Below are 288,358 nucleotides of genomic sequence, written 5' to 3' on the forward strand. Positions count from 1 at the left end.
ATCCTTAGAAAATTCAGACTCTTGAATGAGGGTTGTTATTTTGAAAAATCTGGATATTTGCTGACAATTTTCCATTTTTTTCAATGGCATTAATAACAATCAAAAATCCAAATAATGAAAGAATCTAAAGCAAAGCAAAAATTCTCTGTGAGGCTGGAAACTGAAATGTGTCAGCAAAAGAAGTTCTGAAAGGGAAATTGATAGTGAAATTCACAAGTTTTAATCTTACGAGATAAATGAAATGCAAAGAATTATGAATAAGTAAATAACAAACTTGAGGTCTGCAATATTTATGTAAGTTTAGGTATGTTCCACAACATCACAATGTTATGTTATATTGCCATTAGCCTAGAAGGGTAAAAAATTGCAAGCAGACTGCAAGAAAAATCATGATATTGGCTCCAAATTTTTTATTAAAGTTCGGTAGTCCATCTCCCAGTCTTCCTCCAGGAATATAGCAGGTACTATACTGCCTTTCTCACAGAAAAGTAAAAAAAAATTTGGCTTCCACCAAAGACCTAAATTAGACTAGTGTGCAGTGGAACATCGGTTTATAGTTTCTTTCAAAACTAAGAGATTCCAACTAATTAGTTCTTTCCCTGCTCAGGCCCCATCTACCCATTTGCCTTCCCTACATCAATTCCCTCTTAGTACTGCAGTTAAGGTTTTTGCCCTGACCGTTATATCCCTCCCAAATTTGGTCACCTCCACACCCCTGTTCTGCATCCCACCCTAGGCCATGCACCTTTCCCTGTACCCCCAGCTGCTCCTTCTACAGACAGAGGATGTTGACATGGTACCACCTCATACCCCTCTTTTTCTGCCACCAGCTACCTCTTGAGACCTCTCTGCTGTACTAGAGAGCCATGCAACAAGAGGGTTGCACGGGTGGGAGCAAGATGCACTGGCCAAGTTCTCTTGTGATGGATATTGCATAAATTACCAGGAATAAGTCTGATTGCTCCATGTTCTAGTGCTCCACCCGTGCTCCCTGAGGTTGCCCCTGGGAAAACACAGCAGATGTGCCCATTTCATAGAATTTATTCCAATAAGGTATTTGCCTATTGGCAAAAACATTATTATCTTGATAGCTTTTTCTGCTAGGGGGTGACACTTACCTGGATAACCAGCAACAGCTAGGTGGGTGTCTGGCTGCTGAGGGGGAGCTGGGTGCTGATGCTCCAAATTGTGTGCGTGTGAGGGGGTGGGAAGCCCAAAGGAGTAGCGGGTACCAAGAAAGCTGGAGACAGTGATCTCCAGAGACCAAGTATTCACTGGGATTGGAGAGGAAGTGGAGGGTGGTGCAACTGGGAGTGGTGAGAAGACCAGCTCTTGGTGTGACTTCATATCAGGTCTTTTGCATTGCAGCTTAGGGCAGCAGAGCGCCTGCTCCTTCTGATTGTGCTTTCCTGGAACAACGGGTGCAACAAAAAGGGAATATAAGCGCACAGCCTGGAGGCCTGTAATTTTCAAGGCATAGGCTGAGAAGAAAGTGAGGACATAAGGTAGGCTGAAGAAATGCAGGAGTATTGTGCGTGATATAACTTTTGGCAGAAATGTCCTGTGGTTGTGGTAACTTCTGTCAGAGAGATGGTTTTTGGCACTGACAGCAGGTCTTCTGCAGGAGCCAATTCCTATCTGCAGGGAAACATCATTGACAAATCTCAGAGGTCAGTTTCTCTTGGAGGGGCAATCCAGATGTGTGGAAAAATCATTACATTTTATTAATATATAGTTTTTGTCTTGCTGTTGCGTCTTTCAAGTACGATTCCTCTGAAGCAGACATGAAAGATGTTAAGAAAGGCACCTCCCTAAACAGAGCTGCCCATTTTCATTTTGTTTAGCTGAAGGGTCTTGGATGCTCTAAGCTTCTGTTATGTGCTTCATTGTCAAGGTGTTGAAACATTTACAATATGTTTCAAATGGCAAGTGTCACCCACTCTCCGTCGGTTTTTATTTTCTGCTTGGCCTGACCATTCAGACAGGCACAGGCAGAAACCTTGGTTGTTGCTTCCCTTCTCTCAAGACTTTCACTGCTCAGAAATGCGTCAGGAGTCTTTTTTTTTTTTTTCCCATAAGCAGAGCTCAAAGCACTCTGTCTGCTCTTTAGTTTTTAAAATTTCTTGACTGTCTTAATTTTGGTGGAGTTGAGTGTAGTGAAATGTTTGGGGTTTTTTATCTTGAATCAGAAATGTGTGTCTTGAACAGAGCTGGTGTGAATCAGAATAAAAGGAAAAAAAGAAAGAGGAAATATATTTTTATGACATGACAAGACGTCCAAACTCTCAGGAAATAGGAATTTCTTTTTTCAAAAGTCCAAGAGGAATACTGATTTGAAGGGCTACCCTCAACTTAAAATCATGCCCCTGTTCGAACATCTTTTCTACCTATTGTTAAAATTAGTATCTTAAGATCATCAATACAGAATTATAAATGGTTAGACAAACAGGATTTTCCATTAATTTGTTTCTTTTATAAAGTAGCACTTTGTATGTTGGTTAATTTCCCCTGTTACTTTTAAGCAAAGAGGAAAAAAAATGTTTCAGAAAAAAATTGATTGCAAAAATACAAAGGAATAGGCAATAAGCAGAAAAAGAGAGAAGGGAACTACGGGCTGAAGGAATAATATAGCTCTTAAATGGACCTCTAAAGGGACAAGAGGTTTGCCTAAACATTCTGTACACCATGACCGCCCTGGTATATATGTATATATAAAACAAGACATCCACAGTACCGTATCACTATTATCATAATATCATGAAAAAAGGTGGAAGAATATCAGCTCTTGACATCTGTTTTCAGATCCTGCTGTTGCACATGCCTCCTCCCCATGTAGCGCTACGCCTGTCAGCAGTATCGGTTGGGCAACCAAGTGCTCCTCATTCTGAGCAGGGGCAGATTTGCCCGTTGGTATGTGGTGAAATTGCCGGCTAGGGAGTCGTGGCACCAGGCTCACAGACTGCCGTCCTTTCCATCGGGTCCCAGTGCTCGCCTCTGACTCCCCGCAGTGCACGGTGTGGGGGACCCGCTGGCCCGGGCGTGCATGGCAGGTTGGATGATGTGCACCTCTCGCTCACCGTGAAAGCATCTGACTACTGTCAGTGTCTGTCCTGAAAGTCGGAGTGTACTGGGCCGGTGCTGTAAAACGTGCACACAAATGAGAGTGCTTGGGATTGCCAGTGCGATTGGTCCGAGCATGCCTGGGACATCCATACATTATAGGCACCTCTCCAAAGGTACCTCTTTGCACCCAGAGAAGATTTCCAGGTGAAAAAAAACCCCAGTGAATCTTAGGAAATTTGGGTTGAAGTGGCCTTTGGGTCAGATAAGACTGCCTTCTCTTTGTTTCTAAAAAGACTCATGAACCAAATCGCCCCAAACCACAAATACCTGCAGCCTTGTTTTGTAATAAAATGAATATTTTCAATGGCGAGACTAAGGGAAGCTTTATGAAATGCACAGCATCAAAGGCCAGCCTTTCATTTCCATCAGCAAACGTGCCTTTCTTCAAGACCATTGATTTTTGTGGGAATTCTCAAGCGCTTAGGGTAGCCCGAGCTTAGGTACCTGGCTAAATCATCTACATCAGTAACAAATCTTTACTTGGCTTCGTTGCGAGCCAGGTTATGAACAAAGGTGCATATGAAGTATTTGACATTGTGATGGCAACAACTTAAATATATACACTTTTCCTGAGAGCCAGCCCCACCTTTTGCATTGATGGAAAATGGTCATGATAATGTTATTTATGGTTTCTCAGACTTTTTTAATACCAGAGGACCAATCTGTGGGACTAGAAAAAGGCAAGGTGTCTTGTCAGGATGTATCATTTCCTGAAGGATGGACATATTGGAACAAATAAGTTTTGGCATCCTAGTTCTTGCTATTTCTGAACCGCAGCGTGCATTGCGGTGGGAGACCTGCGGCCACGGAGCCCAGGGGGAGAACGGGGGATGAGGGGCTAGGATGGAGGCAGCGAGGAGTCCTGTTTTGCAGTGTGAGGTGAAGGCCAGGGAGCCGGGCAGGGCGCCGGGGAGGCTGGCAGGCAGGCTGGGACAGGAGGAGCAGGCGAAGGCACCGCTGCCACCCCTCCCCTCGTCCAAGTGCTTGCATTTTCCCCCGAAAGCGCTATTTTTTCAGTGTCACATGGCTTAGGTGAAACTTTCCTTGAAGTCCGTCGGTCAAGTCAGCCTGCGGCGTCAGAGCAAACGGGAACCCAGAAGCCGCAGCGCGCACAGAAAACCCGCCCGGAGGGCACGTTTTCTCCCCAAAAGCCCTGATTTTTTTGGGGTGGGGAAGGCCCCGACCCCTCAAGGAGGGAGAAGGGGGGTCCGGGGCGCGGGGAAACGGGGCTGCAGATGCAGTCTGAGCTGAAGGATGGCGCGGGAGAGGAGGAGGAGGAGGAGAGGGAGGAAGCACGACCCGAGGCGGAGGGGGGCCGCTCCGGGGGGGCCCGCCGTCGCCCCGCGCTGCCTCCCGGCTGTGGGCGGGGTGTCGCCGCCTTCGGGCCGCCGCCGGGGCGGGCCGGGCCGGGCCGGGGGGATGGCGGGGGAGGAGGAGGAGGAGGAGGAAGGGGGGAGCGGGGGTGTCATGCCGAGAGCGCGCGTCGTAGCCCGCCAGGCCGCGGCCCGACCCGCACCCCGGGGCGCAGCCCTCCGCCCTCCGCCGCTCCCCCAGGCAGGCGGCCCCGCTTCCCGCCGGGCCCGGGGCACCCGCGCCCCGGGCAGCAGCCAGCCGCGTCCCAAGCGGGCCGAGGGAAGGGGGGAAGGAGAGCGGAGCCCCCTCCGCCGCTCACAAGGAGGGAGGGGGGAAAGTTTAGCGGAGGGTGTTTGAATTAGGAGTTATCCCTAAAGAGCCTTTCCCCTGCTCTGATCCAGAGGGCAGCGCTGGGAAGAGGGGGCGGCGGCGGCGGCGAGGAGCCCTGCAACATCTGTAAAACTTGGAGGAGGCGGCGGAGAGGAGTGTGCGAGAGGGAGGAAAGCAAAAGGGACAACTTTTCCGACACGTGAGTATCTCGGCGCGATGTGTTTATTCCCCTCCTTCGATGGCTGCGCCGAGCCAAAACAATGCCGGGCGGCGGCGGCGGGGTTGGGGGGGGACGGACGGGACGGGACGGGACGGAACGGAGAGGTCCCCCCCTTCCCTCCGAAAACTGTTTGATAGCAGGCGGTGGATTTGTTGTGGGTTTTTTTTTTTTCTTTCTCCCCCTCTTCTTCTTCTTTTTCTCCTCCCCCCCCCCCGCTCTTTTTGTTGAACCAAATCAGAAATGTCAGTCAGTGCGAGTGAGTCAGAAGGGATCAGATTACAAGATCACTGAAACTGATGTCGGATCCGCACACACAGACACACACACACGCACACATACAGGCAGAGGCGCGGGCTGCTCCCCGCGGGAGGCGGGCAGGGATAAAACAACCACCAACAACACCCGTCGGCCCTCCTCTGCCGCCACCGTCCCGTGTCCGTCCCCGTCCGTCCGTCCCCCCCTCACCCCGGAGAATGCCCGCGGGCCGCGGCGGGGGCCGGCCCCGCTAGCCGCGGCGGCGGGGGAGCGGCGCGGGGGCGAGCCGCGGCGGCCCCGGCCCTCGCCCATGGGCAGCGCGGGGGCTCGGCGGCAGCGGCGGCGGCGGCAGGTACGTACCCACTTGGGCGAGAAGTTCTTTGTTCCCCGGGCTCTGCTCCGGGCCACTTTATTCCCAGCGCTCCTTCCCCGCTCCCGGCCCCCTTCCCGCTTCCCTAACTCGGAGGCGGGGGGTAGGGGGAGCGAGGGGTCTAACCCCCAAAATGGCTGTCACAGAGCGCGGGAGTTGAGGGTGAGGGGAGAGGCGGGGGCATTCCCCGCTCCGGGCCGGGGCCGGGCCGCGCCGCCCGGGCTCGGCCGGTCACGTCCCGCGGCGGAGCTGCCGATTTGCGAGCGGCAGCTGCTTTTTTATTCCTCCCCACCACCTCCCGCCTTCTCCTCGCCCCCCCTCTCCCCGAGCAACTCCCGGGCATTTTCACGCCCGTGAGGCGGGAGGCCGGCCGCAAACTTTGCAGGGGGAAAGGCGAGCGGAGCGGGGGAGAAGGCGCTGTCACATCTGGCGGGGCGGAGGGGCGCCCGGGGGGCCGGCCGTTGGGGCGGCCGTTGTTCCCCGCCGGCGGCTCCCTGAGGGGAAAGTTGCGGCCCGGCCCGGCCGGGGGGTGCGTGCGCCTTTTTGTGCGTGGGGTGGCGTGGGCGGCGCGGCGCGGGGCGCCGCTCCTCGCTGCCGCCGCCGTTGGCAGCGGGTCAGGTTGGGGAGCTGGGCGGCCGGCGGCGGGCCGGGCCGAGGCGGGAGGAGCGGGGCGGCTGCCGGCGGCCGGCGGCGGGGGTGGGGTGGTGGGGCGGGGGAGCCCCCGGGGAAGCTCCTCGGGGCCGCCCCGGGCCGGCACGGCGGCCCGTCCTCGCATCGCGCAACTTTGCAGGGTGCGGGGAGAGAGGATCCTCCGCGGTTTTAATGAGCCCGTAAAGTCGGGGTGCTGACACAACTCCTGCGCCTCCGGAGGGGCTCGCCGGCGCTCAGCCGCCGGTGCCCTCTCCCAAATCCTCGCACCACGTGAAGAGCAAAGGTAAAAGGCCCCCCCCTCCCCTCCCCACCTCACCCCCCAAATTTTCTTTTTAACCCTCTGGTGCGTAGTTTTTATCCGGTCCTGTGGGTACGGTGTCCGTGGCCTTCTGCCAGTTTGTATGTAGATATATTTATGTAAAACATTTTCTCTCAGCTCCTTGCCAGCTGTTCCACATTTTCCAGCTGCCACTTCAGTTTGAAATGATGGACTGTACGGATCTCAAAGAGCCTTTTAGTCAAAGGTACGGATAGCTGTCCGCTTGATATACAGTGTCACGTTTTAGAGGCTACTTCACTAAAGGAGTATTAGGTAGCAACCCACAGCAGAATACTCCTCGCCATCGCGCCCCTGCTACTTCCCGCTTGATTTTCAAGGCTCAATAAACGTGATTTTTTAAGCTTCAGCGTGCAGACTTCATTTCTTTTGTGTGTGCTACAGAAAAACTTGGAAGCGAAATTTTTCAGAGGCCTTGAGATACGTGGCTGATTAAATCAACAAACATTTTTGAGAGGGCACGGCTGCCCCTCTTTCTGTGCGTGATGGAGGTATCTGTTTTGAAACCGTTTAAGTCGGTGGAATAGTGAGAAATCACTAAGTTTCTCTGTGTTACAAAATTGTTTTTGATGTGGTGTTCAGCGAGATTACGGGTTGAAATCTGCAAGAACTGGCCTTAAGTAGTTTGACTATTTGTGCAATTGCATTGTAATTTGGAAAGGTGCCTCACTGATTGATTCCTATAATTATTTCATTTAGGTCCTTTATTAAAAATTAATAATGATCTGACAGTTTCTTAATTACATATGTCATGATTATTTTGAAGGAAGACGAATGCACTGTTTTAAAAGTAAAGTAACCTTAAAATGTAAAAATTGCCGTGTCCACACCACTGTATTTCAGTTGAGGAAATATATATTAAAAGTAATGGTGAATGAGTTTAGCAATGTAAACTGTAGGCAGTCTCCTGAGAGTTTATTTATATAATGAAGGTTTGGGTTTAACTAGCTAATATGTAAATACTTTCAGTTTGGTGTATAGCCCAATTCTAAACCCATAAATAATAGTAACTATGAGAGAAGGCTATTTTAAGGGGGAGGATTATTTCTTTAAAAGCAGGATTATGTGATTTTAAATGAGTAAGAAGAATGAGTAAGAAAAGGACTCCCTCAGTGTATATATGTTCTTTTAAGCAACAGTGGAAGTAAAACTGTGGCTTAAGGTGCCTAAATGAATGCACTCTTGCATTCCAATAATTGCACATGGTTTTCAGCAGGACATGCTGTTTTCCAAAGCATTTCTGTGGAAGTACTACAAAACAAAGACATCACCTGCATTTTCCTGCTTAAGTGGAGTAATGTTTTTGGCTTGAGAAGGCGTGCAGTGGCCAAGACAGCATTTACTCCTGTAAGTAATCTTCAGTTGTGAAAGATACGTTGTGCATTTTCAAACACAAAAACATTTTGTAACTAAGAAAGAATCGATGGTTATAAATCATTTCTGTTTATTTTGGAACTGGTGTGAGAGAAATCAAAATACTCAAGTTTTGAGATATCATTATAATTTGTTCATCTTGCAGATTACTTAATTTTTTAACAAGATAAATGTGTGCATTTGATACTGACCCATAAAAGTTTCAGTTACACTTCCTGCCTCGTTTTTTGGGAAAGCTATTCCACTACCTGCACTCTGTAGCGTGTTTGAATTTCATCCTGCGCATTCAAGGAAGGAATGGCATATTTCTGTGTTGCAGAGTGTTGGTGAAAAGGTAGTCATCTTTGCCTGATAAATAAGGAATCTGATGGTTATTAAAGGAGGATTTATTTGGAGTTATGGAAGGAAGCAGTTTAATGATCAGTGTTGCATGCACTCAACTATATGGAGACAGTAATGTACAAAGAAAAAGCAGACTTGAAGGAAAAGTGAATCAATGAGTCATGAAATCCTCAGGAAAACCTTAGTAATGGAATGTTAATGCTTTTAGAGTATAGTAGATTATCTTAAAAGTCAGACTTTTCTTCTTTATGCAATTGTTGTAAATCCCTAGCTAAAGAATACTTTGAAGAAGGCTTTAGTTTTTCTGGCACTCATATTCTGTAGTCGTTCTGATTGTTTTGGAAGATTGAAGAAATTTTCTGCCAACTTGCAGTTAGGCAATTAAAATGCTAAAATGGCTACAGAGGAAGCTTTTTATTCAACAAAAGGTTCAGCTGTAATAATGATTTCAAGTTGTCTTTTAACCATAGGTTTTATAGACGTCCTCCCTTTAGACTTTGTCATTTTTATAAGGGAATTGATTTGTTATACTTTAAAATCAAATAAAATGAGACAGAATAAACAAAAATAGGGCATGGGTGCTGCTGCAAACTTTTCAAGTTCTTTCAGTGAATTTTTCATCTTTACTTTTATTTGATAGGTCTGTGAAATAGAGCTGTAGACTGGCAAAGACTTTAAATGAAATTTCACACTTTGATGATTTTTTTTAAACTTTGATATATTGACAGCAAAAGGAGCTGCAAAGCTTTTATATAACTTGAGCAGTAACGCCAAGCAGCAGTCAAACGTCTCTATGCATTTGTGTTTAACTGCAGAAGAAAAACATGTCCATGGGCAGTAGAGGGTTCTTATCAACTCCCTAATCCCAGATCCCAGCAAACCTTGAGGGCATGCCTCAGATCTTGCTGAAATCATTGTAGACTCTCACAGTTTGCAGATTAAATATGCTATGTGTTCCTGGCTCCAACAACAGTTTTATGAGCTCAGTAAGCTTCCTGTTTTAAGATCCTTTTCTGAAGTTTTTAGGAGCTGCTAAAGGCGATGCTGTCTATGGCAAGTGGTACTTGTTAATTTAGGGACACTTTAGATATTTCATTCTGTTTGTAAAAATAGCCAAAATTGCTATTTTTAAATTGGAAGTCGAGTTGCACTGAAAAAAGAGCCCCTTTAAAGAGGGATTCTGTTGTTTTAATGTGTTTGTCAGTACACAAGGTTACAAAGTTTATACGAGGCTTGATTTGTTTTATGGGGGCTTGAGTTTGACTGGGCTCTTTAAAACGAGACTTTTTCAGTTGTAATTCTAAGCACAATGCAGCTTTTAGTACATAATTTCTGAGCCTCTTTTAACCAATTGTATTTGTAGCAGCTCATTAAACATACCTTTGAAGTTCTCATTCTCCTTTAAGTGTCAAAGAAGGGAAAATGTATTCTGCCAAGGGTGAATTTCAGTGAATCAGGTAGTTAACCCTGGGGTTTGTTGACCCTTCTGATCGAATGGTGTTGCACCTCAAATTCTGGGTCCGGTCTTCTTTTCTAGCTGCTAAATAGTTAACTCTTATGTTTTATTCACTGTAATCATGTTTATGTATTTGGTGTAGTAGTTTTAATTAAAAAGGAAAATACTTATTGTCCAACAACATGTGTCATGTTATTCCCGAGAGAACTTGAGCCAATTTTGTGCTTAAAGGTTATTCAATGAATGAAATTTCGAAAGCCCATTTGTCAAGGTACTGCACGGTTTCTGTTAGTTTTCAACCCCCAAATTCATTGTCTGCATGGCCCAGTCATTAGTCATCAGTGTATTAGTGCTGCCTTCAGGCAATGCTGCCCAGCACTTCTTCACACCATTATAGCTCTAAAAGTGTACTCTGCCGACTTGTAGAATTGCTGCTCTGATTTCCGCTTGGCTGGGTTTGAGGTAAGTCCCCTCCCTACCTTCCAGCTCACTCTAATCCCTGCTTTCTTTTAAGGCCGCTTTCTGCAGAGGTTTAGGGGAAAACTTTTTTAAAGATTGCGCTGGCATCATACTGTGGTTTTGTTGTGGTACACACTGTACATATAAATGGTAGCTGCATTACCTTGAAAGTGTATTAAATTGGCTGCTGATCTGAAGAGTTGGTTTCTCTCTCTTTTTAAGAACAAAACAAGAAACAAGACAATACATTGATCGTAAAAATGCCTGCAAGATTATTTAGATTACAACAAGGGGCGAACTAATTGGGATAGAACGCATTTGTCTCTAAATAGTTGCTGGGTGTCAGAGCTGATAGTATCAGAATCCACTACCAAGAAATCTGATTGAATAATTTTCTTAGCTGAAGTTTCCACTCTAATGCCAGGTGGTGGTTTTTTTTTTTGCACTGATTACCAAGACAAACAATCCTTTTTTTTTTTTAATGATGCTCAAAATGCTGCTTTATTTTTTTGGTATCTGATATTTAGGTCAGGGCTAAAGGACCCAACTAACCTTTTGGTGGTTTAGAGCTGAACCTCCCCCAGCTATGTTTGCTGCTTCGTATGATGCTCTGTTTTCTTTACATACAAATCTGTTAATGTCAGGAAAATCAACTGCGTGTAAAGAATACTTCATCCAGCTGCCGAGAGAATGAAGCCTTTATTAGATGAGATGTATGAATACCTGAAAGCGAATAGTCAGAAACACAGATCAAGTTAGTGTCACTTCAGTACAATGTCTGCTGTTCTGAACTGCGTATATTAAAACGAAATCCTAGCACTACCGATTCTTAACTAACAGGATATGTGGTTTGGTGTGGTTTTGCTTGGCTCTCCAATTCACTATGGGTGTTTTTTCTGGGAAAATAAGACAGCTGTATAATTCTATGATTACACTATTTGAACAGGGATAGTGGATTGCGAAGTAATTTATACTGCAGCAGTTCAGAGTTGTCCTGTAGTATTTTGTCAAGCTACAAAAAGGTGAAGGAATCACGATGCAGTTTTACTGCTACTATGAGACAGGTGTAAAACCTAAAGTAAACTGTAAAAGCTGAAGATAAAGTTTTATAAAGTACCTTTCACACTTGAAGTTCTTCCTGGATATATGGAGCTTTCCTAGCTCTTTTACGTGTTAAAACATCTGTGTTGGGTTAGAACGTGAAATTCTGGATGAAGGCATCCCTTAACCTGAGAGTATGCTGAGGAGATAAACAGGCTTCCAGGAATGGGACTGGTGATCAAGACATGGCACTTTCAAAAACATTCTACTTGATTCCTTTAATCTTGTTTTAAAATGCTAATTGTGAAATATGGAATACAGTCTTGTCTTCTTTCATTTGCATATCATAAGTTGGAAACACAAGGCACATCTTTGCGATAGATGTATATTAAATATATTCTTCCATGAGCTCAGTTCCTCTATAGATTGACATTGATATATAGATCTAGTTTTGATTCTAAGGAAACTTCCTTCTGTTGGGATTGATGAGATAAAGCAAGAAGTGTGAAGAAAGTGGTCATGCCATTGGAATTCACGTTTAGCTCTGGTGCTCTAAATTAGAATATTTCTGCATTTTTCTGTGGCAGTTGTAGTGGCTTCTTATTTGATGAACTAAATAAATGGCGATGCAAAGTATACCCATTACAGATGTTTGTAATTTGCTTTACCAAGCTGTTTGTCGACAAACTGGCAAGGGAAAGAAGACGACATCCTATATTGTCACCGTAAGTGTTCCTAGTGCTAATAACAGTATCAGCAGAGGAAGTCATAGGGTATGTTATCAACACAGCAAGTCTTGCTGGTTGTCCTCCTCTCTGCATATTCCTGTCCTTTCAAATCTTGAGCATATGAATGCTCTAATTCAGGTTTCATAAAACAAGTGTTTTACAGAAGGAAGTCACTATGCTGTTACTTGTTTTGGATTTAATGCAGCTGAATTCCTGAAAAAAAAATAGGGGCAAAAGCTGAGTGTAGACTTGGTAGGGAAGTTTGAAGTGTCACCGCTCATTTTAACCTATTGCTACAAACAGTAAAGTCCACAGGAGAGGTTTTTTTCCCCCTGTGCTAATTCTTTTACAGCTAATCTTACTTTGACATAATTATTAGAGTTTTTCCTGCTGCAGAGTTTGAAGCACAAGGACATGTAGGATTGCAAAACAAGCAGTAACGCAGCTTACTCTGAATTTTCTTGCAATATTCGGCAGTTTAATTGGCAGGAGTTCTGATTTCTTAAGGGTAAGTGCATTACCGTTTTTAAACCCACCCCCCTCCCCAAATATATTTACAGATTTGGAGACTTGAAAAATATGTGGCATTTTCTATTTTTTAAGAAGTAACCTTTATTCTTTCCATTGTCTCTATTTAGACAGTTTGTAAGAGAGTCAAGATGAGGAATAAAGAAACCCAAGACCATGTGATTAAAATAACAAGTGCTGAGATGCAGAGTTAATGACCTGGTTTGTTTGGTTGGTTTTGGTTGTGGGGTGGGTTTTTTCCCCCTCGTTTTAAAGTTCAGTTACTTACTCTAAAGACTCTTGGATAATGAATGGATTATGAATTTTTATCTCAGGATACATCATATCTGGAATGTAAAGCTGCTAAGATGTGTTGTAAGTTCTGGCTCTGTATCTCTCAGCTTTGTGTTGCATGTCCCCAAACAACAACTTCTGTGAGGGGTGGACCGGTTGGATCTGGGCAGTTTGACCGGAATCCTTCAGTGTTTTTATCCATTAAATTCTGTTTACTGGATAAGAATCACTTCTTTCCTGGCGAAAGGCTGTTTTATTTAGATACAGAGTGTAATCTGTTGAAGTAATAGTAAAAACATTTAATTGGGGTTATACTTAACAGCTTTCTAAATCCCGAAACAAAAGTAGAGATAATCTACTCGTAAGAGTATGTGGGTGATGTGTATTAAAAGCAACTGAGGTGCTGCCTCGGTAGAAAGTGCCACTTACTGATCCTACTGTATGTGTATGTTTTAAATATTTTCAGAACTTTTGGCAATCCAGTTTATCTGTAGCAGAAATATGTAAGCAAAGGTAATTCATCTGGAGTCGAGCAATTATTACACTTGATCGGTAGTTCAATGTACGCCATAGAATAGTTTCTCACTTAGGATCTTAATCACGAGGATGCTAATAGCACTGCTTTGCCTAGCTGATTGCCTTTGTGTTGTGATCCTGCATTATTGTTGCTACAAGCTATTTAACCTATCAGGAACAGATCAGATCATCATTAACCAGGCTTTAGGTCTAGTTGTTTTTCAGTCTTTATGGGGGGAAGAAATCAAAGGAATGTAACACAGGAAAAGACAGCAGATAGTAATGAATTTGGAAAGATTGTATTAATACATGTCGTGCCCTATAACTTGGGATATTTTTTAATTTCAAGCAACACATCCGCCTATCTGATTCTATTGGGTTTTTTTTTTCTTTCTTTCTAATTTGACTTTGCATTTCAAAACAGATTTAAGAGAAGTATGCAGTTTGCAACTAGCACAATTATAGATTATGCATGTAATTTAAATGGAGATAAGTATTGCAAAGTGTAAGATAGATACCTTTTTTCCCAACTTACTAGTGTTTTGTTGTGTATTTATATGTAGTGGATATAAGACTATTTTTTTGCTCTGTTTATATCAGTCTTAGTCTTATTGTGACCAATTGGCTCAACAGGGAAGAACTGAACAAAATTTGCCCAGGAGTAGTTAATGGGGGTTGCAGAATTCTGGTTTAGCTTACGAAGAACTGAGAAAAGATAAAACTATTTAAAAAATGTATAGTATTTAGATTAGTTCCTATAGCTATTATAAAAATGGTGAGCTGTACCAAGAGGTTAATGTTACAACTGGAAGATACTTCTTAAAATACCTGAGCACTTGTGTATTTTTCAGCAAGTACTGTCGGGGTAACTTTGTCAGTGCGGCTTTGCCAGCAGGTTTGATGGAAAGCAATGCTGAAATCTAGGTGGGTTTTGGAACTTAAATGTGCGTGAATCAAGCCTGTATAAATCAGTGTGAAATAGCTCCCATATAATAGTGTAAGATTGTCTCATGTAAATTTTGCATTTGGATGTATCTGAACAAGAAAGATTTTTTTTTATCCTTAAATAATCCCAAGGAACGGTGTAACCGGTTTTGATAAAATTGATAAAGGGTCCTTTATGGTTGAGAGAGACTGTAATTTCCTGATTGTTCTTCATGCCTCCCCTTGTGTTTTTCACTTTCATACAGTTGTGCTGTTCAAGATGTATTGTATCCCCAAAGACTGCTTCCAGTAGCGTGGATCAAAGTAGTACCTGTGAACACCCTAACTACCCAGAGTCATTTCTGAAAAATTAAACATGCTATGTTTGCTTGCACGCTGATTGGGGCACTCTGGTTGCTGATAGCAATCAGTATGAACTTCCCTACTGCTGATGTAATGATGATGAATGCTGTGACACTGCTATTTCAGACAGCTCTTCTCAGCGGATGCAAACCACTTGTTAATGAATTGAATACAACTACAGCAGCATCGAATAAAACAGGGAAAGGATTTTTTTTTTAAAAAAACAACACATTAAAAGATACCCCCTCAAAAAAAATGTAACAAATAAAGGCAGAAGAAGGTTGAAGTTCGCAAAAACATAAACCAGTCTAACAAGCAAATTGAGAATTTTAGATTCTGATTCCTGCCCAAGTGCTTATATTGAAGCAAGTAGTCTTGTTGAAGTCAGTGAGTCTGTTCGCATGAATAAAGATTTTCATGATCTGGTCTTTAAAACCAACTTGTTCAATATAAATGCAATGATTTAAAAAGTAATTCAGAGAGGAAAAAGGGGCACAGAGCTGAAGATTTCTTGGAAAATCGAAGTGTGTGTTCAGAAAGGGTCACGTTTCCTGCTCTTCCAGGCAGAGGGCTGCTCCACTGGTTTCAGTTAGCTGGCACTGTGGGTAAATGAACAAAAAGTTTTTTTTTTCTCCCCAGTATATTAATGTGATTATTTTTACTACTGTGGGGCACAGTTTTATGACCAGCATATGTAGGGACTGGAAGTTATAGAATTTCAAATTGCCGGAAAGAATTTTTTTGTTTGAAATGCATTTCCAACATACTGCCATTTGTTGACACTCCTTTTAAAAGGGACAGTTTTCCTCATTTAACTAGTTCATTCCAGTAGTTTGTTCCTAAAATTCCTCCAATCTAATACGCAATTGGGGAAAGTTTACATTTATGATTTAAAAAGAAGAGACACACCTGCAGGCAGGTTGCTGTTTTGAGAGGGATTAGGTTTAAAATGGGGATCTGGAATTAATTGTGCAGTGGGTTCAGGCTTTAGGGAAATTACAAAAGGTTCAAGCATGGTTGAATGGGAAAAAGCCATGAATGTTTGCTCTCAGGAAGGAATGTTTATCCCTCTATTTACCTATGAAAGTTCAGGCTTTCGCCCATATACTGTTACAGCATTTTCTTGCCATTCATATGCACATGGAGATGCTGGATAGCCGACAGAAACTAGCTTTCTGGTTTTTTGAAAGCAGAGCTCCTTGCTGCAGAATAGATACATATTGGCTCAGGCCTGGGGGCAGGAACAGGGAAGCCGCTGACCCACAGGCTGGGGAGAGCCGTGTACACCATCATATAAACCCCTTCGTGTTTTAATGTGAAGACGACATCAGGCTGGCTGATTTTCAGAATGCTTTTTGATCGGGGTTAGCAGCCAGTGGAAAGAAATCTTCACATCGTCCTGGACATTTTTTTTTTGGTAGACTGCAATTCTCATATTTCAGTACAATTTCTGAGAGAAAATAAAAATCACAACCAAAATTGAAGAGAATGATTCTAGAAGACATGTGTCTGGTTTGTGTTTTCGACTTGGGCTTAAGTTCGTCTTCAGGAAGAAAAGGATTTTTGGGGCACCGTGTTGATTTCCAATTGACTGCTCCCCTATCAGGCATGCTTGGCAAAACATACCAAAACACGTACCCTTAATTGTTAGTCATGCCATCTCTCCTGGCTTTCCTTACTTTCCCAGCCATGCATATCACCATGTAGTTGATACGGCCCTGGAGTGTAACTGGAGCTGCTGGAATTCTTGCAGACACCCCTGCCACACGTGCGTGGGTTGGGAGCGGAGGAAGGAAGGCACGGGAGGAAACGTCTGCAGCGTCGGGGCCATTGGCCCGTGGTGCAGGGTGTAGAGCCGAATAAGAACATTTACTCTTGCAGTGTTCCCTCTTCCATGCTGACATGAATAAAAGCAGCCTTCTGGATGTAAACTAAGCAGACGTGAACCAGAACAGGTACCAAGAGCAGATGTTTATACTAGCTCATGGCCAATTCTGCAATTTTCTGCCCAAAAGTTCACTTTAAGCTGCTACTTCAGGTCTCTGTTCTGTACCATTGTCTGCATTAGGTAGCATAAAACAGGAAAGTGATAGAAAGTGGTGGGAGGTGTGGAATTGTGTCTCCTAGTCTTCCCTCCACTAAAAAAAACCCACCCCAAACCACCAGAAAAATCTCATTGGTAGGCTGTTGGGGAAAGAAAAAAATAGCCAAGAGAATGGATGGATGCCAGTCTGAGCAGCCACATGTTGCTCTTGAATTACAGATGACCCAAAGATGCTTTTTTAGGAGATTAAAGCTGTGTTAACTTCTCACAGTCCCTTCATCTCCTTCCTTTTCTGAGCAGCGGCAGGATCGGATTGTGATGGAGGTACTGTCCTGCCATGGTGGAGAGGGGAAGGAGGTGCAGATAAGTGAGGGCTCCTTGCTCATATTTGCACAGACATCTGCGTGGCAGGAGGCGGGAGAACCACTGTAGATACCTGTCATCATTTTTGTGACCTTTGCCCAAATGTTTCACGCCACTTTGCTGGCCTTGTGAAATGGGGGCAAAGTATGTGGCTTCTTTCTTTCTAGTTGAGCAGGGAGCATAATTGTTTCCTTTCATGACTTTTAGCCAAAAGAAACAGGCTCGTGAACCGAGGACGGAAGAAAATGGGGGACAAATTCTGCAGCTCCAAGCCCAATTCAGCCCTCCAAGCTCTCACACAGTCAAACTCTTTGAGGTAGATGAACGTGCTGCCTGAATAGCAGACTTGGCCCTTGAAAGGCAAAACAGAAAAAAAATAACCACAACTGAAAATGTATAGCTTTTTAAATTCCTACAGAGACAGCAGACAAAATTACTCTTTTTAGAGAATATTAAATAACTCAAAGGAGGGTAGTCAGAGCACAAGGGGGTACATTGAAGGACTTGCTCAGGCAGTGGCCGGAGGCTGGGCAGAGGCAGATTTTGGTATTTATGTGGCCAGGGCTGTACAGAGAAAACAAGCATGATCTGGTTAGTGTGGGATGAACAGCTTGGCGGGAGTGCCAGCATCCCCCCAGTTTCTGCCAACAGAAGGGACTGAAAAGCCTGATATATATGATAACTGACCAAAGGTGTGGATGCTCTTGCGTGAGGTGTGCAAGGGGAAAGGGGGAGAAAGCATATGAAAAATTTGGAAAGGTGCTGTTTACAAAGCTCGTAGGAGATCTCGCCTGAAGGAGATTTGTGCATTGCTGGGTACAAGTGAGGGCTGTTGCAAGGTGAGTATTGTTAAGTCTCTCCTTCATATTTGAAGACACCTGGCATTCCCCTTCATGTTCTGGTGGGAAGTCGTTTTGCAGATCACAGTAATATTTATAGCACTTTCACAGGTAGATCTTGAAAGTACTCTTACAAGTACTCTGCCATGGCAGGCAGAGCTTTGTTATTCCTGTTCTTAGCAAGAAAGGATCTCAAGAGAAGACAAATGCCTAGCCGAAGGTTAGACCAGTAGGTCAGTGGCAGAGAGTCTCTGATATCTAGTCTCTGGCTGTGCTGCCTAGCTAATGATTCATTTAGTGATTGGGCTCTTCTTTGATCCCTACTGTATAACAATGAGGCTTTGGAGTGTTTTATTGTGCTATTAAAAAGAACTCCTACTAGGGAGGTGGGAAGGGGAAGGTTTACTAGACAGCTGTGTTTGTGATGAATTGGCTTTGTAGCCTTTTTTTTTTTTGGTTTTGGGTTTTTTTTTTTTTGGCCTTCAGAATTGGGGAAACAGGTTGCTAATGTAATTATACTTCATTATAGTTTACTTTGTGGCTTGTTTTGAAGCCTTTGGTTTTTTAATTCATTTAAATGTTGTTCTAGAACAGTGCAACTTCCTTCCGTTTCAGACCCCTTTAGCTAATGACTGCAGTGCTGCTCAGAGCTGAAAACACTCTTTATTTATTATTATTTTTTGTTGTTGTTGCATAGGATCGTGTTCAAACTACCGAAGTACTCAGGTTCTAAGCACGGCGTGTGCTGAATATTGATGATTTGTGTAAAGCTGACTTGGACAGACTGGTGTGCGTCAAGTTAAGCTGCAGACCAGGGCTTGGAAATGCTTGTGTTCTTCGCAGCCCAAGATCCCTGCGGTCTCGGCCTGGCATGGATACACTGCTGCACAAGCAGTGTTACCCTGTCGGAAGCTTGTGGGCTTCTTGGGTTTATGTCAGGAATGCCAAAGCTCTGAGAATAAGGAGAAGTGATCTGCAGGGTAGAAAATGAATGTATCACGGGAGATGACACTGAGAACAGCCAGGAAAGGCAGAATAACCGGCACACACCTCTGCAGAGTTTTCCATTTTCAGCATTTTCATGCAAAAGAAAGTGATCTCATTATCTGCCACTAGCAATAATATTTGCCTTTCCCTGTGGTTTTCAGGGTGTTACTCCAATGCACTTTTGTTTGAGTTAGATTTCTGAACAAACAAAGTGAGAGATGTTTACACGAGTAGGACAAGGTGTAGAGATAGACAGGATAATTCTTGCTGCAGTGTGTTCGGATAGCGTGAATGTTGAAATTTAAATATTTGGCTTCCATATTCAACATGAAGATCTGTCTTGATTTCTTTTGCGTTGTGGCAAAGTGCTCTGGACATAGGAGAAAAATACTGGCTTTTTGTCCCGGGTGCATTAAAACCGTACAGACTTGAAAAAAATGGACCTACCCATCAAGCAGCGTAGTAGTTTGTGATGCTAATTCTCTTTAAAGGCAAACATACTTATTTTTGGTGTTAGTGTTTCCTTAAATTCCTCAGGAATTCATGCATGCAAACATGATTTGATGGGCATCCAGAAATGGCCTGTGGACTGCTAATTCAGTTGTGCTGCAGGCTCTTCTTCAGGTGAGAGGTGTGAGAGGTTTTGGGCTAAGCTTTCGCATAGTATTTAAAGTTTATGGCTCTCTTGTTTCATTCAGGTATTAGTACAAGGAGAGCTGAAGTAATGAGAAGTCATCATGGAGGCGCAGTCCCATAGCTCTACCACGACGGAGAAGAAAAAAGTGGAGAATTCTATCGTGAAATGCTCCAGTCGAACAGATGTCAGTGAGAAAGCTGTTGCCTCCAGCACAACTTCCAATGGTGAGTAACAGCAGGGATTTACTAGCAGCCAACCTACAGTAATTTTATGTTCACTGCATTCCTTGTGAATTGAGCATTTGCACCTGGATCAGTGTTTGTTCTAAGGAAAGGCTGAAGAAAACGAACAAGGCGGGGTGGCGATGGTGGAAAGTGGCAGGATACAATAAAGCCTGTTTTGGCATCAGGCGTAGTCTTTTTCTTCCAGATGTTCTAATTTGAGATGTAAGTGTGCTAAGTTATTTATTATAGGAAGTTCCTGGTTTTGGCATTTTGGAAATTGTCTTGATTAGCCTGGCAGGGCTTGCAAGTGCTTTGCATTTGGCCATTGAAATCTCTTACACTAGTTAGATAATTAGTTATTACAAGAGGGACAGAAGTAGGTCTGTCAAAATTGATGGCAAAGGTTTTTTTTCTTCTCTTTTTTTACAAATAAACTTGCTCCTCACAAAGGGAGGAGTTTTTTAATGGCCAGGGACAAAATATCCAAAGCTAAAGAGTGTATCCTCCCATGAATTCATTTCAAAGTTATGAATGTACAGCTTGTAGATTTGCAAAACTGGAGTAGTTTGCTTAATTCTCCCCAGAGATTATCTCACTTGACAATTTTACATACTCTCTGCCTCTCCGGAGAGTGTGTAATCCCAGCCCTGGTCCTTTCATTGTTCAGTGTAAGAGGGCTGAGCGTATTGGTCCCTACTAATGCAAAACTCCCTTTGCATTAGGAAAGAAAATTGCTTGAAAACATGTGGGCAGAGTTTAGACCCGTGGATGTTGGATAGCTGCAGATTAACTGTTGTTTTTGGCAAATCAGTCTAATAATGGCTAAAAACGGAAGATGTCTTTCTGCATATTTGGAGTCCTGGTGTATTCCTTGCAAAACATTTTCTGGTCACCCTTTCTGCTTCCATCATGTTCACTCATCTGGGCTTGTGGTCCAGGTCAGGTTCTCACTTTGATATCTTGAAGAAAGATTTCTGCTTTCTCAAAGTAATCTCAAAATGTATCTCCCACTAGCTAAAGCAGAAAATACATGAATCCTACAGCCATACTAGAGGGGAATCTCTGTGGGTCAGTAAAAATTAGATGGCATATGTCCCATTATCCTTCTGTGTGACTGGACTTCAGATTCAAAGCAAACTCAGCACCTGCTGACCTACTAGTTGGAGTCGATCCCCATGAGAGCATAGCAACTCTTGAGCAGCTATGGAAAAAGTTGCATCAGTTTTCTAAGGCATATGAAATTAGATCCTCAGCTGGTGTAAGTCAGCACAGATCCGTTGCTGTCAATAGAATTACAGTGGTTCACATTAGCTGAAGAGTTCCCCATTGTATTTTTTTTTTCCCAATAATAGGATTTTCCACATTGGCCCAACTTTTCAAACAGATGCACACTTAAACACATACGCATATTCTTTGATGTGTCAGGGATTTGTACTCAAACTCAATATTGGCACATACCTCTGACTGTTTGGGCTAGCTTTAACGTTATTGTTAAACATTTAGATTTAGAGGGCTAAAAATAAAGCCTTCAAGATGCTTTAGCCTAATTCTGACACTGATTTACCCTGTGGTCAAATAATTTTCTTTCTCTATTCTGCCTATCAGCTTTAATGGTAATATTAGTTCTTAACTACCTGCTTCATCTTGGTGGTATATTAGTGCATGTCAGGGGCATCATACTCCCAATGGATGACTAGAAATTTTTGTCACTGGAATTGTCTCCTATTAACGGAATGAGATGCTAACGTAGTACACATCCTGGGGCCTGAGGCTGCGTTTGGTTAAGGTGATGATAGTTTCCTTTGTTTTCAGTGGGTAAGGGTTGGTCTTGTTAGTCTTTGTATTTAGGGAAGTCACCAGGATCTCCAAGGTTTGGGTTTGTAATCTACCTTCACGTATAACCAAGGAAATGACTTTCCAGAGTTACAGGGTTGGGCTTCAAAGGGATAAAAATTTCCATTCCTTCCTGGATATGAAAAATTTCCTCCTAGTGTAGAGACTCCATGGAGCATGTACCAAAACAAATACTAATACCAAAACTTTAGGAACTTAAACATGAGTACTGTTGCAATGTTTTAAAGTTTTGCTTCTTGCAGATGTGATTGTCATGATAATGAATTTTGGTTACAAGGACCAATTTGCATGAAAGCTGGAGCTTGCATCGCATTTGCATCTTTTGTTCTCTAATGCTGGAATGAGTATTACTACAGGAACATCATCATCAGTTGATATAAGACACCACTCCTACAAAACATGCAGCTTTTATTGATTCAGCGCTTCTTTTTTGCAGAGGGCTGTGGTAATGTTAAATGGTTGTGATTTGCATTTGAGTGATCTGTTAAACAAGGTAAGGTACCCTTAAAAATAAAAAAAAAAGACAGAATGATCCTTGCTGTTTTTGTCAGAAGACAGTGCTGTCATTGCAGAGCAACATCTACCTATCATACCAATGTCACCTTGTAAGCATGTCTAATATCAGTGCTTCTCTCCTTCTGGACAACGCATTAATTAGCAAAGTTTGCCGGGTAACATGTACCTGAGTGACAGCTGTCTGAGGGATCATGTAGAAACTAGTATTTTCTCAGTAGCTCTGCTGTCTTCTGAAGGAATCAGAACTTGGATCATAAATAGATTGAAAGCTGTTGGTTATGGGTTTTATGCAAAGCTTACAATCATGAAGAGACAAAGACAATGCCGTTGTTTCAACAACTCCCAAAAGTGAGTAACGCACCCAGTAGCAGAATCTATGTTAAAATGAATATTGAGTGTGGAAAACTTTTAAATCATGTGATGAGCAAACTGTTTATTGAAGAGCCTGGTGTAAACCTGGGTGCAAGGGAAAGAGAGTGGGAAAGGTGGCCTGGAAGGGCAGCTCGCGTGTCGGCCCTAACTACGCAATGCGAGTTACGAGGCCCAGACCTGTGGGTGCCCCTTGGAAGGTACCAGCTGCGCTGTAGATTCAAACAGTAAGCAAGCACGGGCCGTAGTGTACATGTTAGCCGCTTCTGCTGAGTTCCTGTCATTACTTAATACAGAAAAGATTTCTGCTGCACTCACCTAACTACAAACTCTGATTATATTGCTAAGATGCTTGCCCTGTGTTAGGTAAGGGCCTGCCAGCGTTTCCATTATAAACCCCTAATTTCAGGGATTTATAACTAAGCCATTAAAATGTGCTCCAGGCCGAAACATGTGGGGAAGGTCTTGGTGCTGGAGCAAATTAAAACTTCTTTTAAAATACATGTGATCAAAAAAGTAAAAAAAAAGAAAAAATTGTAATAACTAACAAAAATCTTTGGTGCATTTTGATCCCCAGTGGGACTTTGTAATTTGGGACCACTCTTGCTTTGTTTTCAATTCATTTTTGCAAGCTTTTGATTTTTTTCTCCTTTGTGTTTCATTTTGTGTATATCTCAACCGAACTGCACGCAGTTTACTAGGATACATTTCTTTGCAAATTATTCCTTTTACTCCTTCTTTATTTGACTGCTGTATTTACTGCTAGGCTAATATCCAAGGGGAGGAAACTGCTAAAGAAAACTGCTAACGGAGATGTTAATTCACAAAAGGGTGTGTGAATAAAAGGTTTGTGCTAGGGTACAAAGTAAGCTTACTCTTGTGCATAGTGTGTTTTGATAGCCTCAGACTGATCTGCTTTGGCGAAGTAATAACAACAACAAGTAAATACAGTTTTTATGTCATGACATGTCACTGGTATTACATGGGAGTAATGAGGCCGGTGTCCCGGACCACCTCGGTTCCGTGTTGTCAGGCCTTGTCTTCTCACACGCGCATCCCTGCCTCTTTTCTGGAGACAAGGCAGTAAGGCCCTGTTCCCTGCCATGTCAGGGCATGGATTTAGGTCATCATCCCGAAAGCTGCTGCATGCATGCACAGGTTTCTATTACGCTGTGCAAGGAATGGCTTTCTGAAGAGAGGTATCCATGACGCACAGGTTTCTATCAAGCTGGAATGGCTTTCTGAAGAGAGGTATCCATTGATAAACTCATTAAAATTAGTTCTGTGCTCCCCTGGGAGAGCCTTCGCTTGGTATTGCAGGTCATGAAACCTGCCTTGCTATACCTCCGTTGGGTAATACGGTACCTCCTGTAATTTCAAGTAATCCCAGGATTAAAAAGAAATTTTTAGGTGATGGCTGTAAACGTTGCAGGAGTCCGCGCGGCGACCTGTCTCGCTGAAGCGTGATGAACGTCGACGCGGAGGCTTGTTCTGGGCTCCTCCTCCGCGCTGCCCTGCGGCGAGCGGCGGGGCTGGCAGGGCGAGCAGCGTGCCTGCCCCTCGGCCGCCATGCCTCGCAGCCTGGCCTATGGGCTGTCGATGAGATCAGCAGCACGCTGGGTCGATACGTCAGGCTGAGCACGGCCGTGCCGGCGCAGAAAACTCGGCTCGCCCCCCTGCCCGCGCAGCCGTGCTGTCCGTGCTGGGGCAGGACCCCCCTGCACCCTGGCGCCCCGGGGAGCCGTGAGCCCCAGCGTTGCAGGGAAGTCTTGAGCTCCAGTCCAGCAAGTGCTGAAGCGAACGCCTCGCTTTAGGCACAGGAGTAGCTCTGTTGGCCCTAATGTGGGTATTTGCATGCTTACAATTAGGCAGTTGCTTTAATGCTTTACCAGGCCGGCTGCTTCGACTCTACGCTCTGCTTTGTAGGTGAATCAGATTTATGGTTAGAGTACTTCCTAAAAGGTGTTGACGAAAAAAAACCACGCTAACCTAACACAGCCCTCAGCTATATGCAATTTATTTTTTCCACTTAATCTGTAGCATGGATATAATTAATTTTTCGCTTTATTTTCTAAAAAGTACAGGGAATTTCTGTGAGGGCTGAATTAATACTTTTACAAGGCAAAGCTGCACTTTGCAGCGTTGCTTGGAGAACATTAGGAGATTGTAATGCTGTGTTCAACCCTGATTTATTTACTGTTTGGCTTGTGAATTTTGTCGGTGACTAAACTGCTTTCCTTTTTTGCACATTTTGGCTCTAAACTGATGTTTTTAATGTTGCATTAGTACAATGCAGTTATTGTATAGGGACTCCTTCAGTGTCTGACAGGCAAGCGCTTATTTTCAGTTTGATGTGTTTTGTCTAGTTTTTGACCCATGAGCTTGTTCCAGTGTAATCTGATATTTCTTATTAACCTATTACTCTGCCTTAAAAAAAAAGCTAATTATAAACGTATGTAGGTTGTGGACTTGACTACCTTTATCAGAATCAGATAGTTATTGAGAACATACTTTAAAGTGATAGAAAGCAGAAATTATTATCTTAATGATGATGTAACTTAAAACCAAGCTTGATAGATGAATAAATGAGAGGAAGTTCATGCGTCCACTTTGATTCTTTCAGAAGAAGAGCCAGCTTCATCTAGGTCTCCTTCTTTTTTTTTTTTTCTTTCTAGTAGTTCTTTCAGGGTTGAACGAGGGAAGTATTCAGCAGTCTGCAACCCCATAAGAATCCCATTTCCTGTTTAAACTTTCAGTTGGTTACTTGTCCTGCTGCTTGCTTTCAAGCTCACCATGAAATAGGTGTTAATCATAATACCCATTCTTGGCCCCCTCGTTGGACTGATGTGCTCAGGGTCCCATTGAGAGGTCAGGGTTCAAAAGAGCTTGTTAGGGATCGAGAAACATTGCCTGTACTATTTTAGTGGCTTGCAAATGGAGTCCTGAATCGATTATATGAGACCTGATTCTACAAAGTGATCAGGAGATACCCTCCTCCTCTCCTGAAATCAAAGGGGATGGAGGGGCCCTCTTTACTTCTCGTTTTCAGGTCAAGGAGGAAACAACATCCTGTGGTGTTAGGTATTGGAAGCGAAGACTTGAATGTATAGGTTTTTCTGAGGGTTTTATTATTCAGCAAGACAAATACTGCAAGTAATTCCTATCACCTGTACCGGTGGCATACAGCAGCATGAAAAGTAAGGGTAGAATAGTCACATGTGGTAGCGCAGAAAAGTAAGGGCAAAGACCTGAACTTGTAAGATTTCGTGTACCCTTCTGTTCTAATAATTGTGGCTGGGTCCTAAGAGGATAAACTAAAAGAAGGTACCTATCCTTGGGAAGGATAGGCTCTCCTGATGGTTGGAAGTATTGGAAGCAAAAGTATTGGAGGTTGCAATTAAGTGGGGACTGCATGTCTTGGTATCTTGTAATCTGATGTGAGTAGCTGATTAAATACATGTTCATTCAGAGTAATGCACCTGTGGTCCTTTATGCTTACTAATAAAATTTCAGTCATCAAGTTAGGGTTTATTGTAGACTGTAATAACTCATTCTGCCTGATACTATTCTCTAGTGTTGTTCCTGAGTGAGCCAACACTACCCTTACCCTGCTCTGAAGCCAATGTTCTGCAAGTGCAATACAGTATTGCTTCATTAATTCTGCTGAGATTTCCCTCCTTTTTTTCCCCCCTCTCTCCCCTCCCTGCAGTGGTTAATAGCATAAGGGATATTAAATGTCAATCCTCCTGTATCCCTTTGCAAGTTCCAGAAAGAGATGATTGAGTGGCTTATCCCTGCAATCACTGTAATCAGTAAGTAATGACTTAACATCCTGCTGGATAACATGAGGTGGAATTGGGAGAAAACATTAGTTAGCAGCAGAAGCGTGCCACCTGGCCAAGGTGGAGGTTAAATTTAGGGAATTAGACACTGGGGATTTTTTTTTTCCTGAAAAACAAAAAAAAAACCCCAAAACACCCAACCAACCATATTACAATTTTACCTGGGTTTTGAAATAGAGTAAGAAGTGATAATAATAAAAAGGTTTAAAATGGGTCTCTACAGTATGGCAACGGTACCGTGCTCTGTAGCTTGCTCTTTGCAGGAGTCCAGTATCAATCAGACCTCAAAAAATTCAGGCATTACAGCCCACAGTACTGGGGAGGCAGGGGGAGCAACCAAGAGGTTTGGTTTTTAGTAGGAAAAAAGGCTGCTGGGCACCTGAAGCTTCAGTGATATTGTTAGCCTTCCAGAAAAGGGCTCGCTCACTGCCGTTAAGTGCTGGTCTCTGGGGAAGATACCCTAAAAGAGACAGGGCCTCCTAATGACCTTGCACCCCTGTGCCAGCCCGTGCCACCGAAGTGGAGAGGCTGCGTGGCAGCGTGGCCAGGCTCTGCAGCAGCACCGCTGCTCCAAGTGATGGCACCTTCCTCCCAGCCGCTGGAAACGGGTGTCGGCAAACACGTGGGTGCCAGGCGGCTGGGGACGATCGGAAGGGCACTAAAAAAATAAAGGTAGAAAACTCTCGCATCCTGAGAGTTTTCCTGGATGCTGAAAAGAGACCGGACTTGGGAATCCATGGGTGAAGGAGCTACATGGAGTGGATCTTCTTCTTAAAGTAAATAAAAAGAATTTTTAAAAATCCTTCTAATTGACTTAAAACCAGGCAACCTCTCTGGCAGGCACAGTATTTGGCTTTATGATTTGAGCTGTGTAAATTAAGGCAGTTGAAGTAATTGAATTACTTAACAGGTTTTCAAATGGCATTCGTCTTTTCTCTTCTAGATGTCTTCTATTTCATATCTGTCTCCAGTTAAAAGGAAATAATCAGGCATCAATGTTGCATTTGATTATATCCCTGCTCTGTATGTTTCTATTTACTTCCCCCCCCCCCCGCCTTTTTTTTTTTCTTTTCCGGAAGATATAAATCTCAGCTTCTGCTTACATAGAAATTGTTACTAAATACATATGCCAATAAGTGGGAGAAGTGTGCTTAGGGTATGGTATGTGATTATGTAAAGAAAGTACTGTATTAAAACTACATTCTCTGTATTCTTTCCAAGCCATATCTCATTATTTTGGGGTGAGGGTGGGAGGGGAGGGCGATGCATTCTTTTGCCATCCCATCTAAGAGGGAATGAGATGGATTTTATTGCTGTGTTATTATCTTATTTCCCATTAAAAGTCTTTGCCTTTGATGTATACTGCAAGTGGTCACAATTTAATTTGCAGATTCTATTTTTGTTCGTAAGGCTGGCAATTCAGAAAAATGTTGATTTACTTGTAAATGTGATCAGGACCTACTGATGAATGTATATTTCAAGTGCGCAGAGGCACCTTGGAAAAGAGAAGTACACAGGAAATACTGGGTTTTGTTCAGATGATTTTAAAGTTTGGCTTGTAAGGCTTTATGGGTCAGATTACCAAAAAGCAGTTCCCAATCTTGTGCCTGCAATCAGCTGGGGTCTTGCTACACAGGAGCTGTGCGTGCACATTCTTTGCACATGCCAACCGCTTAAAATACGCTGGTTTCCATTCATTTAGTACGACTTTTCATGCATGTTCCACATGCAGCCAAGTGGAAATGCGAAAACTTAAGTCCCACACAGGCAATAGCTTGAAAGTGCACCCAGATGTCCCAAACTAAGGGGATTTTTTTGTTCTGCTTAACAGAACAGATTTGTACTGATGGAGTTTTTCCTAAGATGAGATGATAAATTGCTGAAACTTAAGCTAGTATTGCAAAATGTGCGCTCTCCCTCTTGCTCTCTCCCTGTCCCTGTCGTGTGCTTGCTTTTCTCTTCTTTTCCAGCGCAGGGGCTCATACATAACAACAGAGGATTTTGTGGAAAAGTTCTTTCTGGGCCTGACCGGTAGTGTTTTCCCCTCCTCCTGGTCTCTCTCTTTTCTTTCCTTCTTTCTTTTCTTTCTCTTCTCTCTCTTTTCTTTTCCTCCCCCCCCCGCCCTTCCTTTCTTTTGGTGTTCAGAAAGTTGAGTTCCATCCCAATTATTAAATCTTCGGAGACCATTCCCACATGGTTCTGTAAATGGTAGCTTCATCCTGAGTTCTTTCATCTCTTTTCCTGCTCTCCTGGCTTGACAGTTGAAAAGGTCTGACTGTGCCACACAATGGTTTGATTGGTTTCTCTAGGGGAGGCTTTACCCTGCCTCATCATTCGCCAGGCAGGTGGACCAGAAAGTCTCTTGATTCTTTTGTTGCCTCTCAAAGTCCGAGGTCTTTGACTGAATAAATCCTCCGTCATGGGATAATTTGCTAAAAGGAGACTGAAAGATGTGAGAGAAAAGCCTCACTACTTGGGTGCTGAATTAATGAAATAACTGGGCCTTGGAGTTTGCAATTGAAAAATCACCAGGAATGCGATGGGTGGAGACAGGCTTCAGAATGCAAGCCCGTTACTGCCCCGTAATAAACTATGAGAGCTTTAAATGATATTACTAAATAACGCCGGCTCGCCTGGCCGCCTCCGGTTATTTGCATTTGCAGCCCCGTTCGGCGGGGGAAGCCCGCGCAGAATAAAAACCGTTTTGGTGCAGCGCCTAGTTAGTCATTAGATTATTACGAGGGGCTGGAAAGAATTCCATATGACAGAACTAGGGTTGAGTTAACACAGGACGAAAAGTAATTTACAGATAGGCTGTCCTCAGCCATCTTTGTAGCCCCTGATAAGGTTTCATTTCAGAATGGATAGGCGACATTTCCACTTATGGGCCCATTCTGCGACACCTGTGATAACAGCTTCTGGATCCTAATTGAAATTGGTTTCAAAATGGATTTTCACTTTTCTCTGTCTGTGGAAAATATTGAATGGACTCAGAGCTGCCACAGAGAATCCCAGACCTTGGAAAATGGAGCAAGAAGCCAGGATCATCTTTCATAACTGTGTCGATGATATGACAGTTTTGTTATCTGTCTTATTAATGAAATCATTGATCACCTGATGAGGGAGATAATAAACTACATTTTTGCTGCTGTTCAGGAAGCTCAATTAGATTTTTTAAAAATACAGATGGGGGAAAACCAAGCCAAAACAATGAAGTGAACGTTTTCAGGTCTATTTTCAACTTTGCTTTTCTCGAAGATTTTTAGATGGAAGAAGTCTCTGAGACTGTAAAATGCCGACTGCTTCTTCAGCGTATTGAAAGGAAAAAGGGGAAAAAAAAAAAAGCAAACCTGATGCTCACGTTAAGACTTAGTTATTGTTTTTTGTTTTTAACAAACCGCACTAAGTAAATAACACTTAAGTCCTAGTAAGTGCCATGGAAACTCAGATGAACTGAGAAACAATGGAGCTCAATTTTAGCTGAAGTGGGATTAGTGATCCGAACTCTCTGAATACCCTGGCGTGGACAAAGGCCGGTGCTAAGTGTAGCGAATGCTTGCCGTGATGCTGGTTCTCCTGAAAATTATTTCTTCTTTAAAAACGGGCATCAGCCTTTAGTCGTTAAAGCTGCTCAGGCATTTTGGAAAAATAAGTTCCTTCCTTTTTTTTTTTCCTACTTGAGAAGATTTTTAAACGCAAGCAAACGTAATAAACCGCCTGCTCGGGACAAAATGCATGTGCAGGCTTCGAAAATAAAACCTGAAAGGATTTTGTGATGTGTTGTTTCCCTGGCTGTTTTCTAATTATCGGGGAAAGAGAGAAATCTGTTGTTTGTGCTTGGTTGCTCTGGAATGCGCGCTGTATTCCTTGAGGAAGGTGGGAAGGGATAGTTTTTCTGAAGAGGGATGCCGGTGACTTCTCATATTTCACTGTGAATTGTATCCTAGGTGTTTCTTCAGTCCCTCCGCTGGTGTGGGTCAATCTATCCCCCTTTTTAAGCTTGAAAGGGGAGCTCTGATCAAAGGCTTGAATGATGTCACTGATCTCTGGTGATTGATTAGGAACAGAAGTTCTGGAGCATTTTGCATGTCCGCCTTTTCCTTATCACTTCAAATCCATTAGTGCCTACCCATTAGGGTAGCTTTCAATCCGGGGAAAAATAACCCACGCACATATATATATATGTATATATGCCCCCCATGTATATGCATATATAGAGAAAAGGAGTAGGAGAGTGTACAGGCTTCATGGTCTGAGTTATAAATGTATTTTTCCTTAATGTAAAAGGAAACAACTTTTATTGGTCTGTGTTGATACAGGGGATATTCATTAATTGCTAAACTCTTGGGTGTAATTCTCCTCTGTTCTTCTGCAGCTGCTCTCAGAGTTTTAAATCCACGTAGGTCTCTGTTGTCAGTGTGTTTTGGCTGCTTTACCTTAATTTTCTGTAGTTTGCCCAGAGAGGAGCCATGCTCCTGTTATTTCTTTGCTGTGCCTGTGATGCACGTTGAGATCCACTGTGTGTGTCAGTAGCTTAGAGATATTTTTTAGTTAGAGATTGAAAAATAAGTATTTTAAAAGTACATCTCTGGGAGAAGTTCAGAGTTAGCCAGAATGTACGTTAAGCTGTTAAAAGAAAAGGTCTTTTGTTCGTAAAGGAGGAGCAGTCCTCTGACTCTCGGTGGTGTGGGAGGTCGGGCAACGGGGTTTTCTCGTGTACATACGGGTGCTGTGCGTGAGCAAGCGGGACGGGACTTGAGTCTGACTTCACTGTGATATAGATGAGGAAGATGGGTGGTGTGAAGCTGGAGTCTATTCCTAAATATCCCACTTCTAACAGCATATTGTAATTTAAATGAGGAACTTAAAAACTCTGCACAGGCTTTAAAAATCTTGAGTTAATTAATTATTCTGGTAAATGGAAGCTTTCAGTATGTAGGATAATTCAAAAATGTTGATGTTGTTTTCGTGTATCTCTTTTCCCCTTTCTTTTTGGTAGGTTGGCTCATTTTTTTCCCCCTCTCTCTCTCAAATCTCCTTTGCTCTCTCTTCTACTGTTGTGCATTTCACACCAGGAGATGACAAGTCTTGTGATTGCAGCAGAGGCAATTGAAAGAAAATAAAAAGAGAGTTCTTTTTCTCTGGTGCTGGCCCATGAACATACCGTAAAAATTGGATTAGACACACCTAGAGTTGGGATTGATTGCATCTTGAATGGGAAATTAGAACATCTGAAAAATTCCTTTTTGGATGGAACAGAAGCACAAGAAGGAAAAGTTGGATGGAAACCAGAGAAGAACTGTAAATCACTATTAAAGTTACTTCCTATGGTTTACCATTGGCTGTCAAAGAAAATTGCCTCGGGCTTGTTTATAGCTAATTCCCTTTATAGAAAACTTCAATTTGTGGACTGGCCTCTGAACGGGATTGATAACTCTGTTTATAGACCAGGATGGGTATCTAAAGATAACAGATAATGCAAATGAGCCTTTTTTTGATAAGCCAGGGAAGCAATTATGGATGCAACTTGGTTGATGGATTTCAGAGAGCCTTTTCACAGATTATAGATTTTTTTTTTTGCATTATAGTTTTCTTAGCGGTGTTAGAAAAACAAAATCAAAGTCACTCGAATAGAACTAAAAAGATAGAGCGGCTGATATAACTGGTTTTCCTACCACTTGTAAACATAGCGAATCAGATTAAAAAAATAAACAGGCAGTCCTCAGCCTTCTCTGGGAGAAATATGATTTGATAAAAATGTGTGTTTAATATTCAATTTACAGTTTCATCCGAAGTGTGTAAACCTAGATGTCCCGTGGGAGTTCACAGCCCGCTCCAACTTTAACTCAGATAAAATGCTCCTTGGAAACCGTCTTCCTGCTTTTATTTTCGAATTTTTATTTCTGCTGGAGAGGAGGAGGGCGGGGGCTGGACCCTGCGAGTTGTCCGAGACTCCCCGGGGTGCTCAGCACCGGTGAGGATTAAGCCCTTCACCCGGGGCTGATCTCGGCGCTGACCGCCGGGCGCAGCCGTGTGGAGCAGGCTCGGGAGGCGGCCGCACCGCCTGGCACATTTCCCTCTCGACGCCATGGATTTTCCCGTTGGAAGTGCCTGGGAAGCCACGGCTTCTGGCAGCCGGGAGGAGACCTGTGGCTGGGGATGGTGGCTGCCGGCTGTCAGAGGGGAGGCTTGCTCTGCTCCCCCCACCTCAGCTCTTTGGCTTAGCTTGCCGGTAGTCCACGCCTGCGGCTTCTGCCTGTTAGGGCTGGGTCCCTGGGGAGGGGCAGGCGCCTTCCTTACCCCTCCGTGTCTGGGGGGCTGCTCCGAGGAGGCAGAGCCGCCTGCTCCCTGCATCCATCCCTTCCTGGGTTAGGGCTCAAAACGGGGAGCACAGCTTGCAGGATCCACAGCGAGACAGGGATGAGACAAAATTAGCCCTGTAAAAGCTGCGCAGTAAGATGCATTCAGAGTCATAATTTCATATTGTTCTTAGTGGTAAGACTGAGCTTTATTTCATTTAAGGCCCCAGTCTGCAACTCACTGAAGTACTGAAAAGATTTTTAGTGACTTTAAGTAGTCCAGGCTTTAAATATTTAATCGTACGTGTCGCTTTCTGGTCTCCTTACTCAAGCCGTTGTCTTTTACTTGGTTCCCTTCAGCGGGACATCTGGGCTCTCGATGCCCTGGATCACTGAATTATAACCTTCGTCTCTGAAACTTGTGATAACTTCTCATGAAGCTGTCTATCTCAGGACCTAATCCTGGAAATGTGCTTTCTTTTGCAAATGTCCTGTTTGAAGGCTCTTCTGTATGATCAGAAAAAAAGAAAAAAAAAATTATGACTTAGTTCCCATGCAGTTGTAGTAATTAGAGTGACTCGGTGTAGTTTGCACTGCTCCAGGTTTCAGGGATTTGGTAAGATACAAACTTTGCTTCTATCATGAAGCCAGTGGCACAACTGCCATTGACTTCCACAGGAGCAGCATGGGAATCCTTTTATTTTAATTGATATTTAAATATTCAGTGACAAACTGTATAAAACTCTTCTGTGTTTCACAGGCTTTTTCAGTGCCTTCATAACGGATCACATTTCTCACTGGAAAGCAAAACTGAAAACAGCACAATTTTTTCTTAGAGAAATGCCAGACTTCTAAGCTGTTATCTGAACGTTATTTTAAACCTCATTTAAACCACATTTTTCTGAATGTGTGTATGATGAATTATTTCTTACCTTCAGAGACTTTTGGCTGAAGAGTTAGAGTGAATGGATGTTGGCATCTTTCAAACACCAGGACGGGTACAGGATCACAGTGCCTCTGCCAAAAAAGCATGGATCTGGAATCCCTCAAGGGATTTCTCCCAACTTCATTCCCGACATTCATCCCAATCTAAGTCAGTGTCATGTTTTCTAAGTATTGGTCAAGGAAAAATATTTATGGTAGGTTTTATTTAACATTTTCAATTTGATGTGCATCTTCTTCTGACAGTCTCCCTGAGCTTAAAATATCTGTTCCAAGACACCGTTTTGTTTGCTGACATGGTAGAGGTTAATGGTGCATATATAAGAGCAGAAACAATTTAAAAGTCCTGTTGTCAGCTTTGAACACTTTCTTTTTGATTGTTCAGAGGATAGGGGGAGGTAGGTTGGTTTTGTTATTTAAATTCCCAAAGACCTTTTTCTTCAGCCATCTAACTTAAATCAGAATTAAAGCCTTGCATACATTTCCTTTGGCACCACAAATTTTTTTTTTCTCTGAGAAATAACCTCAGTATGAAGGATACCAAAACATCTCAAGTAATAAAAATACTTCAAGGGACCGTGATTTATTGCTACATTTATCTTTAAGGCTCAAAACAGATCCTAAAAATAAGCCTACTCTTAAAAAAATGATAATTATAAGTGAGTAAGAACCTTGAGCAAAGATATCAAAAATTCCACCAGGTGGTGGAGGGAGAGAGAGCGAAAGAGTGAAAGAAAGGAAGGAAGAAAGGCAGGACCTAAAGGAAAAGGAAGGAAGAAAAGGAAGAAGGGAAGGAAGGAAAGAAAGAAAGAGCTCTGTGCTCCTCTATGGTGCTCTTGTTTAAATAGATTTCAGGTAAATATTTTGGTTGCCATAGTTGGACTGAGAACCTGTCAAAAATCAGTATTTTAGCATTGTTAGAGAGAAGTCATTATTGTTCATGGGACCAGTACTTTAACTGCAGAGGTGTAAGAGCTTGTATGTCAGCGCAGAGTAGTTGATACAGAATAACTGCACATGAATTTTCGTAATAGATGAACCTCAGAAAAACACTGTATTTCAGACTCCTTAATTATGGGGAAAAATGTTACCTTTAGACATAAATGTTAGACACGAAGGGAGAGCAACAGGAGTTTTTTCTTGGAGTGTCTGAACATAATTTAGGCTCCTGTGTTGTGTTTGCCTTTGGCCAGGCGTACTGTGTTGGATTTACATCGCTTACCCTCCGAGATGTGTGGGCTCTTTGGGAAGTGAAGGCAGAACCTCAGCCCAACGCAAGAAGAGAGCAGGACGTGGGCACAGTGTTGACTGCTGGCTTTTTGCAGTCCCGGATAAGTCAGACTTACCGGCCAGGCCTCTGTGTAAGTGGGGTTGCCTTGAGCATCTGCTCGGCAGGGGTGTGCGGGGCATCCCTCCTATCTGCAGGTCTCAGGCGTGGTCTGGCTGTTTGCTGTATTGCCCTGCACAGATGCTTCTGGATTTCCAGGAATCTTGGCTGCTGTGGAAACCAAATCCGTGGCAGTCTGGTTGTGAGAGCTCCCTGTCTTGCAGGATTAAACTTACTTTAACATGGAACGTACCTAAACAATGAGAAATTTAGAGGAATCTAAGGAAGATCTGTTATTTTGTTGGGCTTGTATTTTGTTCTAGCAATAAAGAGAGCAGTGAAATTGCTTTTCCTTAGTTCTGCTGGAGGAGTTGCAGAGGGCAGCAGTGTGTATATCTCAGGCTATCAAGCTGTAATTGAAAGGGAGAGCGTTCCAAACTTAGCAACAGTTAATTAATGTAGAGAGTCCTTCAAGTTAGGTGGATGTTAACTAAAGTAAACACAAGCCATGAAGAGGTATGAAACGATAGCACTAAAAATCTGTTTCCCGGCTTTCTACCCCTTCAGGTTGTAGAGTTTTCTTTCGCTTGTTCCGGAGGTCAGGCAAAATCAGTTTCCAACCTGAAAAATGAGACTTAAAAATAAAAATGTGCAGATGTTGCGGACAACATGGTAACATTGCTCCTTCATCTGTTCCCTTCTCCTAGATAGGTCCATCCAGTCTAAACTTTCTCTTAAGAGGTCAGCAAAGAGTGTGAAGTTGGCTCGTGTGACTGCTGCCACGTGATCCCAGTTTATTTCAAGGAATGGAATTGAAAGGGAGAGATGGAAGGAGCTGGAAAGGGAAAAGGAGATTCCACTTAGACTTTACAGTGCTTTCATTAAACTTTTTTTTCTTTTTACCTTTTTTAAAAAAAAAAGTTTGTGGTACAACATTTTTGGTTTTTAAAAACATTCTCAGAAGGCTTCTATTCATAAACATGTATTTCTTTTTGTTTCAGTGCTGGAGATGCCTGCGAATGACTTAAAACTAAAAGGGACCGTGTAGGCAGGGGAAAGGAGGAGGATGTTTTACATTTCAGTAAAAATTAGCAGACACTAATAGGTGTCTGTTCTTTCCCATTCTTTATTAAAATGCATGGGATGTGGATCAAATTACTTTATTCAGCACTCAGCATTTCAGCTGCCTTGAAATGGGAGACTGCAGGCAGTTGGATAAATACGCTGGAAAGTTGCCCAGTTTCACTGCTGCTTATATAAGCTTGCCTATATCCCCTGGGGAATACTATTTTGAAACGTGTTATATCAGGATGAGTATCCCTATGTTCCCTTTAGCTCTGGGATGCCAGAAGTAGATGAGCGGTGGTGGTGGTGATGATGATGGCTGTCTCTCTCTCTCCTTTCTGGGGTTAATGAAAGACCGTCGTTAGGGACCTTTGCCAAATCAGGGTGCTACCCCTCTCTGCTTTGCTATCATCTGAAAATAACATGCAATGTACATTACTCATGATAAGCAGTTATGGTTGAGTTATAAATTATTTTGCAATTGCCATGTTTTTGGAATTGCCTAAATGATAGTTAAACTTGTTGTGGAGCCAGCATAATTAAGGATGTGTAAGTGACTCCCTTATTAGACCGCCTTCAATGGGTTTCAAGAAACAAGCCATCACAGCTTGTTTATATGTTGGTATTTCATCTCTGCGGATGTATGTTGGCTGTGCTACAGTTAAGATGGGATTTGAGGTCTTGTCCTTACCTCTGTTAGATAACTGTTCATGTCAGAAGGAAATGCCTGAGAGTTTCACACTTTTGAGACCCGTACTGTAAATTCACCATTGGGGCAGATGAGATGGCTGTGAATCTGTAAGCACTGCAGACTGGATCTTCTTGTCTTTATCATGATGGTAGCACTGGGAAACATCTGTTCGTGGAGGCAGACCCTTTCTCTTATGAACGCACATGCAAATTCCTCACTGGAACCTGCAAACGAGCACATGTTGGATGCACCAACACACGCTCCAATTTACCACTCCATCCTTCTGCTTGGGTTACTTAATGCGGAACCATGAAGTCATGCTCTCAAAAGTCTGTACCGGTAGGTATCAATCTAGCCTCATTATCTCTGGGCCTAATTTTATGTCAAGAATTGCTCTCAGCTTGGCAGTAAACCCTTGCAACTGGGTACTAAGTCTGGTGATGCTAGTTATTTGCATTTTACAGTGCTTGTAGAGGGCTGGAATGCTCCGAGGACTCCTGTGAGGCTTGGAGTGACAAGGACAATACATCTTATGGCACATTGCAGAGTCAAAAATAATCTGTTAGGGTATTTATGATCCATAGAGACACTTAGCATTAAGGTTCTCCCATGGAGAGCAAGGAGGGATGCTCTCCTGACAGAATAAGCGAGACCTGCAGTGGAGCGGATCTGTTGAGGGCAGTGTGAAGAGGAGGCTGGGAAGTGGGTTGGGTAATGACAGTGGTCACTGTGCCGAGGTGACCTGTGTCACCTCGTGGGGTTGTATAGCAATCACTTATGTTATCTTAATTCCTTGCTGTCTCCCTAACTGGTAGGGTCCATTCCTCTTCCTTGAGAAGTCCCTTTTGTTCCTTGCCTGAAACCCGCTAAGCTGGATGGAGGGAATTTCATTGTGTTGGGCTTTCCAAACTGTCACTAATCCAGCCTTTTACTGTAAAATTAACTTGAAACAGTGATTGCTTGAAGATAAGGACCTGACCTAAAAATCCCAGATCCACATAATGTAAAATTGTCTTTGGATGCTGATGGGTGTTATTTACACAGGCTGCTACCCTGGAATTATTTATATGTATGTCTGTTAGTGGGACTGGGATGTTGTATGTAAAATGCCCATTTAAGAACAGAGTTACAGGTTGGATGAAATTGGAGGAGAATCTCTTGGCTTCTTTTCATCGCAGATGTAAGAGGAGATTTCTCTCTCATGATTTACAAGGTTGAGCGAGCTAGAATAAAGTGGCAGGTGTCATTCTGAACGCATGAGTCTGCACTGTGGAGGCGATCATTCATATGGCTTTTGCATATGCTCTGGGAGTTGCTGTTAAGTCAATATTTACTTCTCAGGGAGTAAATGCCAGAGCTGTGTCTGAGAGCTGCTACCGCTGCATCAATGAAAGAGTTATTTGCTATGTCATCAAGCGTCCTATGGTGCAGATTCCCGGAGTTTTAGAAGTGGTGTGGTTATGAGCTTGTGGAAAGTAGCTGGAAACACAAAAGGTGTTTTTTAGCAACTCTGTACAACTTTCCAGATCATCTATTTACAGAACGTTGCACAGTGGCTCTCTAATGTTTCACAAACAGCTTCTGAGTGTTTCTCCTTTAGGATCTTCAACACCATCAAGGAAGGTAGCTGCCCTCTGGCAGCACTGAACTTTTGGTTAGAAGTTTTATTTTGTTGGGGGAGGGTGATGGGGGCGAGAATTCGGCTGATGACTTCTGGAGCTGTTTTAATTAGTAGCCTTTACATATAGACTACATTCGGTCTGGGTAGAACTCCCTCCCGGCAGAAAAGCAGTGGGCTTCACTGAAGATAACAAAGGTCTGACATGAGGTAGGACGTGTAAGACGGTTGCAGTCCGGTTTTGTCTGAATGCTGAAGAATGCTTTAAAAATGCTCTTTTTTGTATCGGATCACATTACCTTCCTGGGGGACCCACCTGTGCAGCATTTATGCAGACAGGTTCTCTGTCAAGGGTGGGAGCAGGCAATCTGCAGGTGCAGGTGTGTGCTGCAGTGGCACATCAGTGCTGGGGACAACCATGTGTTTGTGTTTATGCATAAACGCATTACTCCTCCCTCCCTTGCTTTCTGCAGAACGTGGCCACCGCTTTGCCAGTCTGTGGGAAGTAGGCTGGTGGTTATGCGGTATTTCACCTCTGACTGCGCTTTGTGGGAAGCTTAAAAGTCTTCTGGGAAAGAGGCTGTAGTGTGAGGCTGCCCATGTCTTCTCCTTCTGCCTGTAAAGCCAGGTTGAGCATAACCTCCTTGGAAGCTGGAGACTTCTGTGGAGTTTAGGGCCTGATCCACAGTGCGTTGAGGTCAGTACCTTCCTAATGGGCTTTGGCTGAGTCCCTATGAGAACAGGAGCGATTGGCCCGCAGAAAGGATGCTAACCCATTTTTCACGCTTGCCTCCTCTCTACTGAAGGAATCGGTGGGGAAAAGCATGACTCTTAATGACTGCTGATTATAAATAATTAGGAGTCATTCAACATTTAGGCTAACATATTTAGGTTGTGATGTGTTTTGCATTTATTAAGTGTTGGCTGCTCTCCTGTGGCTTGGTGTCTTTACTTAGTATCTCTCACCAGTTCCTTGTGTAAACGCTGGGGGTTAGATGAGAAGATGGGCCCCCAGTTTGAATGCTTTGGCATCCCATGGAGGCTGGCTGCCGAGCGAGCCCTTCTGTGCTGTGTTTTGCTATGGAACAACTGATTAGAATGTGTTGAATTTTATCTTTAGCGCTTGCATTTAGCTTAGCTGGATTTTGCACAGAGTGAGAATTATTAGTCTATAGGTGATGCACAGCAGAGAGCATAGATAATTCAAACAACATGGCTTGTGCAAACACGTAACACGCTGAAATGTAGTAAAGCCAAAGATTTTTTCATTTGTGGCATAGGGTCCAGTAAAGATCAACCAGTCTGTATTGCAGTCATGGTGCACCAACCATGCTCTTTTGCATAACTGTGAGTATATTTTTTTCTTCTTTGCAGATCATGTAACAAAAGGGTAACAGATGAATCTAATAAATATTCCAGCAAGCACTTTCATGTGCTGTTTACTGTAAAATAAAATTAAAACCTGTAGCATATGTTAGTTTTTCAGGGAAATAGGTTAAAAGAAAAAAAAAAGAGGAACACCTCAAAGGCTGGATGTTAGCATTTATATGTACCAAAGAGAATTTTTAACAGGCAAAAAAATAAAAAATAAAAAAATCTGGATTTGCACTTCAGAAATGGTATTGTCTTCATCCAGTTCATAAATGTGAAGCTGAGGTGAAACTACGCAGTTAAACTGTGATGTGACAAAGGCAATGTATAACCTCTTTAAAGTCTATATAAATCAAACCTTTAACCTACTGCTTTTAAAAGGGAATGCCTAGAGGATGCTTTTGTATAACACTTTTTTTTGTATTCCATTTAAATGTAGATTTTTAAGGCCTTTAGTATAGTGGTGCATCTTTTGCAATGAAATGTTAATCAGGACTCTTTTGTAGCAACTTGGTTAGAAGATAAAATATTTAGTGCTGTTGTATATTGAGCCCACATTCCTTGCACACACATATACAGGCTCTCTTCCCCTCTCCCCTTTCCCCCTTCCTGCCCCCGCCCCATCAGAGTGGTAAGGAAATATTGTTAATATTTGAAGAGCTGATCTGTGCTTTCCATTACTGGTAACCTGACTTGGTTACATTTCTAGCAGACTGCTAGTGGAGGGTGGAGTACTTGGGTGACTAAATGTAGTTAATGTCCGGGATCGGTCCCTTTCCCCACTTGTCCTCTGTTTCTGAGTAGAAAACAACAATTTTAGCTATCTCTAGGTAAGTTTCCTTGCTGAGCAAATTTGTGATATTATTGGAGATCTGGGCTTCTATTTCCATTGATTACAGTAATTCTCAACCAGTAGATACAGCTGCATTGTACAGTCACATAGATTACTTGGGTTTTGGTTTGTAATGCTATAACCAAAATACCATAACATTCAAGGTATGTCCTGAAGCACACACACCTGCTACTAGGAATTGGGTTATTTAAGCATGTAAATCTAAGTATATGAGTAGACTGTTCACAGGTTGAGGGCTTAAATAATCAATTTAGTTACTTACTAAATCTCTTTTTTCAAAGTCTGTATCTTTTGAATAAAGAAGCATAGAAAGTAGATTTTGTTCTTACTAACGTCCCATCATGTTGAGCCTAAGTTGATTTCCTCTGGTGTAATGGGTGAGAGTTTGGTCCAAAATTAATACTTGTTTCACAGAAGTCGTATTTCATTTAAAGTATGATTGTTAACTTTTCTTGTTGTCGGATTTTTCTTGTTGATTTCTTGATCTTTCTGGATTTTTTTTTGACTACCTTGATTATGTGTGGCTTGATAAAAGCCATAATGATAGGGACATTGTAACATTAGACTGAGTTAAACTGAGATTTCCACAAAACCTTAGACTTCACAATACAGGAATGATCTTCCTTGACGTAAGGCTTTACTTCAGCTGTGTCTCTTGTGTATCACTTTCATTTTTTAAAGGAACATGGTAATAAAAGAGGTCAGGAGTCAGTCTGTCACAGAACGGCAATGTGGGATTAAGGGCGTAGGGTCTGCTTTCAGTGAAGTCCAGAGCACAGATTTGGACTGTGAGGATGAGAGAAGCAAGGGAGATTGCCCAGTATTCATGCATTGGCAGGCATTTGGTGTGGGATTATACTTTGCGTTGTCTAAACTCTGCTTCCACAGAAATCGGTGAGAGTTTTCTGCAGCACAAACAGAGCTGCGTCAGTGCACACAGCCTGATGATCTTTCTCTTCAAACTTGGCAATGGCCACTGCACTGGAAATAGTCGTCATGTGTTTGTTTTTATCTCCTTTCTAACACAGGGGGAAAAACCCCACCAAAACCCAAGGGGACTTGATAATGAACCCTTTGACACCTTCTCAAACTTTATCTGTTAGGTTCTTATCCTGAACATAATGTGTTCTTCCCAACTGCCCCAAACTATTTGCTGCAGGCGGATGGTACTGTGCAAATGCAAACCAAGCTGAACGTTTGAAATCAAAAGGCAGATTGCATCATTATACTTTGTGTGTAACACAACCCAAAACACGCAAGTATACCTCCTGTGTGGATGGTGGAGTTAAGTATTCCATTTTGGAAAACCAGGCCAGCCACGTTCAGTTGATCTCAAGGTATCGCTGTATTACACCGGCAAGTTAAAATCAAAATAATGCCAGGTGTTTCAGTTTTGTATTTAGCAGGAAGCTAGTATAAATATTTTCTGGTTTTCTGCCAATCTCTTCCACTTCCGCAGGCAGAGCACCAGGAAAAACAAGTCGCTGGCTGTTGTGTATGTGGACTATTTGTCCCCCAAAACAATCACTTTTGCACAGAATGAACAGGCTGAACAGCCCATTGCCGTGTAGGCTTCAGATTTTATTTTTTCCTGATGAGTCTTAAGATTTTGGAAGAATCTGTACTCCGCAGCTCTGTGAGGAGGAGGCAGTGTTTCTTGCTCCATTTCACTGAGAATTTTACTGGGAAGCATGGACTGAACTTCTTCCGTCTGGCTTATTACAGTGCGGCTACAGCTCCATTTGTCAGTGACAAAGCATTTTTAATGATATTTTCTTAGTTTTATAACAAGGAGTCGGTCTCCAGACCTGAAAACAAAACAGCAAGCAGTAACCTGTGAGAGCTGAAATTAAGCAGGCAGTGCTGTTTTATCAAGGTATGGTAAGAGCCATTGTGCTGGAACACAGGAAAGGTCAGCTTGGGTGCCAACAGGGAGCTACTGGCATTAGCAGACTAACTAAGATTGACTTAACATCTAAATAAGTGGTAGCTTATAGCCCTAGGAAGGCTTTATTATACAGAGGGTAATTTTTGTTCGTGAAACTTCATGAGGTAAGTGTCACTGAAGTCACGAGTCAGCAGCAAGAGCATAGTGACACTCATTGATCGTAAGCCAGCCCAGGCGAGGGGGAAACTCCTTCCCCAGGACTGCGCTCCTTCAGGTGCTTGGATCAGTTTTATCTGTGTGGTGCTTCACTGAATGGCTCCTCTTGGTTTACATTGGTTTTGAGTGAGAGTGGAAACAAGTTTTCAATATTTAGCTCATAGCACTTTGCATGGTGTGCCCTTTGGAAGTGCATTCCGAGACCTTCCCCAGGACTACTTGAGCATGAGGTGGGATCCTTACATCTTTTAAAAGCAATTGTGATTTGCTCTGGCTGTAATCAGCTCCACCCAGCCTTTCAGTCACTGAGCACAGCTTTACAGAGCCTGTAAATGCTGTTCCTTAATTGCTTCTGAGCAATAAAAGGAACTCTAACACTAGCCAGATCTTCTTAAAAAAAATCACTGTTAAATATTAAGCTGTCTCTTATGGTTTAAATGAGGCAACATTGTTTTGTAGGGAGCAATGCTGGGGACTAAATCAGTTGCAATCTGAGGTTGATCAGCTTGCTATTTGACTCGGGTCTTTATTCTTTCAGGGCATGTTACTTGCATCTGTAAAGGGGGGATTATATATCCAACAGCCTCCACGCTTAATTTTTGTTTAGGAAGAGTTTGACATACAGAGGGTCGTTTGATGGTTAAGATGGTACCTTGATGTGCGTGTGGCCTGTTGTCCTGCTTCCCAGAGGACTTTGCTTTTACTCTGAAGCCAGGTATCACACTGCTTCACTTCACCAGAAAAATCTGAGATCTTTTTCCTTTCCATACCCACCCTTGCAAAAGGAGGAGGGAAGTTGGGACAATAAAACCATGTGCAGCGGTTTCCACGAGCTGCCTACAGGAGGGAGGATCTCTTTAGGCTCTGGCTCCCCCCGGGCCTGGAAGCGGAGGAGCAGGAAGCACAGGGTGGTGCGCAGGCTGCGTCCCCGTGAAAGACCTCTCTGAGCTCCTCTCCCCTCCCAGGCCTTTTTGCCTCCACGGTGTGTTGTCTCTCTGGTAACAGGCAGCAGGAATTGTAGCCGGAGGTTTTGGCAGAGGCGGCAGCGCAGATCAAACTGGCCTTGCGCAGAGCAGGGCTAACTCTGTAGGTGTTCCTTCTGCTAGGGCAAGGGAGGAGGAACGAGGAGGGACCTACCGTGTGGTAAGAGCGGTGCAGGAGGTAGGTCCTGTGCTCTTCGAAGACAGCAAAGGGAGCAAGGGCTCCCAAGCTCGGGTACCTTTGCAGCCAGGCAGCTGCTCCCCTGTTTCAGAAGAGGGAGTGGATCCCACCAGCTGGTGGTGGCACCAGGCCGGTTCTGAGCTGGGGGGGATTCGGGTCAGGGCTGTATTCGCTACCTGCTTTGGTTCATCTTCCCCTGCCTGCGCTTTGCGGTCCCTGCTAGAGGCACGGCTCAATCCTGGACTGGGAGCACTGGGCTGCGGGATGCTGGAAAATGAAATGGAGAGTGGTGGAAGGTGGCAGATGAAGAAACAAGGCTTCCCTATAGGATGAGGGAAATGGCAGCTAGATGGAAAAAAGTGAGGGGGAAATGTTTTGAAAATGGTGATGGGTAGAAGGTGAAACAGCTGAAAGAAAGCTAAAAATAAGTGATAGATGAGATACCTAGGAGAAAGAGCAAATGGGTGGGGGAAGACAGACATAAGCTTACAAGAAAAAGAAAGAAAGAAAGATGAGCACGTGAGCATTTTTTTGGGAAAGAGAACATCTGTGGTGAATCACAAGCAAAATAGAGTAACAGAACTGAGGTTGGAGAGAAATAAACAGAAAATCCCCTACCAGGGAAAGACATTCAAGAGAGACCTGTGAGGAGACAATTTAATGACAGACCAACATACTGTTGGTTTAATGTACTGAACCCCAGCTTCTAGCCCTGCTCTTCCTGCTTCTCAAACTCACAGGGTTTCTTTCTGTCTGATTAATGAAGTAATTCAATACTGTGTGTGGAAAAGAGACAGCATTTTTACACCTATAGAAAGAGTGATGTCATGTGTTTTGGTTAGGATGGTGAGAGTTACAAAAATAGTCTGTATGAGTGTTTTAAGTTGGAGGAGATAGTGAGATCACGGCTTGAGCTGAAACGCAGACATTCTGCTGAAGCAACCTCGCGCATAAGTGGCCTGTAGAAATTTTTTTTCTTAACGAGGCCAAACAAACCTGAAACAAAAATAACCTCTCCCCTGGATTTTTTATGGCAATCTTCAGGCAGGCCCCAACCGATGACTCTCACGACAGGAAACCTCAGTTTGCAAGTATTTTGAGAGTCACTAGGGTTCTCATTATCCTAAGTCTACAAGTGCTGAGTGGTGTAGTGTGTAGCGGTAAACATGGAAGTACAGGCAGGATTTACAAAACCAGCATAAATCAACTGACATTGGCTTTTTGGTGGCAGAGTTCCCAGTGGAGTTGCCCAGCAGAGGATGACAGGAGCTGTGACTAGTGTGGGATGATGCCCTGCTGCAGGGAGGGGAGATAAGGCTGCGTAGGTGGGAGGACAGGGAAAAACAACACGAGGAATTGGTGAATTTGCCAGAATTTGGAACCCTAACTTACCGAGGGGTGTAACACGGACCTGGTGCTGCAGATAACGTGCTGCTTTTCCCACGTTTTTTAGTGTAGTTCTTTAGATTTCTTTTTTACATTGCACTTCAGGTCTGGTACTTCTGGTTCTTCCCACTAGCCATTTCTGTTTGTGTATGCTGTGGCAAGACTGGCCTTTCGTATTTCTTCTCCTGCCTTTACCTCCTCTTCAGTTTTCTTCCCTTCCTTCCTCAGTTTTCTCAAGTTACTCTTTTGTCCATCACCTTCTGATCTCCTAGCTAAGTATTTCTCTTTGCCAGGTTCCTGTTGTTTCCACCTCTTGTTTGCTCTCTTAATTTTTCTTTTGTGTTCTCATATGCTCATTGTGATTTTTCAATTCCCTCTCATTTCCCTTTCCATTTCTTCAGTTTACCCCATTTAAGACTGCCCTGCACTTCTGAGGCCAGTGTCTGCTTTTCCTCCTTCCTTGTCTTCACTACAGCTGCTCTCTTTCTCGTGGAGTTGTCCTTGCACGACTTTCCTTACGTCTCTCAGCCTTGTTGCTTGTCTTGGGTTGCTACATTGGCAGCATAACCTTACTTGGTTTCAGCAATACCTGTTTCTGACGGATGCTTTATTCACTGCTTGATATAATTGGAGCAGAATTCACTACCTTCTATGTTCCTAAAGCTGTCCTTCAGCTCCGTCTTATTTGTGGAAATGGCAATTCTAAGTTTCTTCAGGTGGGTTAGAGATCTATCAAAGATTTCCTTTTTCTGCTACGTATATAACGATATTTTAGTTTCCAGTGAGAATCTTGAGCACTGAATTAATGAAGTGACTCCAGTCACTGCGCAGGATGGAGAGAATGAAATGGGCAACATTGCTATACATTTAAAAAAAAAAAGGTGGAAGTATGTATATCAGATTTTCCTTCTGTTCATTCACCATCCCTAAATCCTTTATGCAATTGGCAAAATGAGAACTTCTTTAATATATGTCTCTGTTCAAAAATTGGTTGGGACAAGATAAGGTGATGAATGGGTGCCTCAGGGCTCTGATGAAAAGCTATATTTACTTTTTTAAAAAGTCTCCCATTTAATGAAAAACAGGCACCACACTAGACTGAGCAGGCCCTCAAGATATGCCAATGTACACAAAACACAGAAAAATCTGTGAATCACATCACATAAATGGTTGCAGATACTGGCACTGTAGTTCTTCATAGACACATGATGGTAATGTTTACAAGCTGTAGGCATTGTGTGGCTTCAAACTTGGTTTAGAAATGAATGTGATATAGATTTTATTGTTGCAAGGTTTGCAGCAAGCAAACAGTATGTGTTGGTGTCTTGTGTTCATTTATTGATAGTGTGTGTGCCCAAATAAAACTGATTCTCTTTTTATAAACATTTACTTCAATGCCAAATGTTGATATTAAGATAAGTGAATTTCTAAATGAAGTTCTGCCAAGGCTTGTTAGATTTTGATTAGTCCTGTGAATACTGGTCAGCAATTCTGAGGTACTGCTCTCATGACTGTGAAGGGGCTGCACTCTGACGTGTGGTAAAAATGCTACAAAGTTCGGCACACGCGCAGAATGTGTTTAAAGGTGCAATGAAAGATTATTTTGTCATTGTCATTTCCCTCACCTATACTCTGCCTGTGCTCTGTTCTTGTCATTTATTCTGATGTGCTAACCGATTGCTATTTTCCAGATGAAGCTGATGGGGAAGTTGTTAATTCCTTTCCCAAAAGTGTCCTGCCCATAAGAGTCGGGAAAAGCTAACAGAAATATCCCCAGAATAACATAAGTGTTTCCTTTAAGACCACATCCAGGTGTGGAGCAGCTTTTCTCTCTCATTCCATCGCCATCCTGGAGACTGGTTCAGGCTAAGTCAGCAGGGAGGCTGTTGGAAATGGTCTCGGTAGGAATATGACCTGTCGAACAGTTCATCTTATTGATGTGTTGCTTCAGCAGGTGTTGTCTGCAGGTACAGCAATGGTAAGGGGCACAGCAAAGAGCTACGTGGAAGCCAAAATGGCTGATGTGTGTGGAATTGTGCACTACCTGACAGGGCTGGTGGTGCTGAGTGCCTTCTGTGTAGGACTGGTAGCAATGACGGGGTCCGTGTGGTTTATAAACAGAAATGATATAGAACAAATGTGTCGTGATTCATAAACTGTTACTACCAGAGTCCTTGAACATGATGATGAACACAGCATAATTAACTAAAATGTACATGAGTAAATGTGGGGTTTTTTTCTGTGGTATAAAGCTGCAAGAGAAAGTCCTCTATGATTTCTGTGTTCTCACATTTCTAAGAATGATACAACTCTGCAGTAAAAGGCCAGCCCTTACTCTGACATACAAAGCAAAACATGGAGACAGTTACTCCAAACTGAAATTGGAGTATTTTTGGAGAGGTCACGCTGTAGTGTTTGGAGTACTTTCAGAGCTAGAACAGTTCTTCCTCTTTCAGCTTGCTTAGACCGATCATAAATTCAAGAAATAAAGGAGAAACCAGTTCCCTTTATTTTCAAATTTCAAGTTCTTCCCACAGCTACCCTCTGCAGCCTGGATGAGGTGAGTGTGGAGAAGAACAGCCTTTGGTTTTTGGTGCAAAAAGGGGAGTAATGACGTGTGTGTAACCCTATGAGTTACTAGTGAGGATTTGATATTTGGCTACTTGTGCTTGTTAGCATGCCTTTGGGAGGCAGGGAAGCTGAACACATGACTTCTGTGGAATCCATTGAAATCCTTTAACTTAATATTTCATAACATTTCATTAACTTGCGTAGATAGAATCATATTTATAGTTTGCATTGCATGCGCTGCCTATCTGTACTCATAACATTATAAAACAGTTGCTGGTGATTTCTCCATGCTGAAGACTGTAAAAGATGTGGGATTATTCACTGTCCTCTACGAACCTCTAATGGTGTGGAGAAAGTGGTACCTGTGTGTATGTGGCAACTTGAGTGTGACAAGTCATCTGTATTTAAATGGACAGGTCCATAAATATTCTGTTAGTCCATAGCAGATTATTTCCAGGAAAAACCGGTGCACCACTGCTGACCAGCTGTCCTCACTGTTGCTCTGCTGACTGGTCACATAATGATGGCTCCTTGCTTGCTTGAAGCTGCTAAAATGCATTAGGCACAGCTAGAAGATGCATGTAAGTTATTCTTTCCGGACAGGTAATTTTTGTAGTTGCTGTCATGGTATTTTTATGTAAATACTAAGAATGTTAGATTCTAAGCCAATCTAATGACTAAGTTCTCATAAGAAGTTTGAGACACCCTGCTGCATTTTCCTTTGACATGAATGATTGCTGGGGATGTGAGTACTTTTGTGGTTTTTTAATACTCCGAGGCAACTCTTTGGCCTGTATAAATCAAAGATACATTCTTTGGCTGTCACCTAGATGGTGCTTACTGTGTCAAGCACAAGACTTGCTGAAAACTTCCTCTTTTAAAGGATCAGGCTGCACATTTTGTCTTCACCCAAAGAAGGTGGGAAAGTTCTCTAAGTGGAATAGTAACAGCACAGATGTTAAATGAAGAGGTATAATATTGAACAGATAAAGATATGTGTTTTCTTTTTGTTTTTCAATGTTTAAGATGTTCTTTCAAATGGAGATCTCACTGGATGATGCTGTTTTACCTTGGCATATGTTAATAGCTGCCCTGAACCCACTTATGCTCCTGTGCAAGAAGAGATTTAACAGTGCATAATCAACTTTTGCCAGATGCTTAACAGTGCAAAGCCTTTAACAATTTGTACAGGAAAAGTATAAAACAAAACATTTGGATTTTGGATACAACAACTCCATCTGACTTGATAAAAATTGATGCAAGAGCAGTTGGCATAAAATGTAGACTGTTCTGAACTAATATTGACCCAGTGTATCAAGCTAGTTTGTGTCAGAGGAGCACACAAGGTCACACAGAGTAAGCACCGATCTTAAAATCATTGCATTTGGACCAAGGTTTCTTTTGCTTTTTAGCTTGCCAAAAGGTGTGGGACTTAGTTTGATAACAGTTTTTACTGCCACAACAGAGAGGCAGATTCTTTTGATTGCATGGGCTCTAATAGTTCGAAGATGACGTTGAGCGTTTTGAGTGGGGTTCTGACAAACTGCAACTGCCGGGGCGTAATTCCAGCTCTGCCACTGGTAGCGTATCCTCTCTGCGCGCTACTCCAAACCCTGGGCGCTGGGGACTGGCTGATGCTGCTAATGGCCTTCAGAGGCATCCCTGGAGCTGACTGCCACTGTCTTACTGGGAAAACCTAGAGGTCTTGCAGAATGTGGTGCTGTTGGTGAGGGATCCTCAGTGCTGAGATTTTACTGTAGAAAGGATGGATCTTTATCCCTCACTATTAAAGTGAGCTTTAATAATATGTGAACTTTCTGTATCCATAACCAGGTGATTTATTGTCCTGGAAAGCTGGTCCTGGCAGCTGACATGACAGTGAGACTAAAATCGTATTCTCTAGTTTGCTGTTTTGCTTTCCTTCTTTTCATGCTGGGAAGTGAAAGGACATAAAGGAGAAAGAAGGTGAAGTAAAAAGGGGGAATTTATGGGGTAGTACCAGTTAAAACTTCCTCTCTAAGTCTTGTTCTCATGTTGGTCCAGGTATTGCAGTATCGTGAGTGGGAGTATACTTATTCTAGCCTAGCTGCAGTTTCTTGCTTATTGGCGTGCATCAGGAATGCTAGGAGTATTTTGACTTTTTTTTCTTGTTGCTCAATTTCATTCACAAGAATTTCACATTTTTGCAGTTATTACTCATACTTCAAAGAAGCAGCACTTCAAAGTAATGTCCTTATGGATACTGTGACACCAAACTTGCTCTTCCTTGAGCCTCAAATTTTGTCTTTTTGATTCTGAGAAATGTTCAACTCTGCTAATGAGGGATAGCAGTCAGGGGCTTTAAAGAAGTCCTCTGTTGAACCCTGCCTCCTTCCTCTTTTGCCATCTAAGTTACAACTTCTAAGAAGAGTTTTTAAGCAATGGTGTGGTTTGGATCCTGAGAGCTAATGAAGGCCAGCAGCCTAGGAACTGCACAGATCTGTTTTCTGTTACTGGATGGTCGTGCCTTTATTTCGATGGGCTGCTGTAACCGTCCTATGTCTGGTTTGGGCAGTTCTTCTCTCACCCAGTTTCTTGCAGTGAGACATTCCAGTGCATGTTGTTACTGGTCTACTTGCACACTGCCTTCTGCTAAAGACCTCAGGGGTAGCTGGCCAGATATTTCCAGAAATGAGTTCAAGAAAAGCACAAGCGGTTTAGCCGGGGCCCTTCCAAATGGTGTGTGGACACAGCTCAGTTGCTTTTGTTACCATCAAAGATACACTGGTGGTCATTTATTTTGAAAGAAATATACTTATTATATGGACAAGACCTCTGACTTAAAGGCTGGAAGTAAAATATCAGCGATGATAATGTCTGTGGTATACAGTTGTGTGCAAGCCTGGTAAGACAGTGATCTTGTTTGTTTGTTACCTATTCTGAGAGGGAAGAAACATCGTTTGGTTTGTAGTTCTGCCAAGAGATGCATGGTACCCATGAAAACAAGGATGCAGTTGTGATGCCTTTATGTGCAGTGAGGTGTGGGCAGCTTGGCCATGGGAAGAGGAGGTATGGGCAAGGGTTGGAACAATGTGCTGCGTGCTCTTATTTTGGATGGATGGATGGACAGATGAAAAAGGTTGTTAATGAGAGAGCTTCAGGCTTGTCATTATTTAGTACGTGCCTTTTGCTGGGAAAATGGCATGCTTCAGAAGAAGTCATTGTGATTGGTATAGTAGCAACTGTGGAAATACCAGAGTGGGAGGCTTTCAGAGGACAGTACAATATTGATGCCAAGCTGCGATAACGAAGGTCTGCGTTAAGATTAGATAAATGACTGCTGTCCATAGCCCCACAGTACAGCCTCTTCTTGCCGTGCTGTTAGCAGAGCCCAATTAGTATCAAATAACTAGTCTGTCAGAGTTGGGTGGATACATCAGACCTTTTTGTTCAAAATTACTGGCTTGTAGTTGTTGTTTTGGCCGTTGCCAAGCTCGTTGCACTGTATGCCGTTGTCACCAAGATAATGCTGGATGCCATCACTGTGGCATATTTTTCTCTTGTGTGCATAATTCTTGGAGTTTATTTGTAGAGCATTTCAACATCAGCTCGTTTATAGACTTGTCTTCCCAGCACCCTTCTTGTCTTCCATCGCAGGCTTGCACTGCTAGTGAAAGCCAGCTCCACGTACAGAGCTGGGTAGCCCGTGTGATTAGCTAGGATTTCCTCTTTGCTGTGTGTCAGCCCACCCCCAGCGCGTTGCTTTTATACAGTGGAGAGCGTTTTTTTGCCTATATTTGCATAAGCTGCCCCCAGATCCCGTTGTCTCTCTACATCTCTGTTACGCTCTCATTCACTGTTGGGTTTCTGCCAGCTGGCTTCGTCCTTAATATTAGCAAGATGTAACTGCTGAATCAGTTTTTACACATTTTTCTATGCAGATTTCTTGCTTTTTTTTTTTTTACCCTCTGTGTGCAAAATGGACAAATAGCATTACTAGTAATCTGGACTTTTGCATAGCGGCTTACATGTGCGGTCAAATTCACTATTGTATTTGAAACCAAGCTGAGGAGGTTGGGAAGGAAATGAAATCCTTCCGAGCCAGTTGTCGAAGCGGGTGGACAGTGCTGTGTTATTTTGGAAGTGTGAAGCATGAAAACCTGCGATATTTCATTTGTTATCTTTGCTTAAAATCGCTACCAACTTTTCCTGAGCGACTGTATTGCCTTCAGGATGGCAGAGGAAGGAGTGATAGGGCAGTGGGAAGGAATTTTTTGCTCACATGCTAGCGTTTTATATTTTACTCAGCAATGACTTTTTGATAAGGAAAAAAAAAGGCAAGTAAGGAAGGGGTGGCGAATAAAAGAAAAAAGCGGAATAAGGAGAAAGGTGGGAAAGTAAGCTTGGAGGGGAAAAGGTAACGCAGGTATTCTTGTCAAGTTAAATTCAGTCTTTGTCAAAGTACTTTTGTGCTAGATACTGAGTTCCTCAAATGCTGGTTGTGTAAAAATGAACAAATTTTTACAGGTTTATGTAAGGCTGTATTTTTACCTGTTTGTTAGCTCTTACGAAGCCATTCTGTTTATGCATATGATCAGAGAAATGATTTCCTATTTAAAATACCCATGTTCAATCTACATTAAAAGCAGGAAAAGTTTTGTTGTTGTTAGTTCTCATAGAAGCCTTGATATGTTTACTAACAGGAAGAAATGTAACTCAGTTTTAAAGAAAAAATAGATGCAAGCCATATGTACTGTGCACGGAAGGAAGCATCTAAAATCTGGTTTGAGTAAAGAACTGTTCTGTGATCTCTTTGTAGAGCTGAAGGGAGAAGTATTTTTTTTGTTAACAATTCCCTTGTCCCAATTTTGTTCTGTGGTTGATTTTTCTCTCCAGATTTGTTAGCTGTTAAGAGATGGCAACAGTGTTTTAAAACTTATTATCCCTTAATGGTAAATATAGCCTCCCTCAAGTTTGAAATGAAACATTTTGGCAATGTAAATTAAAATTCAAAAGATGAAATCTAAATGTATACTGGCTATGCACAAATGCTTGAGCATTTTTCATGAATTACTAAGGTTACCCTTTGCCTTATTTACAAACACCCACACTTACTCGCTCACAACAGTTCTTCCACGATTTTGTCTCCCAGCAGTGGGGTGTTTCAAAACCGTCTTAAGTCAAGCTCTGCAAGTAAAGAGGTTTTTTCCTGCTTCTTATTTCTACCTGTGTTTCTCTAACATGGAGATTGTCCTGACTGTGTAAGAAGACAGACGGGATGTGATTTAATTACTCCACAGCTTTAATAACTCATCTGGGAACAATGACAATTAATTGTACGGTACAGTTCATCAATCTTCACTGGATCCTGGATTTAAAAAAAAAAAGGTGTTCTCAGCAAGATAGGGTACACCTGCTTTTCCTTCTCCATGTGATCAGAAGACCAGTGGTACCAGACAGCCCCCAACTCAAGTGATGTTCCCCAATCGTTGTTGGAGGTAACAGTGATGGAGGTAGAGGGAAACACTTAAAATTTTACAACCTTTTGCTGTCCAGGCAAACTACCTCTGCAGCAGCGAGGGAAGGCACATTCAAATGAAAATCAGAAGGGAAAGGTGAATATTCTGAGTGTTGCATTCAAAAAATTACTTTGTTAAAACATTAGTGATGCCAGTTAAACATGACAACAAAGGGAGAATTTCTTGCACTTCCTTTGTGAGACTCAACCATGACTGAGACCTCACCATGTTTACACTTAATGGTAGCACGCCATTTTTTGCAAAGGTAACTGTATGCCCATTGGGTAACTGATGCTTAAATACAGGCTCTCCATTAGACCTCTGAGATGCTCAGATTGTGCAGTCTGAAAAACATTTTTGCGGTGCCCTTGAAGGACCCATTCTGAGAGGCATTACTTTGCTCAGTTGTGGGTATATGTCTGATAACAGACAGTTCCTGCTGTGCGGAGTTTATAGTCTGAACAGTCAAAACAGGTACAGGCAGGCAGATGGAGAAAGAGTCAGAGAAGTAACTGGCTGCACAACACTCACGGAGATCCTGGTCTCTTGCATCTCCAGTCTTCTGTGCAGGCACAGACTGATACCAGTTGTTCACTAGGACACACAGGGTTTTTCAAATTCAGTTGCTAAAGACAGTGTAGATCAGTAAATCATGACTGCAATTACTTAGTGATGCTACAATCCATATTGTTTTAAACCTCGGCTTTCAGATGCCTAATTTGAGCACACTCTGAAAGTTTCTGAATGAGTCACTGATGTAAATGGTCTTGTGAGCATTCAGTACCTTTGCATCTCAGGCACCCAGATGTCTACAGTGAGGTGTCTCTAAAGTGAGACATCTGACCCAGAGAACGTTTTTGGGAACGGGGCCATCTACCGATCTTACAAAATGCCTATCATAGTCTTATCAGTTATAAGGCTGAAAGTGTTAGGTGTTCTCCTTAGACTTTAGAAAAATATGGCTGTGTTGATCTGGCTGTGTTATCTTATCTTTGCGATCATAGCTGATAGCCCCTTATTACAAAACGGTAGACTATTTTTGATTAAAATAAGCAATCAAGATGAGAAGGCATATTATTCACTTGTAGGAGCGATCTTGTTTGGTTACTGTTTCAGTGTTGGTGTTCCAGTTTTGGTACTATTTGGCCTGGCTTCCTTATCTAGCCAGGGAGAAGGTTATCTGGTCTGTCCCAAGCAACTGCATGAATAACTGGAAATTAAGTTTTCCCAGTAAAGATTAGGTGAATCATTTGAAAATGATAATTATTCACTGCTCTTCAAATTCCCCTGCAATATTTGGTTTCTGTAACAAAAATAGAGAGTGAAATTTGTTAGCTTCTGTTTGGCTGCTTATGCTATTGAAAGATTAAATCAGACCAAACAGTTGCAGAAGTAAATTGAAGATTGGATGCACGTATTATTATTACTGGATGGCAAAACAGTACCTTCTACAGAAAACTATGAAAAAACATTTTGCATTCCCCATATTTCTAAAATTTGGGATGTGGATACACCTTACCTACCTTTGTCTGAAAGATAGATGTCTAACTGGCGTTAATCATCCGGGTGTTCGATAGTCAGCGATGTACGTCCAAAGGATGAGTCCTTCCATTTTGAGATAGACTAAATCACCGTCTGGAGGTATATTTTCTCAGCTAATGACAGAAGGAGCCTAGACAACTGATTACATTAGAGTTAGGTGAGATGGATCCTACTTTATTGCTCTGATTGTATGAGCTGGCATTTCTCAGCTTCCATACACTTAACTGCAACTGTGAAAGTTGCAGGAGTAATTACTCCTCAGGTATTATCTTCCTTCCTCCTGCAAAGCATGCAAGGTCTGTGGTTTTTATCTGTCACTATTATGAGCCAGCTGCATCAAAGAAAAGGCAATGCTAACAATGTAATGGAAAAGTGAGAGGAAACTGAAGAAGATCCTACAGGATCCCCACTGTTCTGAGTATCATATGAAAGACACCCCCACCTCTGTTTTCCTGTGCTAGTTCAGGGTTTGATGCTGAGAATGATGGGAGAAAATTTCTGTTTAACTGGATGTGGGTTGGAGAGTGGGACCCCTGTCAGAAGGGAGAAAGGGACGAGAGAGAAAAGATCCCATAAAAAGAAGCTGTAGAAAGGAGCCCAAGCTCAGTGTGCTGAGATTGGACGGGGAACCTAGAGGGAGAGATGGGGAATCATCAGGGATGTGGCACACTGACTGGCATGCATGACTAAAGATTAAGAAAAAGACAGATTGAGAGGGAAGATGGGAACACCTGAGCAAGGAGATTCTTCCCACAAGGAACAGGATGAAGAGCTTAGATTTCACAGCTAACATACATTGGCTGAAGAGAATGGGTCTGAGATGAGACGTTTGTGGAGAGCGGGGTTGGTATAGCATGTAGGACTGGGTGAAGGAGATAGTAGTGGGAAAAATGCAGCATTTTAAAAATAACAAGGTGAAAGATGGAACAGCAAAAGTACATTTCAGTGGAAGAAGCAGCAAGTTTGTTCTCACTTGAGCAACCTTCCTCTTCAAAGCCTGGGTGGGATTCAATATGCAAAATTTGCTGTTATCAGCAACTGCCTATGAACCCTTGACAAGCTGTCCATCGTCTTCTGCCCTGGATGTCTTGGGGGATGATAACTTACTAACACTACAAGGTGTTTTGTTTGCTTGAGGTTTCAAAGGGATCAGTGGGTTGAATCTAAACCACCCATTTCTTATGGCTACCATATTAGGCTTTCCATTCTGCTTTTTTCTGTATTGCTTTTTTATACTATATGAAGCTACACGCAAGTCATTAAATTCAAGGAATATTATTTATATCACAAAATCAGGAATGCCAACATGGAATTCTCTGTGTCTGTACATTATAATGCAGTCTTTAATATGATTACATGCATGCATCCCTTCCTAGTGTGATGGCCTGAAGAAACAGGACATGTGACTGTAGTATTTCTCTCTCTCTCTCTCCCCCCCCCCCTTTCTGCTCTTATAATAGCCTATCACCCCCTTGGCCAACTTTTGCTGCATTGACAGTGAGGTGGAGGTCTCAGTGATATAAATTTCAATATCTTCATTAAAATCCATAACCAAGTAGAAAAGAGAGTGTCTCTCTGCTACCATAGAAGGAGATGTTATAGACTGAAATCACCTTTTAGATAATAAAATATCTGCTCAGGAGAGAGACTTTTTATAAATGCCCCAGAAGTGAGGAAATCTTCAGTCACAACTCGCACCTTTTTAAACACATTAACTGCAAAAGTGCAAATATGTAGGAACTTTTGCAGTGTCATTAATTACAGCACACCTAGAACTCTGATTACTTGGGGCAAGTCAACACCGCCAATATATGGTGTGTTTCTTGTTTTCTTGGTATATGACTTGCAGCTGATTTTCAAAAAGGCGAGCACTTGTGCATGCCAACAAATGCAGTCATAGATAACTCTTGAAAACACAAACTGCATAAAGTAGATCTGATGCTAAATACTCCAAAAACTTGGGTTCTTAGGCTCTTTAAACTGGGCCCCTACAACTAGGGACACTAAATGGGTAGTGTCTGTAGGTAGTGGATAATACCATCTCTTCACTTTGCAGAACTGTTGTAAAATACATTTTGTTAATATTCATGAAGCAGTCAGATATTATTGTGATGAGTGCCAGAGAAAGCTCAGGAGGAAATTAATAATTCTATCTGGAGAGCTGGGCTTCAATGAAGCGCAGCACATAGAGCAGAGGAGCCTCACGTTGAGCTCCGAGAGGAGAACCAGGTAGTGACAAGCTGCTCATTAAGCACACACTGTCCACCCCATGCACTGGATGAAGCTGGGGTCCTGCAGAACAAAAATGGGATGTACGAATCTTGAAGCAGATGGCAGTTACACGTGCGAGGTCATAACCGATGGTGCACAGGCAGCCTTAATTTTGCCATGTCTCTCTTTTTGTGGGCTTGGTGTTACATTCAGATTATCCTCTTTCTTGTTGTATTATGTCATTTATGTTTGAATGGTTCTGTGTGTGCATAAATGTGTAATGCTTCATAAACAGTACATGATAGTTTTGTTTTACACTTGTTGCAAAAATGCATACCTACTCTCAAGTCCTTACAAGTAAAACATTACAATTTGGGAAGAGGGAGGATAAATTAATGACCTACTGCTACAGAGTAGGTATTTGCAATCATGTGACGGACTTTCCTGACTGGTGCTCCTCAGATGGGTAGCTGCAGGACAGAGTCCTAGGTGATTATGCAGTGCAGGTTGATTTTTCTCTATCCCCCCCATTCAGCCATATTGTTGACACTCTGTGTTCTGTTGCCTAATGATTTAGAAACCTGCTTGCATTCCATTAAAACTTTAATTACTGACTCCATCTCAGTAATGAGACAACTTGCTGGGCCATAGGTATTTTATTGGTTTAAGGTGCAATTTGTTCCCAGCTTCCTTTGGGCCTGCTCCGGCCATTGTTTCCTGCTTGTAACTTCCACTGAAGTGAATAGTGGTTTTTGTCTTGTGGAGGAGTTGAGGAGAAGGCCCTTTTGCCAGTAAACCCAGCTTCTGGTATACAAGTCTGACATTTCTATAACCATGCTCCTATTCTATGAAGATGACTGTGATCACTCGTGGGCCACACTTTTAATTGCTAGCCTTCGTTAAGACTGTGCATGTATAGATTTCCTAATTTCCAGTTTGTGACAGATTTTATGGTCAGCCTGACAAAACATAGTCAGTCTCCACCTTCATGTCTGCATCTAGTTTTGTGAGTGGTTGACAAGCCCACTGGGGACATGAAAGCATTCCTGTGTATCCTCTTCGTCAGAGGTTGAGGGGGACTGTGGAAGACAACTGCCTGGTCCTCAGAAGAATGCTCAACTACTTGCAAACACTATGGACATCTTAATCATCCAGATACTGTTGTAGTGCGCAGAACCGCGTATGAATCTGTTGCATTCTGGTGCTGTAAATTGTAAGATTTATCCTGGAAACTTCCTCTGAGTCACATCCCTAATCAGCATCTCTGTTCAAAACACAAAGCTGCTTGGAATAGGAATGGACCTTCCTGGGAATTTCCTCCAGGGCATGGCTTTCTGTCTTGATTCTCTGGTGTCTAATAAGGTGCTGGTTCTGATCAAAGATTTTTTTTTTTTCTTCTGGTGGGAGACTTATTGCACCATGCATCTTAAATACTTTTTTGGTTGATAAATAGAAATCACTCTGCAACCTTGGTGTTAGAGGGGCCGATAATAGAGCATCTCTTCCACCTGGCTGCTTTTTTTTGGTAGAGATCTAGCATAGAAACTCCTTCCTCAGACAAAAATGGTTTAATCTGATCAGTAGGTTTGAAAGCTATGGAGAGTAGATACCAAACTCCTTTCTGCCTTCTCTTGTTAGTTATTATTTAGCTTTGTTTCCTTCGGAAATGAGGCAAAAGAAGGATGTGGCATGGGAGGAGAACAGTCCCACTGAGTACAGCTATGTACTACAGTGTCTTGCTCAGTGTTTTACTACTGCATCACAGCATGCATCCTGGGTTTTGTCCTATTAATATAAAACATGAATAGGGTACCAAAAATGCTAGGAATCCAGACTTGAGTGTGTCTTTTTTTTTTTTTTTTTTCCCCTTCACCCTGAAGTTTATACTTGTAACTTGAGGTGCATAAGCTACACTAGCTGAAGCCCTAATGTGTTGTCCTGGCTAAAGTTGTGTGACAGGTTCTGAGAGTCTTGCGTAGACTTCAGTATGAACTAAGCTGGTAAGTTAAAACATAAGGGAAAGGAACAATCAAAGTGTTGTCCAGCCATCTACCTGCGTGTTCTGCACTGCCTTTTCTGCAGGAGTCACGTTAGCTTGAGTGTGTTAGCTAGCCTTTTGTAAGGTCATGCCTTCAAATTCAGGCCCAGACAAATCTGAATCCAAGTTATGAAGATGCCATTGGAACTGTCTTGAAGAGCAAAGGGGAGTGTGTGTGAATGCTGATGAAAACCCAGGTTTTCGTGGGAAATGGTGAAGGTCAGGAGAGGAGAAATATTCTTTTCGGTGAGAGAATTTGAAGCTCTGTTGGGATATGCAGATTCAGAGATAAGAGGGGACACATGGGACACATTATACAAGTATATTATTGGCATCTGTTTACATAATTTATTTATGCACTTGTATATTCTTTTTTCCACTTAACTTGAGGCTTCAACAAGCTCCCTATCAGAGAATGTCTTTCAGAACTTGAGTTCCCTTAATTTCCTAGGAAAATGAGTTACCTCAGGCTCACTTGAAGGGGTTTTGTAGTTACACTGGTGTGTTGTGGGGGGTTTGTGGTGGGACAAGGCTGAAAAAAGGCCGAACATCTCTAAGTAAAGTCTCTGAGATGGTATGCAGTAATTTTTATGTAAACCAAAGGGCAGTGATGTGATATAGGCCATGGTTTGCCCCCATGCGAGGGAATTGCTCTGGATGGAGACATTAAAATTTTAAAAAGGTATTAAAGGAAAAGAAACAAATAGAAGGCTTCATGTGTTCAGAAATGTAGACAGATGAATTGTGAAGCTGCCAAGAAGCGAATTTGGATTCCTGCTGCTTGCTTGATCGGCAGCTAGTTGTAAAAACATACAGCCATAGTGTGCTGTGAAGAGTTGGTGAGCAAATGCAGGCCGTGGCGGAGAGCTCAGTTCAGCTGTTTCTGAAATTACATAGACATCCCTGATTTGTGCCCATTAGATTGCTGGTTCAAGGCTTTGGTTAATATCAAAAGTAGTGCATGTACTTTGATGTTAACAGTCTTTAATGTCCAAGTTTACATCTTTGTTTCCGTGATTTTTGAAGATAAGACCCAAAAGAGAGGGAAGTACGTAGTTCAGTGCAGCTGATGGTGGTAACCTTACTGCTCTGGAAAAGATTTTTTTCCTAGTCTTTAGAAAGGAGTTGCAACAAGCAAGCCCAATATGTATTTTGCTGTGAGAAGGTTGTGGACTGACAGTCTTTTTGCCATGAAAAAACAGCATTTTCTAATGGGAATTTCTTTTTTACAGCTAGCTGGTTTTGATGTTACAATTCTGGTACATCTAAAAAGGCTAATTGAATTTTATAGGACAAATGTGTTAAATCTCATCCTCTGCAAGGAGGCTATGTTAATACAACAAATGGTTGTGGCACAGTTGACAACATTGTCACGGACAAATGTAGAAGTACCTTAAGGTGTTTAGGCTATAGGTTATCTTCTACTATTTTTCACATTTACAAGACTTGTGGTAAAACTGGTCCAAACAATGAGATTAGCATAAAAGTATTATTCTTAATCTGAAAGATTTGGCAGTTTGATGTGGGAGAAATCTGTGTTACAGTTCCAAAAGACTATGGTTTCTCTATAAAGGAAAAAAAAGAATTATTGTTGGTGCTGACAAAATAGACCTTCTGTCCTGCACTGGAGAAGAAAAAACATGGCCAGTATTTGGAAAAAAGCTGCTTCAAATATTTAGCAGTCTGTAGAGGACATTGGTAAATCAAGTCTACTGCTATTATTCAGTGTTTTCAGGAAGCTTATTAAAAGCCATCATTTAGAACTTAAGGTAGTTTAGATATGAAGAGGGGGAATCAGGGTGTTTTGGGTGAGATTTCTCTGCTAATGATATAATAGGCAGGAGGGTTGGATGGCGTAGGCATAATGAGTTCACGGCAATAACACTTTAAAGGTTGATTTGTTTGTTTTCTTCTGATTTTACTTTTTTTTCCCTTCCCTGCGGAGGGACGTGGTAAATAGTTATTAGTCAATAGTTACGTATTTGTGGACAAGTTGTGCAAGTTGTGGACAACCATTTTACGTAACAGAAATGGGAGGCACGCTGCGTTTTGCAGAATTGGAACATTTAATATACAGGGTGATTTGTAGGGCAGCTTTGGGCTGACTGTTCGACATATTCTGCCTTCAGATCTGACTGGATGTTTCCATATGTAAATCAAATGGACCTTGAATCCTTCCATCATTACTGTGCTTATTTACTATATAAAAATACTTTTTCTCTTATGAAATCAGTTATTGGTATTTTACCCATTTGGTGAGTGAAGAAGACAAAGTTGTGAGAAGTGAAGTGGCTCATGGAAGACCAGGGTGAGATTTGAGGAGCAGAAAGATCTTAAAGTCCAGAGTCCACTGTGAATTCTCCCGTAACAATTTTACTTTTGCAAGAACTTGGAGGTTCAGTCCCTCATGACAGTTGCGTGTGAAATGTTGCGGAGGTTGTGTTTTCCTTTAAAAAAATGTTCTGGTTCTTTTTCATTGTTTTTTCAAGAGGAAGCACCCTTTCTGACATTAGTTTTGTTTCTTTTTGCCTCACTTTTGTTCAATGCCACAGTGCTGCACCTTTTTAGCACACAAAACTTATTAACAGAAATGGAGGAAAATGGTGTTTAGTTTTGATTCTGCCATGATGGGAAAAAGTCTGTGGCACGCTTAGAAATAGTTAGGATTCTTAGTGGTACATTTAAGAGGCAGTCCTACTTTGTTTTTTAAAAATAGGCTCCTTTCAGTAAAATTTGGTAATTCTCTTTTGTTGTTGGAATACTTTCTAGATTGGAATGGATCCTTCTCTACTGGCTACAGTTTTGCATTCTTTCTCTGCACACAGAAGTGATTATACTCCTGGGCAGTGTGCAGGGATTTTTTTTTTGTTTTTTATTTTGCTTGTTTGTTTATAGCCAAGTGAACGTTTCAGGTGATTCCTTTTTCCTTCCCCAACTCCTTCCCATACAAATCATGCTTATTTAATTTTTTTGGGGGATGAAACTTAGTTTATTTTTCTATGAAATGAATGTTGCCTGAAAATCTAGGTAGCCAAAAATAATAAGGAAACAATAATAAGGAAACATTGAAATCTCCTTTTGCCAGATTGTGCGTGGATGAAGCCACCAAAACATGATTAACTAGTTAAGAATGCTCTTTTTGAGCTGCCATGGCTAGTGTAGTAGGAAGAGACAGTGCTGTTGTAATAAAATTGTTCCGACATTTTCTTTCTGAACATATGAGTGTTTTTCTAACTTGGCTATGTTTCTGATCTCAGGTGTTCATTGCGTAATGATAAATGGAAATACATAATATCGCTTAGGACAGTTATAAGCACTTAAGTACCTGCATGCGGTTGGATTGTTAAAAGCTTGTGGTAGTATTCCAATGTCTTTTAAAATCTTTTATACAGCATTAAGATTAGAAAGACAAATGCAGAAGTAGTCAAAAAAGTGAAGTCTCAAACCCATTTTTGCTCATCCCTAGAACTCAACAAAAAACATTAACCATTAACTTGTTTTAATCCGTAAAATGATCTGGTTGGCGTGCAGTTTCTCCTGCTGTGGGGTCGTGTTGAGAAGCTGGAAAAAGCTGGTATGTCTCAGGCTTTCTTGCCTTTTCTCAAATGTAGCAGGCAAGACTGGTGGACCCAGCCAGAGGCGGGGAAGCCTGGCCAGAAGTGTGCAGAGGAAGTGAAGAAGGGAGGAGAGAGGCACTGGCAAGGAGGAACCCACTGTCCTGGGAGGGGGACCCCAGAAGCTAGTGAGCTGTAGTCAATCATCTTAATTCTCCAACTCCATGTGTCACAAGCCTTCTCTCCAAAGCTTTTAAGAGTATTCCTTTGCTAGTGAGGGGAGTGGAGATCATGGTATGAAGAATTTGCTCCTTCCTTTCCTTCCAGGCACTCCACTCTCCATCCCTCTTTGCCCACTCACATCCACCCGTCCTTGGACCCAGTCTGATGCTTGTGGCTGGCAGTAGTATTTTTGATGACTGGAATGTGAAGACGGTAACTATGTGAGGTAATATGGCAGTGCACATCTCTGCCAGAGCTCCTGCATCCTCTATAGTGGAGGAAACCGAGAAGAAAGTGAGCAGACAGGGGTAAAAACAGGTTGGTCTTTGGGAAGATCAAGCACTTTTTAAGGCCAGAGGAGAGAGTTTTTTCTTTCGTAAGGAGGTGTCTCCAGGCAGGGAAGACAGCCTCTGAACTTTAACACTTACTGCATCTACTTGATAGGTAAACAGATGCGTCAGGTTTGGGGTTCTCAGAATATCAAATTCTTGGAGGAGAAGCAGTGTTGATAAAAGGAATATTTGACGATATCTGTGGATTAGTAGCTCTGCAGTGTTTAACTAATGGACTAATGTCCAGAAGATCATTCAAAGCATCAAATCGTTTGGTGTACAGGACTCGAGAGTTTTCTGGGGAGGCTTTTTCTCTGCTTGAAAACATCCTTCGCTCTAAGTCTTGTATTTGTTTTGCAGCATTCTTCTCCTGAATTATTTAGACTTCTGATGAGGAATGTGAAAATTCTCTTTTCTGTATTCAGGTATCCAGCATGCCTGTGTGGACGCTTATGCACAGATATCCATGTATCACGCAGAGCCTCATCTGCAATCAGTTGGATTTTAGGGAATGTAAGGTGGAGCTGAATTTGTGAGTGCATGTGACCACACGCATCTGTATACATATGTGTATAACAAAATACATAAACATCTGCACAAGAAAAAAATATGGCATTCAGATTTTGCCCTGAGACCTTGATGAAATCATTGTCGCAACTGAGATTGCAGCCACTGTAAATCAGGGCAGAGTAACCCATAACATATTTTTAAACAGCTGGTATGCTTCAGAGGCCAGAAGTACAGGGATATAATGGAAACACTGACTCGTACTGCAATTGTGCAAAAGGATGCAGCAATAAATAAATTTCGCAATGGAATAGGTGATATCTGCCATCTAAACTGAAGGGTTGCCATGGCTCTGGGTTGTTGCAAACCACTTAGCGATTGGCTAATGATTGCATTTAGCAGTTTGAACCCACCGAAGGAAAAAGGGAAGAAATGTCAACTCTGTATGCAACACTAATTAAAGTAACTATTTTTTTATTCTGTCAAGGCCAAGGTGTCTGGGCTATAGGGGTTTCAAAGGGAGATGGTGCACCAAAGGGTTTATAACTTCTCTCGCACTCTTTTGCGGCTTCTAAGCATGGCTAATCAAATTTATATCAGTCTACAGACAGCTTTGTAAAACAGCTCTAAGGCCCAGTGTCGATGCTGGCTTGGTAGAAAGTGACAGCACCACAGAATGTCCCCCAGTGTCTGAGTGAAATGAGGCAGTTACCCTCAGATAGGCATAAATGTGCTATTAGATGGTTGAGAAATACATTTTTTCCCCCCTCCCCCCAAAACCCTCCTGGGAATTTATTGTAGTGCCTTTGATGTAACTAATTAGCCTGCTCAAAGTAAGCAGTGACTAACAGTCTAATAACTGGCTAATGGAGGGAACTTCATAATGTTTTCAAATCAGGATCCTTTTGAGTGTCTTGCAAGAGGCTGAGGAGCTTTTCCCTTCTGAGAAATGGTTGCCAATAGTCAGATCCTGATGTCCGTAGTCATCTTTCCCCAAGTTATATTTGAGACTCCTGGCTCTTTGAAGCGGCTGGATGTTGGAGAGGAGCAATAATCCTAGAGGTATTCTGAAAGTGCAAAACTTGAGTTTTAGCCCTGATCAGCAGACTGGGAGCAAATATTTTAGCTTGCTGGGGCTGTCGCACAGTAACTTGCAGTCTTTGCTGAATTTTGTAAGGTGGAACACTTTTTAAAAGGGGAAATGAAAAAGTAAGATTGTTTTTGCAAGAGTTTTTTTTCCTCGTGCGAGTTTCCCAACTCTTAAGTAGCAAAATCAAAACATAAAATTTACTATACTGAGAAAGGGAGATGTTTTTACTTGTCTTCTAGTTCTGCAAATTTAAAAGGAGAAATCACATACTACACGTTAATTTTGCCAATTAATTTTACCTTCTAACGTCTTCTACTTCTGCATTAAGGCTTTCTTTTTTTCTTGTCCACTGGAACTACAAAGCACTTCTACGAAGAGTCCCTTTCTCATCAAGCTAAGGATACAGCATTTCCACATGCTAACAAACATCTCCAGTACATTTTCCAGGCAGAGACCATTCGCGCCCAACGGCCAGGCCATTTCTGATGCTGGACCTGAATCCCTCTTGCTCTACTTGCACAAGTAGTTTCACTGAATCCCTGGGATTATGGTGTGAGTAAAGCAAGCAGGATTTGGGCCTTGTAGCCCCATGAAGGTAAACTTAAAAGCTCACCACCTGCTTGGTACCTGGGTGCAGGGTTTAGTGTTTCTCCTGCAGCAGCCAATGTCGTCACTAACACCTAAACCAGAGTGCTGGGGGCTGCGCTCGCGAGCGGTGTTAAGTGTCACTGCAATAATCCACTGTCTGCCATGGGAGAAACACACAGCCCTGAACTTGGGAAGGGAGAAAATGGTTTTCAGCTGTTTTGATTTAAATTGTTTGTTTTTGTTATTTTAAAGCCTGTGTGGAAATGGGCTGGGAGAGGGTTTGTTCAAAAGTGAGGCTCCCACTTCTTTGGAGTCTGACCCTGCAAGTTGCTGAGAATTAGTGCTTCCATTAGCTTCCCCGAGACACGCAACCCCGCGGGCTGGGGCCGGGCGTTGCAGGGGCTCAGACTCCACGTATCGGCTGGCCGGCCGTTCAGCTGGGCAACTCTAGGCAAGATTGGCCAACAGGATACCGTGGGAATCTGGTTCGCAGCAAGCAACTTCTGCGGCTTGGTCCAAAGCCATTGAAGTCAGTGGGATGGCTCAAGTGTCAGGTCAGTAACTTCAGGCATATACCCAAATGTTACGCCTTTTTTCCCCCCGTGTCCCGCATGATCAGCGAGATGTAGGATCAGGTGCAAGGCAGCCCAGCCCTGCCTCCTGCCCTCATCCACCTTCCGAGGGCGAGAGTCCCGAGACTGACAAGGGGGTTTCCACAACACCCTGCACCTTTGTGTGTAGGTAGCTGTGTCCGCAGCTACCTCTTGTGTTCCCCAAGTAGGATTTTTTTCAGCTTGAATGAGATTTTTAGCATCTCCCTACAGGTCTGATGCTGGGGTTTGTAGATGCAGACTCCCTGTTAAATCTGGTAGGTGTTTGCTTGTATGAAACTTTAAATGTGGTTTTATTTTACATAATTTCATATGTCTGTTTAATTTCAGCCACTTGGTTTTAGTTGGGAGAAGTTGGGGAGACACCAAGCAGTGTAAATTCATCACTACTAACAAGGCTCTCTCTGATCTAAATGTCTGAAAAAGTTTACCTGAATTTTAAGCTGCTTTGTACCGTGAGCAGGTTCCCCAGCAGTCTTGGGGAAGAGTTATGTGCACAGCTGGAAAAGGCTGCGAGCCACGTTCTGCTGATAGCAATGCATGGCTGACTTAGTGTTGCAGCAGTGTGAGCTCTGTACAGGCGCAGTCTTGTCTCCTCCAGGTTGGTGGGAGCTCTGCCATTGACCCAGAGGAGCGCAGGATCAGGCTCTGTTTTGAAAGTCATAGAAACTATATTGATGCACTGTGTTCTGGCTTCCTCTGTACTTTCAAAAAAAGGACTGAATTGAGTTGTGCTGTAGGTGCAGGAAAAATGAACGTGCATATCATTTGTGGAAAATAATGGGGGGGTGGAGTATTATGTAGGTGTTGTCGGGATTGGGTCTGCTTTCTGCCTCGTTGTTAAATCCTTTTTCTTCCAGTGAAAGTAAAGATGAGAAACAAAAGAATATAACAGGTTTCTCAAAACAAACAACAAAAAACAGAGAAAAAAGCTGTGTATTCTTATTCCAACGGTCACAAATCAGTTCCTGGAAAATACTATACATATGGTAATGGGAAAATAACTAAGCTGAAAATCCATTACAAACAGGAATATGAATCTATACATTTTCAGTGAGCTCAGATAATGTATGCTATTTGTAAGCAAAAAAGTCTTGTATAAGGTATGCTTAAGCATTGCAAATAAAGTGAGTACCATACTTATTATCTTACAGATTTTGTAGCGTCTCATATGGTTGGAGTCTATTTTTAAAACCAGTTATGAGCATTGTGCTTCATATCTGCATTAGTGTTTCCAGAGCATGTACTTCATGTGCAGTTGCTCCAAATGCAGGAAAATAACAAACTTGGGACCAAGAGCGCCCAATTTAAACTACTGTACCCACCCAAAACAAAACTTTGCTTACAACACACACTGGTTTTAAAGGCAGGCATCATCCGACAGATATATTTCCTCCTGCTTTGCTCTTACGGTGGCCAGAGAGTAGTGATCAGCATGTGTATGCAAGAAGGCGCAGATACACGTCCTAATGAGCCTGGCAATTGCTCTGTTGCATCATTTCAAGGAAGAAAATACCAAGTCTCAAAAACTTAGACCTTCTTAAACATAAGGGAAATTGCTTTCTTACTTAGGTATCTATTCTATTAAGAATCTAAGTAGTCAATCTTTTTTACGTTCCTTCCCCCCCTTCATTCTGGCTCACAGCAACCTAAAATGGTACTTTTCTGGGAAAGACTGATATTCTGACTTCAGTTTTGTAATTTAATGATGGAGAGTTTCCTTAGTAAACCAAATTTAGAGTACTAGAATGCTTATCTTATATCCAGACCTTGAACATAAAAGGCATTTTATACCAGCAATTGTTCATTTAATGAGCAATTGCAGAGTGCAGGACGGTTAAGGGATTGAGCTATATGCACCATTATTGCAAGAAGTATTCCGAAATACCAGAAATAGGACGTAAGCTCTGATCAGGGGGACTGTGAGCACAATTACCTTCTTTTCAAATCCTTCTGTGACACTGCGGGAGGAAAAAGGACTTTGAAACTTGAAAGGAAAGAGCTTGCTTTCAACCTCAAAAGCTAGGAGGAAAGGGCTCTGAAATTTGCTCAGTATTCCCAATTCACCATTAGCCTGTTTCTTCCTTTAGCCTCAAGGCATTCTCCGCTTTTTGAAAAGATGTTAAGAAATTCAGTCACAATAGAGAGCCTAGTTTTGAACATGTTTCACTCGGTCCATTGAGGTCTGGTCTTCAGCCTTTGTGTGGGGTGAATTGAGCTGAGCAGCAAGCTGGTTGGGGAGAGGTGAATGAGCAGTCTCTGTGCAGTCACAAATTCTGGCAAAGAAAAGATTACCCTTTCCTTTATTTTACAATATGCATTCCTGTACAATCCTGCTAGTGGCAATATGCGGAGCCGAGCTTGTGCTTAGGTCAATATGGAGCACTTGGTTTATAGCAACTCTTGTTAAGTTTGTCTTGTAATTGAAGCTGCTGTTGACCTTGCTTGGAGACCATTTGTAAAACCGTTTATTTAGCATAAACTGAAATAATAAACCCTCCTTCTCTTAGGCCGATTGTGATAGGGTGACATTAGTTTGATTTAATGATTAGCCGCCTGACCCCTCAGCTAGAGAGAGCCGCTTGAATAGGGAGAGTTCACTAGGAAGCACACAGGAAGAATACTAATGAGCTTGTTAAATTTAGCATGGCACCAACCACTTTTAATTCCTCTAATGGGAGAAGCACTGCCTCTGAGAGAGAGGGAGGGAGATGTGGAGAAGGGGGGAAAAGGGAGAGGGAGGAAAAGAGAGGGAGGAATGCCCACGTCCCGGTAGCCAGAGAATTTTGGTCAAGAGAAGAGCTTGGAGGGAGCGTCAGCCAGGGTCTCTTGGACCGAGTTGTAAGTACCTTGTCTCTTCTCCTACCCAGCTGAAGCGCGTCGGCAGGTCGCTCATGAGACAGCAATGCTCTCTGCAAGTTGCATGCAGAAATGCAGTGATGAAACTTAACACACAAACAGATTTAACTGGGCTGGTGTTGTCTCCTTTCAGTGGGGGTCTCTGAAGTGTGTTGAGACTGATTTTTAGCGCTGTGTATCAATAGATTTCAACTTTTTTTTAGTTGCTGACTGTAAGAGGTTTGAAGTAAAAAAGCTTCTACTTTGTTTTGGTCTGCAATTAAAAAAAAGGCAAAAAAAGTTAAACAGGGAAAGAAAACTTCATGGATTTTTGCATTAGGTTTTGACTTGTCCTGATTTTTAATTTTCTGGGTAAATTAGCTGAGCAATTAAAAGTGCATTTATTCAGGCATGCTGTCCAGCGTGAGTTTTTTGAAAAAGCTCGTTGATTAAATGAGGTGTTCCTTGGTGCTCAGCACTTCTAATAAAAACTGCTTCTAATAAAAACTGATCAGAATAACAGGACTAAATCGGGTATTTCTCAGTGGATGGGAGAACCTTGGATTAATGTGGTCGTTCCAGGCTGGGCACTTGTAACACGTGGTTCTGGCTACTGGCTTGTTAAGACAGAGTAGGGTATACATGAAGAAAGAGAAGCTTATGCAGATTGCTCTTGGGGCCCGATTACTTCACACACACCCCCCCCCTTTTCTTTTCTTATTTAACCCCTCTTTCTTACACCCACAAAAGGTGGGATGAACTATGCTGGAGTCAGTGGGGTCCCACCAGCAGGAAGCAGGTGGAGATGAGGGAGGATCAGTCCCTTTAACTTTGGCATTCATCTCTCTGCAAGATTTTAGTAAATCGGATGTTTCTTTTGACCCTAAAGCCAGCCACTTCTAAAACGTGAGCAGAGCAGTAATAGTTGTCGCATATTTGACTGTAAACCCTTTTGGCAGATGCTGCCGGAGAAGTGGGCTGTTTGCTTACATTTTTGCTATAGAGTCCCACTTGTTGCCATGGTGGACAGTATGTTTCTGTCAATAATTCGGCCTGGCGCAGCTTGCCTGCACTTACTCTTAAAACTTTATTGAACGATTCAGCTGAAACAGAACAAGATTAGACAGCTTTTGCCTTTTGGCGCACTGGAGTGGCTCGCCTGCCGTTGTGAGAGTCGGCAGCTTTACCGCAAGAGGAGTTTCCCACTCGGCGCCCAGGGAGCTCCTGCAAACCGCTCGCCTGGAGCGCGGGTGCTGTCAAGTGTCTCATCTGCCCCCATCCAAAGCAGCTCCGTGGTGCGGAGCGTGAAGTGAGCGCTTAGCGAGATGTTTGGCCGTTGAATATGCCTTATTATTGCAAAAATGCAGTCATGTTTATTTTTAAAAAAAAAATACTTCTGGGGAAATTTTTAAATGGCAGACAGCATACAGAAATGCTTGACTTCTAACAGCGTGCAGCAGTAATTTCACGATGGGGAGAGGGACGGTTTGATGCAGAAGGAAAAATACTGCTTTTTTGTTTTGTTTCCTTTTTTCCTTGAAGAACCAAAAAAAAAAAAAGGAAAGCTTATTAAAACAAAACACATTTTTCCTTTAGTTTCAAAGTTACTGAAAGTAGGTTTTGAATTTCATTCAGCAATTTGGAAAATCAGCTTGTTCCATAGCAGTCACTAGTACCTTGATTCATGACACATGCATGTTTTGAGAAGGAAAGAATAAAAGTGGAGCCTGCAGACAGATGTCAGCTTCTTGTTGTATCCCAGGATGGCAGTTTTAACAAAAATTATCTTTATATGGAAGAGTAAAAGAACTGAAATCCTATCTGATCCTCGGATTGATTATACAGCCCCACAAATCACTCCAGCTTGCTTCTTTCCGTACTGTGGTAGCACAGGTTAGCTTGCTCTGCGTAAGGGTCTGTCAGGATTTCAAATAGAGTGTAATCCCCTATTTTTACAAGAGTTTACATCTCATCAGTGAAAGTTCACTCTAGGTTGAAATTTAACATAAGACTCTGGATAGAGAGAAACATGGTGGAAAATATGACTTTGGGGTGATTTATTTTTTATTTTTTAGTTATACAAGCAGCTTTCTAAAAACCTCATATAAGTTTTAAAGTTTTAGACTCCCTTTTGCAGTTCTCTAACTAAAACCAGCTTTGGTGTAAAAAGTTGAAACCTTAAACCCTGCTAATCCAGAGCAGGGACCGGTGCCTGTGCATATTAATAAAAAGTAGAAAAGGGCAAAGGGTTTAAACTCTGCAGTGTTGTTGTCTGTTTCCATTAACTCTTTCTCCTCAGACCCAATCCTGGAAATGCTCTGTATGGAGAATTACTGCTAGCTGTAAAAAGAATTTGGTCCCTGGAAGATGCTGATAAGTCAGCAGACCCCGGGTGCTGTAATACTTGGAGATAGAAAAATAATTAAGCTCTCAGTAGGCTACGCTGCTGGGTTTTCTTGTTGTGGCTACTTGGGAGGAGAGGGGGCAGGGAGAAGCCTAGAGAGCACCACGTTCAAAGCAACGCTGTCGCTAGTTTATGCATCATTGGCTAAAATTCAGGTCCAGGTATCTATACGTACGGAGCCTGTTTCTAACCTAATTCATGTGAAGGCGAATAGGTTGAGTTATGCTGGTGTCAGGCTTGGTGAAAGTCTCCTGGTGAATTGCTCGCTGGTGCTTTCCCTGTGTGAACGAGTACACCGGGGCAAGGTATGAGTAACAATTTAGCCCTGACCTCAAATCTCTGGCAACTGAGATGCAATCTTGGCACTGTTGTCAATGATCCTTCCTCGCATGTGGGTTGTAGAGTAAGTGTACCTGAGTTTTATTTCCTAGGAGTGTTTTAATTTCCTTTCTAGTTACCTTTTTTTGTGCCCGGTGTTCAATAATATGAGGTTCCTCATGTACTTACAGAACCGCTGAGCAACTTTTGAAGCTAAGCATGTTTATCAGTACTCCAAGACGTATTGGTGTATGCCTGTACATGCAGGGTGGTTGATTGAACAAGGCTGTATCTGGAGTGTGGGTATGGGCCAGGATTACAGCCAGCAATTGCGCTTGTTTAGAGAAAAGTCTGTATTTTAAAGAGATAATGCAACTTTAGGAGAGCATTTACTTGTGTAGCTAACAAAACCCCTCCGCCACATGGCACGTGTGAAATGTACCCGGGAACGTGCATCTGGCTTTTGAAGAACGGAACTGCTTGGTCTGGTTTTCGAAGGGTGCACGTGGTCCATGGGGGTTAAAATTCTCGTGGGAGCAGAGGGTTGGTTCAACACCCGGTCCTGGGGCTGCCTGCAAGGGAGGCTGGTGGAGCCGTCGTCAGGAGGCCTTTTTCCCCTCACAAGTGGTACCACAGGCCTAGAGGTTTACTCCAGACTAGGGCTTGGCTTTGATCCTCCTAATTCCCCCCCTCCCACCCCACCCCCGGTCATTAAGAGTTTGTGGGTTTGTATGTGTGGATATGGGGGAAAAAGGAGGGGGGAGCATGCTCCACCACCCTCCACGTGCGTCCTTGTGGGGACACTGGTAGAGCGGGTGGCCTCACTCGTGCCTGCCTGACGCTGCTGGTGCTGTATCTTGAGCAATTTTACCCATTTTGTTGTCGCCACCTTACTTCTGATTGCTAACGACCTTCCTGCAAGGCTCCAGCCTCTCACAAGCAAACCTCCAGGGACGGGAGCCGGGCTGCGGCGCAGCAGTGGGTGGCTAGGTTTGATTTAGGCCCAGCCAGCGGGGTTCATCTTCTCCTCTTTGTGACAAATTGTTTTTTGCCTCCCTGTCAGGCAGCCCGAACTCCCAGTCTCCTTGTCCCAGAGGCAAGAAAACAGCAAGCCTGTGTCTGTTCTCGCACGATTGATAGCCCCGCCGGTAGGAGCATCGGCGCATGGGTGACGATGATCTACCGCTCAGCAGCTGCCCGCGCTGAACGGGCGGGCTTCCCCCGACCATCTCTCATAGCCACACATGCACCTGCTGTCACAAACTTACACCGTGAGGAGGGGGCAGCGAGGAGGAGGAGGGCGGGGGGGGAGAACTTTTCTTTATGGTATTTGCTATAAATGGGCTAAAAGTGTGTCTCTCTCTTTCTCCTTCCCTTCTCTCTTTCTTCTCCCTCGTTTTTTGCAGAGGATGAAAGTCCTGGGCAGACCTATCACAGAGAGAGAAGGAACGCGATCACAATGCAGCCGCAGGGTGGGCAAGGCCTCGGCAAGATCAGTGAAGAGCCTTCCACGTCGAGCGAGGAAAGGGCCTCATTAATCAAGAAGGAGATCCATGGATCTATATCGCACCTTCCCGAACCTTCTGTACCTTACCGTGGGACACTCTTTACCATGGACCCCCGAAACGGTTACATGGACCCTCATTACCGTGAGTATTGATTGCTGGTTCGTTTGGGGATGCAAAGTTGGAAGGCTGTCAAGGCTGTCAAATTTAATGCAGTTTTATTTGTCGCCTTGCATCGTCCCCAGGGAGAACTGCTTTGTCTCTGGGGGGGAGGGGGTGTTGAGGTAATACAATCTTTTTTGTGAAGTTAAAAACCAGGGGGCAGTTGCATTGCAGCTCAAAATTATCACAGGCCTCTGCAAAGCAACTTCCACAGGACATCTCATCTGTTGCTAATCCTCCTCAGCCATCTAGAGTTGCATTTGCTCCACCTCCTTAATACATGAAGAAAAAAAGCCTCATTAAAGAAAGCACAGAAGGAAAATGAAACAGGCCTTAAAATCCCTCTTTTAAAACAATGTTGAAGTACGGTATTAAGAGGAGGAAGGACCGTGCCTTGTACAATAAGAATGTGGAGGGGGGACAGGATTGAAAGGTTTATTGCTGTGTTTTTGGGGTTTTTGTTTTGTTTTGGAGTTTTTTTAGGGATTCACGTGTGTGTTTGAGTATGTGGGCTGATGGAGTGGTTTAGCAATTTTCTTCCCCAGCTACAGTTCCCTGAAGTTGGGGGGGCAGCGGAAGGCAAATGGTTTCAACTTCTGAATTCCTGCTCAGGCATTAATAAAAAAGTAAGAAATTAACTGACACTTGAACACAGATGTGGAATGGATTTCTCCACAGGCAAAATATGAGGGACTTAAGTAATTTTTTTCATCTGCTTCTAGTTTACAAAAAAAGAAAGAGAAAAAAAAAATCATTTAGTTGTGTAGTAATGAAGTACATCTTGAGGTGTCAAGGCTTGTGCCTTTTGATTATAGATTTATCACCCAGTCAGGATACAGATTTGCCATTTAACCTTCCAGTCTCCAGTTCCAGATGATAGGCTTAAGACCCACAAAGAGGGGCCAGTCTGCGTTGGGTTTTTTTTTTCTACATCATTCAAAAATTTTAGTGTTTTAAGGCAAAAGGTCATTAGCCAGACGACTGATTAGTGAGGACAGCTGATTAGCGCATGTTTTTTTGCTAAAGAAAGTGCCAGGGATAAAAGCTAATTTTATCCCTTCATTAGTTGGGCTAGCAGCAAAGGGGAATGTTCACTCATCAGGGTGCAGATCAAAGTATGTCTCACACAACCTTAAGTCTCACCAACCTCCTTTTTTTTTTAAAAAAAAAAAAAAAAAAAGAGCCTGATTGTTAATAAGGATGGAGGTATTATCAGAGAATGAACACTTGTTGTCTTTGTAGTTTAGATCAGTATTTAGGGGAAAAGTTTGCAGTTAAGCTTTTGAGCTTTCTTCCAGTGTAGGCAGTTGGTTTCTGTACACCCTCCTCCTCCTCTCTCGCACAGCCCTGCTCAAACCCTCTGGGGGAGTTACTCATCTTTCTGCTGAGGAGGATGTGCCGCAGCACACCCGCAGCAGACTTGTCTGCCAGAGAGGCATGAATGTGCAGAGCAAACGACCGCTCATGAGCAGCAGTGCGTAGAAATACTAGCTTGCGGGTTGGAGACACCATTCGTAGCTTACGGTTTGTTAATGCAACCCTTGAATCTCACTTAAAATCATATTGAGGAAGCAAAATAGCTTGTCTGTTTGTATGCAGTACAGCTGGGAAGAGATGAAATATGTGACAAAAACAACCCCCTAAACAAACAACAAACCTTATGCTGAATTTAGTGGTGACGATTGCCATTTTGACCATCTGACCAGCTGCCGGCTCATCTCTTAAATCTAGTTCAGAGTTGATGCTAGTTATTGATACTAGTGAAGATTCAGACTGAAGAAAAAGGGCTGGTCGGTCAGAATGAGTCTGAGTGGTTTGCATTTAGTTTATTTAGTTTTATTGTATTGAATTTGCCTTTTGGTGAGAGTTCTCAAGATCTAATGAAGCTACTATGTCTGTATTGTGACCAGTAATGCTAGCTAGTTAGGATGTGTGGGTTACTAGAAAAACATTGATGTCGGAAGTTGAGAGAACAGCAGAAGTTATCCAGCATGTAACAGTAGAGAAACAGGAGATGAGTTAATTTTACATGAGCAACATGATCTCAAAGCAGAAGTCCAAGTCGGAAAACATCAGAATGGGCGGACCTGCTTCACCCCTGCTGTAGCGAGTTGTACATTTGTACTCACTGATTTATAAAATCCCTCAAGCTATTAATGTCATATAAAGAGTCATCATGCTTTTATTTACCTTTAATAGATGTGATACAGAAGGACAACTAAAGAGACAAATGTCTAGTTAGATTTATAGGAAAGCAGACAGGCTTACTGCAATTTTCATAGTAGTTGTATCATTTATATATGTAAGACATGCTTTCATCAAAGTGGTGACTGTATTCAGGCTGACACTTACAGTGGTCCATATGAAGAAGGGTGAATAATGTAAACATATCCCAGTCCCACTGTAGCAACAGGTGAAGAACCAGCAAGGCTGGTTCCCTTCCTTAGTTTCTTGCCAGTTTTGCTGGGCATATGGATAGAAAATACTGTTTTAATTCAACATAGTCGGGTATGTAAACACTCACAGTAATTCCTTAGTTTCTGTGTGGTTAGAAAATATAGACTTTTCAAGATGCCTAATTTGTGCTTCTATTTATACCCACTTTGTATTTAAAAGTGTGGGCAGGCTTCCTGTAACACAGGAAAAGGGAAAATAATTTTTTTGAAGAAGGACATCTGTATATTTTTATGGCAAGAAAAGAAAAAGAGCATTTAAGTCAATTGTGTGTGGAACGCATGTCCCCTCCAGGAGCTGCAGTTATTAGAAACAACTTGAATGCTTTGCATTTCTACATGTAAATATGCGTGTCTCTGTGTATGTGGATTGCAGGATTTTTTGTTGTTATAATTTTTTTCCTAATTAAAATGACTGATATTGTAAATGTTGGAAATAATAGTTGCCATATACATGGAATAAATACCTCACTAAGGGGGAGTTTGCTCTCCTGCAGGGTGTGGGTGTGGATAATGGTTGTGTTTCAAGTGGACCAGCTTTTCAAACAGCTGGGATGAAACATGCTATGGAGCTGGCGGCCCTTCTGCACTGCCAGAGAACCCCTCAACCATTTAGCAACTGAGAATGAGAGCGGCCTCGTGTGCAGCCCACAGCCCTCTGTCCTCCAAAGAGATAAAAGGGAAAACATACAGGCCTAAAACAGAATTTTTTGTTTTCTGTCTTTTTTTGTTATGGATTTCTTAAGCACTGTTTAAACACTGCTCACAAAATATGGGGGGTTTGTTTTTGTTTTTTTTAATTTTTAAAAAACTTTTTTTCTTTTTAAAAGCTTTAGGACAGATGACAAAAATGCTGGAGTTTCCTTTCATGTGTTACACCTTTTCTTTATTAAGGAGGGCAGGGTTACTGAGCTTAATCAGTGTTTCTTAAATGGATTTAAACCCCTGTGTTTCTCAAACACTGTTTGCAGTGGTCGTTGGAGCCCCTTGTTAATGTAAATTCTGTCTCTAGAGGTGGGGCTGAGGCAGGGGAGGTGGGGAGAGCAACTTCCCTTTGTTATTCTCTTCCCCAATTTTAATTCCCACGCAGATTTATGGCAGTGCGAAGACTGCCTGTCTCACAAGTCATTCCTCATGGAAAAAATGAATCATTCCTGATGTAAACACTTTGATTTAAAACATACTGCTGGTATTCTTCCCTGGGTTTCACAGCTCATCTGAAAGAATTGTTAGTTCCTAATTAGTAAAGCCTGAAGAATTATCTTAAGTAAAAAGCAGTGACAGTTCAGTTGGCTCTGATCTAAAAATTTGTATATACAGGAATGGACCTGGCAGGATTCTCTTTCTAGTATATCCCTTCATCTCAAAGAGGCTGCACTGAATGTAGCTGAAAGCAGGAATTCACTCTTTTTTTTTTTTTTTTTACATTTATTTTTTCTTTTTTTTTTTTTCTCTTGCTGGGGATTTATTCTGCTGGTTTTGAGGCTTCTGTATCTATCTGGGGAAGTGGGAACTGCTTATTGCACATTTCATAGGATTAACCCTCCAAAGGTATCGACTGCCCGCAGTTCCTACCGACTGTGCCTGGACTTGTGCTTTGTAAGGATCGGGCCCCACATAACTGCCCAGGTTAGATATTACCCAGTGTTAGTGTCATCTCAAAATCAATTTGCAATGCAAACAAAAAACCACAGGAAGGAAAATACAGTGCTGGTTCACTAGGTGCACTTGTTCATTTACTGTGTTTTAATTTCTATTGATGAGAATTCCCCTTCCTTCATCTCCCCATAGAAAAGGAAAAAGGAGGGAGGAAAAAAAAAGGAAATTAGATTCCGTTTCTGTAAATGCAAACTGTTAACTGGAAACACTGCCTTAAAATGCGATAACTAGAAAGCAATGACTTTTCATGGCAACGTGGCTTGAACCACGATGACCAGCTATGTGCGGCGCATTGGATGGTGAGAGCACTCCAGGTCGCCACCAGCAGATGAGCTCATGGGAGAAAATCTGGGTCCTACTTCTTCAGCTCTTTCTGCAGCATTTTGCAGGGGAGGGGCTTAAGCACTCTACTAACAAAAGTCTCCACTGACAGTGATTTATGGGGTGGTTTCCAAATGTTGTCAAGGAGGGGTAGTTGAAAAAAGTAAAATCTAAAGCTTTTAATAAAACTCACAGGAAAAAAAGCCTCTAGTACAAAAGTGAATGTCAGATTACTAGTGTCAGCTGAGCAACTGAAATGTTGGTCTTTAAGAAAATCAGCAAGTTTGCAAAAAAGTTTTTGGGATAAAAATCTAAAATGTAATAGTATCTTTCAATAGCCTCCAACAAAAAAAACGTTACTGCTCTCAAAATCAAACTTAGGGTCAGAGGCAACTTCAGTTTGAAATTTTGGAAGGTGCTGCAGTCCTCTTAAGCTTAACAGCAGCTTATAAATGGAAATCTCTTCTCCAAGATGCCTCCCAAACCTCCCTGGTCGTGTTTGGGAAGTTCTGCTCACTACAAATACTCCTGCCCATTTCTCTGGAGTCCTTCTGTGGATAAGTGGGGTCTCTTGAGAGCCCTGGAGTTGCTGCCCCTGCGTGGTTCTCTCATTTGGAAGTAACAATTGCACCCAGAGATGTACAGCTAGAAGTGGGACATGGAGACGTCCTTTCTTCTACTGGATTTTCTCTTTCCTCAGCATGAAACAGACTGCAGAACTGCAATACCTGAAAGGCCTTGATGTGTAACGTGGTTGAGAAGCTGAAAGGTGATCTTTTAGGGTTTTTTTGCTTTGTTTTGTTTTTAAGTTTAGGTGAATACGTATCTTCGAATATTGACTTTTTTTCATGTCATTACCGGTGGTATTAATTTCAGCTGGAAACTCTAGGCAATGATATGGAAGGAGGTGATCCTATTTGTGTGTGGAGGGTAGAATAGGATATTTATGAGATCTCTTAGGGCCCTATAATTCTGTTGGACTTCAAAATTTAAAAATGTCCTGAGGATCACAGTTTTTAAAAAAAAAAAAAAAAAAAAAAAAAAGATCCCTCTATGGCATCTAAGAGATTTACCTGCCGGGCACTACCGGGTATGGAGCCTTGTGAGAAGCAGATGTGTTCTGTTAATCTCTCCTTTTTTTCGTTGTTCAAATGCATGTAAGCTGTGGGGTGAGGTTTTTTGGTTTGGTTTGTTTTTTTTTTTCAGGAATAGGGAAGATAAAGTCAGAGGACAAATGCAAAAACACTTACCTCTTTCACAGATTTGGCTTGATTTGTCAGCTAAAGCTTTTTTAGATGCTTACACTATGTATTTGTTGTATACTTCCTTCATGGAAGGAGGCAGAATACATTGCTCAGAGCTATAGAATCATAGTTAAGAACGCTGTGAAAAAAAAGTCCAAGAAATAATGTAATCCATCTCTTTAGCCTCAAGACAAATCAGCTGTCCCTAAATCAGGAGAGAATAAAACGCTTCTTCAAAGTTGCTATGTCCCTTGATACATGGACATTTCTGTCTTTAAGAGCCTTCTGACAAGATCTGTAGTGGCTTTGGACTGATCTTGTGTCCCTACATGGTAACTTCTATAGCATCAGCAGCTGGAAGGTGGGGGAAAAAAAATTTAGAAGCCATAAAAATCTGAGTTGAAAAGTTTTGATAAAGTTTCCTCTTTCTTCCTAGAGATCCGCTAGCATGCAGGAGATATGGTACTTCCCATTGCTGTGTTCTCTGAAAAAAACCCCCACAACTCCCCCAAAAACCCCCCAAAAACCCCACAGCCTGACACACAACTGTTGTGCTCATTACTGCCATTTCAACAGGCAAGATCATTAGTTTTCTCTTTTTATTAGTTATCAGTCAGAGTGATCTTTGTGCTGTTGTTGAGGCTGTGTAGTGCAAGGGGTTAGCCAAGTATGACACGTATGTAGAACTAGTGGCCAAAGGAAGATAAGCATCATTTGTTGCAAATTTTGAAGCATCCCAGAATGCCTGAGGTTGCTGTCTGTCAGTCAGCTTTTTATGAGTGCTTTGCTCTGTGAGCATTTCTTGGCCAAGGGGACACAGTTTGAAAAGCAGCCTCTTTGACTTGGCTGCTTAGAGCTTTAAAAAAGGTTAGCCAGAACTCAGCCTCATGTGGCTTTTGGTGTCAGATGTGTTACCTGTATCTGTAAGGAGCTTTGTGGCTGCAACAGCTCAAGTCTTTGTGGCAAAGCATGGGAAACGTGAACCAGGTGCTGGTTCAGTGATCATGATTTTCACCAAGAACTGAAGCAGATTCTCCTGAGCTGGTGAATACAAGCCATGTACTTAACCATTGTGCAGTGCTTTACGCTGCCAGGGAGATGGTTCTCTTGCATTGGTGGCCTTCATCTGGTTAACGTGATAGAGGGAATTCAGCTGCTTAAGCAGAGGTTTCAAGTGCCGTTTTCATGCCTGGGAGGTTCCTAGCTGGTCTGTGCCTGCCACCCTGGAAAGACTGGTCTTCAGTACATCCTGTGTCACATCTGTTAACTCTGTATGAATGTCTCGGACACCTTAGGGGTGTAAGATAGCACTATGTGTCTGTGTTTAGGCAGCTGAATCCTCGTCAGTGTTGTAACTGGGCGTTTCAATCAGAGTGTCCAAATGCAGAAAATAAATGTTTAAGTTCAACTGAACTTTTTTTATCCCCATCTCCACTACCATTGTCTAGCTCTTGTGAAGAAATCTCTGGCAATAATTAGATGGCAGAGTAGCTAATGTCTACAGGATGCTCCTCTTTCATGGTTCCCTTGTGTTAATTTTGTTGCATCCTGGGTGCTTGTCACTGAGATCTGGATGTGCACTATCCTTCCCTGCTGCTGCCCTTGGGGCTGGGGGGAAGCCCAAATGTGTGGGCACTGAAGGAGGGTGGTGTGTCCCAGAGGATGCCTCAGGCCAGGCAGCAGGGGTAATGGCAGTGTGGGGGCACTGTGGACCTGCCCTCTCTGTGGCATGGACTTGCCGAGGGAGGTTTTTGAAAGGCAACAGGAGGTTCCTGTTGACAAGGTGCAGTTTCGAGATTGTCCCATGGAAGTCTCTCAACACCATCTTTAGCCTCCTGTTGGAGTCCAGGGTTGAACAGGCCTTTACTTTTAAGAGAGTTTAAATGCTTTGGTTGCTGAGCCATTTTCAGGATCACTAGCGGATACAGCTTTATTCCTATTGATTGAGCTCAGTACTTAGGAGGAGAGCCTCTTAGCCATAGCCTCTGCTTCCTTTTATTCACACCTAGCAACCCAATTAGCTTCCTCTTAGCCTGGCTCTTGGATAGTTTACAGAGTACTCTCTAACCTCTTATTAAAACACTGCTCAAGTTACTTACAACTGGGGCTCTTGAGCTTGGTCAGTGGGTCACATCTGAGTTTGGAGATCATGTCAGGAACGCTTCCCCCTTCAGTCAGAGTTATACTGGCTACCCTTTTTCATTTGTGATTGTATAGCTTACAGCCGAGGCAGCAACCAGCAGTGCGGAGAACCAGTGCTAAATATCAATCTGTCGGTAGCTGTGTTTTAAAGAGTACAGCTGCTGTATTGCCATGTGGTCATTGGCATGTGTGGTGGTGGTTGGTACACAGCAGCAGGAAAGGCAGTACGTGCATGGGAGTGTTTGTATGTACAGGTTTGTACATCATCTTCGTACTTCCTTTTAAAAGTAAGAGTAATCACTTAAAAAAGAGCAAAAGAATGTTTTGCATTGTCTTTCAGAATTTGTCTTGCTGAGTTTTTGGAGTTCAGCACAGATAGCTCCCCAAATAACGGAATCGCTTTCTAACCTAAATTATGCTTGTTTCCTGCTTTACACTGAATAAGGTAGCAAAGACGGTCCCCCATTGTTCATTCTGGTTTCCCTTTCACATTTCAGTGCTGCGCCGAGCCATCATTTTTCCCAAACAGCCAAACGGCACTGATCCACAACCCAATGAATTCAATGAATCAACAGCTGCTGGCTTCAATGAATTTTGTAATAATCCACAGTTGCCTTATATTCTACCCTTTCGTCTTACCTGCTCCTTGTGCTACTTGTAATTTAAAATCGTAATTCCCAAGGATCCATGTTACCATTTTGCAGATGAAGAGCTGAACATTGTTATTCCTCTATCTACATTCCCCTGTTGAAGTAGCTTATGGTAACAAGCCAAAAGTAATGGCATATGACATACTTTTAAGTAAATGGCTGATTATGGTAACAGCGTAACACTATACCAAGCATTGAAGCAAATAACTAATGAGGTAGAATGATCAGGGGAGTGGAACGCCTCTCCTATGAAGAAAGGCTGAGAGAGTTGGGGTTATTCAGCCTAGAGAAGAGAAGACTTTGGGGAGACCTTAGGATGCCCTTTCAGTACTTAAAGGGGGCTTATAAGAAAGATGGGGACAAACTTTTTAGCAAGACCTGTTGCAACAGACAAGGGGGAATGGTTTTAAACTAAAAGAGGGTAGTTTTAGACTAGATACAAGGAAGAAATTTTTTACAGTGAGGGTGGTGAAACACTGGAACAAGTTGCCCAGGGAGGTGGTAGATGCCCCATCCCTGGAAATGTTCAAGGTCAGGTTGGACGGGGCTCTGAGCAGCCTGATCTAGTTGAAGATGTCCCTGCCCATGGCAAGGGGGTTGGACTAAATGACCTTTAAAGGTCCCTTCCTGATTCTATGAATGTGTTGAAATAAATTTCATTCCAGCATGTCACATTCCTTAGTGTAAAAAGGTACTGCATTTGATTTGTATGTTTTTTTCACCAACCTGCCTACAGGTACAACTGTTGAAAGCCTCCAGCTTTGGCCTTGACTTCTTCTAGATGTCGTAGTTGAAATGAAATTGGGTTACTTGGGTGAATAAGGTTTGTTGGATCAAAGCCTGTGTTATGTATAAACAGTGGTTGCTCACTTTACCGGGATGGACCAGCATGGTACGGTGGTAGGAAGCTGTTGGCACCAAAGCCATGTTTCATGCTGGACGATATTTGAATTGGCATCAACACCAGTGATCTACATTGCTTTTAACAATAAAATTGGTGCCAGACATCGAAAACACTAATTGCTGCTGTGACAGGAGTGGAAATTTTTTTCTTCTTTTAAATAGAAGGGAGAAGAGGAACACTAGTCATGTATCACTGGCTAATCATTTTGCTGCCCAGTACTTGGGATGTTTGATTTGGAAAGTCTGATGTATGGCCTGCTCATATATGCCCCGACTTTGCCTGAGACTGGCAATTACCATGGTCTATGCTTATTTTCACTGTTAACAGGTTTTCAGTTTTTCTTGATTTTTCAACTTGAGTACAGAAAATTTAAACAAGCTTATAGGCACATAAAGTCAACTGGAAGAAACCCCTTATAAATAAAGACCAAAGGCCTGGCTTTGTCTGCTCCCATGGGAAAAATTACAAAACCTGAATGAAACCCAAAATGCTGGCCTGTGAAAGCGTTTCTGGGTTCTTGTGGGGAAATGGCATATCTCTTCAAAGACGGCAGTTATTTATCGTGTACATCACAGATTAACACACATCCTATGTTTAGTAGTACCTTCCATCCTCTGTGCATTATAAACTAGAAAGGCACTTTGAGGACATAGGCTACTGTAGTGATTCCTCCCATAGATGTTAGTTTTGTGTGTATACCACTCTGAAAAGGTGGTCTGAACGGGGAGGTTAAAGCATGCCATGCCTCTGCACCCCAGCCTCCCCCCCCCGGGACTTCTTGGTGGACAGCCTGTGGGAGCGTTGCCCGTGTTGTGCTAACACGTGGGGCTTGCCTGGGCATGCAGGGTCCTGAGGGGTGTAGGACAGTTGCTGCTGAGGCCGTGCTTGAAGGCTGCCAAGCGCAAGGTTGACATGCCTTATCTGAAGGGTGTGGCCCCTGGGCTGCCTTTAAGAAATGATGTAGACATGGATAGTGCTTGTTAAGGCTACACAAGGTATTGACACGACTCTCTGAGGAAGGCAATCATCGGAAGCGGTGTGCTCTGCTGGCTGTTGAGAAGTGACTGTTGTATTTTCTTGTGGGAGGCTGGTGGTAGCCGGACATTGCTCTGTGGTCCTGAAGCACAATACTCTGTTGTGGGAATTGTCATATGGATGGGAAGAAGTCCTCTTCAACTTTAAATTCCTTCTGAGTACGCCTCTACACCAGGTTAATTTGGCAATATGTGCCAGTAGGTCTTGGCTCCAGAAAATGCTGTGGTCTGCTCAGTGTTTTCCATGTAATGCCTTTTTAAATTAACATTCAGACCCTGTATATCTGCTCCTTGTTTGCTGCAGTCTTTGCTTATCTGTGTGTAATGATGAGAGATCAAGTGTCCAGCTCAGCTCTTTGATGCAGAATCTCACCATTTACATGGTTGATTGAATTCTCCCAGCTGTGATTTCCCAGGAAGCTTCAAAAGCAGAAGGTGCTTTCTCTTTCCTGCTTCCATCCCGCTGCGTAATACTTCCGTGAGCCCCACCTAACTGCAACTAATGACAGCCTTTTATTTTGTCAGTGCAGGGAACTGAGAGGTGCTGCTGGCAGGCAATATCCTCTTCAGCCTAGCTATTCTTTGCTGCTTGTTCTGCTGACAGTGCCATGCACTTAGAGGAAAGGGACTTAAAAACGGGTCCAGAATTGATTGAGTGCAAGAGTGGGAAACCAGAGGTGGGAGCTGTAGCAGCATTCCTCCTCAGCCCAGCCTTTTTAGGACCGTGGTGACTTGTATATTGTGGCTTGTAGCTATCAGAATAAAATCTGATGACAACCCCCTGACCCATCTTCAGCTCTGTGTAACTGGCTGAAACCTACTGGAAGTACGTGTCACCAAGACGGTGGGAGCATGGTTGCCAGCATATCGCTGTTCACAAACTGAAACTCTGATGCGTGACATTCATGGTAAAGCCATATCCCTGTGTGTGAGCTGGGTGTATACTTTGTGTCGGTGTATGCATGTGTCTCAGATAGCAGAGCTGCTATTTTATTCGAACTGGCCAACTCTTTTTGTTTTAATCTAGGATGAATTCGGCACTGTTACAGTATGCTGGACACTGGTATTATAGGGTATTTTTGTGCAATATGGGATGCATGCATACACTACAGTAATTTGGTGTTTCCTCTGAGGCTTGTTGCTTCCTGGTTATTTTCGTGCTTATTTTTGTAAAGTGATTTTTCATATACTTCTGTATTATGAACCTTTTTGTTTTTTAAGCTATCTCTGATATGCAGCTTTCATATCTTGGCTCCCAGCAATGTTGAACCTCATTGTAAAGTCCCTTCGTGTAAAAGCCATCTAGTTATAACTCTCAAAAATAAGAGGCTTGTCTCTTGAGGACAGCTCCATATTGCGGGTGGAGTATAATCCTTAACATTGTTTTTTTGCTTTCAAATAGCTGGGGACAGTAAGTCAAGGAGTGAGAACTCCCTTTGTTTCATGTAGTGCACGTTGCAGGGAAAGAATGTAACAGAGCAGAAAATGAAGAAAGACATAAAAGAATCTCAGCTCAAGGAGGTCAGATCCATCACAGGCTTAGCGTTGCCTTCAAAGATGCCTGGGACAGGTGGCAGTTCAAGACAATCAGAGGAGAAGCATCCGCTAGCGCTGAGATAAGGGATTCTTGCAGAATCCTGCTATCTGGTCCCAGTTTGCTTTGATGTAACTCTGCTAGAGAAGACTTCTGGGAGCAGGCTACTGCTTCCCTCCATGATAGGCTGCTGTTGTTCAGCCTTTTAAGGTCTCATTACAGTGGTCCTTGAGGATTAATCCTCTTTAAGGTTTACATGGGAATGGTTTTGTCTGAAGGCCCAGCCAGGGACCTCGGTACCACCTGTACAAAGCATTATTGTATTCTTTCATTCTATTTTTTTTAAGTGGCTCATATTTAACAGTATTTGACAGAAAGTAAAACCAAACATCTCGCCTTTTTTTGCTTCCCTCTTTGGCTATTACTGAGTTTTTGTTGAGCACAGCTTGAGCAGTCCTTTGCAGACACTGAACCATTAGCAGTAAATTGTATGCTTCCGGTTACTCTACTTAGCCTGCTGGTTTTGGCAGTCCTTCTTTTTCCTTTCTTCTCTTGCGCCCACCCCCCCTTCTGCTTTTTAAAGGAGGGGAGTGTTGATGTTTGGCTTCAGAATCAGAAATCATCCTATTGCCGGTTTATTCCTGTGCCTGCACTAGTGGATTTTGCATTCACGCCATTCTGCTCAGGGAGGAGGGTCCAGGATATGGGAATGTTGTAAATTCTCAGCATTAATTTATTAAAAAGACGCATCTGCACTTACAAGGGTTTGTTTATGAAAAACATGTACGATTTTCTTCAAGGGGCAAAGCCTGCTCTCTGAAATAGCAGCAGAGTGCAGCAATGACGCATGCGGGAATCATACCCTGGGTTTGGTGATGCAATGGGCAGCAAGTGCCTTCCAGCTCCTTGATGTATTCTGTTATTGGTACTGTTTCTGTGTAACTCTCTTATAGATCTGTGTCTTGGAGATGGAAAAAAAGGCATGGAGCCTTGATTCCAAAGAAAGAAACATTACTCTGAACTGGATTTTTTTTTTCTTCAGTGTCATTCATTATTTCCCTAATTGAACAAAATGTTACAAAGTTATTTTGATACTATAACTTCAAGATGGTAGTTGAGGTAAAAGTAAGACAAAGGTTCGTGCTGGATAAGTGAAAACAGTGTCAGTGACCCTGACAGGTAAAAGTAAACTTCCTGCTCTGAGGGTAGTAAATAGCTTAAGGGACTCATCTCTATCTCGCAGTAGAAGTCCTTAAGTTTAGCTCTTCTGAACCCATATTAAGCAGCTTGATGGCCCTGATTCAAATTATTATGAAAGGTGATAGTGTGTTTTATTTAAAAAAACCCACCATATTTCTAGCTAGAAAACTCAGCAATAGCTATAAGTTGAATCCTTTTGGGGTAAAATAATGAGTCGTGCATTGTTGGCTACAGAGTACATGGTCATTAGTTATGTAGTGATTTTACTTTATAAAGAAAAAGCAAGCAAAAGAGCGCCTTCACAAGCCTTCTGGGTTGTTTTGTGAGTGTTGTGTTTGGAAGTTATGTGGTATGTTGAAAAGTGCTCGTAAGGCATGTATAGCAGATTAGTTTTCTTTATATATAAAAGTATTATAGGAAACCCTATAGCTAATGCTGGCTATATAAAACTGTATGGTGCCATTATTACCATAAATATGCCTGTGACCTTCATACACTCTTACATTTCCAAACTGCACATAATTTAAGAGTAATGCACATATTTAATTTTTACTGTATTTGCGAAGATCGTTAAATTCTGCCCATACGAATTTTTTCCCTAATAGCTAATTCGGAGAGGGTGGGAGGATGGGAGAAACAGAAACTAAGGAAAAAAAGATTAACTAAAATAAAGGTAATAAAATATGTCATGATATGAGGTGCTGTAGATCCCTTCAAAAAGACCTGTCTTCTGAAGAAATACAGGCAAATTCTTGGCAGCCTAACTTTATACACGCAGACACACCTGTCTGATTCATATATACACATGCAAAAAGTGCTCTAGCCATGGTCTTGATGCATATATTGAATATGTATATGAATAGAATAATCTATACTTACTGTCTCCAAGTTATAAATACTTTGAATAACATGATGTTAAATTTATGTCCCTTTTTTAATTTCATGTTAGAGCTAGTTGTCAGCCATTTAGATTTCTATAGACCTATTCTGAAGGTTGCTGTTACATTTCTGACTTCATAAAATACAGCGAATGTGAGATTTTTTTTTTTTCCACCTGATGACAAATGCATGAAAATTGCCAGGGCTAAGTATTTAATAGAATTTAATGGCTGTTTGTGTAATTTCAATGTAAGGTGCCATTATGAAGCATCTTTTCAAACCGAAAGTCAACACCGCAGTTTAACAACGGTTCATAGTACAGCACTTGGTTGTTAAGTTTGTTTCAGGTGGAAAAATGTGCTTGGCTACACCAAGGCAAATTGTGATCCATTCTACAAACAGCCCTGGCTCCTTTCCTTTTTCATCTGAAACGCAAGTGGGCTGGATGGGACAAAGGGGAGGCGCCGATTTCAGACAGCTTGATGGGAACATGATGCTGTGGCCCAAGGATTCAGCGGCACAGTCTGCAGTGAGGCAAGAAATGGATGGAGTTGCCTTCTGGGCCCTGGGGCTGACTCCTGGGCTTGTCTTCACCCAGGCTCTAAGAAATCATGTCTCTTGGAGACAGGGAAGTAAAAGGGCTAGCTCTTGAACTGATTGTACATATATCATGGTAGCATTTACTAATATTAGTATTAGTGTTTTCTAAATAACAAAAGTACCTAGTAATCAGTGAGGGTCAGCCATCCTGGGAGTTCAAACCGTAAAGTTCAGCCATTCTTTCATTGTGAGAGGAAAACAATATATGAAAATGAAAACCCGTGTGGTTTTTTTTTTTTTTTTTTTTGCTGTGACGTAAACCAAAAATTAGGTACTTGATTTTGCTCAATAGGAGAACAAGCATGGAAAACATAACTCCTGAAAAAGAAGTTTCCAGAAAATAGGGTCTTGTAAGTCCTTATATAAATCTACTACAGCAGGTGCTACTCAAGCCTCTCTCTATGTATGTGAATAAATATATAGATTTGTGTGTATATATATTTGTATTACATATATTAAAAATTTCTTCGCAGCTTTGGGACTTTTATACCTCTCATTAGTCTAAAATTTTTCAATGGTAGTAAATTCTGCATTTTGTATTAGTAGCAGTAAAATCTTACCTTTTTTATTAGGAAGGAACAAAATTGTAATCGAAACTGATCTTAGGCTGACAAGTGTGGAATGGACTAGGAGTTGTTCAAAGTAAGTCTGATCGTTACACCAGATTGTCTTTATTTGCATTTAGAAAGTACTTACCAATCCGAAAAAGAAAAAAAAGCAATACAACAGAAGCGTGTGTGTGTATTAAGTATTTATATACATACATGCTGTATAGCTGCCAAATGCTGCTGTTAGCATGTGTAAATTTCTTTTAGAAGTGGCCATAGCAATTGTAGTTGCCAGCCCTGCAAGAAGAACGTATACTCAAAAAGTCTATTAATGCAATCTGTGAGAACTTTAGGAATTCCCCTTAGTTAAATTGTTTCAGTGAATTTTAGTTGCTGACTGTTGTGTTAAACACTTAGTATAGATTCAAATCAGATTAACAAATAGTTTGATTAGGGGGAAAAAAAGCTGGATGGATTTCCAAATTGTCTTCCTTCAGAGCCTTTTAGGGTCTCCTTGTGCACAACTTTCTTTGGTCTTCTCTTTCCATCAAGGTCATCCAAATTTTTCTCCTTATTTTCTGTGAAATCTTGTGCACACTCCCTTACCTTCCAGACTTAGTTTCACCTGTGCTTGACTATCCACAGGACCATCCATTTTCCTAACCTCTCTGTATACTTTCTTCCTGGCCCCTGTCTCCCAAAGCTAGAGCCACATGGGATTTACTTGTCTGTCTTCTGTTCATGCTGTAAGAAGAGAAAATCTTCAAAACTTAGGTTATTTCTGTGCACTCTGCTGTGTTAGATCCTGTCCTGAGCTCGCATGTGCTGCAAAGGGCAGTATAAGCGTAGCCTATAAGATATAGCAAGGAGGTGAATATTGGGTGGCAGAGCAGAATCAAAATGTCATTCAAGCAGCTCTGGCAGGGTTTGGGCACTCAGTAGGTGTCAGCTCCATTCCCCAGTATCTACCTGTGCACTGGCTGCAGCTTTGGAAGAACAGGCAAGTCTTGGATATAAGGTGGCAAACAGGGGTTTTCCTTGGTTTGGGTGGTACAGTATGAAACAGTGGGGTCTGGCCTTGGCTCTGCAGGTAGGCAAAGCTCATTCAGCAAAGCTGAGGGTCTCATCCTGTAAAGCACACAAACTGATTTTGGATTTGTTAGGGGTGAAACCCCTCCCCACTGCACCCAAAACAGCTGAAGGCTTGCGAGTATGTTCAGGATTAGATCTTACAATCTTCTAAAAACAAGAACACAGATGAAGTATTTCTAAAAACAGGTCAATTAGAAGTGATTCCTTTTTGATATTTTGGTGTATTGTCTGTTTTGTTGTTTCTTGGTACATACCCTATTTTTTACAAGGTGTAATTTTGGGGGGGAAAAGGAAAGTAAACCTTTCCATCTGCTCAGGAAAGCAGTTTTCTAAGATACTAAAGGAGTTGTTAAACATGATTCCTCATAAATAAAGTCAATATAGAACAGCTAGTAGTGGAGAATGTTTTCATCTTTGACCCACATTATTTTTTCAAAAAATGAAACAAAACTCTAGGGGTTGATAAAGAGAGGCCGTATGTCATGTGTTCTGTATGAAGTGCTATTTTTCTCTCAAAGCAGTATGCACAGACCCGTTTCCTATTTGTAGCAACTGACAGGCAGAGAGGTTGAGATTTGTTGGAGATCTCCAAGGAAGTTTGTGGCAAAGCCACAAATAAAAATCTTTGTCTAATGTGCTAAGCCCATGCCTTACTAATTAACTAGAAAGACTTTCAAAGTGAATTCAAATCTCTGTTCCTAGCCTGGTTTTCAATTTGGGTAATTTTTTTTAACCCTTCATTTTATAGATACTCTATCAAAGTGTTTTTATTGGCCACAGTTTTTTCACATGAAGCTGTTAAAGAACTAAGGTTGGGTCAGTAATTTGATAGTTAATTAACTTAAAATTTACAGTTTAAGCTGTAAATATTGCTTCAAGAACCACGCGAAGTCGAACTACAGCTTGATGCTGCAATGTAAATAAATGGCTGGATTTTCAGAAGTGCTGAGCATCGAGAAGTTTTTTTGGAAGCTCTTGCGTGCTTGGTAATTTGAAAATGAAGAGTGTTTTCTCTAACCTAATCAGGTCTTAGGTTCATAGGATTTACACTCTGAAGTCCTTGTAAGGTGAATATTTTTGAAGATCCCACTCTTAAAACCTAGCTTAGAGTTCTGATTTCTGAAAATCTTGGCCCTAACTTCTAGACTTGAATTTGGATATCTTCTTTGTGTGTATTTTGCCAGTAACCAAGGTGAAAATAGGCTGTGCTGTAATGCATGTGGTTAATTTTGCTTCATAATGAAAGTGCAGGTGTTGTCAGGTGTGCAGTGAATGCAGCAGATCTCAGAGGAGCAATTATCAGCCTGGCCAGCTCTACTCACACCTAGATTTTTACATGATGGGCCCATTTTTTTCCCCAGTTAACTGAAAGAGTTTTTTTTTAAAAAAAAACACAAATACTCTTAAGCTTATCATCATATTGCAGTGTTTACTCATGTCCTTGTATTCCACAAACTGCAGATTGTTACAAAAAGTCTCTTGAAGTTGAGCATCTGCTTAATTGTTGTCCCTAATAAAGTGCTTTCATGCAACAAGGCTGAAATTTTGGGTATCTCCACAGAAGAAAAAAAGGAACTTGGACGGACAAGGTAGGGCAGGGACCTCATGGGGAAATTCCCAAAAGAAAACACTCGTTTTAATAGCCAGTTACAGTTGCTAAGTGACAACAGTGGACTTAACCTGTCTCATAGTTTATACAATCCCAGCACTTATAAATGTGAAAATTAATAGTTAAGGCTGTCATAAATCTTACACTACCCACATAGTAAATAAGCATATTATTCTTAGAACTTTAAACTATGTTAGCTCAAGCCCAAGTAATTACTAGTTGAAATTTTCATTTTGGAGTAGAAGGAGACAGGCTAAATTCTGACTGTTGGTTTGAAAACCCCAAGCGCTGGTCTTGTAGCTGTAATGTCAAAATACTAAGAATTATAGAAAAATCTTGCATGAAAGAGTAATAAAACTGGTGCATTACGCTAAGTACTTACTAATGATATATTCCTTAAAACCCCAAGTACAAGTCACCAGCTATACATTAAATTTTTACCAAAAGTCTGTTATAAGCATTTCCTTTTGAACTCTCTGTACAGGATTGTACAGGAAAATCTCTTTTGGACCTCGTAAGTGCTAAACAGGAATATTTGCTTCCAAGTAAACTTAAGAAACAGGAATGTGCCCTCTTAAAACAAAACAGTTTGATAATGTGATATAATACAATTGTAACATCTCATCAGTTTAGGCCGTGATATTGTAGGTTCAGGAATGTGGGGGATGTATGTTCCCTTACCTGATCAGGATACAAGGACAAAGTCAAATTTATGTCCACAGCCACTCCCTTCTTTGCCTTTAAATTGCTAGGATTTTGGAAGTGATGTGTTAGTTAGGTATGCTTCTGTCACTTAGCAACATTAAACAGACTTTTGAAACAAATTGTGTTTGCAATAGGCAGTTTTGGACCATCATTGGATGGAATAAATCTGGGTATCCCTGGCATTCTCCAAAATCAGATATTGCTATGTCTTTTCCAGGTGTCCCCTTTGTTAGGAAACTTCTGGAAAGCAAATGGCTTCCAAGGTGACTTAAGTTCAGCTCAAACTTTAGCTTTGACAAAACTTTTGGAGAAGTAAATACCATGAAGGAAGATCCCGCTTTTCCAAAAAACCTACCTGCGTTGCAGTTAAATGGCAGTCCCACCATGACAATTAAATGTGTTGATATTTAGTGCCACATTCCCGCGCACTGAGTGAAGTGATCTCCAAAGCCACTAGTGCTCCAGACCACTAAGGCTTTACCAGTGCTGGCTAAACCAACACTTCAAACCACAGCAGTAAATAAACTGAATGTTGTTGCAAAACTTGTACCTGCAGAGTGTGTAGGCACTAATGAAGTACATGGGTATTTCTGTATGTAGCAAGAAACACAAAAGGTAGGTAATGGTAAGGCTGAGTATCTATCATCTGAATTACTTTCCAAAGGTGATGGTTAGTGAAGATGCATTCTGTCCAGGAGATTTTTGTTCTTGATAAATAGAGCAGGTGGGAGTACTGTATTTCCTGTCTGCTCATTGGCAGCTGTTACAATATTATATTTAATTACAGAGATAGGGTTTATGTACATTACAACCTCCATAAACAGCAGGCATCTATCAATGATCCTGATTTTTTTCTTGCCTTCTTTCATTAGGACTCTTGCTCTGAAAGAATAAAGGAAAAAAACCCAAAACAAACCTTCACTGCAACCTTGCAAGAAGAGACTGGGAAGGGTGTAATGAGCAGTACTGTGCTGATATGTTTTAATAAATATTAGTTTACTGCATACCACAACAGAGAGCAAATACATGCAATTACTTGCAAATTTCTTCAGTGTTTGTACTTATAAATCTCTGCCTAAATCTTCCCAGCTGGGAGTTAGGCTGGTCTTTCTGCTGTGGAAGCAGGGCTTTGTTCTCATGTTCAGCTTCGGCTCAGTCTGGAATAATTCAGAAACGTATTAGATAGATTGCTGCTCCCAAAAGGCATAATGAAATAACCTTCACTCCCAGCCTTAGGGAAATAAGCACACAATCAGGGTTTGGGTAGATTTCTCGATTAAACAAAGAACTAACTGTGCACAAATTGCTCCGTAACAATTTGTAAAGAGTCCACTTTATAAATTTCTTGCAGATGTAAAGCTGATATTTTTTAATCAGAATGGCAGGGCTGTTAAAGTTGAAATGTCTTCAACATTTTCCCTTTGCTCCATAATTAGTATCAGAAATATTTAGATTTAAAATGGAATTGGTAACACATCCTGAGTTATTTTTGATTTGTTTTTGGGAGTCAGTGAAATGCAATGTCAAACCCAAGCTAAAATCTCCGTTTAATACATACAGTGAACTTAATCCATCTGGAATAGATTCAGGATAACTTGATGCTGTCAATTTTTATTTTGTTTAATTTCATGTAGTGTTCAGCAAAGGAATGAAAAGTTATTGCACTTAATGTTGTTGTGACTTAAGGTGTTCTCCGGTCAAATTATTCAATAAATCAAAATCAGGCTCTGGTTGTAGCTGCTAAGTGTTGTTTAGAATAGGATATTTAGGAGATTTTTAGCAGCTTTCCATTGATTGAACAAGACACAAGTGTCATGCAAAAAGCATGCAGTATTTTGATGAATAGCTGTATTAGATGGCATGTCTAGGTCTAGGGACCCAGTAAACACAACTTCTTATTTTACTGGCCTTTGTTTTTAACTTAAGGGCTTCAGTGTAAAAGAAAATACCACTCGAGTATCGTTCTGATACCTTACTGCTTATCTACGACTCATGCTCTTACCCTCCGAAATCTCCCCCGACATTTAAAAATACGTACCTATTTTCTACACATTAGCTTGCCACCGATTACCTCATTCTTCAGCTAATTAGGCAGTTTGAAGTCCTGCTCTCCCCTAAATGTGCAAGGATATTACTACAGTTCGTGGAGAACGGTAGAGATTTTCAGACTGTCCTTTCTGTGAAGCAATGTTCCTGCTCCTTAGACTGGTGTCTGCCTGCATCTCTGGTTCTGGTTCTTGGTCTGCTGTGTCCAGATGCCAGAGCTGAAGTCAGTAGACCTGCAGTCACGTAACCGAAAGCCGAATCTGTTCTCCAGTTTCCTATGTCACGCACTGAAGAGGAGCTGTACTTGTATCAGCACAGCTGTCAGCAGATGCTGGTAGGTCCTGTTTCTACAAGCACAATGTTCAATTTCAGTTTAAACAGACTTGATTTAAAAAAAAAAAAGTGAACCTTCCTCAAAATGCATGCAGCTACTTGCCATGAAGTTGTGCAACTTTCTAAACCAGCGCAGTTCGAGTAGTAGCCAGCCAGCTGCTGCCTGGACCAGCTCTGAGAGACCAAAGGTGTCAGTGCAGCCTGGGGAGCTGCTCCTGCACAGCTTGGGCTGAGCCTGTGGCATGCTTGGTGTTCTCCCCCAGAACGTAATCTGTCCACTGCTCTGCACTGACAGTAAGTTATCAGTCGGGGAGGTTTTGATTTGGAGGCTCTCTGCAGTGTTTTACCCTTTGTGGGTAACATGTAGTTCCTCATGCAGGCCCAGCTGGCCTGACATCACCTATCCCTTTCAAAGAAAACGTGAGACATAAGCAGGAAGCCTGCTCCTGTACTCCATTAAATTAATGACAGAATTAGAGTTTCTAGTTGTGTAAATTTAGCTGTGGTTTGGGTGCATGTTATAAATGGGGAGATAAACAAAAATATATAAATACATCCTCACTGAAGAATGGACTTGCCACACTTCTGTGTAAGTGCGTAGCACCCATGCTTATCTTGTTTACTGCATGCACCTGGGTCAGTGTATGACCTTGTGTGTAAAAAGAGCAGAAAAATACTAAAACGGTTTCACGAGGGACGAGGGCTGGGGCTGCTCACTGTGAAGGGAAACAGCAAAATGGCATCTTGAGCTAAAGAGAAAAAAGATGTAACTGAATTTACTGGGAAATTCATCTTATCTTTTACTCTGTTTCATGTTTGACAGGATCTTCTGACAGCTTTTACCCATCAAGCAGATATGAAACACTGTTCAAACTACTTGTATTCTGATAGCTGAACCCAGGGTTAGGAAATGAACTTTACGGTTATAGTGGACATTTAATTAAATACAGTGTCGTTCTGCCAATAGAGACTGTAACAACTGCTTGAGGTGCTCTGCTTTTACGCTGGAGAATCTGCAGTGGCATGTTGAACAGGAAGGCCCCAGCTTGGTTTTCTTTTAAAATTGCATTTAAATGTACACTAGATACACATTCATCACTTTAATCTAAACTCTACTGTAAATTAACATGTATAGCCTCTGAGATCATACACTTTCACAGAAGTACTCTAATGAAACTTGGCAGCTTTCACCCCGTAACATCATTTGTTCCATTCACTAGCAAAAGCAGACCTCAAACAAGTCAAAACTGTGCTCAGTAATGAGTTCCATTATTTTTCTTCATGTTTTTGGAGTCTCAAAAGCCTCCTGTCCCGTGTCTTTATTTTACAATGAGTCAAAAAAGCACGACAAGCCTGCAGATGTATCAAAGGAAAGCTTTCTCATGTAAGCTCCTGAGATGTTTGTCATTTACTGTAACCGAGCGTGGGACTTCAATTAGCATGAGTGACTTCTTGTCAGTAAGCAAGCTTTCTTCTCAAAACCAGTACATTAGCTGCTTGATGTTCATGGATGCTGTTACATGTACCGTTGCTTGTCACCTGGATGATTCTGTTGTAGTCTTTTGCATCCCTATTGACACTCAAATAATGCTGACATGAAAACCAGGTGCCACATAAGCTCATAAATATAAAGGTTTTGTTTGAATTAACCATTTCTCTTGACCTCATGGAAAAGTACATGCTATTTATCAGAGAAGCACCACTGAGGCTGCGCTGGTGAACGACTTGGTTACAACCATATGTTGTCAACAGGAAACGAGGTGACTTGTTGCTCAGTTTTGGGGTGGAATGGGGAGGATGAAATGTGACATGCTGTGTTTCCCCCTCTGTAAGGGGAAACCGGTGTAACCCAGTTTTGACCACCTTAACCTACAGCAATGAGGAAAAAAAAAAAGCGATAGGAAAAAACCATTCATGCAGCCTAAAAAAGGTGTGTGTATCTGGGGGAAAGCAAAGCAGCACTTCCATGCAGTTTGTCTGTTGTGTGAGCTGTGATGTCTGATCTGTCTCAGCTCAGAGCTCTGGCTTGAGCTCACAATGTAGTGGGGCAACGTAGAGAGAGAATGGGTTGCTTCACTGCACCTTGGCTTGCTTAATTTATACAGTCTTATGGTTTCTGCTAAAGAGGGCAGATAAACTTTAAGTTTATCCTGTGCCTAACTGCTCTGCTTAATTGTGTAGGCGCCACTAATAAGTAAGAGACATTAAAAAGCTCTGGACTTGCGTATTTTCAAGACAGTTTTTTTTTTTCTTACGTTCTCATAGTTAAATCAAATAAATCTAATGTCATTGAACTTCAAGATAAAAAAAAAATCATGGTAGCAGTCATATCTTCATAGAAAAAAATTACTGGAATGCATTCAATACAGATCTTTCACTTTCACAAAGCAAGTGATGTTGTAGTCATTCACTAGTTGATAGGTTTTATTGCACTGAATTAACCTATTACGTCAGCTAAAAATAACCAGGAAGTCTTTGCTACATCCTTACCCATCTCTTTTTTTTTTCCTAGATATGCATGTATATATATTTTTTTAAATCTATTAATATATGTAAACATAGATCCTTCGTAAGTTCTGTTTTCTAATGTTGAAGAAAGCATTAAGTATTAGTAAACTGAAATAGAAAGAATTCTAGTTGCAAGGGAAAGAAAATCTGTTCCAGTATAAATGTTTTCCCCTTAAAAAAAATGGCCTGATTCAACAAATGGGTTGATGACCTACTGAAGTCTTCCACAGAAGTCGGTGTTGGTCTGCAAGTCATCAACTGGGCAGTCAATGGCTTTCAGTGTATCTGTGTGGATTAACCTCACTGTGTCTTCTGGGTCTATTCTGATGAGCTCTCTAGATCTGTATTTTTGGAAGCAGGATCAGGTGCCCAAGGAGTCAGAGGAGAGAATTTGTCTTAATAATAGTAATTCATTAAATACATCTGTGTGTGTATAAGTTCTTAAGTAATCAAGAAAAAAAACAGAGAATATAGTAGAACCATGCTAATGTCACCTGGGATTTACAGCATGCTTGGGGTTCCCACCAACTATGCCGTGTTGCCTAACTGAGTTGAGTTACAGACCAGCTAGAAGAAGGGGAAGAGGATACAAAGCCTCTCAGCAGAACTGAAAATGTCTTTCTGATAGCAGAAGTCAGGAATGTCCATTCCAGTTTCCAACTATTCCCAACTTAGATTGCTTCTGTTCCTATTTGTTTTTTCTTGGCTTCTGCTCACTTTGTGCTTTATTTCTGTCAGACCTTTTTCCTTCTCTTTTCATACAGTGTCTCTGCAGCGTACTTGGATAGTGATTAATGGGAACCCTGACTCAGAACACCTGGCTACAGTGAGTCTTCCGTTTAACAGTAGATAAGCCAGCAAACTTTAGGGCAAAGAGCTCATGTGCCTCATTCTGGTGATGAAGTTTAAACAGCAATCTCTTAATATTCAGACCCCACCATATAGGGGAAAACTGCATATGCAGCTGATAATATATGTGCATTTGTGGTCAGTTGCTTTCAGCTTGGGTCTCTGTGGTGCCCCACAGGTTTTATTTGATGTGTCACTGTTTTGTCTTTACCTTCCATGCTCCAGAATCCATAGGTACCTCCCTCCTCTGTTTGTGAAAGAAGCTGAAGATGTTTTTTGTGGCTCTGCCAGTAGCCAGTCATTTCCACATAGAAGTCAGAACCAACTTGCTGGTGTGGGAATACCTCTGCTGCCTGTGTTTCTGTTGCTTTGTACATGTATGTATGTGTTTTGTATTGCAGAGCTTCTGCTGTATTGCAGAACACATAGCCTGTGTTCTAGTTGTTCCTTTTTTCCTTTGGTTTGTCCTTATTGAGAAAGGAATTTTTGAAAGATGAAGGCTAAGAATTAAGATGAGCATAATGAGGGGAGATAAAGGTTGGTGACTGGTGTAAGGTAGTTACCTTGGATTTTCTATTAGCCAGTGGTGAGAGTTGGAAATGTCCAGAGTAGCCCGTGGCACATAGACACCTTCATTAAGATGGAGTGAATTGATCCTGCAGGTACTTTGGGTCTACTTTTCTGGCAGCATAGAAAAAACGCACTAAACTTTTGGACAGGACAACTTAGCTGTCAGTCTTCTCACTCATTAAGTGCCTAGCCTAAGACACGTGTAAAAGCGGATGTAAACAGCATTCAAGAAACAGAATACTCATCCTAGGGATGAAAATGAGTCAGCACTCCAGATGGCAATCTTGTCACCAAACTCTCAGATGCCTACTACACACATATAAAAGCTGTTCTCCCACTGTGTGGTTCACATTTTACATGACTAAGTTTTCTTGTGGAACTCTCTGTTTCCAGTTTACCTGTAAGTAAAAAGGGATCCATCTGTGTTCAGGGCTTTATTTCACTAAGTATCCTTTAAACTCCTCTTACAAAGCAATTCTTCTGCATTATTTTGGACACATACTTTTTTTAGTCCTTTTTCTATAGCTTTTACCAAAATTTTTTAAAAACCTCGTCGTTTCTGTCCACAGGTTGGACACTTCCTATGGCTGTGTTTGCTTCCACTGTACATACAACCATGATTCCTGCTGCCTCTTGCAGGGTCACACTGTTGGCATTTTGCAAGCTCCTTCTTGGAGGATTGCTTCTGCTCGCCCCAACAGATCTGAGGCTTGTTACCCTTGGTACTTTGTGATTGTTTTGTTTTCCCTCTAGAACTTGAATTCAAATCTGGCCTGGTCTAGTATGCAGACAGAACGGCAAATTCTCACTGTTTTTGTAAGTATTAATCATAGGGTGGTTTTGGAGCTTCTGATCCCTGCTGTAATCTGATCTCAAATTAAACATTCCACAGGCCCTCCAAACCTGCATGTTTAACTTATATGTCTCAAAAGAGTAAGAAATTAATTTAAAGCTTTTCCCCTTAGGAAGCTTTTATAACAAGTGGTGTATCTCAGAAGTTTCAATAGTCTTTATGTTTCTGTAGTACAGTTGTGTACTTGCACTTCTTCATGTAACTGTCAACCGTGAAACAAACCCAATTCTTCTGACCAGCAATAGTGAACTTCAGTCAAAGATATCTCTTGGTGCCTGTAGCATGCCTACTAGTCAATGCTTAGGAAATGAGCCATTGTCATAATGCAGAGTTCAGGTAAAACTTGTTTGCAGTTGGGAATTTGAACACAATGCATATTCTCCAGGATGCCTTTGAAACAACAGGAATTGTCAGGAAGGGTGTTTGGAAAAAACCCCACTTGGCAGCAAAGGCAGAATAGGCAGAAGTGATGCCGGCCCAGTAGACTCTAGAGAGCAGAGAAGATCGCTGATCTGTGGGTTAGCTTGGAGAATCTGGCCTTTGCTTCCAGCAAGGATTGTGGTGCTGCAGTGTTGGGAGAAATGATGGACAGAACAAAGAAGTGGGCGTGAAAAAACAACGTTAAAACCAGTCCTCTGCCTTGAGGATCCCAGGGACTTCTTGGTGTCACTAGATGTTTATATATGTCCAGCAGACAAATAAATGACAAAAGGTAATAGGAAAGGGGATGGCCTGACGTAAGCAGTAGAAAGACACAACTCATATGAAGAAGCTGTAGGGTCATAATAATTAACAGGCAAAGAGGAAATTAGCTTTGTGAACGGCTGCGCTGCATCTTGACGCAAAGGAGAAAGAGGTCTAAGCAGAAGGCTCAGCAATTGGCCCTCCTGTTGTAGGAAGATAGAAGAAATTATATATATCGGCAACACACACAAATAATGTGAATTCTCCCAAAGTAGTAACGATGGCCACAGAGTGGTAACATCAACTAAAGGTATTAACACAGGCAAAGAGTTGGGAAGACTAAGAGGACACAATAGGAATGTGGTAAAAGGCATATTGCATGCCAGTCCCAATAGGTCAGCAAATTTTGTGGAAAAGATATAGGAATAAGGAACTGATTTAAAAAAAAAAAAACCACAAACAAACACAAACAAAAAAAACCCACAAACACCCCCCCCCCCAAAAAAAAAAACAACCCCCAAACCAAAAAACTGTTAAACCATCGCTGAACTTGAAGATGGGAGCAGAGGTTTTGGTTTGGTAAGGAACAGCTTGGTAGACACACTCAGATACCAGTCTGTAAGGAGATGCCTGAAGTGATAGGTGTATCTGTAGTCCCAGCTACCTTTATAGATGTTTTTCTCAATAAAACGTCCATTTAACTTTAGAAGCATGGAGTCTTCGCAGACTAACTGATGTCACCTTTTAGAATATACCATGATATGTCTGTTCAGCATGGAAAATCGCATCCTGCTGGTTGAATGCACTTATGCTGAACTGAAAAGAAGAATCTTTTTATTGGTGAGTGATGGACAACATGTATGCTATACCCTAGTTAAGAGTACACAGCTGACTAGATGCAGCTGTAATAATGATAATTAATATCTATATTAAAAAAAAAAAACACCAAACAAAAAAACCTCCCCCAAAAACCCAAACAAAATAGGCTGTGCCAGAAACATCAGTAGCCATCAGGGAATGAATATATGTTTCTTCTTAAATAATCTTGCCGGAAGGAATTTCTTCTCTTTTCCTTTCAATGTTTGTACTCGAATAAAAATTGAATTCATGCAAGGTGGCAGGGCAGCACCAAAATACATAACCTGTTCTGAAGGTAAGATATTGGAAGAAAAATAAATTGTTTGTAAGAAATTCAAACCCTGAGAGAGAGATTGAAGAGATGCAAGGAGAACTTTGTTTGCTCTGCATGGCTGTTCTACACTTCTGTCAGCCAAGCAAGGTGACAAGTTGTTGACTCAAAAGGCTCTGTAGGAATGTTAAATGGTTATCGTTATTTAATACTTACGGTCTATTAAATGACAGCGTCTTCTTTACATCTTCAAAACACTTTTCAAGCATGCACTAGTTTGCAAGGCTGGAGGCTGCTCTCTTTTACAGGCAGGCCTCGAGGTCTTACTTAAATCCTGCAATGGAGCTGAGCCGGGGAGGAGTTACAAATGGAGTTTCTGCTTTCAGTGGTCCCTGCTTGCTCTCTGTGGCACAGAAACAGTCTCAAATAGGTTGGCTTACTCTGGGGGTTGTGGCTGATGAGCAGAAGTCCCCTTTTACCTGTGATTACTGAGGACTGTTCATTTAGAAGCTTTTTTATGAACCTGTTGGCATACAAACTAACCAAACAGCTCCTGGGGTCCCCACAGGGCAATCCTGCAACTTTCCTACTGGTTAGGGGAAACCTAAATCTCCTTCATTTTGGGGGGCCAGGCCTAAGTTATATTTCATTTTTGGTGTTCGCCCTGAGTAAATGCCATTCTCTTATTCTAATCTCTTGCTGGGAGCTTTACAGTTCTTATGGACCACTGAAAACAGCACACTTTCTAAAAACCTGTATTAGAAAGTTTGGAAAATTAACTATCAATAAAGGTGAAGTTTGAGTTTGATCAGTGTATGAGTAATAAATATATTTGAAAATTGGAGGCGAAAATTTACCCCTTTTTAAGTCAGACAGCCCTCTCCCCCCTTTTAAGCATGTTGACTTTAGGGAGCTATAACTTTAGGAAATCTGTAAGTTGTGTACTTTAATCTCTGCTGAGGAGCGTAATTTTAGGCCTTTCTCTTTCAGTCTTGGCTCTAATTACTGTATACTCCTTTCTCTTAGATTCAAGTTCCTCCTTTGAGTTCTGTGACGTATTCTGAACAGTTTTGCTTGCTTTGTTTTGCAGCTAACTTTCAAATTGCTGTAATCTGTTCAATGTTACATGATTATTTCAGCTTAGAATATCTCCACCACACAATTCACGTGCTTTATAATTAAGAAACATTTGTAATGAAAAACTAGATCCAAACAATGAAAGACAAGGACAAGACTTGATCATATAGCTAGGGAAAAAACAGCAACACCCCAAACCTCACCATATTAGAGCTCTAATTTTTTTCATGTGTTTAGTTCATTGTTTTCGTCATCAGATGTTCTTTCCGTCTTCGTCTTGCCAGCAATGCAGTACACTATTTATGCTTCAAACATACTTTGGAGAAGCTAATTTTTGCAATACCTGTGAAATTGCCTCTTAGACCTCTTGCAACAGCCCTTGCTGTCCCTTTATGCCGGAAAAAGAAAATGTTAGCTTGGCAGAAATCAGCATGAGAATTTAAGACAGTTAAGGTACATTAAAGTCCTTTATACTTATAAATTCAGAATTTTTCACTTAAAGGGCTTGCATTTTTTATGAATAGACACTTAGTGTGTAAAAGTCGAATACATTCAGCACATGATGAAAAATACCTTTGTTAAGAAAGAAGTCGGGCTGCTAGAAAATACCCATAATACTAGGAAAATACCAAATTATGTGACAGTAGGTGCACATTTTTGAAGCATGACCAAATAACATCTCACTCGAAGCATTTCCTTACCCTCTTGTTGTTTTTTCCCCCCTGGAACTGGGAGGAAATGGATACTACACACCCACCCATTCACAGAAATCCTGGCGGGAGGCCAGCTTCCCTCTCTCTCTTCATCCCTGAGCCAAGCTCTGGTCTCTTTTCCCCTTCTCCTTTCTTACTCCTCTTTGCGGTTCCTGCCTGCCAGATTTGTACCTATTTCAGCAACAAATGAGCTCTATGAGGCCTTCTCACAGATGTCCCCTAGTATTGCTCATTTTCCACACAGATCCTCTTCCCCATGCTTCCTAAAACCTGCATTTATGCCGGACTCTGGCTTGTTGGGGAATTTTTTTTCTTTTTAGTTGTTACTTTATTTCCTGATTCTCCTTCAGCTTTCTCTGTGTTCTTGTCTGTCATTTCAAAGTGTCTGTACTGGCACAGGCTGCTGCCAGCAAGTGAGGGGAAAAAAAAAAGTTCAAAAGCCCTTGCACACATCCGTACGCCAGATCTTTGCCAATACCTCTTGCCCAGCTGGTTTGGCAGCAAAAGTAATACCTGTTATGGAAGCAGCGGCTGCTGCAACCACTCCAGATGCCGTGGCTGGAGCAGTGTGGCAGGATTTAAACGCGCAGTTCAACATGCCAGTGCCTGGGGGTTTGAGTCTGAAGCTGTGAAATGAAAAACAGTGTGTACTGAATTGTCCCCATAGTGATTCTCAGCTGCTTTGGGAATGTGGGTTTTGGATCATGTCCAAAGTCTGATTTCTTCCCCCCCCCACCCCCCCGCCTCTCTTTTCCATGGTGGGGTTAACACCATATGAAGAGGAACTGGGATATTGAATAGAGAACATTGGCTGGAAAAGCTCTTCCCAGCAGACACCTCTATATGTTATTTGATGGTCTGGAAACTCCCTGGCCTGCTTTAGTCTTCGGTCTGCTAAGGGCTGGTAAGGTATGAGCCTTTATAGGGGGGTGAATATGTCTGCGTGTGTTGAAGAGTGCCTAGTATAGCCGTGCCCCACTCGAGGTGCTGGCTCTGCTCACCGCTGCCCTGGGAGCATAATTAGAGCATTAGTTTAGCGTCCTGCTGTCCGCAGCTGGGCTTGTTCCCACTTACCCTTAGGCCAGGGGGTTAGCACAGAGCCTGCAAGTCCATCGCAGTCAGAGGTGTGGCTGGTGCTAGTCCTTGAGCCCACCGGCGTCCCACCAGCTCGGAAGCCAACACCGAGCATGGTGGGCACCATGCAGGCTACCCCAGCTCCAGGCTCACTGCCTGAATAAGCAGGCCAGGGACGTAGCTGTGATGCCAGGGTTTATATTACCACAACTCTGCTCTTGCTGGGACCTTGTGAACCAGACTGGGAGAATACAGTGCAAGCATGGCTTTGCTCTTGGGGGTCAGCAGCTCCAGGCTTCTCGTCCTGCTCCGCTGTCCCTGCTGTATTAGCAATGGCAGGGGGCTGTGGTAAGGGAACGGGAGAGGAGGGTTGTCAGGACAGAGGAGAATGGCTGTGGCTGCAGGGGGTAGTCTCTGAGACAGCTTAGCTGTCCTTGCCATTTCTGGGCTGTGGGAGCATACCAGATCATTGTGTGGCTTGTGCATGGGAGATCGTCGCCGTCCTCTGATGTCTGCACGTGCTGGTCACATCTCTTGCATGCAGCCAAAGCCTCAGTGGGCTGCTCCGTCAGTATACCAAATGTCCCTGGTCCTGGCAGAAATGCTTTCCTTAAAGAACTGAATACACAACGCAGCACTTGACAAGGCTGCTTTGGGTTGGTTGAGTTCCTTCTTCTGCCAGGCCTCCATCAGGCTCCCAAAAAGTCGTTATGTTTGGAGTCTGCTGCGTGGTTTGCTGGATTTGTGCAAGTGAGGTGAGTGAACTGGGTTGTCAATCAGACTTACTTCAGTCTTACTGTGCATACAGCTGGCCATCGGTGCAAATCAGGAGTTATGCACGTCCCTTAACGTAGCTCTCATTTCAGCGTGGTCTTCGTGCTCCTCCTTGCCCACCAGCTCAGCACCCGGGAACAAGGGATTTCCCTCTGCTCAAGGCACACAGCTTCAAGCCAGGGATTTCTCTCTGCTGAGCTCACGTGTGCAGGAGAAACACCATCTGCCCGTGAGCCAGGTGCTTCAGTTAAGAACAAACTTAATTGGGGATTACTTACAGAGGGTTTGCTGCCCCCCCTGACTCCCACCCCGTTACGTGCAACTCGGGAGGGGGGAGAGGAGGGGCGCGTGAGGATCTTGTTTTCTCTCTAAGCCTGTGTCTGAAAAGGAGACTCTCCCTTGAATTTTTTTTCAAAAAGCAAATTCTATGCCAAATCTGTAAATAGGTACAAATAGGAACGAACGCCAGAAGCAAAGGCAGCCAAAGGGAGCTTTTCGTCTTGCAAAGCGCTTTTCCACCTGGCCAAGAAGTCCCTGCATGTGCCTGGCACGATGGGTCAACCCTCCCTGAGTCGCCCATGAGGGCCTGTCTGGTGCTCAAGTGTTGACTCTCAACTGTTGAGTCCTGGTTGTTGCTGCCTCACTTTGACCTTCCCAAAAATCTTTCAGGTGAGAGAGGAGGAAAGGCATGTCCCTCTTGTCCTGAGGATTTACATGCCACATCTCCTGGAATGGAGCTTATAGCCTGGATGCTTTAGGAAGTAGCTCCTTAGATTTCTGTGAGAACAGACCAGCCTTGTGTGTGAAGGAAGTGATATTTGCTAGTCCTTTTGAAACATCTTCTGTTTGTCTCCGCTTCTACTGTAGCTCATCATAGGATCATTCACTGTATCCCAGTTTAAGGTTTGTTGTCAGCGATTGTCTCTGTTGTTGGTTCCCCCCCAAGTTCTACCCATGATGTACTAATGAATCTGCAGGCCTGTGAAAAATAGCTTTCCAGCTCCCACCAGCTTTAACTCTTTGGAACTGTTCAGCAAGTTCTGGAGATCCATTTTGGTGCACTGAAGAATATGCTAAATACACTCGTTGCTGCTTTATAGCCTTGATCATGTTTGCACACGAGAAAGGGACAAGCCCCTCTTATTTGCTTTTCGTCTGCACTGAAAGGCAGCTTGTGCCACCATTATTGTAAACATCAGTGAACTGTTGCCATCTTGTTTTGACTAATGAGAATATGTCACCAAGAGGAATCTAGGAGCATAGGCTATTGTTGATGCCGCTTGTTCACATTCCTCTATCAAGAAGGCTGCTGAACTCAAGCGTGATTGAGAGTCTCTCGAGGATGACCCTGGGCTTGGGCATCAAGTGAGAGGTCATTTTTTCCAAAGAGATGTCACCCCAAGTTAAACACTTGGAAAAGACAAGCCATGGTGATTTCTTGTGGAGCTAAAACAGAGACCTGGATTTCTTCAGTGAATGCTTGTTATGTATTTCACTGTTCAAAGTACATTCATAAGATGCTTACATGAGTTGTTCTCTTTAGCTCATTTGAGGTTTTTATTGCTCCAGTATGGGTAGATGAAATGAAACTAATTGCAGACTGCTCAAGTAAAGAAAGGAGCAGAAATAATAGAAAGACGAGATGATGCTTTTCCTGTGTTCCTAGAACTCTTCTCTGTGTGGGTCAGAGGATGTGTGATTTCCTTATCTCTGAACTGACTCTTCCATGGTGCTTGTCTGTTTGTGGCAAGAGGGTGTACTGGATTTGGAAGGAAAGCTGTAGTCTGTTGGCTGGTGCCTGAATGAAGCTTAGATTAACTCTGGCACCTTGAACCACCAACCCAACAAAACCATGTGCAGTTTGGGTAGGTATAACTTCTTGCAGAAGCTGAGCAAGATCACTCCGAGAAATAAAATTTAGGAAGTGTCTTTTAAATACAAGGGCAGGCTACTGCATCTCCTCCTTGATTTGGGTGATCAAACAGAAGGTAGAACTGGGACTTGTAGGTGCAAACTATTCTTATTTTCCTATTAATAGTATATGAAATAAATACGTGCAGTAAAGGAATAGGCAATGTTGTCTGTTAAGTCTTGTTCAACTTAGTTATTCCTATCATCAAAGATGCCTTAAGGAGAATGGCCAGGCAAATTTCAGCTAGTAGCTGAATGTGCTAGGGAACAAAAAACTGCAACAGAGGACTCTCTGGAATGTTGTAAAAAACTTCTGCAGAAGTGGTCTGTTTCAAGTTGAAGATTGGGGAATGGCATAATAAAAAATAAATTGTTTTTCCCCTTTTCGTATTAGAAAAGCCTCAGGCCATAAACATCTTGAAATAAATGGATTTTTTTTTTTTATCCTTCTGAATGGATCAGAGTTGCTTGAAAAAAATCATATTGTTTGTATATAACTCACAAGAGCAGCAGGGTTTAGATTCCTATTTTTAGTATCAGTAAGTCAACCAGCTTGGTACGCTGGGAAATCCCCAACTCCTGGCACCTAAAGGTTAATATTATCAGCTCTCCAAGAACTGGTTTAGAAGATATTTTAGTTCCATTAGCTCAGCTTGTGTTATCAGTTGTAATAATAATAGTAAATTTATTGCTTGTATTATCGTAGCCCCTCAAAGAGCTGGATAAGACTCTTATTTTCTCTAGTTCATGCTGAAACTCAGGGTTTTTTATTTCCACTTTAAACCTAAATTCAGCCTTTTCACTAAAATGCTCAGAAAGGACCTTTCTACCTCACATCTTTTTAGTAAACAATCCTCATAAACCCAGATTATAGTCTTAAAGCAGAACATAGAAGAATCCTCAATTCTTAATAGAGAGGAGAAAAAAACCCCTTTGTACAGGAAGCATCTATGTAGTCAAATGAAAAATCATTGGGATGTGATGTGCAATTCTGGTATGGACTAAACCTGTGCAAACACCTTTAAAGATGATCACAGTTAAAACCCACAGATTTTAATGCCAACAGATACCATTTGTAACACAGATGTACTGTCCTGCCATCCCCAAGTATCTAGGTGTGCAAATTAATAACTTTGTGTACGTGAGCATGCAAAACACTTACATATCTATTGAAAGATCCTGTACCTACATACCTGCACGTGTGTTTTTGTTGGATCTTTTTATTTGCTCACAGGTTATGAAACGTGGGGGTTTCTTGTTTTCCAGCTTTTCTCTGGAAACGTAACAGCTGGAAACATACATGTCGGTTTTTTGGTTGGTAGTGGTTTGGTTTTGTTTTGTTGTTTTTTTTTTTAAATGAAAGCTGAGATTCTTACTTAGTGACATGACTGAAAAGACTGAAGCTTTAAAAAAAAAACACTGAAAAGAAAAATAAGACTCATGATAAGATCACAAGAGCTGGCTACACTGACTCCACTGAAATTAATGATAAAACAGTCATTGACTTAGTGGGACTTAGTTTCACCCTGAGAATGAAAATAACTGAAAATTATGTTTCGAGTCACTGCAAAGTTAAAGTTATGGTTGCTGAGGTGTCCTAACCTTCATGTCCATATGTGACAATACTTGATTCCTCCTAGTAAAAATGTTATCTATTCCTCTCTTCTTTATGTGATAGTTGGAATAATTTCAGCACTCTCACGGCTTATGAACTCTCACCCTACATCCAGGTGCAGTCAGTCCATGCTTACGAACTTTCCGAAGGATTTTTAGATTTTTGGTTGTTTCTTTTTGCCTGTGAATGGATTTAAGAGCATATAGATAGCTGATAACTTATTTTTTAAGGTTATGCTAAAGTTCTGGGCATACCGTGAGTCTGTGCTTTATAACTGATGCCAAGAGATGCCGTGCCGATAGCTTGCTGTGATTGTTCTGATGTCGACAGTAGTGATGGACGTGGTGAGAGTGCCCTTACTTGTAATGAGGTGCCTTATGTCCTTTCCCTCAAACATGCAAATGCCAGTATTTTGATGAAAACTTTTCAGTTGGCACAAAGCAGTAAAAATAGCAGGGAGTGACAGCAAACTCTGTTTCTGAGCTGCTTTGCTCTCTTGAGGGTGTATTCCCGGCGAGTGTCCCCTGGAGCCGCGTGGGCGTGCAGAGGGAAGGGCAGGGGACAAGAGCCTCCTAGCACTGGCTGCTCTCCATCGCCTCTCCTTCTCTCTGTGTCTGGTTGCCTTTTTTCTTCCTCCTCCTTTCATACTTGTTTCTGGGGTTCAAGAGTATGTCATGAGCTCTTGAGGCATTCGAACCACCATTTGTATTTTGTCCAGAAAGGAATAGCTTAGTGCTTTATCTAGTGATTTGTCGGCTATGCAGTTTTCTCGCTCTTTTGTACAACTCTGCCATGTGCCGATTTAATGACTCGGTTAAATAATGATGGAGGTGCAGTAACCTTTCCATTGCTAAGGGTAAAACTTGCTTCCCTTTGTGGAGCCAAATACGCCAAAGCAGGCTACCAAAGCAGCACCGCTTTTCCAGTTTAACAGGTTTAGCTGCTGTTACTGGATTGCCACCGAGTTGTTTATAGTTTCATAACTCACCCAGGGCTGGCAGCGAACGTTTTGGTTTTTCTTTCTTTGCCTGTGCAGCGGTAGCGATAGTCATCGGGGCTCTCAGCCCTGCAGATAATCTCTTCAGGGTTATCATTTACTTACAAACAGACGTGTGAAGTATTTGTGAAAAGGCTTTTGAAGTGGCGTTGCAGGCGGATGCTGCCCGGAGCTGCAGAGCAGGCGGTGTTTACACAGGGGCGGAGGATTTCTCTGCCCGGCATGGTTCTCCTCAAGTGCTCGTATTCTGCGGCTATGCTGTTTGCCTTTCTAATGAAGTGAACTGTTTGTTTGAAATATGTGGTAGAAGGTATTTAAACAGAGACTAAAGTAAACTTTCGGGCTGTTCAAATAAGCCATGCATATCTGGTTTGTGAAGTGAAGGAAAACAATTTGGCTGCAGCTTACCTCTGGGAAGGGCAGTTAGGAGCTGTTTAAATAACGAACTGGGCTGCGGCGGATGTTGCTGCAGCCTCTTACGGGCCTTCGGCGATGACTGCTGCTCATGTAGGCATTCCTCGGGATGCTGCCTCGATGGAGAGCTCAAAATTACTGTCATTATTTAAAAAGGGGATTTATTCATTAGCTGCGAAAACTTGGGTACATTCATATTTGATTAAAACCATCCCAATTAGACAATGGACTGTTGAGAGCCAACATATGCTATTGCCTTTATAACGTCATTAGTAACCCAGAGTCCCCACTTTGAAATAAGATCGTGCCCGAGTACGCAGACATCTGTTTCTGCCTAGCCAGATGGAGGTCAGCAACATAACTTAAACTGCTAATCCTCATTGTGGAGAGGGGAACAGGAATCTGAGGAAGGTAGTAACAAATGAACTTGGATCCTGCTCCTGGCAAGGCACGAGGTATCGATGGCTGATACAATGCTTGGAACATGCACTGCAGAGCTCTGGTAATAAGTTTCTGCCTAACCGCAAGCAGAAGTTCAGAGAGCGAAGGAGGGCTGGGAGAAGTGATACTCTTTGTGGTTATGGCATTACAATTCGTCTCGGAGAACCTCACTGCTGTTCCCAGCTCCGCCACAGTTGTGCCTAATGGGAGCGTTAGTCGGCTGCGGCACAACATTTCTCAACAATGACTGGCAAAACGGAGATCTTGATGGTGGGGAGCGCTTTTCACCCCCTGCCATAGCACAAAACAATTAAAACCGGTCATGTGGGGAGTTCAGGAGCAGAGATTTCCAACCCTGTCCAATAGAGACCATATGTTTCCATCCATAATTTATATTTTTTGGTGGGGAAGAAAGCGCCAAGTTGGTTGGGACTACAATGCCGCATCCTCTGGCATTGTTTCCCCGCACATTCTCCTCAGGAGCAAGGGGAGTCACAACACTTCAGACTCCTTCGGTTCAGCATAGAGATTAAAACAAACAAAAAGTCCTTATGCTCCCCGAGTGCAATAAATATGCTGGAATTTCAATAGGATCCAAACAAGCAACAATAGTAGCATTAAGAGCTGGCAAATCCTTTGATGTTATTGACCAGAAAAGGACTGCTGTTGTCTCTGTCATGAACATTTAAACTTTTGACCTCCAACCTTTGTGTCAAACGGCTTTTCCATATGGAGGGTTACTATACCTCTCTGAGTGCCACTGCATTTAGTAGAGCATCAAACACTTCACTGGCGGGAAACTGATGCTAAATACGTTGGAAAAGCTCTAAGATTGCCAGAGGGTGGGACTGAGGAGGGCTGTCCCCTCTTCTTCTGCCGGAGGGTAAATGAAGTCCCCCTGCGAAGTCCCCCGTTTTCCGATAGCCAGATTGCGTCCAAACTCTGCACAGAAATGCGGAAGGAAGGATTGTGTCTCGGTGGGCAGGGGACAGACATCGTAAGTTATTTTTATTACCACCACGTGCTTGACATTAGCTGTAGACCAGAGCCCTCTTTCGTGCAGCGTGTTGTGCAAACATGCAACTGAAAGATGGGCTTTTACAGGCTCAGGAAGTCTTCATGCTCGTGCCACAAAGCTGTATGGGCTGAAGTCCTGCAGCTCGGGCACTGCTCTTGGTGATGTGCTGGCTGGGTGTCAGGGGAAGGGGTTTGCAGCCATCTTGGCCTTGGGGAACATGCCAGGAGTGCGCAGAGCATGAGGGGCCCATACGGGCCCACACCACAGGTCTGTCTAGCCTGGTATCCTTTCTAAGCAGTGACCAAAAGCAGATGCCCAGGAGTTAGCGTAAGAACACAGCAGGTGAATCCCCTCTCCATTTGTCCCCAAGCACTCTCCCAACTTCCCAAAATTTGCAGTTCAGGAATTTCCTGGTCCGTAAGTGGTTTCTACACATTTGGACCCTTACTGCATTTCTCTTCTGTGACTTTCCCCTTGAGGCCACTTAAACTTTTGGAGTCCGTAGCCTCCTGTAGCAGTTGGCCGTGTGGCAGGGAATGGTGGTTTGTGCGCCTCATCCTCATTTGGCCATCTTTCCCCTCTTCTGGCTCCTGTTGTCTCCTCGTAGTACCCTTGTCTTCTCCTCTAGGATGTAAAGAGAGGAATGAAAAGCAGTGGCCTCCTCTTTAGTGCCGCCTTACGCACCGGGGGGGTGCAGAAGAACGGTCCTTTCCCACTTCTCTCATATTTGTGGGGTTGTGCTCCACCTAATTCTACATTTTTTCCCATCTGGTCCCTTAATCACCAAGCTGAAGAACATGGCTGCGCATAGGCAGATAATGTAACTTTTTCTCTGGTCTGCCTGGACCGGAGGCTGGAGAAAGCGATGCTGTTGTAATCGTCTATGGTAGTGCCAAAAAGCTCAGTCAGAGACTGGGGTCCTATTGCGGTAAGCACTGTAGACAGGTGATGTAAAGATGGAAACTGCCCTGAAGAATATGCTTTTGTGCTGTTGCTATGCAGAAGAACCTTTGCAAATGCCATGGGCTGCTTTGCCTGCTACTGCATTTATATGCTTCTGCTGGTTCACATCTCCGTTCTTCCATTTTTCCTTTTCTCTCATTAACGGGAGTGTTTTTCCTCCCTGATGAGGCTGGACCTACCTACGCAGTCTGTGACACTCGAGTCCTAGCAGTGAGGCTTGTGCGCGTAGGACGCAGAGCGGGCAGGAGAGCTCAGGAGATCTGGAGCTGGTTCTGCAGCCAGTCGTGTGCCCCTGCTCTGCAGCTCTGATGCGACCAGGTGCAGCGTCTGGTTTTGACACATCATGCTGCTAACTCGGGGCCGTCCTCAACGGGGCGTAAGGACCATGAGCGTTAATTGAGCTGAGGTTGTCGACTGATTTTTCGATTTGTGTTTTTAAACAAGTACGCTCAGATATACGTGCCCTTCATCTCAGCGGTGGTGCTAGCTGTAAGTGGGTGATGTAAAGGCTTGGCCACTTTTGGTAAGCAGCACTTCGTTCCCAAAGCCAGAGAAGCATAGGCCAGATCCTGCCACTATGTCTGCAGAGAACAAGAGAGGAGATGAAGGTGAAGGTGTTGATATGGCTTTGTGAGGAACTTCCCATACGCTGTAGAGAGAAAAGCCCTTTGGTGGGGGAGAGGAAATGGGGGGATCTTAACAATAATCCTAAAAACCCAACAAAAAGCGTTGTTATATCTAAAGCTGATACTCTCACCCTCTGTCTGAGTAATAGGAAACAAAGAAGAAGTTGTCTGTAAAGAAAAGCTTAAAAAAAGATCATGAACAAAACCCAAGAGAGATTCGTAAAGAATGAGCAGTTTTAGGCAATTGAACCACTCTTTTTAAGGAGTTAAAGAAATAATGGATACTGGATAAAATACTGTTATTCTAGCTCTTTGTTGGGACTTTTCACTGAAGAGGATCAGAGTGTCTCAGAAAGGATATCTCTCTGTTAACAGTGACCAGATTGAGGCACAAGGAAGTGATGTAATTTGACTATGGCCTGTTTCGTTAAAAATATTTGCCTCAAAGCTTGGCTTTAAAAAACTAACTCAGATTGACTGGAATATCGACAATATGACATTCTCAAAAATAAGCTGAATGAGCACTTAGGATAAATGTCAATATGGCAAATTAAGGGAACTCGCCGTACTTTCCATCTTCAGTAATGATCTGAAACAAAAAGTACCCAGCATAAAAATGAAATGTAGGGGAGAAATTATCTAAGAAGCTGAGGGAGGATGAGAGAACAAGGAGGAAGAAAACAGCTTGACGTCAAGTATTTAGAAATGTCAAGAAGTAAAAACCAAGAGCCAGTTTGTGTTGCCTTTGCTTTCCTTGAGCAGTGCCCATTTCACCAGCAGTCCCCTAGAAATGGTAGGGTAGGTCACTGCCACATGATGAAGGCACTGTCTCATAGTGGGAAAATGAAAGGTAATGGTATTTGAGACTGTGTATAAGAAACACATACCCCTGCTGGAAAGAGAAATTTGCAGAAATAGGTTATTTGTATTATAAATTTCTAAGACTGCTTCCTCGTAAACAGTGTCATGTCAGCCTACATGAAAACCTGATGCCCAAGAGTGCAGGGGTGACAACTATATATCTCTCTCAAGCTGGAAGAAACCCAGGGAGCAAAAACAAGTGACTGTGATTAATTTAGAATATGGACATAGAGATTAAAGAATGCAATAAATGTATATTACTGAGTGGCCTGACAGCACATGTGATAACTATCTGCTCATCTGCAAGAGCTTGAAGAGTGTAAACACCACAGAAGGAGAGTAATTGCTAAGGATGGTACAGAGAGAAGCTAAACAATTATGAATATTTGGATGAAATTTTAAAAAATCAGGTTGAACAGCAGGGAAAAAGAAATCTCTCTGAGTGTTCATCTGATTATGCATCCCATAGAATCTGAACTGTTTTAATATCTAAAAATAGACATAATTGATCTAATTATACTTTTCCCTCTCTAATTCCTATCATGCCATAAATTACTCATCAAAGCTGCTAAGTATAACCTATTTCCAAGTCTTTCACCCTGTGGTCCAGACCTTCAGCTGCTGGAAATCTGTTTAGTTACAGTGATTTTCATTGTGCTGTACTGATACCCAACTGTTTGAGGTTTGGCCTTTCAAATAGCTTTTAGACTTGATTCTGGTACACAGAAGAGCACACAAGTCTCCAAAGCATCATTTAAACAAATAACGTTTGCAGACCGACTCACGCTGCTGCTTTATAAACTTCTAAGAATGTCACCAAAGCTTGTTGAATTACCCAACTTGTCTTTATTTGTTCCCACATCAAATCAGCAGCAATACAAGGATATTTCTAGATTTTTTCTAGTTTCTAGCTTTCTGTTACCTCTCCTTAGCCACATTTACCTTACAGATATTTGTCATTGCTGAGTTAATGCGTGCAGCTGATAGCAGGGCATTCAAATGCTTTCCTTGAGCTGTGTTGAGCCGTAGGGAATGACCAAGCTGTTGTGTGGCAGCTCCTTGTTCCCACTAGTCAGGATGCCCATGTTAAATTTCTGCTTAGGAGTAGTTTGAAGTTGAGAGCCTTGCTGTGAGATTTCTCCTTTAGTTCTCTCCAGTGTGGATCAGGATTTATTTCTTTTATAATCTTCTAATTTCCTTAGTTTCCACTTCGTAGCTCACCTTCAACTACTGGAATTTGCTGTGTGTTACAGAAATGGGTATGCGCACGTACATAGGTACAAATCATTTGTGTATATATTGTGGTTATGCATCCTGTTACTTGCTGCTTGGAGAGGAGGAAAGCTGAGGATGTGATCCTTCATACACATGTGTAATCAAAGGTGGGAAGCATTCCAGAGCAGCTGGGTGAAACCACTTGTCTGGGGTTGTTGAGAGTTGAACATGGATGCTTGTTTTGTTTTCCGTAATTCCTGGGGGCTGGGGGGGGATTTTTAAGTGGTGGAGGATGCACTGACGCATGATGGCACAAGAAGTTAGGGGGAGCAACAGCAAAACAGCAAGTGTGTTGCAAGGCAGAAGCTGAATTAGTTTTTCGCTGCAGAGTCCATTGGAGGTAGCGGAGGGAGGGATTTCTTTTGTCAGCTTCCTGGCAGAGGACAATTTGTCATTTTCTCGTGGAGACTACGTTATTAAGTTTGTTAAGAAATGCTGCGTGGGATCCAGAGGTTATGAAAAAGATGAGCTGTGCCGTACTAAGAGCCAGCTGTGTTAGATGAAACAATTTTCCCTCCAAGTAACATAGTGATGAGGCTAAGATGTCTCGTCATCGTCTTTTCCTGAAAGCATGGGCCAATGTACAGATGCTGGCTATATGCAGCTGTTGCTCATGTTCATGAGGTTTTCTGAGGTTGCTTATAGGATGAAGCAGCTAGCGTTTGAGTGGAAGAAGCTAGCGAGGTGGGATATTCCTGGTGCATTTCCACCAATTTGCTGTTTGTTCTTGGGCAAACTGTGTTGGTGGAGTGCCTTGGCTTTCCTCCTCTGAAAATGTGTGTCCCGGGGGGGCTGTGGGGTGGCAGTGCTGTGCCCACCCTGCTCACCGGGCAAGTTCACGACTGCATGATCAGGGCAGCAGAAGGAGTCCTTCCGTCACTTACCAGTGAGTCCATCCCAGTGGAAACAGTCATTTGTAAGTCACTGGGCTGTGGTGAATCACAAATTGTGTTCTTAAAGAATTTGAGACTCTTCAGTCCAAGGTGTTTTGTACATGCAATATATTTATTACCCTGCAAGTCTGTCTCTTACTACTTTTTTTTTTTTTTTAATTTTTCTTTTTCGGATAGGCAAACGGCATGGAGCACTGGAGTCAATTGAATGGACTTGAGGAAGTTTAGTTAGTATTCCAGAAGGCAGTCCTGCTCCTCAGAGAGCAGAGTTGCAGTGACTGGGACGAATAATAAAGCGTTCAAACTGAAATCAATCCAGCAGTTATTTAGCCAATACCTGCGGCAAATTTGGCATCTTAAAGACCTCTCAGTGCCAGCTGATGAAATCATTTCCAGCCACTTTTCTACCAGTACACCGGTAACTGCTCCTCCTTCATGTGTTTGGCATGATGGTTGTTGTGGAACTACTAAAAACAATAAAACATGTTCCCACAAGGCGTTTTAAGTTTACAAACTAAAAAGTGGTAAAATGGATGACAGGGATCTAAGATGCCCCGAAGTCTTACTTGTTGGTTTTGCAAAGGTAGAAATTATATTTCAACCATAACAAGAGGCACAGAACTGGAGCTGTGCTCTAGTTTGTGAGGTTTGGCCTGGAACTCTGTGGTTTATTTTTAAGATCAGTGTATAGGCTGTGCAAGTACAAGCAGAGGGTAGAGAGGGAAAGTCTGATCATCATTAATACACACAGACACATGGAAGGGATGTGATCTGATTGAAAATTGTGTTTTTCTCTGAAAGTGTTATATCTACTGTGTGTTACCACAATTAATATTTAGTGTCACTGAAATGGAGAGGAATTACCAATTAAAAATTCTTTTTCTCACTCTCCCTCTGTCCATTTCTTGGCTTTATCCATTCATTTGCCTTTTTTTTTTTTTTGGTTTTGCCATGGCTTTTTCTTTTTTCTACTTAAAATCTCCTTCTCTGTGAAGTCAGATAGTGAGTAGTCGCGTCCATGTCAACACAACGGTTGCCACATTGGAAGCGTGTACGTGCATGCATGCGCACATGGACACACACACGCAAAAGCCTCCTGAGATAACTGGCTGTAGCACATCTGTGGATCAGCCTGCAAATAAGCGGTGCTTCAGATGGCAACCAGCCACGCTGAAGCAGCAACCCCAGTCACCGTAGGGAGACTCTTCAAAGTGCACGAAGTTAAGTGCATGCATTAACGTGTGGCTGTGGCTCAGTCGTTTTTCTTCCTGATTAAAGCCTCTGTATAAGCACACGTAGAGAACATAATTCACCCCTTTTTTGAAAGAGAACTAAAAAACCCCCCAAAGACAACATGTGCTCTTATTGAGCCCTAGCGCAAGCTGTAATTAAACCGAAATCCAAAATAAGATCTTTGCTTGGCAAAAAAGAACCTAATTCTTGCCATAAAACCTGGCAATACCATTATGTTCAGATCAGTTGAAGCGAATGTACGTGAAGAAACAGTGGTGCCCTTAGGGACTCTGCAAACCTGAATATTAGAAAATTCCCATCTGGTGATCAGCTTATGAACCAAAGGAAGTGTAGAAATTTGCTGGCAAACTCTTCAAAACTGTTCTGCGTATTGAAAAGACATTAGCGGCAAGGCTATATTTTGCCTGATATTGTTTCTGTTACATCTGGTGTGAAAGCTTGGTACCACCGAGTTCAGCATCAAGACCATAATGAATTTAAGCAGGAAAGAGATTTCACCTCAAATGAGGTTATATCTGAGATAGAGTTTTGCACCTGGCTCAGTTCCGACATTTAATTTGGTGAGCTGGTCGTCCTGAGGACAAATCTGCTAAAGCATAACGAGGGCTTCCTGTGTTGGGCTTGAGTCCTGTGTTTGCTTGGCCCTGATCTCACGACACAGGTGCAGGCATCGGGGCCACACTGGGCATGTTCAAGCCGATGCAGGCGTTTTCTACAGTAGCAAATGTTTTCTTGATGTGCTAAAAAATGCAGCCTGTCATTTCAGCAGCCGTCTTCCTCAAGGGTTTTGACAGGAATTGCAAGGTGCTTGAGCAAGTTGGTTAGCTGAGGGCAGAGTGTTTTACTAGCGTTACCACCACAGCCGAACTTTCCAAATGTAGTGATCCCGTAACTGAGTAAGGCTTATTTGAGAGACTACAAAGTCTACAGAAAAGTTATCCTTGACTTCAGTGAGCTTCGGAGCAGCCTAACCTCTTTGCCATTGTCTCAAGGTGTTGCGCAGCACCTTTAAGCCAGCTGGCATTGTCTGCCTTTCCACCAGGTCTTGCAGCGAATTGCTGCTGCCTGCTACGTCTCATCAGACTTCAGTTCAGGTTTGCTGTACAGCAGCAAGGACCATACTTGTCATTTCTCCCCGTTTCTTTCCCTTGATGCTGCAGTAGAGCCCTAGGTTGCCGACTTTCAGAGAACAAGTGTAGGTCTCTTCTTTCTTCCTGTATAGGAGTGATTATAATTTGAGAGAGATGATCCTATTCACTTTCTTTAAGAAGGTAAGAAAGATTCTTGAAGAAGAAATAAAAAGGCACGTTTTACACAACAAAAAGTCAGCATAAATTGACATATTTTCCAGAAAATCTCACAGTGCTAAAATTGATGAATTTGTAGCATTTCAGGCAGTTGTATCTCCCATTTTGTTTTGAGGAGAACCTGTTAGCTATGCAGGAGACAGGAGAGCATCTGAAGGAAGCTTACAGTAGTAGGCGTCAGAGAATTAAGAAGGCAATAGCTACCAAATTCAGCAATGCGTGAGGAATGTGTTTAAGTGTATTTCCAGTGCCTTGGCGTGTCCTTACGAGTTCTTGAAAATAGTGAAATTTAAGCACAGAATCAGATACTTCTGCTGAATTGGAGCTGAAGGCTCCACATACACAGGCAGCATCTGTCCGTCTCAACTCCTGTACTATACGCTTACGTCAGGGAGTCTCTGCAAGGGTGTAATTGAAGGATTGGTCCAGGAATTCACGATTGCCTTTGGATGTCTATAAGAAAACCGCCTGGCATACGCTGTGGTAGTTTGCATCTCAGCCAGAATTTTTAAGAAGTTGCAAATGGTAATAAATAATTTCCCTGGCAGAATAGGAAGTCAGATTTTGTTGATTCATTTTGGTGATAGGAGTTCCTCTTTGCTAAGGGTAAGAGTTTTGTTCCTCACACTTTATATGAGAAACATGAAACCGTCATTATAGTCAGAGCAGGTATCCTGCCTTTTACACTAAGTTGCCCCCTGGTTTTCTAGATAGGTAGAGCATCTCTCACAAACAGCCAGGAGTCGAGTAGGTCCAGATTAAATTCTAGCCTGTGAGTAGTCTCACTCATTCTTTACTCAGCTACAGCATAAATAATAGTGGCAGAATGTGCCTGTAATATTCTGATGGGGCCTTTAATGAAATAGTTACTGGGTGGGATCTGAAAAAGCAATGTGAAACTGGCTACAGCCCGAGTTACTGCTTTGCAAACTTCTTAGTATGTATTTCCATATAAATACAAGTCAACCGATTACATTTTTATGGAGTTTCAAGTGAATTCCAAGTGAAGCCCTGGATGATGGGTGCTTTGGCAGGTCTCTGTTTGATCTAAGAGTCTTTCCATATAAATATTCAATGCTCTTCAAAGTGGAGTGGTTTTGGACCCCCAAGCATGTAGAATTTACTGCCTACCTCTGCACTGAGGGCTGACCCAAACACGGCAGAATTTGAATTCCCTCCGTAAAATTGACTCCACTAGTTCTGCACATTATTCTCCCTGTCTCCCATTTAGCGTGTTAGTCTGCTGACAGTAGAGTACACAGCACTTAGCAGCTGGTTTGTGGAACCATCAGTCAGGAAATTATATGATAAATAGGAGGTAGCCAGGTTTAGTGGCACTTTATTCTGCTTCAGCAGTTTTAGCCTGACTTTGGAAAAGTCATCATGTGTTTTTTCTTAAGGGTTGCAACAGGAGATGGCTACAGTGTAGTAACTTATTATACATACACTTGAGTTATGATGTTCACCAGCTGTATTGCTCATGTGTAAATAATAAACTGTGAGGTGGATAATTATGTTGGGTTTTGATATGCAGCTCTGCTCCGGTCGGCGCAGGGCTGACAGAGACAGCTCCCTGTGCCGTGATGGAGTACGGCTGTTTCCCAGATGAAAACTGCAAACAAGATGCAACCAAGATATACAAAGGAGCTTAATGTGAGAGGACTCAAAAAGGTGTTCTTGGAGATTTATATCCCATGTGTTAAAAACAACTTGTTGGTGCTCTGCGCTGCATAGGCCCCCCAAAGGGGAATACCCTTTTTGGGTCATTTAATACTCATTTTCCATTTCCCAGTAGGAGAAGATAGATGGTCGCATTTGGGAGGGTTAAATGGTGTTTCACTGCATAAATATTGGGACTGCTTTTAGTGGGTAGGTGCTCAGGCTGGGTGAGGGTGGGACAGTGAGGAGGCTTGGTGTCCTGAGCGGGATTGCTTGCCTTGGCCAGGTGGACCCCATCCAGACTGACATGAATAAGGGTGACAAAATATCTGTGGTCTCACCTGTGCTCCCCAGACTCACCCTTTGGAGATGCGTAGGGCAGAGAAGGACTTGCCTGTGCATCTACAAGTGACTTCCTTCTTCACTGAACAAATGGTGGCAGAGTTTTTATGGTAAAATGCCAGACATCTGCTTTAAAACCTCCTCCCTTCGGCTTATGCTGCTGTAGTCAAATACCAGCGAAGCTGGGAACAGGGCGGGCAGGGAGATGCACTAAAACACAGTTCTTGTGTCCCTTTTCCCCTTCTCCACCTTGGCGGCTGGTGAGGAATGTGTTATCAGGAGGTGGCAGCAAGCATCCTCCACTGAGACAATGACAGTGTGTTCACAGGGGTACCTGGTCACCTGTGACCCACCTTTACTCCTGCTGAAGCCCAGGAGCGCTCGGCGTGGGAAGTGAAGCTTGTAACAGATTGCATGCCAAGGTCCAGTTGGTGCAGCAGAACCAGAATTAAAGCTACCACGAGTTTGAGCTCCAGCTCACAGTAGTAAGCCACAATCATTTTTCATTTACGGTGCCTAAGCCCTGAGTCAGTAAGTGGCGGAAATGTGCTGTGGCTGATCACATGCTGGTGATGTTTTGCAAAATCAAGCCTTGAAACTGGACAGGCTGTGTCAGATGTTTCCAGATTTTCCTGAAATACTGGGAATATTTCTTCAGAATTTACACGATTTCTCCTTCGTCTCCTCCCTCAGAGCCATGAGGTTTGTTCCTCTAGTTCTTTCTCCTGCTTCAAAACATAATAATAAACCAACCCAACTTTTGACAAACACCAAGGGGGAAAATCCTTTTTTTTTTAACCATCTGTAGTTGGCGTGAGGGAACTTTCACAGATAACATAATCTAAGAGGAGGATTACGTTTTTCTGAATAGGAAAGGCAGGAAATGCAAAGAGAAGATCCCTTCAAGAGTCAGCAGGCAAAGCTGAAATAGGCTTAGTTTTACTGCCAGTGCATAATTAAAGTTTTCTTTCTTTCTGGAAGCATTTTAGTAAATCCATGACATGACCTAATGTCTGTACTTCTCAGCTTTTGGTGTCGGATAAACACATGACTTCACCAAAGTGGCAATCGGGTAGTAATTGGGCAGGATCAGTTTATTTCATGCCGTTGGAGATGCTCAGCATCTCGTTTGAATTTTGAGCATTTGGGAGGCAGTGGTGAGCTGCATGGTTGGCAATAACCTCCTTTAGGCACACAAATCGCACTGGTCTGCTGGTGCGGAGAGCTGTGGTCCGTGTGCATTGTGTCCTCCAAAGCTGGGAGGCAATCCTGCTGCAGAAGCGGTGGGGAGCTGCGGGGTGGGCTTGCGCTTGGCCCCTCAGGGCAGAGCCAGTGGGGGCGGCGGGGACGCATTCCCCCTTTTGTCAGCCTCGTCGCCGAGGCTCTCTGGAAACAGCGGGGAACGGAGCCCTGGCAGCTGCAAAAACCCCTGTCCTGCGAAAGCCTTGGAGGAGACGGGGCAGGGGAGCTTACTGCAGCCGTGAGTCCCCGGGTCCCCAGCCATGGGGACAAAGAAAGCACCCTTCCTTTTTAAAAGTGGTGTATGAAATGAGTCTCCCTATCCTCAGGCACATTCCTCTGGATGTGGCCATCAGTATGACTCAGTTAAGCATCTTTCGTACGGCCTTTCTCAATTGCATTTCCCTTTTAACTCCATTGTCTGATTTACTCCAAATAGTGGTTTCTTAGCATGCCGCTTCAGTTTTGCTTTCTGTTGTAGGATTGCGTGTACGTTTCTGAGGTTATACTTTTTTTATGGTATTGTATTCCCTGGTTAGGCTTTTCGTCCTGTGATGATTTTTTTTTCTTGTTTTAATAAAAAATAAATAAATCAGGAATGCTTATGAAAGGATGGTCCTTTTGATCTGACACTTCACATATGGGCACACAATTATTTATTAAAGACTTCTTTATGTCCCTTTCCATTTAAGCTATAAAAAGAGAATATTAAAATTAGTAAGTACATATTCATGCAAGCACTGTGGGCCAAATTCTTCTCTCAGACAGACCTGACTGACTGCAGCAGGAAGGAGAATGCAACCCGTAAGTCATAGCGCTGTTGACACATGCTTTTCAATATCTGTTCCATCTTTATGAATGTTGTTTTTAAGAGTCGTTGGAGATACTCAGATCCAGGAACCTCGCTTGTTTTTTCAGATCCGCCTCACCTCTTTCCAGCATTCCATCCTCCTGTACCAATTGATGCGAGACATCATGAGGGACGCTACCATTACGAACCATCTCCCATTCCTCCTCTACATGTGTGAGTATTCAGTATTTCCCCTCGCTTCAGCTGCCTGGAAGAACGGGCAAGTATATGAACCTTTGCAATGCTTAAAGCCATGCACCTGGAGCGCTTTGCCAGTCTTGCCGGAGAACGAGATTTACTTTTGGAAAGCGTCGAGGTTATCTGTTTGTGAAGCAAAACCCAGGCTGGTGCCTGAAGAATTCCTGTTATAATAGGTGGCTGGCAAGTGTTACCTATATGTTTTGCTGACATTTTTCTGTGTGCTGTTGTTCTATAAATACTAAATTAAAAAGTGCTGAACCCGTGAAATACAGCCAGACAAAACATGTATTTTGTCTGTATTAGGCTTGAGATTCTTCATAGCTAAAATTCCCTCTCGTGCCAAAGGTTTTTTTTATTGCAGTGACTGCTATGAAGCTTAATGAAATTTTTGGTAAATTTTCATAGTCCCTGTTGTGTGCATGCACAGGCAATCGGTTGATTGATGGGAATGTCACCCAAACAAAATGGCAAATGTGATAGAGCACATGGTTTACACAAAGATAAAAGAAATGAATAACAGTGATAACGTGCATTAGAAAAGGGTGGTAGTGGTTAAATCCTGTAGAAATAAATACTATCTTATTCTATATGGGGAGACAGATATCAGCATTGCAGAATAAGATAGTTGTTGTGTCCAGAAAACTGCTATGTACCATTAAAAATTGAGCCGAAAAGCAGGGCTTGGTACTTCGCTAAAAGGCTTGATATATACATTTAATCATATCTACTAATCACCCCTCATACTGAGAAAATACAAGAAGAAAAGCACAAGTAATACTTTGAAGAATAATGCTAGTTGTTTAGATGGCAGATTGCTTTGCTATGGCTATTAGTTACAGCTGTGTAATTACATATATGCAGAAGAAAAATGAAGTTGTTTTAAAACAAGTCCTCCTCTGTGAGCAGAATTAATTGATATTAACAATCCTAACTACATGCCCAAGTACACAGACAATATTTTACTAACAGGTTTTTTGGGTCAGTCTTCTATTACTGAATTGTAATTTCAGAGCAAATTTGCCTGGAGGTAAGTAATAAATCTGCGTTGCAGTCTTCTTGGGCATTAGAGGAAAAGTGGGTATTTATAGAAAGAGAGAGTACAGAAACTTGTGATTTATTCCTCAGATTTCTTCTGATGCATCACTATTTACACCACAGTCAAGCACATCATATAATATACTCAAATACACACTTAAATTTGCTGCTAAAAACCGTTGTAAGCTGAAGGTGCCAGGCTCAGACAGAGTCATTACATGGTCATCCTAGATTTTGCAGTGCAGTGAATATTCTGCCTGGATGTTTTTGGGAGCTGGGGGGACGATCCTGCTCCTTCTGAAGCTAGTGGGGAATTTGCCTTTGTCTTCGGTGCGAGGCAGGCAGGGTAGGGAGCCCCAGGAAGTGTTTTAACCTGCATCAGCAGAGGACCGTCATCCAAAACCTGGATTCCGCCTGTGAGCCTTCGCGGAGGCTTCTGGATCCCGTGCCATATGGGACCCTGCCTGGCTGTGCTTGCTGCGCTGAGCCTTCTCCGGAGCCTGAGCCCCATGAACCCAGCCCATACCGTGACACCCTGCGCCCACAGGCAGGGCTTTTGGGTGGGTAGACCACCGTTGCCCGCTTTGAGTGACAGTGGGAAATCGGGACTAGCAGCCTACACTGTTAAAAATGCCAGGGTTTCTGTAAGAGCACCAAGAGATGTTGAAAATGCCTGCTTCGTGCCTCATTCAGCGGTAGTCCCTTCTGATGCCGAAATCGAAGCTGCTTCTATGGAAAGGTGCGCGCCCCCGCTCCCCGCCATACCCCGCGGTGCAGCGGTGACTCAGTCCGGGCCCTGTGAAGGCTTGTTAGAGACGAGGAAGAAACACACTCTGCTATCAGCCCAAGCTTTAAAATGAAAATTTCCTTGATAGCAGCCGTTTGTTTTTCCATTAACTTCTGTCGATTCTTTTGTGCATTTGGTTTGTGTCGCCACTGGAATGATGAGCTGTAGTGGACCCTTGGAGCCGTTGCGGTCAGTGTTATTAAATGTAAATACGCAATTAACCAACTTAAAAAAAAAAAAAATCTGTTGGACTCCAATAGCTTTTTTGTAGATGTTAGGGTTTGTCATGCTTTTGCAGTTTTCAGGAATACGTTTTAATGTATGTATGAGGTAGACACCCAGCAGTTTTCTTGCAAGTTTTACAGAGCCTGGTGTGAATATCACTTAGGATTGTTAGATTTGGAATCGTTTGGAGCCATTACTTGAGCTGCTGTCCTAACACCCATTAAAAAAAAAAAAAAAGAAGAAAGAACTGGGTCTGAGAAGTTATTTGAGAATTCTGAGAGAAAATGGCAAGAACACCAGTCAGGATACAAATGTTTATCCACAGCTTCATCAATGACTTTATCGTATGAGTGGTTTTCACTTCAGCTTCATAATACTCTCAAATGTGGTGGTGGTGGGAAATATAAATAAAAAAAAGAGCAAAAAATTGGCATCATTCCAGTTATCCAAGCTCCTAGAAATGTGTTCCAGAACCTGTCAAGCCTTAGTGGAATTAGTTTAGGTATAATAGAAGTGGAGAAAAAATGTGGAGAGGGCCTTGTCTGCATGATACCTACAACATGTGCACATAATTTTGAACAATGGCCAAGTGAAAAAAAAAAGAAAGGAGGAATTTTTAAGGTGTTACAGGGCTTTTACGTACTTTCAGCTCTAAAGATGTATATGTATTTATATGTATAATTCTTGTAGTTTAATTGCTGATGGGAAGAACTGTTGTATCCCAAATTTCAGCCTGGAGCCAAATTTTATAACTGAGTTATAAACCCCTAAAATAAGGGTTTATGTTTATGATGGAATTGCTGACAGATGCTTATGTATAGTAGGACTAGCAGGCATTGCTGTAATTATGCTATCGTATCCTATCATTAAAGATTTCAATTGAAAGAGGTTTATAAATTGCTCTTCTTCTTAGATAAACCACCCTACATTAAGGCATCAACGATATGGTGCAGAATTAAATTAAAATCTCATAAAATGAAATATGTTCTGTATTAGCTGTTTGACACTTAATTTGCCTCTGAATGAGTAGAGGAAATCACAAATTAACCTGCCTTTGTTTTTCCAGCCATGGCTTATTAGGTGTTAGAACAACTGCAATTACAGCCCAATAATAACCCCCAACCCTTATGAATATGTACTGAAATGTGTCACTTTGTGTTACCAAAACCTGTTTGTTAGGACTGTGTAGTTATCCTGGAATTTCTACAGTACATCTTCAGTTCATACTTCAGGGAAGATGTATGAAACTTAAGTTGTTCTTTAGCGGCAACATATGAACAGTGTAATTGGAGCTGGAGCTTGTATTTTCCTTTTTTTTTTTTTCAAATTCAAGGCATGAATCTTAGTTTTAAAAAGTATTCCAGTAAACTATAATTCAGTTTCGCTACTTTTCATTGAACTAGCAAGTTAAATTACTTGTTAAACATCATCTGATTAAAACATACCAAAAGAAGCACGGCTTCAGTAATCCCACTTCTTGCTTTGTTTTTCTTTGTTGTTGTTTTTGTCTAGCTCTTTCTTAATTTTCAGAATTGATTTCTAAAGTAATGTACTAAAGGAGAAACTGAAGCTAAACTATGTTTTGGTCCTTGATATTTTTTGCTAGGCCATCCAATAGAGCGTGACGCCTTTTCAGGTCGGTGTGCAGTGATTCAAAATCATGCAGCTGATGAGGGCATTTATTTGGACATAAATTAATACTTTGAGCATGCTATTTTATTTTACTCCTCAAGAACCAAATCATAAATTTTTGCTATCGGCTAACTCTTCCAGTCGCCCGATGTCTTTGTTGACGTTGGCTTTGTTGGAATGATAGTTGTTAACAGTGAGCAGAGGAAGAATAAGAGTGTCTTGACTATTTTTATGACAGTGCAAGTGTAAATAACTTTATGGTCCCACAACTTTTAAAATCTGACTTAACCAGAATGAGAGTTTTTATTTACTAATTTAAAAAAAAAAGCTCCTAAGGCAGAGGCAAACTTCTACTGACAGATTTAACCACAGCGATTTAGGAAGTTACAATTCTTGGTCATCCATTGGTTCCCACACCTTTACCGAATTATGTTAATAGGTTGCTCCCAATCTGCTTCATTACAAAGTCGGGCTGGACAGCCTTTGAAGGTGACCTCACCTGGTATTTCCAGGCGCTGTTAACGTGGCTGTGAAGGAAGCAGGCTCCTGCAGAGGTGGGGCAGGGGACAACTGCCAGGTGGCAATATCAGGAGTGGCTCCAGGGTGGTGGCCTGTGTACGTCTCAGAGCGGTTAATGGACACGTCGTAGGAGGCTAAGAGAAAGTTGAAGTTTCGGGGCTGAACGTCCTACAAGATACACCATGCGCATTCCCAAAACATTCATCCATTTAGTCTCCATCTCCTTTTCTCTTGCCGTCCCATTTTACGTTAGCCCTGGACTGTGAGTAAGGGAGCGTGAGCAGGTAAATCTAAGCAAAGGTGCACTGATGTTACCCATATGCTTACGGCCAGGGGGAGGCTGCCCTGGCAAGGAGGAAGCTGCAAGGTAAATAAAGCTGCTGTCTTGTAGCTTCCTAGGATCAATGATGCTCCAAGCTCCTTTTTTTCTAACTGCTGATAGAGGCTAGCGGCATCTGAGTTTGGCAGTCTTATGCCCTGAAATGAGGCACATGCAGATCAGTGTGCATATGCCTAACACAAATACCTTGAACAGGTATTTTGAACTGTGTGAATGCACCGGTACTAAAGCAAAGCATGTGTTTTGCTTGCAGTCAGCTTCAAGTTGATAAAAAGAGAGTCCGATTCTTGGATATGTTATTTCATATCTAATTTATACAGACATCAGTTATACAAGGGTGAAAAGGAAAGGAAAGTCAGGCCCAGACGCTCAGCTTTCATCAGCCTCTGATTTTGGACCATGCAGTACAATGGGGGATGTCCAAATGCGAGAAGATTAAAGTGTTGGCACTGCAAAATATCCTTGATTGTATGAGAGAAACTGCTTGCCATGCGTTTGATAGGACGTTTAGGTTTTCCCAGCCCCATCACTGACATTTTGATTTTTCCTTTGAGCTTTCATTCCTAAGCTCTTATTTCTTTTAAAAATCTTAGTGATTAAACCTCTTAAATCTTTTACCTGCTGCTTTACCTCCGTGTACCTCTAAGCTGGAGACTTGGCAAGGAGTCCATCAGCTTGTCAGAGCATTCATTGATCATTTCACAGTGGGAAGGAGAGCCCCACCCAGTATGAAAAACATTACTCGTTGAATTGGCTTTAATTACTTTAAGGCTTGGAATGGGTTTTATGGTTTAGCCAGGAGCCATTGAAGAAGAAAGACTGGGAAGCTCTTGGGACATAAAAAGATGACTGTAGTTACAGCTTTCCAAAATCATCCATGAAAGTATTTTCTGTAAGCAGGGAGAAATCTTGTATTAAATGGGACGCACCCCAAGAAATCTGTGACTGGCAGTGGAGAAGTGCAGCATCGAGAATAAGCAGCTGCTAATAGCTTAGAGGATTTTTATAGTGAGTCTCTGAGAAGGAACCAGCATAGTCTGGTGACTCTTTAAGGTTGATCAGAGTTTGTTATATCATAGAGTCATAGAATCATTTAGGTTGGAAAAGACCTTTAAGATCAGTGAATCCAACTGTAAATATGCCATGGATATATGTGTCGTAGGCTCTGCAAGCAACATACATGCCTCTTTTTCTTAGTGACAGAGCAGTGCGGCAGTGGTAATTCACAGAAGTAAAATAGCAGGGCCAGATGCCCGCACATAAACTTCAGCAGATTGTTTTTATTCGGTGCCAGGCCTTTTACAAAGCAGGGAAGAGGAAGCCTGAGTCTAGACCAGAACTGCGATCTCTCACTCGGTATATAGTGTTGCATCATTTAAAATGGTGAATCAGTGTTTTGTTTAGCTGTTGGTACTTGTTTAGTAATATTTACCTTAAGACTTGCAGATCATAAATTCTCCTTTGCAAGCACACTTGCAGAGTAGCTTCAGAAACAGACCGTGGTTTTAAAAACTGTCTGAAACAGGGATAAGTTTGGAAAGCAAATTATTGGTGGCATATATCGAATTGCAGAAAAAAAAGGATATGTGATTCTCTTAAATTTTTGATTCTGAGATGCTCGAAAGGAAAAAAAGTAGGTAAAAATGTAGGTAAAAAATAGGTAAATATTTCTGAATGTAGCTTTTACATAAGTTTAGTTATGTTGATTTGTTTAGGTAAGCTGTAGTCAAAAGTTTCTGCATACTCAATTCAACTCTTACACTTCTCAGAGATTCGTTCTCTTCCTCCTAGGAAGAATATCTTATTTAAAAGTTCATTTCTGCTGGCAAATAAATTCTAGATCAAATAAGGATTCACTGCTAAAAATCATCCCCATTTTTAGCAAGCACATTTGCATGAAAGTCAACAGAATTGCCTCTAAGCGCACCAGATTACATTTGGTTCACATCATTCATCTGTTTCTGTGGCGGATAATACTTTGTGACATAATCATTTTCTCTGGAGTAGCTAATTGTAATGCCAAGGAACTACAGATTTATAAAGGAGAAACAATAGCAGCAGATAAATATTGCGTTAACAGAGGCTCTTTGTTCTTCTCGTACAGCCAGCTTGATTTTGGGATGGTTGGAGGAGTTACAGCAATGGAAATGAGAGGAAAATTTTGGTGAGGTTTTTAATGTAGAAGGAAAAGCTTGTAAAAAGCAATGGTTTGTTTTGTTAAAAATCCTTTGGTAGAAACTTCCCCCAAATCTTCCGTTCATTTTTTTTATGTCGAGAAAAGCGCTCAAGAGGCAGCAGCCCCCAGCCTGAATGAGAAAGGCATGCTTCCACTGGCTGGCTGCTGGCTGACCACCTCTCGTGATACGGTCACTAGGTAGTAGCAACAACTCGCAGGGCAACTTCCCGGGGCGACGCGGAGGGAGGAAAAAGAGGAGAAAGCCCTCGGTGGTCCTTGGGAACGCTCCTCTGCTGGGCTAAAGGGAATCGGTTGCCTATGCCCCACGTGAGAGGCAGGTTCGTCTGGTGGGGCCCAGTCCAGTGAAAGGGATTCTTAAAGAGGTTTGTACGGATTATGTTGTAGCAAAGAAACAGTTCCTAGGTTTATCGGCAGTAAGGTATCTATCGGCACTGGACAGCACTGCCACTTAGCTGATTTACCCCATCTGGGCAGTTAACAGTGCTTAGATGAATTCTCGGCTGCCAGTGAGAAGTGGTTCCCTAAGGCAGGCTTTCAAAGCAGCATGAATTAAGAGATGATGGAAGCAAAATGAATGGCCAGCAAAGTCATGCCTCGGGACACCGTGTTGTACGTAACATTTTTCTGTAGACTGAGGAATAACTAGGCATGGCTTCGAGCTTTTGGGGTGCTCCCTGTGTGCGGATGTGTATGCAAGTATGCGTATTTGTGTGTGTGTCTGTGTGTGCATGCATCCTCTTTACATAATAGGGTGAATATCTTTGCTAGCATTTATCATGGACTGAGTAATTCTAGATCTTTACAGTTAAAACTAATGGAAGGAGCTACACAGAGTCCAAGAAAGATGGAAAATTAGGGGGAAAATGTGAACAAAACAAGTAGGAAAAATATTTATGGGCAAAAACATTGAAAACGTGGATCATTACCTTAATTTAACATTTAACCAAAAATACATAGGATAGCTGCAGTGCTAGAGTTCTGTTGCTTGAAATTTCTATTATCTCATTCTGTTATCAGCTGCAAAGAATGCAAGCTCTAAATATAGTGCACATTCAGAGGCTCTGAGCCTGTGGTTTCTTGGACAAAATTCCTGTGTTCTTTGTGCTGTAGTCAGCAGTATTAGTCGAGTGAGCAGATATTGACTGTGGTATTCACGTGCAGTGAACCAGAAGCAAGCCAACTCTATAGAGGCTGCTGTCAAACTTGTTGCAGTGGCCTGTGAGGTACTGGACTGTGACAGACTCTTTTTTTTTCAGTACAATTCTTCCACTCGTGTTAAATCTTGCTTCAAAGAGAACTGAAATGTTACAGTCTTAGCATTCTTTCTTTCTTTCTCTTTTTTTGCTTTCTTTTTTTAAAGTATACTGGTGAGATTTCTGTGTTGTGAATTGGAAGTCCCTAAAGCGAGAGTAGGTATAAACTGGAAGAAATGCGAGCAATGAGTACATCTGCAGTGTAGGAGCACAGAGCATCTTCATCAGACTCTCATGCAATCTTTACCTGACTTAGACTCTCTCCTCCCCCAACAAAGACATCATGTCCTATAATCTTGGAGTATGGATTGAATTTAGTTCAGACTTTTTTCCCCAAGGGAAGAACGAACCAGAAGTTAAATAACACCTTGTTTCTCTTTTTGTCACCCCTTACTCAACCCACTATATTTTTTATATAAATGTATATGTCTATATTTGTTTGCATATTTTTAACAAAAAGCAGGCTCTCGAGCTGGTGTCAGCTGTGCTTCTGAGATGTACGAGACTAACTAGCCATCCCTTGCATATTCTCTATTATAGGAAGCTAGGAAAAAAAAAGACAAGACCCTAATTCCACCCAAAGGAATGTGCTCAATGGGTGTTTTATCTATGTGCCTCAGGGTAGGCTGGGCCAACATTTGTGACTGATGTTATCGATTAATAGAGGAAACGATTTAAAGAAAAATGTTATGCTGTTTGATTTTTGCTGTTAGGATGCTTTAAATGACCAAGGAAGGACTTGGGGCCTTACTTTAGAAGCAGCTTTTCACTGAAGCTGGGCCCTATGAAGTTGCCATTAAAGACCAGGCAAGAATATATTGCTTAGTCCCTTCCAGCACTGAATGTGTAGGTCTGAACCTACAATAGATTATGACTGCATTTATAGTCAACTTTATAGGGATGTTGGTGATTTTCTGGAGACCCCACAGTGGTTGTACACAGAGGCAAAACATTCTGAAGCCCGTGAGCCAGGAATACAAAGCTTTTGAAGGAACGAACTGACCTATCCTCTTCTTGAAAGCATTATTTATGGGGTGCTGTGACCATTGGTGTTAAGGATCAACAGAAAATTAGGGAGTATTTCGCATGAGGGAGAATTTCTAAACATATCAGATTTAAGTGGCTATCTCTTTAAAGATACACATCTTTCAGTCCTGTATCTCTTGTTGAAATTCAGCCTAGATTTATCATGCCTTTTCCACCGGCCTGTGGAAGAAAAGATTGATAGTATAGTCCAGTTTATAGAGGCCACCAACGCAAATAGCCCCATTTAACAATATTGTAGACAGATTTGGCGGGGAGGGCAGGAGCTGAATGACCAGGGGCAATCAGGTGTTCTCTGCTTCACCCTGGAAGATCACTATCAGCGTACATCATCAAGACAGCACCCAAGAAAGCTTGCGTAGCTGCCTCTGTCTTGGTTTGCTGTACTCGTTCCTCGGATGTCAGGCTTCCATCCTGACACCTTTTCTGGGAACTATGTTTCTACTCCTGTGATTAGATGGAATTGCAGAGGTGCTGAGGGAGCAAATGTGTAGGTCGTCCTGCTGGTGCAGGTGTGTCTCGAGTTGGCCAATTTGTTCCCCTTGGGGTTTTCATGTGCACGCCTAGCTACCTGCTCTGTTTAGGGAACTAATAATGCTTCCAGCATATAGGTAGTGCATTTACCTCAAAGACTACAAAACTGAATTTACTACTTTTCTAAAAAATGTGCAGCCAGAACGTTCATTTGCTTTACACTTAGTGCTTGTTTTTCACGTATTTCCCCTTGCAGTCATATTACAAGTGGTGTCTCTACGCATTTCTGGTTCTTGAAGTTGTTCAAAGTTACAGCTTTGCCCAAGAAATGCTTTTTTAACTCCAGTTTTGCACACAAATAGAGCAAGAACAGCAGTGTGAAGCCTTTATCTCTTGTTTCTCCTGATGGCTATGGTGTTCTAGCCATTATATATTCACCACTTGTGAGAACCGACTTGTAGTGCAGATTACGTAGCACTACGATGGCTTTCGGGGCTTGCAGGATCAAATAAAGAAGCTGGCCTGGCTGAGACAAAACTTCTTAGCCCAACATGAGCACCGAGTGTTTTCCCACTCTGATTTGATTGCACCCCAGCCAGCTCCGACACCTGGACCTTCGATACTGGGAGAGAAAATATGAGGAGTGACTGTTAGAAGAATATCTTTCTTCCCGCCTCCTAACTTAGCAGCATTCACCTTTGATATAAGTTGTGCTTCATATACCTGTGTATCCTACAGCTCTCGTGGATGTTGGTGCTGATCCCTGGCTCCCCTGCTATCTGTGGTGGTGCTTGGAGGATGGGAGAAGCTCAGAAGCTGTTGTGTTTTCATAGGGTCACTCCTTCTTGCAGTCCTGGGTACAGCATACACGTGTACTGTACACCTGGTACTGTCACTGAGGTGCACTCTCAAAATGGCTTTTCTTCCCCAAATCATGGATTTGTCTTGGGGGGGTGGGGTGGAGGCATTTCAGAAAATAATCTGTGTATTTTATACAGAAATATATATACATAAAATTTTATACAGAAATTTCTGTACATCTATACAATTTTTTTTTTCTGCAGCAAGTAGTAGTGTTAGGTGAGAAATTCTAGCTAGTACTCTCTCTGTTCAGTAATAGTCACTAGTCCTTGTGAATATCAATTTTGGGCTGTCTGCTAATGTTAATACTGAGATGGAAGCAAATCCAGCCATACCTCAACAGAAATTATTAATGCTGAACCTTCACATCACTGTTTCTGTCAGGACTGTAGTCCTTTAAAGTTAAAATTTTAGTCAAATGTTCCCTTCACAACCAAATTCAGGTAGCAAATGCAATAGGAGAGACATTCAGTCACTGAATTTGTCTTTTGTTATTGCCAACTTGCTTTTGTTTTAAACAGTTAAGATCTTATTTTAGCATATAAAATTAGAATTGAGGAAAAGCTTTCTCTCTTCCCCCAAATCTCAGTTGTGAATGTGGCTTACAGCAGGCACTGGAAATGGAAGCTGAGGGGTTTGTTTTGCTTTGGTTTTGAATTTGGAAGAAGAGTGTTTCTTGGTATCACAGAAAAGACATTGAAGCGTGTTCGTTTGAGGTATTGTGAGAGGCTTTTCGGGTGCTTTGCCAGGAGAAGGAATGCCTGCCTTAGTGGGAGGAAGGAGTTAAGGGAAGAAGAGAAGCTGAAATTTGCTGAAACAATAGTGAGCATGGCATTCTCAAGTGCAAGGTAGGGAGGGCTTCGAAAAATCATCAGTGAATGAATGAAATGAGGAGAGAAGTACTTAAGTACTAAAAGTGCTAAAAGCTTCATTCTCTAAAAATTTAAAAACATTAAATTATGAGAGTAAAAACCCTTTAGTTGAAAATACTGGTTTTTGAGAGAACAGAGTATTTGTGAAATGCATTTATCAGTTGATTTCGAAGTTTGACTTTACTGCCACGGGTCATACCATCACAAGAAAAACTTCCTGTGAATACCACATGAGTTTTGTTGAGGTTTAGGACCAGCCTTAAGCTCTTCTTTCTTGTCAGGTAATCCCCCTGGTGGATGCAATAATCTGGTCCTCATGCTGCGGGAGTGGATCCCAATTAGCAATGCCGTTTTTCCACCGAGAGTATTGCTGCACATAGGCAGGAGTGCTCTTTGCATGCAGGCTGCATCCTCTTCTGATCTGTGAACGGTAGAGAGAGAAATCAGGAGTAACTGTAGAAACCATTTCAACTCTCTACTTAGCTTTGTACTATCTGGATGTTTTTCTTCTTCTCCCAGTCATGCATACACGTACGTATGTGCACTTTGTTGTGCATAAGGACTTCAAGGTTATTTTTTAAAGACCTTCAGGCATTTTTTGAGTGTTTTTGAACCAGTGCACCATTCACCGGTGTATTGCTTGTATAGAGGTCGTCTTTGATGAGGTTTTTGTCATATGCACCCACTGAAGTTTCAGTGTACTCAAGCATTAGAAAAGCCACTATTTGAGCGTCTTTGTTTTCTTTGTTGAACTGTTTATTTTGCTTTCTTCCCACACAGTTCCCTGGCCTCGCTCTGACAACTGCTTTTCTGCATGAATTACATTCCTCGGGGCCGCAAGTCTCCTAATTCTTCCAGTCGATTTGATTCCTGCCTGTGTGATTAGTCCTCTGCTCCAACACACAGTTGGTCTTTGCCAAGCAAACTGCTTGCTAAGTGCCTTTAACATGAAGACCTCACTACATTTTTTAACCTCATTAGTGTGTAGGGCACTGCTTCATTCCCGCTTAATAACATGGCCACTATTGAATCATCACTTGCTCTAAAACAGGTTACAAAAAGGTTACCTAAGTTGTCTGGTTTTCTTTTTGTGTGACTGTGCTTTTGCTGGGTAACAATTTCTTTCAGCACATGTCCAGTTTTGGCATGTAAGTTGCTTTTTGAAAGGAGGCCCATCAATTCTGCTCAGATAGATTTGTGATGCTGAAAAATTTCATATTTGTATGTTAAAAAAGAAACTCAGCACCTATTTGGAAACAGCGAATCCAAGTAGTGAAATCGGTAAGAAAATGTGGCTTTGGGAGAAAAGGGGAAGAGGACTTTGGGGAGCTGATAAAATTTTTCTACTTGTTTCAGCTTTAAAATTACAAAGATCTCATTTTCACCAATTTAAATAGAGACTTCTCACCATAACACTGAATATACAGCAGCGCAGCCACAGTCTGCATTGGTTCATTTTGTCTCATGGGATCAATTTTTAGCTGAACATACCGTCACTGAAATTTAGATTTCAGTTGCAGTTGCGTGTAAACTTGAATGGAAAAGATATTACAGGACTTCTAAATGTTGTAAAGGCAGTAAAAAAATATAAAAGTTCCCTAAGAAGACAGCGTCACCAGGGAGCCGGGGGAAGAAAGGAGGCACTGGGTCACATGCCACTTGTGATGGTGCATTTGTGCAGTTGCATAGCACAGCCACTCAGAGGATGAGACTTCATGATTAATGGTGTTTATTCTTGACAGAAGCCTCCTTTATTTATCTGCAATAGCCTCCTTTATTTATCTGCAATACAGTTTAGTGATTTTATCAGTCACCTGAATGAAAAATATTCAGTCATACCAATATTGCAGTGTAAATTGAGTAGAGTCACTTTTTATTATATCTTTCAGCCTTATCATCTGCACAGTAATTTTCTAGCAGGGGTTTGATACAGAAAGGCTGGATTTAGCTGTACTTGACACAAAGCCTCTTCAATTTCCCCTAAAAGTTCAGGCTACTCTTAGAAATGTGTATAAATATATATATAAAACCCTCTTATCCAAGCAATTTCAGGATTTGAAAGAATAAAGATAAAATGTGCAAACCTGGATGTGAGAAATGTTGTTCATATGAAAACATCTAATAGCTCTGAAGCCACTGGTGAAATGCTCTGTAGTGTTTAAGCTTGTGGCTTAGTGCAGTTCCTTTTGCATGGCTACGTAGTCTGACTTTCTTCTAATCAATCATCATCCAACTCCAATCAGCATACAGGCAGAGCCTATCGTTCATCCTGGGTGTAATTTCAGAGTTGAAGACTATAATGGCCACATACAGCACATTAGTCACTGCGATAACAGCTAGTGGCACTCCTGAGGAAGGGGGAGGACGGGGGAGAAGGGGAATAAAATTCTTCTCATTCTCACAGTGCATTAGTGAAATAGGAGCAAATGTTAAACAAATGTTTATTCAATTAGCTGACTTAAGAGCATTAAGTGTGAGAAAGCTTCTGACACTCCTTTGACCTTCTTTTTTGTGGGAGGAGAGGAAGGGGAAAAGGAAGGAAGGAAGGAAGGGGTACATGAATGCCGTCGGGATTTATATATGCCCACATACTCATATGATGGTGCCGCTGTGGTTAAACACTTCAAGAGATGGCGGGCCCTGCCTGTAACCGAGAGGAGGCTAAAATTTGAATAGCAAATGAGACCACCTCTAGAGCATCAAAAGAGAATTGCAGAGCGGGGAAGTTTGCTGTAGGAATGCAGTGGGTAATTTCACTGTCCAGTCTGTTATTAATAACAACAGGTAATGAGTATGCTGTAGACCTTTTAGATTTCCCTGCTGCACTTTGTGCTACAACGTAGTTTGAAGAGGCAATGGTATGTGGAGGTCCATGGCAGTCTCTCCTCTAATATGTAGCAACGCTTTCCAAGGCTTATTCGAATAACATTTGCTTGTCGTGTGCATCTGTTTTATAGTCGTGATCATGAGTTCTGCATCAAATGCAGCGTTAATACGTTATCCTTGGTATATGCATCACCACAAGTCAGTAGACTTGGAACTGGCTGAAGACAGGGGAGGAAAAATTTACCAGCACTGAGATTGGGGGTGCTATGCAGGTATGGCATCTTACCCTACTTGCAGTTCATAGAAGTCAGCGTGAACTGAGCAAGTAAGGCAGTGCCTTGGTAAGGCTGTACCAGAAGCAAGTGATGGAAATCACAGCGTATCTTGTTAGCGTTACTTTTATTTACATTGCTGCAACATCCAACACTCTGTGCAGGATCAGAGCTCTGCTGAGTGTTGTGTAAATACAAGGAGCTCTGCCAGGAAGAGCTCGCGGTCGGACCGCTTTGGCAAATGAACTCTGGTGAGTCGGCTCTGATGGCCTCGGGGGTTACCAGCCCCAACTGTTTTCCTCGCCCTGAAGATTATCCCTTGTCCCTCAGCAGGGTCAGATGGTGTGCCTTTGCCCCACTTACAGTCTGGCAACTTTGCTCTGGCTCACTGAAACCGGGCACTGAAGTGGTTAGAGGCAGAGATGTGCTGCCTGTGCTGGGGGGGGGGGCACCAGCTGGGTATTTGGGGGCAGTAAAAGCTTACACAGCTGCTGCAAAATTTACAAGAGGACATCTGCTAGGAACCTAAAAGGCAAGTGGCATTCGGATGGAGTAGTTATAGTCGGTCACATTTTTGTACGTCTGCACCCTTTATTTGGACAAGCAAAGAAATTGCCAAGCAAATCCATGTAATCCTTCCCCTAAGTCACCAATTTCTTTGCAGCAGTCCTGAGAAGGATTCAGAGGAAGGAGAGGCAAGCTGGGACGCTCTGTATGCAAAAGCCAAGCGGACAGTGTTTCAGAGGAGTGCTGGGAAGCAGTGACAGCGGTTGGTGGCAGGGTGGAAGGAAGAGGAGAAGGAGAGGCACGTTGTTGTGGGGAGATTACCGTGAGGAGGAGAACAAGAAGCCTGGGCTTGACTAGGAGAAATACTGGGAGATAGCACATGGGTTTATTTGCATTTTGCAAAAAAGAAGAAAAAAAAAAATCAGTCAAAACTGTATCTTCATACGCATTTAAGGAATGCATGTCAAGACTCCTAGTCAACACTCGTATAATGAAATGAATATACGTTGACTCAGTGTCGTCTGAAGCAGCTTACTGTAGTCAATACAGGTGTTATTGTGGGCTGAAGGTCACCAGTGTTACAGCTGACTTTATGTAAACAAAATGTTAAATAATGGAATGAATATCCATTGCTTTTTACAGCGTAAACTCTTCTTGAAGGAATCCACGAGCTGGTTGGGTTATTTATGAAGTATTACAAGTAACAGAGGGTGTATGTAAAAAGGCTGGATCTGCGTTCAGGCAGTCTATCAGTTGAAAAATAGGAATACAGTCATTGACTAAGGATTTAGTGCCTTGATTAATGTAGCCAATTTTTAACTGTAACTACATAATGTTAACACTTCCCAAAGAAGGAAGGGGGAACCAGAGTAATATTCTTTTGCTATGGGTCATCGGCTAATTGTCGTGCATGATTTCCAGCACCGTGAACGTCTCTTGTGCACTCATTTGTATCTTTTTTTTTTTTTTTCTGCAACGATACCTTTTAACTTTATGAGGGAGAAACATTTTGTTCTAACCCAAAGTGAGGTTATTTGTATATTTTAGGAATTTACATTCTAGATCTGCACACATTTTGTAAGGCATTGTCCTTGCCTCAATGAGAAAATATTAATCACATAGTATCCCTTGGTCTGACCTTTCCATTTTCTGAGTGCTTTTACCACAGTTTTACAGATGGGGAAACAGCAGATGAGGAAGTCAACGAACTTGTCCAAGGTGGCACAGTAGATAAGTAATGGAAACCAAACCAGAGCCTGTGTACCTTAAACCCTGATTTAGCTCCTCTTATGCATAAACTACATACTACTGAGCCATTCATTATTTGTACATATATCTACTGAATGGAAGGTTGCTACCAAATACGATTCTGTGACTTACTTACTTCCCCATACTGACTACAGTTCCAGTGTGAATTTTGGAGGAAAAGTGAGCAAAATATTGACTAGGTGTTGGAACATGGAAAGGAATATCGGAAATCAAAGTTCTTTCTCATAGTTGGACTTAACCATGTTGTCGTTTTCCCTCTTCTTCATTTGCACCGCTAAGAAAATACAGTTAACAGTGCTTACCTTTTTGTAGCACTTGACCTCTTTTACATAAAGTGTGCTCTGACATTTTGATGTATTCAATTAAGTCTAATTCTTTAAATGTTCAAAATCATTTGCTGAGTTTTCCTAAGTCCACGAACGCAATACAGCAGCTTTGAGGCAGTGAGTGATTTTAGGGGAACGGACTGCCTATTTTAAGATCCAATTTCTGAAAAAAAATTAAGTATTAAAAGATTATATTATTGATTTCCCATACTATATATTTGTGGGTTTGATTGTTTACAAATTCAATTTGAAGTGCAAAGAAAAAAGGGACCATGGAATTGCATTTTAAAAATACTCAGTGCTGGCCTCACTCTCCTTGCATTGAAGTCAGTGGAAGCTTTACTGGGGCCTCTCAAAGAGAGCAGAATTGGGTCAGCACTTTGTGCTTATGAAGATCACGTCCATGATCACTTAAGGATTTTATTAAATTAAATCAGTGGACAGTTTCCCATCGATTGCAGTTTATATAGGGTTGAACCCTACAATAGCAACTAGAGATTTTTAGAAGCAGGATGATTATTTGACTCTTAATTTTTCTTAATTTAGGTGTATAGTTAGCTGCCTCAGCCTGATTTATCAAGCACCTACAACCGCATATGTGCTTGTAACAGTGAGGAGTAACTTGGTCATTTGGGCTAATCACAACTATTTTAATTGTTCTCACTTGTATTTTCAGGATCAAGCCTTACTTTCTTAGAGCTCAGCTTTCTTAATATAAAAACCTTTTATTAGCCAGTTGTTGGCTGCTGGAGCTGAAGGGCCAGTCTGTACAAGCAACTATGGCATTAAGCAAAAAATACTCATTTAACATGGGAGATACTACCAAAGCAATTGAGCCATGTGCTTTAAAATAGGAGTCACTACATAACAAGAAAGTCCTTATTGTTTGTTCATCTTCCAGGATCTACTAGAAATAGAAGTGTTAATGTTTTGGGGGCAGCCATCAGAAGATTGTTCCAGAAAAAAAAGAAGAAAAAGGATCACAGGCCGTTTAATGAATTTAACATTTTTCAATTCTCAAGGCAGGGCTGAATTGAACAGGTATCAGAGAAACATTGTGGATATCATTGGTATGAGAGTTATGCCATCAATGCTTGCTCCAGCATTGAATAACATACTGTTAAATGATTAAATATCGAGGTTTGAACTTTGACACTTTCATAATATAACAAGATGGATGAAAAGGCAATAATAAATTAGGTTATGTTACAATATTTCATCCCACTTCGTTGACAAGCTTTGTTCTGTGAGATAGATTATTGTTCCATCTGTAACCTCAGCTCAGTGTCATATTTACAATGTTATAGTTAAGGATCACTTGCTGTTTTCAATATAAATGTATTTTTCAACAGATTCATAAAAGAACCATTTAAAAATTTATCAGGACAAAACTTGGCATTAAAATATCCAGTCCTGGAGTTATAGTTTCCTTTAAAATCAGGAAATGCTTAAATTGCCATGATTTTTTGTTTTTTTAAGATAGGTTGTGCTTAGAAGAGGTTTTTGCCCAAGCATAGCTTAAAGCTATTTGGAAACCATTTATGACAGATCACTTCTCTAACACCAAACCAACCTCAAAATTTTCACCCAGATTTTCCTGTGATACAGACCTTTGTGGCTGTCCTGAGTGGCTTTATGTCTGTTTCCAGAAAACATTGCTATTGAGGAGCGCTCTCTGACAAGCATGGAGGTCGCAGTACGCCCCAGGGCCCGCGGCACTTCTCACAGTTGCAAGAGATGGAAGAACAGGGACAACGTGCACTGTATTGATATTCTGGCATGTCTTAGAGCAGTTCAAGGACTCCAAAGCAAAGAAGCCTGGTGTGAGGACCCTGAGGCCACTAATAGGCCATAATTGCCTGAACAGCCTCACCTGGGACCTCCACCCACACCCCATGCACCCAGGAGCCCCTTTTAAGCTCAGCCTAGGGCCTTTAGTCCCTGCCTGTTGTAGGTAGTGCCCACCTCTGGTCCTTGGGACCTGTGCTGTAGGTAGCTGTTCTCCTGCATGGACCCCTCAGAGCTATGGTGTAGCTTGTCTCCTGTCCTGTCTTTGGTCCTATCTCCTTCTGCACTTGACTGGCCCCCTGGACCTAGTTTGTCACTTTGCCTTGTCTCAGACTGCTGATGGACACTGTTATCAGCACCTGGCTCTGGTCACTCAGCTCAGAAAAAAAGGAGAATGGGAAATTGGAGTTCAGTGTTCTTGTCTTGTTACGAAATTTCTGAACAGTTACAGGTTTATTAGCTTGGAAAATAAAAATCCATAAATATTTTTGTCAGTCTTCATTTTTTAGAGGCTCAAAATCACCAAATATTTTAGTTTTTTGAATGTACAGAATTCAAGGAAGTTATATCTTCCCACCTGCGGTTTCCTTCTGCCTCGTTCCGCAGGAGCAGTTCAGGAACGTGAGTGGGAGTAAAGGTGCAAGTTAGAACTCAAAAAGGAGGTAAGGTAGGGAATACTCTGTGCCTTCTCTATCCCAATAGCTGGAGCTAATCCGGCACCTGTCACACCTCACCCTACCGCACCAGGGACACGGGCAGAGACTGGAAATTGTGCTCCTGAATCCTGTCAGTATGGCACTGAGAAGAGAGGGTGGCTGAAGGGCCATGTAGTCAACAAGCTCTGTGCTTGCTTACCTACGTAGGGATTTTTACCTCTAGTCATAGCCAGACAGCAGTATTTCACCTGAACAAGTTAGCCACTCTGTTACTGCCAAAGAAAGGGATAGGATTTCCACTTGGATTTGGAGCATCGGATCTTCTTCGTTGAAAAACTGGCTAATGCTTAGGTGCAAAAAACAACCTAAAGTATGTGGTATGAGCCCCTCTACTTCCGTTCTCTCTGCTAGTAGAAAAAATGAGTGGTCCTTTCAAGATAATACCAGGTAATGATCTGTGCATGCAGATAACACATAACTCGCTCATGCTTGCCGCATCAACTCTCAGATTCCTATAATCTTCCTTTCCCAGTTAAAAAAAGGGCTACATGGGCTGAAAAGGGAATTGTACTTTGTTCAATTTTTGTCGCAGCTAAAATCCAAACCTGCTGCTGGTCAGTCTTCTTGTACAGAGTTCATCTGTTGCAGCTGTAAGCAACAAAACAAAATGACACACTGTTTTCATGAGTAATAACTGAAATCTTACACACAGCTCACCTGTAGTTCAGCAGCGGCCAGAAAAAGCATTAAAAAAAAAAAGTGCCTTCATGCGTGATTTGCCATACATCTAATGCTGTTCACAGCTGCTGAACTGGTGTGACCACGTAAGTTTTTAAGACTATGCAGACACCTTTGCAACATTCGTCAAAAAAAGTGTCATGACTAATAGGAAAAAATACACCTGTTTGCCCTTACACTGATCTCACTGCCTCGGCACGTGTGCGCTATTCTCCTGCTGAGTAGTTGAGACTCTCCAGACCATCAGAGTCTTGACAGGGAAAAGGTGGCAGGCTGGAGATAGGTGGGGAGTGGGATGGAAGTATGGAAGGTGTTAGGTATGGAAGCTGTGTGGCATTCACGGTATTTCAGCACTTTAGCGGTGAGCAGGAATCATAGAATAGAATCATAGAATCGTTAAGGTTGGAAGAGACCTCTAAGATCATCGAGTCCAACCGTCAACCCAACACCACCATGCCCACTAAACCATGTCCCTAAGCACCTCATCTACACGTCTTTTAAATACTTCCAGGGATGGGGACTCAACCACTTCCCTGGGCAGCCTGTTCCAAGGCTTGACCACTCCTTCACTAAAGAAATTTCTCCTAATGTCCAATCTAAACCTCCCTTGGCGCAACTTGAGGCCATTTCCTCTTGTCCTATCGCTGGTTACTTGGCAGAAGAGACCAACACCCACCTCGCTACAACCTCCTTTCAGGCAGTTGTAGAGCGCGATGAGGTCTCCCCTGAGCCTCCTCTTCTCCAGGCTAAACAGTCCCAGTTCCCACAGCCGCTCCTCATAAGGCTTCTTCTCCAGACCCTTCACCAGCTTCGTTGCCCTTCTCTGGACACGCTCCAGCACCTCCATGTCCTTCTTGTAGTGAGGGGCCCAAAACTGAACACAGTATTCGAGGTGCGGCCTCACCAGTGCCGAGTACAGGGGCACGATCACCGCCCTACTCCTGCTGGCCACACTATTTCTGATACAGGCCAGGATGCTGTTGGCCACCTTGGCCACCTGGGCACACTGCCGGCTCATGTTCAGCCAGCTGTCACCAGCACCCCAGACCTCTTCTGCTGGGCAGCTTTCCAGCCACTCTTCCCCAAGCCTGTAGCGTTGCCTGGGGTTGTTGTGGCCGAAGTGCAGGACCCGGCACTTGGCCTTGTTGAACCTCATACAGTTGGCCTCGGCCCATCGATCCAGCCTGTCCAGGTCCCTCTGCAGAGCCTTCCTACCCTCGAGCAGATCAACACTCCCGCCAGACTTGGTGTCATCTGCAAACTTACTGAGGGAGCACTCAACCCCCTCATCCAGATCATTGATAAAGGTATTGAACAAGACTAGCCCCAAAACTGAGCCCTGGGGAACACCGCTCGTGACTGGCCGCCAACTGGATTTAACTCCATTCACCAAAGGAAGACAGTCTGGACAGAAAGGAGGAGACACCTTCACAGCCAGCCCCATTCTCTGCTGCTTCTCTTTTACGTCAGGGCTGTAGATGTAATCAAGATTACTGAGAAAATAAAATCAGCCTAATGTGCCAAAGTAAAAATTGCAGTGATAAGACACAGCCGTAGGATCTCTTACTCCCAAAGCTGGAGACCTCCAACTTCAAATAAATATTGAAAGTATGATAGACTTTGTATTAAATTTGAGTTGAGTTTGCGGGTTCTCTGGGAGTAGACACAGTATTCAGAAAAGAGCGTGCATCTTCTTCACTCCCTCTCTGAAGGAAGCCTTAGTGCTCCAAGTATGTCGTTGTTGAACAGGAAAACCGCTGTATAGGAGAGGATGCAGAGCAAGTTCTGTCTTCACATGGTTTACAGGTGAGGCATAAAGTTTCAAGCAGTATCACTGAAGTCCCACGAAGTAGCGTCAGACCCAGGGCAGAACACTGTTTGCCAAGACTGGGGACAAAGTACATGTGAAATAAAGATGATGGGGGGGGACTGCCACCCACATCTGGAGATTTGATTTGCTTGTCACTGAATCGGTGTCTGCAGAGCCACTCCTGGGCTGTACTGTTTGTTATGTACATGGGACAAAAGTCATTCTTTATTGGTACACAAAGAGGTTGTAACATAAGATGAGATGCAGTACTGGAAAGCAACAGCTACTAGTAAGTGTGTTTGGCTGCATCCTTTCTAAAAGTAATATTTTAGTTTCAAGGAGGGAATACTGGAAATTTATCATGGAGGGGAAGGAAGGGAAGAATATGTGACATGTATTGGAATAAATCAGGAGGGCTCAGGCAGTGGTTGCTGAGAAGCAGATGGAGGCAGGAGGGAAAATGGGACTGTAGGGAAAGGAGGGTCCAGAAACACAGAAGAGTGAGAAAAATACAGGCTGGAAGTGACCGGAGAAGTTAGCAGCACATTGAAATCAGATGTTGGATAGAGATTAGTAAACATGAGAGTCCAGAGCTGGGAATTTTATGTGGAATCTGATGACTCCTGATTTCTGCCTCTGATAATACAACTTATATGCCTGCTGTCGATTGATGTTACCCAAGTCGGCGTCCTTTCCCTAGCATCCTTGGAAAACCGAGGAGCTCAGAGGAGTGGAGAGAGGAAGGGGCAGGGCTGAGGCGGAGGAGAAGCGGTTGAGTCCCAGTGTCCTTGAATGGCTCCCATTGGGTCTGGAGGGAGAAGCTGACAGCCTGGCTCTTAATCTTGCTCCTGCGGCAGTGTTTGGCTGTTGGCCAGCTGGAGAGTGAATCACTGAGGCTGCTGCAGACGTTCAACCTTCTTGCAAAAGCTTTTAAATGGTTTTCTGTTCGATATGCACCAGATAAGGCTTAGGGCTTCTGCTTGCCTGCAGCCTCTTCAGGTTTCTAACTCTTTCTGAGTTGAGATCATATTAGAAAAAATGAATTGTAAAATGACATCCAAACTTAGTTCCTTTGTTGCTCTTGTATTAAATTTGCTATTGTCGTGATTTAACCTGGCAGGCAGCTAAACACCACACAGATGTTCGCTCACTTCCCCCCCCCCCACCCCCGCCCCGTGGGATGGGGGAGAGAATTGGAAAAGGAAAAAAAAAAAGTAAAATTTGTGGGTTGAGATAAAGACAGTTTAATAGAACAGAAAAGGAAGCGGGGGGGGGAAATAATAACAACAATAATAACAACAATAACAACAACAACAATAATAATAATAATGATAATAAAAGAATATAGAAAATAAGTGATGCACAGTGCAATTGCTCACCACCCACCGACCGATGCCCAGCCAGTCCCCGAGCAGCAGTCGCTGCCCCTGGGCCAACTCTCCCCAGTTTATATACTGAGCCTGATGTCATATGGTATGGAATATCCCTTTGGCCAGTTTGGGTCAGCTGTCCTGGCTGTGCCCCCTCCCAGCTGCTCGCTGACCAGGACATGAGAAGCTGAAAAGTGCTTGACTACTGTAACCACTACTTAGCAACAACTAAAACATCAGTGTGTTATCAACATTATTCTCATCCTAAATCCAAAACACAGCACTATATCAGCTACTAGGAAGAAAATTAACTCTATGCCAGCCAAAACCAGGACAGCTATACTACTGTATTCTCCTCACTGCCAGGATGGGAAATGCACTCTGCAATGTGATATCCAGCTGTGGTATTTTTGCTTCCTACATCACTGTGAGTTTTAAGGCTCCTGCCTTCCACACACGGCCTGACAGGGAACCGCGAGACAGCAAATGCTTCATGGCTGGTCAGGTTTCACAGTACGAACAAGAGTAAAGCTGCATTTCCACTGTAAAACGAAGGTGCTTCAAAACCACGCAGAGGAAAAGTGCTCTGAGGAGAGGAGATGCCTGTTTTGCACGGTGGTGGAAAACGGCTTCTGGTTTCAGGTTCTCGGTGCATTTTAAATACAGTGAAGGTGTACCAGTGAGTGGCTGGGCTTCACGTGGGTCACTTGCTTGGTGCCAGAGGAGTGATTGTGCTGCTGGTACCTGCTGCTTGCGCACAACGAATGCTGCTCTGTAACAAACTTGGGCGCTAGGAGTTAATTTCATACAGGAAGGCTAAACAGGTTTACCTTGCAGAAAGCCGTAGGAGGGCAAGAAACACACAAAAGCCAAATAAGGAAGAGAAGAGAAAAGAGGGAGAAGAGCGATAGGAAAAATCTTTATTCCCCAGATTTTATGAGCCCTCATGGATTTTGTGGCATCGTGTTAGGAATGCATAACTTTGATCTTTGTCCCACTCATATGCTAGCATTTCTGAGCTGATGGCAGGGCAGAATTGGCTCCTATGTAAGATTACGTTCTGTTGGCCTTTTAGGTGATGACAACTATCTCCATTGATCACGGTATGTGTATGTTAAAGGAAAAGAAATACATTTCTTGTTTTATTATTCTTTGTAAGCCAGCAGCATCAAAGGAACAGGCTGCCCTCACTGCTCTCACAGCTGCTGCCTGTGTCTGTGCTGTATATATGCTAAATTAATTGGAAAAACAGGGACAAAAAGGCATTTAGTTCAGGTCAACCAGTTAGACTACAGCAAATGCATGACAGGCTTAATCATTGTCTTTTGCCAAAGAGCAGGTTGGCAAGGGCAGGCACTCCAACCCCTTCTGATGAAATTTGGACTTTTTCCAGTGCTTTTGGAGGCAGGATGCTGTGAGAGGAGGGTCTCCATGCAGAGCCCGGACGCTGTCATATCAACAGGGTGGGATGATGGGGAGGGTTATGGCAGGTTATTTATCTTTTGTCAGCTGTGAACTCAGCTTTCAGCCTTAGTTCATCACAACTTCATACACATAGCCTGAGAAGGCACCACAGCTCTCCCTTTGCAAGAATGAGGTAGTTAATTAATGTGGTCTTGTTAAAGGCATCGGTCTCTGGTGCCATGCTAAAACCAAACGTATTCAGCAATCTTTCTTCCCTTGCCACCAAATTTTCTGCATCTTTCATGGGAAGGGTCATCAATAAAAAAATGCTCCAAAGTACCCAGCTGTCTTAATGGCTTACAAAGTTTGGGTCTTCAGAAATGACTTCTGTATAAACGTGCAATCTTGCACTTTCAGGAAGAGTAAGCTAGCAAATGAAGGGAGTGGGTGCAGTGTAGCTCTCAAAACTCTTTTTCCAATAGCCACGTGGTTTTGAAGATGTAAATGATTCAGCATCTTAGTGTGTCTTCCAAATTGCAGCAAGAATTAATATGTGGTATACAGGGTGCATATTTCACACTAATTAAAGTGACTTTCTGCTGAACTCCATGAGGGAAAGGTATTGAGGGATGTAAAGATTAAATCAAATATAAACTCAGGTTAAAATTGGTCAGAGAAATGTCGCTAATAATGGATACAGAGAAGAATTAATTTCCTATCCATTTTCTTTCCAGGCAGTTGACTTTAGTGGAAGTTATTACATGTGCAACCCAGTTGTTATTCTTCAAGAAATTAGTGTGTTACCTTTACAGTATTTTTCTTTATTGTATAGATAACCTTTACAGTATTTTTCTTTATTGTATAGATAACCTGGCGGTTTTTGTTTGTTTTTCTTTCTTTTTTCTTCCAGGCCTTCTGCCTTATCTAGTAGCCCGACATACTCAGAGCTTCCGTTCCTTAGAATTTCCCCACACCGAAATCCTGCTGCAACATCAGAGTCTCCTTTCAGCACCCCTCATCCGTACATTAACCCCTACATGGACTACATCAGGTCCCTGCACAGCAGCCCGTCCCTCTCCATGATCTCGGCAGCCCGTGGACTCAGCCCAACAGACGGTGGGTTAAGACAGGCTTCCTGTTTTCTGTCATTGTAGCAACTTAAGTTATATTAATCTTGTCAACATTTTTCCCCCCTTGTTCAAAGCAGCTTCAGCAGGTTTGTCAGACATATTCATTATGTCATAAATGTTTCAATACTTCATCAGCCGATCATGGCTCATTTGTACATCTCACAAATGTTGAAACTTCAGGGAGAAGAAAAAAAGAAAGCCCTGCCTCATTCAAAATTTAAGCTGGAATAGTAGCGTATGTCTTGTGACATCTTTTGTTTGCGGAGATGACCTGGGGTGTGATTCTGATCTCCCAAGAAATCCGCTGTATCTGAGCCAGATTCTTCATGAGTGTAGGTCAGTGTATTACCATGGAGTTCTTCAGGTGCGAAAGGCATGTTAATTAAAATAGTATTTTTCAACCATGTAAAGGGTGCACGGACTTGTTATATTTAGTCAATAGTTCTGTTAAAGTTATGTAGAATTATTTCAGTTTACCCTAGCCAATGATATGGCCAAACGAAATGATGCTGATGTAGAAGTGGCTGATGATCAGGACTATCCCCTTTAGTTTAAATGGTGGGCAGTATACTTGAAATATCGATGCTTTACATCTTGGTGCGACCATGGCTATTACTTTCCAGGTTATTTGGGTTGAAGTGAACTCCTGCGATTGCTCTTGTCATTACTCTGGCACATTTCCTATTCATTTCAATGCGAATTTTGCTGAAGTGAGCAACGAATAGAGTTGCAGAAAGGCTCAGTCTTGTTAGCAGTAGGTTTTTCAAGAATAAAATAAGTAGTTTAACGTTTCAGAATTGTAGCATTTGCTGAAGAGAGGTAATATACAACACACTCCCAAACAAATATGTAGTGAAGATAATTAAACTATTATTTTAACTATGGGAAAGATCTTCCCAGTGTATGCAGAAACTTACCAGAGTTAAACTGCCTTTAGCTGAATTTGAAAAATGAGCGGTGCACCCTATCCAAACGGATAACTAATTAATCCTCGCTTATAAGAACATATACCTTTACAGTTAATCCATTAATTATGGGCACATATTCTTATGAGAATAAATTTTAATGACCTAATGTCAGTCAAGGTATATGGCATGCACATAGGGCTTTCCTAGCAGCACTTTGGATGTTGTTTGAATCCTTGCTAAGTCTACCCTTTTTATTGTAGCCAAAACATAAAAAAAAAAAAAATTTGAAGGAACAATTTGAATGCTTAGAAATACATGTTTTGACTCAGGGAGTTTCGGAGCTTTATCCTTTTGATATAGGATAAACATGATAGAGCTATAATGTAATGGCATGAATTAGGAAAATTCTTGCAATGTATGTTTGGGCTTTTCACAAAAGCTAATACGCAGAACGCTTTACTAGTTTTCCTTCAATAATCTTCAGATCACATTTCTGCAGAATTTCATTTATGCTTAAGATATGCTCCGGGAAACCACCTGTCACACAACCATATGACATTAACCTGTGTACGTTCTTGGTCTCAGGTACACAATGCTGAATTCACTTGCATAGATGTAGGCACATAGTGGTATCTGACGCAACATGCAAGTGACACTCCAGAAAGGCAGAGACCTACTAGAGGTGCTTTGCCGTATTCACCAGGCCAGTGGTAATCTCTCTGAAACTCTAGGATGTCTCAGGGTAGAATTTGGTTCCCGATTCTGGCACCTAAATTTAGGTTTCTAGAGTATAGAAATCTGTGATCTTGGTGTGCTGTTTTGCCATTATAGTCCAGTGAGATCTAGGTAGTGCAGCCAGTGGAGCCTCAGAGAACTATTCAGTTCACCCAAATACAGACACTTGCATGTTAGCAGCTGAGTCTGGAGCTCCGTCATAACTATGATGGTGCGAAGATTCATCTGTCTACAGCGTGGGTGGTTGGTGTTAGTTCAGGTCTGTGAAGTACCTTGCCTCAACTCCAGCTGCCACCTCAGAAAGGCCATTTTCTCCTCTAAGGCCTGTATCATACCGGCCAGCCTCATGTAGGTGTCTTGGATACCCAGGGGCTTTCAGATGGCATGGGACACTCAGGTGTGGACAACACAGTTGAGTACGCTCTGTCGTAATGCTCATCCCCTGAGCTTTGATCGCTGACTGTATACACAACCTTAGCCTTTCATAAGTACAAGCTAAACTTACTAGCTTAAGCTTCTTTCTTTGGGTTTTAAACAAATACATCTTAGGTTTTGTTTCCTCTAGGCTCACAGCTCATCTTTGATCAGTTACCGCAGCCCAGGTGTTGTGCAGCACCTCATGAAAAGACAGTAACTTGATTGAGGCATTGGAGGTATTTCAGTAAAACAACATGCTTATTGAAAAGCTGTTAAATTTGTTCTCTAGAATCCATAGTTTGTTGTGTTATCAGTCAGACATACAACGAAATGCTTTTTTCAGGTGTAGATTCCTGGGGTCAGATAGTCCAAGTCATGGCTTGGGCACTACTAGAATGCAAATAAAAACCCCCTGTGATTTAAAGGGGTACATGCACATAATGTGTTAATAACATAATGGACACCATGGCTTAAGTCATATAGCATTTGAACTATGAAAACTTGTAAGTTGTTATTGTTCTTCTGAAAATCATAGTGATATTTCTCTTGCTACCCTAATTGCTTTAGGCCAGTTAGATAATTAGGTCAGTGTGCTATTGGGCTCAGACTGTCGACTCACGGATCTGGGGATGGCCGGGAGCCAAAACAATCTGGAACATAACGAAGAGCAGTTTCATGTTCACTACAAGTCTTGCCAGCTGTAATTAATGACTGCCACAGCAGCAGTAATGGTAGAGTGTCTTCTGTCTTGTCGCTTCACCTTAGCCAGCAGAATCGGTGGGCCGGGGGTGGCCAAGGACTCCTCTGAGTAACACAGAGGGTTTGGGGCAGGGGTAAGGACTGAGTTGTTAGTGTGTGTAGAGCAGAATGCTCAAACTAAGCTCAGCAGTGCCCGCAATGCAGAAGCAAACACCTCCCCTTGTAAAAAAAGCAGGGGCAAAGCTGAAGCTACACAGGAATAAACAGGAGAAAATTCAGGGCTGCGGGCCTTCACGTTTACCCTTCATTTACCCTTCATGCAATACATCATTTAGTAGGCTAATTTTTTATGTTTGAAGAAGGTAGTAAGGAATGATCTTTAAAGAGCACCAGAGCATTTCTCAGCACATGGAACATTTAGTAATGCAATTATGTGCTCACTATGTTTTCTGCAGCAGTTCATTTTAAAGTTTGCAGCCAATGTTATTGTTAGTTAACCCAGACACTTATGTCAGAAAGCTCAGGAAGTATTTTAAGTGTGTCTGGAAAGATATGGTGGTTGCCTACTACTGTAAAACTTTTAAAATCAGTGATTCAGTGTAAGTTACTCCTCTTTTAAAATTTGGTCTGAATATTTTTCTTGCCATTTCACAGAAAGTGGTGGTGGCTGAAGTAGATTATATTTAATTGAGAAATCAATTTGTAATTTGGAAAAAATACCAACAACCTTTAATTTATCTCAGCTCTTTTTTTATGCTATTCCTGTTCCTGTTTGATCTACTTTTATTTTTCTGAACCTTTTCTGAAATTGGTTATATTTAACATTATACCATCAAAAGCACATTCTCCCATTTTCTTTGATAAAAATAAAGACAGGTTATACACTTTAGAAATGCCGTTGCTGAATAAACTTTTCTCCAAACTCCAATGCCATGTTTACCTCCTGTTGATTCTTTGCTTCTAAGGTTTGCGTTTAGGATCCGATTCTTTAATGTAAACATAAATTATCCTTTTTAGTAATACTGTGTAAGTAACAATATTCAGGTTAATGTGGTAATTCAAAGAATTTCAGCTTAAAATTTTGTTTCCATTCAAGATTCAGTTGCTGGGATCAAAGAAAAATCTTATTAAATAATATGAAAGAATATAAAAATAATCTGTTGGGGTATAGTCCATCAACCTAAAGAACTTAGGTTAGTGTTTTATGTACTTATGTACCATCTTCCAGTGAGCAGAGTGTAAGGAAATTTTGACTGTTTTACAAGTGGGACAAGTAGAGAGCAGAGAAGGAAGGCTGCTCACCTCAGGACACATAGCAAGTCAGAGTCAGGATCAAGGAGATGGAGCCCAGCATATTTTATGAGTACTTCTCACACAAGCCCATGAAATGACCCTCTGCTTACTGTAGCATCTGAAGCCTGCTGAGATGAGACGATACTAAAATTATGTGGATTTTTGTGTTTGTCCAGAGTTAACCATTAGTTGATGGCATGCTTCAAAACTGCAGGGGAGGAGAAAGCTCGCAAATTGTTTTTACAGGAGCGAAAGGCCTAATGAGGACTGCGTCACTCATAAGCACAGTGACAGGATGTAGAGCCTATCTAGTCCGTGATTTTGACTCTGCAAACATACCCATATGTCAAGTACACTTATATATGAACTTTGAAGGGTGGGATGGCCGTATTCATTGACTTTAGTCTGTCTCCAAAAAAACTGCCCCTGTGTTGTTCATGGACAACCGGTATTTGTCCTGAAAACATACTTTGTCCTTGTTTACTCCTAAACGTATACGCAAACTGTGAGTGAAAATCTTCTGGTCCTCTAAGCAGAGACTGCAGAAACTTGAATGCTTATGGAAGTTCAGCCGCGTTGTTACCTTAGAGATGGAGTCCTTTGGGCCAGGGATGAGGTAAATGGCAATAAAGCTCCAGGAAGGTTTTCCTGCTTTTTTATATCACTAAATAAATCATACTTGTTTCCATTGCTGTCAGCCTGTCACTTTTTGAGTCACTTAATAATAAATATTAAAAAAATGAGATCACCGAGCTCATTAATATTTTATGCCTTGCTGTTTTTTTGAATGGTGTCTTTGCAGTATCATTGGTTGAAATATATTGACCGGTGGTGGCATACCGCAGATGTTGCATTACGTTAAAAAATAAACAAGCTGTTTTAATAGCCAGAGAAACCAGCAATGTGATAAAACTTTCCTTCTCGTCTATCTTACGTCATTAACGGTGCTTTTTATGTTGTGTTTTTAGCTCCACATGCTGGCGTCAGTCCAGCTGAATATTATCATCAGATGGCTCTGTTGGCAGGCCAGCGCAGCCCGTATGCAGACATCATTCCTTCAGCTGCCACTGCTGGAGCCGGTGCTCTTCATATGGAGTATCTTCACGCCATGGATAGTAAGTGATGTTTTCTAGAAATATAGACAGTCCTGCAAAGGGAACCACGTGGATTGTTCCTGGTCTAACCCACGCAGATAGGGAAGTGGGAGTCAACGTAAGCCTCCTCATGAGGCTGGAGGGCCAAAGCATTGATTGCCAAATGTACAAGGGTTATGTCAAGTCTGAAAGTAAACTTTGAAAGTAAGTCAGGAGAGGAACAGGACTGCTCCTGAAAACAGGTTACGAATTTTATTTCCAGCAGGGCTTGAGTGCTTTTGAAAATGTCCTTTTCTATTCACAATCAGTAACTCACTTTCGTCGTTAGGGTGAGTATTCCCTGATGAGCTCTCTATTAATAGTAGTTTTGCATCTGTTTTTTTCGTTAGGAGAGCACGCTCCCCTCCTTTTTAGAGAGTGGTAGCCATGCTTACAAGGTGTGTATCATAGACCGATACACTTTGAGACCACTTCTAAGGTGAAGCAGTTTGCTGAATTCTCAAGGATCCTGACTTAGTCTTCCCTAATATTAAGAGCCTTCTTTACCCACTTCAGCATCTTTCAGACCTCTGATCTGTCTTCCTTTCTCTGGTAAAGGAGGAAGAGAGAGCACCCCATTCCAAACTACTTAGCCAGATCAGCCAAAAGCGATTACGCAAAGCACTCCCCTCTGGTCATAAGATGCTTACATGCTTTTTGGGATGTACTTGGTTCCTTCCAACAAGGGAAATAAAAGGTGGTGACAAGAAAAGGTGGTGACTGTTGACTCTTGCTTGGTAGAACAGAGCAATACAATAGCATTAGACCACCTTGTTGTCCCGCAGCTTTTTAACTTTTTTGTTAGCATGCAGTTTCTTCTTGCCTAATGTTGGGTGCATGCCATAGCTGCTGATCTCAAGGAGTGAGGAAACTGGGAGGTTCACCTCTGGAACGCATGGGAATATAGATAGCTAGCCCTGCAGAATACATGCCTGAGAGTGTGAAGTAGTTGATTGACCAACAATTTTTACAAGAAACAGGCAAGACAGATAGTTGTGGAACTGGGCAGGGAAACTATTTTCATTCTGTTACCTTGATAGTGAAGGATTTTTTAATTCAGTTTCTGTTATCAGTCTCACTGCACTGGTAGCATGCATAGTGATTTTACACTAATGTAACATACCTTGAACCCACTTCAGAAACATAATGAACCCACACAAGTAGTCTGGTCTTAAACCAGAAATTAATGTGCAGGCTTTAGTGCTTGAAAGCTTAAGAATATGATGCTTCCTGATTTGGATTTTGAGAGGAATAGGGAGAGACGAGGTATGCTGCTAATGCATTTGATGCATATTAATATCTTGCAGAATGGAAACTCTGTTATGCATGGTTCAGGTAATGTAAATCTGCTGCTGTGTTCCAATTGCAAGAACAAATTCCCAGCTTGTATGAATAGACATGACTTCATTGAAGTAAAGGGATCATAGAATCATATAATAGTTTGGGTTGGAAGGGACTTTTAAAGGTCATCTAGTCCAACCCCCCCTGCAATGAGCAGAGATATTTTATACTTTCAATGTTTTGGGTTCCTATTGGTCTCCTATTGGGAGAGAGTTTCTGAATGCATGTAGGTAGCAGTAGCAAACCACATATTTGGAGGCAGACTTGACTGAATGGGTCTGTTCAGTCTATAGGAAAATAGATACCCAGATGTATGCCTAAAAACTTAAGAAAGACAGAAGACATTGCAGTATTCATATAAATAATGGCGTTTGCGCAAAGGACCTTCATGTGTTAGAGATTGTGTATGCTGTAATCTACATAGAATTACAGCTTTTGCATCCCAAGAACGTTATTGCTTCTTACTTAAGGGAAAATGTTTTGACCTTTGCCCATAACTTCAGCCCATTCATAAAAGGTACCTAAACACTATCTTTAATAAGGATATCTGCTGTCATCAGCTTTAGCTACGATATATTTGAAATGTGCTCTTTAGTTTGTTTTGTGTTTGTTTTTAAAAGTTAAGATCACACATTTGAGATTCATTATAGCAGCAACTTTTCAATTAGGGATTATTTCAGAGTTAAAGACAAAAAATGTTTAGCAGTGTTATGCAAATGGGTTATTTTTAAACAGTAAATAGAGAATTAAAATAAGAGTGAATCCTAGTAAGGTCACTCAGCTCACCTTCTGTATTTGATGAGAATGTGTTTAGTCAGGCAATAGCTGCTTTTATCTAAATAGAGTATGAAGTTACCCTTTTACTTTGTAAAAACTAATTAAAACTATCCTAACTTGCATGGGTGTACAGTAAATTAATTGTCATTAAGTAGGAATCTGAATGTCCTATCATTCATCATGCTAAAGAAAACCTCTTTCTTCTTTGTCAGAATTTTAGATTAGAAATGAGAACAAAACAATTAGCAGGAAGCCGATATTAAGACTTTCTTTTAAAAAACAATAAGAATGCCCATGTTTGCATTTAATAACAAAGTACAGTGATCAATGCAAAGCAATGCCATTTGTTTGGATCTTTCTTCTTAAGGGTTTGCAAGGTGATCTTAAAAGTACTCTTTCGCCTTTGCCCAGTCTTGTCAAAGGAAACAGAAGAGAGATTGGTAGTTTCCCTCATTATCTGCTATCAAATTCTGAGCAAGTTGACTCAACTCACTCGAAGGCTGCTGCTCATTTATTCCACACAACAACCAAATAGACACAAGCAGGACATTGTTCTTCTTTTGTGAAGCAAGTCTGTCTCCTAATTGTGTGTTTGTACAGCATCTAGCACAGTAATTTGGCATCTCCACCCTCCAGTAGTACAAATAATAATTCCAACAGCATGCAGTAGGCATAAAAGCATGTTACATACAGTCTGTGCAGTTTTGGGCCTTTTGTTTTGCTCTGTGGTGCTGGAAAACTGATTTCAAAAGGGGGACGAGTGAGAGAAGTGTTAATCAGAAAGTTAAATCTTGCCTAAAGAGCAGTGGACTTCTTGAAGCTCTGAACTTCACTGTCCATGAACTGTCTTCATATACTGTGGAATAATAAGGCCAAGATTGTGTATGCTTGGTTGTCATTTTACTTCATCCTGTCCTGCGTGGCATGAAAAATGGACCAGAATTTTGGTGGCTAGAATCCCTGACCAAGTCTTCCCGTCTTCTTGCTTGATCTCAAAGGGTCATATGTGCTACCTTTAAGTATAACATCAAAGTAGCTAGGAGGGGAGTAGATGGGGTAAACTGAAATTCCTTCTTGTGGCTGTAAAGATACTGTATGCCAAAACTGTCTTTTAAGCATTTAAATAATTCAAAAAATCACAGCCTTTTGGGTTTGATACCTGCATTTTTCACTTGGGGAATATGTTTTGCTCTGCTTTTAAATGGTGTTTAGTGGAAGGCAAGCATGTTCCCTGAGGTTTCTAGATTCACCCTGAGAATATTAATATCCTCACTCTGATTAACTCTTGCCTACGCTCACTCAGAATGGGAGGTTTTTCTTTTTCAAAGGTATTCATCACTGACCTACACCTTTTGGCATTAGAGACACTGATAGCAACCCAACTGGCGTAAAGAATTTGGCCAGCCTGAAGAGTTACGCCAATGTGAGAAGCTCTGGACTGGGTTTGATTTCTGATTTTCAGGCACAGTTGGAGAATGAGGGTGGAGTAGCAAAGCCATTCCTTTTCCTCTCATGCTGATGACAGATTTACCATTTTGAAAACTAAGACAAAATTTATGACAAACTTTCATGAAGTGAAAACAAAGTTTACACATCTGTGAGCAGAAACCAGAAGGAAAAGAACGAAAGAAAAAAAGCTTTAATGTAAAAAAAAAAGAAATTTCCCATGTTCATAGCCTTCAACAAAAACTAGTGCCTGAGACAGGTTCAAAGAAGTTTGATTTAAAGGGATGGAATAAAAAAGGTTTGATGAAGTTTGATTTAAAGGGATGGAATAAATGATACATGTCTGAAGATTGCCTTATAAATGATTAAGCAATGCTAAAAACTTCAACTCAGAAATCAAATTCATGGGCAAATTTGCTGGATGGCATATTCAATTTTTGAAATTTATGATAGAGATAGATATCTGTTATTTTAGAATTGATCTCCACCCCAGGAATAAGATCTTTTCTTCTGACACCTGCTGGATTTTTTGTTGGCACACTCAAGTCTTTACTATCAAGTACTGACTTTTTATTACTATAACGTCTACTCCAAAAAGGTGACATTCCTAAACAACTCTTCACTGTCAGCTTCCATTTGCATGCTTTGCCAAAGCTGATGGGTTTTTTTCAGCACTTGCACAGAGGTAAATGGATTTTTAGTGAATCAGTGCTCCTGCATTTTTTGGTTTTAAAGCATTATCGAGTGAGGATTGTAATGCTTCGGTGGGAGAATACTGTGAGCAGATGAACATCTCAAATTGCTAAATAAATATTGAAGTGTTTGTGTTTAAAATAAGTGCCTGGGCAAGGCTGAAAAGTTTGGTTTAGCATTCAGAGGCACTGACAAATTGTGACCTATTCCTTTTTATAGTAACATGCTAACTGAGACTGATGTTATGCTAAATGAATGGTTTAGCAAATGTCCTGCAGTGTAATGAGTGGTCAGCTCATGCTTAAGACTTTTTAGGCATGTGAAACCTAATTAAACCATGAAGATCTGAAAAAACAGTAATTCCATTTAATTGTATTTTCAATATTGAAAGTCGTGACCTCCCTTGAAGCGAATCCCCCTCTCCTGTGGTCAGACTCTGTAGAGCTCTCGCCTGGCCTCAGCCGTTGGCTCTCGCTGTGAAGCAGAAATATTCCCTTTTTGCAGGAGACTGTTGGCCCTTAGGAGGTTGTTCCCGTCCCAGGTAGATGGAGGGGACTGCCAAATTCCCAGATCTAGGTGGTGCCTGAAGCAGGCGCTGTCTGGAGGAGAAGAGGAAGCCCGAGACCGCTGCGTGGTGTGGCTGAAGCCTGGGCTCTGCCCCTCGCAGCTGGAAGGAGCGTCTTTCTCCGTCACTGGCCGCAGATCTGGTGCATCCCCTGCAGAGCGGGGACGGGGATGCCCTGGCAGCAGCTGGCAGGCAAGGGGGAGGTTTAATGGGCGGTGGGCAGAGGGGGGCCTCTTACAAGAGCTGTGGTGTGACTTAGGCAAGGGGTAAAGGGGACGGGCTCAGTCCAGAAAGGGCAGGGAGGAGGAGGAGGGAAGTCGTTGCAGTTTTTGAGAATCCCCAGGGCACCGCAGGGAGTATAAATTGCCCTCCTGTGTGATCTGTCGGGGGTAACCGTGCTTCTCTCCAAGATTGTAAGAGCTTCCAACAGTTGTCGGTAATGCCTGCTCAGTCCTCTCTGAGATGCGGGCTCAAGTACCAACGAGTCCGCTTGGGCGGTTGTGGCATGGAAAATAAATGGTGTCTGATTGCAGAAACAGCAAAACGCAACTGTCGTCTTTTGCTTTTATTGCCCAGTCTAGCTTCAAAGGAGAGATGCTCAGGTGCTAGTATTCTTAACAACTGCTCCATTTTTTGATCAAACCTATGATCAAACCTCTCTAGTTAGCACCAGTAGCCATCAGTCCATGTTTAGCAGGCTTGTAATGAATTTCTCAAATAAGTGGCAATCCCTTTGTAGTTGTACAGATTCAAAACTGGACTTCAAATCCATAAGAAGTAATTTTTTGAAAGTGTTTCTTCTGGAAATCACATTTGGAACTGTTCATACATGGCCATCAGTAGCACATGGTGACTCTCAGTTGTAAATACAGAAATTTAACTAGGTCTTGCTTATCAAAAGAGAGGGAGCTGTGCTTGTCCTCTCTGAGCACCTCTGATGCCTTCTTGCTGGCACGATGAGGGCTGTGCCCATCAATCTGAGGAAAACAGGGGGTTCATAATTATGTTCACAGACTGTTGCTGTCATATATAGCACAGCATTAGGATGGCTGGTAGTAACACATGATACTGTGGTAGCAGTGCTTGAGTAACATCTCGTTTTGCTGGTCAGCCAATGACTATAGCAGGTCTTCCTTTCCCCTTCACTTGCTGTTTAACCAGGAACATCTGTACTTAGCTATCCCCTTGCAAAACCGCCATAACAGAGTTTGTTCACCTATAAAGCACTTGAATTATATCGTCAGCTGAGGCAAATTACGTTACTGCTACTGACTTCAGAGTTGTTCTCATTCATGCTGCCTGAACAGTCAGCAGAGGAGGGTTGTGGATGAAAGATGTAAGTGCAAAGTATTACTATTTTTAGTAATGTTTTACCATGACATGTATTTTGTATTTCCTTATTAAATACGTTGCAGCTTCTTATAGCTGCTGATCATTGTTGGTTTTTATTTTAGCTCAAATAAAAGATCTCTGCCTTTGAAAGACACGAAGCACAGCACTGATAAAATATCAAGCAGACACAGTACAATAGCAAGCTCATAAAAAGGAGATAAAACAGATTACATAAAATAACGTGTAGTAGCTTTAGGAAGAAATAAATGGCTATGCCTAAGTTTTAAATGATGAATCAAGAGCATGAATATTCATTGAAAGACTGAAGCGGTATGGGCTGAGGCCTATTGCAGAGACAGAGCACAAAGGAAAAAAACCTCTCTATTAGCCAGATGCCAAAGAGAATTGACATCCATGTTGGCTGGTTGAGGCAAAACTAGGCACAGATTAGGAGAAGGACTATAGACAGAGATCTGATCACACAATCACAACAGCAATAAAGTGGCAGCTTTTAATACCAGATGAAAATCTTGCATAGCATGCACAGAAGGAAGGGCAACCCGCTCAGGTGTGTAAGGAGAACTAATGGCAGATACTAATCCAGCTCTATCCTTGAGGTGAATCTAATTGGAGTCGATTGGGCTCTTCCCCTGGTTAATGATAGGGACATAAGCTTAAATACCCTATTGAAAAAAGGTCCTGAGTACCAAGAGATGAGCAAGAATTAGGAAAAGCAGACCTGTAATGGAGGCTTGTGGCCAACTGTGAATTATTAGCAGGTTACAGAGAATGTCAGGGACTCTGGGAGAAGTAGCTGTAAAGTAGGCATCAAACCCAAGACCTGCATGACCCTGGCTGTCAGGATCATTAGACTCAGTCCTTTACTACAGGTTAAAAGGATTAAAAAGGTAGAAGCAGCAGTAATGTTAAAGGAAATAGTTCAGTACGCAGTGGGGAAGCTAATTCTCTTCTCGATCTCAATTGAGATCGAAAATAATTAAATAAAGGGAAGAAATTTGAGGTGATATATCTTCTGTCAGGACTGCAGAGAGTTGGGATGACATGGTAAAATAGACCAGAAGAGGTAGAGATTTTCAGAGCAGCACAGAGAATATGTATTTATTTAAATGGTATCTGTATGGTTGCCTTCTCTTCGCTGCTTTGAAAAGCTTAATCTCTCGTTTTAAAGAAATTTGGCAACCGTAGGCCCCTGTACACCCCAACACAAGAGTATTATGGGATCTTGGACAAATTCAAATAAAGCCTACTGTTTCTCAGTCTAATGCTGTGAATGTCAATTTGACTTCTGCTGATAGAGCTGGCTTTTCTATCATTTTTTCAGTCCTGATTTTTAATTTTGCATCAAGTATTGACCAGGCAGAATTATGGTCAACAAAGGAAATGCTGCCTCTTCATTTCCAGACTATATTTTACAAGTTTAGCTTTGGCTGTATGTATTAAAGTGATGTGGGTTTGGGTTTGCTGGTAGCCCAGATCTGAACCACTGTCTCGTTGCTCGTGGTTGAATTAATGATGTGAATGTCTAAGAAGCCATCAGATTCATAAATCACCAGAAATGAGAGGGATAACTCATAAAAGTCTTTTCCTTTTGTTTAGCAATTTATCATTTTGCTTGCACATTAATAAACAGAGCTCCCCTGAGGTAAGCCACAGGAAGATAGATTTTTCTTCCTAATTTTCCTCAATCATAGCCAGTAGATCACAAGTGGAGAGAGTGGGCTTGTCACAGCGTGTTGGTGTCTTGCGACTCCCTCTACCCATCACTGATAAAAAATAAATGCGATTAAGTACCCTGGTGGATAATTATTTGTGTTTACATAACAGGCGCCAGGTTTCCGAGTCCGAGATTGTCAGCTAGACCAAGCCGAAAGCGTACGTTGTCCATATCCCCCCTATCTGATCACAGCTTTGACCTTCAGACCATGATACGGACATCTCCAAATTCCTTGGTCACAATTCTCAATAATTCTCGTAGCAGTTCCTCAGCCAGTGGTTCTTATGGCCACTTATCTGCAAGTGCAATAAGGTAAGAATAGAATTTTCTATCTATATTGTATATTCTCATTTTCTGTGTCATACGCATACATCCAGCTGTGAATATATACTCACATCTTCAAGTAACTGTTTTGTTTTGTGAATATGTGTATTTGGCAGTTTCTGTAATGTATGTTCACTGGAGCTTAATTTAAAGTACAAAATACTTTTCTTCTTGCTTAGAAAGGTTAACCACAAGGGACTTTTTGGCATATTATTGTCCAGTTGTCGTGGTTTAAACTGGCAGGCAGCCAAACCCCATGCAGCCGCTCGCTCACTCCCCCTCCCCGGTGGGACGGGGAGAGAATCGGAAGGGTGAGAGTGAGAAAAACTCGTGGGCTGAGAGAAAGATAGTTTAATAGAACAGAAAAGAGAAAATAATAATAATAATGATAGAATATACAAAATGAGTGATGCACAATGCAATTGCTCACCACCCACGCTGACCGATAACCAAGTAGCGATCGCTACTTCCTGGATTACGCCTACCATTCATATACTGAGCATGATGTCACATGGTATGGAGTACCCCGTTGGCCAGCTGGGCTGGCTGTCCTGATTATGTTCCCTCCCATCTTGTGTACCTAGCTCAGTCAGTAGGCACAGGAGCTGTCCTTGGATTAGGAGAGTACTTAGCAACAACTGAAAACATCAGTGTGTTATCAACATTCTCCTCATACTAAATCCAAAACACAGCACTAGGAAGAAATTTAACCCTATCCCAGCCGAAACCAGGACACCAGTGCAAATAATACGCCATCTGACCAGCCGTAACAGTGTGTGTATCTGTGCTCAGGAATCTGTTTTCAGAGAAGGAGCTCTAGGATAGGTTTGTGACTTAAGTCACTTGGGTTCTTCTGGCCATAGATGTAATGGACAGTGAAAGTTCCCACATTACAATCATCAGAGACTAAAGCACAGATGCGTGGTACTGTCAATTAAAATGTTTGGCTAGAACTTCTTGGTATTCATCTCCAAATTTTTTTCATATTTTAGTTCGTATATTGAAAGATTAAACTTTCTGTGGCTAAATTATCTTTTTTATATCAAGGAAGTACTGTTATCATCCAGTATCATCAGAAATGCTGTGATTTGCACTTGGCCACTTCACTTGCATGTGCAAGAAAACAGTTGTTCTGGAGGCAGAAGAGCAGAGTAGCAAGGGAAGAGATGGGCAGAAGTTGTACAGGAAAGGGAAGCAAATGGGGCACAGGGAGAGGGAACAAAAGCAAGAATGTCAAAAAAAGGGAGTGGAAGAAAATGAGGAGAAGCAGCAGAAAAAATGGAGGTGCAACTGCAGAACATTCTTGTATTTGTGACATTGCTATATGTTAACTGAGAAAAGCTCCTCTGGTATTCAAAAAAAAATTCCCCTACCTCTCCAAAGTCTCAGAAAGTATTGGTTTTGCATTTATGGCACTCAAACAAAGAGTGCTGCTGGTTCTTGGCTTAAAAGCAGCCTCCACCTTCAACTTGCAATGAGGCGAAGGAGCAAGTCCCCACAGCAATTTCTTGAGATCTAAAAGACCCATTTTTGGCAAGGCTCAAACATGCCTCTCCAGCAAAAATGACACACTTACAACTTCAAAAACCAGCTATGGGGATTTGCACTTTTGGAGAAAATGGGGCATGCAACTGGTGTGTTAGAAACCATGAGCCTGCCAAACTTTGAAAGTGACAGCACTGTAAATATTCTATATTAGCATAAGTGCTGTTGGGTTTTTTTAAGCACTTCTTTTCAATAGTCGTGCTTCATAGCTCTGATGTACTTGAATAGCTGTATAGTATTTCACAGGTATGATATCATGGCTCTGCAATACAACTCTGCAATCTATGAAACCATGGTCCCAATTACGAAGCTCCATAATGTGGAATATGATTTATGTCAGTAGCTGGCAGCAGTTTTGGACCACATCTGTTAAATACATGTACTATGTGGAGGTGTACTATCCCCACTGTCGTTAAGATGGGATGGCACTTCAATTACTAACCTCCTTTTCCATTGCTTGTAACTTTGGTAAAGCAAATAGTGCATGAAAATTGGCATAGTCTTCACAGTGGAGTAAGTCTTCTCTCCTTTTACTCTTCCTCCACAGCTGGAAATGGTTGGTATATGTTTTTGACACATAGAATCACAAACCTAAGGGCCATCCCTGCAAAGCCAGCGTCAGATTAATAGTTTTGCTGAAGACAGTTTTGGAACCGGAGTAAGTTATAGGCAGAGACTGAGTAAGGGTGCTATGGAATAGAACAGTGAGTCTTGTGAACTGGTGTCACTGAAGAAAGCAAGGCTTGTGTGACTGAGCCTATGGTTGACTGAAGGTTTCAGCACTTCCTGGTCATACTTTCCAGGCATGCATAAATTTCACACCATTTTGAATTAATCTTTTTTTTCTTTTTGATAAGAGATGCCCATTCAACATGCAAAGCGGGAAGCGTACCTCTCCATTCTTCCCAGTGGAAAGGAAGGAAGGGGAGAGAGCTAGCTCTTTTTCCAGCTTTGCAACTCACTTCTGTTGATGCCCTTTAACTTCTCCCATGTGCATCTGTCTATAAAAGACTTATACCAAAATAAACAGTGACGTAAGGTATTAAACCCAAGCCACATTTCATTGCTTTAATAAATTCCAAGACTAAATAGCAACAAGACTATCAGTAAAACTTAATTTATTGCAACTCACGGTCTTGTAAATAATACATTCAGCACAAGGACTGCTGTACTGAATCAAACTGTAGGTTTATCCCATTTAACATCATGTCTGCAACAGTGATCAAAGTGTAGAAAAAACTTTTCCTAGTGTAAAATCCCAGCTTCTGGAAACTTGCAGGTAAATCTCATATGAGTTGCTGCAAGAAAATGGTACAGTTCAGCAGGCCACTAGATGGAATTGCGAGACAGGAAGAATTTGTATTTTAGGCAACATCGGTAGCATTAACTATACTTAACATTACATAATCCTTCTACTTTTAGATCTTGTTTCCAGTCACTTTTAACTTAGCCCAAATAGTTTACACTTGGCAGCATTTTTCATGGCAGATACCTATCTAATGCTGAGTATTTCCAAAAAGCATCAGCAAAGTTATTCATTTCTCAGAATGAAGTTAGGGAAGAATAGACTTTTCTATACAAACTAAAAGACCTCTTGCTACCTATTCACTGAGAAGCTACAATTTGCCAGGGGTGTTGCCTAGATGGTATAGATGTGGTCTTTGCTGTTCTTGAGAAATTGTCCCATTCAGCCGAGTAATAAGCCCTTAAGAGGCTTCTATTAGCATGTGTTAAATAGACTAAGCATTGAGCATGTTCTAGTCCAGGGTCCCCAGAGAGATAGGAGGACCTTTCCCTGCAGCTGCAGCTCTGATTAATCTGGTATGTCTTTGGGAAGCCTGTGGAGGCTAAGCTGTCTGCTCAGCCATAACAGCCTTCCCTGAACGTGAAAAAGAAAGTGGTCTTCAGTGGAGACAGGAGTCAGACCAGGCACTGTCCAGGTTAAGCGAGCTGGGACAAAATGCTTTTATATAGCCAGTCGTTAAGGTGAATGAAGGTACTGCCCCCTTGTGATTGTGCTTCGATACCATCTTTAATTTCAGGATTGCACAGTATTTTTTAGCACGGCCCCTGCCTGTTTCAGTGCACAGGCTGAACATCCTCCCTGGATCAGGCAGAGCCGCAGGACCCCACCTCACCTGTCCCCGGCAGCTGTAAGAGAGGAGGGAGCCTCTCAGCAGGTTGTTTGCTGCCTGGAGGGTGGACCCTGCTCTTGCAACACAATCCCAGCCTGATGCTGGGCAAACTGAACTAGTCAGAAATGACCACCAGGCTCATACAGTTTCTCTTCTGGAGGCCCAGCATACTACTCTTAATTCTGCAGAGGAGCCGAATTGCTCACAGCCATGGCTTGAAGCTCCTGACAGCTGTTTTGAACATTTCATGTGCTGTGTCATGTTAACTAACCCAGGAGGTCTGGTCTCCATGTCTGAAATTGGGCAACCACAATGAGTGGCACTTTTTACTTTCATCTTTCTTTGATTCATGTTCCTGTGCAAAGTGAGTCCTTCCCCTTCACCTCAGAGGGAGGTTGAAAGCATTAATGTTTTGTGAAGCACTTCTTAGATTATACAGCGATGAGCACAGTAGAGAAACTCAGGAGGGTATCAGTAATTACGTATTCACTGGTGGTTTAAATACAATAGAAGGAAGGCCTATGGGCAATACTCTGGGCAAGGAGAAGAAAAATACCAGAGGGTCACTCACTGAAGACTGTTGTGCATCTTGTGCACGGAACGAGTTATGAATCCTGCAGGAGGGAAAAGGGATGAGTCAGCACAGGAAGATATGGGCAGGTTTAGATCTCGTATGTTTGATTTTGCAGGCTCAATGCTCTTTTAACCTGTTTTTGCAAAGGTGCTACTTGTGTTAAGAAAGTGTCTCCAGGACCTCACTGGTCTTTGCATTGGTTAAAAAAAGTACATCCTCTGGCTAAAAGATTACATCCCATGCTTCACACAGCTTTTCAGCATAGGACCCTCTATATGAGCGCTGTGGGATGTTGAGGAAGAAATCAAATGAAAGGAGCCGCGTTTTGGGCTCTGTTTTTACAAAGCCAAGCACAGAAAGGCTCTGGTCCTTGACATGGGTACTACTGCAGTTTGAATAATAAATAATAAATAATAATAGTTTAGCACAATCCAGATAGGGCTTGACTTGGCGGGTGCTTTGTCATTGTCAGCTTGCAGTGTAATGCTGTATCCTGACTACTGGCTGAGTACTTGAAAAGAAGATGTTGCTCCTGCTGACAACTAATAGTGGATCTCCTTTAGCACACCAGGTAGAGCTTCTACTTTGTGCATTTGAAAACACCTGTTTTAGGTCTCAGCTGGGAGAGATTATGCAGAAGGGAGGCATATGAAATAGCATCAAATGAGGATAATCCTTCATTTGACATTTACTCATTTGGTTACCTGCCTCAGTCCTGCAGTGAAGCACCCCTGCTATTAATCTTTTGTCAGGATGTACTTAATGTTATATCTGCTACCTGTGACAATTATTAGACTTTGCACTTCAGTAGCACTTCTTTTTGAGAGGCAGCATGGCCTAGAGTGAGTGTAAGGGGGTAATCACTTCCCATGATATTAAAAGTACCAGTTCAAAACCTTCACAAAAGATTAGCTGGTCTTTAATAAACACAGGAGGTTGGGACTTCGTGTTCTATATGATCTGAAATTCAGAACCTCTGTATTTCTCTAGTCCCTTAGCAGTGCTGCGATACCAAATTTAAAGTCAGTTTTCAGAAAATGAGCCAAATTCCTTGTCAGTTACAAGGTGTTTAAATCAGGGGTAGTTCCACCTACTACAAGAGACTTTCTTTGGGTCTAGGCAGACGTAACTATGAATACACTTTAGCCATCTCATAACTGTTAAAATTCAGTTTCATGTAAGCATGGGATCCCTTTGGGATCTCCTCCAAGGTTTGAAAGAAACTGAGAATGCACAGCAGCACTTTTTTTTTTACCCCAGGCTCTGCCCCTGCTTCCCTGATGTCATCAGAACAGGAAGGGGCAATTAACATAGTGTGGTTAATTACAGCCAGATCCTGGCTGTTCTGGCTCCTATCGCTTTGCTCTGGGCTGATCTGAAACTAAGCATCAGGGAGTGCTCCACAGAGAGCACTAGAAAGGGATACCCAGGTTTGTACGGTGAGCTTAGGCAGCAGTGGATTAATATCAGCGAGGAAGACAAGAGTCTGTGTTTCTGCAAGCAGGTATTGGATTCTCAGTGATTTCCTCATCTCATATAAGCTCCTTGTATAGAGCATTTGTTGTATAATTAGTTAGTGCCCTCCTCTCTGAACTGCTTTATATCTAGAGACAAGTGTCTATGTATTAATTTCTCCAGTTTCCCTTGGCAAACATGGAGAGAGAAGACTAAAAACAGAGTTAAGATATACAAATGAAAGTATTTTATTCACCAAGAAAAGTGAAAGTATATCCAGGAGAGAGCCCAACAGTCTAATTATGCACTGTATAAAAAAAGCAGAGTGTGTCCTTTTATCAGGTTTAAATTATCCAGTTTTTGAATTTAACAGAATGTCTCATAGTTCTAAGACAGGGAGCCCTCATGTTCTCAGTCTTCCTTCTTTATTCAATATTTTATATATTCTTATTATGTCTCCTCTTATTCATCTTCTTTCTGAGGCAAATGGTTGTTTTCAGTCTGCCTTTTAGAGGGTTCTTGCATTGTCATTTCTGCCGATACTGTCTGAAACAGTCTCCCTCTACTACATGCAATAATATTCCAGAGAAGGACTGTGATTTTCTGTGTTCTGTTTCCCATTCCATTTGTCTTGACGTGTTTTTGCTATAGCTTCATGTTGATCAAATCTTCATTCCTTCACTGAATTCTCCATTGAGACAACCAAGTGCTTCTCGTGAGTTGGCTCAGCTAATTTAGAACCAGTGTGTGAGTAGTTCAGACTCACCTTCAGTGTCGATACACATCTTGCTATCAGTATTGCTCGTTCATCTAGCATACTTGGCTCTAAAGATAACCTCTTAGCTCTTCACCATGCTGCTCAAAATAATTTTGTCATATATGCAGATTTCATTTTTTCATTGCTCGACTCCATGCCCAGATTGCTGACAGTTGCACGAAAAACAGAAGATCCCATCTGAGAATTTGTGTCTAACTTTTACTAAAAAACAACTGCCTAATTCTTACCTTTGATTTCTGTTTTAGACTGTAAGTTTTAAGTTTGTATATTTATGTAATTAAATCTGTGTAAAAGGACACAATTAAATGCTGCTTAATGAAATGAATCTTAAAAAGGACATGTTTAGAGTAGAACAATAGAACACAATATATTCAGCAATATTTTGCAAGAAGCTCCTTATGATAGGGTGTAGAGGATAAAAGCTGTGTTAATTATGTGAGCATTACAGGTGTTTTGCTGCTCTATTATCACTCTTATTGGGATCTGCCTAAGTGAGATGCAAAGCTGACTTTGAGTGAAAGCTTTTCTTGCATTACAAGGTCTCTAGTTAATTGCATGTAATATGTTGTAAATGAAGGCTTAGTTGCAGTTCAGACTGAGTCAAATTCAGACCAGGTGTAACCCCACTGAAACAGGTCCTATTATTACTAGACACGTCACATGCATGCAGCACAGGGCTTTATTCTCTGTGGTCTTGTACTGTATATGGTTAATCTAAAAAGGGAATATAATGCTCTATCATGCCATAATAGCTTCATTTTATACCCTATTTCAAGAAGTGTGAATGGCAGAGGAGTGCTACAAAGGGAGTAAAAATGAAATTCGTCGGTATTACAGAAAGTTGCATCTAATTCAGGCTCTGTTGAAATGTAATTCTGCAGCTAGCCTCCTATAGAAAGCTCATATAGATTATAGGATGGTGACATTCAGGGAGATTGTTCTGAAGATCACCTGCATCTTGCCTTAGAAAGTGGTGGATGTTTTTCACCACAAATACACACAAATGGCAAGATTTCTGCCTTCAGAAAGTGTATAATGTAAGAAGTCAAGCAACATAAAGAATACAGACTATGCAGGCGCATGTTGCATGCACATTTACATGTACAGATACGCATATATGCAAGTGTGATTATGTATGTATGCCTGTAAATGTGTATGTCTTGTAATTAAAAGTCAGTTTGAAGCAACTTGCTCCAGACTGGTTCAGCGTAACTCAAAGAGTTTAAAGTCATTGGACCCAGCGCGTTATTAATTCCAGGAAAATTCTGGAGCTAAGAAAAGTGTGCTGGAGTTTAACGCTTCATTACTTCATTTTCAGACCCTAAAAGCAAGTATTAATTAGCACTTTCCATGGAATTAATGATACTAGTTTTAGAAACCCAAAAATGCCTAGCTGTGAATTTAATTCAAAATGATGTTTGCCGGAAGTGTCATGAGCTTGCATGGAGGGAGCACAGGTGAATTACGCAAGGTGCTGTTAAGTGCAGTTGGGATACTAAGGATTCCTGAACAGGAATATCCCAGTGAGAAGGACAAAGCTGTCAATGCTGTCTGAGCACATAAGGTTAATCAGTGTTGCTCTCAGTGAAACTATTCCATTTTACTCTGGCATATGGCAATGTATTCAATGAAGAAAAATTTCACCTAGCCTAGCAGATAAAACAGAATAGATAATATGGTAAGCTGAAGGGAAAGTACAAACCACAGACTCTGTTAATTTTAAACTGGTAATAGAAAAGTGAAAAAAGAGGCAACGATGTATGTGAGTTAAATACAATTGTAAAACGATGACTATTATCTGATGAAAACTGGAAAAAAATAGTATAATATGTTCTGTACTTTATTAGATGCAGGATACGTCTTTTTGCAAATTCAGTTAGATGACTTGTCTCCAAGTTAGTGATTTTTAATGAAACGTGTCAGCATTACAAATGCAGAGGGATATTCGTGAAACCTAGTCAGTTTTGAAAAATTATTTCAAAGGATTTCAAGTCTCATACCTGCCTTTAAGATCACACCACATGTCTGGTTTCATAGTCACAGTTTGATATTGTTTTCCCCTGTACTTAAGTGACAAGCCGTAAAAGCAGCTGATGACTTGTCTGCATTGTCTACTCAAAGCTCAGTGTTGTCAGTTAGAAAGTAGAGGGAAAAGAACAGGATTTAAAGCAAAACTCTTTTTTCGTATTACTAACAATGTTACATATATTGTGGGTAAAATGCTCCGAACAGAAGTGCATTTTTAAAGTCTCCCTGTAACGCCATTTGGTTTTCATTTTGCATCTAAAATACTTGAAGCAGTAAGGATTTCACAAATCTCTTCAGGGCTACAAGGTTGCTGAGTGCATTGTCACTCCGGTGACCTGAGCCATTTCAATTTGTCAACAGTCACTCTTGCAGGTTGTTTCCATCAGGAGGAGAAGTAGATGACAGAGTTGGAAGTTTCTTTTTATTCACTGCTGTTTGTTTACAAAGAATGTACACAAATTCCTGTTTCTGCTAACTCAAACAACAGGAGACAGTTTTCTTACGTGATGTTCCTGGCTGCTGCTTCTCTTCCAGGTCCTGTCCAAGGAGAACTCATTGGCTTTCTCTCTTCTGCGTCTCTGTTGTGGTCAGACTATGAGTCTGTCCTGCTGACTCTCCACAGCTTTCCACAGCTGACTATGCAACGTTCCTGGCTGCATATTGCACGTATACATAGTTCCATCAAAATATATACATAAACTCTATGTATGAAGTCAGTTTATGCAGACCCCTGCAGCACCCATGGCTCAACTCCCAGCCACCCTTACTTACGTCCTGCGTTTTGGACAGTGGCTCCTACATGTCAGTTTACCATGGGATGAATGAAGCTGTTTCTTACATTACTCCTTATAAAAAAAGAGCATCTGAGCATGTGAAAAGCAGTATTTGATCACTGTTAACTTAATTATAGCTTGTATTATGACTTAATTCAGTTAAGATTGCAATGTCTGTAGGGCCCAGATTTTAGGACAGCACTTAAGGACTTGCTGAAGTCAGTCCCTCTTCAGAAGTATTTAAGAGTTATTGGGGTGCTTTCCAGAAGAGTAGCTGGGTACATTTGTAAAACGGCAAAGGTGCTTGGTTGCCCCTTAGCAACATTCCTAAACAGTAAGTAAGGACTTTGAAAATCCCAATTAAAAACTAAAGGTGAAATCCTGGCCTGGTGTAAGAAAAGGGTAAAAACTCCATTGAATTCAGTGAGTCCAGGTATCCATCCAACGTTTATTATTGGGTTTCTGCCCCAGCTCTGGTTTCTCGGTTTCACTTGCCCATAGGCTTCATGCAACTCTTAAGAGAGAGTAAGACAAAGCAGTGACATCTGTACCTACTTGAGCATGAGTTAGAAGAAGCCATTAGGTGTTATCCTAATACCTTATGATCAGCTTTATTGAACATGAAGCCAGTCCACCTACAAATCACCTCTCCCTTCAGGAACTGGGGTCCTTTCTGGAGGGACATGGATCATTTGGACTGCCTAGTGTCAGTTGGTGATGGCATGAACAAATGATGGAGGCCACAGAGTGATGTGGGAGTGCCAAGGCTTTTCCACAAGTCGGGAAGGGCCCGTGTGCCTCCTTGCAGTGCAGGGTGCACCCTCCCTCATGGAGGGAGCACTTGGGCTGTGAGTGCACCACCCAGACATCAAAGACCCTTCAGGCCAAAGGGCCTGAAGCCTTTTGCTGCACGGTGGTGTAGTTGGAGCCAGTGTTTCTCACTATGACACATGTTCCTGCACTGTGACCAGTTCTGTACGTTTTATTTCAAGAAAGATGTTAGACAGCTGGGGGGACTACAAGGAAGAGCAAGGAAAATGATCAGAGGTCTGAAAAATGGTACCGATAATAGACTTGACCTAGTTTGTCCAGATTAAAGATGAGAAGACTGGACAGGAAGAGGGTATAATAGTAATTTCAAATATGCAAAAGAGAAAAGAAAGGAAGAGACTGCGAAGGGGAAGATGAGTGATGAGTTCTGGGTAGAATAACAAAGTGCTGGTCTTGTATTGCTGCAAGAAAGATTTAGGATAGAGGATAGGAAAGAAAACTTTAATATGGTAAACATAACATGGTTCTATATGAATAAATAAAGATATCCCAAAGAAACAAATCTATCCTTCAAAATTTAAAAAAGAAAGAGATTTTAAAACATAAGAACCACTGGGTCAAACTAGCAGTGTTAGATACTGTCTAGTCACACAGTCTGTCTCTGATGGTAGAAGCAGCGGATGCTATTTAAGAAGCACATGAACCCTCCTGCTTTCTGACTTTTGTTCTCTCTGTGCGCTCCCAACATCAATAGTCATTAGATGAGTACTCCCAAAGCATGTGCCCTTGCTTGTTCCTTTTAGTATTTCTTTATGGACTTGTTGTCTTTGGACTTGTCTAGTCCCATATGTACCTGCTGGCTATGCCTGCCTCTTGTGGCAGCTGTTCCAGAAGTTCACCAATGCTTTAATCTCTTTGAAGTTGTTCACCTATGGCTTTCATTGAATGCCCCCTAGTTTACACGCTTGAAAAGCTCTTTTCCTAAAACCTTGCAAAGCAGAACCAGAAAGGCGAAAGCACTCGGTTACTTTTGCAAGACTTATATGCATCAGATCTTGCAGAACTGCGTGTGTTTTGTGATACAAAGAAGGTATCTTCACAGTTTTTGTGAAGAAAAGAAAATTCTCGTGATATAACAAAACTATTCTCACAGTATTCACAAAATTGGGATCTGCTCAGCATTTTTGTGTCAGCCTGTCTCCTTAGGCACACCTATGCAATGTATAGGAAAGAAGGAATTTTTCCAGACTTGAATTCACAGCTGTTTTGCGGTAAATCCTGCAGCTGTGACCAGAAACTGGATGACCTTGTTAGTAGGACAGCCACAAAGTAGCCACAAAGTTTGGTTTTGATTATAATGTCTGTTTTTCTTCTTCTTGAAGTCTGTTCCTTAAAATTTGATGTGCTCATGTAATTGCAATGTAGTTCACTGCCCTGCTTTACCTCCAGTGAAGGGAGTTTGAGACTTCTCAGAGGAGGAGAAGAGAAAGAGACTGACAGACAGACAGACGCAGAAGCCCCCAGTCAGTGTATATGAGTTATTGAATGCTTAAGCAGAAATATTACATGTTTTTTCTAACCCTTATCCCCCATAAAACTCAACAACTAAAAAGATAACCTGCATGTAGTTTATTATTAGTGGTCTTACATGCATTCATCTTTTTCTTTTTTTCCTTTTCTACTTTGTCTAAAAAAAAAGAGTCTGTAACAGAAATACAAATCACATTCCCTCCAGTGGTGTAGATTTTCATTTCTCAGTAGGTAGATGGAAGAAAAAGATTCATAATTCACTTACACTTCTGTGAATCCAAGATTTTTTGGAAGTGACTGGTGTTTTGGAAAATGTGAACGATTGGGGCAGGCATCTTGCGTTCTTCTGGCATCCGGATTTTGGAAGTGTTGAGCGCCCCTTGTCTGAAATGCAGCCCCTTTAAGGTTTAAGCCCCTAGAAGAAACATGATGCAAATTGAGGTGTCTGAAACCACTCATCACTTTTGGTTGTTCGTTTTAGTAGTTCTCAACTAGGACTCTCAAAACGATTACTTTCAGGTCTTGTTTTCCACCCCTGGGCATGAATTTCAGGCAGTTACTGAGTGACGCTGGTGCCATCTCGGTGCACATTTCTAAGCAGACGTGGCTGGATCGGCTGGGCAAGGCCAGGTGGTGCCGCCACCCACCCTTCCTGCTGATGCTGGCCTCCTGCCTAGAAAGCAACATGAGCTTCATGGGGCCAGCAAGAGGGCATACAACCGCCAGTCAAGGCAGGGGGATCTCATGGGGTCTGAGGGGACTTGGGGTTATGGGGATTCTTCACACATCCTGTATTCAAGAGTTATTGAACAAAGTGCATTAAAAACTTTGGGAAGGAGGGCAGGAATCCAGGTCTCCCTTTCCCAACTGAGCGCTCCATGCCAGCAACGTTGCGAGCTTTGATTTCTTTTTCTTCTTTTTGGCCCACAACATCAACTTTATGGTCAAGCAGCCTGAATGGTTTCTGAAAGGCAGAGAAAGACGTGCCACCTTCTGTTCTCTTCAGCTCCTTCTGTTCTTTTTAGATCAGAAAAATCGTCCAGGCTGCCCTGTGACAGCATCTTGCATGAGGGTGACATTAAACCCAGCCAGGTCATCTTGCCTTATGGAGAGGTCTCCAGAAACAGCTGGAGAGAATTATTTGAAGGCAACCATCTGAGCTGTTTAAGAAATCACCCTGGTGGCTGAACCGTTGTCACCATTTCTGAATGCTCCCCTTAGCTGTGCTGGCTATTCCTCTGCTCCCTCACGGTCTTCTTTTCATTTCAGTCTGAGATGTTTGAAGTTTGGAGATAAAGGGAATGAAGTGCAGGTTGCCAGGCTCTGTAGGAAAATCCTAGTACCTCAAACTCAACCCTTGCTGCTGAGCATGGGGCAAAAGAAAGATATTAAAGACATAAGGATTCCTCCTTCCTTAGCACATCTGTCCAGCTGTGTCTTAATGCATCTGCTGCTGGTGTTTTCCAGGACGAGCCACTAGCTAAGATGATGTCTGTTTCCTCTGCTGCACCCTACAAGTTTGCTTGCTTGCAAGTTGGACAAAATTTGGCAATGCCTGGCTTAGCATCCTCCTCCTGGAGGCTTATATGGTGTTAAAGCAGATGTAGATAAAGAGGACATCTCTATGAGGTAATATCTGTCCTTTTCATGGAAGCCATTTTTATTTATGTAAGGAGGGGAGTCGCAAATATACTTACTTAACGTTTAAGCACTTGCACTGTACTGGTGTAAGGCATGTCACTGCAGACCAGTGAAACTAGCTTCTGTATTTGTTAAGAAGCAGAGCTGCTCTTGTCCTTTGATTAGAAAGGTATTTTGCCACTGGGGAGACATCATCACTTTTTGTGTTGCTCTACATGGGGTAAAGAATGCGAAGGAGGGATGCCTGACCAAAAATACACTATTGACACAGCAGTCTTTTCCCATCTTTGGAGGGACTGAGTGGAGAATATTGCCAAACTCCAGTAAATATAAGTGAGCTGCATTAAGTGCAAGTTGTACGTATACATCTTGGGGCTTCTACAGTCTGTTTCCTAGTTGGGGCCAAAGGTTCCTCTTCAGCATCCAGCTTCCTGAGTCTCTAGTCACTAGCACCTTAACAGCCTCCTACTGAGATAAAAATATATTCAGATCACAGTAGTTCCCTCCTGCACTGTTTGGGGGGGATCTCCTGTGTTCTTGCTTTGGATAGGTTAAAAAATTAATGTTAGATGCAGGTGCTCATGTAACTGTAGTCACAGAGCAATGATGGGCAGGATCTACATGTCTAAGCTGAGGTCTTAAGTCACTCATGTCTTGTGGCTGAATTGTAAGTTTGTCTTTTTACCATGTAGGATCTGAAGAATGTTGCCTTAAAGTTTTGAACCTGGACTTGCAAAGCTAGGTATTGTTGTGCATGCATAAACACCTAGAAAGGAAAAAAAAAACCCACCAACCACCCTGTATTTCCAAGGATGCTAGGTACTTGGAGCTCCCAATGAAATCAGTCCACTTATTTTTTTCTTTTAAACCGATTCAGCTGATGGGTGAAGATGTCCTAGACATTAACCACTCACAGAGAAATAAAATACTTCATCCAAATTGTTTTTATGTTGCATTTGTTGATCTTGGTGAATTTGATAGCATCTTCAGGATGGTGCTGACTAGTGTTTGAAGTACGTGAGGTGAACTCACAGTGTAGATAGAGAAGTAAAAAAAGCCGGGGTATAGTAAGGAGGCATTGTTGTAGTCTCATGTATGACATTGTAATTGTATGTTTTTTAATGAACAGACCAGAGTAGTTACACTTAGTAATGTTTGTTCACTAAAAAGGAAAAGGGGTGTTAAATCATTGTGTTCTTTGATGAATGGCTTGTACACTGAAGAATAAATTGAACAAACTGGCATAGAGCTCAGTGAACATGAAATCAGCTATTAGAAGAAAGCTTGTGAACAAATTCTGAGCCTGATATGCATCTTTTGATTAATGTCCTATCAATCATCCATAGTGGCTACCTTAGCTAAGTCGTGCTGTAATCATTCATGGTTGCTTACAGGAGCACTAGCAGGGACTATAGAGCTGCAATAACTGAATATTATTACTGATTTATCCCTAACTCTTACTGTGAACAATTACTGTTTTCACTACGTTTCTGCCTCCCTTTATTAAAAAGAATACAATGCAAAATGAAAAGAGAGTTCCTCAAAGACCAGTAAAATTCTCCCAGGGTATTCTTAATGATATTCTGTCCTAAATGGGCAAACTATTGTAATGCAGAGTTCTCACCAGGAATAATAGTAATGTAATCACATTGAAGCTGTCTTTTTATGGATTGTAGTCAAACAGACAAAATGTATAGTCAGATTAATGAACACAGAATTTCTGTAGAATTATTACTTAAAATGGTTGAAATGATTTTAGCTCTTTCTGTATCACAGTATTTTCAGTTAATGCACTTAACAGCAACAGCAATTAAGACTCCAGACTGTAAATTTGGATTAAATCCACCCTTTTGACATTAGAAGAAACCTTGATTCTTAAAAGGTATTATGCCTGCACCCCTCTCTTTTAAGACCTAATGTTTTAAATTTGTATGGCTCTTTTGAACTATGGTTGTTTTGGGGTTTTTAGGAAAAAAAAAAATCAATGTATACACTTTTTGTTCTCTTTTTTTTTTTTTTCCCCTTTCTTATGGTTGTAAGTTATTGGCAAATGTTTACAGGAGAATCTCATATTCCTGTGTGTGAAGATTTAGTTCCGCACCATTTATTTCTCGAGTGTGACACAAAGAATGCTTTGGCACTACCCACAAAATAGGTCTTTAGATGGCAGTGTAATTTCCTCCGAAGTCACTGTAGTCTGGGAAATACGGTGAAGTAATGAAGTGATGACAGGTATTAACATTCATAATGGGCTTTAATAGACATTTAATGTTGTTTAACTGGAAGAAGGAGAAGTGCTTTCCCATTGGAATATTTCTACATTGAAACTCATTGATCACCAATTTCAGAGGGGAAAGGTTAATCCATCAGTTTCTGTAACCAAACGGCACTGATGGAAATTCTTTAGGTGACATTCTGGATGAACCGAGCTTTCCATCTTTGCAAACAAATGAGTGATATGACAAGCATGGTGTTCAGAACACATTTAACCAATTGATTTTCTCTCCTCTTGTAATAAGATCTAGAGACATATGAAAGAGCGTAGCATGAGCCAAGATTAAAGGAACTGCTTCATACACGCGAACATAGGGGAACGGCATTATCAATAAAAGTACTATAAAGCATGTAGGCACCCATTCTTTTTCTTTATATAAAGTTTGTTATTGCAATAAATAGCTGTTATTGAACTGCTTGCCTTTTATTTCAGTTTTTCTGAATTTTATTTCGGTCGGCTTTCTGTGATTTCCTGGTAAATGTTAGGAAAAAATGTTATGTTTTGTTATGGTATCATTTTTGCACTCACTAGTAAATCCAGGCCAACTCTGGCTTTAAAAGCAGGATTTATCATCCTTTGGGGCATGAAGAAAGACATGAGGGGGAGGGAGGGACTTGACTTCAATTAATGTAAATATTTCAAATATATTTTAAATGTTTAATCTGTACGGTTCCATACTGTAATGACCCTCATCTTCTTCCTTCCTCTTCCCTCCTTTTCCTCCCAAATTCAGCCCTGCACTGAGTTTCACGTACCCTCCTACACCAGTATCCCTCCAGCAAATGCATCAGCAAATTATAAGTCGTCAGCAAACCCTAGGTTCAGCCTTTGGACACAGCCCTCCACTCATCCATCCTGCTCCAACTTTTCCTACCCAGAGACCTATCCCTGGCATCCCCAGTGTCCTGAACCCTGTCCAGGTCAGCTCTGGACCTTCTGAGTCCACACAGGTGAGAGACAACAAAAGAAACCTTTGCACCCCATTAATTTATGAAACAATGAAACAAATTACATCGTCTTTATGGCAGTTAATCACCACTGTCACCGAGACCCTTCGATAACAGTTTTCTTGCAGCTATAGCATTTGCAGTCCCTTTATTATAAATCACAGGAGTGTATGCGCAGTTCCTGATTGGTAGCGTGCTTTTTAGTCCTCATAAATATTTCAGTGTGCTGCAGCAGCTTCTTATTCCAAACTGTCTTTCCTGGATCTTACAGGAACATAATATAGGTGGGGAGCAAGAAAAGGGAGGGAGAACCACATCAAAACACTAACATTTTAAAGATTAGCAGCTTTACCTCCAAATCAGGCTGACTATAACATACACAGGGTCGGATTCTGCCCTCCTGACATAGGTGTGAGTAACTCAAAGTGAGTAACTCAATCTGTGAGCAACAGAGGAACTCAAGGATAGTGCAGAAGTTTAAAGGTTTTTTTCTCTGATTTGTGCAAAATTGGACTTAGTTTGAATTAATAATTTCGATAAACCAAGTTGTATTCTCAAAAGCTGGAGATGTGCAGCAGTGAATCAGGCCCCTAAAGTGGAGTTTATCACAGTTCGTGGTTTGCCTGTTATTAACTAGTGCTGTTTGTTTCCAGATGACCTGGGATAGGTTATTTATCAGTCTGGGAGCTGTTTATCTCCTGGCTAGCTTTTACAAATGTAGAAGCAGAACATACTGCTGTAGGAAGAATATTGATTTTTTTGTGGGGTCCATGCAAGTTCAAATATCTCTAAAAGATCTCTGGATTCCTACAAGATCCATTTGCAGGTGTAGGTAATGGTGTTCAGTCTAGCACAGCAAGAGAAAAACAAGATTCTGGACTGTTTATGTCAGCAGTAGTTTTGCCATTGACGGGAGAATCCAGGACTTCATCTACGATGTTTTGGCTGAGGGTTTCAAACTAGTGTTCAGTTTTTCTTCCTATGCACCATTATAATGAGAAACACAGTAAAAGAGCTGAGGTCTTGTGTGCAGATGGAAGTGCAAAACCTTTCCTCCGAGTGTGAAAAAATACATCTTTTTCTCGTGTTCATTCGAACCAGTGCACAGTGATTTCGTTTTTCAAAATTGCCTTTCTGAAGTCATCATTATGTGGAAAATGGAGTTCTTCCTACCCCTCCCTGGCCTGACAAAACCAGCATTGGTTTGTAGCAAGGAATTACATCAAATGCCCTCCTTCCTGTTCCCTCCCTGTTCCATTACAAGGTTGAGTGATGCAGCTCTTCCACAAGTTAATGCTATGTAATTGAAGCACAATGTAATTGCATATCCAATATAATTAACAGTGTAGCTTCTCCAAATAAAGATGCTGAGCAGATGCTGCATATTTCTGTTTGGAGATACATATTATTCACAGTCTAATTTTGTCTTTTTTGGGGAAAAAAAAACCTGCCTGCAGCAGAATAAACCCACAAGCGAATCTGCAGTGAGCAGCACTGGAGATCCCATGCACAACAAGCGCTCCAAGATAAAGCCCGACGAGGACCTCCCCAGCCCGGGAGCAGGAAGCGTGCAGGTATGGCGGTCAGGTTACAGCCATAAGCCTTTCATCTCGCTGCCAGAAGGAAGACAGACCTCGCCTGTAGCACGTGTTTTCAGGCTTTCTGCCCTGGTACGGCCCTTCATCTAGTGCACACGTGGGCGGCCTCAGCTCACGGTAGCAAGGGTTAAACAGGGGCTGCTGGGTTACAGGGCTGTGTTGCAGAACGAGGGCAGAGAGGAAGGAGGCTGATGGAGAGGTGCCTCTGATCAGTCAGAGAGTGCTCAACCCTCCGTTCGCCGTGGGAAAGCGAACCAGAGACAATCAGGTCATATTGAGGACGTGTTTTCTGTTCAGCAAGAATATTTACGCCACGTTGACTTTTACCAGATCTTAGCACTGTACTGCATTGAGGCCTCAGTGTCAGGCTCCAGTCTCATTTGCGATACTTTCTATACCAGTTAATGCCACTGGTTTTAGTAGAGCGACTCCTGATTTACAGTGACTCGGTGGAGATGAGAATCAGAGCCTCGATCTTGTGAGTGAATCCATGAAAACAAAGCAGAGGTCCGTCTAAATCCTTCAGCAGGTTTGAAATGGAAAGAGCATGAGTGCATAATGTGAACCAAATGTTTACGCTAACATCTGACCCTTACCCTCAGCATGTTACAAGCTAGGGAGGATGAGGCACCTTGAGGAACTGAAGGTGGAAAGTCAAAACCCAAAATTAAATACTCTCTTCTTCTGCTCACCCCTTTCATGCACACATTACAGGCAAGAACAGGCTACCAAGTAGCCTGAAAATTACCAAATTACCAAAATTGCTTTTGGAAGGGTTTTTGTGTGCAAAATTGTCACTGGATTAACAATGAAAACACACTTTGGGTTACTGGTGATCCATTTTGTGTCTAACTGTAGTACTAAAGTCAAATTCCAATTAATGCAATGATACTGAATAGTGCCTTTTTCACTAGTGATGCCACTGAATGTAAAGGGGTAAGTGTGCAAATAAAGAGCTGCTTAAATATGGGGAGAGGGAAGCCAAGCTTTTACGATTTGCTTTGAATTGAAATGTAAAGGGATTGTTTTTTTTTTTTTTAGAGATTCTCTGCAGTGATGTACGTCTGGGGAGAAAAAATTTATTTTACGCGTAGAGTCTGCAAATGGCTTCTGGCTTACCAGGCCTGTTTTAGGCTTCTGTATTTTGTAGAATTGAGTAACAGAGTGAACTGAGAGTAAAATAATCTACACACCCGCCCCCATCTTTACTTTAATGCTGAAATAATTCACTTTTCTTCCTCCTCAGTTTCAGAATTTCCTCTCTTCTCTCCTCACCCCTGTTTTTTTCCTCTCTCCAGGAACAGCCAGAAGGAATGACCCTGGTAAAAGAGGAAGGGGACAAAGATGAAAGCAAACAGGAGCCTGAAGTGGTCTATGAGACAAACTGCCACTGGGAAGGCTGTTCCCGGGAGTTTGACACACAGGAACAGCTAGTGCATGTAAGTTAATGGTATTCAGGAACTGGGTTTTAAAACTACGTGACCTTTTTCATGGGGGTCGGGTTCTCTGACCCTGTGCTGAGTCAAGTTTCTTAGCTAACAGCGCTGCAAACTGGAGAGGGGTTTATGAGTTTCTGAGAATAAAGAAAACTCGGAGCCACAGTGCTTGACCTGTTCAGTCAGCTAAAGCTTAGTGTAAAATTCAATAAAGTCTTCAATAGAGATTGTAATGGCTCTGATCCTGTAAGCCAGCAAACGCTATTTTGAGTTAGAGACTTTGATAGTTATTGAGTAATAGTAAGCTGAACATGAATTATTATTAACCTTTAGCCAAGTTTGATTTTTTCTCCCAAAAGGGACTGTAATAGTAGAAATGGGCAAGGGGAATTCTTCCCCTTCCCTAAGGGGGTTTTTGGTATCAATTTACTGTTGTGTGTAAACTGAAGTGGATTATTTGGCTAAATACATGGAGACTGAGTTATTTCAGGCTTTTTAGCAAAAGCGAACTGTATGGTCTTACTTATGCTACACCAAATACTAGTTGTATCTGCCTTGTTTTTTCTTCCTCTCTACCACTTCTCCAAAATAAATGATTTTTACTATTTTGTAGCATTGTAAGGTAGAAAATGAACGGTCAAAATCTAGAATATAACCTGGCAAGTACAATCCCCTCCCCCCCCATTTCCAACCTCCTTAGCTTGCAGCACGTCTCTTAATTATCGACATCATGGAACATATTGAAATACTCTGAAAGAAAAGGAATTCCTAGTACAGATTAGAGAGGAACATCTTCAGCAAATGATCAGTGTGTCAGAATCCTATTTATTGTGGAAAACCATTTAATACTTTCCTGGAGATCATGCAAAATCTATTGCATTATGTGGCCAATACTACTGAAATAGCTTGTTGAAAAATGTACTTTTCCACCCAAAATAAATAAAAAAAACCCACCATATGTTTCCAAACACTATGCAAAATGGTAAACTGATGCTGCAAAGCTGACTTCAGTAAAGCAATGCCAGCTTTTACTTCCTGGAGTGTGAGAGCCTCTTGGTGTTGCAGTTATTCATCAAGATATATTTTCAGTTTCCTGTTATTAGGTAGTAGCAGTTACAGTAACAATAACAATAATAATAAATGAAAGACTATCACAAACTAAAATAATGGCAAAAGTGTGACATTTTTTAAGAATCCGTTGGACAAATTTTGCACCTAACATTTTAATAGACCAAGATGAAATGTGAGGAGAGACTCTTTCAGTGTCATAGTATCTTTTTGGGAAGAAATGCCATACGAACGGCTGCTGCAAAGGGTTGGACACATTTAAAAGATCAAGTGTCAGACTTGCAATTGATTCCATGCAAACAGACTGATTGACATCATCTGGGGCTCTGCACAGGCACAGCCTTTATATCTGCTAATAATTGTAAGGCTGAAGCTTTATGATGCCTAGCAAACCTTTCTTAATATTCAGAAATGATACCAGTGATGATGATAAATAATTTACACCAAAATATATGAAATAAAAGAGAAATTCAGAGTAAAGGTGCCCTTGGTAATGAAAAAAATGAAGAGGTTTTTTTGAAGTTTCAGACATAAAATTTAATTGAATTCCACTGTGCCTGTTAGCTAATAACTAATGTTTTGTAGTTTCAGGTGAATTAAATTGACAGTGTGATAGTTTTGTTTTTTTTTTTTTAATGCATTTGTTGTTTCTGGTGTGATTTTTGTAGCGAATCTGACTGTACTATAAGGGTCAATAGCAAGACTCCTCTGGAAAAAGTGTATTTCTTAGTTTCTGCACAATGGCAACATCTGAAATGGGTTTCTCTAGACATAAAGAAGGCAGATAAAAATGTTTCTATGATACAAGGAGTTCTTTTTGGCAGGGTTCAGGATTCAAATATGTTATGATAGCATTTAAGATTACGAGGTGCAAGTCCTGACTCGATACCCTGAAGACAATAAAATCATCATCATCATCGCAACCATCACATTCAAGTAGCGCAAATCACGCTGTAAGAGTCAGCGTGACTCGGTGATGGGGCCCTGGTTTGTGATTTCTTTTGCTGCTCCGACAGAGCTCTGCTGTGGGGACTTGAGCGAGTTATTTCTGTCCAGAATTGCAAGGGGCTTTAGACATCTAACTCTGCTTGAAAGTCTGGCCATTCACCCCGGTCTCTCTCTCTCACATTTTGTCTGCCCTTGATTGCCCCAGCCCTCTGATGTACACCTGCAGCAACTAGGGAAACGAAGTCCAGGTCTGGGTAGGGCTTCATGGGAGGGCAGTCCCAGTTTTGCTTAGGTGTGTGACTCCGGCAGAAAGCGTTAAGTCCCTGAGTAGCAGTTCAGCCCTTGAAAATCTCCCCACTGGTGTGGCTCGTGTATGCCTCCTACTCAAATACTCGTGGTTAAAGCTGAGTAGATACAAATTGCCATAATTTGCGCTTACCTCAGTGTCTTTGCACTGGATGAGTTTCTGACTTGGCGTGTGCAAGTGTGCACCTGAACTAGGCACAGAGAGAGTATGTGTCTCAGTGGTGTGAGTACATCCTTTACTCAGTAATATTTACACTGCAGTAGCAGCTGGAGGCCTCATCAAGCCCAGAGTCCCGGGGTGCTAGACGCTGCTCAAACAAGAGAAAGAATGGCCCTGATATGGGCATGAGGTCTTCATGATTAGCATGAGCAGAGAGCTACAGTCACGTGTTCAGAAGTTGGGTGTGATACAGCATTACACATGTGATACTCCATCATACTGTGTACACACACCTACTTGCCCATACTCTGGGTGGTTAAGTGAACTGTATAGTGAAACTAAGAGTGAGCTATGTAGACCTTCACAAAGAATTGCAAGAAACCCCTTCCCTGTCACCCACTTCATTGAGTACGTGGTATGTAGCATATATTCAGTAGACAGAAAAATGCATTTGTATATTTGACTTGGAAATATTTAGAGTATTCTTTCACCTGTACAACTCTAAACCAGTTCCCTGGGCTTTGGAAGTTCAGCTGGGAAGAGGAAATTTGTAAAATGCAGAGTTTCAGAAAAAAGACATAAAAGCATTCTTGTACATCCGAATAAGGGTAAATTTTCAGGATCTACGCAAGCTAGCAGTAACTCTTTTAATGAATGTGGGTTTTTTTTCAGGGGAATAAAGCTACTGTTTGTAGCCATACATAAATAGTAAGATATCAGACCCAAAACATCCGATGGCACAGAACAGACTGTTATCCAAGCCTTGCAACCCAAAGCACTGGAATTTCAGAGGAACTGCAGTGTTTAGGGAAAAGATGGAAGTATGTTTCTAGCTGTTTGTTTTGTTTTTTACTAAAGGGTTAGGTACCTCAGTGTGAATTCTAGTCGCACCAGGTTGGGCAGAGCTAAGAAGAGCTTTTCCACAATACACAATGCACACAGTTCACATTATAGATGTCATTACTCCCATCATATATAGGGCGTATACACAACCACGTATGCATGTGTTTTGAAAGAGATAAATATGAATTTGTGTATATTCTGGTTTTCCTATCACATGAGGATAGCTTTAGTATCTTTTTGGGAACGATGGGATGCGATTTACTTTGAAATCAACTGTAGGTGAATCAGATTCTAGCAATATCTGCATTACAATGTGATGTGTGATATAGCATGTATGAAATGGTAAATACAAACATAATATGTGTCTGAATATGTGGTATAGCTTTAGAGCAGAATTTGCAATCTTGGGCACAGTAGTCAGCATCTGAGGGCATTTTTCTGCATTACTTTCTGTAGTAGCAAAGTCCTGCTGTTATTAGTGTAAAATGTGGGCACTAGTGAAAGTGTGCTTAGGCCCCAAGAGACAATGTTTTCTGACTGAATTTATGAACAGAACCTGGGCTGCTATGAATAAATAACTGAAAAGCTACATAAAAGAATCATTATTGACCCACCCAGAAGGGTTTGACGCTGCAGTGATTTTGGTGCGGGAGCTCTTATTTTCAAGCGATATGTGCCACTTAGAATTCAGCGTGGTTAAATTTTCATGATACATACACCAAAAGGCAAGGTGTTAAACCATTCAGATGCTCTGCCTTATTTATAGCACCTATCCATCCTTCCCCCCCCCCTTCTCTTACAGTTAATAGAAAGATTCATGATTCTTCATGGTTGTCTATCTAGCGTCTGACAGTACCGACTGCCCTGCTAAAGCAAGTCACTATCTATAATTGATATCCTTCTATGGAATAGGGTACCGGCTGCAATTGAAGGGTTTTGCTGAAAGCTCTTAAATCCTGACAAGTTCTGCCCTTGTTCTGGTTCAGTCGCTGAGCTGCACTGCTGGGATCGCAGGGTTATTTGAAGTTGGTGCAAAAGGAGTGCGTGTGTTGCACATTAGCAAACCACAAAGTTGGAGAGCCGTGTTGGAGCTGCCACTGCGTTCGCCTGCCAGGTCTTCCTATTTACAGTGCGTTGCACTCCCGAAAAGATTGCTTACATTACTGTTTGAACATGTGTATTAAAGGTTTCTTTCTTTTCCCCCTTCTTAAAAAAAAAAAAAAAAAAAGAACCTTATTTATTTTAAAGCCTCAGTTTGCTGCTGGGGTCTCTATCATTCAGCTGTTTAATTCATTTCTCTGCCCAGCGAGATATTATAATTGGGCTTAGCTGAGCTCAAGTTTGTTTTAAATATGTGATAAATGCACTTGAGTGCCCAGAAGCTAATAAGATATTGTATATTTTTATAAATCTGCTTTTTGTTGCAGTTTGTCTTTTTTTTCCCCCAGAAATCGGTTTAAGAATAAAATATTGCAAAAGGGTTAGACACTGAAGATAAAAGTTTGTTTAAGAAAATTATCCTTCAAGGAAATGACTGAAGTTATTGTTAAATATTAATACAATGGCAATCAGAAAAATGCAGTGCTGCCTATTTCTCATCCCCCTTGCTGTGTAGCCTTGATGATAATTATTTTTTTATTCAAAAACATGCTTGAAGAACTGTAGAGCTATTTTTTGCTAGTGTTTTCTCCTTAATTGTACAGCAATAAAATTCTCTCGTTGTTACATTTGATTAGATGAGATCAAAAAGCCCTAAACTGACAGCAATGGTTTACATTCAGGATTTCATTTGCTGAGGTCTTCCTGCCTAGTTTCAAAGCCCCGGTGACTGGAGCACTCCCCCAGCAATCTCCAGGGCAGCTGCTGTAATGCTCCTCCAGGCTCCCTTATTGCACCAGAGGAAAGTTTCTTGTGTTTCTCGGGTACCCACGTGTTCCCAAGGTAATCGCGGAGCACTGAGGATACCCAGAAGAACCATTACATGAAGTTCCCTGAGTTGAGTTTCTTAAGGTTTTTGCCCTCTGCTCCAGAAAAGGGTGGGTTCAGCCCCCACTGACAGAAGTTGGCCAGCAATCCATGGAGACCTACATAAAACCTGGGCTGCCTCTACGTCCTGCCTTGGCTCAGGTTTTGCAGCACCTATAGTGACATGGCGTGCCTTAATCAATGCTGTGCACCTCGAAACACTTAAGAACGTGTCTGATAGGGAGGTGAGGAGCCCACTGCTCTCTGAAGGACTAGACCTCTTTGGAGTGGGTCATTTTGGATGCCCAGAAATAAGGACACTCAAAGTCAATAGACTTTTGAAAGTCTCATTCCCTCTGCTACCACACTGCCCTTGGCCTGTGGCTTCTTCCTCAGCTCCTCTCCTGTAGGAGAGTGGTAAGTAAGGACTGGAGAGAGCTTCATCTCTCTTCTCGAAAAAAAGATCCAACCGCAATAGGAGAATAAGCCAGATTAGAGCTGTTCCCCTGAGTAACAGCTGCCGCGGTAGAGCTGTAAATGACCACGAGAGTCGTGCATTGCCTGCCGCTTGCAGGAGGAGAAACTGCCCCATGAGCCAACAGCCCCGAGCTGCCAAGGCCGACAGGGTGCTGCTCGCAGCTGTGTGGGTAGGCATCTGTGCCTGACAGGAGGCAATTACACACAGCTGCCCCAAAAGGCAGATTGTCCCCTGTGCATTAGCGATTTCTCTGGGCGCTGGAGGTGTTCTTGCAATTGGTCGTGATGCAGGTGAAGTCCCAGCTACGTGAAGCAAGTCCCTTTACAATCCCAAAGGGGTGTAATTACACATCCCAGTTTGCATGCGTCTCCAAATACATGGAGGGATTTACTTAATTTTTAGTTCTTCTTTGCAGAGGCAGTTTTTAGTGCATTTTCATTATAGTTTTATTTGGCTCTAGCACAATAACACAGAGAGGCTTCAGCCCATTCGCAGGCTCATTGTGCGTGGCAGTGACAGCCACTGCCCTGAAAGGTTCAGAAATGTTTCCTTTAAATTGAAAAGAATAAGGAATAGATAAGAACATGAAATCCATTATAGTAATCATTTTTTTCCTGACAAAAGAAGAATGTTTTACGTACAACAGCAAAGGGGGTTTTGTTAGTGGTTTTATTCTATTTCATCTTATTTTATTTTTTACTCAGTGGTGTCTGGACCCTAATCCATATTTGGAGAAGCAACGCTGCGGACAAAAGAAATCATTCTTCAAGTGAGACAAGCCCAGGGCTTGGGACAACATGGAGAAGGCAGGGAGTTGTTTTAGAGGCAAGCAAGTGCTATGGAAAGGTTTTTTCCCAGTTTGTGCATCCCCTCAGTATATTTGATCTTTGTAGCTGTGACGGAACAAGGGGGAGGAGAGAGAGGGAGGAGAGATTATAGCAAATAATTGTGAGAAACGTCTGTCCAGAAGTTTTTAGATTTTGAACTCTCCTCCTCGCTGCCTCTTTAAAGGCTGAGTTAGAATTATGGCACCACCTTATTGTGCTGGATTATAGGCTATGAGCCCATAGTTTTAACTGTGCCAGAATGGTAGCATCGTTTATAGGCCAACAATTCATTACATGGCGTAGGAAAACTAGCAAGCGGATCTGTGCCCCTAAGCGCATGTTCGTTTTCTCTTTGTTTCTGTATGGGTATCTAACACAGACTTGTTTAAACGAAGCAGGTCTTTAACCCCCCATCAAAGGTAACCGTGTAAGTGCTGTCGGGTTTTAAGGTTAAGTAACCACAGTCAGACCTCACTGCTGTTCTGTAGCCTCAGTAGCCCCCGGGGTTTGGCACGGCCCCTGTTTGCCTTCCCACCACATCCTTGCTCTGCGCCAGCCACCGTGATGCCCTCTGCCTTCCAGCAGTGTTAAAAGTCAGCACTGCTGCCTTGTGAAGAGATGTCACTCACTCTGGGCTTGACCCAAAGGCCAGCTGTGCTTTGGCTCAGGTCCTCTTAAGCACTCCACTACACAAGCGCATCGGCAGTTCCCCTACCTAGACTCTGGCTTTTGATGAATCACAGAGGAGAAGGGGAAAAAAAAATGAAGTGGGGATTTCCTTTTTTGATAGAGAAAGGTTTACAAAAAAATAAATCCACCCTAATCTGTGAAGTATTAAGAGGGGATTTAGAGAGAGAAATGTAATCATTTTTTTATTTTAATTCCTCTGTAATTAGCATTTCTTTCACAGCATTAGGCAAACTTGTTGTTAGTCTGCTGCTGCTACGGCTACTGTTCATATGAGTTGCCAAAGTCAATATCTTTGAATTGGTGTCCCTGAAAGAGGTTGCTAAACTATGACATGTCGTTTAAATAGCACTTCTTTTTCACTGTTGTGGGTAGGGATGAACAGTGCTCCTCCTATGCCCCGAGAAGTTAGTCTAGTCATTTAGATTGAAACCGTAACAAGTGGGCACTTGAGTGGAAAGGGCTGCGCATGGCAGGGGACAGGGTTTGGCCTCTGTCCGTGCTTTTAATCACAAAGCACTATTTAGGTGGTTTGTGGATATACGTACTTACTTGAAGTGTTTATTTTGCTTCAGAGTTCAGCTAGATGTTTCATAGGTGACTTCCAGTTTTGGGGAGAAGTGTAGGATAAGAAGCTGCCAGCCAAGTCCCAGGGGAGCCTGTGCTGACTGAGTGACAAATGCGTAGGCAAGAGTAAAGCTGCAGAGTGAACTGACTCCTGTAGGAGTAGGCATATCATGGAGAAGAGAGAAAAGGAAAGTCCCTGCCTGCTTGCTTTGCTGCCTCCGAGCTGCAAGGAAGGTTGGGCTTGTGCATTGACTCCAGGTACCTTTCAGTCCTGACCAACGAGCCAGGACAAAGCGGGTTTGCCTGGACAGAGCTGCGGTTTCTGTGCAGCTTTTTCCTGCCTTGCTACTGCTGACAAAGTGATTTGCTGTTATGTAGCCTGTGTTATTATGGTGAACCAGTGGAAGATCTACCTCGAACCTTCTGGAGTCCCCTGTTCGGTGTGATGTGTCTCTGCACTGCTTTTGTCACCTCCCGATGAATAGGATTTTATCCATAGTGCAGCCCATCGTTGTATCTCTGTCACAAGTGTCATGTTCTCCCTCTTAGCTGCCCATAAGGTTTGCCTATAGAAACCCGATGCCTGGAAGAATAGAAATCTATGAGTGCTGGCGCAGCTATGCACGTGGAAGTGCTTTTTCTCAGACAGAAGTGGCAGATCAGCATGCACGAACGGCGGCAGGCACAGGCAAGCTAAATACAGGCGCGAGTGCAGCTTCTGCACTTGGTTTTGAGAGGGCTGGCCTGCATGGATTCATTTTTGCAGTCTCTTTTGTTTGTGTAACCTCTTAATAGAAAAAAAAAAGAAAAAGCACATGAGCCTTTTATCGTGGGGAAAAAAATTTAGTGTTTTCCAGTGCTTAAACTTTTGTGTGAGCATGACTTTTCTTCAGGGTGTCAGGTGCCTAATCTATAAAATGAATGGGTGGTGGTTTTGTCAGTAGTGGGTCCTCTGGTGACTTGCACTGTAGGTATGGGGTCTGCATATACCATTCTTATGTGTATCGCAGGGCTGAGATGCTGCAGTTCTCCGTGAGATAAAGTAGTCAAGCTGAAAATGAAACAAAGCTCTAACTGTATCCCTCCTTGTGTTTAGCAGAGATAAACTCCAGTGGAGTCTCAGTGCTGCTCCGTTTGGCTTCTGGCAGCAGCTTTAATTGGTAAAATGCAGATTTTTTTTTTTGATCAAGAGAGGATTATTCTTGTTATCAGTCTGGAGCATCTTATTTCAAGATGAAAAGGCTTCACTGAATTACAGATGCCAACATTTTTACAAAGCACTTTGGCGATTGACATCTCAAAGAGAAAGTATGATTTATTAGCCTATAATGGCTAACACTGAGCACTGGGCTAGGTCCCACTGATTTGTGAAATTGCTTAATATGAATTGCCTTTTTGTGTAATTCAAGCCCCAGGTTTTTCAAATAAACTTAGAATATAAAGTGTATGAAACATTACATTCCCTGGAAAGGGAAAAGGGTAATGGGGCTGTGTAGCTAAAAAGGAAAGAAAGGCAAAGGAAGAAAGGGAGAAAGAAAGAGAGAGAGAAAAAGAAAGAGAAGAAGAAAGAAAAAGAGAGACAGAAAAGAAAGAAAAAGAAAAAGAAAGACCTACTTCTAAATCCATCTTGGTGGTGCTTTTTTACAGTAGTTTGGTTGATATCTTGGCAGGGTAAAGATTAATAACAAGCCTTGTCGCTATCAGTACCTGCTTGTCGATTCTCTGTAACAGGGCTGTCTGTTCAGCATGGAAATTATTGATTAAATAAAAATTGCTATTAGATTGTGATGTGATCCATAATCACAAACAATGGTGGACATTCCTCTTTCAGATCCCAAGCCATGCATCAAGTTTTTCCTTGCAGTAATTTATATTGTGCTGACACTCGCACCTATTACGCTTTTATCCTCTCCTACACGTGTCAAGAAAGCACTAAAAGAAAGAACAGCAGCAGCACAGCGGCAGGTAGGAACTCGCTAAATTTTCAGAGAGAAGCACAACATAGCTGTGCTTCTAGTTAGCACCTTACCCCAGCAGTGATTTCTGCCAGATGAGGGCAACACCCCTTGAATTCAGAGACCTTTTTCAGAGTGTTTTCAGTGAGGGCAAGAGTTTGCTCCACAAGTATTCGTACCTAAAATTACTACTGTCCTTTTTTCCTTCCTTTATTCCCTTGGCTCTGGTTTTATTTATGATTGTTGCTTGAGGTACGTCCATGGTTAGGCCCTCCATGTCAGGACGATGTGGAAAGGGGATGCATCCAGGGAGATCCAATATGTTTTTGTGGAGTATTTTTAGCATTCTGCAGTGCGAAGGACAAGTGGGTTTCCTGTATTTATTTAGCTCTGATGCTTCCTAATTTGAGGAATCCAGGATTGGAGTGCTTCAGTTAAGACTGCGTCACTTCAGGCTGAGTTAATTAAAAAGATAGTATCTCACTGTTCTCTTCACAGCACATGTGAGCACAGTACCGACTTTCTTCCTCCTGTGAGAGCCTTTGTCTAAAACTAAAGGAAATTTCGTCAAAATGTTTTCCAGAGTTTGGCCACTTACAGGAATTATGCCCACACAGCTTCTCTGTCCCTTTGTCTCAGAAGACTTAAACAATATATATGTCAAAACTGATCAAGTCCACCTGGCCTGGCTGCTAGGGAGAGGCATTCCTGTAGCTCTGGACTGTGCATTGTAGATTGTTTTGCCAGTTACCAGCACTAGGCAGGGTTACTAAAAGAGTTTTGTACCTCTATACGAGAGCTGAGAATGCAGAAGCTTAATACACTGTGGGTATGGGATTTTTTTTGTCAGTGTAATTTTTCTTAAAGTTAGTAAAATTAAGGCTTTATCCTTTAAACTGTTATCAGTGCTAATTATCATACGATGTATATTTCTGTGTCTCGCTACTGTTGGGGTAGTTTTTGCATATCTTTCTTGTGCCTAAACCGTTTCCAATTTTATCACAGATAATCAAGAAAACCTTACCTGCAGTATTTGACCATTTGCCACATTACACTAGGCTTAAAGAGTGTTTAACAGTGAGCTTGGCTTACTTCATTATGCAGGGCAAATATGAAGTTTTCAGGCTTGGCCACTGTCGTTTAAATCAAGAGACTACTTCATTTTGCAAAGCCGGAGCCATGTGCCTTGCACACCTCCCTCCAGTGCAGCCACTTTCTCCACATGGATCAGAGCCAAGGGATTACCAGCCAGGAAATTAATTGCCAAGGGGATTCCGACACTTACGGTTAGTAAAAAAGCCTGAACAAAGAAGTGTGTTTTATATTGCATTCTATAGGCGCCAGGCTCCAGCTCTGATAGTTTTTGGATGAGAGAGAGTTACAGAGATACAGGACTGCCCTTTGGTTTACTCCTGCAGACTTCTGGGGCTGACTGCCAGCACAAGTCTGTCCCATTCAGATGGTGCCCCAGTGGTATATGGGAGAAGAGATGAATCTTGGAGTTAAACCAGACTATTTAGGATTGATTTTTAGTTACCAGAAGCACCTGTAAGTTCACTCCAAGTCAATTAAAGTTAGTGCGTGGAATGCAGGGCAGAAAAAAAATGGGCTTTGGCTCTTTTCTAAGTGCGTTAGGTGATACCTCCATGTTCTACTAAGAGATCCTGTACAGTTTTCATTCCAACAGCTCAAACATACATCTGTAGTGTAGCTACAACACAAGACTGTCTATGGTATATACAAGAGAATAGAAAATGTTATCGTGTGGCAAGAGAGAGATAAAAGAAGGTATCTCTGCTGCTGCTCCCTGGAGCACCGAGGGTGACTAACTTCTAACATGTGACAGACCTCTGCTAACCCCGACTTTGCTAGGATGTGGTTGGGATGACCAAGCCTAGTGCAGATGTGAAAGATAAATTCTAAACGCATGTCCAGTGGAAAACAGCCGAGGGAGGTCTCAGAGGAGCAATAAACTGTTGCACATGCCGAAGCTTGTTAGAAATGTTTCTTAGAGATGTTAGGAAGGAAGTGCCCAAAATACCTTCTCCAGTTCAGTCGTGATGTCATGGCTTTAACACATCGCTGCTTCTGTCACCCACCAATGTTGTATTAATTCTACCAGGACCTCCTCTGTGATGAAACAAACATTAAAACATACATAGACTTTGATTTTGTAAAGATTTTGATAATGCTTATCACGGCCATCATTTTTCTTTGTAGTTTCTGTGAAAAGTGTTGTGTGTTTTTAAGTCACTACATTCCTGACTTTCTTAGGGGTTTTGTGCATTTCATTGCAAAAAGTGGATCAGGCATTATCTCCTAATCTGAACTGCAGCTTTCGTAGATTATGTATAAGGAGACACTAAGTGCATTTATTGAAAAAAAATCCTGCTATTCAACAGTCTCTTTCTGCAGACAAAGCATTGGTATTTTTATCATACAGGCAATTTGGATGTGTCCGTGTGGTAAGCATAGAACTCTTTTTAAAAAAATTAAAAAGACTTACTGATTGATTTACACAGGAAGATCCTGCTGAGGAATATCTTTTTCTTTCATTTTAAGTGGATCAGTGTTAGCTGTGCTGTAATCATTTAAAAAGTACTAAAAGCAGAAGAAAGTGCATGGTTTAACGAAATCTGGTCCAAGGTTCAACTAAACGAAGTGCATATTGTTCAGCAAGTCCTGTCTACATGCTTAGTGTTACTGTCCATATGTTTAATACGCTCCGAAGAGCAGATCCCATTTAATTGTCTGACATTTACCTTGCTGTTTTGCCTCATTAGGAGCATAGGATTTTCAGTAAAAGAAGGCAATGGTTTAACTATTTTGTAAGGGATCAAGTACTTTGCTAATCCTTCTGCGTAGATAGATGACCCATTGTACCAGTCTGGGAGTTTGGAAGACTTCAAAATCTTATTAAAAGAGTACTTTTTAGCTTTTCCTTGTTCTACCTTGCTATAGCCTTTCATAGATTTATAAGTTGGCTCACGGGATTAAGCGGTTTGTCTCTGCTAATATAAAATGATATAAAGCTGCTGTAATATATGGTTACATTTTAACTCAAAGAGCCTGTTGGTACTAACCTGCTTGCAGTCTATTTCCAAACCCATGCAGAAAGGCAGTGTAAATTTTAACAGATTTTTGTCATTAAAACCATACAATTTTTATAAAACAGCTCTGGCTTTATATATTCATTTGGTGTACCACAGTTGTTGGGATATTTTGCTGGGTACTTTTTCACTTCCATTTTTTTCTGCTCAAGGCATCTTTACTGTTGAGCGTTTATGTCTTGGCTCCGCCAGTCTGGACTGTATTGTGGAATGTAAAGATTAGAAATCTCTTCCCATTTTATTTTCTTGTGAATATGTCCTATTTTAAAGGAAAATATTATTACTTTGAGCGTGGTTTGAACGCACGGCTCAATAACTAAGTATAAGAGCTGCTAAAGCCCTGCTGCTGCAGAGAGCTCAGTGCGTTTGGACCCAGTTGAATTTAATGGGCTCCGGGCTGCCATAAGAGCCTGTGCGAGCAGAGCAGCTTGCAGAATTAAGATCTGTGCATCTCGGCTAGGAGCAATGGCTGGAATTTATCAAAGCCAAACAATATGGGGGGAGAATAGTTAATTTCAGGTTTAATACATACAGCAGGTCTGATTTCCATTGAAGTCGGATGAGTTATGGTGGCAGGAAGGAGGCCTATAGATTTTTGTCTTCTGCAGCAATGTGGGAAAACATCCAAAGTATTTAGTTCTTCTGCCTCGCGTGTGCTGCTGTGCTTCTTACAAAATCAGGATGGTATTTTCATTCTTCATACTAATTGCAAATAAGATGAAATACCTTATTGTAATGCCTCTTTATGATGACTTCCTTCTCCAGTGTGCTGGCAGGAGTCCTCTGTGGTCTTTTTTTGCCAGTAAGAAAAATCCAGAAATAGAATATATGCTTTTAAGTGTGTTACACTAACACTTATCAGTGCTAAGTGCCAGGCTGTTCAGGTTTTGGTTTTTTTTTTCAGGTAAGGCCTGTTTTTCACGTATCTTTTTGTTAAAGATTGTACACAGCTGTATGGGAGTTCAGATTCGTAAAGAAGTCAGCCAGCCATTGCTCATGTTGGATACTGCCTGTGAGGGAGTTTTAATGGGTTTTAACTTGGTTTTCCTGGAAATTCTGTAGCAGTTGCACGTAAAATCAATTTTTATCCCTAAATGCAAAGATCATGAAGCAGAAAATTTTGAAGTTGAGCCTCAGGTGGTTTTCTTTCCTTCCATATTCAGTCACTCCTAGAAGGTGTCAGAAAGTGCATTTTCTAGGCAACATTCACTGGTAATCTCACCCCTAGTGAAGGGCAGATGTTTGGTTTCAGGCCAGTCTTTACCCTCTTCCCCATCCACTTGTAAGAAAAACTCTGCCTTTGTTTGTGCACTACTGTTTTGACTAGGTTGAGAGAGGAATGTGTAACAGATTTGCGGGGAATGTGGAGCTCTCTGCAATGAGGATCTCCTCTCTTGTGAGCTTATGGCAGGAACAGGCATTGCCCCTCCTTGCAGTCATGCCGTAGAGCTGTTTCCTGAAGGCAGGAATCCTTCCTGCATCTCGACCTTTAGCACTCCTGCCTGTAGCCAGCTCTCAGAAAGCCTGTGGGGAGAGCTTGTGTGCATGTGTGACAGAGAAAGAAGGTAGGAAAGCAGGCAGAACAGGCTGAAGATCATCAGTGCAGGGCTAGGGTATAGGATTTGGGAGAAGACCACCTTCAAGTCGCTATGGCATCGTAAAGGCCAACATCACAGTTTCATCACTTAAGTCAGCAGAGGGTCTTAAACCCTTCGGCGAGCAGCCTTTGTTCAGTCTCTTCTTCCAGCCCTGGCCTTTTGAGCCAAGTTTGAATTCTCCATCACTGGTGCACACTTCGCCTGGCTTCTTTCTCCTTCTGCTTTTCTCCTTGCTAGTCTGTCTTGGGTCTCTTGGTTTACGCTGCAGGCACCTTAAATTTTTCTCATGTGACCTTTACACAAAAGACAAGTAAAACATGGGTGTAATTTGGGGACCTAAATGTGAAGAGCATAAAAAACACAAAGTAAAAGTGAGCCAAACATGGATATCTAAGATTATTTTTCTTAAAATGATTTCTGTGCATTGCTAAGAACTTAGTCATCCTCATGGTCATCCTGTTGCATCTTTCCCTGCTTCAGCAGTTCTCAGGAGAGCAGGGCACACCCTTCGACGGCAGAGACATAACCAAAACATCCCAGTTTGAGAACAGTTGACTTGAGCATCAGGTTTGTGGTTTCCATTTTCAGTTCCTTCACTTCTCTGCTGCAGCTCCCTCACACAAATGCAATTAGCCCTGTCTTTGGGCAGGTCATAGATTCAGGTGGTTGAAGAGAGAAGTGAAGCTTTTTTTTTTTTGGTAACATTACACAATACGGAAGCTGTGATACCTTGCTTGAACTAAGACAAATGCAATACAGAGCATCAGTGCTGGAGGAACTGGCAAAGCCCAGTTATCACAGGAGCACGCATTGAAAAATTATTTCCATACATTTAGGAGAAAAAAAAAGAGTAAAGAAAGCTGGAATTCCTGTAATATACTAGCTTCACCTGTTGACCTCCCAACTAGCAATACAAGAATGCAACCTTCAAGAAAGAAATGGCACTTGATTTTAGACAGAGTTATGGAAGAGAACATTAGAGAAGAAACAAAGGTGAGAGTCATCAAAGCATCTTTCCTACCACTGTAAAAGTGGCATGATTAATGTCCACAACATTTATGTTGATGTTCTGGCAGAATCTCATTTATTGAATTCGCAGGTTCAGGAAATAAAGATGCAATTTCTGCCCGTTGCTTTATAGCTGCATGCTCTTACACAGGAAATCAAGGGAGAGCTGTAAAACATTGCCCTCGATGGAGCTGCGTTTTGCTGCTAACAGACTTAACTGTACTGTATACGTGAATATATGTATATTAAATGAAACAAGAACAAGATGTGATCTTATTGGGAAAGAATTCCCGCAATATCCTATAAGTTCCATTCCCTCCACAGAATATCCCAAAGCCTACCAAAAAGCTGTCCAAAACCTGGAAACATAGGTAGAGGCTGAGGGAGTCGGTTCCCAGCCTGACGAGCAAGCTGTGTTTGCCCTGTTGGTATTATATCATATCCATACTGTATAACTACTATATTAGAGATTAAAAGAAGGTCATGTTGTATTATGAACCGCTGTCTTTATTTTTAGGATTAGATAACTTTTCTCTTTTTTTCCCCCCACTGATTCTCTTTATGTCCTAAGGGCAGATCCTTTCTCTTGGGTCAGGAATGTAATAAGGCAGGTTTTCCTCTCTCCAGGATATTGTGTCTGTCTCACTGTGTTTAAATTGCCACAGAAAGCTCTTCTGAGCAAAATACAGTATTTTCTTTGTACAAGAGCCAACGATTGACGTATCCTTGGGGACTTCTCTGTCTTTAGCATTTAAACATACAAGTTGGGTATGTTTAACCTATTGATAGGCAATGAAGACAACTACAGAATTTATTGCAAGAGAACAAAAGGAGAAGCAGAAAGAAAACATCTTTTTTTTAACTTGGGGATTGAGAACTTTCATTGCTGCTGTTAGGCAGAGATGAAAAAAAATAATCAGACCTATATTTCCAGTTGAAACAAGGGAAAGTGAGAAGAAAACAGTCCTGCTGGGTTGTGTCCTTTGAATTAGTGTATTCCTGTTTATTAGTAATACAGTTTCACGTTTAGAGAACAAGACTTCTCCAAGCCTATGCATAAAAAATTATCTGATTCGCCATGGCTTGGTTAAACAGTGTTTGGGGCAAAAAGATTACTCCTGCTCAGGCTTATAGGAAACTCGACAAATTGCAAATGTTCATTAGTTATTACTAGTTTGACTGCTCTCGGTCTTTGTGCATTCCTCGCTTCCAAACTTGTATGCCCCATGAGACAAGAACAGTCTCTTTCCATGTGTTCCACTGACCCCAGATCTTTAATACATTTTTAAATATGGCTGTAAACTCCGTCTTCTCCCAGTGGCAGCTCTGCTGGCCTAAGACAGCTGTTGACCCCAACTGTTTGTTGCGACATCTCTGAGCTTCCCCTCAGTCTGTCCTTCACATGGGAATGCTCCCTTGGACACTGGAGTCAAAACAGCCGCATTAACCCGAGCCCTTCGGACCGAGGCAGGTGAATAAGCAGTTTATGAGCTACTGAGGCAGTGATGTTGGAAGTACAGCAACATCTTGCTAAGAAAAGTTGATGAGCTGTTACAGGGCAGAACCATGCAGTGTCTCAGTGCAGCCAGAATATGATGTGACCCCCTCCGCTGCCACTTTCCTCCTTTCTTACTGTTTCCATCCTCTCTTCCAGCCGTTGGTTTCCATGCTGCCCTTCTCCTGTGCTCCCTGCCTCCTGTGTCATCCCCGTCCATCTACTTCTGTGTGCTGTCTCAAGTTATAAATCTTCGTTATTTTTCAGTTGACTTGGGCTTCTAATTTTGATCCCTCCCTTTGTTCATTGACTGCTATTGCCAGTTCTCAAGGGACAGAGATGGGAATCCAGAACGGCACAGTAATAAATAAGCTTCAAGCATGAATTCAGCTGGAATGCTGACTGAGGTCTAATTTTTTTCTTGTAATTAAGTATTAACAGTTATGTACACAGAGTTCATATATTATGTCTGTAAAATAGTGTAAGTTATATTTCCTATTTTCCACATACTTCACTCCTTTCTGAAATAACCACCTTTTTGACTGAAACTTTATTTATTTGGTGATTTGATTTTTCTTAATGAGTAAAACCTTTTTAGTCCCACTGGAGTTATAAACATTTGTGGTACATATTTTTTTATACTGTTAAAAAAGTCACACTCCTCTCTCTCACATGTAACCCCAAAATATCTGATTACTGAAATGTGGTGTGCCACTAGTCCTCATTTAGGTTTACAATCATGACCAAATCTAGGGGGAGCAGGGGGCTTCGTTTTATAATAGTGGAAAACTTTGAAAATTAAGTACTGAGATTGAATGACAAGATCAAACACTGCGGGGTGAGGAGTGCAGTGTGCAGACAGAGTGTTTAGTGCATTCATTATACACGGAGGGAATTGCCGTGCAGTGCTTTTTTAAGATCCAGCTGATTTTAACTGTGGGTATTCCGTTTCAGCAAAGGCGTCAAGACTGTCGAGGTGCTGACCTGCTTTGGGCCAGATCAGCGGATTGTATAAATTGTCATGTTGCTAATCAGCCACAAGAACTCTAATAGAATAACAATAAATGCATCCAAAGGAAAGGAAGCAGGAGTGGAGATAGTTATCTGAGCTTCTCCGCAGGCATGTGCCTATGCAGAAATGCAGAGTTCTTCATGTATAGCTTCGACTTGGCTTTAGGAACTGCAAGCAGCTTAAGCATTTATGCCACCATAAAGGTTTAAAGCAGCTTAAGTGCTTCTTCCGTCTCAGGAGCTAAAAATGGCTTACGTACTTATGCCACCCTAAGGACACGAGGTCAAAAGCGTACTCTTGACTTGTGCAGCAGGGACATTAGTCTCTTGTGGTTGTTTAGCCTCGTTGTGCCTGCAAATGATCTTTAGTAGGGAAAAGACAGAAGGGATCCATACCTATTTTCCAGCAGATAAGAAGAAATTAAAATACATGCATTGTTCTAACAGAGAGTCACAGAGGTTAGAGGGAGACTCGATTGCAGTGATTGGAATGTGTCCGAAAAGTCTGCTGGGGATTTCACTCCACGGAGATGCAGGTTTTTTTCCTCCTCACGGTGGGATTTCTATTGTCACAGGATATTTCCTTCCTCACCAGGACCTCCTTTATATCCTGACTTCTTCACAAAGCTTTTGTCTGCCCATTTTGCTGTGGATCATGGAGTTAATCTTTATCGAGATGTTAATGAGATGGTAGGGAGGCCTGCCTGATGTCATCTCGTAGTTGCCTGACTACCTAAAATGGTAGCGAGGAGCAGTGATGAGCTGTGGATTGCATCCCTGGGGAGTAGGCAAGCATGGGTACTTGCTTAAGTGCTGTCACTTTTCTGAATGCTGATACTCTTTTTACAATCACTCGGATATCTCAGGAAGCTGTGTGGGTCAAGAATCGCAGAAGTATGCACACCACTCATGAACAAGTGACTACTTTCAGTGGGAATCAGAGACCTAAATATTTCTGGGCTTCAGCTTTCCTGGGCCTTAAGTCTCCACCTCTACTGTGGCCGTAGTAGTAGATGCTATTTCCCAAGGTTTGTTGTTAGGAGAGCTACATTCACAAGCTATGAGGTACTCGCATGCTTTGGTAATGGTCTCAAGTCCAAAGCAAAGGAGAGATCTGTACTTACACCTAAGCAGGGACAGGGAAGATTAATTCTGTTACGTTAAGTCTGGCGAGCTCTGGTTACTTCACACTATTCTGGTCGAGAAGGCGAAGTCATAGTAGAGCAGGTGAAGAGAAGAGCCAAGAGGACCACTGAAGGGGGATGCACTAACCCAGTCGTGGAAGTGGCAGTGAGGAACCTGGGAACAAAATGACGGGCAGGACACAGCGACTTCCACGCCTCCAGCCAAAGCAGGGTAGGAGTGGGAGTAAGGACTTGGTCATCCTAGAGAAGACCAGAAGGAACCAGTTTTTTTAATCCAGCAAATGAAGGCCAAGAGGAGAGGGTTGTCTGTCAATTAGTTGGGGTGGGGACGGGAGAGAAATAAACACTGCAGGGAAGCAGAGCTGTTTAAGCTACAGGATAGCGTTGGCACAAGAACAGATGAGTATAAATTGGCTGTGAATAAATCGAAGCTAGAAATTAGTTGCTAACCAGCAGAGAAGCGAGTTCCTAGAAGAGCCATCCGCTGGGAACAGAGGGAGGAGATCACCAACGTATTTAGAAGATGAAGCTTGCTCCGTTTGTGACTGGGATTATGTGTAGCAGGGCTTGCCACAGTGAGGGATGGGCCTGATGATCAGGACCCCTCTCCTGTTTCTAACCATATGAGGGCTTAAGGACAAATCTACATCCCCTATGCCACACACGTAAGTAAGAGTGCTCCCTGCAGGACTTACAGGTCAGGGACAACTAATCCCCTTCCAAACCAGCCTCAGAGCTATCCAGTCTGTTACTGCTGGACACAATCTCTGCATGTTTCTTCTCTGCAGCCCGTGGGCTCCACGACTCCCTCGTGCAGCTGCGGGATGAGATGTGTTTAGCAGCCGTTCCACTGCAATACCTCTTCGCTATTCGCTCTTCATCTCCTACGCAGCAAATGCGGTGGCTCTGCTGGTTTGAGGGGCTTTCTGTGGCAGTACAGGCCAGGGGGAGATTTGTGCTAGAAGATGGCTTAAATGCTGCTTCTGCTTGATGTCAGTAGTGAGGAGTTATTTAGCACCTCCTTTTTTAATTTTTAAAATACAGGGAAATAACTGTGAGAAGATAAAAGTCTAAAATTGTCCCTGTATAATTGAAATCAAACCAATTTTTGGCAATGGTGATATGCCTTCCACTGTGCCACTAACTTACCACGTTGTACCAATAACAGCATGGTCTCTTCCCAGTTTTCTCCTAGCATAGGCTAGGGTAGTGTGTCTAGGTTAGAAAGCAGAATCAGGAGATTTTCCCAATGTTTTGTGCTTTATCCACCAAATAACACTTTGCTTTCAGATGCAATCTCAGTTGCAAGTGACAATCATTCTTTTTCTGTTGTTCCTAACTCATTCCACCGGTGTGAAGGAGCTTTCCTCCTGCTGTTTGACTACAATGTGAGAGCACATTTGGCCTTTGCTTATGTATTGAATAGCTAATGGGTACCAAGCAGTCAGCTAGGATATGCTTAGGTACTCCTTTTCTTCTAAAACCCATGCGGAGGAGGGAAATAGAACACTAAGATTATTGCAGATCCTACCTCCAGTGTCACCTCACATCATCTGCTGCAAGATGGAGTTGCACGTATGGTGTGCATTGATTATATGAGAACTTGTAGGTTTTAAGGTGTTCCCTTTTTAAATAGTATTTCTTACTATGTAAGCGTTTATGCTTCCAGGACACTGCAGGTTGTGCTTCCCGTTACCTCTGTTTTTTGAGCTTCCCCAGTAGAGATGACAGGCCAACTTCAGCCTTGATTTCAATTAATTTGGTGGCGTTTTTGCTCTGGAATTGAAATCCATCTCAGAGCTTCCTCCTTCAAAGCCAGGGCATTCTGAGACCAAAATCAATATTTAGGTCAGCTTCCTCTGTTCATTTTAGGGTATTTTGGAGCCAAATGATAATAGCAACATTTTTCAAAGAAAAGAAAATGAGCCAGGACAGACTGACGTTTGGTAATGAGCATTGAAGTGGCATGAAAGTGACTGGTATTCTGCAAATGACCCCTGTTTAGCAGCTTTTTGGAGCTATGTGCAATGGGAGATAGCTAGTAGAATTCCAGCTTTTAATGGGGGCTTTTTTTTTCAGGTCAGAAATTCTTAATAATACAGAGCTGGTGCTTCAGAGCCTTATGTTAGCAAACCTGACACTAGGGAGTAATATCATTGGCTTTCATGCGCCTATTTACTGTAATAAGGATTACCAATGTAAGTAAAACTTGCAGGTTTGGGCCTACAAAATTAAAAGAAAAGCCTTTTCACACCCTGAAACTGCATCAAAATTCAATTTCACCAGGAAAAAAAAATCCTTCTGATCTAGTCCCTGCAATGTGACATTTCATGGGTGTAATAAGGTTACAAACAGATTATAAATTGAAACCCTATAAATCCTTATTGTACTGTACCAAAGCTTCTGCTTTGCATAATACTCTTATTCCTGACTGTTCTTTGTTTTACAAGCTCAAAACTATTCATTCCCTCTCATAATAGAGACCAGGGAGCCAAAAACACCGTGCAAAATCCAAAGGTAATTATCTGAGTCAAAGGACCTGAATGCCAGAGTTCACAAACTTCTGAACTTTTCTAATTGCCGTTGTTTGCACAGTGAGACCTCCCTCTTCCTTTAAACATGTTGTAAGTATTGCACATTGTTTCTGCCAAATGATAATGATAAAAAATCCCAGTGTAGATTTAGTTCCTGTTCTGTATTTGTATAGTTCTGCCTATGTGTCCATAGTGGATGACTGATCAGTTTTCAAATCATAACTTGAGTGAGTGAGGGCGTTTGAATCTGGCCCTACGTGGTCAGGATTACAAATGCTGTGAATCTCCTTACCTGAGAACACGGCTGGTTTCTGCTGTTGCCCTCTTACTTGTGCTGATTTGATGTCTAGCAAGTGTCTTCTTCCAGACCAGCCTTCCAGTATTTGGGCACATTTATAGGTCTGCTAAAATACCACCCCTCTGCAAAAAGCAATTGAGCAGCTCACCTGAGAGCTAAAGAAATTACCCAGATTAGCAGATGATGTCATGGGCTCGTTTCTTCTAGGCTTTACCTGAAGGGGAGGATCCTCAGAGGGATTGAATGAGAATGAGATGGCTTTGCAGGTTTGCTCTCAGAGGCCACTTGGAGCATCAGAGCAATGAGGGAAAACAGTGCAAAGAGGGGTTTGATTGTAGGAAGAGCAGAGGGAGTAGGAAAGGAGTGGCAGGATAAGAGAGCAGGGCAGATGGGTATGGAGGGACACAGTTGTGCAGTGACTTGAGGATGATCAAAAGATGCTTGACAGGTTAGCCAGTGGAGTGACGTAGAGAGACGAATGATCGAGTCACCATCCTGGGCAAGCTTTGTCAGCTGCTGCAGTGAGCCTGGGCTTGGGAGGGAATGAGGAAGGGAGTTTCATGCCCACAAGAAAGGCCAGTTTTAGAAGATGCTCACGCTGATAAAGGCTACAGGTCTGGAGCAAGGAGCAAGCTCATTTACAGGAACAAAGAGAAAGAGTGTCCTATGGAGAATTTCTCTGAAAGAGCATCCCTGGTGCCTGAGTGCCCACACAGCGGGAGGTAAAGGGAGGTGCTGTTGTGAACTGATTGAACCAGCCTTGAAGTTTTTGTATCAAATGGAAAGCCTGTGTCACACACGCAATTTTCATTTCCCTCTTGGCCGTGTAGGTTTAACCAAATAACTCACACTCTGTAATGTTTACAGAAAGATTTGGCCAAGAATTACTTTAATGCATTGAGTTTTGTCCTGTTACTTCTTTTTCTTTCAGGAAAGAAGAGTGCACGTTAACCTCATTGTACTCTTCCAATTGTGCCATTTCGCAGCGCAGGGCATCTGTACGCTTTTGGTACAGGCATGTGTAGTACGAATGGACTAGAGATCTGCACTTGAAACATAAACTCCTGCAGATTACATGTTGTACGTTGTCCAGCACATCTGTTCTGTTCATGCGCTCTGCGCCCCATCACAACTTTCAAGAAATGGCAATAAAGTTTCAGAAAGAGAAAAAGAGCAGTCATCTTTTACAGGCAATGCACATCTGTTTGCCATGGCGATGCCGCATAATTGTGAACATAAGTGATTTTATTTGGTTTTCTGATTGTTTTCAGGACTTGAGAAAAGATCAGGATTATCTTCTTTGTATTCCAGTATGAACTACTGAGTTTCTGTACGGCTGACTTTTTCTGTGAGGTACTTATGGAGCAGATACAGATTGCATCCCTGTGCTGTGATCAAATACAAACCCTGGAAGGAGTTTGTCTGGTACCTTAATGGAAATAATCGCATTTGCTGAGAAATGCGGCCATCTAGTGGCACAGCTAGCAAGCTGTGGTAGAAGGTACAGCAACGGTGAAGTCTCTGAGTCAGGCTTTCTCCAAGAGTCCGGGCGGATGAGTCAGGTATCTCTTGCTGAAATTCCAGCTGTCATAAACCTTTGAAAGTCCAGGTGTAGATGCTTTTATTGTTTTCTGAAGCTGTGCAAAAATTTCAAACAGTTAACCCTTGAAAAACCAAACGAATCTTGAGGCTGGCCCTGATTCATCTGCCCATTTCTGCTCAGAAACACAATCAGGAGAGAATTAAATCCGTATTTAAATGCTCTGCTGAACTGGATCTTAGTGAAGGGAACTAAGAAGAGCAAGCTACTTTTCTGGGACAGTAAAAAGTACACAGTCCCGGCCTGTCTCTGGATACACTCAGGCAGATGACACTGACCACAGCAAGACACGTGCATGCGTGTCAGCAGGCTGGGGCAGGTGTCTCTCCCAGAGACTTCCAGGCAGAGCCGTACTTGGCAATGGCAAAAGCTGTTCGGTGGATGCTTCTGTGCTCAGGGTTTTTAGTTACTGCAGTGTGTAGGGTTTTGTTTCTGCTGCCACAACATGTACGCTAACCCAATACATTTACTGAAAGAAAACATGGTGAGTTAAAAGTTTTGGTGGAAACGTGATTTAGCAGTTCTGTTGATTTTTCAGGTTGGAGGACATGTTTTTAAAGGCCTGATTTTGTAACCCTTGTTTGTGTTGAGTGGCACTTAAGTAAGGCTTCCCTGCTCCAGGAAAGCATTACTCAATGTGAATCACGCAAGTGGTGCCGTGCATGAGATTATCCAGGATCCATTTAACAGCCTGTATCGCTGAGGCCTGATCCAAAGCCTGTTGACATCAGCAGAAAAAAATTCATGGGCCTTAGTGGACTTCCAATGAGATCTGTAATTTGAACCCCGTGATCACTTTGGAGCGCAGACAATCTTCTTACTCTTTTAGTACCGCAGGATCCTGGTTCACACCTGAGCCTCTGGTGCCGTTCCAATGTGACATTACGGTAAGACTGATGACGATGTTAGATTTCTGTTAAGCTGTAATCTCTCTTCTACCCAAACAGCATATAAACAATGACCATATACACGGTGAGAAGAAAGAGTTTGTCTGCCGATGGCTGGACTGTTCCCGGGAGCAGAAACCATTCAAAGCCCAGTATATGCTGGTGGTCCACATGAGGAGACATACAGGGGAAAAGCCACACAAATGCACTGTGAGTAAAGGGGGGTGAGCTCCAGGCTTGGACAGGAGATGGGGCTGTGCAGGGAACAGAGCGGCGCAGCTGCTGCATTGCCTGATCTCTTGTCCATCGGACATTTGTTGGAGAAGAGACTACCGTGTCTGCTTCGTTATCCAGCTCGCCCAGATGACAGGAGCTTTAGGAGAGGGGATTCACTGGATAATTTGGCCCACTTCCTCAAGTTTAACATGCAAAGAAGCCCCAAAAGGCATTATTAAACAGGGCTCGGTTTGCTTAATTATTTAAAAGCACTTTCTCTTACAGAGCCACATCTGAGTATTACTGCTGGCCACCAGCCTTCTAATGACTTTGCAATGGATTTCCGTCTTAGACGAAGTACACAAATACTGTGCTGTCCTGTAAAAGAAGATTTACATAATGCTGGAAGCATTTTAACTTGAGCTGTGATGGGGTTTGCCTGGGTAAAATTAAAATCCAACAAATCAAAACAAAATTACATTGGGCAAGGTTATGAAGGCTTGGAAAGTTTCTAAACTTTTATAGGTCAGTTTTTACCATTTCCTGCAAGTCCAAAGATTAAAATTAATCCAGACTTACTTCTTGTCTGCAGTTTGAAGGTTGTACAAAGGCCTACTCCAGGCTAGAAAACTTGAAAACGCACTTGAGATCTCACACTGGAGAGAAACCATATGTGTGTGAACACGAAGGCTGCAACAAAGCTTTCTCCAACGCGTCCGACAGGGCCAAGCACCAAAACAGGACTCATTCCAATGAGGTAAGTAAGCATAGCTTCAAAAAAATAGTAAAATCCGGAGTTGAACAGACTTACAATGTGATCGTAGCAATTTATGGCAGAGGACAGGCACAGAAACCCTCAGCAACCTGAAAAGGATAAGTTCTAGATGGATCTTACAAGCACAGTCATTCCAATGTCATATGGACCTAAAGAGGCTGCGAGTCATTTTATTAAGTGTAAGAGAGGTTTGAAGGAGGGGTCGAATGGAAACATGCACGTTAACCAGGGACAGATCCGTGCCAAAACGCTGGGATCGTTTTCCCTGCGGAGCCGGAGGGGCTCGTCCAGCGCCCGGGACGCGTCCCCTTGCCGGGGCCGGTGGTGACACCTGGCGGCTGCCGAGCCGCTGCTCCCGCCGTGTCTTGCAGCGTCTGTTTTGGCTGCTGCGGACAGCTGTAGGGAAGTGTCCAGGGTTTGGAAAATGTGGGTTGCCCTGTAAGTTCTGAGTTATGCCTTTTCCTTCTTCTCTGGGCTTTTTCACTCTTCTTTCTGAAAAAGAAAAGCAGAGAAGCGATGCAGTGGAGGGAATTTGATCTTTCTTTAGCAAACCAGCTGTGGCAGTCACAGCCATCTCCCAAACTCTCAGTGTAACAGCTCTTTATTACTGTGTGTTTCCCATTACTGCTGCCTCTCTTTCAGGAGTCACATCATCTTCATGCCTTGTCCCTGTTTTATTGTCCCATTTCAGGTTACACAGGGAGTCACATCATCTCAATCTCATATCTTGGGGGAGCCCTGTCTCTGTTTCTTGACCTGTCTCTATACTCCTTCTAGCCTAAAGCCAAAAATCCTAGAAGGGCAGGACACACCAGCATGCTGTGTGGTTTGGACACCACAGCAGCTGTATATACATTTCCACACGGCTTGTATCCTTCTCTGTCTGCCAGGTCTGTCGCAGGCATTCACTAGGGCTGGCAGAATCTCCTGGGAGCATTCATCTTCTTCCAGTCCCCTGGTCCCTGCAGCACCTCTTGAATCACAAGGGAAGCAGAGAGCATTGCACATCTCTGAGTTCGCCCTGTCCCTGCAGTGTGCGCTCTCAGCAGCCCAACAACTGCATTGAAGCCCAGCAGCAATTTTGTGAATTGTCACCAAGGTAGAAAGAAGTTCATCAAAGTCTCGCCAATAGCTGACTGAGCTTTCATTTAGTTCACTGTCTGAACCAATCTATTTGTTGCCTAGCTGATGAGTAAGATCCTCACAAATTTGCAGACATGACCCGGACTCCCTGTTGTTTTAAGATCAGGATTTCATGTCTAACAGTAGGTCACCAGAAAAGATTTTCTACTGCGCATCATTTCTGGTAGTTGCAGCAGCAAAGTCAAATGAAAAATTTCCTTCACCATTATTTCCCAATGAAATGGGCTAATACTCTTTCAGCAGTATATACTGGTGTAGTGCCATGAATACTATGGAAAGCATAGACCCAATTCAGCACTTGCTTGCAGTGGCATTTTGGATGTAAGTAGGTAACCTACAGACAGATTTAAAAGCAGCTGAGATACCTTGATGCAGATCTGCCCTATACATACGTAGAAGAGAGCTAATTGATTTGTACTTCCATACCATCTTGAGAAAGCCTGCCTCAGTAGCTCAGCATCAACTTTAAATTGCTCACAATTGACATTTTTGCTCCTATTCAAGTCAAGGGGAGTTTTTTTCCTGCTGATGTCAGTGGAAGCAGGCTTAGGCCTTAGATAGCCATTAGGAAGCTACATTTGTCAAAGGCTCCGCAGTGCCATGTGTAAGCAGAGAGACAACCCCTTTGAGGAACTCTGCATGGGGATCTCTTTTTTTTCTTGAGGGCTAGTACAAGTAAGACTTAAAAATAGTAGTTTCTTGGAAACAATTCTGTAATAAAAGTGAGTGAATGATACTTTGTTTCCTGAGGCAATTAAAGTGTTCAGGAAGGACTCAACTCTTCCTTTCTAATCCTCTTGTAGTACAAGAACAAAGAAAGTCTTCGTGACATTATGAGACAGTAAATTCACTTCATTCTGAATTGCATAGTGAACTAGAGAAATTCACAGATAAAGGAAGGTGGTTTTAAAGAAAATGAGTGATTAGTTATGCTAGTAGTAGTGATAGTACTAGTGCGTATATTGCTGCAACGTGAAAATGCTTACAGAACTGAATCCTGTGCTTTGACATTATTCTGGTGATCTGAAGGGGCCAGTAAAAAAAATTCTTCCTCAGATATCCTGTTTGAACAAATGTCTTAACATGTTTTGAAGGGGGGGTGTTTGCCTCTGAATGTCAAGGAGTAGCTACTGGGCGTCCTAGAAAGAGGGAGGGCAATGGGAAGGGTAGAAATTTAAGCCAGTCTTCATAAATTGCCACAGCTTTGTTGACTCTGCTGCTATGATAAGTCAAAGCTGTGCCAGTTCATATGAGAGGCTCTGCCCTCTCTAAACTATGCAGCATTAATAGGTACCTTCAAAACCAAGGGGAATTAATAGATTTGAGTAGGTGCAGTCACTGTAGAGACCATAAATTAGATAACAAATTCACTGTGAAAGCATGTAACTGTAACACCAGCTGTGCTCCAAGGAGCTCTTCAGGAGTCCCACATGGAATTAAATCTAATTTAAGTGTTTCTCCTGGCTTGGCAGAAACCGTATGTTTGCAAGATACCGGGCTGCACAAAGCGCTACACAGACCCCAGTTCTCTCCGGAAACACGTGAAGACCGTGCATGGCCCGGAGGCACACGTCACCAAGAAGCAGCGGGGAGATATCCACCCGAGGCCTCCGCCACCGAGAGACCCAGGCAGCCACTCTCAGACCCGGTCACCAGGCCATCAGACTCAGGGTGCAATTGGTGAGCAGAAGGACCTCAGCAACACTACCTCAAAGCGTGAAGAATGCCTCCAAGTGAAAGCGGTCAAGTCAGAAAAACCTATGGTATGCAATACACCGTGCCGCTTCCTTTGCCCTTTTTCTTCTTGCCACTGGTTAATAATCCCTTTATGAAATGCTCAAGCCCCTAAACTCTAGCTCACAAGGCTAGATTTTGTGAGGTTTTCTTTTTCGTTTACATTGTAAAATGTTTTTAAAGCCTAAGAAATAGCAAATAAAAAGATCACATCTAGTCTGTGCAATATGCAGTAAGTGCAGTGTTGGCAACTCTCACAATAATTGTTTCTCTTAAAGCTCCGTCTTTTGGAATCAGCATATTATGAGAAAATCACAGCTTTCGTTTTTAAAAAGGCATTTGTTTCCACTCTCCTGTTTACAGAAGAAAGTTAGAGAATGTGAATCCTGCAGGCTCAAAACCAGAATGCGAAAAAACCTAAGTCCAAAAGACTAAAATGATGATATTGATGATGATAATTTTTGGAGAACCTGGGGAAACGATCAGATTTTAGGGGCTTGAGGTTGTCGGGTCATGGGTCAAACTGAAGCAGGATAAATTGACTTTCTTAAACAGCAGGAGGAGATCTTTTGATAATGTTTGATCTCTATTGTGATGTGACCTCTTATGTTAATCTGATACTTAATTTAACTTGACCAAGTTAACCTAATTCCAATTTAACTAAATTGAGCTGAATTAAGAGTCTCTGCAGGTCTTTTCACTGGTTTACCTTAATGTATTGCATGAAACCAGTATAGCCTTGAACGTTGAAAGGACCTTATTGCATTTTTTCACATGCTATCTTAAATAAAGAAGTGGTTCTTTCATTTGCCTGCATTTCTTCTGCCATCCATCCTCTCCACAAGGGTTAAAAGTAGCAAAGGCGGTTACTCCATCCTCTTCCACATCTGGGTCTACGATTCATCTGGACCCAATCCTTGGGGACTACAAATATGAGCCCTCCAAATTCTGCTCATATTGTTAATCATGCTGCGATTCAAAGTGATTACTCATTGAAATACGAGTTACTGCTATATTGTGCCTAAGGCTTATGCCCAAACTGTGGAGTATTAATCCTGAATGCAGAAACTTCCAAGGGCCCAGAGTTAACTCCTGCTGAAGTCTAAAGGAGATCCTCTGCCGTCTTTGGTAATAAGTACCTTAGATTACAAAGGAACAAAACCCATTCCCCGCTTGCTTAGCTAGGTAAATCTGTAGCATTATTGAGGCATGTTGAGTGTAGGTGATTTTAACATGAATAAAATTTGCAGGAGAGGGGTATTAATGCTGATTGCTTACATAGTATTAAATATTTCTCACTGAAAAATATCTTCTAAAAACAATTCTGTATTTCCTGCTTTTCATTGCTTGTATGAATTAAGATATATTTTCTGGTTTTCAACTAATCCAATGTCTTTTCTGTCTAATGCTTTTAAATGTCTTGTTCTAACTTCCTAAGGACAGTGGGTAATAAGGTGAGGGCATTTTAACTTTTCTGCTGTTTTTCTTATTGCAACATTATTTATGTCTTTATTTTAGCCTTCTGCCTGTTGTCCAATCATTCCTTTATTTAGTAATGTGCAATCCATCAAACTTACTCCCAAATGTAATGTGCTGTGAGCATTTTGCAACACTTGACATGTGAAAAATCTGGCTTACATTGATGAAATGTTTTCAGAAATGTCTTTGTACCTTCCCCTCTAGATGAGACATCCATTTTTTTCTGTATTGCACATCTAGAAATGTATGTTCCCCATAATACAGTTCTTACTTCTGTAATCCACCTCACTGTGATCTTGACATGTGGCTACAAGAACAGACTTCTGACCATGAGTACTCTTCTTCCATATGGCATGGAGCTATTGTCCAGAAGCACAAACTCTCTTCTGTGTAATAACAGTTATTTCTATTCTTGTCACCAAATCTGCCATGGCCAGGATTTGGAAAGGAACATGCTCAGTGTGGCCTCATAAATTCTAAGTATCATCATTCAAGTTAGAAATAATAAAATAGTTATTGCATCTCAATGGAATCCTCAGGGGCATATGAAGCTACAGTATTGCCATGAATCTGTGTCTTCATTCACTGATGTTAAGAGTGAGAGCTGTCACTGATACCTCAGAAATTCTAGCCAGCATTCCTCAGTAAAATGTGCAAAAAAATCACAGGCTGGCAGGAAAAAAAAATTTAGAAACCCCAAGAAAAACCCCAAAAGTTAAATACTTACATGAAACTGTTCTTGGGAGCAAAATGATACTGCATGCGTCACGGATTTGTGATCACACTGATACAACCTACATTAAGATATTACGTCCAGAGACTTCTGTCTGTCTTGCTGTCTGTTTTGTCTGTCAGTATCTGTTTGAGTGTTTCAGTTTGTCAGAGAAATTTTCCCATTCTTTTACGAGAACTTTATGTGTATAAAAAATAAGTCAAGCCTGTGTTTCCCCACAGCAAGAATTCTGCTAGAGCAGCAGGGAACACTGTCTTTTAAGAAAGAAGCTATTGCGGTGGTTTATATCCCTATAGATTAGCAGGCTGTACTGTGTACTTAAATTCTTAAATTTAAATTCTGAAATTCTAATGAAACGAAGGATTTGATTCAGTAGATCGTCACCTTCTTGATTCAGGGCAGAGATGGTATAAGTTAGAGCACGCTGTTAGGGTCACAGGACACTGATAATATGATACAGTATTTTTGCGCTGATGCTTTGTCCCTGTTTTATTACATGCCAACATTTCAGGCCAACCGCTGCTTGTAACAATGAGCCTTAAGCTTGGAAAATACTTACATTCTTTAGCCACAAGTCTAATTAAAAAAACCCAAATTCCAGTGTTGTTGGAGTCTTGTTTGTTTGTTTGCTTGCTGCAAGCCTAGCAGTGTAAATTAGAGCTCGTAACGTGGCTGAGTTCTGATTTGGTTTATTGACCTGCAGTTTCAACTGGGAACAGCACATACCCAAACAGAGTATCCGTACATGCATGCTTACGAATGACATGAAGTTATAGAAGCAATTATGGGAATAACTGGAATAAATGTCTCATGTAGATATAATGTATACTATCAGCAAGATATTAAAGTGGATTTTAACTTCAGTTTTGCAATGACATTCATTGCAGTTAAAATCAGTATTCTAGAAAGCCTCTTAATGAACGATCACCATCATTTAATGCTAAACTTTTCTTTACGTTTGGGTTTTTTTGGCTCCATTTAGACCTGCATTTGCTGCAAGTTCTTTGTTAACATTGTTTGCTTAATCCTCACGTTCTTTTGTTTCTTACTTCACTCCAACAGACATCTCAGCCAAGCCCTGGTGGTCAGTCTACATGCAGCAGCGAACAGTCCCCCATCAGCAACTATTCCAACAATGGGATCGAGCTTACTCTGACCGGTGGCGGTAGTGTAGGAGACCTCAGTGTCATCGATGAAACCCCAATCATGGACTCTACCATTTCCACAGCCACCACAGCACTTGGCTTACAGGCCAGGAGGAATATGACAGGGACCAAATGGATGGAGCAAGTGAAATTAGAAAGGTTGAAACAAGTTAATGGAATGCTTCCAAGACTGAACCCCGTTCCACCTTCCAAAGCCCCAACCTTGCCGCCTCTCATAGGAAATGGTGAGATATACATAGCGGGAGTGGTAACACTTTTTGTCCCTAAATTTGTTGCTTGCTAGCACAGTCTTGCAACCCTTGCAAAACAGTAGTGCAGCTTATGAAACCCAGCAGCTGTGAGAATGGTTCGTAAAATGATCACTTCTTGTTTATCCCCTCATTACAAGCCCTACTACCCACCCTGAGAGAAGTCAGATAGTTCCATGTTTTACAGAAAGGGGGCCAGCAGGGGAACCATGCATCACGTTTGAAATATTCCCTACAGTTAAAGGTTTGGACCCAAGGTCATCATAATCCTGTCTGGTTTTGAGGCAAGGCAGATGAAATAAATACCTGCCAGTTTAGCGTACGGAAGTCTTTCAGATGAGGCCTTAACAAGGCACCCTTTGCACAGATGTGTTGGGCTGCCCTTTAAATAAACTGTTTCCACACATAAAAGTAATCATATCTACAGATACTACTGCTACAAAGGGCAGATATCCATGAGTGGGAGCAAGGCAAGATTGAACGCTGAAGATCCATAGTTGTTTTCATACAAGGAACTGCTCCTTGCCAAAATGTACGTCTCTGCTGCCTCTACATTGCTTACAACATGCCCGTAGGTTTCTGACTCCACCCAGCAGCGACAGCCCAGGTTTTCTAAAACCCGTTCAACCGAAAGAAACTATGTAAATTAAGAAATTTATTCTGTTTACTTAAAAACAAAACAAGGAAACCAGCAAAGATGTTTTGCAGTTGTTAGGACTTATTTCAAGAGTATTTCAAGAAGTCTTAGAAATGACCTTGAATAGCCTCCAATTTGTATATTTTGCCATTCCATGCAAATGCCTGCTCAATTATATTTTGCCTATAAAAAGCTCCCTTACGAATGTGTCCTTCTGGCACATCAGTCAGCATAGCGGCACTGCAGGCCAGAGGACTACACCAGCTGATGACAGTTTGTGGCTATGGCCTATAAATTTTGTGCTGGGATTCACACTGAAATGTTACCCTTGAGTCTCTGAATTAGCTTTTAACCTAAGGACACAGTATTTATCCCTACTTCTTTCAATAAAGAGCACTGCTATGATTTGCTGTAATGATGCAGGCTTTTCTTCTATACTCCCCTTCTTTACTAGGTGTTTTCTGCACCAGTTTCTGGGTGATGCCCATTTGTTTAACTGTGAATTTTACCTCCAGGTACCCAGTCGAACAGCAGCTGCAGTGTAGGAGGATCCATGACTATTCTGCCGAACAGGAACGAACTTTCAAGTACGGACATCACTGTGTTGAACATGCTGAACAGGAGGGACAGCAATACTAGCACAATCAGTTCAGCCTACTTGAGCAGCCGCAGGTCCTCTGGAATCTCACCTTGCTTCTCCAGCCGGAGGTCCAGCGACGCCTCCCAGGCGGAGGGAAGACCACAGAACGTGAGTGTTGCAGACTCCTATGACCCCATCTCGACGGATGCCTCCCGGCGCTCCAGTGAAGCAAGCCAGTGTGATGACCTGCCAAGTCTTCTCAGCCTCACCCCGGCCCAGCAATACAGGCTGAAAGCTAAATATGCAGCAGCTACTGGTGGACCCCCACCAACTCCACTGCCTAACATGGAGAGGATGAGCCTCAAAACAAGGATGGCACTCTTGGGTGACTGCAGGGAGTCCGGAGTATCTCCATTGCCTCCAGTGAATGCCCCTCGAAGATGTAGTGATGGTGGGGCAAATGGTTACAGCAGGAGGCATTTTCTGTCTCACGATGCTCTAGGAAACGGGACGAGGAGAGCCAGTGATCCAGTAAGAATGGCCTCTGACAACCTCTCTGTCCCTAGAGTCCAGCGTTTCAACAGTCTTAATAGCTTTAACCCTCCTGCTTTGCCTCCATCCATGGAAAAGCGCAACCTTGTTCTTCAGAACTTTACCCGTTCTGAGGGTGGCGTCTTCCGCAGCTTCAGCTCCCCCTGTCCTCCAAGCATCAGCGAGAACGTCGCCCTGGAGGCTGCTACAATGGAAGCGGGTGGCAGTCTGAATGATGAGGATCTCCTGCCAGATGACGTGGTCCAGTATCTGAATTCCCAGAACCAGGGCATGTATGACCACTTGTTGAACAATGTCCTAGACAGCCACAAAATGCATCACAGCTCAGTGTTAGGAAACAACAACCCCAGCAACTTTGACCAAGCCCCTCCACCGAGCAGTCAGCAGGCAGGCTCCGAGGCAAACAAGAGCGACTTGCCCATTCAGTGGAACGAAGTAAGCTCAGGAAGTGCTGACTTATCTCCTTCGAAACTGAAATGCGGTCAGCGCTCAGCGGTGCAGCAGACTCGGGCCTTCGGACTGTATAACAATATGATGGTTCAGCAGCAGAACCTGGAGAGAAGCAACGTGGCCCAGCAGAACGGCTATCAGAACCTGGTGGAAAACAACAGTTCCTACGGTTTACAGCAAAACACGGTTCTTGGCAGCGGAGCAGGTAATTCTTTCAGCATGCAGCCCAATAAGCCTTACAGTGAAAGCATCGGCAGGCAAGCAATGATGTCTGGGGCAACGGACAATTCCTGTGGCGTGGCAGTTCAAGGGCAGAAGCTGAGAAGCAGCAACGTGTCAGTGAGTGGGAACCCGCAAAATTTCGGCCATCCCATGGCACCCAGCGATGAAGCCACCGGTATGGCAAATGGGATGCAGAACAGGAATATGATGGAACAGGAATATTTGCAAAACCAACCAATCGGAGACAGCGTTCATTACCAGGGAGTCAATCAATCCGGTCAAATGATGGTAGGGCAGGTTAGTCCTACCTCACAAAGCAGCCTGTATCAAGGGCTGCAGAGTTGTCCACCGGTGTCTCACACGATTGGTAGCCAGCCAGGTTTGTTGGTGGCCAAAAGTTACCAGCAGTGCTATAATTACAGCGGCAGCAGACGGCAAAACGTGTTGAGAAACAACCTGGCACAACAGCAAGGACATGTAAGTGATGGCAACCAGACGCACAGGGTAAACACCATTAAGATGGAGATGCAAGGTCAATCACAGCAGTTCTGCTCTAACGTGCAGAATTACTCTGGTCAGTTATATGACCAAACCACGGGCTTTAGCCACCAAGCTATGAAAACAGGTTCTTTCTTTGGTTCGGAAGCTAACTGCCTGCTGCAGGGGACTGCGACTGCAAACTCATCTGAGCTTCTTTCCCCGGGGGCTAACCAAGTGTCGAGCACAGTTGACAGCATTGACAGCAACAGCCTAGAGGGTGTGCAGATTGATTTTGATGCTATCATAGATGATGGGGACCATGTCAGCTTAATTTCGGGAGCCCTGAGCCCGAGTATCATTCAGAATCTCTCCCGCAATTCCTCACGCCTCACCACTCCCCGAGCGTCTCTTACATTCCCATCTATGCCCGTAAGCACAACCAACATGGCTATTGGGGACATGAGCTCTTTGTTGACCTCACTTGCAGAAGAAAGCAAGTTCCTTGCTGTTATGCAATAGACATGAAAAAAAAAAAAACCTTAGGAGATAACAGATGAAAAAAAAAAGACTCATATTTTTTAGTTGTGTATGTATTTTAGCAATCTCATCTCACCTAAATGGGATGTGTTTCAAGTATATTCCTTTTATGGAATAAGGACTCTGAAAACCCTAAAGTGTTCTAGGGAGAAACTGTCTTCCATTTCAGTTTTGAATCAGTATTGCTACACCCATCCCCTCCCTCTCTCTCTTTTCTCTCTCTCCCCTTTTTGAATGTCTGTATGCCTCCTTTTTCTTTTTTTTAATTGTAAACCAATGTAAACGTGTGAAGTGCATGTTTTTGTTTTGTTTTGGTTTTTTTTTTTTTAAAGAAAGGTCAGATGAAATGACTTTGCAATTTTCTGTTACTCAAAAGAAACTAGACCTTGTAAAACTGTTGCAATTTTTCCCCCTAGACATATAGGCACAAAATAACCGGGCACAATGATGTAAAGTGAGCATACAGTGACAAAATCCTCTCTGGATGCATTGGATACATCACACTGAGGTGGACAACCAACTTCGAAATGCACTGCCATGGTACCCCTAGGCTGTAGTTTCAGAGTTATGGAGCACAAGAAATTAGGAGGTTCAAGCAAATAGGAAATGTAAAACCATCAGCCCTTTGATCCCTAGCAGATGTTTAAGGTTTTTGTAAACACACACACAGATAGATGTCACTGCCTTGCATAATGATACTGAGATTGTGTCATGTTTAATCCATTTCAGAGGAAGGAGGGGACCAGAAAGCTATTCTTAGTCCAACTCTCATTTTTTGCAGTATTTGGTATTCTGTTTTTCAACCTTCTTTTTTAAATGACTGGATAGTAAAATTATGTGCATGTTTGGTGATTTGGGTAGTCTATAATCCCTTCATTGCATACCGCATTTGTGGAGAGACGATCAGGGTCTTATGGAGTATTTCATACAATGAAATAACAAAATTGCTGTATTCCATACTGGGGACTTTTTTTTTTTTAAATACAAAGAGTTGAGATGTAATTTGCTGAGCCACTGGTTCTTATTCGCAGTAACAATTCCTTTGCTGGGAGAACTCTCTTTTACATCCCTTTTAGCACATACACCTTCGTGGATGGATCGTGTGTTTTAAAATACGTAAATGCCCATTGACATAACACGCAGTTACAGCTTCAAAAGAATGATGGTCATGGCATGTAAAACAAGTAGAAAACGAATGGCCCAGTTCTCAGACTAGCCAAATTAATCAAAGTGATTGCAAGCAATCTGATAATCTTAAATGTTTTTCCACTATATCCAGGATTTACAAAATTAAGAAATTTAAACTGCCATTAAAAATAGCAAACAAACAAGTGGAACAACAAGCATGTCTGGTAACTAAGCAAAATTCAAAAAGACCAACCCAACCTCTCTCTCTTGGTGCATTTCATTTCAAAGCAAACCAATGGGTCAATACCCAGGCTCAGTTACACCAGCAAAAATTGGAACTAACGCACTGTGGTCATGAAGCTACTCACGGGTAGAAGTGAATGGCATTTGCTCCATAAGCACTAGCTCTTCAAGCATGCTTTTTGCTGTGCTGGGCTCCATGTCTGCACCCCTGAAAACACAGTGCTCCTGGGTAAACAGGTTGGGGTGGAGAACAGTTCACTGTTTAAGTTCACCCACTTGTAGAAGCTGCATGCAAGTCCAGCCCTTGCGGACTTCTCAGTTAAATCCCGATAGTAAAATGCTGCTAGGGAATGTGAATGGGGCAGGCACTTACAGTCGTGGATTTGATGTCTGTAAGGAGCTGGTATCAGACATACAATGAGATGGGGCAGTGTGGTCAATTTTGAAATACAGATAAACTTTAGCCCAGTCAAAATTAGAAGTAGCACCTGCAGGTGATTTCTATAGGCTAGAAAGCCATAGCACTTTTTTTTTTTTTACTGTAAAAAAAGGTGAAATACCAGCTGATTCTGGGCATGGCATTTGAGGAATGTGTAGGAATACAACCTCAGTGAAGCTGTCAGATATAACATTGATCTATTAACAGTTGTTAGAATCAGAGGAAGAAGCTGTAAATCAGTAGGAAAACATCACAGGAATCCAGTGCTGGGGCCATATTTGGGCTTATCACAGCACGTACCAAGGATTTGCACTGTGAGCTGGAATGTCAGAAATCAAGACAAATGTAAATATCCTACAGCTTTTATCATCACCCAGCTCCTGTCTTGCTCTGTATCTTTAGCATTTCTTCCTTCCTCTGTCTCATGCACACATATTCCTGCTCTTTGCCCTTTGCTGGTTCCCCTCCCGACCTCCCTGCCCGTGACCAACTATCAGCCCTCCCACAGTGGTCCCAGGGCTGCACGGGGAATCGGGCACAGCTCACCATGGCAAATGGTTGGTTTGCTGTTGCAACGTGGCAAAGCTGCTCCCCGTTGCGCTCTCATCGCCCAGAGGCAGCCCTGTAGAGACCCGCTGCCCGAACGCAGCCCTTGCCCCTGCCCTGCTGCCGGGGCGAGGAGGGACGCCTCCGGCCAGGCAGGTCACGGGGGGAGGAGGGACGCTTCGGTGTCCGCGCTGTACGTTGCAGCGCTGTGAGACGGCTGACACCCCTGCTGAGAAACGGCAGCGTGTGCATGAGGAAAGGCTGTGCTGGACGTGTTTCAGATGGTTCTCGGTAACCAATCGCTGGCTGTTTATTAAGCCATCAATTACATGTTTATAAACAATTTCAACAGGGAGACTTACGACCAGCTTGGGAGTAGGTGGCTTGGGAGAGAAGCCTTTTATTGTTATAGAGCCAATACATTAAAAAAAAAACACAACAAAAACTATTTTTTAAACTCAATTTTCCAGTTCATAATTGTATTTGCTGGCCCAATTGAAGCTGGGAAGCTATTAACAGATGTGATCCATCAGAGCTTCGAAGGAGCCATTCATATTGCTCAAGGCTAAAAGGGACTGTTTGAGTAGCTAATTTGCCTTCCTGGATTTGACAAACCTTTGTCACTCACTCACCCCTGTCTTGGGCCAACAATGTGTCTTGGCTGAAACCGCACGCTCCAGAAAGGCATCCCGTTTTGATTTGGCAAAGTCAAAGAACCAGAGGCTCCACCGTGTCCCCGGGGAGTTTGTGCAAACGGTGTATCATTTTCACCATTCAACGTATGTGCCACTTATGCCCATGTGTCACTTTTCAGCTTGTAGTATCTTCTCATGTTTCTCTGGTTTATGCTCAAGAGCCTGTTTCGGTACCTGTGAGGGTAGCAATACATCGTAGCCCAGCTGTTCTGGGTTTTGGGGTTGTTGTGGTAACGTAGGCTGGGCTCTCTGAGCACGGCACTGTTAGGCTGGACACCAGCTTTCACTTGCCAACCTCCTTCTCCATGTGTGGCAGTCTGGGGGAGGTCCCACCATCATTGCTCGCATGTTCACTGGTAGCCCTCTACTCCTGCTCTTCCAGTTACAGAGCCAAAACTTGCTTTTGTGTATATCTGGCACGTCAGTTGGCATCGCCATAGCAGTTGGAAACCCACCGCTCACCCTACAGTACTAGAAAATGCAAAAAATATTGTCAATTTCCTATTTTGAAAGCAGTGCAGCCTGAGTCTAAATCACCTTTTCTTCTAATGGCTCTGTGGGGGTCTTCCAGACCCGTTACTGTTGGCCTTGGGCGCATCCGCCTCGCTCGGCCTGCGTGAAGCACGCGCATTGCTCCGGGCAGTTTTACTTTCCACGAAGTGGGAGTCACCAGGGAGAGTTCACCCGTCAGGTACACCCGGGTGGAGGAAAGGTGTTTTTGCAGAGAAGTCAGTGCAAAAAGAAGGGGGGGGGGGGTTGCTGGTGAGTACGATGGCCCCGTACAGCCACATGGCAGCTGATGTTGTTCTCTCCTTGGAGAATGGCCCCAAATGGTACGTGCATTAAAACGCTGCCTTGCTCGCTCGCTTCCAGTCATTGCTTCCCCCCCCACCCCTTGATGAAATGGCCGGTCGGCTCGCCACGCCTGTTGCGCAACGGCTCATCCTTCTGAACAGCAGTGTTTATAGTCTCGCAATGTATGTGCCTTATTTTGTGTTGATCCTGTAAAAGAGAGGGACCAAGATGTGTTGCCAAATTTTCCCGATGAGGCTGTACTCGCCATTCAGCTAATAGCACATACCACTGTTAATAGTGTCCGAAACGTCTTGTAAACCTCTGGTATTCACGTGTTATTGTCCTTGGATTGGTGGAATGTCTCCTATGGAACAGTTACTGTTGTCAGTCCTGCAGATGTGTAAGATAAAAATGTGTTCTTTTGGTTTTTTTCCACTTTTTTTTTTTAGTTTTTTTTTTATAAAGCTTGTAATCCTTTTTTAAAAAAAAAAAAGAAAATGTGTAAATACATTTACGTACGGTAGGAATAGTGTTCGGCTGTAACGGGCCTTAGTGGTCTTCATTTGATAAACCTGCAGTTATGATCTGATGTTTCTCGAGCCTTAGGTTGATCTGAAGGGTCTGTAGCACTGTGTACATATAAACTGTACTTCTGCTTTCAGAACCACTTAGCTCTTTTGTAACAAAGGAAAAAAATGTTTCTTACAATGTCAATAAAAACACAAAAGCCTTTGTACTTAAGTTCTTAGCTTTCAGCTTGTAAAATATCTCCTTGGGGGAGGGAGTAATTTTTTCATTCGGCTGGAGAGCCTGGTTGCAATCAGCGCGTGTATCGCTTCCACTCATGGGCGCTCGCTTTTCTGTTTCTGCTTCCCAGCCGGTTGCTTCATTTCATTCACATTTTAAAAACCGACGGGGAAGCAACACAGGGCGTTTACCTTCCCTTTAAAGAAGAATGGCTGGGGGGTGCCGGGTGGAGAAATAAAGGAAACTGCAGAGTCGCACAGATGTAAAATGTTTGAAAGGAGGGGAGAAGCCGACCTGGTTCACTCTGCTGCCAGAGCAGTCGTTCCAGAGGTGAAAGCCAAGCTGCGCTAGGCTCAGGGCTGCTACCCGGGGCTGCGTTTTCATACCTCGCTCACCGAGGGTCTTTGCAAAGGCTCGGCCACCCACAAAGAAGGACGGGAAGGGGAAAGGGAAGAGAAGCTCCTCTGGCTGGGCTGGTCTGTAGGTGTCCACTCTAGTGGGTTATTGCAGAGTCTGCGGAAGAACCAGAGGCAGTCGTCTTCAAAGCCGGGGTTTTGGACACAGCGAGTGTTGCTGTTGAGCGTAGCAGTCATGCGGGCGATGGCAAGTTAACTGGGGCAAACAGTATAGAAGAAGTTGTAGCGCTGCTTAGTTTTAAGGTGACTGAGCCATTCTCATTTCAAAAGCTTTTGTTTTAATTGCTCACACCTCGGCAAGACCCAGACCACTCATTTGAGCTGTCAGTGCTCAGCATCTGCCTTACTTCTTGGCCAAAATGGTTGAGCCTTGCCGAGGGCAAGGCAAGTAACCTTACATTGTTTTTTGCTTATGTTAACTTCTCTTTTTTTTTTTTTTTTTTTTAATCACCCTTCAGCCGTTATTACGCTTTTGTCATTTAGCACAGAGCTTCAGGTTTGGGAGGGACGAAGGATGGAAGGGAGAGGTGTAGCTTGCCCAGCTGAGAAGCCCATGAGGCAGGAGGAGAGCCTGGGAGCGGTCTGGTAGGGGTGAAGGAGACCCTGCAGCAGGACAGGGTGCTTGATGGTGGCCATGCTGCCTTCTCTCAAGTGCTGCAACCCAAAATCCTCCCAGGGCCTGGCAGTGCTCCAGCATCAGCTCACTGGGGGGGATGACAGTGGCTTCTGCCTGACTTCCTCCACCAACGGGAGGTCAGAGGCGGGGATGGGACAAACCTCGGACAAGGACACGAGCAGTGGGGAAACGAGCAGGCCTATGGGATTGGGGAGTGTCAGCAGCAGGATCCACGTGTCAGTAGCAGGGTCCATGCTGACCACAGAGCACATCTGTCAGCCCCTTGCTGCTAGTGGGGGACGAGGGACTCCCACCCCTTAAAGACTAACGCAGTGAAGACATGCGCACATGCATGCATGGGTGCAGAGCATCGTGCTAAACAAGTATCGGTAGCATTGCGCATCTGCTCCAACAAGGGAGCCCAGGCACCTGGACCGCCAGCCCCCCTCCATGTTCCCTGCACCGTGGTATCACGCCACTACCTTTAACCATCCTCATGCATGCTCATTTTTCAGTTGTGTCTTCTCCACCAGCTGGATCTGCATCAGGATGATTGCCAAGAGGGCAGGAGATGCCATGGGGACCTCTGCCCATCCATTACAACGGCTGTTTGCTGTGTCGAGGGTGCAGATGAAGATGCTGCCAGGCGGTGCGAGGTCAGGCACAGCGTTTGCAGAGGTGAGCACTGCTCGGGGAAGGGCTGGGGCTGCAGGGCATTTTTTCTGGCCTCCAGCCTGACTTGGGCTTGGGCCGACCAAGAGCTGCATGTGCAAAGCTGCAGCGGGGGGCAGGAGGACCTGTGTTTCCATGTGATAAAATGACGCCTCAGGAAAGTCCCCAGGAAAACAAGAAATAGCAGGGCACTCATGGTTTGTATCGTCCAAAATTAGCGGATGCTGTTGACCTTTAGTCTGTGCTTCAGTGCCAAGGCTTTAAATTAATTAACTGAATTCATTAAATTGGTTTCTTACTTCGGAGGGGCACATACCCAAGAGAACTGCAGTTTGCAAAGCCTGAAAAGATACAACAGGAGATACAGCACCAATCAGCCAGGCAGGAAAAAACCCACCCCTCAGCCCCCCCCCCCGCTATCCTAAACAGGTGATGTGACGTTAATACACCCGAACACCACACACGAGGGCAACACAAAAACCACCAGTAACGCTGAGGCCAGACCTGCCGGGGTCGGGGAGGGAGCAGGGGAGCCGCCGGGGAAGAGCCGGTGGTGTGGGCCCAAGGTGCTGATGGGGTTACTGGGCTGGCTGGGTATAAGTGATGGCACCGTAGGACAGCCCAATGTCATTTTTTTTCCTTTCCCAATTTTTGTGGGCTCGACTGTGCAATCTTCATACGGTTTTTTCAAAGCGGGGAAATGGGAAGGCGACAGCTTGTTCTCTACAGGCTGAAAGACAAGCTATTTGTGTTAGGAACACGGCTTTGTTACATGATTAGTGCAATGGGAGCCCCTAGGCACCACTTCCCAGTACAAACAACTAATATTAATAACTCATGCTAAAATTGCCTGCTATTTAATAACCTGGGCCTCTTTCCACCCTGAGAAGCACAAAACCACTTTGTGTTTCCACTCCTCATGTTCCCGCTGTCTCCTCCTGTTTTCCCGCGCTGGCTTCACACTGGCCCAGTGCATTTCCCAGGCAAAAAGGAGCGTTTGGGCAAGGAAGAAGGAAGAACCCATGTTGGCGTTTAATGGGAATCCCTGCACCCTGTGCCTGCCGGCACGGGTAGCTTGCGTAGCTCCTTGCCTGCCCCCCTGCACCCTGTGCTGGGTGCAGCCCCTGCATCTGATGCAAGGCTGCATGTAGCTGCCATGTCTTGCAATCTTAAGGGCCCCTGTTCCACCCGTGTCCTATGGAGTGACCTATTTCATGCCTCTCCGGGGAAGCAGCCGCCCTCCCTCCGAGCTGTCCCGGCTGCCTGAGACGTGATAGACCAACACTGTTACTCACGGGTGGGAGGCCCACGTGAGTCACGCTTCCCTTCGCAGCCCTACGCGGGGCGGCTGCGGCAGGAGCGCGGGGAGAAAGCGGGCTGGGCTGCATCTCCCCGCCGGGCTCGGCACGGCCAAGCACAGCGGCAGCACGGTTGGGCCCAGGCGGGAGCAAGAAGCAGTGGGTAGATCAGATGGTGATGAACCGTAAACAGGATCGTTTCCCAGGGGCTGGCTGAGCTGCTCCAGCCTGTGCCAGCAGCACTAGGATGGCTGTCAGGTCTGTGAGGCGGTCTCTAAGCCACCCTGCTCTACAGAAAAACATTACTAATGTTCCCACGACCGGAGCAAGACAGAAGAGACAAATAACTTGGACAGTAACATGAAACAGTGGCAAAAATCTGGAAGACAGAGGAGGAGAGAGAAAAAAAACAAGAGGGTGGAAAGCTCTATAATGACTGAAAAGAGTCCCAGATGGATACGAACCGAGAAAAGGCCAGAGACAGAAATAGTAGCACTAATTAACTGAGCTGAACGACCCCACTCCTGCTGTACCTGAGCATCCTCCACAGTCCTCAGAGCCCTGGCGCTGCCAGCCCCACGCTCGTGAGGGGGAGTGGGAGCAGGGAGCTGCTCAGACCTGGATGCACAGAAGTACTTCAGTTCCTATAGCAACCTTTGGTGAAAACCCCAAAGCAGAGGCACCTACAGGGCTGGGTAGAGAAAGGGTTGTGCCTCCAGGCAGCATCCTCTGAGGGAGGACTGTGAGAAACATGCGTGCTTCCCCCTTTCTGAGTGTCGGTCCCGCTGCACCTTTGCTGCTGGAAAACTTCCCATTTCCATGACACGAGCGGCCAGCCCTCCCAAGCCATAGGAAAAACTCAGTTTGCCTATCTTGCCTTGGGGCAGTTTTGCTTTGAAGACCTACAGCACATCCCGCAGTGCCAAAGGGTCATGGCAATGTTTTCACTGGCGAAATTCTTTATCCGCCTAAAAGGCTGTTGCTGGGAAAGGGCGGATATGTCTCATTCCTGGCATTGCTGACCACTTCAGCCCCCAGCCAATCTGGTCTTCATTGATTTCAGTAAACTCCTTCCAGTTTGGCTGTGGGAATCCACAGCCATGGCATTGCCAGAATATGGCTTTTGGGCTGGAACTTCAAAGGAAAAAAAAAAATGGGCAGAGGCATCCCCATCACCATCCCCATCCCCAGTAGTCCTGCTGCAGAAGCTGAACTTGAGCTCTCACCAGAGGGTTACAGAGGCAAAAGAGGGCTAAAAAAACCAGCTCATACCTTGTGTGAAAGCAGTGATCAGGCACTGAACCTTCAGAGCTGTGGAGCTCAGTGGCAAATAGGTACCTCTCAGCAGCTCCCCAAGAGACGTGGCTGCACATCAGGCTCTTGCTTGCCTGAGCTGGAAGCCTCCTCAGCCGTGCTGTGTCCCTCGAATTCGTCGCTACCCGGTGGCACAGCATCAGCGGGAGGAGGTCCCAGCGCCCACGGTGAGGCTGGGGGCTGGGGCAGCAGCAGATGGAGGTCTGCATGGCCACAGCACGTGGCAGGCTGTGCTGCCGCATGAGTGGGGATGGGGGCCGTCTTCCTCCCACCAACTGCAAATGTCAAGCCCTCCTTTGCAGCCATGCAGGGAGAAGCAGCGTGGCCGGTCCCCCCGGGGCTGCTCTCTCCACATCACCCTTGGAGCAGGCACGCTCCAATTGCTGACCCAGCCGGCAAGTGCTCTCCTTCGGGCACCGTTATTGGGGATGCACCATGCCACACTTGTTTTTTATTGCTAAATTCAAGGAATTCGTGTCACTTTGAAGTCCGCAGTGCGGTGTCCCAGACCCTGCCCACCACGTGGCCTCGCTGCAGGCTGGCACGGCGTGAGCGAGCCCGGTGGCACAGCTCCTACACCTGCCCCGCGTCCAGCCCTCTCCTTGCCTTGGATGCCTCTCCCTGCCCTTTCCTCCTCTTCTCAAGGCTGGGCTGTGGCATAGGGGAAAAACAAAAATATTGCGTGCTATTTTTTCCTCTCCTTGGCTGGTCCCTTGGAGATTGCTGCTGTTTTCTCCCAATTACAGAAAATGCTTGAAGCTGTGCAGAGGCTAGCCACACAATTAGGGAGGCAGCAATGCCTTTCTTAGCTCTGTGGAGTGCAGTCTTGAACCACTATAGCAATTCTTACTTACCTTCGTGCCCTGAAACAGCTTGGGTTTCAATCGGCTCTTCACCTGAGCTCTGCTTGGCATGGGCAGCCGGAAAGTGCCTGGCTCCAGTTTAGCTGGAGTGTCAGCAGAGAAAGAGAGGGCTGGAGCATTGGCCAGCAAAATGCGATAGGGAACCCTCCTCTGCCCAGCAACCTCTCTGCTGATGCTGAAGCCAGGGCCTCTTCTGAGATGGGAGATGTCCACTTTGCCTGGGATCTGCGATCGCAGTCTTTGCATCTTGTGTTTGAAACACGGCTGGGGTCTGGGGTCGCCTGCTGCGGGCTCGGCTCTGCCTTCAGCAGCTCCCGTAGTTTCAGCAGCTTGTGTGCAAACCCTCTCTGCCAAGCTTCACTTAGAAGCGCTGGTGCGAAGGGCCCCATTTTGCAGAAAGCCCAGGAGATTACAAAATCCCCTTGGACTTTTCATTGTGGAGGAGTTGCCGGTCACAAATGAAATCTACAGTGCTGAAGCAAGTAGTAAAGGCTTTGATTTCTCCAGTTAAATATGAGCACTGCTAAACTCGATCCTCCTCTCTTTGTGCTCAAAGTATTTTCCTTCACAAGAGCAGGCTGCAGAGTGACAGGCTCTCTTTTCTCCTGTCCTACACCAGGTGATGAGTTTTATGTCAACATTGTCCTGAAAACTTTAGCGTTTTCATCAGTTTTGGATGCAAATATCCTCGCTCTAAAAGAGACATGAATGGGCATATGAAAGTCAGCCCATGCTTGGCTGAAACAAAAATGAAGAGCCTCAAAACCCCAAATGCTGTTCCCAGCGTGCCCTAGATAGTGGCGTTGCTTAGATTTGCTGGTGCCGCTGTGGTGTGTTTGCTGAGCATGAGTATTTGGTCAAAGTCTTTTTGCTGGTAAACGCTGGTCCACTGCAACGAAAACATCAGATTTAGAGGAAGAAAAACAAAGCAAAAAGACAGCATTTAGTCATTTTAGAGCCACCACATGCACTCAGCAAAAATGGGGCCAGCCCAGCTTCGAATCGGGGGCGTCCCTGAAGGCTGCAGCTGTGTCTGACCTCCTCAGGGCTGTGGCAGCTGGCCTGCAGGACCAGCCCTTCCTTCTCCGCCCAGGCACCACTTCATGATTTTTGCAATGCAGGAGGGCTCCAAAAAGCACATCTGAGGCTTTCGGGAGGTGACCACCACGGCTGCCTGGTGCTGGCATAACCAGGCCTCAGCTCTTGGCTTTCGAGTCCCTCCCGAGGTAGCGCAGCCGGGGCAGGGAGCTGCCCCGTGCCACTCTGCTCCCAGGGCTGGAAAACCCTGGCTCCGGCTTAGGTCAGGGGAGGAACGAAAGGAAAACCTTCCTGAAAGGCAAACAAATAGCAAAAGCGAAACAATGAGCCAGTTGCCTCCCAGGAAAATCCCCTGGCCACCGCGTGGGTGGTGTGGCAGGGTGGCCCCATCCCCATGACTGCCGGGAAGCCGTGGCCTCGCCGGGCAGCTGGGGGAGCTGGGGCCACGGCAGCGGTGCCAGCCGAGGAGCACACATCTTGCGTGGCCTGGCCAGCCCGGCCGGCCGCCGTCCCTGCAAGTTAAAGCCAGGGAGGAAGGTCTGGGGGGCCTGTGCGGGAGGTTTTGTGTGGGCAGCCCCACTTGCAGCCACAGGGTTCAATGGCAGGAGGGAAGGGGTTCGCCTTGTCTCCGTCCTTCCATCTGGGAGTGGGGCTGAGTGCCTGGTTTGTGCTGCAGTACTGCTCGCCGAGCTGCGGTACTGCTCGCCGTGCTGCGGTACTGCTCGCCGTGCTGCGGTACTGCTCGCCGAGCTGCGGTACTGCTCGCCGAGCTGCCGCATCTCGCTCAGTTTCACACAGGTCTCCTCAGCTCCATCACGCGTTGGCTTTCTGGCTTTCAATTAATCCTCTTCCAGCATTTGACGCTCACCTCCGAGGGCTCAGCTGTGGCCCTGTCATCTCCCCTAGAGGTGTGTTGTCCCCCTGGGCCACAGTGACGCTCACGCCTTTGAGGCAGCGGGGAAAGAGCCATCTTTGAGACCGAGGTCCGGCGCCTGTATCGGCGGTTCAGTGCTGCCACGCTGTGGGAGTCCCGGCTCAGTGTGCGGTGCCGTCCCGGCTGCAGAGCCGGGCTGCCGACCGACTCCCCGCCGGCCTGGGCATCCTGCTCCCGCCCCGCGGGCTCTGCTTGGGACCGCTGTCCCCGTGCAAAGTGAGATCCTTAATTAACCGACTGGGGCTGTGATGCAGGGCACTGATGTGCTTCTCACCCCCCCCCTCCGGCCTCACTTTTGGTCTGCACCCAAGACATAGCCCATTGCCTGGCAAGGCTTCAGCCACACCTTCCCGGGGATGAGACCTCTCCAGCCTCCACCGCCACCTTCCTGCCTTCCTTTATAGATGGTCAAACACCAGCCAGGGTAAACCCCACAGGAGCACAGGAGAAGGTGGTGCAGGAGTCTGGCTGCGGGACACGAGTGTCATTTTGCCCTGCCATCTCCCTTTCTCCCTGGGAGCTTCCAAACAAGTGAATGAGGCGTCCCCAGCAAACCCCCCGCTGCCTTGCAATAGCGAGAGCAGCAGTGGCTCTGCCGCCAAGATGAATTTGGCAGCCACATAGCAGCTTCTTGCAGATGCTCTAAACAGCATTTGGGGATGGCAAGTAAGGAAGAACACGGTTTTGCCCTGGAAGGGCCAGGGGTGGTAGTTAGGCTGAGTGCAACTACCTGAGCTGGCTGCTGGCCAGCAGAGCAGGTAATTAATAGCAACTGCTTTATGTAAAGTAGCAGGAGGAGCAGTCTGCTTTCCACCGGCTCCCAAACCGTCCCGGCGGTGACATTGCCGCTGGGACGGAGGGCTCATGGCCGGAGGACCCGCACCGCTCACAGCCACGCCTGCAGCAGGGATTGCAGCCTCTTGCTGAGCTGCGCAGCGCTGCCCTCGAAGGCAAACCACCAGCCGTGGCCAGCTCGGCTTGGGAAAGCTGATGGGCCGGCAGCCCAAAGCAGTGTGGAGTTTTCCATGGTCAGTTATTGTGCTGGCATGGCTGGGAGCTGCTATTATTAGATGGCATATGAATCACCCGCACGACAGGAGTTAGCAGCCTCAGCCTGAGCTGGGCTGGACACTTATCGGAAAAGCCCCGTTTACAGCCCAGCCAAGAGCTGAAAGTGAGCAGGGCTCAAAGAAACCGTCTGCCCAACGCCCACTTTGGCTCTGGCTGCCGCCTTTTCCAGCTGAGTGGGAAACACCGGCGCTGGGGGTCCCACACGGCCCTGACGGTGTGACGGGGGAAGGATACCGCCCTCTTCATGCACTGCCACCCCCACGCAAAACACTGCCAGAGAAGAAACTAAGGGAGATGCAAGCTTACATGACGGTCTGGGTTTGGTTAAAAGGTCACAGCCTGACAAAATGTGTTTGAATAAAATGCAAAGGAAAACACTGGGTTTAGTAGAGTTAAAGCTGAAGGGCCCGTGTGCCAGCAGGGAGAGGGGGACCCCATGCCTCAAAGCAAGCCGGGGGCAGGGGAGGCATTTTGGGCTGTGTGGATGAGGTCTGCCTCCTCCCCCAGCTCCTCTCGTACAGGCATAGGGCTTATGGCTGCCATGGCTGCGCCACAGCCGGGTCCTCCGCAAAGCAATGCCAACGTGCGACACCAGCAGACCTTGAGCAGGGTAACAGGGCTCGGGCTTCCCTGCAGCTGTAGGGCCAAAACTGGCAGATTACCGGGAGCTCAGTGGGTGCAGAGCAAAAGAAAGAAGGGAGGGAGCTGGAAACACATTTGCTTTTCTGGATGGGAAAACACTGACGCCCTTTGATTCCTGTTTTGACTCATTTAAGCCTGGAACTGCAAAAAGACAGCCCAGTAAGTAACACAACTTGCAGGAATATGCAGCTGCTAAAGTTTTCCCTCACTCTTCTCACTACTAATTTCGCCCATGTTGTTCCTCATTTACCCTGTTGCAAATGAGAGAAAGTCCAGTCTCCAGGTCCCCTCGTACGATCGTGAATCAAATGCATCAACAATAAAGTTCAATCATCAGAGCTGTGCTATGATCTTTGCTTCACCCTGCGCTTTTCCTACCAAAATTAAAATAACCCACTATGTCATCTTTTCACAGGACATGAAATACAATTTTATATGCATTGCAAAGTCACACCAAGGCACATTGTGAAGAGCGGCGGAGTACACACTATTTCTTATAGCCTAACAAAGGAGCCTTTATTTAATAATGAACTATTACAGCACAGTACAAAGATTTGCTTTGTTCAGTGACTAGAAATTGTTTGCAGATTTTTCTAGCCACCGGGAGTTGACAGTTCACTTAGGAAATCGATTCTTAAAGCGAGAGTGCCTACATGCTTGGCTCTCGGAGCGCTTCAAGCCCAGAGCTGCACGGGGTCCCGTCCATCTCTCTTTTTCAGTGGACTGAAATAGTGAAACATTTCTGGATATGTTTCTCAGTGGAGGAAGCAGATCCCTGGTTTTAGCTGCTGCCCCTCATCCCCTTCAGGAAAGCACCAAGCATCTTAGCCAAACTGCTGAAAGCAGGGAACAAGAGGATGCACCTTGGAGCAAATTCATACAGGCTGGTCACCTAGGCGCGAGGCAAACACACCGCTCGAGTGCCACAGAGGGCTGAGCTGCGTGGGGTTGACTCTCAGCTCTCTGCGGCCAAAAAAACCCCATATTCTGGTATAGATGATATAAAGAAAGGTGTACAACGACTGGGGTGATGCCTTGCAGTAAGCCAGCAGTCCGGGGAGGCCTTTCCACCTGAGCAGATCTAGGCACTGTTGGGAGAGAGCTGTGATTTTCTCCCCTCCTAATCCCTTCCTCCGTATCTATTAATAGGTGTTGGTACCAACCCAGCGGCAGGGCGCAGGCACAGGGGGTCCCTGGGGATCCCACCCCAGGCACTTGCACCTGCAGCAAGGGAGGCGATTATCTGGGACAGCTTGTTTCGATTATACAGGGCAGGTCAGATTGTGCCGCTTGGCTCGAACACACAAATCCCACAGCCAGGGTGTTAATGAATGAGGAGCAAAGACATTATTTTCCGGAGAGGGACCGTGGCTGGAGAGAGGGAGCAAGAACTGGCATTCACCCAGGGCTGTACTCCATACCTGTGACCGGCAGCCACCCCACCCTGGGGGTAACACAATTACCAGGCTGTTTTCTTGTCATGCACCTTTAACCATTTTGTTCGTCCCAGTGAGCTTCTTGTAGCAGGGTGAAGGAGCAGGAGTGTGCTTGGCCCTTTAATTCCAAGCGAGGGCACTTCATGAACATACCTCTCCTTACCTCCCAGCTGGCTTTCCCAGAAATATCCAAGCACAGAGCAAGTAGCTGCCTTGATACCAAATCCTTTGGCAGGTTTAAAGGCACCGGCATCCCAGTTCTGCCTAGCAGCTAGAGAAGGGGATCTCTGAAAAGCCCCAGCACAAAATTGTCCATCAGCGTGCTGCTGAGGTCTTTCCAAAGTACATCATGTGCATGTGCAAACACATACATATACACACAAGGGTTTGTTTGTCTGTTTTTAAGCAAATTAACTCACTTTTATGATTTTTCTCGAGGGAAACTAAAGGCCCCTATAGCACCAGCCCCTCTCTGTCAGTCAACAACCTGCAGCAGGGACTTGGAAATTTGGCACTTGCCCGTGCGTTAGGTTCAGGTTAGCACTGAGCTGAACCGGTTGCAGTAGATCTGATAAGCCTCATCTCTCCTCTGCGCCCTGCTTCGTACTGCCGGGCTCTGCTGTAATTTCTGCATGTGCTACCTCTGGCGAATGCAAGGACGGCGTCAGTAAACGGGCTTGTCGCGTACTGGGACACAGTGGCAAGAAACTTGCCAAATGCATTGCCCCATGACATCACTTGAGCTTTTGTTTGTCTCTCAATGGTGAGAAAGGAAAAGAAAAAAGTGGGGGGAGGAATTTGACTTGGAGCAGCTCCCTCTAACCATTTATTTACCTTGTGTGCATGCTTCATGCTCTTACTCATGAGTTATAGTCATGGGTGCACATAAGGTCTTGCGAGTCCTTAGCAGTAATCTCTCGACAGAGGAGCTGGCTCATGACATGCTCAAAGCATTTTTGCTTCATTACTTTTCTCATCAGATAACAACATGAAGTAACATCATTGGTGCTTCTGGCAACTGCTGCACTTCCTTTCCCCACGCGTCCCTGACACACACGTCGCATGGGAAACGCTCCTCTGTTTCAACACACAGCTCAGTGCTGGGCCAGGCGGCCGGGCAGAGGACACGGGCAGAGCTGAGCCATCAGGAGCTTCAGCACAGGCGCAGCCAGACGTCGTCCCACTGGAAGATGCCCGAGTGTCCGTGGCACTTGTAAGTGCCCTAGAGTCACAGCTCCGCCATCGAGGCTGAACGTCCCTTGCTCCAGGCCTGCCGGGGGGGGGTGAGCACTTGGCAGCACCCCAATGCTCCGCGGGGATGTGAAGGTGGGCCCACTGTACTGAAGTCTGGAAAGAGAGGTGGGAAGGAAAGAGAGGCCGGGAGCAGAGAAGTAACTGGTCACACAGCGAGTTGCAGTGGTGTCGGGAAGGCAGTAACTTTAGCCTGCAAACAGAAAAGCAGAGGTATCTGCTCTGATTCAAAACAAACATAGTCTTGGCACTAGGGTGACATCCCACGGTGACTTTTACAGGCATTTTTCTTAGGCCATTTCCTCTCCAGCATTGCACTCCTTCTCCTGTCCCACAGTGACATAGGCTCCGGCTGAGCCAATTTACCCCACGCCGCTGTGGTTACTCGGCATTTGCCGGCAATGCCCTCACCACGGCTTGGCCCTTTGGTCCAGATCGAATCATTGGGTTTGGACACCAGATGAAGTGTTCATCTAACACTAGTTGAACTAGTGTTTACTAGATGAACTAGTAAAGTTCATCTAACTTTACAGACCTACACTTAGCCTCTTCGTTGCAGCTCCTTTTACAAGCAAAGAAGAGAAATGGGCAAGATTCGCCTGACCTGTTTTAGACACTGACCTGGGGAGGGGATGACTCATAGCTGTGCCTATATTTCCCCATATTCTCCTCCATAAAGGGACCCTAGTGTGACTAGCTCAGATGGAGACATCTATGTTTAGTCAGATGAATCCCACCCAAAGTGACTGCAGCTGCTGGAGGAACACGAGCTTTCTCGTAATCGCTTCCCTTCCCCATAGTTTTGGGGCAGAGAGAATTACTTGAGCTGATGAGTCCTTGAAGGTTTCCTTGAAAATTGCACAAAATCTGGTCAGAAAGATGTGTGTCTGCTTGCATCAGGTCTAAAGGTGGTTCAGCAGGCTGTGGAGGTCGCAGGCAATAGGGCATTCAGAGGGCAACACAATACTGGCGTTATCACGCTCTCTCCTAGCAGGCAGCCTGAAAATGGAAAAAGCAAAGACAGTAACAGAAGGAGCATCCAAGACATCTCCTGGGTTCGGGCAGCTACTAAGTTGGCCACATCCCAAGAGAAACAACTTCCGCTCTGTCCCCTGGCTCCTACCCTTACCTCCGCCTTCCTCCTTCCCCTCTGCTTTCTTCAGTCATTTCCCTCCTGAATAGAAACTTTTGGGAGGCTTATTTCCTCGCACCTGTTTCAGCTGTGATGTAACTGCGGTAATAACTCAACCGCTCTTGGATGGAAGGTTACAGTTATTTCTTGGGGGTTTTTAATTGTGTTATGGTTATATTTAGAGATGGGCCCGGATCAGAGCTGCGCAAGAGGAGCACTCCCACGGTTTAGGAAGGTCTGGAGCGGGAGTCAGACCCCTTAATCTCAGCTGGCCTTCCTCTAGCTAAAGTGTGGATCCACAACCCAAGGTCCAAAGCTGGGAAAGTTCAAATATAAGCTGTAGTGCAAACTCTGTAGGTGAGGCCAGTCTGCAGTTGTGGTCGCACAAAGCAATGTGCAAAGACTTAAATTCTGCCATAGCATGAAATATCTTTCTGCACTCTTCGATGGGAAAGAAAGTCATTAAGGAAGGTCGGGAAAGCCAGCTCTTGCCTTGCCTTCCAGAAGTAGTAAATGAGACAACACCACAGAGATCAAAGCCAATGGCAATAATGTAGGACTCTGTCCCAGGAATATTGCCTATATGGCCTCAATCCCTCTCTGTGTATTTTAAGAGCTCATGTCTTTTAGTCACAGAGAAAAACACATTTTTGGACCTGTTGTTTGACGTGATTAGACACTTTCCTCAAAGTGATGTTTTGACCTCCCAGCTCTCAGGCTTGAAGATGAGCCTGTTACGACCAACAGATAGGAGCTCCTGTGCTGCATGGGCTGGTCAGCAGTGCTGATATTGAGCCTGAAGGCTTCAGCTAGACTAAGGCAGCACAGTCCTCCAAAAGCGAAGCTGCTCTGTGCTACAGGTAAAGACCAGAAGAGACCAAACCAGGGAACTGGCTCGTGCAATGTGCCTGAGTGATTTCGGCAGATGATTCGGAGGCCACGCTGCATGGCAATGCAGGCCTCCTCCCCCCAGCTCAGCAAGTCTCGGGGAGGTGGCAATTACAGGCAGGACCACAGGCAGGTCCCAAGGGGAGGGAGATGTACTGCACCAGCTCACACCTTCCAAAGTATTTTCCCCCTCAATTTCCAATGCTTCAGAAGAAGGTAAAGAAAAGCCAGCAATACCTTACAACGCGCTGCCTGTTTTGTGCTGAAGAAGAAAACTCTGCATCCCGTGGCCGCCCAAAACCTTAAAGCTGAAGTTTGGGCACTGTCACTGTGTCAGTGCAGAGCTGCAGCAATGAGCAAATTGAGGGCAATGCAGACTATTCTTCTTTTTTTTCCACTGCCATGACGCAAAGGGACAGAAATCAGAATTCAGAGATGACAATCCCGATGAAACTTTACAAACTCAGGCTGGAGAGTTTCTCTCCTAAGGTGGACTCAGGCATGTCGGTTAAGGTAACCTCCCTGAGGTGATTTTACCACCTCCTGCCTGGTCAGCATTACCCACCGTTAGGAAGTAAGGTCTCATGTCACTGCTGAATTACAGTAACTTCAGTGTCCCCCCACTGCCATGCTGTGACCCAGTGTCACAAAGACATACCAAACCTTGCCTTAGAAAAGCTGACCGGATTGCACACTTTAACCCTTACATGACAAAAAGACTTTTATTTTCCAGGCCACCAGACCATGTCTGGGTGTTTCCATGTTCTCGCTAAGATGTGGACACCTGGTAAGGCTACCACCTGGTGCTGCAGCCCAGGGATGCTCCTACCGATGCTGCTGCCATCCCCGAGACCCATTATTTGCTTCTAGGTTCCCAGAGCCCTCTTAGCCGCATTGAACCGGCAGCTATTGTGGAGGTTGTTACCACAACGACCACGTAATCCTGTTTTCCAAGGCAGAATCTCCTGTCCTGTAGGTACTGCCTGAACTCTTTGTTCCCAGATGTATTACTTTTCATTTAGCTAAATTAAAACACATTTTCTTGGATTGTGACTGTTCAGCCAGGCAATTCCGATCCCTCTGTAACAGTAAACTATCCTCGCCATTATTTACTGGGCTGCAGGTGGACAGACTGAAACACTAGCTCGGCACGGGCTGCCCCCATTCAGCTCGATGGGCTGTTGATACTGTACAATAATGACAACTATTTCGGTGTCTGGGGAAAAGACTATTTCATAGCTGACTCTTTCAGCTGAAATATTCAGCTCTTCTGAGATTTGGGAGCACATTTGGGATCGCTGAAGGAGTAGCATCTTTTTCTCCACAGCCTGTCTCATCGCTGCATGATAAAAACCTCTCCCTGCCTCCCCCTCTCCATTTCCTCTGTATGTGGAAAATCACAGATAAGGGAGAGAGAGAAGGAAAACAGATTTACTTCATTAGTTTATGCTCCGAGTCATGCAATGACAGAGCTGCTGAACTGACATCAACCCTTTCCCTGTCCGCCCCGCCACAGCTGCATCCTACCCTGAGCCACGTAATGTGGCCAAATGGGGAAATTGAGGCAAAGGAAAAATGAAAAACCAAACTGTCACCTTCCATGCTAACGCACACAAACCGCTGCGGTGAGACTTCCTTTGCAGTATAACAGCTCCTAGTACAGTGCAGGCAGGTAGAGGCCTAGAAGACCTCTACATGCCAGTTTTAATGCTCTAAAGCAATTGCATACATTTATTGAATACTTTTTTTGCCTGCCCTCTATATCCACAGCACACCCAATGTGACAACAGGATAAATACTCTTCCCATGCAGCTCCAGTAAGGTCAGTAAACTTATTCTAGGAATTAGTTTGACCTCATTTGGGGCAGAGCTACCCTGCAAAACCGTTAGTGCTAACAACTCCGGCTCAAGCGTGCAGGCGCACCAGCTCCTTCACCCTCCCTGTGCTGCGTGGCCTGAAGGCGTTGCAGCCTGCTGAAGGGGTGTCTTGGCTTTTCAGATCTTCTCCTGGGTTATGGCACGGAGGAGCTGTACAGATCAGGACAATAAAACAAACCTAAGTGATCTGCCAAAGGTCAGATCCCATTCCTGTTCCCGGGGAAGGATGAGCCACTGGGTCAGGGAACTCGCCCTCTGTTTGTGACAGCACGTTAAGCAATTTTCCAGGAAAATCGCTCTGCTATGACCACATCTAAACCATAGCATTAGTAAGAAACATGCAGCCTTATAGAACGGGCTTTAAAAGCAGACCACACTGCATTCGCTCGGCTACAGAGATGCATCATAAACGTGGTGTGTGTGGCTTACCACCTAGTCTCTTACCCCTCCGTTTATTGAATCAGAGGGCGGTGTCGTCATAGCACATGCTGCAAAGGCCACCGGGCCACACACACGTACCTTTCTTGTGCACGTTGCCTAAATCCCATTGATCAATGACTTCCTGCACGGTTACTGGAATGCTGTGGGAAGAGGCACATAAAATTCCCTGCTCTCATTTAGCCCTCCTGTCAAAGCTAGAGAAGTCCTGGCCCAGCTTCAGCTACAAAAACATATGAAATATATCAGCTGAGGCTGGACGGAATAGAAACCGATGGCCAGTCCGGATATTGCTGCTATTGTGCTGAGAAGGTTTACTTCCGAAGCCAGTGCGGATGATTCACTCGAGAGCCCAGGTGCTCAGGCAATCGCCAGGTACTATGGTAAAGGGGGCCAAAGCCAGGCTAAAGGTAAATCACTATAAATCCACTATCTATAGGCATAGCTTGCCAATGGTTAAAACACCACAAGCACGATGAAAAGCACAATCCATTTTCTAGCGTTTGTACTTTTGTCTTCTTTTCACGGCTTCGTCTTGGGCACTCGCGATAAAGTAACCAGAGAACTGCAGGAAGAGTGGAAGCCCCATCTTGCAAAGGACTTCCAGATTTTGATATCTGGCTTAATTTCAAACACGAATGGAAAACAAAAACGTTCACATGCTTCTAATGGGGGCCGGATTAAAAACAAAAAAAACAATGGAACAACTAATAGGTATTGATCGCTTCAGCTCTATGGGACTCGAAACACTTTAACGCAACCCAAGTGCAAGAAGTTAGATGGTTAATGCCTTCAGAAAAATCAGGTTTTTGTAACACACAAACCTGAGTGCACAAAATGGAGACACGAAAAACCATTACTCACAAAAAAATGCAGCCCTCACTAGAAACATACAATTTGGAGAGATGGCTGGTGAAACTTCCACAGTCTCAGACTCCACAAGAAACATATGGTTTCTTGCTTCCCTTTCTAGGCAGTTTTAAAGTTGGGTTTTCCTATTCACACCGAGCATCGTTTGCATGGAAACAACTGCAGGGAACTGCTAACTAGTAAAAGAAAAAATCAACAACCATTGCAGTTGTGATTGTAAAGTACAAACAACAATAGAAATGCCTATGTAGATCTAAAAATCAGTAAAATACTTGGTTATGCTATTTTTTAAAAAAACATGTATGTGTTTCTTCTTTCACTTATAAGCTCATGCAATTAAGTTATAGTCTTATTTGGCTAGAAATATTTGTTAAAAGATAAATGCAAGGCAAAATCTTATTCTACAGCTGGATTAGTTTAATCATATGTATTGCAGCAGTATGTGCATCACCATGCTAGGAAGAAGCCGAGCCTGAAACCTCAAGTCTGTAGGGCTGGATTTTTTTCGTTAAAATGTTCAAAGGTGGTGCTCACTGGGACTTTCATAACAGCTTAGAAGCTCGATGTACAAAGCTATTCATTCAGAAATACACTTTAATAAACCACTTAGCTGTTGCCAGCCAGCACCAAAGCTGTTTAGGTTCTTTAGGCAGGTCAAAAAAAACAGGAAGAAAGCTTCAAAAAGTTTAATATCTGTGGTGTTTACTTTTTTGTATAATCAAAGCATTGTAACTATTTGTGTCAAAGGTATCCTCTGCATATAGAAATGTGCAGGAATGCCAGAGTGGGGATGAAGAAGAAAAGTACTCAAGCAATAGTGACAGAGATTTCTGGTTCTTTAAGCATGACACTAAAGATGGCAGAAAATAGTGGGGTTGTGTTGGCTGGTATGAAGCTGACGGTGTTTGTGTTGTCGAACACACGTTGCAGCAGGAAGACCAGGCTGGGTGCCTCACATCTCCGACCAAGGGGCTTGGATCTTCCCAGTCATATTTTCTGGATGATTTTAAATTAGCGACTCAAGGCAAGTAGAGAGGAATCTCAAATTTGGCAAAAATGAATCAAGCTGATCTGATAACGAACTCAAAGAATGAACAAATTTTTTCAGATATTAATTCACGGAGTTGGGGTAACTGGCAAGGGGAAATGAGATAAAAAATTACATTAGCCTGGCTGAAAAACCTTCAGTACAAGGATGTTGTAATCTCATCAGGAATGGAAGAAGCAATAAGACAAAAGTGTTCTGGGTGCCGTCGCCTTCCGGGGACTCACTGAGAGCAGAGAATCTTGAATTTGGGTGACTGCTTTCATAGAGAAAATCCAAGAGGAAATACAGGGAGCTCTCAGGATCACTTGGCCAAGTAAAAGAAAAGGCCGTTTTATTCCTTCAGCAGTTGTCTTTTACACAGGAATGAAAAAGTGTGTTGGTTGTTATAGGTGATTTGAGTTTGAGAAAAATATTTTTGAGGTACCATTGATACAGTGGTGAAACAGTCTAGAGTTGCTAAAACTAGCAGATAATACTTACACAGCAACTGCACACAGAAGGAGATGACTTTACTATGGACCTTGTTAAGGCAGATAACAGCTGATTGATTCCTGAGCTGAAAGTGGCTCGTTGCATGGGGACTGTTAATTGTGGCATGATTAGATTCTGTATGTATGGGCAAAGAGAGGAGATTTGCAAGTAGTGATTAATATACCCAACTGTTGTATCATCAAAGAGGTTTCCCGAAGTTTCTGAAAACTGCAAACCAAGTCAGTTAGGATGCAAAATCTAAATAGAAGAAATTTGAATGAAAATTGTGCAGGCATAATAAAAATAAAAGATAAATAGTTAGTCAATCCCCCTCCCTCCACAATCAAGCTTGGAGCTTAAGCTAAAAACTTACCCAAATTCAGCAGCAACTGGAAATTACTAAGTAAATAAGTAACAAAGAAGGATGAAAAGGCAAAGAATATTGACAACATTGTGAAATGCAGAAATGCAGCGAGGGAAGCTGTGGGCCTTGATGAAAACAGTCCTTCACTGGGGAACATATTTAGGTTCCCCATATTTAGGAAGAACAAGGAATTTAAAAAATATGTTAAGAACAAAAAATAATCCTAGCAATGATAGACAGAAATTGCAAAACTGGTAATGTTGATACAAAAAAGGCTGAAATAGTTACCTATTACTTCTATATTGGAAAGGAGTGGCAAGGATTTATTTTATATGAGAAGGCAAATTATCTTCCGGACCATTTGGAAATAGATAACTTTTTAAATTCAGTAGTGTCTTCTGCCTGAGAGCTGTGCCAAAAGGGTCTCAAGAGGGATCCTGCAAAGAGCTCTGCTTCAGAAATACCAGTCTGTAACACACGGTTGGGCTGTAGGTAAGCGGAAGACCCCCGGGGTGATATCCCTCTGCCCCGGGCTGGGAGCGGGAGGTGGGATGGAGGAGAAGGCGGGGGGAGCGGAGGAGAAGCGGGGCACTGCAGCTTTGCTGTCTGGCCCTGGAGCACTGGCTGTGGCTGCCAGCCATGACTGCCAAAGGAGTGTTAAAAACCTGCCAAAAAGCCACACAATAAATGACAACACTGCATCTGAGTGAGACATTTTCGGAGAGGAGGTTATTCCTGTCATCACAAAGAAGATTCAGAGGTGCCTCGATTTCTGTGTGAAGGATGGAAACGGTCCCTACTAAATCTTTCTCCGTCTAGCAGAGAAAGCCATCACAACAGTTCAAGGAGGAGAACTCAAACCAGATCCAATGAGAGAGCTGGCACCAAGTGTCAAGAATGGGGGCGAATAAATTACTGAGAGAGGTCGTGGATGGCTCTGTTTCTTGATGTTTTCATTGGCTTTGGCGAGGAGAGATTTCACACCACCAACTGGGGTCAGCCAAGTCACTCAGCCAGTCTCTCTAGCCTCTCCCGGGTGCATGGAGAAAGATAAAAACTGCTGCAGGGGATGATTCAGCGTACCTAAATTAAGCGTCTGCTTTGAATCGCCCTCTGGAGGGGTCCATCTCTCTCTCTCTCTCCCCCTGCCATGACTCCCAAGGGATCCTAGGGAGACCAGGTGTGTGCCAGGTAAGTGATTGAGTAGCATGAAAGTCCTACCTACCCTCTACGGACAAATCAGTGCAACAAGCTCTCTCGTAAGGTCAGGATTCAGGCACTGGTGCAAATGATGGATGTAGCTGTTTGTGCAGATCCAGCAATGACCTATAAAATTCAGATCCTGAATAGAACACTTGCCCCAGACAGGTCACAAAAAAGCACAGGCTTGAATCATTTATAAAGTATTTGTTCAGTATTACAAACAGGCAACTAACTGACTTCCACAGTTTGCTTCCAGCTCACAAATGGCTCATATCACAGAGAAAGTGAAAAGTCATAAAGCAATCAGTACCCACAGTAAAGAAGTAAACCCAGTCTTGTAAGCACTGTAGCAGGAAGAATTTTTTGCACCAAAAATCTTGAGTTGGACAAAGCAAGGTCTAATCGCATTTATTTATATCCAGGTGAGAAAATCTGGACTGTGGATTTGTCTGTGTTTTGTTTCGCTTTCTGAAGTGATGTGAAAAGACACTTTTTTTTTGCTCTTACTAGCTCTCTACCAGGAGCGGTCATTTTTCTCCATCCCTGCAAACACCTATATTTCTTCCTTTACAGAGGGTTTGTCAGATGCCTTTTAATTTATTCCATCTGGCTCCTGTTAAAGTGCCATTTATCAGCTGACTTCTTCAAAACTGCTTGCGAGGGATGGGTTGCAATCCATCACTGAAGCTGGTGAAGAAGTCACAAGCGTGCAGCTTTCCAGCTACCGGCTGCCCAGGTAAAACCTGAAAACCTCAGTGGCCACACGTGCAGCATGGACCACGCCGAGGAGCTTAAGGAGGTGTGGGCTGTGGGTTTCTGTGGCTCACAGGGAGTGGAAGGGAGCCCAGATACTTGTAGATTGTTCTCTGTAATGAACCTCTGCACATGGCAGGCAGGAGGCGCCCATTTTACGCATAGCGCTTGGAAAGGTGGCCCTGCTCTTTCTTTTCCTCCAGTCTGCACTCACTGCTTGTAAATCTCCTTTTTCTTGAGTTGCAGTTTAGTAGTATGAAGCATACAGCTAGTCAGGGTGAAGGGCTTTGTCTCCATGCTAAAAAATCTCAGTGATTTTACTCCGATCCATTTCTAAACTGGTTCAGTTAAACCACTAAAAACTCCAGTGGGAACGCTGCTTCTTTGGCTGATTTTTGGTTAGCCCATCCAGATTCCCAGCCAATTAAAGCTACACTAAAATAAGCATGGTGTAAATCCATGCTAAGAGGATTCAATTGGAGATTGCTCTCCTTCAACTAAAGTGGTTTACTAGACTAGAGTTATTCATTAATGGGAAAAAAAATGCAACGTATCCCTACATACACACAAAGTGGAGAGCTGCAAAAACATTTTGTCTCTCATTCTTAGTCTCTCATTAAGGGCCGCACATTGGTTATTTATTTATTTCTAATTTAGCAACAGCAGTAACACGAATTGCCTCCTTGACCTGAGGTAGTTGCCAAACGTTTAGTTCAGAACCAATTTCAGTGCTACTGTAATCCCCTGAACTGGAGAGCTGGAGCAGAAGTAAAGCTGAGCCAACCTGAAACTGTAGCTGTGCGAATGGCGCCAATCTAATTAAGTTATGAAAAACTGTCCCTCTGGAGATGAGTCTCCTGCAGCTCACAAGCAAAAAGGTGGAGAACATGTGAATCTGGCCACAAGCCTCAGCTGTTGACAACCCAACTTACAAAGCATCTGTACGCATGCCCTTTGGGAAGAAAGATAAGTGGTACTCGGGGGAAACACACATTTGTTTAACTCTTTGTTCTGTACTCGTCCAGGCAAGGAGAAAATGTTTCATATTATGCTGAATACCATCTCAGATTCTGGCAGGATTACTTGTCAATATTATTACAGCCTCTTCAGTTACAGTGCTTCAGCAATAAAGTAGTTAGACTGGCTTTGAAATACAGAAATTCAGGCAATACAATCACACTATGAAAGAGCGCTCATTAGCCTTTGGCTGACCTTGAAAAATTGCGTTTCTCTCCAATTCTTCCACAAATTGCCGTTAAGGAGACCTCCTTAGTTCTACTAAGTCACAAGGTTCGACTGTGTGACTCATGTTTTTTAGCCACTCTCTCACGATCACAAGGCATGCTTGCCTTTGACATGCAGCCACAATTGCTACAAGGAGGATACGTAAAAATGCACCGACGGCCTTATTAATAGTGGCATGTTCCTATTTGTTTGGGATTTTTTTTTTCCAACCTCAAAAGTTTCATAATGAAACAGTTGGTCTTATAAAAAGTATCACTCATCAAGTCAAATTTTATGGCTAGGTCACTGTAAGGACTTTGTCAGATTGTGACCGGGCACGATAAAATTTCGTAGCTGTGGAAGCTGAATTAAGTGTAAGCAGATACTTCTGGGGGCATGAGCTGGCTCTCAAAGGGATGTGTTCTCTTGTCTGAGACAAATAGCACCACTACACGTTTCCTCCAAGATCTGACTGTTGCTGGACACAGGCCATCAAATATGTTGAACCACTAGGTCAACCCTTATCCTGCATCTATGCCTCTGCTAACAACAGCCCTTGCAGCTGCGGAGGAGCCTCCAGCAAAGCGCTTGGACGAGGGAGGAGAGCTCAGTCAAGGTGTGCCTTGCCCCGATGTAACGAGTTTCGACACCTCCATGGTGAAGGTCTCAGACGTACTGTTTTCAGCAGAACTTGGCACCGACTTGTGACACCTCGCCTGCAGCGAGGCTGGAGCCAAAAGCTGCTCAGCCATTCTTCTATTCCTTTTGCACGGCAGATCACGGACACAGCAGCGCCAGAGATGAGGAAAAGCACTGCCTGAAGGAACTGCGGCTTTGGTGGCACGGCTCACCCAAGAAGCTAGAGCCTGTCTGAAGAGCCTGCCACAGCTGGCTCCGAGCGTGCCAGCAGACTGATGTGCCACATCTGTAATGCCACTGCCACGGTGCTGTCAACCAGCACCCTTGCCGAGCAGAGCCTCCCCGCGTTGGCATCCCGCTGCTCAGCTCTCCCCACCGGAGGATCACTGTCAGCATTGCCGCAGGAGCGGTCCCCTTCCTTGCACCCAGGCGACGCAGGAGCGTGTGCTGGTGGACGAAGCAGACGCACAGGTCTAATTCCACCCAAAAGAGGGCAGTGGTGCTTGCGGACACACAGACATGCAGGCAAGACAGTAGTTCACTCTCCAGCTGCTCGACTTTCCCAACCAGCTGACAGAAACTCTCCCCGGCTCTTGGCACAGGCGGAACAGTCCACAGAGCTCTCTCTTTCACACACTCTTCGTTAGCCTCTGCTCTCACTTCCTCCCTTTGATTCATTAGCTGTTTTGCCATCATTTCTCTTGAAATTCAATGGAAGAAATCACATGGATCTGTCCATGCCAGTGCTGAGTGCCCTGTACCAGGTGCCTCTGTGTCATCCCCATCTCTCAGTTATTCGGCTGCCAGCTGGGACACATCTTCTGCAGAAGCAGCTTTTCAGATGAGCTGCGGCTTGGGCATAGCCAGGAATGGAAAATTGGATGGACTGCAGTTTATGGCAATCAGGCAATGTTCAGAAGCTTGATGTCACAGGAAACCACCGATATTGCGACTAATTCAGAGCAATTAAAAAAATCCCCAATACACCAACAGTTTTTCCCCTGTTCTAGAGGCTATGTGTTTTCAAGTAGCCTGTTTGTCCAACGCCTACGCTCTTACCTTCAGCAGGTGTGGTTTACGAAACAACATAATCAAACCCAAGCACCCGCCGTTAACACTTGTACTTACCACGGTCATCACTCAGCCACAGGGCTGCGTGGGTTTCCATGGTTGAAAGCCAACACAGGTCACAGCCCTGAGGTAGGGAGAGACGCTTGCTTTGTTTCCCAGCATCAGAGGGTTTCTCAACCTGGCAACCTCTGCTGTCTTGAGGTTGTTCAGTTAATGCTGTTTTCTTGGCTCCCACGCTAAAAACACCAGACATAATAGCAGCAGCCAAGGTTTTAACAACAAAAACAGCAGCAAAGACAATAGCAACACAAGTGTAGCTCATGAGCTTAGCTTTGTTTAATGGTACAGGATCTGCACAGCCTCTGGGAGCTGGACCCAGAGCAAAAACCACAGCCAACTTTCCCTCCTCTACTCCTCTTGATGGTTGGGAATGACCCTGCTCCAGACTACCACAGCCTTTTACTCCTGGGTGAAATGAAACACAGCCCCAGCACACTGTGGCAAACATGGGCCCGGAGGTGTGATTTCTTACACAAACATGTTTGTACAGAATTTTGTGCCGTAGGTGCGAAGCAGCTTTTACAGAGGCTGGGTTGATATAGCATCCCACAGCAGTCCCCTGGTGATGCACCTCTGCCTCCACGTGGCACTACACCCCCTCACCAGGTTTCCAAACAGGAGGAGGTCAGTCTCCCACTGCCTACACTGACAGATCAGGGTCTCTGTGCTGAGAAGAAACTTTAAGTTCTCCTTCAGGTTAAATGCTGAGACCGGTCCTCGTAGGTGTGAGAAGCCTGGTTAGGGGACGGGACAAACTTGAGTGTGGGTGGATGGGTAACACCTGCACAGCTCCTGGTCACCCTCTGGTGAGACAACCCTCTTCTGGGTAGCAGTGTCACTCCTTCATTGACAAATGTTAGACGCTGTCCTTTAAGACTGTTTCTTGCACTGACAGAGAAACCAATAGAGCATGGTCAGGTCCTTAAATCACAGATGTACCTGTCCTGAAATGATCTGATTGTACCGCATGTAACCCACTTGTTTCTTCAACACCTAGGCAATCCCTCTGCAGTGTGAAATCCATGTAAGTAGACCTAGCTGCTTTAGCATGGGCATGTGGCACTTCTGGGGTACCTGGCTGGACCTTGGGCATCAGCGTGGGGCTGGGACATGCCTTCTACTGGCACTTAGAAGGACACCCTGGGACATTTAAAATGTGACTCTATTCTTGCATTTGAGCTGGACTGTCATCTAAGTAAAGAGCAAAGTCTATCACACTTCCTGCACATCCCCTTCTTTCCTGGACACACACCCTTTCAAGTAAAAAACTAAAAACTTATTATGTCTCTTAAAGGGGAAAACCTTACTTGCACCCTCAGAGCAAGACCTACCACTCTTAGTGGCGCATGGTGCAGACAACTGAGCTGGTACATCTGCTCAGCATGGATCCATGTGGAAAGACCAGTGTGACTCTTGAAAGAAAAGCCAGGTTATTAGTACTGCACCCAAGACAAGAAGTCCTGGACCCCAATGGCTCTGTAGTACTCCCAGCTTTGGAGCTGGTGGTGGAGTCAGTAACTGAGTCATCCATTGCATGATGTTGATCTGCTCTCCAATGCCTGTTTTACTTGGTGGCACTTACCAATAGATGTCTGCAGGCAGAACTTCAGCTTGGCCTGCAGCTTTATGAGTGCCATAGGCAAAAACCTGTTTGCTTTTATTTCTGATTTTTAAGCACATATGGTTAGATGCGCTTACTCTCCACTTACTTACTCTCCACTTCACTGCAGAGATGATAAAACAAGGACGAGGACCCCTATAGACAGTACAAAGCAATATGGAAAATCCGGGCCTTTTTCTCCAGAGGCAGAGAGAAAAGTTATGGCTATTGAGTGTTAGGAGAAGATGAGCAATGTCAGTATTACCGCATTTGGGAAAATGCAAATATGAAATTCTTTCCCAGTGAATAGTGACAGTACCGTGCTATGTAGAAATGCAGGGAATTAGGCAGTGTCATCCCATGTGATTTGTACATACTTAAGAGGGAATTAAATCCTTGTGAACCTATCCAGCTTTACAGATGTTGAGGCCTGATTTGGCTTGTTGATGTGCCAGTTTTACATGGAGGCAACTCCACTGAGACCTGTGGAGTCATTAAACACTGACAGAAGAAAGCGGAGACTCATGCTGCCATCCTGCTTACCATGCCAAGAAACAGCATGCATTTCCCAAACACTTTATCCATTGAGCAATAGCAGCAGCACTGGCAAGGTCTTCCGTGATCTGCTTTGCCCATCGCCTTACCCATAAGTCCAGGGAGGGACCACCTCCAGCAATAAGAGGTTAGCAGTTTATCTGGACCCATTTTGGTTTGGGCCTCCCTGCAGTATTACAAGGATGTCAGCATCTGTGTTCTGCCATTTGCACATCATCACAGCTCACAGGCTTTAAAGGGTCCTTTGCCGTACCATTTGGTGCCCAGATTTCCCTTCCCTCTTAAATTACTGTCATATACTGCAACCACTTTAATGCTGGAGCTAATGCAGCACCCTCTCTGCTGAAAGGCTCCGTTTCCGGTATCCTAATTGCAATATACCCCATCGTAATCATTATCAACTTGGTTGAGGGATTGCCTTTCCACCACATACTGGGCCGTATGTTCTGGTTTACAGTGGCGCTGTGCCCCCTGACCTTCCTTCTCCTTTACACTGGCAAGAGAAAAGTCAAGGCCAAAGCAACGTTCTTTTAAGCAGGCCTTTCTGAACATGCAGGGACCAGCGACATTAGGGCTGTGAGCCTTCCCATCTGCGTGCTGAAAGGATTGCTGCATCATGCAAAAGAAGCTAGGCACGTAAATTATGCTGGGTGCAAACCATGTTGAACACCAAGCACGACCTTTGAGCAAGTGTCAGTCTGAGCATCTACTTTCCGCCCCATCCACGGAGGAAGGGTGGAGCAGGCTAGACTGGGATGGGAATGTGATCTGTATCATGCTACGGCGGGATTTACATGCCTACTGATTTTACTCATGCAACCGCGTCAGATCTCCCCACCTCCTCACCCCTGATTAACTTTTAGTGGAAGAGTGGGCGTAGGGACGTGAACGGCACCGTCCAAGCGCATAAAGCTAAGCATGTGCACACTGCGTGGAGGATCCAGGCTTCACTCATGATTCATGCTGTTCCCTGGGAGCAATTTGGCAACCCTGCAACCATGCAGCCAGGTACCCATGCCAGCCCTTGCGAATGCAGCCTTGCAGTCTTTTCTTCTCTCGGCCCTGGAATCAAGCCATGGGTGCTGGGAGAAAGGATTGGGTTTCCTTTTTGTTTTTTTTTTATATTTTCCTACGAACCCACCCAATTTTGCAACATTGCAAAATGAAGGCTTTGCCCGTTGTTTGTTTTGTGTCCTGCTGAGGGGAGGGACAGAAAGAGCTGGGTGAGATAAAACAATGGAAATTAGAGTGGAATGGAGGAGTGTGAAAAACAAGAAGGTTGAGGTTGTGAAAAGCAGGACCAGGCTTGGGAGAGAAAAGCCCTTTTATGTATTTAGACATTGTCTTATAGCCGTGCTACGTATGCATCAAATACCAACCCAGTAGGTACAGAAAGCACAGACAGGTATAGAGTTGCTAACAGAGCTTTTGTGAGCCACTCTTGAGCCTAAGGCACAAACTGGGTGACCTCGCCTTTAGCTAAAATCTATTAAATACGTATAGGCATATGTGTAAATTGAATTGTCTTAAAAAAAACCCCAAAACAACCCTTGGGTTAAAAATGACAGCAAAATCACGTCAGGTAATCCTACGGAGTCTGGCAAACTCTACAACTGCTTTGAGTTACTCCTGACCCTGGCAGTTCCCCATGCAGTGTGTGGTCCTTGGCCGGGGCGGCTGTGCCATTGATCTCAGTGCTGCCAGGCCTCCGGCTCACTTGCCTGTTCTCCCCTGTTGCGCTCTCTTTCATTATAATGGGGTAATATGGAGTAGTGGTTGGAGTTCAGCAAAAAACAAATTCAGAGGCTTTAATGTTTGACAGCCCTGCCTGGGACGGACCAGTGGGGCCTGATTCTTGGAGGGTGATGAGTACCTTGTCTTTATGAACTTTGTGCATGAGGGGCTCTTGAGAATCCCATGAGATGCCTATCTCCTTCTTCACCACCAAAATCCATTTGAAAACACAGCGCTCATTTTCATGTTTTCATAACACCTCATTTGCAGGCATGTGATTAGACCTAATTAATGCTTGTAATCAATGAATGCTTAATCGCTGCTGGTGAAAAATGCTGGATAAATGCAGAGCACTGCTTGATTGAATGCTCTTTGATTGGCTAATGGATCACTCTATTAGTCTTTTAGATTCTGCTTAAGCAGGCAAAATATCTGGGCTGGTGTAAAACAATCCTGCATTGATCTCTCCAGCCAAGTGGGGTCTTTCCAGTAATTAGAAGGGTGGTGACAGGAACAGACTTGGCTGTCTGGAGGACCAGGGGGACTGGAAAGAGGGTTTTTTTGTTGGTTTTGTGTTTTCTTTTTATTTTTAATTTGAAAGATATGCAGCAAATAGCAAGGAGAAGACTGGTCAGATCTTTTGACTTCTAGCTGTAAAAAAATCATTTAACGTTCCCTGATAAGCCTCTTGATTTAAACAGAGAAGCAATTTCTGCTCCCTGGGAGTTCCATTTGAGTAAGTCTGGCCCCAAAACTTCACAGGCTCAAATCTCTGGAACCAAATTCCAGGAAACATTCATATGTGGATGATGCATCTGTAACAGATACAAAGGGGAGAGGGGAAGCATTTGGCAATTAGGAGCTGGAATCATTTATAACTCCAGCTGGTACTTCTCTTTTTTCAGGTGAAATGTCTCGAGGGGAGGAGGAGAACCTGTCAGTGGCATGTTTTGCACTATGTCTTGCCTTTTCTCCATATTAAGGCTCTCCCTCATGAACTCTTCCAAATGAGGCCAGTTTCACAAGCATGGAGAACCAGCACTAGACTGTGCTCTGCTCTCCAACACCCTGCGCAAAGGCTACCCAGGAGCATCCTCACCACGCTTCTTTGGATTCACACTAGTTTGCATGGGAGCAAACTGTGAGCCACGCTCTTAGCGGGTGTTCAGAACAAGAGGGACCACGTACCAGCCGTGGGTCCTAATTCTTTGTCTGACTGTGCCTTTCTGGATCCTGCGAGAGCAGGACCATCCAGTGCTAAGCACCCACAGGGCACAGATCCCAGCAGGTTTGGGGAGGGAGCAGAGGATCACAGGGATCCCCCAGCATCCTGCAGACTCACTTCCACTGTGATGATGTTGCTGACGCTCCGTGTAGATCAGTAGTGAATCTTTTCCATAGAAAGAAAAGTGCATTAAGAAAAGCAACAGAGATGTTAGCTATCAGAGACTGATTTTCAGTTTCTGTATAAATCCAGACGAGCTCTGTGGCACCCAGATCACAAATCATCCAGCACTTACTTGCAAGGCTGAGTACCTACAGAAGCAACGGCATCAGCACATATAAGTCTTGGAGTGCAAGTGAGGTTTCCGCAATCTAGCCCGTTGTCTCTTTAACTTTATGCTCTGTTCAAATGCTCAGGCCTGTGCTCCAACATAAATACATTGCCTGAATTTCCCTCCCCCTACATTATTCCTCTTGAGCTGTGGAAGATTATATGCAATAGATAAAAATGTGCTTGTTTCTTTGACAAATGCAAGGCTTAAAGACCACCCTCTGTTCTTGAGTAAAATTAGCTTATCTTTGCCCCAAAAAATGTTGTTACTAAATATGAGCCATCATTTGTGTGTGGCCTGAATGAGACGCTCAATTCATCTTATTAGAGGTTATCCTTTGAGGAGCTTTAAAAGGAAATGCATTGTTCTTAATTATTCTTATCTCAACAGCTGTATAATCCCTGGTTTTGATTTAAGAAAAAGAATATCCAAAGAAAGATTATACTAAAAGCTGGTGATGGGTCTGAACCCAGATTGCAGAGTTGAACTGCACCTCTTGGTCTGTGCTAAACTGTCTTCCTCTTTCCTTTCAGAAGGTGTGGGTTCTTTCTCTTCTCCCAAAGTTAAAACATGAATCTGTGAAGAAAATGACAGAAAATCTCAGAAGAATAGGTTTCATCTCTCTTTCTGGTTTTAAACTTGTCCTAATAATGTTCTTTTTGTTTTATCAGAAAACAGTAAACAAGACTTGGTGAGGAAACACTACTTTCCTCTGTCATTCCTGCACCCCAAGCTACCCTGAAAATTTTGTAAATATTTTCATCAGAAAAGCCCAAACCCGGTATTTCTTTTCCATTCAGTGAAAATTCTAAAAAAAATCAAAGCAAATTCAAATTTGGGTGAAATTTACTACCACGCTAAAAAGCCGCTTTCTGTTGGTTAAATGTTTGCACAAAAAGTGACATTTGCTGTGATGCTGTACGGTTGTCACAAGCTGCTACCCGCTTTGAAGTGGAGCAGCACATAATGGATCAAATTCTCCACAGAGCTCAATGCCAGAGTTTCAAGTGCTTGGCATCTCGCATTTGGTCCAGCTTCTCTGAAGTGGTCAGCATCCAGCAGCTTCTATTGTGACAATAAGTGGCAAGATGTTTTGCAAAAGGGCTTAGCTACCAAGCTGCTGAATTCTTCTGAAAAATCTGGTCCAGGATGGTATTGAAGGCAGTTTCAGCTGGTTTGATTGAACCAGCTGTTGAATCACAGCGGATTCCTTGAACTTCTTATTATAACATGCCTCCGCCGTGAAACGCTGCCCCCTCTCCCAACAACCAGGTAGTCGGTACATCCTGCTTCCCACTGGTACCGATTTATCATCCCAGAAATACAGATGGGTCCTTCCTTTTCTTCCATCCCGTCTGCTCAGGCTCAGCCCCCATCCCTACGTTTACATATAGAAGGGTTTCTTCCCATGGTTCACAGCTGAACCCAGTAATATTGAGAGGACAATATGTCTCTCTTTGGTTTCTTACTAAATGACATGTTGAAAGATGAGCGCTGTCTCAAGCTGTGGGTGTCGGACTCCACTAGAAACATTAGCCCATGCACACACTTCATACTGGGATGCACGTGGAATATGTGTGTGCCATGAAAAGGCTACAGGAAGGACTGGAACTACAAACAAACAGGAACCTTACATGTACCAAGGAAGCTTTTTGTTGGTATCTTATATAAACAGCCTGATGGAGAGGTCTCAGTTTTGACAGGGCTATTTAGTGCTCATCGCATTTGAAAACCAGACTGCTTTGGTGCCACAATATGGAAGTAAGCTCTGATTTTCACAAGCATTTGAAAGCAAAAGGAATTAGACACCCCTAACAGCATGGCTGTTTTATCCAATTTAGCATCCCCTTCCAGTACGTCCTCAGTATCTTATCCAGGAGGATTTGATCAGTTGGACATGGGCAGTCAGAGATCTTCTTCCCACAACAAGATGTTTGAATGTTTCCAGGGATGGGGCATCTACAACCTCCCTGGGCAACCTGGTCCAATGTTTCACCACCCTCATCGTAAAAAATGTCTTCCTTATATAAAGTCTGAATCTACTTTCTTTTAATTTAAAACCATTCCCCCTTGTCATATTGCTACAGACCCTGCTAAAAATTCTGTCCCCATCTTTCTTATAAGCCGCCTTTAAGTATTGAAAGGCTGCAATAAGGTCTCCCTGGAGCCTTCTCTTCTCCAGGCTGAACAGCCCCAACTCTCTCAGGCTTTTCTCATAGGAGAGGCGTTCCACCCCTCTGATCATTTTCGTGGCCCTCCTCTGGACCCGCTCCAACAGGTCCATGTCTTTCCTGTGCTGTGGGCTCCAGAGCTGGACGCAATACTCCAGGTGGGGTCTGACCAGAGTAGAGTAGAGAGGCAGAATCACCACCCTCGACCTGCTGGCCACGCTTCTTTTGATGCAGCCCAGGATATGGCTGGCCTTCTGGGTTTGCGAGCTCACATTGTTGGCTCATGTCCAGCTTTTCATCCACCAGTACCCCCAGGTCATTCTTGGCAGGGCTGCTCTCAATCCCTTCATCCCCCAGCCTGTATTGATACCAGGGATTGCCCTGACCCAAGGTGTGGGACCTTGCACTTGGCCTTGTTGAGCCTCATGAGGTTCACACGGGCCCACTTCTCAAGCTTGTCCAGGTCCCTCTGGATGGCATCCCATCCCTCAGGCATGTCAACTGCACCACTCGGCTTGGTGTCGTCTGCAAACTTGCTGAGGGTGCACTCGATCCCACTGTCTATGTCATTGATGAGGACATTAAACAGTACTGGTCCCAATACGGACCCCTGAGGGACACCCACTCGTCTCTGATCTCCATCCAGACATTGAGCCGTTGACCACTACTCTCTGGATGCGACCATCCAGCCAATTCCTTATCCACCGAATAGTCCATCCATCAAATCCATATCTCTCCAATTCAGAGAGAAGGATGTTGTGGGGGACCGTGTCAAAGACCCTACAGAAGACAGATGACGTCCGTAGCTCTTCCTTTGTCCACTGATGTAGTCACTCCATCATAGAAGGCCATTCGGCTGGTCTATGTTTCCCACAGCACATTCAGGAGTTCACAGATGTGCTGAGAAAGGCATGTGCAAAAGGTATCTTACGAAGTGGGGCTGTCAAGAGGCCACACAGGACAACTGGAGCAGTATGCATGTTACATGACATGTGACATGGTCCAGTGGCTAGGAACCAGAACCTATCTTTCACCCTGAGGACCTCAGGGTGAAACAGCTGCCCAGTTTGCATGGTGTATCACCATTGCACACACAATAGGCTTGCTAGGCACCCAGGGCACTCACTTTCCTCCCACCGACCGCATGGTAAATCACTAGAATATCCTGACTGCCTGTTGTCTTTCTTATGTGGCATTTCCCAGAGAGCTAATCTTGAACTGAACATGCTATGAAGAACTTCTGTAGGTGTCCCTGTACATATATTGCCAGCTTAATCTCTGGCAGATAGGAGCAATTGACTGCTATCCAAACATTGGTAGTACAGGGCAGCACAGACCATATTGTTCACGTTTCTTGCATATTTTTGGCTTTGGAAGGTATGATTTCCTTTCCAGTAGATCTTAGAATTTCAAGCAATTATAAAACATCATGTTTGTTAATATCTAAATCATAATGATTTTTTTTGTTGCAATCATTCCTTGGTGTACTAGCTGCATAGTAATAATGGACAGGATAATAAAACAGCTTGTGATGGGAGCTCTCTACTGCCATTCATACAGTTGTGATCAGGCTCTGGCTGCATGTACGTTCAGCAAGGGATGGTTATTTTGTACAACCTTCCCCCCCCCCCCGATGATATGAACGTGGATGTGAAGGTCACCTCCTGTCCCAAACACAGCAACTACTGAAAGTACCTAGACACTATTTCTCTACAAGACATACTACTAGGTAAGTGGTGTTAGCTCAGAAGACCAAGCTTCATCTGAAAAGATGCTCAGCTACTATCAATAGTGGATTTGGGTCTTCCCTCCTGAATGGCATTCCTTCCTCCATTTCTAATCCCCAAACAGCCACGTTCTTGCTTTTATTTCTCATTAGTGAAAGGCTACAGGAGGAGTACAAGATTAATGACTGCAGCACAGCCTCACTCAGTACCTACAGCAATGGCAGCTGTTACCTCATGCAAAACAATACTTTTCTCCCGTGTACTCATTCTACCTACACCTGCAACAGAGATAAGGACATTTACAGTTTCCCAAATTCCTTATCTTTATTTCTAGACATTCTTAATGAATGTATAAAGCACCACTGCTAGGCATGAAACAGAAAGAGAGAAAAAAAAAACTCCACAAAGCTGAAAGATGCACTACAGCCAGATTTTAAAGAAACAGTAAGGGGGTATGGCAATAGGCCATCTCTTCCAAAACCAGCTCTGAATCCTAGCCAGACATATGCTTCACAAAGAGTGAAACTGCCAAACAGGTATTGATAACAGAGGAATTATTTTAAAATACTTGTTTTCATTGAAAAAGATGAATATCTGCAGCTGAAGAGAACCTGACCATTAACGGGAACTTTAATGCACCGTCCGCGCAGAAATAACCATTCGCCAGCACCGCAGAGATCAGACATGACAAAAAATAGCTTGACTCATCCAGACAGTAATTCAAAGCAGCAAAATACATCCAATCCTACCCAAAACCCCATCATGCATTTTCCACGTGGAAAGTAGACGGCTCCCACAGAGAATATCTTGTTGTCCTAAGCACTTCTGAAGTTGCACTAGAAAAATCCCTCTTCCACCAAGTCACGCAATATTAATGGACACGTTGCTACTTATCACACACGTACATCATTTTGTACAGCTTTGTAGATTTATGTTGTTGCTAGGGATACAATTTAGTGAGGACTTGACCTGAGGAATGATTAAGCAATCTCTGTACGTGCAATGATCCCAGCAAAGGGCTGGGGGTGCCCAGTACCTCTCATGAGCAAGCCTGTGCTGTACACAGTCGTCCTACATCCTGCAAAGCATGCAGCTGATTTATAGCAACAGCTTGAGCACAAACTGATTTGGGTAAGGCTTGTTCCCATGGTGGAGTCCCAGCAGTGAGTGGTTCAGACTTCACTGAAGATGTAATCCTGTTCCAGTATCGTTGGAATGTTCCAGTACCGTTTATGGCCTTGGGTGAAGCACCGGGCTGACTCTGAATGTGTGCATGTAACTCTGTCTATTATCCGTCACTCAGCATCCAGAAGAGACGAGGCCAACTCACCCACTCCTCAATGGCCTGATGTTTCTAGCGGCCAACAGACCCTCTGCTAACTGGAAAGGAAGGCCTGTGCATTTCTGGAGCAAGAGGATCTCTCACATCTCACATAAATACAAAGTCGTGAATGTCATATTACCAGAGGATACAGGTCCCCTTTCATTTAAATTAGAGATGGGTGAAATAGGTTGGACGTAATAAAGGCTGATCCAGATTTCCTCCAAAGCCTTGAGATGGCCTTAGCAGAGAATTAGATATAATGGACATGTTAAAATAACTAGATCTCATTAAAAAACATCAAAGAAGCAGAAACACCACAGGCCACATTTCAAAAACTGGCTGCCTGAACAGTGAAAGGAAAACTGTGTAAGCACCACCTCATATACCAAATATGCACTGATGTGTGCGAAAAAGGATACTCACGTACTCCACCACCATTTATCCTCAGGCAGTTGTCCATTCCCTTACAAAAACCTGGTCTTGTACAGGCAGAAAGTAATCAAATCCATTTGTAAGAACATTTTGGTTATCTAATTTTGAAAACATATCCCCAAATGATACACTCTGCCCGAAAAGGATTGGTATGCTCTATCAACATGCAAAGCTGTTGCCAATATTAGTATTCAGGCTGGTTCAAATTTCCGTACAAAGCTTGATTTTAAGTACATTCATTTCTGAGTGCCCAAATGGAAACACTGACTTTTGTAGGGCAGGTTTTCAGTACTCTCTTTTTCAAAAGAGCCCTTCAGGATGTCTCCTGCTAGACCTCTCCCAGAGTCACCGTAGGTGGTTTTGGAAAAGTAAAGCATGTTCCTCAATCAAGTATTTTCTCTCTACCTTTTGTGAAGGGATCCATGGTCCTTCTTACAATGCTTCCTGGCAGAAGGAGTGTTGCAGGGAAGTTTCCAGGTATTGCACAGAATGACTAAATAAAATCTCTTGGAAAAAGTTCAGTCTGACAGCATCAGGCTCTAGGCTACAGCTGTGTCCACTGCAAGAACAGAGGAGAGATGCAAAAATGATTTTAGTGCATCTTTCCACCCTTTTATCTTTCCACCATCCTCAGCTGCCTCAACATGAGGATAAACATGCTCCAGAGAGCCCGAGATGGGCTGGCTGATGCCCACCGGCCCAGCCACCCCAGCCCACAGCCCTTGCAGGGCCCCTGGGGATCTGCTGCCTGCCCTGGGCACACAGCAAGGGAAAATGGGTTGGGAGGATGGGTGTGAAGCTGGCTGAGCAGCCCAGAGGCTCCGGCCCAAGATTTTGCCAGTCAGCTTTATTACAAACATTTGTGGCGTCCCAACGAGAACACTTCAAAATGCTACAGCTCACACCGCAGGCAACAACTGCAGAGCACAGTGCTTATTTATTTATTTATTGTTATTTATTAACTGAAAATGAATCTGTTTCTACACTTTTTAAATGGAGAGTGTGGGTGTGGGTATGTGTGTTATAAAAAACTACTCCTTGCCCCGTGCAGTGGAAGGAGCTATTTTTCCATCAGGGGAAGAAAGGAGCACGCTGAACAGCAATGGCACCAGCTCCTGCAGGCTGTGTCCGTCACAAACTGACCTTTTTTAAAACTCGTGAGTCAGTTTTAGTGCTCAAGAAAGTGAGGAGCAAGTAGCACAGATGTGTTGTCCAAGCTTCCCTACACAGCTCTGCCAGCACAGTGCATCTTAGCCATGTCCTGCAATAACCTTGTTATCCCAGTCCTTGGGAAGAGACTTCTGTAATTTTCCCATGATTTGATTTCTTGTATAGACTTTTCTATAGCCTGCCTCACCAAAGCACAGTCAGGGTCTCTAATCGTTGAGCCATTACTTCTCTCCATGGTGTCTGTCAGATTGAGCAGTGGTATTATTTCCATTTTTCAGATGCAGAGAGAGGCTCGAACACGAGCTCCAGGGTCACCCTAGGAGCCTGGACAAAACAGGGAAGAAGTGGGCTCTGGGTGCAGGCAGGGGTGCAAGCGAGAGGGTCCTGCCCCTGTGTCAGGTTGCAAGAAGGCTGACCTGGAGCTGCCAGCATCACGGCTTCACGAAAGCCATGGGGGTGAAAGCTGGCACATCTGAAACCCTGACAAGCAGAAGGAGAGGCAGCTCCCTTGGTTGGTCCATTTTCAAATCCTATGGACTTGAAATGTCTGAAAGGTCAGTGCTCTGTAGAGGGAATATCTGGCAACATCAGCTTCCAGCAGCAGTGACACCTGACCAAAGAATGATGTCTCGAAAGTACTAAACATCTGCAAAATTCTGAGGTTGTGCTCTCGTGTTTGCTAGGCACAGGCAAAATATTCCACATTTGTCAAATTTCTGTTCCCTTTGAATTATTGCAATTTTTAAATGCAGCAGCATCATCCATGAACATTCAGAAGAAAGGCTAAAAATCAATTTTAGAAAGTAACCCAAGTATTGGGGTGTGTGTGCGTCTCTAAAAACCAAGACTCCAACCCTGATCTAAACCAGACTGTTTCTCTTCTTCCCCCCACCCCCCTCTTATTTAAAGAGAACTGGAAGGGAAAAGACTCCATCAGTCTCTGAGTCTGTAAACCTTTCCCCTCCCTAATATCCGAGACAAGACTTAAAGAAGAACCAGTCTGGAACAGAACATGAAAAACCTTCTGAAAAATGACTAGAGGCCTAATGCTGTCACTGTCCCATGTTTATTTTTCTTTCTTTGATGTCTGATGTCAAAGAGAAAATAATGTCATCTGCTGGAAACTCAAACATGTTTGCATTTTGAGGTAATTAGAATTAATGTTGGAGGGCAAAACTAACACCGAGCCACTCCAGTCTTTCCCATGTGAGGAAAACATTCCGTAATGACTTACATTTAATCTAGGAGCTGGCAGGCAGTCAGGAGCAGCCCGGATTCAGGCAACAGGGTAATATTTCAAAAACATTTTCTTAAAAAAATATTAAAATAAAATAAAATAAAATAAAATAAAATAAAATAAAGCTATCTATATGTGCTCTGATTTACAAATGATGGCAGCCTGACTGTGCTGCTCCAATTCCAGAAGGGTGTAACTCTGCTGAAAATCAATGGCTGACAAGGGTGTAAATCAGGGAGTAATGGCAGCCCTGGTTCAAGACCACCACTGCTTCCTAAGTACTCAGCACCCACAATTGCAGCCAGATTTTTTAAAGCGCTCAAGCCCCCATTCACATCCAAACAAGGGCCAGATTTTTGTAAGTGCTTAGCACGCAGTCTCTCCCCATTGTGACATTAATGGCAACATGCTGAGCTCTTTCGGAAAATTGGTCATACATGTTTGTTTTGGACCAGATCTTGTCACCCTTATACATGTTGAGTAGCATCTTACTCAGTGAAGAATCCTACTAAGTAGTGCCTCTCTGTGTGAGCATTGCTGCAGAAGGACTCTCTCTTAAAAGACAAATGCAAGCCATGTTGCTCAATGCCCTGCTGGACGAGCTCAGATACTATGGTTATCACAGAGCTATGAAAACCTGACCTGAATATAATAAAACTGAACTGAGTAGGTATGGGTTAAAGCCTTGCTCATGAGAAACTGGGTTTGGTCCTCACAGGGCGAAAATAAAAAAAAGGTTATTTCTGGACTGAGGACTTTCATTTGAATTACTCAGCCGTCTTCAGGGGTTAAAAATAGAAAAGCAACCTTTTCCAGTTCAAAGAAAATAAATGGCTACACTTATCTGTGTGGGTAATTAAAAACAGCTGAACTCCAAGAGCTGAAACCTTCCACACAGCTAGTCCTCACTGAGGAGTAGCTTCCTAGCAACATTTGACATATTAGCAAAATTATATTATTAAGGATTGCTCTGGGGTAAGTGTAATGCGGATTGTTGCTACATTCAAAGGCAGATTATTGGTGATAGAACTATGCAACAGGTTAAAACATTCAAAAATCAAACCAAAAATGCTTTTCCTTTCACATGGGTTGATTGTGACTCTATTGACATCAACTGTAGTTGAGAGCAGAACAAACGCTGTATTTTCCCTTCTGCAACTCTGCAGAGGTGTCTGCCCTGGCCCTCAGCACTGCACAGCTGCTGTGGCAACCGGAATGACTGCAAGTATGGCTAATGCACTCACATGACGTGCCTCGCGCTGCAATTCCGCCTCATCGGTTCCCCAAGACCCATGGGGACTTCACTGGTTCAACTATCATTTTCCTCTTTTCATTCACTGTCAATGAGTTTCTCTTTTTCTGCCTTTTCTGACAGATCATGTGGTCCAACAGATACACATGAAAGAGGAATGACGCAGGGCCATTTCCGTTGGCTGACCCGAGTCTGGCTCGGCGAACTTGGGCAGAATGACTACGCGCGCAAAGAGGAAGAGACGGAGTGGCGAAGGAGTCGCTCTCACAGTGCATCTTGCTCTGCTCTCTGTGGTCACATCACGTCTCTCCTCAAACTTCTCCTCTGTGCAGCTGAAGCCCTGGTCTTACACCAGTGCAGTTCAATGGAGTTACCCTTGCTCTGTACCTCTACTGTGTCGCAGAGAGTTGTTGTGGAGGTACATGGGTATCACATGCTGTCATCCTGTGGGCTGCCTTTCCAGCCCCTCCACCATGCTGTCACAGTGCGTCCTTCTATTGACTTCTACTTGACAGCCAGCTGGCAATTGCAAAGGCAGCAGATCAGCTGAAAGAATCAGCAATGTCTTTCTGCACAAAGGACAACATTTGAAAGGCAATATTTCTTCATGTTTCATCAAAGCAGCCTATAGGAAAATGAAATCCCAAACTTTGATTATTATCCAGATCATCAGTCTTTTTAAGCCTGCAAAGCTGAAAGTAGATACCTCTTATATTTGCAACATATTTTCTTTATTTAGCTGTGGCCAAAAAAAGTAAAACAATAGCATACTGTCCTTTTCAAATTTACATTGGCCCATACAGACAACTCCAAAGACAATTTCCCTAATCTGTGACTGCCTCCCAGGCCTGGACTTAACCAGGTCGTTTCCCATGTTGACAAGACAAAAGCATATCTAACAACTGTAGAAGGCATATTCCTGCGAATGTCAAGGCCATACAAATTCCTGGGCCCTGAGTGCTGCCTACACATCAGATGTGCTCCAGCCACAGCCAAGCAGGAGGCTAGAAGAGGAGGAGGGCCATGGAATGAATTTCTTGATGTTTTCTTCAGCCCTGGCCTTCTCTGCTGCTTCCCATCTTCTCTATCCTGTTCACCTTCCCCCATTTTCCTCCCTGTCCTTCCAAATGCAGGGTTGCTCACTGGGGGCAACCGACCTGCTGCTCAATATCAATTTATGCACCTATGGGAAGAGCCAAGTGCTGATCAGGAGCTGAGGGGGAATTGCCTATACATGTTAAACCAAGCTGGGAGCTCTTCTTTTAGAAGAGCATTCACCCATTGACTCCAGCCACCCATTCTCAGGAAAAACTGATGACTAGTGGTGGGAAATGGATTGTCAGGAAGCAAGTTCTCACGCAGAGGAAAGGCAGCACAGCTCCAAACTCTAGGTCTTTTTTATCTGCAAAGAAATTATTTCCCTCTGCTTTCTTCTTTTCTAAGGACAGCGCTGCTATCACAGCCTACCTGCTGCTCGGTGCTCCTCTCTCCCTAGCTTGTTACCTCCCCATCTTCTCCATTACTTCTCTCCTTTGTTTCCTTTCTTCTATTCCTTGTGCTTTTGCTTGCCCCAGCTCCGTTTCATTTACAGCAGCCAGGGTTTGCACAGCAAGGGTACGGTGAGATTAACCAGGTTTGGAAAGTTTGCCTTCACTATGCACACATGCTCTGTTTTCTTCCCTCCACTCCCAATGAAGAAAAATGCGTCCAAAACTGCTGTGAAGTTCCTCAGTGAAGAGCTGGCACAAAGCTCCCCAGCCAGAGCATTGCCATGCCTTTGTCTTGCACAGGAACCCACACACAGCTTACAACAAACTGAATGGCAACTGTTAATAAGAATAAAGAAATGTCTCCCCACATAACATGCTAGGACTTTAGTTAAAGAAAAAAAGAAAGGGAAATTTAAAAAGATATCACACAAATCACAAGTCTTTCATTGCTTAATGTAGATATATTGTACCCAAAACTCGTTTCACTTCATTGACTGTGAAGCTGTGGTAAGTCCATTAGAGCTGAAGGAGTTGCATCTGCCTAGAACTGGCGCAAGCCAGATCACAATCAGATCCATTACATCTATTGCTATAATATCATCACCCTCCATATGGTCCCGCAACTAGTCCGTATGCTGAACTGAGTGCCGCCTAAAATCTGTTCATCCCGAAAGCTGCATTGATCTTAGCCTCTCTTATACCAAGAGAACCTCCCCCCTGACCTGCAATCAGATGTTGTCACAGGGCTATTTAAAAGTTCCAGTGTATTATGGAGGATTCACCACTCATCCTCACCTACTTCTGAACACGGATACTCAGATCAGGCTCTCTGGCAAAAAGCAGAGCTGAATTTCTTCAGTAGAGTCTATGTGGCCTTGGCCCTTTGTAAAGCGTACACTGCAAATACGGTCCTTCACTCTATTGCTAACTCACTCCTCACTTTCCCGAGGATTCATATGACGCTTACCCCTTTGAAGTAAAAGCTTCTTCCCCTGATCTATTACAAATAGTCACTGTGTGGACTTTCTAGTGCTGGTTAATAACAGCTATATCTAATTACTTAGAAAATACATCTGTGCCAGTAACCCACCTATTATTTCACACTTCAGTTCCTTCGGATGAGTACTCTGGTATCCCATTACGTTACTGAATATGAGTTTCTTCCAAGTTCCTCCAGCCCAAGGGTCTTCAACCCTGATCATACCTTACATCCCTACAAGTGGAGTGTTGGAAACAGGAATCTTTGAACAACAAAGGCCCAACACACAAATGTATTTATCTATTCCAAAATCCTCTTCCACTGGCATTCAACTGTCATGCGTGGTATCCAACAAGCAGCATTTATTTTTGTGGACTTATCCTCATGTCCTCTCCTACCTTTATCTACTTTCATGACCCAGTTAATTTCTCATTTAAACCTCACCTTTCTCGGGTAAAGTGGTTGGTTTGTTTATTTGTTAGTCTTGTAGAGTGAGCTGTAGCAGATTCCTCTTTAACCACGTATCATAATCGACTCCTTCACTTTACTTTCCAAATGAGATCGTCTCACCTGATCTTCAGGTTAAATCTCTGATCTAAGGGGGAGAGGGATTTGCTGCTGTTTTCCTCGCACTTTTTGCCCTACTGGAATTTCCTCATATTTATTCTAATCAAGTTCCCCACTTTCAAAATATCAAATCTAAATTGCCAGTGATCAATGCCGTCCAGTGGAGCACGTACGCTCACTGTCTGTATTAACTCCTGCTTTTTCCTTAGGGGTAAACTGAACCTCCCCCAAACTACGCATCAAAACGAGTGGCTTTAAATAGCAGTCATCTGTGGTATTAATCAAGTTTCTTCTTAAAAGCATCCCAGATGTGCCACTCAACCAGCTTATACTGGTTTCTGTAAGAACACCCACTGTTATTATTGTACCAACAGATTTTGCAACTTCCTTAATTTCTTTTAACACATGAAGGCCTTGAGCTGAGATCTTTTGCAGCAATGAGGGTGTGCTAACAGCAGAGGGTTGCATAAATCTGTGCAAGCAGGCCAGCGGACCACGAGGGCTGTAGGTACAGTGTGGACGAGGGCAGGGTTACTTTAAACAGTTTGCAAGCTCTGTAATGTAGCTGACCATTTTCTTCAGTCTGGAAGCTACTGGAAACCAGATCGAGGAGCTGGATGTAAGCTTGGCCTTACACAGCTACATAGGCACGTGAACACAGATTGTGTGAACCCAGTTGCACTTGCCCGATTCCTTTTTTTCATTGTTTGAGGGACAGGGAGTGTGTCAGGAAACCTGTTAGAAAAGGCAAGCGGATGGGCAGGGATCCACAGCCACTCCGTACCAAAGTGGTGCGGAAAAGTGGTGTTTGGCAGAGGATGAGGATCCTATAAAAGAGCTCTCCGTCTGTGCCTGGGACACTTGGGACATTCTGAGCATTTTTCTTTCCACCACCCTCAGGCAATGGGAAATTGCTACCTCTTGTGTGAGTGGAGAGAAAACAACTAGGCAGTCTCCATTTTAGCATGCAGGAGGTAGATGGGTCGCCTTGCCGGAGAGGTGCCTTTTATTTATATCAATGGACAGGTATCTCCATTCTGGCAATGCTTTGGGGATGCGCTGTGTACTCAATTTCTACCCAGCATGGTCCAAGGAGCATTAGGGCAGTACTTCCCTCTGTTACAAGTCCCCACATTTATCTTGTGGATTTCTTGATGAAAGCAGTCCCCAAACTGCTCTCTGTAAGATGACCTGACGCTCCCTGGACGTGAAAGTGGAGATCTGTATTATCATACGGGTCTTGTTTTTATTGGATTTGCCACACTGAAAATTTGAGATTAACACACTAAAATCAAAACGGTAAAAGCAAAGTCTGAGGAAGGCCCAGTGAAATGACTGGGCAAACATAGCTGAAAAGTATTTGTACTGCAGGCCTTTTTCAGTCATATCCCTAATACAAACATCAAACTCAGCCCTATGACATTAGAGAAATCCAATAACAGTTTCTCATGCAATGGAAACATTTTTGTAGAGACTTACATTTTATTTGGGAACTGGCTATCTGTTACAACCAGCAATTCAAGTCGAAGCAATGGAGTAATATTTCAAAAATGATTAGAGCAAAACAAATAATCACATGAATGGTATTATTTTGCAAAACATGCGATCCTCAGTAATTTGTGGGTTTTGGTCCCTGGTGCTAAAATTGTGCTGTGTCTTTAATCAAGCTAATTATGCAAAACTCTCTGAAGGTCACAAAAGGTTCAGGCGGAGGCTTTTTGATGCTGAAATGCAGACCAAATACCCATAGTACGTTGTTCTGATTAGAAATGAAGCACTGCTTTCTTCAGGCTAACACTGTGTCTGAAATTCCAGTGTGAAATACCAGCATTTATACCTTACATACCCTCAGACTGCTTTGCACACCGCTGCAAAAATCAAATTACCCCCTCCTGCTCTCTAACATGGATATGGAAACAAGCCTTCTCTTTCCATCACCATGCCCTCTAAAAACATTACATTATACTTACAACATTTATTTATTTTTGGCAGCCAGCCAGAAAAAAAATATAATCCTCTTTCAAAAATACCCCTCCCTGTGAATTGGATTATGTTGTAATCCGTTCTGGATCTACCCCAGGCCTGCTTGCCTTCTGGGGTAAAATGACAACGTTTTGGATGGTCTGCAGGGCTGGGTGGAGGGGGTGGACCACCGGGAGACTATGATACAGCCCAGGTTTCTCTCCCACTCCTTAATTTTACAGCCACAAGGAAAAAACCTGTACACAGAGTGAGCTTTGTCCATCTGCGAAACACACGCTCTCCCAGGTTGCTACCACTCATGAGGTCATGGCGCGGGACACTGCAAAATAGTTAGCGATGCCGGCAACGCAGTGATGCCAGCCCTGCCTGGCGCGACTGGTGCAGGGTGGGCGCGGAGTCATCTGGGGGCATTTCTACCCCACTGGCACTACTCAGGGCTGCCAGCCAGTGCGTAAGCTATTGGTGCCATACCCCAGTGCCATGGGGCAGTGCAGCTCCCAGCACTCTTGCAAGGGTTTGCTGTGGCTCTTCCCCACCGCGGGGCCACTGCTTATGCTGTTTTGGTGGCATTTTACGTTTCTCTTTCACTGCAAACCGCCACTCTCCTTTATTTTCTTCTCCTTCCTGAGTGGTCTCCGTGGCCACTCTACTCCATCTGACTTTGTGGTGAGTCGGGGTTTGCTGGAGTTCTGGAAACCCGATCGCTGCGTCTCCGGCTGCAGTGTAGGGAGCAGAACTCTCTTCAACTTAAATTGAGGGTGACTCGATGACAAACTGAAGGGACTTCAGAGAGGGGAAAAAATGATCCAAGGCTTAGATGTGGGCTGAAGGAAAATGAAGGGAATGGGCTTTGCACATATCTTGGCTGAATGATATCTAATTGGGGTATGATAATTCCCCATAAGTCTTAGGAGGATATAAACACTTAAGAGGCAAAGGAATTGATTAGGACCAGAAAAAGGAGTATAAGTGGAATTAATGAGATGAAACTGAGAGCAGGAAAATTTATGCTTTAGAGTAACATTTCCTATTAACGAGATCTACTACAGTGTGGGGTAGGATTCCAAGGAGAAGCAATGGAAACCCTGTTGCTTAAGTTATTTCAGAGAAGACTGGACAAAACACTCAAGAACACACTGTAGGGAACAATTCCACAGTGACAGGAGGATGGAAAAGATGATCTAATAGTAGCTCTTTCCATTTCTAATTTATATGGTGACTTTATATTAGAGGGGTTTTTTTTTTGAGCTGCCAACCAGTCATCGGTAAAAGAAACATGCTAAAAAGTTCTTTCTGGTATTCCATAACAGTCCCATATTTCCCTACTTCCCAAGTCCTGTCTATTACACATATACACAATAGACCTGATGATTTATAGCAGAAACGTCATCCTCCATTCATCCTATTTTGCTGACTTACTGCAGGGTCTCTGAACAGTGGTTATCTTGTGCACCGTATGAGCTAAAACATTGCAGCACAGCACAGCAAATTCAGTCAGATGATTCAGTATTAATTTCCTGGCTTTGAAAAGTTGAGAAGTCAAATCTTCAGTGTCATTTGAAAACTATTTCTTTTTCCTATTACCTTTTCTTCACATACATAGGCAGTTGTGTAAAATAACATTTGGAAAATCTTTGTAAATAGAGCCTTATTAGGAGAAAGGCAGAACCAGGCATTATTCAGTAAAAAGAGGGGGGAAAAAAGGCTCTTTGTACTGCAAAAGGTACCATAAGAGAAAGGGAATTCTTGCTGAAGACACATTTACTTCTGTACCATTGACTTTGTAATACATGCCATTCCATATTGCATGAGCTCTATTTTTTGATTGCTTTACATCGTATACATGAGTGACACACTCTCATTTCAATGAGGGAGGGCAATAAAGGTTCCCTTAATGTCTAACTTAATAATTTGAGTTGTGAAGTGATAGCACAGATTGCCTGGGGAGGCAGAGGATAGAAGTTGAGCCGCCTGCTAGAAATGATGTAGATAAAGCCCATCCTGCTTTAGATGTTGATAGATTGGATGCCTGCTCAAGCTCCTTTTTAGCCATATTTTCTGTTTTTTATAGTATCTTCCATCAGTCTCTCTGCAAAATTTCCAGACATCTATCTGCGAAAAATATGTGCAGATGCATGTAGGTCAGCTAAATCCAAACATCGGTAGAGACTAAGGTCAAAATAGATTGTTGAGTTTATCTTGTCCAGCATTTCTGAACATTTTCCAAACCATGGTCTCATATTACTACAGAACAGAATAATGGGCCCTTTTTCCTCTTCTTGACTGTAAAGGAAGGGCAGCTGAAATCCTGTTGGAGGTCTCAGGACCTGAAGACTGAGAACAAAGGCTGTAGTTCAGCCCTTGCATAGAACTGTACACACCAACTCCCAGTGCAGATGGGAGCACAGCTGCATGACTTAAGTGTGCAAACAGCGATATGCACAGACAGGACACAAGGCATGCAAAGAGAGGGACCCAAGGTCTGCTGTCTGCCACATACCAAATGAATTTTTGGTAGAAGGTGACTGATTTTCACAGACTTACACTAATGTATACTAACACTGTTCAGAGACTCATGCTAGCATATACCACAGCTAATGCTGACTTCATTAAAGCTCTCTGGTCAATGAAAGCAATTGTGTGTTGTCTAGTGGTTGGACTGGAAGACAGGAAAGGATTTGATTCAATGCTAGCTGTGCTACTGACTCATGGCTTACCCTCCAAGTAAGTCATTTGACCTTTCTGTAGTTCAGTCAATCTGGCTGGAAAATTGTGCGGGAAGAAGGGAAAAGCACTATTCTTACTGAAAACCACAGACAGAATCTGAGCTGAGTTTTCCTAGGGTAAGAAAGAGACAATATCAGAACGTGAGTCAGGATCGGAACCTCCCTGGCCTTTTCCACTCAGGACGTCTGGTAGTATCATCATTATCATAGCAGAAAATCATTTACTTCAAGGCTTACTTCTAGCTCAGAAACCAAAAGGAAATACTCGGTGCCTGTGCCAGGTACACTCAGCTCCTGAATAGATTGAAGGACTATCTGAACGGATTTAATAACTTTGGACTTCTCTACATGGATCATATTTAAAGGGTATAAATAACCAGAGCAAAAACTGGAACAGAGATGGATTTATATTACTAATATTTTTTTAAAAATTTTTCTGATGGGAAAATGGAAAAAAGTAGGGACTTAAAAATACCTTTTTTTCCCTGTGTTATGCTTTCTGTCAGATTTTGTACTATAGAGACCTAAAGAACATTTTTTGGCAAAATACCAAGCTAAATACAACGTGGTGTAAGTTCCTAATAATGGAAAGAAAGTTGTGGTGGGAAAGTGTCTAGAACAGATTTTGTAGACAGAAGGTCCCCGAATTGGCTGCAAAAACAATTTCTTTTTCAGAATGTCTTCCTCATTTTGAAAATATAAATAGCTCTAATTAAATGCCCCAACCTTTTTCTTTTAGTATGAGTAGGAAGTGGAGTTGTAAAAGATTGATTTGGGCCGGTACTGCCATAAAGTGGTGAAAACAATAATGACCTGTAAGGGAAACTGAAATTCAATGGGGGCTGGATCTGCGGTTCTGGATATCTTGAAAATACCTCTATTTTTGTGAGAAACCTCTACAAGACCCATGAAATCAGACCCACTCTGGATTTCAGGAGTGTTTGAACTAGAGCAAAAGGCCCTCACTCTGACAGATTACTCAGGTTGAGAACTACCGTATGAATGGTGCTATTGAAGACACATCCACCCATACAGCACCACTCAATGTACTTCTGCACAGTGGGTCTCAAGGGGATAATTGAATCAAAACCCATGATCACTCTGTAGTGAGGGAAACACACGCAAAATTCTGAAGGTGAGTGGGGCTGTTGGATTCAGGCACTGTGAATTTTCAGTTCTGAAACAGCCCTTAATGGAAACAGAGTCTGCTTCCAGTTTGGTATCAGGTGAAATATTGAGATGCTTTGACCTGATGATAGAAATATATCACTAAAAACATGGCCTTGGTATTGTATCCATCACATTGCTGACCTGGCAGTCATTTATCAAGGGGCCTACAAAAGACCTGCCTTATGAAAACATGGTTTATTTGGATCCATTTCATGGATCCAAATGTTTCACTCAGGTCTTCTGAACTTCTTTTCAGAAATCTCGAGAAGTATCTAGCTCTTTCTCAGCCTCGATACAGGGATTATCAGAGATATTAGGTTAATAAGACCCAGTAACTATAACGACAGCATTGCACAATAGGCGTCATTAGCGGGGAGGAGCTGGAACGTGGAGATGGGTTTTCTCCATCAGAAGTTTTATTGTTATAAAATGTGATACAGATAGGAACATTTTTATGAGTCCCAGGGATACCACTTCTCCATCAGCATCATGAGAAGAAAAGAAGTCTCTCAACTTTATTGTCAATTAGGTGGTAAAACATGATCAAGAGGCTCCTTGTGGGCTTCTGTGAATTAATCACCATCACTGAACTGTTGTGTTAAAAGCCATAGAGGACATAACGGACAATAGAGATCTGGCAAGATTTCACAGTAAACAGATCTGAACGGAAACTTTAGGCTTCTTTGAACTCAGACCTGACCTTGACCTAAACTGGATTTACATCCAGAAATTATTCTCTTGGCTTATACACACAAAGTCAGAACTGTACTACTAGACATGAAACACTGTGAACTCTGATGCTCTGAAATAGAGCCACACATCTGTATTACCTGGAAAGTTAAAAATATTTGGAAGTAGAGTTTGATAGGAGTTGTCAACATTGTAGGCATGTCTCATCTGTTAGAGTTCTGAATAGTTGCAAAAGTTTTGCTTTCAATCTGTGCAGACACTTCATTTTTAAAATTCCCCTCTGTTACTTCTTGTGTGTTGGAGACAATTATTTCCCAAATGGCTATTTTTTTCTCATATGATGCAATCTGGAGGGGAATATTGTCTCTTTCTCAAATGTTTTTACCTTGTTAATTAATTAACTTTGTCCATTCAGATCACAGTGATATTGTAACTTCAAGGAATTAACAATTTGGTCATAAAGTACAAGTGCACCATGACCACACTACAGAAACAACATTCCTGAAGCAACTCCAAGTTTTCTTATTTCTTTCCACCTTGCTTTTACAGTAATACTGCATAAATTACCTTACATTGCAACAAGCAAAAGCAACGGAGCCAAGTCCAAAGGGACAGATGCAACAAAAAACTTTTTTTTTTCCCACGTGTTGAGCTGGTGAAACGCAAGCCGGCCACACACTAGAAGCAATGGATGCATGGCAATTATGCGTGAGCTAAATATGTTCTGATTTTATCATGGCCAGCCAGCTTTAGAATAAAAAGAGCAAATAAATGTACATGCACATATGAAGATTTAGCTTTGCTTTCATCTTGAAGGCCAAGCATTTAAATGAAGAATTTTCCATCGGACGATGGAACAGCCAGATTAACTTTCAACTTAGCATAGATACTCTAGCATCATATTAGTGCTGGCTAAAACACAGTGCAGTCAGAAGACCATGGCCTGTGGTATGCCAAATCCGGTGTCAAATTGTGCTCTGTCATCATGACTCTACACTTCTTATACAATAGCCGTGGTGGTTGTTATTCTCTTCATCTACAAAAGACTGGAAGAGTTGAGACTCTTGCTGGGTTTTGCACTTTCCTATTTTTCCTGTTCTCCATGTGAAAACATTCTTACCTCTCACCAAGGTAGGATAAGGCAAACGTTTCTAAGAAAGTTTCTTCCCCAATTCTCCTTCGTCCTGGAGCTCATCAAGATCCTCTATAGCCAGAAGTTTCTCTTCTGTTTGAATTTGTATTAGTGCATCAAGTTGTCAAATAATTTTTCTAAGTCATCTTTCCAGAAGTCTGCTGTGACCATGCAAGTCATGCTTCAGAACCATAGTGCTCAATATTGTGTGCTTATGTAATTATACAGATGATATACTAGAAATCTTTATTTAAAGATCCCGTTCTTATAGTGAGCAAAAAAGGGGCCAAGAGGAGAAAGAAATGAGAAAACATGGCAGGTAAAGCAGATAGAAGTAGGCTTATATGAAATTGTGTACTGAATGCAGATGCAACATCCAGTAGTTTATGAGACTCGAGTCCCTAATATTTGAAACTGTTCGTACAAATACCTTGGGGTATGTAGAAAAAACACCGATTTCTCTTGGCAAGTTCAGGAGCGAAGCCTGTAATTTTCTAAACCACTTAGTAATAAAATACAATGAATGAAGGCCCAGTCTTTCAGATTAGAAGGCCAGTTTGCTCAAGCAGTGTCAAACAGCATTGGTATGGTGATGGTCTGGCATCTCGCAATCTGCCAGAATCAGAGTGCAATGCTGCTTCTGATTGGAAACTGCAGTGGGGAAGTTCCTAGTTTCTTTTCTTTGGTATAAAGCACCCATTTCTTGCTAGATGGTGCATAAGATAATGGACCTTCATCCTGCAACTAATCCAGCATTTAACATAGCCTTTCTTGCAGCACACGCCACTTTAATTTGAGAATTTCACATTTGGAAAGTAAGAAGGAAACAATTTTGTGGCAGGTTTTCTTTTTCTTCTTTCTTTCTTTTTCTTTTTTAATAATTTGAAAACTGTTGCCAGCTCTGGAATGTGGGAAGTGTTCCCACATGGTGGGGGTATGATACGGAGGAGGACAAGGCAATATGCTTTGGAGTTGAATATACCTTTGTGCTTTTGAGATGCTGACCTGAGCCTTGCTCTCTCTGCCACCACCAGTGCCACAGCTAACCTTCTGAGCACTTTCCAGGCAGGCAAAGGTTTAATGAACAACTGAGAATTCAGCTGCAAAATCAGGCTCTACCTTTGTTCCAATTCTGATAAAAAAACCTCTCCCTCATCTCAGATGGCACTGTTCCTGGGCTACAAGTTGTTACTCTGATATCTATATAATCGGTGATGGGCATTTTGTCATAAATTGCATCAACTGTGCATTTCCAAAAGGTTCACTATAAAAAAAGACAACCTTTAAGAATTGTGCCTCATCTCTGTTCCTAAAAATGAAGCTATCCTCTACCATCCCACCGTTCTCAGCCTTTTGTCAAATTGGAGAAATAGTCCCCAAAAACATTGCTTTGGCAAAAAGCTGCCATCAGATTAAATCCTGATATTGGAGGGAAGTAGTTTTCTGCATGACCTTGAGGGCTAGGCGTGGGCAGAATAGAAAGGAGAGATTCCTGTTTTTCTACACAACCCTGTAACTATGCTTGGAAGGTCCCAAGAAATCAGACTGGAAAGTTGGGTTGCTTCTAGTCATAATATCACTACAGTGGTATTTTTAGGGACTGACTTATTTCTCCAAAATCCCCCTAAGGAATAAATACCAGAGAACCCTACCAGAGCTTTACAGGTAAACAGAGAAGAGACGATTTCCAGTAAGATTTCAAAAAAGTTGTCTGAAACAGCTGTCCATGTGGCACATCCAAAACACCTGGTAGAATGGTACAGCATGAGCTATTGGTAGTGATGTGGGTTAGTCTCACTTATGAATAATCTCAAACCTGTGCCAATAAAAGATTTATCATGCATTGCGATGTCTTCTCCCCCTTCCATTCTGACCAAACGAAGTGAAATCAAAATTAATCAGTAAATTACTTTAACCTCGGTAGGGTTTCTCATTAATTTGTGGTTTGTCATTTCCCACATCCCCATCGCTGCATAAAACTTCCCTTTTTACAGACAGTTCACTGTTTACATGATAAACATACTCCCTGCATTACCCTTCTGGACTTGTATTGCTCAAGCGTGAGAGCTTCAGTACATCCCACTTCCTCACCAGCCCCTTGAAACCTCCTTGATGACAGTGCTTGGTGACCACAACAGGCAGTGAGTACTAATATTGCAGTACAGAGAATTTCCCCCCACCAATGAAGCATAACATTCAGTTTCTCCAGCTGTTCTTCTCATTCCTGGAAACCTGCTGGAAAAAGCCACTGTGGAGGTAAATGGACTATCTTGGCACAGAGGCACCACCCACATCTCAAAAGAATTGACTGAAGAGGATGGGGCTCTTGCCCTGAGACTGGCAGCTCCTTTTGTTGCACTGCTGAGATAGAAAAACGCTTTAAAGTGTGTGTATTATCTGGAAGCTCACCAAAGAGAAGGACATTCCTCTGGAGGTTTAGCTGGGACAATTGACTCCCCGCGAGCTGCTGGCATGGAGGGTGTGCCTGCAAGAAAAGGCTTCATGGCCAATGCTCACCCTTGCCCTGCCATCCCTGGTTCCCTGCACCACTGTGGATTCCCAAAATGCTGATTTGCATCCGACAGGCACAGCCCTTCCCCAAGCAGCAGCCTGCACCCCAAAGCACAGCAACGAACCAAATCTACCCATTTCTCCTACTGGCACAGAGATGTCAGCCAGTGTTGGCGCCGGGTGGGTATTTCTGTCTCTTTTTCTTTCTTTCTTAACTATGTAAAACCTCTCAGGCAGCAGCCTCAGAAATCAGACTTCCAGCCTGCCTGACGTAAGATACATCACCTCAGTGATTATGTTTGCTGTGGAAAAATACGCTCCACCAAGTCAGTTTTATTATGAGGACTTGCTAGAGATAAACCCTACTGAGGTACATATTAGTGCCAGGAATGTCTCTATCCCATCAGTCCTGCCTATCCAATAAACCTCATCAGCTCATAGGTCTTTTAACAGTGTCCTTCCAGAATTACTTCTGCGAATCAACTGACAAGGGCCAGGAGAAAAACACTAAAATCTACCAGCAACTTAGATTATACTTAATCATTTTACTCCAGCATAGGATTCAAGCTATCTACAAAACCAGAGGGTTTTATACTGTATTCACAATTTACCAAGTTAATTTGTATGTTCCTCCCAATTAATTAACTAAACAGTAAGAGCCAGGAGCCAGTCTCAGCTCCAGGGATACCATCTGTCACAACTTGGCTCAGTCCCATCGTGTAAGGTCACCAGTCTGCTGTGAGTGGGCTCAATCCATGGGGTCCCACCTGTTTCAAACCCAGCCATTTCTGAGGCAATGGCCTCTCCTTGTGCTCCCTGTGGCCCTGGAGCTCCTCCGACCCCATTCCAGGGACGTGAAACCCTGCAGGGCAGCCAGCCTTACCGTGCTGCCTGGGGCTCACACACACTTTTGGGAGACTCATCTTGGGCTTCAGGGGAGCATTTCCACACTTCCAATTTAACCCCCCCACCAGGATAACATGATGGGAAAGCAAGGAGCAAAGTTCAAGCAGAAGAATGAACTACAGACATGGTACTCTTAAAAGGAACTGAAAATCATGATTTTCTGAAAAAGGGCAAAGTCCTGGCTTAGTCACCCTTTCTGTGAATGCAAGGGCTGGGATGAGCCCATCCTTGTTTTCCACACACTCTCACGCAGGACTAACCCATGTTCAGCTGCTGTCCTTTGCAGTGTCCCCACCAAGAACCCTTGGCCCTTTTCTCTCCACTTTTCTGTGTAAAAAAAATGTCCCTGGGAAAGGCCAGTACCTAGAAGATGATCATAGTCCTAATTTAGCATCATGGTGGCTTCTTATAGTTAGTACCTAGAAAGGCCACCAAACATATTTCTGAGGCAGGGCCAACCCAGCAAGCTGCCTAGAGGATGTCTAGATATGTGTCCAGGAAGATACAAAATAAAGTCATGCTATCTGACCCAAATACGCACTTAGCGCTCAAGAGAAGGTTCACTGCCGGGGCACTGCCATGGGGAGTAACGTCACAGAGCAGGAAGTCACTGTCGGTAAGGATCCCTCTTCCAAGCCGTACAGCATGGAATGCGTTGATTAAAGATTGGCAGGGTGAAGCCCCGGCATTACAGAGCTCAAAGGAAGATCTGACTTCGATTTCGCTGGATTCAGAGTTTCAGTCACCAGCTACAAACGATACAAGGGTGTGGCTACAGATAAATGTGTTTTCTGGATTGCACTCAGGGCACTTAGTGCCTTGTAAGATCAGTGTGCGGATCTTCACGCTGGTTTTGACATCATCTGAATTATTGTATTTATTTCTGAAACCAGTTAACTGCCTGGAAGTGTTCTAGACAAAAAACAATGAAACTACCAAGAGACTCGAAAGAATGATTTGTGATGAGAAATTAAAAGCAAGCGTCTCACCTACCCACAGAAGAATATGTTCTTTAGAGAAAAGTAATTGTCTGACTTTTAAGCTGTGTTGAATTTAAACATACTTCTGAAAGGCATATATTACATAATGAGAATGATGCTGAAATGGACATTACGAATATTACATAATAAAACTGTATTGTAGCATGTGTGTTTTTACCGTATCAAGCAAAATGCACAGCACTTATGTGTAATGACCTAAACAATAATTATGGATGTACATGTATGTGTATGGGCACATGTGCATGTATGTATTTTTAGTAATAAATTTGAAAAGTGAAAATAGCAAATATGAAGAGGGACATTTAGGATGGATCAAGGAATAGTGGAGGAAATCAAACCTTCCTCAAAGTTAAGAAAAGAAATATTTATCAACGTACCCTAAACCTGAAATTAAAGATGGAAGATACAAATATAGCTAGAGAAGCTATATATATTTTTGCCTGCATTTACAGAAGAGCAAATAAAGATACAAAATAGATCAAAAATAATTAGGAGCTTTAGGTGCCTCCACTTTGGAGTGCCAAATTTTATTCACTGTAACAGCACCTAGACTTCTGAAGGTGACTTGCTTAGCATTAAAAATAGGTCCTTTTTAGTATCTGAAGTTCAGCACCCCAAGCACACAGTTGGAAATGTTAGACGAAGGACCAGATGTGTGAATTATCTAATTTCCATTGATGTAAATGGGAGTTAAATGCCTAGAGAAGGAATGATGTGCCTCTTTGCTACAGCCTTGTGTTTTAATGGATTCAGCAGAGACTTAAAACTTGCGCCAAAGATTTAGAGCTTACAGAATTTTTCAACCAAAATCTCCAACAAGCAATGAATAAATAAAAGCCTCTATTGTCATTCAGGATGATACTTCTTTTTTCATCAGTCTAATGCTTTTAGACTTTCCAAAGGTGGTTTAAACTACAGGATATCTCTCTCGTCTGCAGTGTCATGTTTTAATTTAGGCAAGGTTTGGGATTATGCTGACAGGCACAGCACGGTGGAGGGAAAGGGCTGAAGAGAAAATGTCCATGTGGATCCTTGCTTGGTTTAGACAGGATTTGCTTTCAAGGCCAGAATGAAACTCGGATCAAAATTTAGACTATTCTTCAGCAGCCCACCATCGATTTGAATATATGTCTTATTGGGATTTTTCCCCTCTCCTGTCAGTCCAGAGGGTCACTTGGACTACTTCCTTCTATGCTTAGGAATACCAATCTTTTTGCATTGCTTTTGAGGATGTGAGAAAAAAAATCCCATGGGTTTTGAAGGCTGAAATGAAGCAGAAACCTTTTGCTGCTGGCTGCAATACAAGTACATAGAGATGGCCCAAAGCCCAAGCCATGCATTTTTTTTTTTTCTTTGGGACCTTACAATTTGAGAAACCTAGACAGTCTTGCAGCTCATTAGTTTGGTAATCCCTCTGCTTCAACAACAGAAGCAGAGGGAGATGTGACTCATTTCCCAACCACCACTACCTCTGGCAGCTGAAGACAAATTAGTGCCCAGTCTCTGGGCCAGCAAGTTAGTTGTCTATAAGCTCAGTCGCGCCAGGCTTCTGGAGAAAAGGTGATGCCACCTCAGTGCATGCAACAGCTATTCCCCTTTCCCTCAAGATTTTCCATCATAAAGTAGGGTGGAACAAATACTGACTTACAAATTTAACAGCAACCTACAGTTTTCTACTGGCTAGGGGGAAAGAAGGGTCAGGAAAACCTTTATATACATAAACAGCCATTGCATTTGAATTTCCTTTTTTTTTTTTTTTTACCAGGCAGAAGCATGTTTCTTATTTATCTGAAAACATCCTGTTCAAATTTAGTTAGTTGCTGTTCATTATTATCTGTTCTCAAACCAGTCAGGATGGAAATCATTTCTGATGGGTGACCAATAGGGAAAATAAAACAAATGAGGAGAGAAGATGTATGGGGAATCCTTGCATGGTGTGGTTGATGTTACGATCTGTATTTGAAATGGGATAGGATATGGAGGGTCTACCAGCACTTCTGAGAAAATCAGCTAGATAGCCTGGGATCTGGAGGACATCTGCAGGGCAAATACATCCATGTGTCTTTTTTTGACTATTACTCATTACTGCACAGTTTAAAATGTGTGCGTCATGAAATAATCTGGGTAGCCTTACGTTCTAGCTGTTTTATACGTAGTGATACAGATTTTTAATCAGACATACATCATAACAGCAATTATTCGACTCCTCCTTTGGAAGATATTTCTACATGTGCATTTCAAGTGATCGTCAACATTTAGTTTAGCAAAATATTCTGAATCCAACATCTAAAGTTCAGGTTTCCTAAAGTTTGCAAAAAACTGTGGAAATGCTGACCGTCTACAAGCCCTACCCAAGTTAGTGGAAGCAGCAGGGCATGCAGAATATTTTTGCTTTTGTTTTTGCTTCAGTAATGGTCACTTTTTGTTCTTCAGCTTATGTAGAGCCGCGTCAGCTTGGAGAGGCTTGCTGTGCATTGTGGAATGTTACCACAAGAAGAATGCTGAAAGAGTTACACTGCGTTGCCTTTTGGTTTTTGTACAGATAAATCAACCTTAGATCATAAAACACAACCTGTAATAACAATCACCAATATTTAATAAATTTCTGACTAGTTTTAAAACCTGTTCAAATACTTTGTACCACCCACAAAAACATTTGTAATAAATTGCAAGGCAATAAAAATCACGTAACACATAATTACTGGCATTATTGTATACTTCACTTTTTTTGAGGGGGAGGAGCTGGGTAGAGAGAGGAAGAGGCTGGGTTTGAGGGAAAAAAGGGAACTTTTCAGTTGTATTTCCTGAGCTAATTCGTTATATGATTTTTTAAATAATACCTTTTAAGCAGTGCTAAATATGGAAAAGGGCTTTTTCAAACAGCTCACAAGTTCTGTTTCTGAATGAGTCATTACTGATCAGAAGGATTCTCTTAACAGGGGATTTACAGCAGAAGAACCATAGCCTATTTCCATTGAAATCAGTGGCAAACTCCCACTGACATCAACAGAGGATTGACCCGGCAGACGTATTAGAGCCAAGGATGGAAAAACTTAGAGAGGTGTTGGTTTTTTTTAATAAATCTGCAAGGACTCTTCCAGTTCAATTTCCACAGCTTTCGGCACATTTTATCATTCTCCTACTTCGCACACAGGAATGAGGCGTAAATGTGTAAATGGCTTAAATACATACAAACACTAAATCCATGTTTATGTTTGCATCAATGTAAGCTTCTCCCCTCTTATCTGTGGCTTGTGGTGAATTTACAATACTTGTGTGTTAGTTTGTTTTACCAAGAAGTGGTTTACTGGCCACTGTAAGGCCTAAGGCCAGTGATTCAAAAAAAGAAAAGGAAGCCAGTTCTATCAAGCAAGGAGGAGATCAGCAAATCTATTAACCCTGCCTCAAAAACAGAACACCAGTTTTCAGGTGAAAATATAAGCTTTTGTGCTTAAAATAAGAACTGAGCCGATTGGAATGTAACATTTGCAAAGCACCAAAAGTGATTTAGAAACATCAATTTTTGGTTGTTTTTTTGTTCTTAAAATACCTAGCAAGCCTAATTGCCATGGAAAGTCCCAGGAACTTAGGAACTTGCATGACTCTTGGAAAAGGACTCAGAGTCTTCTGAACCATTTGAACTAAATTACCTATTCAGTTTAAAAAAAAAATCAGCTATGAGCTTTACTTATGATTCAGATTCACTCCTTTTCAAAAACTGATTTATTCCTTAATACATTCCCTGATAATTATTACTTGCCCAAGATATTACAAAATTAAAGCCATTCATTTTTGCAAGGAACTCAATTAATCTGATCAAAGGTACAATATAGGAGATATTCAAAACGCTGTAAGGACTAACAGACACGCTGTTAGAGATGGTGCCTCAGGAGCTGGGTACAAGTGCATCTTTCAGATGGGAGCTGCAAGACAGGACTCAGTGCTTCTGGAAATGTTCTCACTATCTCCAACTTGGATTCTGTTCTGCCCAGGGATTTCTGTGATTTAGGCAAACCAGAGTAGACCATGTTTAATTTTTTAAGTATATATAATGTGTTTTTTATATATATATAAAAAATTTTTACTATCGCAAAAAAACTGGCCTTCAGCAACTGAATTGACATAAACTGGTCGAAAAGCACTTACAGACATCTGGGGTCCCTTCTGCAGTGGCAGAATAGGAGAAGCAAAAAACCAAAATTCTCTCCCTGCTTTGCTCAGGACATATACACACACAAACATAAATTAGGGATATTTCTAAAGCATTATCTTGCAGGCCCTTGTCACTGGGCAGGTTCTGTTTCTAATGGGGTGTGAGAAGGAACTGATTGTACTTGGAGGAGTGGGTAAAAATGGCTTGCAAGCCCAGTCCCAAATATTAATCTTGGCTCTGACTTCACAAGGTGCATGCACCCCTTGGGGTGCGGTGATGCTACCAAGTGGAAGAAAAAAAGGCAAGAAGTAAAGACCAGGTACTGAACCTTGTCATGAATGTCTTTGTCTCTGGCAGATATCCCAGGATCTCTATGGCTCTCAGAAAGACTTCCACTCGCTTTAGAGAGTAAACTGACTGCTCATTTGAAGGGAAGCAAACTGTCTTTACTTGCCTAAAAATAGGATTAAAAGGAACTCAGCATGTGGAACTCTGCAGTTTCCTACCTCCTTCTTTTTCCCAACTAGTGTATTTTCATCTTTAAACAAATGCTTTGAAAAATTCAGTTAAAAAAAGTAACGCATGCAATTAGAAAAACATTTATTTCAATACCGCTGAAACGCTTTTCCTGTCTCTAATTTAAAGTCCTGCAGGTGAAAATGCAAGAAAAACAATTTGGGGCATTTCCACAGGCAGTCACAAGATCAAGTAAGACAAATTGTGGACTAAGGGAGGAACAGCCTCTGCCAACTGCAGCAGCTGAGTTAGAAAGTTACATTCTTCCACCAAGTACTTTTCCCATTGTTAACATGTGTACCAAGGCATTCGGGGATGATATGCATGCGCTGCACACAGACAGTCACGGGATTAAACAGAGCCACTCACAGAATAAATTAGCCTCAGTATTAATCGCACAAACCTTCCACTCCTGCTGTCAAACCAGAGTCCCTTCTGGTTTACAATGATTACAAGGAGTAGAGGATGGCATGCAAAGAAATTGTGTTGGCCTCAGCATCAGGGTTACGTTCGTCTTCTAACAATGAACGTTGTATGCATACACAGGACATTACTTGTAGATCATTTTGGGATCACCAATGAGCAAGCAGTGGGTTGACAGTGTGGTTGAAGCAAAGAAAAAAATACTCTGCTGAATGGTATTAATAAAAACATGGAACCAAATTTTTAACAGACTGAGACGGAGGAAGCAAACTGGAATTTAGTGTACACTTGAGATGCAAGATTAATGCTCCCAGAGAAAAAACATTGAGTCCAAATGTCTAAGCTAGTAAAGGCATATTTAGACACCTAAACAAAAATGGCCTGATCTGCTGTGTCGCTAAGCACCTGCGCTTCCCAGTGAAATCAGTGGGTTTAGCAGGCTAGCTTTAGGAACACAGGTTTGAAATTTGTGAATATGAAATGGAATAACAAATGGGGAGAGCAAAAGCTGCATCAGCAGATGCACTAGTCTTTGCCATAGTAGTGTCCTGCAGATGTTACAGAGACGAAAGCAATTTTCCACGATAGATGATACATTCAATATATATACAATTAAAGTAATGGGAAACAAAATGAGAAATGGGGTCACACTCATCTGCTCTTTTGAAGATGTTTTTTCCATAGAAAGAAGCAGCTGAATGCAACTGTCGTTTAGTTACATCAAAACAACATAACATGTGCGAGTGAGGGAATCCTGGCACGTTAATTGGCAGTGTAGCTGGTAATGTGCTGTGTGCTGGACACTGATGCCTCTCTCTCTCTCTCCACCCCCCCTCCCCCCTCCCCCCATCTTTTTCCCTTCTTAGGAAGAAAAGTAAACTCAAGAGAAAGCTTCCAGAACACAAATAGGCATTGTTCCCTGGATGGTAGATACGTGGGATGTACGCAACAGATTTTGTTCCACTGGGTATGGGAAGATGAACAAGTCACTGCAGGGTAAGCCAGTATGTTGGATTGACAGCACACAAGCTGCTCTACAGTAATAATCCTTATGCACCCTGCAGGACACTGCAGTAAATGCAAAATACTTCACCTCTCAAAGGACTTGGATGCCTAAAGACACTCTATCTCCATGAGTCTAACCCATACTGAAATCCATGGGAATCTGGCACATGAATGCTTTTGTAAACATTACTCGCTGTCCACCTGCAACTTTATGTACCTAAATTCCTTTGAAAAACCTGACCTTGGATCTCAGGCAGGTAATGAACCATTTTCTTACTCATTTCATTTGATGCATGTAGCGCATGTAGGCCATTAGGAGAACTATTAACTTGCTCGCCACTGCGTGAGTTTCTGGTCCTTCTGGCCTCTGCTGCTGGGGGAAAAGCAGGCGGCTCTTGGGGTGGGTGGAAGGGATCAGCGTCCTATTGCATTTGGCAATACGTCTCTTCCACATCCACCTGCATCCAATCTTTCTGCCAAACTATGAGCCCTAGTTTTTTCCTGGTCCAGTTACATCTCCCAAAGTGCAGGTGGACGGGTAATATAGTAGACTGGAATTTCCTCAAGTTCAGCTCTGAAATCAATATGCTCCAATCGTACCTAAAGGGGCCTGATTTTCAAAGTTGAACAACTCTGGCTCTCTGGCTGAGGTCAGGGGACTGGAAGTCAGTCCAACAGAAGGTTTGAGATTGAACCTCTGAGTGAGGTGTGCAGGTTCAACCCTCCTCCTTTCATGGTAGGACCACTCCTATGGGAGTTAGGGATCCTTGATTCTCTGTGGAGTCAGCTCTTTGCTAATGTTTCCTCTTGCTCTTTTGCCCATATGACACCACTGGTGCTGCCTGTAAGCCTCCCCTTTTGAACAGTGGGGAATATCTGGTGAAACTACAGACACATCAGCCCAAATGAGATTGACTGATTTTCAGGCAGTGGTTAAAGGAACTCTCATAAACAGTATTACAAGCTTCAGGGTCTTTGTCCGGGAATAACAACTTAGGAGAGCAGTGTGATGGCGCAGGAGGATTCAGAAGTCTGAAATTAGTGTATTTCCTACTGCAAATGTACTTTGCCATGATATTGTGCCTCACCAGCTGTGACACGTTCTCTTAGACTAACACGCTGTGATACATAATATTAACATAATAAAAATTGTAAATGTTGTATAAATTAAAGGCTTCGTAGGTATTAAAGCACCTGGTGCTTACCATTTCCACTCTGAACTGGAGCCTTAAAACCTTGAAAGATGTGAGCTTAAAATTTATTTGCTAGTTTGTATTTTTGCAGCATTATTAAATAAGTTGGTATTGGTCTCTTATGCGTTTAAAACTCCATTATCTACAATTCCAGATTAACCCTTTAGATTAAATACGTATAAACAAAAAAAATTAAAATACAATGGTTGAGAAGGTACTAAACCCACTAAAATCATGAACTTTGCAATGAGGATCCTTTAATTTCTGCTTTAAAAATATGAACTAAGCCTGTACTGTTCCACACATACCAAAAAACAATGATGCAAATAAGTATTGCATAGGTTATTTAAGCGTGAGCCTTACTGCTAAATGCACCTGTGGTCATCAAATGCTTCATTTAATTTGATGGGTTGAGAAGCCTGAGTATGAGGAGATAGTAGCTAGTTAAGGGCCTTATAGCCTTTCTTGTTACCAGAGGAATTTTCTCTCTAAGCAGTTTGGCACAGATAAGGAAAAAAACCTCCTGTCTCCCATCTCTTAAGCCTGCACTTTAACCACACATCCCTTCCCTCCCTATCTATGTGAAAGCTGGAAGACCACAGCGTCTGGCAAAATATTTAATGATAATAATACTAAAACATTTCCCACTGACTGAGGGAACTACAGAAGTAACACATAGTGTGTGTAGGCCTCTGTCCAGGAATAATAAACTATAGGTTTCAGTCTGATGGTGAAAAAGAGCTCAGATAGCAGTGAAACAAATACATTTATCCTTATAAGACTGAAAGATAGTTGTGTCGGGCCAAATATTAAGTGATAATTACTAGGGATAAGCAAACCCTGTGGAGCTGGAGGTTTTGTAAGCAGCTTGGGTTTTTAATATATTCTGGAGTTAGAGTTTTATAAAATCCCAGGCTTAGGGAAAAAAAAAATCTTGGAGAGAGTTGGAAAACTCATAACTCTCCTTTTTCTGTTCCTACTCCACTGCTTCTGTTGGAATAACGGCAGTGGTCATGTAGATCCCACAAGAAGGAGAATGAAAGTATAGGTGTCCTTCTCCAACCTCTAAATCTTGGTCACCTTGCAGGACATTGAGGCTGACACACTGCCTCTCACACACCCAAGCAGCTCAGAGGGAGTGCTTTTCCCTCAGCTGAGTGGGGAGAATGGCCAGCAAATGTCAAGGTTTTCAAGCCTCTCAGTTTTAATCGCACCCATGATGGTAGTTGGTGTTTCTTTCTCAAGGTCTCGGCTGCTGCAACTGGCTTATTACCTAGGAATCTTTGCATTTTTTTAGGAAAAAGAAAGAACCGATAAAGAAACTAAAACAAAATCTAGGTGCCACGTCTTCTGAAAGAAGCTGTCCTGAGTCGTGACTTCTCCACTCGAGAGGTTTGCATTGCTGATTGTACTACACATCTGCAAGAAACTATGATGCTACCTATAAGCCCATCAGCAAAGCAGTCTCTGAGCTGCTGCTCAGCTTTCTGAGTCCCAAGCAGAGAAAGAAAAAAATAAGAGCAGAAGCACAGACATTGTGCTGGCAGCAGCAGCAGCTGGGAGCAGGGAGTTACTACTCTCCAGAGATATCCAGCTGTCTCAGCAGATAGCTCCATTGTGCCAGCTGCTTTGCCTTCACCCACCGTTACCTAGCTTCACCTCTGCTAATTTGAGGCCACAGCTACAAACCCCGCTGTTATTGCTCCAGCTTCATTGCACAGTGGCAAGAGGCAGTTACCATAAGCCGAAGTGGAGGGGCAAATGGTGTGTACAGTTATTGGAAATACGCAGATTTTTAAGAGGTAATTTGGACAGCTGCAAAAAAAAAGTCACATAAATCGTCACATGGGGAGCTACACAGGCCTTCCTCCTTCCAAAATCTCTTGTCTGCTGTGAAAAAAAGCAGCCTGGTTCTGCCAGTGGATGCTTTATTCTTTATGTGTTCAGAGAGAAGGAAATGAAAGAAAACCAGGCTTGCTCTGCTACATACAAGACTTCGCCACCCATTCTGAAATCCAACAGCAGCAAAGGCACAAAGGCAAGGTGCCATAAGATAGCAAAACTCAAGGTATATGCCACCATAAACAAATGCAGACTGGCTTTGCTCTGACACAACTAAGCCCTTGCTTTTGAAGGACACTGCTTTCCCAAAGAGGCTAACAAGAAAGTTTGATACTACTGGCATGGCCAGAAACATTTTGCCCAGAGCTGCAGCTGAGTATTTTGGCATCCGTACTCCTTTCAGTTGCAAACATCCTCCATTTACCCTGCATGCAGTTTGTATTCCTGGGCAGCAGTGGCAGTAGTGGCAGCAGTAGCAGACAGGGCTTGGGCATAATTCTTTTACTCAACTTCTCCCACTTGCACTGCCCTTGCTCTGCTCCAGATTCCACCAACGGAAAAAGGAAATGACTAGGAGTTAGTGACTCCTAAAAACAGACGTCTCAAAGCAGATGAATGTAGCAACTGCCTTGCTATAAAGAGGACAAGTTGCCATTACTTCTCCCGTCCAGAAATAAATAAACTTGAGAACTACAATTTATGTCCACAGCAGAACTGCTTCCTGGGAGAATGGGAATAGGAGAGCTTTCCAGAAGTTGTGAGGTGCAGTTGTAAGAAGTGGGATCCACTGACAGTATGGGATTTTCCCCCTCTTCATAACTCAGCCAGGGGGAAGAGTGTCTGGCCACAGCTAGGAACTCATACATTGTTAATTCAGGACTTCCTTCTCTTCACAGCAGCCCAAATTGGCATTTTGCCCCCTTTAAAAGGAAAACAAATCTAATCCTTTTGGAGTTCTGTTCCTCATTTCAAAAGTGTGTGAGTGGGTTTGAAATGAAACAAAATATGTCCACCTCTTCTTAGTAATGCCAAATTACTGGAACTGATTGGAGGAAGGAGCGATTGGAGGGCACATTGCATGAACTCTGCACAGATTGCGTGAAACAAACCTCTCTCTGTAAAACAATGCAGCTCAGGGACCAGTGAATTGAGCATAATCCCCTGAGAGAAACACCAGGCCAAATACATCACTACAGTATTGCCGTTTTCAAAGGAACTGAAAGATGCAATCGATTCATTTATCAGAGAGTATTTGCTGGAGCCTGCCAGTCTGAATTCTACTTGAACTGGTACAAATTGGGTGTAGCGGTGTTTGAATCAATGATCTGATGTCAGCAGAAATGAAATCCGAGTCAGGACTAGAGTCTAGAAATAAAACCTCCACCACCTCCACCCTGTTTTGTTTTCTTCTCCCCTGCCCTTCCTCCCTGCCCCAAGCTGAATCAGAGAACTTGGCTGTATGGCATCTTGTCACTGAAAAAACTAGCTGAAAATGGCTTCTGCTGAGCTGGGTTAACCATGGAAACATAGCCGTGTAAGCCAAACAACAAACAAGGAATTTGTAAGCAAAATTCTTCTATCTGAGGTCTTAACACCATTTGAAAAGGGTGCAAACGGTACCAATAGTTGTGTAGATTGCTTCAGTCTTTCTTTAGAGACGTAGCAATGTGCATGGGGTGCGAGCTAGAGGAGAAGAAAGTCTGGAGGAGGCACCAGTCTGTTTGCATTATGTAGTCATAGTGCTAGCTGGAGTTGACTTGCAGCATCTGTGAACAGGCTTCTCCTAATAAAGAGCCTCTTTAATTGAAGGATAATGAAATCCTGCCATTTTATTACCTAGGATAGAAGTGATGGGGGAATGACGCTCACACTGAAGAAGCGTGCGTGTTTAAGAAAAGAACAAGGCAACATTTATGGAGAGAAGCAATACGACTCGCTCCACGGGAAAGCTGGATTTCTAGACAAATAGTATTGCATAATCATTGAAACAGTACAAAGGAAAAATGGATCCAGAATACAGAACTGACCATAAGGATTAATAAGGCAAAGATTTGTCCCTATCTCATACCCCATGCTTTGGCTGGGAAATACAGGAATAGTAGATAATTGTACATGATTTTAGGCAGAAAGATACTGTGGACAGGTATTGGGGTGGGGGTGGAGGTGGGGAAAGCATTTTGGTTTTACCTGGAATCAAGAAGAAGAGGGTAACTTAGATATGTGAGTTACACAATGGAGAGCTCTGGCATCCACATGTAACTCCGGAGACAAAAAAGATTCTCTAATCAGAAACAGCATCGTTTGTGAGACATGTGATTTCAGTTTGCAGGAGAAAATGTCAAGAGAAATATCTCCAGCCCTGGGGAAACGCATACAAATGTCAACAGCACAGGAGCTGTCCAAGGGAAAAATCAAAACAGTGACAGCCATTAGTGTGCAGAACAAGTACATAGATGCAAGATAAAGAAGCCAATGACTCAGGACACAGCCAGACCGAAAATCATGGCTCAGTGTACATACTGTGGGAAGAACATGAAAGGCAGAAATTAACATTCTCAGCCACTGAATACAAGTGCAAAGAGTGTAAGAAATCTGTCCCAGCATACAGCTGGTTGAGAAGGAAGAACAGCTTTCAGCAGATGAAGAGATTGGAAGAGGACTGGAGGTGTCAGGATTTATGGAAAAATTGGGAAAACTAGTATTAAGGTTGGTGACAGCATTAGGGTTTGAAAAAGAAGAGTTCAATTTCATTGCCAGATCCTGCAACACTCACAGAGCTAGTTGAAAGATTGCACTGCCAGCACTGGCAAAAGGCTTATGGCTTGGGAGATAAGGCGTCAAAAAGCTACGGTATAGCTTTGGGCGAGTGTTGGTATTAGAGGTGTGAAAAGTGGAGATGAAAAAAGCATCATTACTGCTTCATCCTTCAAGACTTGCAGAAACAGGGTAGGGAACGGTGAAAAATGAAGATTATTTCTGAGGCACCTTTAGTTCTGGCTACACCTACAGTACCAGTTTAAACTTCAAAATGACAGTGTCTGAGAAGCTATGTTCAATCCTTCATTGCATGGCTTTCAAAGAAAAGTGAATTATAATTGGTGTCCCAGGTTCATAGGACATGTTAAGGTCAGGGTTAGGATTTGGAAGAACAGGGACTGGCCAGTTTGATTTGCTCCTGGGCTGTGAGCTCAGCTTGGCTAGTAAATGGATTTGATATGGCAGGTGAGAGCGGCTTTTCCTTGTGGCTGTGGCTGGATCTGTGGCTGTTTCAGATCACTGGCCAGACTTGATAAAGCAATGTAAGGGTTAGGCTTGGGCTTAGGAACATGGGATTGGCCACAGAACATCAAACCAACAGTCCACCTAGCTCTGAGAATGATCATAGGGAGATTCCTAGAGTATAAAACAGAGTAAGCCTGGTAATACACCCCCAACATTCAGCCATTAATTTCATTTTCATGATCTTGTCTAGTCTCACCTCACCTTGAGCGCATGTAAACAGTATCCATAGGTCATCCAGCAAAGGTTTCTGTGCCTTAGTTATACGATCTGAAAAGAACCAACTTCCTCAGCACTTTGAAACATGCCTCCTTCTGATTTCATTTGATTACCCTAGGTTTGTATTGAAAGAGACAGTGAACAAATGATCACCATTCATCCTGTCCATTCTGCCAAAGATTTTATAAACCCTTATCGTACTCTCCCTGTATGTTCTCCTTGCTAGACCAGAAATACCTGACTTACCTATATGGCCGTTGTATGGCCCAGTTCTATTACATTTTTATCCATAAGACAATACTCAACATGAAATTAGGTTAGAGCTCTTCAGCTTTCCAAAAAGAAAGGAAGAGTTAGGTTGGGTTTGCTTTGGAGTAAGAGGATAACATGCTATTGCCAGATCCTATGAGGCCCACCACTGCCAGAAGGTCTGTAGCATTTGGGAGCTGCTAAGCTGTGGTTAAGTCTAGGGTTTGAAGGGAGGTTCTGAAAGAGCTGTCTTTTTTGCCTGTAAGGTCTGTCTGCATGGGCAGAATCAGAGTGGTTCACGGTTGCTCTTGGGGAAAGGCCTACGTTTGTTTTGGAATTCAGAAACCAGAAACAGGAGAGGTAGGATTTCTGATGCATCCAGCAGGGCCTGCAGGGTCAGGAAGAGGACTGGAATGAGGAGGAACCTATGCCACCAATGCCTTCAGCTTCAGAGGAAATTGCTACAGATTAATTTTTATCTCTAAAGCTACATAAACATCAATAAATGAAATTGTTCCTAGATACTGGAAAACACTCTTCTACAGTATGAAACTGTTAGAAACAGGTGATTTTGGCCTGCTGCCAAGCAACTCTAAGGCACACTTTGGTAGCTAGGACGCTGCAGGAAAACGCCCACTTCTCCAACCTGCTGGTCCTCATGTGGGACTTCAACCACCCCGAATCTGTTGGAGGGACAACACGGCAGGGCGTAAGCAATCCGGGAGGTTCCTGGAATGTATTGATGATAACTTCCTTCTCCAACTGATAGAGGAGACAATGGGGAGAGGTGCTATGCTGGACCTTGTTCTCACCAACAAGAGGGGCTGGTGGGGAATGTGAAGCTCAAGGACAGCCTTGGCTGCAGTGACCATGAAATGGTGGAGTTCGAGATCCTTAGGGCATCGAGGAGGGCGCACAGCAAGATTACTATCCTGGGTGTCAGGAGAGCAGACTTTGGCCTCTTCAGGGATCTGCTTAGTAGAGTACCATGGGATACCACCTCCTGGGTGGAGGAGGGGCCCAAGAAAGCTGGTTAATATTCAAGGATCACCTCCTCCAAGCTCAGGAGCGATACATCCCAACAAAGAGGAACTCAGGCAAACACGCCAGGAGACCTGCATGGATGAACAAGGAGCTCCTGGACAAACTCAAACACATAAAGGAAGCCTACAGAGTGTGGAAGCAAGGACAGGTAGCCTGGGAGGAATACAGAGAAATTGTCTGAGCAGTCAGGGATTAAGTTAGGAAAGCTAAAGCCCTGATAGAATTAAATCTGGCCAGGGATGTCAAGGGCAACAAGAAAAGCTTCTATAGGTACATCGGGGATAAAAGGAAGACTAGGGAAAATGTGGGCCCTCTCCAGAACAAAAAGGGAGACCTGGTTACCTGGGATATGGAGAAAGCTGAGGTACTCAATGACTTTTTTGCCTCAGTCTTCACCAGCAAGTGCTCAAGCCTCACCGCTCAAGCCACAGAAGGCAGAGGCAGGGACTGGGAGAATGAAGAGCTGCCCACTGTAGGAGAAGATAAAGTTCGAGACCATCTA

The 288,358-nt window shown here is 43.0% G+C and overlaps 1 protein-coding gene across 1 annotated transcript; it reads left to right on the top strand.

Annotated features, from left to right (window-relative positions):
• Positions 1 to 4,879: 4,879 nt before the first annotated feature.
• Positions 4,880 to 216,839, top strand: GLI3 (GLI family zinc finger 3). Its single transcript, XM_075142959.1, has 15 exons — positions 4,880 to 5,005; positions 19,575 to 19,737; positions 72,866 to 73,108; positions 122,044 to 122,149; positions 147,292 to 147,497; positions 152,532 to 152,678; positions 160,696 to 160,897; positions 177,148 to 177,364; positions 178,819 to 178,935; positions 180,258 to 180,398; positions 204,946 to 205,095; positions 205,694 to 205,858; positions 208,492 to 208,782; positions 212,028 to 212,355; positions 213,532 to 216,839. The coding sequence occupies exons 2-15, from the start codon at positions 19,614 to 19,616 to the stop codon at positions 215,817 to 215,819; spliced, it is 4,725 nt and encodes a 1,574-aa protein (XP_074999060.1). The 5' UTR covers positions 4,880 to 5,005; positions 19,575 to 19,613; the 3' UTR covers positions 215,820 to 216,839.
• The last annotated feature ends 71,519 nt before the right edge of the window (positions 216,840 to 288,358 follow it).

This window comes from Calonectris borealis, chromosome 2 (genome assembly GCF_964195595.1).
Source record: "Calonectris borealis chromosome 2, bCalBor7.hap1.2, whole genome shotgun sequence".
NCBI lineage: Eukaryota > Metazoa > Chordata > Aves > Procellariiformes > Procellariidae > Calonectris > Calonectris borealis.

Excerpts from the sequence above, each read along its gene's own strand:
- GLI3 (XM_075142959.1), top strand. The coding sequence starts at position 19,614 with ATGGAGGCGCAGTCCCATAGCTCTACCACGACGGAGAAGAAAAAAGTG. Across the intron at positions 205,096-205,693 it reads AAAAGCCACACAAATGCACT|TTTGAAGGTTGTACAAAGGC; the intron begins GTGAGTAAAGGG and ends TCTTGTCTGCAG. Across the intron at positions 205,859-208,491 it reads ACAGGACTCATTCCAATGAG|AAACCGTATGTTTGCAAGAT; the intron begins GTAAGTAAGCAT and ends CTGGCTTGGCAG.